Source organism: Microcebus murinus, chromosome 14 (assembly GCF_040939455.1).
Source record: "Microcebus murinus isolate Inina chromosome 14, M.murinus_Inina_mat1.0, whole genome shotgun sequence".
Lineage (NCBI taxonomy): Eukaryota > Metazoa > Chordata > Mammalia > Primates > Cheirogaleidae > Microcebus > Microcebus murinus.
The window spans coordinates 32149483-32370461 of record NC_134117.1 but is presented as its reverse complement, the minus strand read 5'-3'; the positions used below and the strand labels follow the sequence as shown (position 1 = coordinate 32370461).

At 39.3% G+C, this 220979-nt stretch overlaps 3 protein-coding genes across 5 annotated transcripts; 2 read left to right on the top strand and 1 right to left on the bottom strand.

The window, feature by feature from the left end:
- Positions 1–2980: 2980 nt before the first annotated feature.
- IDE (insulin degrading enzyme) lies at positions 2981–89174 on the bottom strand. 3 transcript variants are annotated; one of them, XM_076009982.1, is made up of 26 exons: positions 88992–89098; positions 80285–80332; positions 64040–64224; positions 62484–62691; positions 60242–60411; positions 54330–54452; positions 47391–47503; positions 46710–46872; positions 45174–45266; positions 44634–44725; positions 43525–43605; positions 41820–41923; positions 33636–33738; positions 29800–29922; positions 27568–27650; positions 24280–24424; positions 20924–21034; positions 19891–20011; positions 16600–16691; positions 15447–15558; positions 12802–12969; positions 11114–11386; positions 8992–9053; positions 6713–6785; positions 5937–6004; positions 2981–5275 (listed from the first exon to the last, which is right to left on the bottom strand). In XM_076009982.1, the coding sequence occupies exons 3-26, from the start codon at positions 64197–64199 to the stop codon at positions 5180–5182; spliced, it is 2937 nt and encodes a 978-aa protein (XP_075866097.1). In that variant the 5' UTR covers positions 64200–64224; positions 80285–80332; positions 88992–89098; the 3' UTR covers positions 2981–5179. The 3 variants fall into 3 exon arrangements, with proteins under 3 accessions (XP_075866097.1, XP_075866096.1, XP_075866095.1); XM_076009981.1 differs by lacking the exons at positions 24280–24424; positions 80285–80332 and adding an exon at positions 23661–23805 and having other exon boundaries at positions 88992–89174; XM_076009980.1 differs by lacking the exon at positions 80285–80332 and having other exon boundaries at positions 88992–89173.
- A 14433-nt stretch (positions 89175–103607) lies between these two features.
- On the top strand, positions 103608–154651 carry KIF11 (kinesin family member 11). The gene is made up of 22 exons (XM_076009979.1): positions 103608–103980; positions 115977–116109; positions 116924–117021; positions 117109–117187; positions 118115–118300; positions 118419–118543; positions 120679–120769; positions 121321–121563; positions 123382–123477; positions 125709–125797; positions 130919–131006; positions 132007–132195; positions 132859–133066; positions 134004–134176; positions 137362–137487; positions 137564–137722; positions 140590–140696; positions 145679–145958; positions 148462–148684; positions 149941–150092; positions 150506–150622; positions 153210–154651. Exons 1-22 carry the CDS (start codon positions 103904–103906, stop codon positions 153339–153341), a joined length of 3171 nt encoding a protein of 1056 aa, XP_075866094.1. The 5' UTR covers positions 103608–103903; the 3' UTR covers positions 153342–154651.
- Positions 154652–175372: 20721 nt separating this feature from the next.
- HHEX (hematopoietically expressed homeobox) lies at positions 175373–181304 on the top strand. The gene is made up of 4 exons (XM_012765972.2): positions 175373–175846; positions 177902–178080; positions 178302–178352; positions 180157–181304. Exons 1-4 carry the CDS (start codon positions 175483–175485, stop codon positions 180376–180378), a joined length of 816 nt encoding a protein of 271 aa, XP_012621426.1. The 5' UTR covers positions 175373–175482; the 3' UTR covers positions 180379–181304.
- Positions 181305–220979: the final 39675 nt, after the last annotated feature.

Genomic DNA, 220979 nt, shown 5'->3' with positions numbered 1-220979 from the left:
GTGATGCTCCTCCCTCAGCCTCCTGAATATCTGGGACTACAGGTGTGCGCCACTATGTCCAGCTAATTTTTTCAAAATTTTTAGTAGAGACAGTGTCTCACTCTTATTCAAGCTTTTCTGTAATTCCTGGCCTCACGTGATCCTCCCACCTCAGCCTCCCAGAGTGCTAGAATTACAGGTGTAAGCCACTGCACCCATCCTGTAAAATCCTCTGTTATCTATTCAAATAATCACATGGTGTTTTCTCCTTAATTTTGTTACCATTGATTTTCAATTATACCAACCTTGCATCCCTGGGAAAACACCACTTAATCATCATGCAAGGTTGATATAATATTTGAAACTCAATTGTATAAAAAATTCCTTTTTATAGATTGCTGGATTCAAACTGCTAATATTTTGTTAGACTTTTGGAACTCTGTTTTTAAGAGTAATTGGTTTGGAGCTTTCTTTTCCTGAAATAACTTTGATTTTGGCCTAAGGGTAATGCTGGCGTCATAAAATGAGTTGGGAAGGGCTCCCTCCTCTATTTTTTTGGTGTGTGTGCCCCTCTCCCCTCCTCTATTTTCTAAAATGTTATGGAAGACTGGTATTTCTTCCTTAAATGTTTGATAGAATTCACCAGTGAAGCCATCTGGGCCTGGAATTTTCTTTGCAGGAAGGGTTTTAATTATGAATTCAATTTCTGTAATAGATAAGGGAATATACAAATCCTGTATTTCTTTTCATGTCTGTTTTGGTAATTTGTGTCTTTCAAGGAACATATCCATCTGAGCTAAGTTGTCATATTTGCTGGTATATGGTTATCTATGACAAAGGGACAAAGGCCAAACACCTCCCTTTGGGTGAGGCCAAATTCTTTACTACATACTGACCTTATCACTAGAAGATATTTGATGCAGTGTTTAGGGTTAAGGAGTCATGACATACACAACTTACTCTCGAATGGTTTGCCCCCCCCCAATAATATACACATACACACACATCTGTATACATATGAGAGAGATGTGAAACAAACATAAAATTGGTGAATTCAGGGCGAAGCATATAAGGGAACTAGTACTATTTTAATAACTTTTCTTATATTTAAAATTTTTCAAAATATAAAGTTAATATATTCATTTTCTATAACCCAGCAATTTAAGTAATCAGAAAAATCACACATATACTCTGCATAAGGAAGTTTATCACAGATCAACGCTTGAAAACACCTTAAAAATCTCACAAAGAGGACTCAGTAAGCAAACTACAATGTGATATCAAAGAACCAACGAAGACAAAAAACACTTTTTTTCTTAAAGGGTATCCAACGTGGAAAACACTCAGTATTGACTATTTAGGAGAAAAGTTACAACACTGAAAATACAACCCCTTTCTATACGCACAGGAAAAAGACGGCAAACAAGGAACATGCAAACAGCAGCTGTCTCTGAGTGGTGGAGTCACAGGTGAACTTGACTCTTCTTCATATGCCTCTTTTGAATTTCTTGAAGGATCCCAGATACTTTCTACCATTCCAGAGCAATGGGAAGGAGAGCTCTCGGTGTTTTAAGGCCTTAGCAGGCCAGGAGGTGTGGGTCTAGATTAATCCCACAAAGGAGTGAGATCCTGCAGGTAGTGGTGAAAATTGGCCTCAAAGTAGCCTCGCAGAGTGGAAATAACAGCAGGTGGCAGGACAGGAGCATAGACTGAGATCTGCATAGACTGAGATCTGGACTCAGATCCGACCCTCCGAAACGAAGCTTCAGAGACCAAGTAAGATGGTACATGTGAAAAAGGCAAAGTTACACAGAAATGAAAAGTGACTGACTTTCTGTTTCAGAAGTATGTTAATGGACTTGAAGCTCTTATTATGGGAAGTCCACATGGAGCAATGAGATCTAGAGTCTAAAAATCTGAGTGGAGGTTTGAATCTGTGTTTCCTGCAGGATCCTGGGCCAACTGTTTAGCCTTTGTGAGCCTATTTCTACCTCTAAAAATCTGGGATAACATGAAAATTTTGATTATTGTCCTCCAACGTCAAAAGATTGTTGTGGAGGGTCTGTGAGGGTGTTCTCTAATCTACAAAGTGCTTTGCAATGTTAGTTGTTAGAGTATGAGCTGTCCAGAAAAATCTAGCAGTTCAGTACTACCAATAAGCTTTGCCACAAGAAACCACGGAGCATACAATGTCTGAATTGACGAGGACGATGAACTTCATCCAACAGGCAGCAGAGAAGACCAGGGATCCAGGAGTCAGCTGGTCAGAGGTCCTGCCAGGAAGGACGGAGAGGGCATGAGTCGCCCTTACAAAAGGGAGGCAAGGACGTAAGAATTCTTGGTTTCCATCACAAGCACTTCTAGAAGCTGTATTAGAGAATACAATAAAGGAACTAGATGATGCACCCCAAGAGAAAGACTGCCGCAAGCCATAAAAGCTGGGGTTGCTCTTGGCCTCTGGATAGGGCTGCTGCATCATCCCTGAGCACAGTGCTGTGTGGGCTGGAACACTGTCCTAGGCTGGAAACACAGGGGGTCAGACAATAGATTAGATAAAATAAAATAAGAAAGAAAAAAAAAAAAGATATGTGCCTAATCTATAGCTGGAGATGTGGCAAGACGATGTAAAGACTAACTGTAGAGGACAGAAATATTTTTTCTATCCTTTTTATTTTCCTCCCTGTAAGGCCAGGGACAAATCTTTCTTGGTTTAGGATCAGTGGCAATACTCACAGCAAACAGTTCAGTCTCAAATACCGAGGTTACTGTTTTACAAAAGTGATCTATTCTTAAGAGTGTGAAATTGAGCCATTTTATTTGACAAAATCACTGTTACCCAGATACACTCTAAAAAATGTATTAGAATTCACTGCTTTCTGCATTAGATACAATGAAAGCAAGAAACTTTGTAAAACTGGGACAACTTGAGAGGTAGGCTGAGGATTGGCCACTATACTATTTCATAATATTGTAAAAATAACACAAATGCAAACTCCAGAGGTTAAGTTCAGGCGATTTATTGTAAACAGGATAACCCTAGCAGTCCACCATACTGGCTGTGTCACATGCTCCCTCTTTCACATCAACTAGTCAGAAAGAAGAGTTTTTTTAAAAAGTCCCAGGTAACTAATAACTTTATCTGTTTCACAAATCTCATTTACTAAGCACTGAGTAAATAGCAGTATTTGGGGTGGTCTGTTATTGCTCATGACTGCAGCTTGGACCCATCTACATGAATCCATTAGTATGCCTGAGTGATGCGACAGGAGCTCTAGATGCAATTTGGAAACTGGAAAATGCCGAAGCACACTGAACAACAATCGCAGGTTCGAGGAAGACTACATGAGATTGCTTTCAGATCGTGTGCCTTTCTTATAAAAATGACACTCCCAAATTTCACCCATTTTTTAAAAAGAGCTAAAAGTTATTCAATAGCACAGAATTATCCACAGAAAAGGTAGGTGGATTTCTATTTACTCTTACAGTGGTGGATTTAAACACTCAGGACTAATTTTAGATCTGTCTTGTATGTATTTGCAGTTTGATGAAAAGCTGCATAGTCTACAAATGCATAAAACCAGAAGGTAGTGATGACTTCACACACCTTCTGATGGACAAAGACAGGCTTCATACAAGGAGGCTCTTTGAAGGTACAGATAGAAAGACAGTTACAGCACCACATTGATCTGACAGTAGAAATGGAGCCCCACTTGTGAAAGCAGCTCCTAGAGTTGTGACTGTATCATTCTTGCCCCAAATTGAGATTTGGAAAATGGCAAATGTAAAAACTTAAGAGGTAAAAAGACATGACTTTAAAGAAAGAAGTCCTGGAAAATCAATTCATATGGTAAGGCAAAATGTCGTTTGGAAATGCCATTCTTTACTTTGCCTGAGTTAGTGGACAACAGGGCCACTTACTAGTTCCTGTATGTGGAAATATATTCACAATTTCTCTTGAAGCAAATTTTAATAACAGTAAATATTTTCAAACAGATGTTAAATCTACAGTAACAATTTCACTTAAAATAGTATCTCCTGAAAAAAATACTTTTTAAAAGTCCACTCCAGTCATCATCTGTATGTTTGTATGTTTATATTTATATATTCAAAAAATAAATGAACACTTAAGGCAAGATTAGACTGGTGGCAACAAGATTTTAGAGTCTTATGGAGACATGCCATTTAAGAATGCAAGGCTTTATTTTTTATATCTCCAAAAAGGTGGCTTTGTATTTGTTGCCTTTTAAATTCATAACAGGGCAAAATATTTGGGTTCACACACTGACTGCACTTTCACCACAGCAAAAAGTTAGGGGTGGTTCCAAAGCTGATGTTGGAAAAGCATGTCACACACTCAGTAAGATCTGAAGTTGACCCTATTTGTACTTGTTAAATAAATACAGCAACATGTTGATGAGAAAAAATAAAACTGACGGGACCCTGCAAACCAACTATGAACAAGAATGTCAATATAATTCAGTCAGAAAGAAAGAAACCACAGTAATCCTGAGAAATTCAGTTTAGGACAAAATTGATGTAAGGTAAATCTGTATTTCTAGCACTGTATATAAGTAGGCTGTTCTAGGGTTTTCTAGCATTTTACTAGTTGGAATAAAAAATATGTTCAAATTTTATAAAAAGATTAAAACCATGCCTTATATAATCAGTAATTTCACAAACAAAATTACATTGTTTTGTTTACCATCTGTCAAATGTAACGTCCTCCACTGATTTACATGAAACCGTCAAGTAGAAAGCAAATTTGAGGACCAATTTTAAAAAGGTATTACCTTTCTAAATGTTGCGAAGCCTTCTATGTCAATCTAGGAGGCTTTTTAGAAAAAAACTAACTTTTATTTTCTTTAGACAAGTGACTATTTTACAGAATAGGGAATATTCTATAGGAATATCATTCATCATTTTAAGCATTGTTATATAAGGGAAATTTCTCTTAGGAATGAAAAGAAAATTTTTAAAATATTTAAGAGGCATGTATTTTAAAAATATTCTACATCTATACGATTTTGTAATTTAATTACTTTGGATTTTTAATATTTCTACATAATGACATTTGATAACTTCTTTTGTTCTGTTTGTCTAATAGTGAACTAGAAGCTATTAAAGTGGCCAAGATTGTTTTCCTAGGCCCTGGAAGACTCAGGAATGCATCCACTCGCACTTTCCCAGCTGTGAGTAATCTTCAGAGTTTTGCAGCCATGAAGTTAATATGTGGTTTCACAAGGGGAAACAGTGGCAGACCACGCTTGAATTCGGTCATGTTCTGTACCACTTCAGGCTGCAAAGAAAAAAGTTTCCTTTTAGTGTATTTAACCCAAAAATAAGACTGAAGCAGGACATCAACTTTTTTTCTGGGGGTGGGATATACATATTAGTTTCTACCCTATGCCTTGTGATCTTCTGACCTTTCTTCTGGATCACTAGAGCCAAAGGGCATGGATTGGTCTATGCAAACCTATGGTCAGCGTTCCCAGCGGGACTGGGAAGACTCTTGGCTTTCCCCTGGGCAAATAAGGGCTGGCTCATCAGGGGCTCAGCACCAAGGCTTCAGCAGAGTAGCAAAGGCTGGGTAGGCCCACCCAGCTAGGGCCTGGTTACATTGCCAGTTTCCTCCTGCAAGGAAATGCCAATCTTTCTAGATGATTAAAATACACAGGCAGGCAACGAGGGAGGGGCAAAGAGGTCTCACTCCAATGTTCGATGCTGGGAAGAGAAGTTGCTAGACATCACTCATTGGAGAGTAACACAGCTGTTCAAACAAGAGACAAAGGCAGACAAGGGCAGAGGCTGAATGACCTGGTGTTCAAGGAGGAACTAAGTAGAAGCTTGAACACCTGGTGACCTAAAACCTGTAGGTCTTATGTGTCCTGATGAACAGGCTCCTTCTAAATAGGAAGTCCTCTGACAGTGCAATCTAACATAACAGTTACATTTCTTACTTGTGGCAAGGCTGGTGCTTGTGACAAATTTATATCATTTTGACATGGGAACTCTCCAACAACAGGACCTATAAGAAAATGAAAGATTTAATGCTTTGTACTTACTGATACTAGCACACAAGAACAACTCTCAAAAAAACCCTAAACCAGACTCAGTTCATTAAAAAACTGTACCAGGCCCAGTTCATGTACTTCTCAGATCCTCTGGGGCTGCCTGCTCCCAAGGCCTTGAGCCCTTGTCCTGCCTTCCATCGGGAGTGTTCCCAACGAAGGCTCATGATGTTATTGAGGTCATAAAGCTTTCACTGCAGCAGTTTTAGTGGCCAGGTTTGATCCAACTGGATCTTGAGTCTCTGGCCACCCGGAAGGACCCAGTAAAACCACCCAGCAGGCAGGGACTTAATGGTCATAGGGCAAACTTCGGCCAATAAAAGCCAGGAGATGGGAAGAACTGGGAAAACAAATTGCTTACTTGTCCTCCCCACAATACAGTGGTTCCATACAGGTTCTTTGGAGACACCCCTCTAGCAACCTGCTGCGTTTTCCTGTCAAGTTGTGGCTAGCTGGGCACCGTATCACCTGGTATCGGCTCTCTCATTCACTGCCGCATTTCCTTTTCCCCCTTATTTTTGCTTTGATAGAGTATCTCCAGTTCCCTTTCTCCAACCCTTTTATTTTTTTGGTGTTCTATAAGGCACGATGGTTCTATAAGAACCATCAGGTGGCTGAACATGAGCCTAAAATAGACATTAAAAAAAGTCATATGCAATACTTACAAGAATCCATTTCCCTGGCAAGAACATGCACGGATACCTTATGTCTCCTAGGGGCATCGACTGCCAACATTTCCTAGGCAGAAAGAAGAGCAAGGTCACCCTTTGCCCCACTAAAGAACTTAAAATGAGGTGTTCTCTGAAGACTATGAAGAATCAGCTGTTTCCCAGCCACATACAGAAGAGATGCTTCCCTTTCACTTATGTTATTTTATTTAAATGCTACAAAGATTTGGCCAGGTAGGACAGAATTATTCTTAGCCCTGTTTCACAGAAGAGAAAACTGAGCCCAAGGAGATGAAGCAACCTGATCAAACTCCTACCACTAATAAGCGCCTAAGCTGGTATTAAAAATCTTGCCTAGCATGTGAGGGCAATCTGGCTGCGACATCTGTCACCCCACTGATCGCCAGGGTTGATTCGGCTGATCTGGCTGGCTAGGCGGGTGTCCCCTCCCTCCCTCACCGCTCCATGTGCGTCCCTCCCGAAGCTGTGTGCTCATTGAAGAGGACGACCTTCCCCGCTAGAGGACCGGTTTTCGAGTTCGGTCAAGGGTATACGAGTAGCTGCGCTTGCCTGCTAGAGCCTCCAAAAATCTCGCCTAGTAGACACTGGGATGTGATGTGCAGGGCTGCACCTAGTGATCTTTAGCATCCATAGAGACAATGGCCTGAGCTTAGGCAGGGGACAACCACAATGCTTGTTCCTCTAAGAACCTTCTCAGATTCTGCAAATGGGTACTACTTGTAAACTGCGGTTCCCCATCTACCAAAAGAGAAATGTTAGAAAATCTAACATTTATTGAGTCCTGCCTTGTATCAGCCACTCACCCATGTTGTTAGCTCAACTAATTTTCTGAAATCTAAGCACCATGATGATGCCTATTTTAGAGACATAGACTCTAAGATGCACAGAGAGAGATAATGGCTTATGTGAGTCACACAGCTTGTAAGTGATGGTGTTGGAAGCTAGGTCTGCTTGCTCTTCCCATTTCACCATGTTGCTCTGCGGGATTACCCTCACTGCCACGAATGCCAGCAGTGCTCGGTTGGCAGGTAGATCTTGTGGAAAAGTGTCTCTTGACCTTACCCCTAAAGTGGGACTGTTACTGTCTTTTCCAAAGGAGTGCAAACTGTGAGGATATTTCCTCTGATGCCTTAGCCAGAAGTAATGTTTCATATCCTCAGAAGGAAGAGATCATCAGCTGAAGCAAATGTACTGCAATTATTTATGGCCCAGTCATTATAAGCCTGGTCTTCTGGGACTGCAAACGAAGCTACTGGTGTTGCACAGCAAACCTGACCACGGTCTCCTCTGCTCCCCCCTCACCGGCAAGACAGCCCAGGCTCTCCCACAGGCCTGCTCTGACCTCTCCAGCCTCTTCCAGGAGCTCAGCCCAGTAATATGTAGTACCTCCTCTGAGAACTTTTATCTTATTGGAATAAAATGCTTGCTTCCAAAGATCTACTCTTTTATTTATTTATTTATTTTTGAGACAAGAGTCTTGCTCTGTCACCCAGACTAGAGTACCGTGATGTTAGCTAGCTCACAGCAACCTCGACTTCCCTTTCTCCAACCCTTTTATTTTCTGGTGGTCTATAAGGCATGTAGCTATGACAAGGAACAGCCATAGGAGTTTGAGGTTGCTGCAAGCTAGGATGATGTCATGACACTCTAGCCCAGGTGACAGAGCAAGACTCTGTCTCAAAAAAAAAAAAAAAAAAAAAAAATACTAAGACACAGTGCTGGGATTACAGGTGTGAACATTGTGCCCAGTCTTTTCTCTTGATAAACTTTCTTAGCACAAGCATTCAAAACTCATAAGATCTCTGAACACTATTCAAAGGTGAGTAATTATTTATTTAAAAAAATCAGGCATAGTGGCACCTAAATGAGTAAAGACATTTTATAGTTGTCAGAGCTTGGAAAATAATCTGATTTTTGGGCTCTTTGCTCTTCCTCCTCACCAAACCTCAGCAATGTTCTCTGAGGGTGGGGTAGGGAATAGAGAGAAGAAACAAAAGGGCAGCCTACAGAGGTAGACTGGAAGCCAAGAAGGGCTGGAACAGTCCTTGGTCTCATAGGAGAGGAAAACAATAGTAGTTTCAATAAGAACTATCCATATTTCTTCTAATAGTAATAGGTGTTTGTGTCAAAAATACTTAAATCAACAAACATACCTTCATAAATCCAGCCTGATTAGGTTTAATGCAGCAACATACAACATAGCATGTAAAATATTTCCTTATCAGTCAAAATCTAACTGTACGAATCCAACTTACCTTGTAGAATTTGATGATATCTTCCTTGGTAAGTGTCTTTAAATATGCAACTTCTATATTATCTAAAAAAGTAGCCAAATAATAATTTATTAATTTTTTCATGTTAGTAGCTCAGAATACTATACTAAATGACAATATACTTTATTCCAAGACTCTTTTTTTTTTGAGGCAGAGTCTCACTCTGTTGGCCGGGTTAGAGTGCCGTGACATTAGCATAGCTCACAGCAACCTCAAACTCCTTCCTCCAGAAGTGATCCTTCTGCCTCAGCCTCCTGAGTATCTGGGACTACAGGCATGTGCCACCATACCTGACTAATTTTTTTCTATTTTTAGTTGTTTCGCTAATTTCTTTCTATATTTAGTAGAGATGAGGTCTCGCTCTTGCTCAGGCTGGTCTCGAACTCCTGAGCTCAAATAATACGCCTGCCTTGGCCTCCCAGAGTGCTAGGATTACAGGCGTGAGCCACTGGGTGCGGCCTTCCAAGACTCTAAAGTATATATATATATATATATATATATATATATATATTTTTTTTTTTTTTTTTTTTTTTTTTGAGAAAGAGTCTAACTTTTTGCCCAGGCTAGAGTGAGTGCCATGGCGTCAGCCTAGCTCACAGCAACCTCAAACTCCTGGGCTTAAGCAATCCTACTGCCTCAGCCTCCTGAGTAGCTGGGATTACAGGCATGCGCCACCATGCCTGGCTAATTTTTTCTATATATATTAGTTGGCCAATTAATTTCTTTCTATTTATAGTAGAGATGGGGTCTCACTCTTGCTCAGGCTGGTTTCAAACTCCTGACCTTGAGCGATCCACCTGCCTCGGCATCCCAGAGTGCTAGGATTACAGGCATGAGCCACTGCACCTGGCCTGAAGTAGCTATATTTTTAAGTGACTATCTGCTCCTACAAGTAGGAAGGATATATATTTCAAGTAAGTAAGTGGATATAGTGCAATGGGTAAGAGCCTTGGCTCAGGAGATAGGCCAACCTGGATTCATATCCTGGCTCTCTGCCTATGAGCTATTGGGGGGTCTTGGGCTAATCACTTCAACTTTTCTGAACCTCAGTTTCCTCATTTGGAAGCTGGAAGATAATAACCACCTGAATGGGGCTATATATAGCGAGAATTAAGAAAATGATATATGATGATAACGTGATAGTAGGCACAAGGTAAATGCTCAATAAATGCTGTATACTATTATCATTAATAGTGAATCCACCTGCTAGAAAAATTATGGGTAAGAAAACTGAGGTCCAAAAAAGGTTGCTTGACCAAGATCTTCAAGTTGTTGGTATCAATCAGAATGAGAATACAACCCAAGTCCTCAGACTTCTAGTACGGCTTAGCACACTTAGTTAATCATGTCTGCTCTAAAAGAAAGGTGAAAGGAAACTCATAAGACAGGAGACTTTAGGAAGCAAGGTGCTCCCAAATCTGAAAGCAGTGACAAATCTTTGGAGATCCCTAAAGACGAATGTTTGAATTCCTGTGCTTTTAGGGTAGCATTTGTCTCCAGGAGTTCAATTCGCAAATTTTTCATTTTTTCAGTGTTATGGAAAATAGATACTTATATATGTATCTATTCAGAATCTCAGGGGTACAATGATGAAACAAAAAAAGTGAAATTGGAAAATTGTTGTTATATTAAATAATGATTCTTTTTTTCTTTTTCTTTTTTTTTTTTGAGATAGGGTCACACTTTGTCACCTGGGCTAGAGTGCAGTGGCGTTATCATAGCTCACTGCAACCTCAAACTCCTGGGCTCAAGCGATCCTCCTGTCTCAGCCTCCCGAATAGCTGGGACTACAGGCACATGCCACCATGCCTGGCTAATTTTTCTATTTTTTGTAGAGACTGGGCTTTGTTTCTGCTCAGGCTGGTCTTGAACTCCTGGCCCTAAGCAATCTTCCCGCCTTGATCTCCCAAAGTACTAGGATTATAGGCGTGAGCCACCGCGCCTTATAATGGTTCTTAAGAAGTGCCAACCACCCCTACACCACCCCCCAAAATCAGTAATGGAACATCACCTACAAAATGAATACCATTTTGTAGAATGGCTTCAATGTCTTCAAATGTTATATTCAATTGTCATTAGTGTTGGGGCTCTAATTTTATCTTACCTCTGTCAAAATTGTATTGCTGGGAGATGATTTCACCCCAATATTTAGCACACTCAGCAGACAGTTTCTTTGGTTTGTCTAGTCGACGAATTGCTAATGCTTGAATGTGTTTTTGGAAGGCTTCTTCTGTCATGTCCTCTATGGACTTTTCCATGGTAATTAAGAAAGCTTCCACTCTGCTTTCTAGGTAGTGAGGCGGCTTTTCTGACTGGATGATGAATCGCAAGCCCTGTATGCCATTGGCTCGACGTGGTCCACTGAAGACAATATAGCCTGAAACACAAACACCAGCCAGTTAGGACTTTGGCATTTGAGCCTTGGGTCACTTTTAATCCTTCAAAAACTGCTCTGTCAGAGCAAATAAAATCTACTCTAAGCTTTAGATTATTCACCGCTGGAAAAATATGAACAGTTAAGATAATCTCAGCTCCTAAGGACAAAGTAGAAGAGCCCTCTGAAGAATAGTTACAAAGTTGGAGATGACTTTTTCTTCTCAGGGAAAAAAGAAAAAACAAACTCTATTCATCATTCAAACTCATAGCCTGTAACTCCCCACTCTCCAATAGTTAATACCCTTCAATCTATGCTAAAGTTGCTCACATTCCCACAAAATGCTAGCCTCATTTTCATGCCCTAACCACTGTCCTGGCTCTGTTTCCTTTAACATCCATGTTCCTTATATGAACTTGGATCTCCTATTTCTTGTTAGATAATCCATTCCTGATTATCTAGTCAGACTGCAACTCTCTAGAGATTAAGCTAACTAAAGGTCATACTTCCATTGTCATCTCATGAGCCCACGTACTACCTCCCTTCAACACCTCTTCTAAGCCAAGCTCTTGGCATGCCTCCTTCCTCCTTCAGCTGCTCTGCCCCGATCCACCACCTCTGACAGCTGTGATACCTCTGGGTCCTACTTCTGAGGAAGTCATTATGTTTAATACAATCCTTTCATAGTTTGAACACTCTTAATAATAACATCTACCACACTGTACTATAATTATTCTTTTACAGATCTGCCATCCTGATTTAACTGTGAGCTCCTTAAAAGGACTGACCATCTATGACATCCACTTTAAATGTCCAGCACCTAGCATGGTGGTTATTTAAAAAATGATATGTACTTGGAGAGACTTACTCAAATCCTTTTTTGTTGATTCTTCCCTGTCATTACTGGGGTTTCTTTGAACTTCTTTCCTCATTGATCAAACCTGCCAGGATCTCCAAGACTTTTAACAGTGCCCAAAACTCTGCCAATACTTAACAGAGTAACTTTTACATATCCCAGGCTTGGGACATAAAGATAAATACCAGATAATCCCTGCCCTCAGGGAAATCAAAATCTGATGAATCTAAGCTCCTCTAGATGGCCTGCTTCCCACCTTGCTACCCGAGAACCTGCCCTTAGCATCGTCTCCTAACTACCTGAAATGTCCTCTTTATTGATGATATGTATATAATACAAATACTGCGTCATCTCATTAAGAACTGCATTAATGTCCATAAGAAATTGACTGCTTATCTCTTAGAAGTGGGTTCTAGGTAAACAAGGTTTTCACAAGTCTCTCTGAATAGAGCATGCCTGGTACACAGTGCCAGGTGCTTCTACCTATGGAAAATGTTCTCTGAGAACAATGGTCATTCATCAAGGTCTATGGTGCCCCACTATTCCCCCACTCCCCTCTCACCCAACTGCTCCTTGGTGCGTAGGGTGTTGAAGCAAGGCTCAGAGATAATCTGACAGAAGAGTTCCAGAAACATATTCTCTGAGGTGCTCTGCATGTCTGTTTGGTAGTATATTTCGATGCCACAGTTATTGTGAACTTCATTCCTCCGCTGATAAACAAACCATCCTCCTAGGAAGTTTCAAAAAAAAAAGCAATAAATTCAAAAACTTATCTGGGACTTAATAAAGTCAATGCTATGTTTGCTCACTCTTACAGAAGATAATTTAGACATCAACAGTAAAGGAAGGCAGAGAAGCCTAGAGTTGTATTTCACCTGTTTCATTTTTCTGACCAGGTCCAAGTTTGACCAGCAGTCAAACTTTCTGATCATAAACCAGCAGTACTAAGTTCCCTCTTTTAACAAGAGGGAGGGAAACATTGGCTATAAGTCTTCCTGCCCCATCCCATAAACTTCCAGCCTTTTCATACATATTCCAAATGTCTCCTTCTTCACAATGCCTGAAACTTTTCTTTGTAAACTGTAATGCCTTCCCATGGAGAGTTAAGTGAAGGAAAGTATTCACATCTGATCAGCTGGCTAAATCAGAATGACTTCCTAACCCCTGACATTTTGAGAATGAGATGTGAACCGAGCTGTTTTTGAGCATGTGGCAACTTGGGAGGGTACTCAGGAGGCAAAAAAGATAAGGTCCTAGGAGGGAGAGAGCAAGAAGGAAGTAGAGTGCAGAGAGAGGTATGAAAGATAAATTTCACTTTGCAATCTTGTTTCTAGACTGGCCTTACTTTGCCTGAACACAAATGCTATGTCTATTGCACAGCACATCCTGATTCTCCCTCTCTGCTCTGGCTGTAGAAACTGAGGAACAAACCAGCAGAAGTTTGAAATGAACCACCACAGGTCTGTGATGACTGGTCATACAGAACAACAGAGCTATGTCAAGGTATCTCTAAGCATTCAACAAAATATCCTGAAGTAACGATATGTTTGAGTTGCTTTAGGAGCTACTCAAATGGGCCAGACACAGACCCTGGCTTTAAGGAATGTACAGTCTCACAAGAAGATGGAGATGGACTTCAACCCTAATGAGAGAGTAGGAGTGCTGAGTAGTTTAAACAGGGAGGTTCGGAAAAACTGTGCTGGGAGTTCAGCAGTAGAAATGATTATTTCTAGCAAGGAGTTTTCAGAAAAGTGTAGTGGAGTAGGTAGCTTATAAAATAGGCTTGTAAAGATAAGTAGGGTATAGGCCCATGAGGAAGAAGGGGGAAAGGGGAACACCATTTTGGGAGGATAAAACAGTTGGGGAATAAGAAGCACAAATGGCACATGCATGGAGAATAGCCAACTATCAAGTCTGGCCCCCCAAAATGCTTCTCTTTCTCGGTCTAGTATACTTTCTATTATAGTTTTTTGGCGGTTGGGGGGACAACAGTGTTACTTGCCAATCATTATATAGTTTTGAACAATATTGACAACAATGTTTAATAAATTTTTATTTACAAAAAATCATTGCTAATGTACAAATAGCCAAACACTGCAAACCCCAATATATAAATTAAATAAAATCAATTCTTTGTTAATCTCTTATAAAAATATACATGTATTCTTTGGGAGATCGAGGCTGGAGGATTGTTTGAGGCCAGGAGTTTGAGACTAGCCTGGACAACATAGCAAGACCCTATCTCTACAAAAACTCTTTTTTTTTTTTTTTTGAGACAGAGTCTCACTTTGTTGCCCAGGCTAGAGTGAGTGCCGTGATGTCAGCCTTGCTTACAGCAACCTCAATCTCCTGGGCTTAAGCGATCTTAATGCCTCAGCCTCCCAAGTAGCTGGGACTACAGGCATGCAACATCATGCCTGGCTAATTTTTTCTCTATATATATTTTTAGTTGGCCAATTAATTTCTTTCTATTTTTAGTAGAGATGGGGTCTCACTCAGGCTGGTTTCAAACTCCTGACCTTGAGCAATCCACCTGCCTTGGCCTCTCAGAGTGCTAGGATTATAGGCATGAGCCACCATGCCTGGCCTCTACAAAAACTTTTTAAAAATTAGCCTGGCATGATGGCCCCTATTCGGAAGGCTGAGGCAGGAGGACTGCTTGAGTCCAGGAGTCTAGGGTTAAGTAAGCTATGAACACACCCCTGCACTCCAGCTTGGGCAAGAAAGCAAGACCATGTTTCTTCAAAAAACAAAAAAGAAAATCCATGTAATGAATACATGTTATCTGTACCAGTGGGTTTCCTAAAACTATTTCTGCCAAAGAATCCTATGGGCTTCTAATTAAATATTATGATTCTAATTTCTATGTTTTATAAATAAATTATATTTCATGCTTGATGGTCAATTTTTCTTTACCTTTATGTATTTTTACTTCTTAATTCCCCTACATTCAAGTACCAATCGATTCCAGTATCATTCTCTTCAAAATTATTGTCACCTCCAATTTCAATTCTTTGGCCCTCCTACCAGAGAATTTTCTGGCCTAATTATCTATTTTTAATCATACTTCTATAAATAGTAGAGGATCCTAGTGGATCTTTGCCATAAAACTACACATTATCATCCAACTGAATTCAACCCCCCTATAATCACCCACATTATTAAGTCGAGATAGTCCATTCCCTAAGGTATAACATCTCGACTTACCATCAGGGAGCTGAACCTCTCTATACCGAACCAGCTGACTTGGAAGAAGAGGTTTGGTGTGAGCATGTTCGATGAGAGTGTCTTCAACCATCTGCATAATTCCTAAAGCAGCCTGGGGAAAAATATATGTCCTAGCATGTTACAAAAACATAAACACATCTTGTCTGTAAAGATAAAAACACTATAATGGATGGTAGTCCATTGCAATATGAAAACAATATGTTTATAAAATAAACTAGCTTAGTTTATCATAAAAATGGATTTTTAAATCTTAAAAACATTTGATCCTATTCAAATGGATAAAAATTTAATTTGTCAGTATGATTAATTTGCAGTATAGTCAACATGGTAGCAGTGAAGAGAAACAGAGACCCAGACAATCATCAACATTGATGACAATGCTGGTAAAAAAGGCACTGCCAAAGCTAGACAGGGACTGGAGATATAACGTTGGTCTCAAGTGAAATGATGCTGCAAACACCTGGGGTCACAGCAGAGCAAAAGAGGTGAGTATAAGGCTTTACTGTAGGTAAAATTGACCTTGGTAAGAATCCTGTCTCTGCCACTTATTAATATCTAACCTTGGGCATATTGTTTTGGAGGCAATATGGCAGAGTGGTAGAGACTGAGGGATCCTGAGACAGACTGCCATGGAGATTTTATACTGCTTTCCATGTGTTAAGCACTTGGCATGTACTATTTAACCTTTATAATCCATGATGTAGGCACTACTGTAACTAATTTTACTGATAAGAAAACAAAGCACAGAGTTAAGACATTTTCAGAAGATTATGTATCTAGTATATGACAGAGCCAGGATTTAAATCTAAGCTGTCTGATTCCACATCATATGTTCTCTTATCCATTAAATAGTGTGCTGCCACCCTGTATACAGTAGGGATTATTATTCCCATTTCCTCTTGTGATTGCACAAGGCAGGCAACAGCAGAGGAGGCAGCTATGAAAGTAGGTCCTCAGTTAACTACCATATTTTACTTCCCCTGTGCCCTCACCTACCTTCCTCCATAGAGCAGAGAAGGTTCAGTGACCTCTACTCTGTTTATTTTACTGGTTAACAGTCTTGAGACAGAATAAAGGGGAAAAAATCTCTTGCATTGATCTACAAAACATTGCTATAACCTCAACCACCCACCTGCTTTGTTATGTTTCCATGGAGAAGGGCTTCAATGTGCAGCCGTGACAGGAGCTGAGGTATAAACGCCTTAAGACGAGGAAGGGTAACATCTGTAAAGGTGTTAAGAAGAAATATACTGAGCTCTACCTATACGTTGGAAGAATACCACAAAGGTATATACCTTATCAGTGCATAATAGGGGATACATGAGGTTGATATATTGTAGTACTAGTGATATTAACACTGACCGCTTATTAAAGATGGTGTCTGCCAGATGTCCTCACTAGAAATGTACTATTTTATTCTTTTGGTTATAATTGAGTAACTCATGTATGCTCTATGTGCAATTTTGAAAAGCTCACTTGCCTATTAGTGCCTATTTTCCCCATTATAATTAATAAATATTTATTTTGAGGGATATACTTATCTTGCTTTTCCTTAAATTTTACACTAATTTTAGCATCCATCGGTGTAACTGTAGCAATTATTACTATGGTGTCCTAATGGCAATTTTTCTATTTCCCTCATTCCTTTTATATGTATCGATTTAATTCTTTTGTAATGAAGAATTGTTCCTTCTCCATTAGGACACCATAGTAATAATTGCTACAGGCAAGATCCACCATCAAATACTAAAATTAGTGCCTGAAATTTTAGTAGAAACACAGGAGGGGAAGTAACAAATGCTTACTATGGATTAGGCATTTTACAGATGCTATCTTTCAAACTAAAAAGTATGTACTATTATTCCCATATTAAAGGTAAGAAAACTGAAGCTAAGAAAATTTAAGTTTCTTGTCCAAAATCATCAAGCTAGTAAGTTGCATAGCTGGACTTGATCCTTGGTCTAATGCCAAAGTGGACACTCACTCCACTCCACTGTATTGTCTTAGGAGTCCCTTCATAGGACTCCCTCATCACTCTCTGCAGCTCTCTATCACAATACTTACCATCCCCCCTTGTCTCTATGGAAATGATTCATTTAAACTTACACTTTGCCACTAGACTGGAGCTCCTTGATGCAAGAAACTCCATCTAATTGATGGTTTTTAAATCTCAAACACATGAAGTCTAGAGTTTGACAGTCAATAAACGTTTCTGGACAACGCTGACCCTGAAGGTTCTTATTATACTAGCACCTAGATACCTGAATGATTCAGAGTCATGGGGGAGCAAGCCTCTCACACTGAGTTGTCTCCAAATTAAACCATATGAGCATTCTGCATTATCATAGGAGTATATCAAAACAGAATGTTATTTATTATAACAGAGAATTTTAACCAAAAAAGTACTCCCCATTTTAGAGAGGCTTTATATATGCCTATGAGATACTTTAGAGCTTACTCTGCTTAAAATTTACATGCTATCTGACCCAGATTTTTTTTTTTTGAGACAGAGTCTCACTCTGTTGCCTGGGTTAGTGTGCCCTGGCGTCAGCCTACCTCACAGCAACCTCAAACTCCTGGGCTCAAGCAATCCTACTGTCCTAGCCCCCCGAGTAGCTGGGACTACATGCATGCACGACTATGCCTGGGGAATTTTTTAATATATATTTTTAGTTGTCCAGCTAATTTCTTTCTATTTTTAGTAAAGACAAGGTCTTGCTCTTGCTCAGGCTGGTCTCGAACACCTGAGCTCAAACGATCCTCCTGCCTCAGCCTCCCAGAGTGCTAGGATTATAGGCGTGAGCCACGGCACCCAACCCTGACCCAGATTCTAACAAGGGGGGAAAGAAACCCGAAACCACACTAAACCTTTGCTTTTTGATGATTATGAAAGCAAGTTCAATTTCTTGAAAACACATTTAAAATCATTTATGTGGAATTTTTAAAAAGGTATAATTATTGCTATTAATTGCACATGACTATAAACATTTTACAAAGAAAATAACATTAATGGTCCAAGATAAAAAATGCATCTAGCCTCCTACCCAATTCCTGAGGCAACCAACAAAATAATGACTTTCAATACTTTGCTCTTGATTTGCCACTGAAGATATCAAAAGCAAAGTGTTACCTAATAAGTAAGGATTTGTCATAAAAAATTATTAAAAATTCAACAGAATTCTTTTTTTAATTGCATTTTAATTCTTATTGCTGAGCATGTAGAAAGAAAGATTAATTGGTAAAATAATGTTGGGAAGTAAAAAAAAAAGTATTATAAAACAATAATAAAGGGTGACACCAACCTACGTTTTTTCCAATAAGGCAACCGTGAAAGTAATTTTTTTCTACTCAGTAAGCATTCATTAGACACACACTGATATTATACTAGATATTATAATATTGCAATATATTATACTAGATAAAGAGGATAAAAGGAGGGCATAATCACTGCTCTCAAGGAATGTGAGGCTTTCAAGCCAAACTCCTGGAAACTAGATTTAAGATTTTAGGAAAAAAATAACAAAAGACAACTCTTTAGGCTTTACACATTTTCTAATTTTTAACCAGATGCTTTTTTTTTTTTGAGACAGAGTCTCGCTTTGTTGCCTAGGCTAGAGTGAGTGCGTCAGCCTAGCTCACAGCAACCTCAATCTCCTGGCTCAAGCAATCCTTCTGCCTCAGCCTCCCAAGTAGCTGGGACTACAGGCATGCGCCACCATGCCTGGCTAATTTTATATATATATATATATATATATATTAGTTGGCCAATTAATTTCTTTCTATTTATAGTAGAGACGGGCCTCGCTCTTGTTCAGGCTGGTTTCGAACTCCTGACCTCGAGCAATCCGCCCGCCTCGGCCTCCCAGAGAGCTAGGATTACAGGCGTGAGCCACCACGCCCGGCCTAACCGATGTTTTAATTGGAACAAATCCAAGGATGCCAGAGCAAGAAAAAAATGCCCTAAGCACTTTTGTGTGATAAGACTTTCAAGTTCATTGGGGCGGGGGCAGGGGCAATATTTGTAACCTAACAATATTTGTACCTCCATAATATGATGAAATAAAAGAAAAAAGAAAAAAAAAAAAGACTTTCAAGTTCAGCCCATTTTTCCTTTTCTGAAAGCTTCAATATTAATAAGGTAAGTACTTGGATCAGAGGAGTTAGTCATCTGAAGAAATCTATGACGAATAATAATTAAATGTTGTAGAGGTTACAGTTGAAAATAGCAAATGTGGCTAAACTGCCTGAATGCAAAAGCCACTTCAAAGGCTACCACTGTTTTTACAAAAAACACACACAGCTGGCTTTAACAGAACTACAAGTTATTTGAAAGTATAAATACTTGGTTATCAGGATAAACCAAAATGATTTTAGAAAAAAAAATGAAGAAAACATAAGGCTTTAAGTAGAAAATGAGTCTCACCATCCAGGGCTTCTTTTAACTCATCTTTAGTCCAGGCCACTTCAGTCATCAGCAAGCGGAGGTAGTACATGGCATGCTGGTGAGGCTGTTCGGCCCGGAAATTGTTAAGAGATCGCATATACTAGGGAAGGGAGACATGGGTTCATTAATTTCATACATCTTTTAAGAAATCATTTCAAAAGATCACCTATAATCAAACTTTGTTTCATATAAATTATGTGTTACTGAGATGCAGGAAGTTACTCCTTTCTCCTTTCTGAAGTAATATAATTAAGAATGGGGCTCACTCCTCTCTGATCTTTAAACTAAAGGGCATACTTTTTCTCTGTCCAGGCTGATGCTTTATTCCTAGCATCTGACATGAACTCTAAGTGCCTTCGATATAGGACATCTTTCATCCCTCAGAAATTAGCCCCAGTTTTCAGGGCCTCCATCTTTTGGCATCCTTAGATTTTATACTATAAAGTCATCCCAAAGGTCTCTATAAGCGACCAACATGAATGGGGTGTGTGTGTGTATATGTGTGTGTGTAGTGTGTGTATGTATATATGATATTAGATCTTTATTTGAAGACTGATGGTAGTTTTTTATGGTGTATAATAAAGGTCACAGCTTAGCTTTAAAAGTAGTTATCCATCCCATACTTGGCCAAATGTACGTTGAATTTAAGTGGGAGATACATCAAATCTAAATAGTGTGCCCTAATGTGACAAAGTTCTTGTGGTAGGGCAGACTTCAATTTGCTGAATTATGTGTTCTTCCAAACTGGAAGGTGAGATGAAACACTCAAGGAGGCCCTGACAGTCACTAGATGCTTCTCTTTGAAAGTCAGTGCTGCAACTGCACTAGCTCTTGGAGCTCACTGAAGGAGCCAGCTGTTCACCAGAGTTTTGTAGGCTTTCTGAGATGAATACAATGGAGTTATGAATGTTTTTTTCCCTCCTCTCCCCTTTTTCAAAAATTTTCATAATATGGCAATATTATCTTATGAATAAAAAATAATAAATTTTAAAAACAAGTTCAAAAAACTTACTGCCTCTTTGATAATTTCAAATCTTTTTTCATCAATCTCAAAGGTAGCCATTTTCTCAATAATCTTCTTTAGCAAAATCGGCTGCTTGTCATTGTAACCTTTCACCGAGAGCTACAGAAAGAGTTCAGGGTATTAAATGTCTAAAAATATCATGGATACACTTCCAAATAAACAACTTAAGCTTCATTTCTAAACATCTAGAAATTCCCAAAGCCAGGTGTATTAAAATAAAAATGAAACAAGAAATTCAATTAATTTAACTTCTCGCAGTTTAACACTTAGGGAGATAACATTGACCATCTTTTAAAACAATTTTATTGGCGCTGTGGCTCACGCCTGTAATCCTAGCTCTTGGGAGGCCGAGGCGGGCGGATTGCTCAAGGTCAGGAGTTCGAAACCAGCCTGAGCAAGAGCGAGACCCCGTCTCTACTATAAATAGAAAGAAATTAATTGGCCAACTGATATATATATAAAAAATTAGCCGGGCATGGTGGCGCATGCCTGTAGTCCCAGCTACTCGGGAGGCTGAGGCAGAAGGATCACTCGAGCCCAGGAGTTTGAGGTTGCTGTGAGCTAGGCTAATGCCACGGCACTCACTCTAGCCTGGACAACAAAGCGAGACTCTGTCTCAAAAAAAAAAAACAAAAAAAACAAAAAAACAATTTTATTTATTCATTTTTTTTTTTATTTTTTTAAAAGGGAAAGTGCTGGTATATTTATTCATTTTTTTAAGAGATGAGGTCTCACTATGTTGCCTAGGCTGGACTTGAACTCCTGAGCTCAAGTAATACTCCTGCCTCAGCCTCTTAAGTAGCTGGGACTACAGGCTCAGGCTACCATATTAGCCATTAACTATCTTTATATAATATTAAGTAATACCCATAGATTTCAGTTTAAAAATCATAAAAATTCCAAATTAAAAAGAAAAAAAATTAAAGGAAAAAAAATTAAGTAATACCCAAAAGCACAATTTTACTTTTCCTAAACAAAATCAAAAGCAGGTATATTCACCTGATGCCAAACTATGGTGGCACACACTATATCATTAAAATTCAAGTTTTCATTATATCAAAATTAATCATAGAATGTGGTTAAGTTTGTTCTTAAAAAGGAATTTCTAATGAATGGCAGGCTTAAGGTTTTTATAGGTATAATAAGAAAGTAAAAAGTCAAGGGGAGGCTGGGCATGGTGGCACATATCTACAGTTCCAGCTACCTAGGAGGCTGAGATGGGAGGCTCACTTGAGCAGAGGAGTTCCAGGCCAGCCTAGGCAACATAGTAAGACTCTGTCTCTTTAAAAAAATATCATAGGAGAGTGTTATCTAGCAAACTATTAAGACACGTCCCCAAATTTTTTATATTTAAATATTTTAAAAAATCATCTTGGGAGAAATCAGGCAGCCAATTTTGAATTACAAGGCATTTTGCCACTTTTTCATTCCAGTGTTGCCCAATAAAGACCCATAATTCTAACCACTTGCTTATTTGATGAGTTCTACTAATGTCTCAAAGCCAGTGGCAAAGCAAATGGGTGGAAAGGATATATTGAATGTATCATCAGAATTTTGCCTTAGGACAATTTATTCTGTCTCTGAAAGCCTAACACTTTGAAAAGCAGGGAATGAGGAATGCCTATTAAATTTCCTTGTGGTGGCACCGACAGCAGTAGAGGGTACACTGCAGTGAATACCTATGACCGTCTCTACCCTGTGAAGAACGATAGGCAAAAACCTCAGTTGGAGCAAAGTTCACCGGCCATGGAAAGCACATCATGTACCATAGGAACTACATCAAAAATTAGCAGGAAATAAACTTTATCATACATAGAAATTCTTTGTTTTAATGGTAATATGCTACTAAAATTCACCAACAAAAAATGTGAAATAGATTATTACTTTTCTATTTGGAGTTAGTTTTAATCTTTGAGCTTCAAATTTCTGTGGACTCTGAGAATGGTTAGATTATATACATTCTTACTCATTAAATAAAAGTTACCAGAGAATTTATGTGAAGAAAAAAAAGTCACTGCAAAATAAGTAAAAATTTAAAACCCTAAAATCTTTTGTATAAGAATTTAAATAAGGAGTACCCAGAAATGCTCTCATTTGAGTTTTTATTAAACTGTAATATATTTTCAAGAAAAGTGAAGATTAATGTGGACCATAAATGGGATGTAAATTTATAACTGAGATATAAGCAAGCTTGGAAACATATCAGAAACACTTTTGAGAGAAGGTTATTTCTCGGGATGCATTTAATAGTGCTTATTTTAAAATATACATTAAAAAAAGCTAATGAGGCATGCTACAAAATAAGTTAAAATGTAAACTGTATTTGAACATGGGGACTTTCTACTACTGTTTGCAGAAATAAAGGAAGCCTATACATAAGTAAAATTCAAGCACCACAGCAATAACTATGGATATCTTTCATTTATAGATGTTAATATACTCAAATACATAGAAATAACATGCTTTCAGGATTAATATGTTAAATATCTCAAGCAAAAGAACATGCAAATAAATATAGCACACATACATGTTCATAAGATGCAGTGAACTTTAATCATTCATTAGTGGAACTAATACTAATTTGAGTTCTTCAATCATTAAAAAGGCATAAAGAAAAAAACCATCGACCTTCTCGTTTGAAAAAATGCAGAAGTTAATAGTTTTCCCAAGCTCAACATAATGCTTAATGGTGTGGTGCCTTTTCTTTGGTTTTCATTTTACTTACAAGTATTGCATTCATTCCTGATGCAATGCCATAGCTCAAACCTGAGAGGCGTGCTGCATATGTATACTCTTTTAAATCATCCTTCAATAACCTGATAAACAGGTATGTCATGTTGCAATGGAGAGGATCAGCATAAATGTAGCGACTAACAAAAAAAAAAAAAAAAAAAAAGAAATGCTTTGATACCTCGAGCAGTGGCATGGTAATGAAGAAACATGACCGAAGAGTATGGATATGCAGCCTCATGATCTGGATTTCTAGGGGAAATAGTATAGGCCAACCTTAGGTTTTACAAAAGAAAGAAGACTTCACTCAAACACAGAACGGGTAAGATCTAAACCTAAATCAGGGTCAATTTTGTTTGAGCAGGAAAATATAACTATCTGATGAAAGATGTTAAAAAAAAAAAAAGAAATCAAGGAAAATTTGCATAATATGAATGGTATGTAGCTGAATACTCAGAATAAGAGCTAACTTAAAAATTAAATGATGAGAAAATATGATTAGCCATAAAGATTTAAAAAAAGAAATTAAACTCATACCCTCGATCGAAAACGCTTCCATCAAATCAATATAAAAAATGTTGATGAGTGGAAGGCTCTAAGGCGTGGGTACTTACATACATCCCATAGATGGTATTTTGGAGATCATAGCTCAAGCCTGCTAGCTCTGCTGCATATGCATACTCGTTGAGTGAGTCTTTGAGGAGCTCAAGGTACAAATAGGCCATGTTACAGTGCAAGGGGTCCACATAAGCAAATGGGCTGGAAGAAAATGTTGACAGTAAAATAGCTGATTTATTACTTCCCAATGTGATATGGCCTTTCGAGATGGATCAAGATATTGAACATCCATTAATATAATTTCCTGAGGATATGGTTGAATTCGTGAGGCTGTTTCTTCTCATTAGGAAAAAACAAGATGTCTGAAAAAGAAGCCTGAAATATGCTGTATGTGTGTGCTAGTAGTGGTGAAGAGGGAAAAGGAATTGCTTACCCCAGACGGTGTGGTAGGACTGACGAATTAGAAATGCAAGGTAGGTAAGGAGCGGGGACAAACAAAAACGCATACCTCTGTCGAGGCTAACAGGAGGAGGCATGGCTAATAGAACTGATACCGTATGTGCATGTCCTCTTTCAATCTCCAAGCAAGTCACACCCTTGGTGGACAGGAGTAAGAGACTGAGAAATTTGTCTGTGGTAATTATATGAACTTCAAAAAATTGAGACCTGTGAAAATGTTAGCTTATCCCTGAGTTTTCCCTAAAACCAATAAAGCTACAGCACTGTCAGTAAAATAATTGATACTTTCTATAACTGCAGCCAGAACTGGGAAAAAAATACTAAAATTGGAAAATATTTAAATGAGAAAGGACAACAAAAGAGAAAAAACAATTATAGAGTGCAAGAGCTAAATAGAATCACAGAGATAAACTAATCTTCATTTCTCCAATAAGAAACATAACATTCCTTGTGTCACCTGAACTGGTAGCAGCAAATTGAGATTCAAACACAAGTCAAATGACCTGTTCATCTGACTATATGACCCTGCTTACCTTCATCACAAGCAAAAGATTTATTCATTCAACAAATACGTATGATATGCTTATTACAGTGCCAGGCTCTTCTCCAGGCACTGGAAATAAAGAGAGAACCAATCAGGCAAAGTCCCTGACCTCACAGAGCTTGTAGTCTAGTTGGAGGAAACAAATAATAGATTTAAATCTGATAAATCAGTTGGTGATAGTGCTATGGAGAAAAATTAAGCAGGGTAAGGAGAATGGGAAATGATGGGGTGATGGCAGCAGGGCAGAAAGACTGCTACTTTACATAAGATGGTCAGTTAAGGTCACCTGGATACCTGGACCCATGCCCAAAGGAACAAGGGAGCAAGGGAACAAGCCCTGGGAATAACTAAGAGGTGGAGTGTCTGCATGGCAGCAAATTAAAACTTCACTCTATTTGGACCAGGCATGGTGGCTCATGCCTGTAATCCCAACACTTTGGGAGGCTGAGGTGGGAGGATTGCTTGAGCCCTTGAGTTTGAGAACAGCCTGGGAAACATAGCAAGACCCTGTCCCTACCAAAAAAAAAAAAAAAAAGCTGGGTGTGGTAGCACATGTCTGGAGTCCCAGCTATTTAGGAGACTGAGGCAGGAGGATCTCTTGAGCATAGGAGTTCGCAGTTATAATGAGCTATAATCAGGCCACTGCACTCCAGTCTGGATGACAGAGTAAGACCCTGTCTCTTTAAAAAAAAAAAAAAAAGTTTCACTCTATCTGTAGTATAGGAAATACGGCTAATGTACTGATAACAAAGCCAACAATTTTATCAAAGCTGATAATAAAACAAATACGGGGTAAAATGCTTAGCCACTTAGAATTAAAATCAAAGAGAAAGTTCTATAGCTATCGAAACATTCTCCAACTGGAAAATCTAAATAAACGCTCTGTCATTTAATTTTTAAAAAATATTTTACATGATGACGGATTTTCTCCTTTAGGCAAACTACAGTTCAGAAACTTAAGGCACAATTCACAAAAACAAAATCATCAAAACAAAAGACAGGCTATGACCAAGCTCAGCCTCATGGGCAACTGCACAGCTTTCTTTGGTGGAAGAGAAAAGCCAGAAAAGCTAAGCCTGTATATTATACATAATATAATCCTATTTCTGAAAAGATGAAAAAGACACACACATGAAAATGTCTGTAAAAATGTACAAGAAACTGACCAGTGATTACCTCTAGGAAAAACACACCACAGAGAGAGGGGTTGGTGGGAGGCAGACATTTTCCATTCTAGGAACAGTGTTGGGCAGTTTAGAGAACACAGAAATGTCAAAGGGTCTCTCAAAGGTATTCTAAAGAAATTCATAATCGTAGAGGCCAAATGGGAAAGTGGTGGCAAGCTGCTTAGACTGTTAAAAATATCATACTCCACTATCAAAAAATAAAATGCTCTGTAGTGCTTTGTAATGCTCTTGACCAATAATAAGCCACAACCTGACAGCCCATGTTTGGTGTAAAAAATACAAAAATCTCAGCACAGTTCTACATAATCTGTGAATCTCATGCTATAAAACAATATTTATATCTCTACAATCTCAACATATTTGGTGAGAGAATATTAACTTTATATTTAGAGATTCTTTTTCTGTTTTCTAAAACATTTAAACAACACCTAGCTTTAATTTTATGTCAAACCAATCAAATAAAAATCAATGAAAAAGCTGATCATATTGAACATTATTAAATGGTGATAGGTTTACTTCACAAATGCAGATCACTGAATTTTAGAAATACTGGGTGATATACATTACCACACAATTAAAAAATGACAGAAATGAAGATGCATTGAGAAATCATTGCAACAGTTGCATTATTCATAAATTTTACTAAACATCATCTTCCTCTTTATTAAATAATTTTTAAGTAACCAAGCCAAGAGTAGAAAAAGGAATATCTAAGGGGACCAGACAATTAAAGAACTGGACAGGACTCAAGATAATTTTGTAATTACTACCTCCTGTTCTGGGCAAGTCCAGGAATATAAAATTAAAACAACAAAAATACTCCAAAATTATTTATTCTTTTCTCAATGAATCTTCTTCTGGGTAAATCTACAGCTTCCTTAGAATCTAAAATCCTGAAGGCTAAGATCATTCTCCTGATAATAACTGAGATAAGACATTTCAGTTAAAGGGTTACTTATCAAAAAAAGAAAGAAAAAAGAATTAACAACCCTGGTGCTTACAACACCTCTTTAACAGTGGCAGACTTCCCTTGTCTAGGTAAAATAACTCTAATTCCTTTTATTTCCAGATATAGATGCTTAAGGACAGAAAATTTTAGAAATGTAATTGCTGATTTTTATAAGAAGATTTATAGCTATCTTCATCTTACATACCTGAAAAATTCAAAGTTGAGACAAGCCTTCGGCAAGAAAAACTTATCATCTTGTTTGAACCACAGTTTGCTCATAGCTGTATCCTGTGATGGAGAAACAATTTGGTCAGGAAAATACAGACATGTTTAGCAAAAATGTTCAACCAAATCACTCTCAAGAAGAGGAAGACAGAGGCTTTAGCTGAGAGTTTTGTTCTGGAAGCTGCTGAAGCACACTCACAGTGTCAGCAGGTAGGAAGCTGGACAAAGACTGCTGATCCTATAGCAGAGAAATCAGCCTTCTGTGCCCCCTGGATTTAGGGGAAGGGAGCACAATGAAGGAAGAGGCAGATTGGAGAACCAATACTAACAGTTCTGTCCTCATCTTTCTGGACACTGTGGGGCAGAAATATGCAAGAGTCCTTTGGGAGGGTGTGGCAGCCAGCCTCCAAGGTGGCCCACAGCATTCTCTGCTTGCTGAGATTCACAGCTTTGTGTAGTGCCGCCCCCACACACTGGACCATGGTCCATCTGCCTGACAAAATATGACAGAAGTGATAGTATGGTATCTCTGAGGTTAGATTATAAAAGACACTGTGGCTTACATCTTGACTGCTCAATTTCCGTCCTACATCATTCATTTGGGGAACCAGCTGTTATGCCATGTTTTGGGGAGAGGTCCATGTGAGGAGAAATTAAGGCCTGCTGAGAACCACACAATTGAACCTGAAGGGAATTCTCTAGCCCTAGTTGAGCCTTCGGATGACTGGAGCCCTGGCCAACAGCTTGACTATGAGACACCCTGAGCAAGAACTACCCAACTTCTGATTTCTGACTCTCAGAAACTGTGTGAGATGATAAATATTTGTGGTTTTAAGCTGCTAAATTTTGGGGTAATGTGATACACAGCAACAGATAACTAACACAGCCAAGGATTCACAAATAACCCCCTATCCTGACTCCCCCTTCATTCATGCTATACTAAGCATGCCTTTAGATGTTCACTTGAAACTACCTTGAAACCCTGACAAGAGATGTAAATGGTTTAATGTTTTTCTTAGTTTACTCTGATAAGGCCTACTTAAAATAAACAAGAAAAAACAGAAGAGGTAAGTAAACTTTCTGTTTAAAGAAGCTAATAACTAATATGTAACTCACTAAAATGTCTTTTTTGTTGTTGTTGTTGTTGTTTAGAGATAAGATCTCTCTCTGTTGCCCAAGTTGGAGTCCCTTGGCCAATCATAGCTCACTGCAACCTTGAACTACTGGGCTCAAGTGATCCTTCCGCCTCAGCCTCCTGAGTAGCTGGGACTACAGGTATGCATAACCATGCCTGGATAATTTTTTTTTTTTGTAGAGATGGGGTCTCCCTATGTTGCCCAGGCTGGTCTTGACTCCTGGTTTCAAGCCATCCTCCTGCCTCAGCTTCCTAACACATTGGGATTACATGTATGAGGCACTGTGCTTGGCCGAAAATGTCATTTTTAAGAAAAAAGGTTCTCTCTTTAATAATCTAGTTGCTCAAAATAAATTACATTTCATGTTCCTAAACACTGATTCTTATCTCATTGGGTTAATCTGAATGTCAGGTCATTTGAAGAAGATAAAAAGAAAGATGTGTGTCTACAGTCATGAGTTTAGAAAAAGTTTGCAAGTTTACAAAGGAGAATGTGCTGTAATAATTTGATCCATTTTTTCACATAGTTTAGTCTGAAATAAAGGCATGAAAAGAATAGTCTTAAAAGAAGGGGGTGAAAAATCCACTTCCCAATAATCCTTCTCACTGGCTTGTAATTCTATTAACTTCATATAGCCACTGTGTCATGAAAATGTTTTTTAAGGGCAGGAATTCTAATACCTCCCCCCTTGGACATGCTCTCTTCCTGGATTTAGAGACCATTTCTTATCTCTAACATTCATGATGCACCATTAACCTACTTCCTTATTGGATCTTCAGTGGATATGGAGAAGGGGCCCCTACCTTTCTAGACTTGTGGTTACAGTCCAGACTTATTTATTTTTTCTCCTGCAATGAAAGCAATTCCCTAGATTCTATGTTTTTTAGTAGTTTTGCTTGCTTACTGTAATATTTTTAACCTTCTAATATTTCTTATATTCTTTCTGTAACTTTGTTACCTCTCAGGATGTGACCCCCTCCCCAGTCAACACAGTACCAAATATAAGAAATGAGCTTTAGCCCTCCATGTAATAGGTCTGTCCCATAAATTTAAAATCAGTGATTCTAATACGTTACCTTAATAAGAGCAGGGTATGGTGTTGCCTCTTTTTCTAACGATAAAATCTCAAAATTTGTAGGAATAAATTCATTCTTTGTTGGAAGTTTAAATTTCCCATTCAGGTCAGCATTTTGCCATTTCTGGACAAATAATGAAAAACACACAAAAGCAAATAGAGTCTGATTCAAGATATTAAAGCAGTGTCTTTGCTCAATACCCAGGCAAATATTAAATGGATAAATGTAACACAGCATTCTTTTCCATCATACATAAAGGAGCTACTACCAAGATCTATCAATAGATTTTCATAAAACTTGAGTTGGTATTTCTGGTACTAATAAAGATTTTGCACTTATCTCTATCTTTCCTCTCCACATCTCCAAAATGACCAGCTGAGATTAAAGAACAATCTGAGGTCAGAGACTGCGAAACACAGAGAAGCTGACTGGTCCACATGAAGATTATGATGCTCTAACTCTTTAAAGAAAGAATAATCTGTACAGGAATATACTCCCACAAGTGCTGGACAACATTTTTTTATAATAGCCATACTTTCAGCTTTACTAAGTTACATTCACGATGTATGGTTTGAACCCAGGCTAAAGGGAACCTCTTTCACTTTAGTACTTCTTTAACGCCTGGCCCACATTTCTAGATGATCATGTGAACTCTCAAGTGAACCAGTAATTAAAGCACAAAGTTAAGAAGAAAGTTGAGGTTTAAGTCTGGATTGACACAACCTGTGGGTTGAATGTGCTCCACGGGCTAGTTCCAAAAGCTAAGTAGGTCAGACCCAGGCTATTGATTATTGAACTCTAGTTTATATGACTTTTGATTATTTTAAAAAAGCAACTGGTGGCTCACGCCTATAACCCTAGCACTCTGGGATGCCAAGGTGGATCACAATGCCTGACCTCAGGAGTTTGAAACCAGCCTAAACAAGAGTGAGACCTATCTCTACAAAAGTGGTACACGCCTGTAGTCCCAGCTACTCCGGAGGCTGAGGCAGGAGGATAACTCGAGCCCAGGAGTTGGAGCTTATAGTGAGCTATGATGATGATGCCACTGCACTCTAGCCAGGACTACAGAGTGGGACTCTGTATCAAAAAATAGAGCAACTGACTGCCAATAATTCTGGGTTCAGTAATTTGGTCTCTTGCTGATGTGGTGTCTGTTTTGTTTCCTGCATTTGTAGCTTATGGCACTGGGATGAAGGGGATGTTGGCTATACTATTTAAGTAGCAACCCAAGTGTCCAGAATGGCCGAATAGTGGGGGCTATGAAACATTCAGCAAGTAATTTCACTACTGAGTTCCCAGATACACTTTTTTCAAAAAAATTCCCATTCAGTAGGCACTGGAAATGTTCAACAGTTTTATTAAGGAAGCCAGGCATGCAATAGATTTTGTGCATGAAATCAGACTTCCGTTCAATATATGAGCTATCTATTTATTTATTTATTTTTACTTTCTCTTATTGTTTTTATTTATTTATTTTTTCTTTTTATTTTCAGGACATAGCTAATTGGACTGAATGTATCAGCTATTTATATTTTAAAATTTAAAAATTAAAAAAACAAATTCCCGTTCAGGGCAGGTTTGTTATGGTCAGAGTTTGGTGAATAGGGGCTTTTCTCCTGTTTTAGCATTATTTCAGACCCAACACGAATTTGTGGGAGATCAGATTTCCCAACAGTTTAGAAAGATGGATATTTTCACACACTGGAGGGCTTCAGTTATCTTCTGTACTGTGAATATTTCAAGAGATCCTTGAAGCACCAGTGATGATTTTCTTTCTTAAACTATTTCTTCTTTTTTCTACATTGTCATCACACAAGTACTTTATGTATTTACTTATTTTGAGATAGGGTCTCACTCTGTCAACTAGGCTGGAGTGCAGTGGCACAATCATAGACCATAGTGCACCGCAACCTCGAACTCCTGGGCTTAAGCAATCTGAGCTTCCCAAGTAGCAAGGACTACAGGCATGCACCACCATGCCTGGCTAAATTTTATTTTTTTGTAGAGATGGCATCTCATTATGCTGCCCAGGCTGGTCTTTTTTTTTTTTTTTTTTTGAGACAGAGTCTCACTCTGTCGCCAGGGCTAGAGTGCCATGGCATCAGCTTAGCTCACAGCAATCTCAAACTCCTGGGCTCAAGCAATCCTAACTGCCTTAGCTTCCTGAGTAGCTGGGACTACAGGCGTGCACCACCATGTCCAGCTCATTTTTTCTATATATTTTTAGTTGGCCAATTAATTTCTTTCTATTTATAGTAGAGTTGGAGTCTCGCTCTTGCTCAGGCTGGTTTTGAACTCCTGATCTTGAGCGATCCACCCGCCTCGGCCTCCCCAGAGTGCTAGGATTATAGGAGTGAGCCATCACGCCTGGCCCAGGCTGGTTTTGAACTCCTGCCCTCAAGTGATCCTTCTACTTCAGTTTCCTAAAGTGCTGGGATTATAGGTGTGAATCACTGCACTTGGCCTACACAGGTACATTTTTAAAATGTTAAGTTTAACTAGAATCTAGCCAGAGTAAGGCTTTCTGGTATCTTTCTATGAATAAAGGACTCAAACTCAAAGGCACATAGCTGGTTAAGAAACAAAAAGTACTATATAAGTAGATATGGTTCACAAACAAAATCTTTTTTTTGTTGTTGTTGCCCAGGCTAGAGTGAGTGCTGTGGCGTCAGCCTAGCTCACAGCAACCTCAAACTCCTGGGCTCAGGGATCCTGCTGCCTCAGCCTCCTGAGTAGCTGGGACTACAGGCATGAGCCACCATGCCCGGCTAATTTTTTCTATATATATTAGTTAGCCAATTTTTTTATTTTTTTTTTTTTAATTTTTTTTTTTTTGTTTTAGACAGTCTCACTCTGTTGCCCAGGCTAGAGTGAGTGCCGTGGCTTCAGCCTAGCTCACAGCAACCTCAAACTCCTGGGCTCAAGCGATCCTCCTGCCTCAGCCTCCCGGGTAGCTGGGACTACAGGCATGCGCCACCATGCCCGGCTAATTTTTTGTATATATATTTTTAGTTGGTCAATTAATTTCTTTCTATTTTTAGTAGAGACAGGGTCTTGCTCAGGCTGGTTTTGAACTCCTGACCTAGAGCAATCCGCCTGCCTCGGCCTCCCAGAGTGCTAGGATTACAGGCGTGAGCCACCACGCCCGGCCTTCTTTTTTTATTTATAGTAGAGACAGGGTCTCACTCTTGCTCAGGCTGGTTTTGATCTCCTGACCTCAAGCAATCCGCCTTGGCCTCCCAGAGTGCTAGGATTACAGGCATGAGCCACCGCGCCCGGCCCATAAACGAAATTTTAACTACTGATGAATAGGGTAAAGTACTATCTTACACCTGTTTTGAAATAAATCTTAATTACCCAATGTTGACAAAAAGAGCAATGATATAATATCAGGCATAAAATATAACACCTCCTAACATGAAGACAGTATGAATCCCAGAGACTGCTTCTAGTCTATGTTCGCAGCAATACTGTGAGCTCTCTGGAGCCTTTGCAACTGTCTTTCATGCTCCCTACTTCCACCTTTCTTTGACTTTCTGGCACCTTTGCTTCTCAGTGTACCCTGTACTTCAATGCTCTTTGACTACATAGGGCTGGGAGAAGTTTTACAGCCCTGGTGGTTTGACAGACACATAAGAAGGTGGCTTGCATGCCATTTCTTCATGCGGAAACCCCAACTCCAGCTCAACATCTTGTTCACTCCTCTTAGGACAGTACAGGTAAAATGAGGTCGTCATTCTCCACATTCTGGGCCTGGGGTTTGTGGATCTAGAGAGCTTATATTCTTGTGATTCCTCACACATCAGGCTTATTCACAGATGAATTAACCCTACCTTAATGACTTCGTCTGGGATAGCTTCTTGTTTGTACTGGGTTCCATACCACTCTTCTGTGCGATCAGTTTTTCCTTCAAAAGATTTTGAAACTATTGCAACCCTAGAGATATAGAAAAAGAAACCAGAAAAAAAACCCTCTAAACTCATGCTGTATACACAGATTTACAGAATCTGACTCGTGAAAATGTAAATAATATCCAAGAATATGTTGGGCCTCTTAAGATCCAGCAAATCCTCTAAGGCTTAAGTCCAAACAAGCAACATATGTATAGAGTTTTCTGATCATAGTCTCTATTATCCTGTGGTACAGTTCACTATTTTTAGTGTGAAAAAGAGCTTACAGGAGAAATTCTTCTAGGTATGCTATTGACTAAAATTTAAAAAGAAGAGTAGTTAGTAAAAAATGGAACAAGGTCAGTTGAAAAACAGTCCTTATAAAAGCAAAGAAGTTCTTTCCTAGGAACAGCTCAGGCCCAGAGTTAACAGGAATGGCTAAGAAAACCTGCGGACTCATCCAGAAATCAAAAAATCCCACAAACATACCAAAGGAACTTTTACTATTACTGTGCTCTATGGTTTTTCCTGCCAGAGACTAGCACCAAATATATCTACTACAAGTACATTGGCCTCCTGCTGCTGGGGGAGAAGTGGACAAGACCAAGAAATGCTTATCTTCTGGTTTATTAAAAGCTTTCTTTGATGGGACAGTAGAAACAGCCCAGAAGTCTGATGGGGAAAAAGTCAAGGAGAGAAGGTAAAATGATGTCAAAAGATAAGTGAACAGAAGATTAGCAGAGTAGTGGAGCAAAAGCAGTTCTGTACCAGTGGAACTCTGTAAGACATTCCTGTGGAGCATCACCACAGACATTTCTGCCTCTGCTGTCTCTTAATTATCTAAGTTGGAATCACTAATCACTATACCCCCACTAGTAGACTCAACTACTGGCAGGAACCAATCCTATTTTAAATCTTATGGATCAAGGAATTCTAACCAATTAGCTTGGATGACTTGGTGTGAAGTTAGTCCTGCTATTGGTTCCACTACTCCCTTGTGTTCCAGCTGAAATAACTAGGTCCATGTCTGTTCCTGGTTGTCCTCACCTATCCTCCCAGGAGTTTGGTTCTAGCCTCTGAATGTTGGCCTCACAGCTGAAAGCCACTTGTGTAATCCAAACTCCCCTCTGCTGAATACCCACCCATTTTCAAAATCCCAATCTGTGTTCCAAATGCCTGCCCCTTGTTGGACCTACCCAACTCTAATTGTTATCCCAACCACTATCTATTTCTTATTCATTCTAGACAAAATACTCCACCTGGCTGACTGGACTTGGTCTTATCACCTGCTTTTGGGTAGATATGCTAAAACAAAACTGACCTATCAGTAGGCATAACTGACTAATCTTTCAGCTCCTGGTGTTCCTAGTCTGGCCTACCTGCCACTAACCACTATTAATTCTAGAAAACATGCTAAATAAGAAATATGTTCCACAGAGACATAGAGAGGAATAACAGGGTTTAGCATATGAAAGAGTTCTGTGATTGTGTTCAGAAGGAAGTGATCCATGTTGGTAGTCCCTCAATCCCTTTTGAAGGAGTAGGTATAGTGTGCAGAACCTATACAGCCACATGAAGGGTGTACGATGTTTCTTAAGGGCATTCAATACATGCCAGAGTCCAAGACTCAGCCCTAGGAATTGCTTCCACTTTGTTGATTTCTCAGAGAATGAATAGACTGATTTTCAGAGACTTCTGAAAAATATATTAAGAAGCAGAAGGACCTGGTAGAGAGAAGATATTCCTATCTTCTCTTCCATGAGATGCTTGATTTTGTAAGAGTTCATTACATAGATGGTTTTCATTTCTCTGGATAATAGCCCAGGCATCAGAATAATGGGCCAGGGACTGATTACAACTTGCAAAGACTAAAGCATTCATTTGGCAAAGACTAAAGCATTCACTTACCCTCTGAAACAAGAAAACTTAAAACTCAATCCTGAGAGAGAAAGTAAAGCAGCTCAGTGAGAGCTGCCAAGCCAGATGCCCTGGAGGATGACTATATGACACAGAAAGCTGAAGGCTGTCCAGTAATGCTCAGGTTTAAAAAGGGGGAGAAAGAACATTTGTCAAGTATACTTCTTAGGGATTTAGATAGTTATATACCAAAGTAAAGTCCATGGGTAACATGTGAAATGTTATTCATGAGGAAGCAAATACAATACCTCAAACTAGGCACACTGGCCTAACAGAGAGATACTTTGCAGATTGACAATTAGTATATCATTAAGGAATTCAAAGCTGAAATATACAATGGGAAGGTATGTATTAAAAAGTAAAGGGAAGGAAGGGAATAACAGTAGACACAGAATATATAAGCACCAAATCCATATAGAAATCTGTGAACCAGAATGTGGAAGTCAGGGATGATCACTTGAATTAGGAGAAAAGGATACAAAGACAAGTCACAATAACTGAAGCAGTTATAGATAACTATAATACATGTAATTGCAGACAGTTCAGAACAACCAGCACAGATGTAACATTTTAGACTATCTGCTAAAAATCTAATTATACTAAAAAATAGTTTTGATGATAGTTTTTTTCTTGAGTGGAAGGGAGGAGGCGTGGGCTGTCGATATGGCACAGATGTACTCCTTAGAAACATGAGAGAAAATGACCTTTTCATATGGAAACTTGCAACAGTGAGAAAAGGAAACAGTGTGCTAGAATGAATGCTGTTTACTCTTAGTTGACACATGAAAAATCTTCAGAGGCTAAATGAAAAATATATATAAAATAAAAATCAAAAAAACAGTGTTAATTATGTGACCTAAATTTTTAAAAAAATGCTTAGAGGGAATGTAGCTGTAGAAGTTAGATGGAAACAAAAAGGCTCCTCACTACAGACATCAAAAAGCAATATAGTTCCCAAGGAATAAATTCTCATGAGATATGTACAAATAATTTCTGAGAGAAGAAGGGAGACAGACATCCAAAGAATGAGAAAAGGTTTCATAGGTAACTGTATGAATTCAAACAGCATTAGTGGAAAGGGCACAGACCAGGCAACAGGAAACTTGGATTCTGGTGAATACTCTGACTCACTTTCTTTGAGATCTTGCCAAAATCCCAGTTTAAGATCTAAATTAGGCAAGAGTGCTTAGCCTCTCTGTACTTGAGTTTCACTTACTTTTTCAACAGAGATTCAAATTAGATCAACTCTGTCCTTCCACTAGAATTCTACAATATCATGATATCAAATTAGCTTTTTAAAAGATACATTCAGAAGAAGATTTAAAAAAATGTATTGATGAGACTCAAAATCAAAGAATAGTGACAGGAAGGCTTAAGTGCTAAAGAATTTGAAGCTCATGAAAAATGCTAAAAATCATTTTTAAAAAGGGTTTCTTACAGTAAGAAGGAATCAAGAAAGACTAAGCTAAAAAGCTTAGAGGCCAGCCATGGTGGCTCACACCTATAATCCCAGCACCTTGGGAGGCCAAGTCAGGAGGATTGCTTGAGGCCAGGAATTTGAGATCAGCCTAAGCAATATAGTAAGACCCCATTTCTTAAAAAAACAAATTAGCCAGGTGTGGTGGTGCACTCCAGTAGTCCTAGCTACTTGGGAGGCTGAGGCAGGAGGATGGCTTGAACCCAGCAGGGCCAACTATATACATAATGAGTTGGACTAAATGACCTCTAAGGTTCCTTTCATTCTAAGGATTTTCCTATCTATTTCCCTACCTGGTTGCAATGTTAAACTTGTCTCAGTGGGTATTAAAGAAAGAAATCTTACCCTCCAGCTACCCTAGTCTGGCTGGGAAGCTGGCAATACTACCCCAAGCTGTTCTGCACTGCATCACTGACCTGCTGCAGTTACAACTGTAACAGTTACAGAGATCAATCCTGTAGAGAAAAACAACTTTTTCTTTAAGTGTGATAGTAAAGAGAAAAAGAGGTATTTAACTCTAATTACATAAGATAGCAAATTTAGAAACATGCATTTAAACATTTAATCAAAAGTAAAATGTATGCTCCAGCAAATTCACTCCTACAGAGTGTTACTGCATCAATTACTGACTCTAAAGCAGCAAGAATTATAATTTAAATCATGATTTTTCTTGCCAAAAGAAAAAGCCATATCCTTATTATATAAAATAATCCTAAATAGCATGAACTTGTGTTTGTACAATACTTTTCAACTTTGCTGAATCATTTTCCATCAGATAGAAAGATAAAGTACTACCTCCATTTTGCAGATGGGCAAGGTTCAAGGAAATTAAATGAGAACCAATGTTTATGACATTATATAAAGTTCAATTTTCATAAGTCCCCCTTGCAGGATTGTGAACTGTGAGGTTTCACATTAGTTATTCAAGAAACACTGGCTAAAGAAAAAAAGTGATATATCCAAGATCCATGACTAATAGGTGACAAAACCACACAAAACTAGTCACTGAAAGGAAACTTAAACATTGCCTAGTGAGTTCTATTATTAAGCTTTTATTAAGTTCAAAGCTCTTACTCCCAGGCTGATAAGTGGCTTCATTTTCAGAAGGTGTATAATAAAATTCTACAGGATTTAGGTTATTTTTCTAGAATATACAGCTACATTAAGGAAAATACAAATATTTAGACTGCTTTACTTGCTTAAAATGAGATAATGAATGTTCTAGATGTTTTTCTCCCATGTATTTTAATAAAGTAAATGCATGTATCTCTAAATGAAAGGTTTTTAATCTTGAAGTCCAATTTATCAATGTTTTTTCCTTAATGGTTATTGTTTTTGTTCTAAGATATATTTGCCTATCTCAAGGTTTTGAAGATATCTTCCCATGTTTTCTTCTAGAAGTTTTATAGTTTTAGTGTTTTTATTTAGGCTATGACGTATTTCAAATTAATTTTTGTGAATGATGAAAGGTAAAGGTCAAGTTTCATTTTTTTCCCATATGGATGTGCAGATGGTAGAAGAGCACCATTTGTTGAAAAAGACTTTCCATTCCCAATTTAATTATATTGGTGCCTTTATTAAAAGAAAAAACAAAAACAACTGACCAAGGGCCCAATGGATGGATAAAGACAATGTGGTATATATTAATATATACAAGGGAACATTATTCAGCCTTAAAAATAAAGGGAACCCTGTCACATGCTATAATACAACATGGGTGAACCTTGAGCATATTACAATAAATGAATACATCAGGCACAAAAAGACATGTTGTATAATTCTACCTATATCAGGTATCTAAAGTCAAATTCATAAAAAGAGAAAGTAGAATGGTGGTTATCAGGGGGAAGGAGAAAAGGAAAGTTATATTTAATGGGTATAGAGTTTCAGTTTCACAAGATGAAACAGTTCTGAAAATCTGTTTTACAACAATGTGAGTATACTTAACACTATGGGCAAATGAGCATATTATCTCTACAAAAAATTTAAAAATTACTTTGGGGTGGTGGCACTCGCCTATAGTCCCAGCTACTTGGGAGGCTAAAGTGGGACAATTGCTTGAGCCAAGGAATTTGAGGTTACAATGACCTATGATCAGGCCACTGCATTTCAGTTGGAGTGACAGAGTGAGACTCCATTTCTTAAAAAAGATCAATTGACTATATATGTATGGAACTCTTTCCGGACATTCTATTCTGGTCTAATAATTTCTTTGTCTATCCTTATACCAGTAGTACTATAGTAGTTTTTTTTTTTTTTGAGACAGAGTCTCACATTGTTGCCCAGGCTAGAGTGGGTGCAGTGGCGTCAGCCTAGCTCACAGCAACCTCAAACTCCTGGGCTCAAGCAATCCTACTGCATCAGCCTCCCAAGTAGCTGGGACTACAGGCATGTGCCACCATGCCGGGCTAATTTTTTTCTATATATATTAGTTGGCCAATTAATTTCTTTCTATTTATAGTAGAGATGGGGTCTCACTCTTGCTCAGGCTGGTTTCGAACTCCTGACCTCGAGCAATCCGCCCACCTCGGCCTCCCAGTGTGTTAGGATTACAGGCGTGAGCCACTGCGCCCGGCCTATACCAGTAGTACTATAGTAGTTTTATACTAAGTCCTTATATCCAATAGTTTAAGTCTTCCAACTTTTGGTTCCTCGCCCCCTCCAGGAGTATTTTAGCTAATCTAGGTCCTTTGCATTATCTATAAAAATTTTGGAATGAGCTATCCCATTTCTAAAAAAAAAAAAAGAAAAGCGTACAAGAATTTTGGTTGTGATTACATTGAATCTATGAATCAGACTGGAGAGAACTGAGACATTAATATCACGTTTCCTAACCTATGAACAAGGTATGCTTTCCATTTATTTAGGTCTTCTTAATATCTCTTGGTTACTGTTTGTTCCCTTCTACTGTTTTGTAGCTTTTTTGTGAAGAGGTCTTGCTTATTGTTGGTGAAATTTATTCCTAAGAATTTTATGTTTTTGTTGCTATTGTAAATATATCTTTTAATTTTCCCATTTTTTGTTGCTATATATAGAAATGCAATTGATTTTTATGTTGACCTTGTAACCTTTGACTGTACTAAACTCACTTATTAGTTTTTTATTTTGGGGGGATGGGGAAGATTATTTAGAATTTTGCACACATACAAACATGTCATCTATGCATATATCACTTTAAACAATTTAAATTATGTAAACTATATTTCCCATCCCCAACTAGACTACTTCAAGCATGAATAACTTAAAACACTACATTATAGAGCTATTTAATCTTCAACTTTCTCTACTGTTCACTGACTAGAAAGGAAAAGCCTTCCTGATTTTTCAATTCCTCAGTATTCAAATAAATTATCTAGAGCTGAAAAAGAATATTTACTATTAAAGGTAGAATAATTTGCTCATCAATCTTTAATGAATTCACAGCTTTTGGTAACTTCCTCCAGTTTTCCAGTATGATTTTCCATATTATAATCAATTCTTGAGTATTTAAGAATTAGGCAACAAATAGGGACTTAAAATACTGGCAAAAAACTGAGTGGAAGACATATTGTAACCTGTCATGACTGGGTACATGAAACCAGAGATTTAATTTCTTTATAATTTCAGAAGTTATTGTCATTGGGAAGATTTCCAAAGTTTGACTTTTAATGTATTTTTTAAAATCTCAAATAACAGTTTAAAAGTTTTTAAAGTGTGATATTTATCTATATTCACTCACACTATCATAAAATAAAATATTTAACTAAATCCTAGCATGAGGTCAGGTAAAATTTGGCTAGTCGTCTTTCCTACAAGAAAGTCCTAGAGTCCAGTAACCACCAAAGAATGACAATAGCTAAGTCAAGCCTCTCTGAACGTTAAAAGAAATTAATTATTATCTCAACATAAATGGTATTGTGCAAGTCATAAATATGCAATTATAGCCAAAGGATTTTTAATAATATGTCTGGAAAAGTTCAAACAATGGTAACTAGGAAAAAGACTTTAATAAAATAGTTCTGTCAAAAAAAAAAGTTCTACTACATTGTTAATTTTATTCATAAAATAACTGTTAAAAAAACATTTACTCAATTACCAAGTTGCCAGAATTTTAGAAATACTTGCCTGACAGAGGAGACAAATCTTAAATGTGAAATATGTGCCATTCAATTTTATTCCTTTTATCATTTGACTTTAGAAAATATAGATGAAATTCAATTTTAAGGTGGGAATATCATGTGGTGGTGGCTCACAAGCTCTTAGGGATGACCCTCCTCTAGCAAGAATACCTCTGCTACTATAAGAGTGTGAACTTTTGAATTACTGATTGACCACGGCTCAGTCAGGAAGACTCTAAGATGGTAATCCATACTATGGCTTAAAAAAAGAAGGTGCCCTCACTTGCTTATTAAGAGCCAGATAAGTAGGCATCTGAGTTAAGACAGGCCCAGGTTAAGATGATTATTATATATTTTTCATAATAAATTATATTTATGTTTGTAAAAATGTCTTCATCTTTTAGAGATACTGCCTCAAAATAACCTAGGGTGAAGGGAGGATGAGTGAAGAGGGATGGATATAGATAAAAAAGACTGGCCATGTATTAATTATTAAAGGTTAGTGTTGGTTCATTATACTACCTTTGTGATGATGCTTGATAAAATGTTTAAAAGTATTTTATTCACAATTTCAAATTTTCAGATTCTAATCATTACTGAAAATTTAGTTACAGCAAGATCAGTAGGGTGACTCACCGGACATTTTCTGGTCTGAGTTTATCAAGAACCATCTCTATTAAGTCAGGTCTAAATTCTTCCAGGAAATATTCAGCTGTGAGCACTTCTTCTAGAGGATAATACTTTTAAAAAGAAAAATATAAAAAATTAAATTTATAAGGTTATTACAGAGTCTAATTTATTAAAGCAAACATCTTTCTGGCACATTAAATCCACTATTTTACACCCCCTCTTCCTTTCAATTACATTTTACTCTACTGGAAAAATTTCTGTATCCTTGAATCTTTTTCTCTTTCCCACTACAGCTTTAAACAGTTTCATATTGTATGATGTTTCTGCCAAATATACTGTTAATCCCCAAACATAATTACATTTCTTTTGAGGAAAAATATGCGGAATACTTCTATTTAAAAGCTGAGTAGTTGTTAGTGAAGAAAATTCAATAACAAAATGCTGACACCTACAGGTTTTTTTAAAAAGGTACACACAGTTTTATGAACAGAATTTCCTCTCAAATTTCTATAAAAGAAATCTACATTATTTTTCTACACTAGCCAAAAATATAAGCCATTTTTCCCCACAACAACTTTCTAAATGCTTGTCTGAAGATGCTTTTTAGTAAAAGCAACTTCCAATATTCTGACACAGACTGACTGATTCATTTATTCAACAAATATTTAATGAACACCTATTCTGTGTCAGGCACTGTTCTAGGTACTGTAGATACAATAGTATTAATAGAGAAGACACACACAGACACACACAAAAAAAAAAAATTAGAGAAGATACATGAAGTCACTGTCTTCCAAGGAGCATATATATATTCTAACTGGGAGGGAGGCAGACAATAAACAAATATTATAAATTTAGTAACAGGCAATAAGAAGAAAATAAAAAAGGAGCAGGTGCAGGGGCATTATTTTAGATTGGGGGGGGTCAAGGAAAGTCTTGCTGAAGAGTAGACATCTAAGTGGAGATTCAAATGATAAGAAAAGCCTAGAAAGCAAAGATCAGATGGAAGAGTGTCCCATGTAGAGAAAACAGCAAATGTAAAGGATTTAAGAAAGAGGAATAAACTTAATGCTTGAAAATTACAGAGCCAATATACCTGGAGTGAAATGCAAATGCAAAAGTGAGCTGGAGAGTGGTATGGAATGCAGCCAGGGAGATAGGCTGGGGCTGGATCACCTTGTAGGCCAAGGAGAATTTTGGATTTTATGCCAACTCTGATGGAAAACCACTGAAGGACATTAACCAGAGGAGTGAAACAATTGGATTTTAGTTTACAAAAGATCACTGAGGTTGGAAAAATAAAACTACAGTGGGGGATAAGAAGGAAAACAGGGATCCTAGGTAAAAGACTATCATGGTAATCCAGGTAAGAAATGATGGTAGCTCAAACTAATATGGTAGCAATGGAAATGGAGAAAAGTAGATGATCCATAACTTTCACATAGGTAACACCTGACATACTGTACAACTGAAAAATATTTAAAGCCAATAAACAAAATGCCTATGTAATGAGAATATTACAGATGATCATTTCTAGGATAATGAAAATTGAAATTTTATAGATGTCTTGACATCAAAATTTGCCCTGTTGCTACAAAGTCTAAAGTTTTATACTTCAGCTTCAATTTTCATCATTCATGTAGTACAGAAATATATGAAAGACCACCGGAGTACTCTACATACCTATACAGTAAAATAACAACAAACTTACATGCAATATTCCCGCAATCTTAGACGTATAGCCCCGTGGCCTCTCTTTATCTTTAAACCTAAAAGCAACAGCATTCAAGTCCTAAAACAGAAAGTTAATCCAATCAGACATAAGTCAACTATTATTTAGAAATACTTTTTTTTTTAGTGGTTAGTAGTATAAACTTTCTACTCCATATTTAACTTTATCATACTCTCTGAAAAATGGCTATGCTTGATTTAGCAATATATAAAACATGAAAAAAAAACCTTCTTAATGTGTATAAAATTTAACACATCAACCTAGGCTTAAGACCAAAAGCAAAATAGGTAAATAATTTTGAATGAAAACAAACACAGAATATGATTCTATAGCCTAAATTGTTGAAACTATTCATGAAAGAATTAGAAAAACTATGTGGAAGAACCGTGTGAGATTCAACAATCCCATAGATGATGATTCTGGTGACCCATTCAGAGAACTGGACCCACATTCAAAGCTATTTTCATAATTTTCACAAGCAGAGATTATACCTTTGAACTTTTACCTAGTTAAAGAGGATGTTTTTCATCCTAAAATACATTTTAGAATCTTGATAGGAAAGGATGTATTTTTAAAAACCCTTTTAAAAGAAGTCTTTAAAAATTTGGAACACAAACACCTTTAGTTTTATGCAAGAAAAAAAAGGATAGTGAGGCTTTTCCATACATACAATAATAAAATCACTTTTAAGAACACAATCATACATAAAGCAATTCACTATTTCTTTGAGAGTTTGCTACAGTTTTGAAAATGCCATAGCTCATGCAGCTTCAGTCAGGGAGTAACATAAGCCCTGCTCAGGAAACTGCTGGTTTTCTTCTGAGGGATGGAAAAGCAATCTGATTTCTTCCCTTTTCCCTCCTAAAAAAGGCTACATGATGCTTTAACCCTTAATTGTGCCCCAAGTACCAAATCAGACTAGTACAACTAAGCCTTAACTAATACTACTATGCATTGCAAAATTTAGAGTTTAATTAGAAAAAAAAAAACTTTAAAAGTTTAACTGGGCCTTAAATTTAAATTAATTCACATGTATTTATTTTTGAAAAATAGATTCCTTAAGAAAAACTTTGGTGAAACAAAAGTACCTTGCACTCTTGGAAAACCCATTCTTGAGGTCCTTCTGCACGTAACTTCTGAATGTATTGAAACATGTGCAAAATTATATCTTCAACATGTACTGGAAAAAAGGGGCACACTTAAAAACCATTCAGTCCTTGAATCCTTCAAAGCAGTGAGCTCACTCCTAAGGTAAAGTCAGGTAAGTAGAAGATGGTCCCTCTTAGAAAATGGAGTCCTCACCTCCCTGAGACTGGTTTTAGGTATCCCACTCACAGCCCTCTGGGCTCATGGATATGTGACAGAAGGGGTGTTGGGGCAGTAAATGAGCAAATAAAAAGCCAAGTACACATTTAACAAGCACAACATAATGATAGGTTGTTAAGGGGGGAAAATCATTCATGAAACAAAGGCTAAGTTACACATGAAAAATACAATGGATAAATTGTATGAATTAAAGTGTTTATAGCTTTTCAACATAAAACAGATCCACAGCATAAAGAAGTTAAAAAAATAAATCATACAAAGTCAATTTTCATTCAAAAGCAAAAAGGTCAATCAATACTTACATAATCCTTCCTCAGTCAAGTCCACATTAATGATAAAAAACATAAAACCTCGGGCTCCTTCCTTCTGCCCACCAACAAGAGTATTTACCCAGCCTGCAACATTCAAAGGAAATCAACATGATTGCATGTGTGGCTTCTTTCAAGACAAGAAATTTTTCAAAATTTCCTACTGTATGTGCCCAAGGGATCAGAATGGACCTCTTATAGAAAAGAATGGAGGAAAAAACATCAGTTCAGAAAAGCAGTTTTAGATGATGTGGAAAACTAACAGATTTCTGGGGTTGGGGTCTTTTCTGAAGACTCCTCAAATCAATTCTAAATCAAGAGTAGACTACTGTGCTTAATTAAGTGGTAGGTAAAAGCAAAGGGCATGACTTGGGAGGAGGCTTGGGAACCATTTATTGACTAGATCCTATAATACCCTTCAGATTTGATGGATAAGGGCAAGCAAATAAATAATGTGTTCTGACATTCACAGAGATGATAAAGAACATATAATGTGGGCTTTTACTTTTTAACCTCTTTCTCATTTAAAACATACATTATGATTATCTTTCGAAGTATCTAACATCTAATCTTCACTGTTCGATACTGAAGGGTAAAACAAATTACAGAAAAAAAACCCAAAAACAAAAAGCACAGTAACAATCACCACCTTACTCACTAACCCAAAACACTTCCGCCTAAAAACATTCACAAGGCCAGGCGCAGTGGCTCACGCCTGTAATCCTAGCACTTTGGGAGGCCGAGGCGGGTAGATCGTTTGAGCTCAGGAGTTTGAGACAAGCTTGAGCCAGAGCAAGACCCCTGCCCCCCCATCTCTACTAAAAAAAAAAAAAAAAAATAGAAAAATTATATGGACAACTTAAAAAAAAAAAAATATATATATATATAAATTAGCTGGGCATGGTGGTGCATGCCTGTAGTTCCAGCCACTTAGGAGGCTGAGGCAGGAGGATTGCTTAAGCCCAGGAGTCTAAGGTTGCTGTGAGCTAGGCTGCTGCCATGGCACTCTAGCCTTGGCAACAGAGTGAGACTCTGTCTCAAAAAAGTAAAATAAAATAAAATAGGCCGGGCGCGGTGGCTCACGCCTGTAATCCTAGCTCTCTGGGAGGCCGAGGCGGGCGGATTGCTCAAGGTCAGGAGTTCAAAACCAGCCTGAGCAAGAGCGAGACCCCGTCTCTACTATAAATAGAAAGAAATTAATTGGCCAACTGATATATATATAAAAAATTAGCCGGGCATGGTGGCGCATGCCTGTAGTCCCAGCTACTCGGGAGGCTGAGGCAGAAGGATCGCTCGAGCCCAGGAGTTTGAGGTTGCTGTGAGCTAGGCTGACACCACGGCACTCACTCTAGCCTGGACAACAAAGCGAGACTCTGTCTCAAAAAAAAAAATAAAAAAAAAAATAAAAATAAATAAATAAAATAAAATAAATAAAAACATTCACAAGAAAATACTTAGGAAAAAATGAGAGCCAGAGTAAAAAGATGTGGTGGTGTACTACACTCAGAAGCTGTTGCCCAGGAGACTTACCTTTTGATTTAAGTTCTGATAACAGACTTCCAGGACCTTCATGCCCAATGAGATGACCAAGATAATGACCAGGATTTGATTTGTAGTATTTCTGAAGATCAGGTATGGGAAATGTCACATAAAGATTCCTAATATCTTTAATGGGTACTATTTTATAAAGTTGCTGGGGGAAAAAAACCAAACAAAACATAAAAGATTAGCTGTATACAATTCCTACTGAATAAAATATTTACCAACTAAGAAGAATACTGATTTTCATGGAAAAATACCAAACTTAGGAGCAAATCAATTGCCAGAGAAAATCATATCAACCACAAAGAAATAAATGACCAGACTCCTAGTGGAATTTCATTACCACTGGTATGCAGTCCTTCTGTTGTCCCCTGGACCATGCCACTATAGTTTTGGCGGCTTGCCTTCTGGCACTGGACAATGGCTTCAACAATCTGCCAGGGCTACAGCTATCAAAACTACTTTTAGCATGCAAAGATCAGAACATGTTGATATGTTTTGGTGATTCATTTTCCTAATAAATGTAAAACTGATTTGATTATCCTGACAAATATTAAAAACTACATAAATAATGAAATCTCCAAAATTTTTCACTTATTCTTTGTTAAACTAGGTATACATTATGTCCATAAATTAAAAATATAAAATACTTGAAATAGATGTACTTACTTTAAGATGTTCTTCTTGGAAAGGGTGTTCAGGAAATTCTGGCAATGGGACATTTTTGTTCTCTACTTCAGAAAACAATTTTACCACCAGATTAGTCAAGTCATCTAAAGATTCTGCAAGAAAACAGATAAAACAGAACTTAAACTAATCATAATATATGATAGGTAATATTTAAGACCCTAGGTTCTCCTGAAAAGTGCCCAGACTATTAAAAGGAAAATCTGGAATTTTTTTTTTTTTTTGAGACAGAGTCTCGCTTTGTTGTCCAGGCTAGAGTGAGTGCCGTGGCGTCAGCCTAGCTCACAGCAACCTCAAACTCCTGGGCTCCAGTGATCCTTCTGCCTCAGCCTCCCGAGTAGCTGGGACTACAGGCATGCGCCACCATGCCCGGCTAATTTTTTTTTTTATATATATATATCAGTTGGCCAATTAATTTCTTTCTATTTATAGTAGAGACGGAGTCTCGCTCTTGCTCAGGCTGGTTTTGAACTCCTGACCTTGAGCAATCCGCCCACCTCGGCCTCCCAAGAGCTAGGATTACAGGCGTGAGCCACAGTGCCCGGCCTGGAATTCTTTTTACAAATTGCATCTGAGAAGGATAAATCATTCAATTATATCCTATCAGTGCCTATATAACTTCAAAAGCTTCTAAGCAATACTAATAATGACTGTGCCTCACATATATCTACCTTTTTTTAAAATTAAATTTTATTTCTTTTTCTCTTCTCTGATGTTATGTAAATATCTACCTTTTACAGTCTTAAAATTAAATATTCACAAATACTATTCACAGTATAATTTCACAAATGATATCTTGTAATAAATTTAAGGCGGAGCATGGTGGCTAATGCCTGCAATCCTAGCACTTTGAGAAGCTGAGGTGAGAAGATTGCTTGAGGCCAGGAATTTGAGACCAGCCTGAGCAGGAGCAAAACCCTGTCTCTACAAAAAATAGAAAAAAAGTTAGCCAGGCATTGGCCAGGCACGGTGGCTCACGCCTGTAATCCTAGCACTCTGGGAGGCCGAGCAGGTGGATTGCTTGAGGTCAGGAGTTCAAAACCAGCCTGAGCAAAAGTGAGACCCCGTCTCTACTATATAAAAAAATAGAAAGAAATTAATTGGCCAACTAATATATATAGAAAAAATTAACCGGGCATGGTGGCGCATGCCTGTAGTCCCAGCTATTTGGGAGCCTGAGGCAGGAGGATTGCCTGAGCCCAGGAGTTTGAGGTTGCTGTGAGCTAGGCTGATGCCACGGCACTCACTCTAGCCTGGGCAACAAAGTGAGACTCTGTCTCAAAAAAAAAAAAAAAAAAAAGTTAGCCAGGCATGGTGGCACGTGCCTATAGTCACAACTTCTTCGGAGGCTGAGGCAGGAAAATCACTGAGGCAGGAAAATCACTTGAGCCCAGGAGTTTGAGGTTGCAGTGAGCTATGATGATGCCACTGCACTCTAACCTGGGTGACAGAGCAAGACTCTGTCTCAAAAAATAAATTAATTAATTAAATAAAAAAAATAAAAAACAAATATTAGAAACAATAATAGCTGCATTTGGAAAAATGACTATGATTCCCAACAGGCATCTACTGAACTATTAGAGGAGAGATTATAACATACACCTTACAAATAGACACAGACTAAGCCCATTGTTAAAAATCAAATGTTAGAGTTTACATGTGGCTGATTTTGTGGGGAAATAGTATAATGGTGAAAAGAACCCTGGAGGCAAGGGGGGGGGAATTCCAGGGAACTGGGATTCTAACCCCAACTTCACCACCCATGTTAACTGACTACTTGGACAAACTGGTTAACCATTCCAAGCTCTGTAAAATAAGGAAATTGGGCAAGATGATCACAAGTCTCTTTCAAGATCTAACATTATATGATTCTGTACCACAATGTGCTAAAGTCACACAAAGACTTCCAATTACTGATAAACTTATATGCCCTCTTAAATGATGTTCTTTTATGTTTTCACCTACATATATTTTTTATAGAGTTTTACTTGCAAAAGTTTGCAAAGCTGTGTGTGTGTGTATATATATATATACACACACACACATACACACACACAAATACATGTAGCAGAACTGTTTATAACAAAAAATGAAAATGACTTCTATGAATATGTGGATATTATGAAACATCGATACATTGGAATTTTATGCATCCATTAATGAGGGATAGATCTGTATGTGCTGATACTAAAATATCTCAAAGCTCTATTAAGTAAAAACTGCAGGCTATAAAACAAGGCCATGTAATATAATTTAATGTTTTTTAAAGACATATATAAAAACATATTAACAAAATTCAACTTTTGGAAGTATAACAAGAAATGAGTTAGGGTCTTTGGGGAGAGGGCATAGTGGTCATAGGATGGAATAAGAACAACTTGCTTTTTATTTTATACCTGTGTGGGATAAATTTTTTTCCATGTGCATATATTACTATTATTCTAAAAAGAAAAGAGTACAAAAAAACCTTATCTTTTTTATAAATAAGATAATCACTCACCTTGATTCTGTCTACTCAAAAATAGATTATTTATAAATGGTATAAACATTCATTTCTTGTTACTATCACTAAGCATTTGAATCAAATAAGAAATTTCCCGATATTCTATGACCCATTTTGAACTTTTCCATGAACTCTCTAGAGGACACTTAATCACTTTTTGAGAATTGCCTTTATATGGTATAAAATCTTTTATGTTTATGAATGTGGACATTTGTACTTTATTTATAAAATATATCTATTTTTATGTCAATTTTTTGGACATGTATGAAGGATCCCAACATGTCCAAGAGCCAAATAAAGGGCAGATCAGTGGCTGCTTATATGACAAGCGAACTTAGGAATGGAGGGGATATATTTGGAACAAGAGAAGTCAAGAGACATCTTTATGCACAGATGAGACATATGACTTGAAACAAGGTAAGTTATCAACAAGTTTGCTAACTAGAAGTATTGATGACAGCTAGGCCTGTTAGAGTAAGGTTCTACCAAATGTGCCTTTTGTCTTGCATATTTCTATCCTAAAAGCATAAATTCATAGTGTAGCTTTTTAAAGGTAAGGGAGCTAAACAATATTGCAGTCTGTCTTCCTCACTAAACCAAGCTACCAGAGATCAGGGAACTGAGTTCATCTTCATATCATCAGAGCTTGGCAACCTCAGTGTCTGTACTTCATTGTTACCTATTTACCAAGTGTTCAGGCAATTCGTGCTTGCCACAACTAGAGGGATGGCTTCAGGCAAGTAGGGAAAAACTCTTTCGTGCCCTTGTGACAGAAATCCTTCCACATGGTTACTCTTCCTCTCCCTTTCCCCCAGAAAGAGGAACAGATTATCTATTAATCGTCTAGTCTAAGAGATCCAGTTTCCTCCTCACACCTTTGTACTGTAAAGATACCTCTCCCAGAGCCTTCATCAAGTCTACTGAGCTCAGTACAGGAAGTCAGTCATGATAGGAGAGTGACATGTATGGATCAAGAAACTGAAACATCTTATTTCTTTTAGGCCCGTATTCTGTCACTTCTACCAAACCAAGAACACGCTAAGGACAGGGCTCATGTGTCATTCATTTGTTGCCATTGTTACTTGCCCAATAAAAGTTTATTGAAATCATGTGTTTTATCTCAAATACAACACAGGAAAAAAAAATACAGGTTAGGCACCTATTCCCAGAACTGGGCTTTAAATACCAAGTGATATTTAACATTCTAGGCCCACCTACCTTTAGCAAGCACACAGTTGTATAAAGTCTGTTTTTTTAAATTGGCCTCACTCCTTGAATTCATTTTATATCCTGGTTCAACTTAAAATGTATATCATTTTGTTTTTTCTTTTTTTTAAGAGATGGGGTCTCACTCTGCCACCTAGGCTGGAGTGTAGTGCCTCAATCAAAGCTCACTGCTCCCGTACAGGTAGGACTCCAGGTGTGTACCACCACACCCAGCTAATTTTTCTTATTTTTTGTAGAGACAGGATCCCACTATGTTGCCCAGGTGGTCCTGAACTCCTGGCCTCAAGCAATCTACCTGCCTCAGCCTCCCAAAGTGCTAGGATTACAGGTGTAAGCCACTGCACTCGGCCTAGTTTATTTTCTTTTTTTTCCAGATAGTTTATTTTCTAACTGCAAAAATAACATTTGCCAATAGCAGAAAACTTAGAAACAAAAGCAAAAAGATGATGAAAGTACCATAATCTCACAATTATGAAATGCTATAGTGGCTATCATTTATGGAGCATTTGCTATGTGCCAAATACTATGCTAAACACTATTTGCATTACCTCAGTTAAACCTCAAAACAGGTATGAGGTACCACCTCCATTTTACAAATGCAAAAACTGAAGTTTAGGGAACTGAAGTAACTTGGTTACCTCACAGCCACACAGCTAAGTAAGTTGTATATTTGGAATTCAAAGCCAGGTTGTTGGATTCTAGAATATGAGTTTTTAATTACTATATCACAATATTAACTTTCTCAAATATGTTTTTCTATTTTGTCTTTTTTTTTTTGAAATAAGATCTCAATCTGTCACCCAGGTTGGAGTGCAGTGGTGTGCTCATAGCTTCACTGCAACCTCAAACTTCTGGGCTCAAGCAATTCTCCCATCTCAGCCTCCAGAGTAGCTAGGACTACAGGTGAGCACCACCATGCCTGGCTAATTTTTAAATTTTTTGTAGAGATGGGGGTCTCACTATGTTGCCCAGGATAGTCTCGAACTCCTAGTCTCAAACAATCCTCCAGCCTCGGCCTCCCAAAGTGCTGAGATTATAGGCATGAGCCACTGTGCCCAGACTCCATTTTGTTTAATGTCTATACCATATATCTATTAGAATTTTTAATAAATCTTAAAAATGGGACCATATAGCACATAGTGCTTTTATTTTCTATTTAATACATTAAGACTATTTTCCCATGGTATTAAAAAATGCTTTCATAAAACTGTTTATTCATTCAGTATATTTTACCAAGCAACCTATGATATGCCAAGGATGAACTCAGGTACTGAGGATAAAGCAGTGGACAAAATGAAGTTTCTGTTCTCAGTAGCTTACATTTTGGTAGAGTGGACAACAAAAAACAAATATTTAATACTTCAGGTGGTAATAAATGTTATAAAGAAAAATAAAGCAGGCAGGCTTATGCCTGCAAACCCTGCACTTTGTGAGGTCAAAGTTGGAGGATCACTTGAGGCCATGAGTTCAAGACCATCCTAGGCAATGTAGTGAGACCTCACTTCCACAAAAAAATGAAAAAGTTAGCTGGGTGTGGTGGCATGTGTCTGTAGTCCTAGTCATTTTGGAGGCTGAAGTGGGAGGATCATTTGAGCCCAGGAGTTTGAGATTGTAGTCAGCTATGATCACTCCACCATACTCCAGCCTTGGTGACAGAGTGAAACCCTGTTGAAAGGAAAGGAAAGGAAAAGAATGGAAAAGGAAAAGAAAATAGTAAGAAGGGATGCTATTTTTTTTTACAAGATGTTCCATTTTATAGTTATAAAATTAGTACTTAATCAATCTTTTATTAATATATATTTAGATTATTTCTACCTTTTCACTAATATATATTGTACTGACAGAAACATCCTTTTATATCACACTTAAACCCTGATTATTTCCTTATATTGTATTAATACTTCCAGAAGTAAAAATGTATATGTACCTTTTAAGGATGATCTTGTTAAACTGCAGAAAGACTAGCAGAATTGATACCACTACAACCAATACAAAAGAGCACCCATATCCATAGTGGGTATTGCTTAAAACAAAACAAATTTTAAAAACCCAAAAGTATGGAATTTAACAGGGGGAAACAATACATTATCATTAGTTAATCTGCATTTTAAAAATCAAACCTTTGGCTGGGCGTGGTGGCTACACCTGTAATCCTAGCACTCTGGGAGGCCAAGGTGGGAGGATCGTTTGAGCTCAGGAGTTCGAGATCAGCTTGAGCAAGAGCGAGACCCCATTTCTACTATAAATAGAAATAAATTAGCTGGACAACTGAAAATATATAGAAAAAATTAGCCGGACATGGTGGCTCATGCCTGTAGTCCCAGCTACTCGGGAGGCTGAGGCAGAAGGACCGCTTGAGCCTAGGAGTTTGACGTTGCTGTGAGCTAGGCTGATGCCATGGCACTATCTAGCCTGGGCAACAGAATGAGACTCTGTTTCTAAACAAACAAACAAACATCAAACCTTTGCTGTTTATATTACAAATAGTTTCCCCAGTTTATCATCATCTACTTTTTAGGTTTGTTTCCAATTTTTTGTGTTGTTATAAGGTCAAATCTGTCAATCTTTCCTTTTATACTTTCTTTACTTGCTTTTATTTGCTTATGGCATCTACTAGAGTAGTAACTTATATTTTCTTCAGGTCTCCATTTATTTGTTTTGTTTTTTGGGGGAGGACGGGGAATTTATTTAATGGACAAGTACAGAAACAATAGTGTGAAATACTCCCTAAGGTAACATGATATAGATGGCATGGCATTCCACAGATTTGAGAAGGCAAGGAAAAAAACCCTTTTATAACCTAGGGACATATAAAATAGATTATACCCTGATCCAAAATCTCATAAACCCATTAAGTTATTAAATACTTAAAAATAATTCAAATATATTTCATTCAGTGAAGCATAAAAGCAATAAAAATGGATGTTACCATAGGTTTAAAAAGTCCACCCAAGAATACTCTGTAAATATCAATGATAGGTCTCCATTTAAAACCACCTAAACTTCTTTTTGGAACACAAGGAGTTAAAAATAAAAATCCCCATCCATATATTCTTCAACAAGTAGATCATTTTCAAAAGACCCTGAGCAGATAAACAGCTGCATCTTATATCTGTCTTCCAATACTTTGAAAAAACCAAAATGGAAAACTTAGATTATTCAATTATATAAAAAATTTTAAGGGTTCTTACCTCGACCTAAAACACAAATAGCCATTAAATTGGAAGAATAATAAGTAGAATGGAATTTCAGTAGCTCTTGTCTTACATCAATGCCTTCTTGGTTTGGTCTAGTCTCTAGAGTATATTTGTTACCTGAAAGGGAAGAAAAGGCAATACTTAGAAGAAGCAAACTATGTGGACTTTAAAGTTATATAATTATTACTGACATAGCTAATAAGATAAAAGCAATTCAAACTAATACACATAATTAGTCAAATATGTTTGACTATAATGTGGATAAACAGGACAGTATAGTACGAACAATAACATTTAAAACTACAGAGTTTTCCCTAAGGAACTAAAAGTGGTTTATAAAAATCATACTTCTTAAAATCCCTATGGGATAGTAGGTATTATAAGCACTTACAAGATAAAATGTGATCCACATGGCCTCCATTCACACTACTTTAATTTTCAATTCCCTATGTGCTCCATAATTAATTGAACAGAGCCACTGAGGGATATTTTTGGAACTTGCCAAGTTACTCATGGAAAGAAATTTACTATTTTGGGCTGAAACATTAAATTTGTGATGCGAATTCTCATGGATGTGATCTAGACTGGTAAAAATAGGATACAATGCTATTTTTATAAATCTCAAGTGATATATACAATGTACCACTAAGAGCTCTTATGAAATTTTGATAACTAATTCAGTTAGGATAAAATATTCATATCAAAAGAAATTGTCAAATATCTCTAAATAATACCTTTCTAATGAAGACCTTGTAAATTAGAGACTGAGAGATGAAATTGCAATGATTAGCGTCTCTCCAAAATGGCATCATATCCTAAGATCCTGGCCTGATAATTTTTAGTATTGGTCCTGCTTACACTAACTATTACATGAAATCTTGTCTTTCTTCTGCAGATATAAAACTATGGTAGAACATGTTCTTGATGTGGCTTATTTTTTTTCCTTGTGTTTTTATAGTGTCTGACAAATTGGCTTTGGGAAAGTCCCTTCTTCACTAAATTGGATGTCTAAAGAAAACCACCAGATGGCGATCTCAAACCCAGTCTTTAGCTCAGTAGTGCTGCACAGTACTCTGAGTTAAGATTCATGCCCCAGAATGCTTAAATCAACAGATCCAGTGAAGAGTTTTCAAGAAACAGCATGGCAAATGCTCATTAATCTTTTTCTAGTCACAAAGCAATCATATGAATTCATACTCACTGTAAGCAGCCTACCAAGTTTTCAGGTTCTTAATTAGTCTTCTCAGTTTCTCACTAAAGACTCAATCAATTCCAGATCTGCTCTACTGGCCAGAGAGGTCCTGAGACATCTTCTCACTCTACCTGAGGTGGTTCAGGTGCTCTTAAATGTATCCATAGTTCCAACTTCTGGGGGGGAGGAGCCTTTGCTGGGGAATGGTTTGAAATTCTCTCATATCAAGGTGGAATCTGAGTGTTGATGGTGCCTCTCTTCTCTACACATGAAGATTCTAAAAGCCTCAGTTCCACAGGCCTGTAATCCTAGCACTTTGGGAGGCTGAAGCAGGAGGACTGCTTGAGGCCAGGAGTTCGAGACCATGCTGAACAAGAGCAAGATCCCATCTCTACAGAAAATAGAAAAATTAGCCAGGTGTGGTGGCACACACCTGTCGTCCCAGCTACTCGGGAGAGTAAGGTTGGAGGATCAGTTGAGCCCAGGAGTTCAAGGTTGAGGTGAGCTATGATGAGGTCACTGCACTCCAGCCTAGTCAACAGAGTGAGACCCTGCGTCCAAAAAAATAAAGTGCTTTTTGTTGTTATTTATTTGTTTTTGTTCATGGATAAGTGCTGAGTATTATCCAATGCTTTTTTTGTTTGGTAGTCTACTGACTGCCTATCACTTTGGATTATTTAAACTGTGGGCCAGGACCCATTATATTGTAATGAAATAAATTTAAAGTATTGGCAGACCAGAATTTTTCTGGAAAAAAAGAATATGACAGAAAGTCATATGACAGAGAGTACCAGATGATGTAAGTACCATGATGTAAGACTGATTTATTTATTTTTTTTGGGGGGGGGGGGTTTGAGATAGAGTCTCACTGTGTTGCCCCGGCTAGAGTGCCATGGTGTCAGCCTAGCTCACAGCAACCTCAAACTCCTGGGCTCAAGTGATCCTACTGCCTCAGCTTCCTGAGTAGCTGGGCCTACAGGCATGTGCCACCATGCCCGGCTAATTTTTTCTAAATATTTTTATTTTATTTATTTATTTATTTTATTTTATTTTTACTCAATATTTTTAGTTGGCCAATTAATTTCTTTCTATTTTTAGTAGGGACAGGGTTTTGCTCTTGCTCAGGCTGGTCTCGAACTCCTGACTTTGAGCGATCCACCCACCTCGGCCTCCCAGAGTGCTAGGATTACAGGCGTGAGCCACCGTGCCAGCCAACACTGATTTTTTTTTGATAAAATTTTGTTTCAGCTGCTTATACAACCACATATGTGCTCTGAGTTGCTAGGTAAAATGTGCTTCTTACTGTGGGATATATACAAAAGAGTTTGAAAACCACTGATCTACACTACTTCTGAAGCATGAAAAACCACTGTAAAGGACAAACATCTTATTATAAGGTTTTTTTAAAATAGAGAACACAATGCTTGGTTTTTGTTCATCTAAAAATACATACGTTTTCCTGAATTATTTAAAATCATAATCCCTCGATGGAAAAAATGGCTCACATTCACAGAAACATTCAAAATAACAGAGGTAAATTAGCATGAATTTCTAACAAGATCCTCCTTCAAAGACTACCTTTGCAAAATTTTATATATGTATAATTTCTGGATGAAGGTATACAGCTTTCATAATATTTTCAAACATATCTGTGACCTTAAAATGGACAGACTCTATATTCTAAAAAACTCAATGTTAGTTTATATTTCTAAAATCAGAAGGTAACTTGACATTTGTATTACTTACATCACATTTTCCACACTTGTGTACTGAGTCTGACTCCCTTGTCTTTTAGCTGTTTATATTACCTTGTACTTTGCTAACTGCCTAGCCTTGTCAAGTTAAAAAGACAAATATGCCCACAAACTTCACCCATCTATATATGCCGTGAAATGTATCTCTTTGCCTATAATTCTTGAAACCTTCCTCTGGGACATTTTAAGATTGTTTCTTGCTTGTGACAAGTTTACTTGTGACAACATTACTCACTTTATTCACTGAATTTATTTCTGGAAGATTTGTGGCTGCTTCTTGATTACACTGGTTATGATTTGTCATCAGTGAGGCTATTTTTAAAAAAGGCAACCCCCAAAGAGGAGCTCAAACATGTTCTACACAATAGTAGCATTGTTGATATAAATATCTAATCTACTGAAAGGACTACTTTAAAGAACAACAATCGCCGGGTGTTGTGGCTCACGCCTGTAATCCTAGCTCTTGGGAGGCCGAGGCGGGCGGATTGCTCAAGGTCAGGAGTTCGAAACCAGCCTGAGCAAGAGCGAGACCCCGTCTCTACTATAAATAGAAAGAAATTAATTGGCCAACTGATATATATATAAAAAATTAGCCAGGCATGGTGGCGCATGCCTGTAGTCCCAGCTACTCGGGAGGCTGAGGCAGGAGGATCGCTCGAGCCCAGGAGTTTGAGGTTGCTGTGAGCTAGGCTGACGCCACGGCACTCACTCTAGCCTGGACAACAAAGTGAGACTCTGTCTCAAAAAAAAAAAAAAAAAAAAAAAAGAACAACAATCATTTGAATGTAATGATTTTAACATTTGCTCTTTAAAGTTCATACTAGGCTGGGCACAGTGGCCCATGCCTATAATCCCAGCACTTTGGGAAGCTGAGGTAGGAGGATCACTTGAGTCCAAGAGTTCAAGACAAGCCTAGGCAACATAGCATGACCTTGTCTCTACAAAAATAAAAATAAATTATCTGGGTGCGGTGGCATGCACCTCTAGTCCTAGCTATTTGGTAGGCTGAGGCAGGAGGATCACTTGAGCCCAAGAATTCAAGGCTACAGTGAGCTATGATCCTGCCACTGTATTCCAACATGAGCAACAGAGCAAGGCCCTGGCTCTTTAAAAAAACAAAAATCAGAAAAACCTCACATTCCCTTTTTCAGATATCATGTATGCTAAGGTTCTCCACAAAAAGCACTTTTCAAACAATGTGGCATTACACAGACATTTTAGGAACCACCATCATTTCATTCAATGATGCTATTATTGAGTGCCAAGTACTATATTTCTAAATAATATAATATCACTACTTCTAACTACAGTTTTTAAAAATTCCTTCTAATTCTGTAAAGCCACACTAATTTGTCTGGCTGCTGTTAGATATATTAGAATGGTATCCAAAAAAGAAAGCTATATTTATAGTATTTAAAATTTCCGCCGGGCACGGTGGCTCACGCCTGTAATCCTAGCTCTCTGGGAGGCCGAGGTGGGCGGATTGCTCAAGGTCAGGAGTTCGAAACCAGCCTGAGCAAGAGCGAGACCCCGTCTCTACTATAAATAGAAAGAAATTAATTGGCCAATATATATATATAAAATTAGCCGGGCATGGTGGCGCATGCCTGTAGTCTCAGCTACTTGGGAGGCTGAGGCAGAAGGATTACTTGAGCCCAGGAGTTTGAGGTTGCTGTGAGCTAGGCTGACGCCACGGCACTCACTCTAGCCTGGGCAACAAAGCGAGACTCTGTCTCGAAAAAAAAAAAAAAAAAAAAAAAAGAAAAGAAAAAAAAAAAAAAAGTTCCCACATGCCTGAAGCTCTGACTCAAGGGGGGGGCAAGGGCAATATACATAATAACCTTGGCATTTGTACCCCCATAATATGCTAAAAAAATAAATAAATAAAGATGAAAAAAAGGAAAAATAGTTCCCAAAATTAATTTTAAAAACAAGCATACATTTATAAATGCACTAAACAATCTATTAACATTATTCTTATGCAACTTTATAATACCCAAAGCAATATTTTAAAGGCATAGCAACCTATTAACAATGATTACCTCTGGTGAGTGGGACTGGCAGGAGTGGATGAGGAAGAAAAAGACATCAAGGTTTTGCTTTTATTTTATACTTTAAATACTTTTGTACTGTTTAATTATTAAACAAGTACTTTTTAACAAAAAATTGAATTAAGAAATACAGTTATAAAATAAAAAATTTCCACTTTTATTTAACTCTACTCTCTGTCACCCCCACCTCTTATCTTCCTGAAATAATAGCACTTTGAGAGCAAGGCCCTTGTTTGTCTTCCACAGTATACTGTCTCCCACAGAGCTATTCTCATGGGAGAAGCTATGTACCTGGAAGGGCAGAGATAGAGGCAAAAGGGGGTAGCCTTTCAGTGAGCCTTGTTTTTTTTTTTTTTTTTGAGACAGAGTCTCACTCTGTCACCTGGGCTAGAATGCTGTGGTGTCATCATAGCTCACTGCAACCTTAAATTCCTGGGCTGAAGTGTTCCTCTTGCTTCAGCCTCCCGAGTAGCTGGGACTGCAAGCGCATGCCACCATGCTCAACTAATTTTTTCTATTTTTAGCAGAGACAGGGTCTCACTGTTGCTCAGGCTGGTCCTGAGCTCAAGTGATCGTCCCTCCTCGGCCTCCCAGAGTACTAGGATTACAGGCGTGAGCCACTGTGCCCAGCCTAAGTAAGCCTTTAAAAAAAGCACTTCAAATGGGAAAGTAGACTTCAGAATAAAAGGATCTATGATCTTTTCCCTTTAAAATGCTGGTTAATATCTATTCACAACTTTAACTGCTCTGCTCCTTAAAATTTAGACCCCTATTTGAATGGGATATAAACAGGAATGGAGAATTCTGAAACCTTCTATCCTGAACTGTAAAATACAATACTATGCAAAGAGGCCATGGGTTTAAATGAGGTCAAATGGAACTAATACATGAAAGCAGCTGTTGACAAACCTGTCCCAAATTTACTGAAGGGGTGTTTAGGATTCCCTGTAGCTTTTTCCAACTGAAAGAGCCTCCAGGCATCATTCATCACATTCTTCTCATGTTCTGAATCAACTGCATTCACCTCTCTGTCTTTGCAACTCTCATCAAACAAGGGGCACAAGAAAAACTGTGCAAACCTAAGGGTGTAAAACATAATTAACAACTTGAAAACTGTCATTTTTAAAAGAATGGCCTTTAAAAAGCATTTCTGAAATATTAAACATGTCAATTCAGAGGAGTTAATCTATCCCAGAGATGCTAAATAGTGAAAATATTAAAAAACAATAAATATAACCAAAAAATACACACACACACACACACACACACACACAAGAAAAGGTAGACACATGAGAGTTCTTAGGCAAATCCTAAATTTATAGTCCTAAGTGCAATTTCACTAAAACTCAGGCACCTTAGAACAAACAAATAACCAACTTTTAAAAGGCTGAATTTGAATATCTTTTTTCTTCTTATGGAGAAAAACAAACTTTAATTAGTAGAAAAGTTAATGCAGTAAGAAATCTGAGGTATGACATAGTAGTTTGACTAAACCATGATTATGGGCTTTTATGAAACAGTAAGAGAAACAGTCTATAAATTTTTAATAAGCAGTGATTCAACAAACAACATGGTAAATAACTTTAACATAAGTAACTAATATGCTTGTCTTGAGGCTATAATTTAAGAGCACCAAAGTTTAACTAAAATATCTTTAGTTAATATAATAAATTAACTCTCTTATATCAGGCTGCAACTTCAGTCACAATTTCACATGCCAATTCCTTTTAAGAAACTTTATATGCCACCTTGTAAGAACAAGACTCAGAATTCAGATAAAGCCTAGAGTAGAAGCTCTAAATGGTACTATTCGGTGGGCCTAAGAGACTCCTGAGTCGATAAACATCTCAGTTACTACATGTCACAGTCCAGCTGTCAAAGAGTCCATTATCATTACTTGCTACTTATTTCAAGTAAGTGAATATGATACTGTGCTAAGTACTTTACACATACCAATCCAAAAGGAAACTTCATCTATCTGGAGTCTATAATTAAAGATGTATGGAAGCAAAGAATTTTTGGACATGTAACCTTTTACCTACCTCAATACACCCACGTTGGGAAAAGTACCTAATAGCTACATACCAAAGCTGGATGGGCCCAGATAATGGGTCATGTTTATGACACAGTATCAAGTTTTTAAAATGATGCTCTTATTCAAGTGAGTTATTCTAAGCCAAGTAACATTAGACATCCTCCACCATATATCTATTATATGAACATCTGTTATAGCATTTGCAGAGCAGGAAATGAAATTCAGTTTATGATCCCAGGGAACTCATTAATGGAAGTCTTCCGGGAATACTTATAAAAGATGATTATACCTCAAAGCTGCTACCTAAAGATTAAACATAAGATAGAATAAGTAGGAAGAGACTACTTTGACCCAGCCACATATCCTAAACCCAAGCCTTTGCCCTGTTAATTTTTTTAAAAATATAAGCAAGCAAATAAGGCTGAAAATGACTAAAACTCCAAAGTCAAACTTTATTATGGACCCATAAAGAAGCTGCAGAACTACACCTTAGTAACAGAGAAAACTATAAAAAGTCACCAAGGATAAACTACACTTTGAATATTGAATCAAATCACCAATATAAAAAATTAGAAATTGTAAGCTATATAAAAAATTGACCAGAAAATTAAATTGGCCTAATGGAGCTTGCTCCAGAGAATGCTTTCAAAATATCCCCAGGGTTGAAATAGCAAGTTAAAACAGTCTGATCCACTAAGTCTCTTTGAGAAGCAAGGAAGTAAAGGAAAACAGAATATTTCTAAGGTCTACCGTTCTGGAACAAGAAGTATGTTTGAAAAGAGATCCACAACACTATCACAGGTTACTCTTCATCATGTGCTTTACAGGTAACACCAGTTAGAATGGGAAGGGTTGGTGAGAATTTTATAAGTCAATAAAATATTTTGTAGGCCTTAAGACAGATTTAAAGTCATGCCATTATTTTTCCTTTACCATAAATATATGACATCATTTATTATTTTTTTCTTTTTTATAAAACATGGAAAAATACTGGTTAAAATACCTTTTGTTAAACTATAAAGCTATGAAGCCATCTTTATAAAAATAATACTAATTATTATTATTAATGTGGTTAAGTATACAAAATTGGATGATTCATAGGGCATTCATCATTACCTGTCTAGGGCACCTTCTAGATGTTCATGGGAAACATCAAAATAGTAATTGGTATGCTCTCCACTAGTAAAAGCATTTGAACTTCCTGCATGCTCACTGAGAAACTGACTGTATTCATTTTCTTTAGGGTACTTCTTTGTTCCCAAAAAAAGCATATGTTCACAAAAATGACTTAAGCCAGCAATATTTGGAGGATCAGACAATGAACCTGAAAGAGAAAATACATATATAGTGAACCTTTTTTTAATGTTCAAAGCTAGTAAGCACAGATGAATTACAGATAATTTAGACTTCTTGTTAGCATGACAACTCCAACCATACAATCAGAGAAAGTCAAACATAGGCAATTCTAAAATGGTATTATTTAGAAAGGTATACGAGTAGGCAGAAGACCTAGATTCTAGCCCCTGCCCTTGATATTAATTAGTTGGTAACCTTGGGCAGATAGATTACTTAACCTCTCTGAGCATTAGTTTCCTCACATACTGGAGGGAGAAAAGAGTTGAAAACATTGTTTTATAAGAACTAGAGGCTGGGTGCGGTGGCTCACGCCTGTAATCCTAGCTCTCCAGGAGGCCGAGGAAGGCAGATTGCTCGAGGTCAGGAGTTCAAAACCAGCCTGAGCAAGAGTGAGACCCCGTCTCTACTATAAATAGAAAGAAATTAACTGGCCAACTAATTTATATAGAAAAAATTAGTCAGGCATGGTGGCGCATGCCTGTAGTCCCAGCTATTCGGGAGGCTGAGGCAGTAGGATTGCTTGAGCCCAGGAGTTTGAGGTTGCTGTGAGCTAGGCTGATGCCACGGCACTCACTCTAGCCTGGGCAACAAAGTGAGACTCTGTCTCAAAAAAAAAAAAAAAAAGAAAAAGAATATAAGAACTAGAATTTTCTCGTCATGGTTTTATCGTATTACAGGAGACCACACAGCACAGTGCTAAGAAGCATGGGTTTGGAGTTAGTGGATCTACTGGCTGTGAAACATAAACCACAATACTTTACCTATTTTGCCTTAGTCATTACGTCTATAATACCTATCTTAGAGGGTGATGTGAGTACAAATTAGATATTTACAAAGTACTCAGCATTATTGTAGGCAATAGTTATTTGTTCCATATTACCCTTATTTCCTCAATTCTAAAATGCCAACGAGTTAAATAAAAGCTTTTCTGACAGAAAAAAAAGAAAACACTATCCCACTAACTATACACATAGGTGAGAAGCAACCCGATTAAAGCAGCATTAAATGTGGAAGAAATGTGCATGTAAAAATCTATGAAATATGCTATTAAGTGTACCAAAGTGAAAAATCACAACTGTTTTACTGTAAAGGATGGGAATGAATTTCTTTGCTGCTAGGTTACCTTATGTGGGAACCTAATAAGATGCCCTTAGTAAATGTAAGATTATTTGACTTGGACAAGTTTAGTTTACCCATAGCTATATGAGAATTCTGGTACCAAATGAGGTACATTTAAACTGATAACTAATGGGTCTTTATTTGCATTCATATTGAATGAAACTGAACAAAGCTTAATTCACAATTTTAAACTGTACCTATGTGTACATCAAGTGCTGCTGACGACTTATCCGTGGTAGGATCACTGATGAGAAGTACTTTGATACCATTGGCCAGCTCTAGCCCACGATATTCTCGCTTGTCTTCAGGAGATTTGATAATGTGATTTCCTATTCTCTTGATAGCTGGATTATTCATTTTGCTGTAAGTCTTTTTTTGGAAACTGAAAAGAAAAAAGATTATTAATTGTTGGTTTGTGACTGCTTTTTTTTCTTAAAGGACAAAGAATAACATCAAGCAATCTTAACATAAACGTTAGATAAATTCTCTTACAAAGACCTTCTGGTAGTCTTCTTTCTTCTCTAGGAAGGCTAGAGTTACAGTAATGGGAAAGGACTACCAGCACACAGAATCTTGTGGGAGTATTGGTTGATATTAGTGCAATGAAGGGATTTTCCAGAGTCTGGGGTATACATATTTTTTGAGAGATGTTACTTTTATCTATAAAAGTAACATCTCTGAGGGCTGCTTAAGAGACAAAAAGTTAAGCTGCTATATTATTGGCAGGTTAATATACCACTTAGGCAAAGCCAAAAGCATATCTGAAACTACAGAGGAAAAATAAGCCCGTGCTAGCACATTTGCTTCCTATCTGGAAAAAAAAAGAAGTGGATTTGACTGCCCCTTAAAGACTGAGCAAGATTTAAAGACAAATAATGGGCAGCTGAAACAGGCATACAATTATCTTGGATAAAATATTTTTCTGTGTTAAAAATCTCCAGAGATTAAGAGAGGGAATCATCTAGTTTGCTTTTATCAGAATACCTTCCTCTCTGAAATCATCTGTAACTATTCTTCTAATCTGAATAAAATTAATAAACCAAAGAGGTTTGTTACTATTAAGACTATCCCCTAGGTCTTCTTTTGAGGACAGAAAATACTTGGGATTTTAAAGATCAATATTGTAGGTCATACTAAACGTATAATACTGGTTTGTAAAAATCACATAGTGGTTTACACAGATAATGCTATATGCAGATAGCACTTATGGTCTTTCTCTATTTATAGTAGAAACAATTTCTTGAAAAACAAAGCATAAAATACTAACATTTTGGGGATATAAGGCCACCACTGGAAAATTCAAAAGCAATTTGGAAGCAAAAAGTCATTATTAACAATTCTTTTCTACTGCATTAACCATAAGCCACTTAAGTTCAACATCAAAGAGAGATGAAAATATCTAAGTGCAAAAATCTAAAAATGGTGTTTTGTGGTTAAAAATAAATAAATAGGAATAATTCTCAGAGTGACAGGAAATGGTCTATTTAAGACTCCAAAGAGGGGCATAAGGCACCTCAGATAGCAGTCCTGATTCAGATACTTCCCAAAGGATAATCTGTGTAGACTATAGCAAATGCCTTTAGCATGTACATAGTTTGTTTCAAAAGCCTTCATTTAAGTTTAATATAAAATGCTATTTTAAAAAATGAGTCCCATGGGGGATGGTCATGATGGAGACTCAGACTTTTGGGGGGAGGGGGGGAAATGGGCATTTATTGAAACCTTAAAATCTGTACCCCCATAATATGCCAAAAAAAAAAAAAAAAAAAATGAGTCCCAACCCAGCAACAATATAACACTAAATAAGCTATGAGGTAGCCTCCATCAAGACCTCCAGTAAGAAAGGCAGCATTAAAAGGTGGCAGTAGGAACTTAGTGGGCTCCAAAGAGAATGCCTAAACTCCCCTTCCACAAGGCTCTACTAGAGGGACAAGGGGGTTGGGCTTCTAGTGATGGATTCCACTAGGTGGGAGCAAAAGCCAAAGGCTATTTTGGTTCCATTGCCACTGTTTATAACCAACTCCCTTTACTGTGCTTGCCCCTGCCAGTTTGATTCAGGGGAACCAAAGATTACAAATGATTAAGACGTAATGATGATAATGATCCTCTAAAACAGGCATCCTCAAACTAGGGCCTGCGGGCCACATGCGGGTGTTTTTGCCCATTTGTTTTTTTACTTCAAAATAAGATATGTGCAGTGTGCATAAGAATTTGTTCATAGTTTTTTTTAAACTATAGTCTGGCCCTCCAACAGTCTGAGGGACAGTGAACTGGCCCCCTGTTTAAAAAGTTTGAGGACCCCTGCTCTAAAACTTTGGTCCTAACCACAACTGTAGTAGGGAGATGAAATATAGTTCACTTTGGTAGTATAAACTGTCTTGTTTTGTGGGAGGTTAAAAACTATTAAAGATAACCACCTCAACTAAAGGCTACATTCTGTACTTTTTTTGAGAGTTTCAACTTCATTTATCCAGATTTTAATTTTCTTAGACAAAAAATATTGAATTGTAAAACAGAGTAAGATGTAGGTAGACAGAATAGTAAGAGATGGAGAATTTCCAGCCCAGTAAGAACCATTTATAAATGACCAGAGTCTACTACAAGCATGGATATATAATAACTTATTTGGACACGAAAGTTGTGCCTGATTAATATCCCTGATTAATATTAATAAAGAGATAAATGTATTCTATAAGTCACACATAAAAATTAATCTAACTACTTTTAGACATTTGTACAAGGGATCAAGAACAGCTATAAATTTCCAAGCTAGCAATGCTCCTAAATCAAAAATGACTTCTTGAGAAAGTAAATGCCAAAAGAAACAATAGCAATATTTTCAAACAAGACCCATTCCCAGCAATCCACAGGGAGCCAGCTTTACCTATAGCATATCTACCAACACTTGCTACAACAATTTGATTCTCACCTTCTGGAGAACTGACTGAAATGACTGGGAACTCCTCCTCCTCCTCCTCCTCCTCTGATGAATTCATCAACAGCTTGCCTGTCTCTGTATTTATACTCATAAGATCACTTGTCTATCTACCTCAGCTCCCTCATTAGCATAAATCCTTCAGTAATTTTATTTATTGCAAATGTTCTCCAATAAGCAAGCATTCTGACATTTTAGATGACAAGCTAGTGCTAACTCAAATGCTTTCCCAGACATTTATTTGGTATTTTTAACCTGTCAAAGTCAATTTTAGGAGCAACAAAATTACCTTCAATTTTAGGGACATTACCATACATTGGAAACTTCATAAGGCAGCACAGAAAACATAAGTCTGTTTTCAGCATTCTGATAAACTGGAGAGATGTTTAGTAACTACAACATATTTTGTGATTTTGTTCTGAATTTAAAACAACTATAATCTCAGAAAGTAAAAGCTGGAAGAGTCATTTTATGTTACCGGTCCTTTGTAGTTCATGGGCTGGCAGCACTGGCTCTCCCTGGGAGCTTGTTAAAAATACAAAATATCAGAATCCATCAGAGACTTATCTATCCATACTCTGCATTTTAACAAGAGCCCCAGGTGAGCTAGTCCTTTTGTCTTACTTACAAGGAAACTGAAGCTCACGGAGCTTAAATCAGTTGCCCAAGATCATGCCACATAAAGTCATAACTCCTAGTCCTGTGTCCAGCTTCACACTCCATATCCAAACAAATATTTAAGAAGACCTATGAAGGTCTAGACACTGCACTATGCATGTTGACTAAAGAGATAAGAACACCAGAGTCATTATTGTGAAGGAACTTAGACTAGTGACAGAGTCAGAGATGACAACAGGTCATTATATTTTAAGTGTAGTTACAAAGATGTCCCTGGGGCACTACAGAAGTTATGAAAGGGGTGCACCTAACCCTGTCTAGGAGGGGAGAGGGTGAGTAGAAGCATGCCAGATTAAAAGGCAAGGGCACAAAATAGAAGGGAATACTTGATCAAGGCCTGGCAATTAGGCCAGGTGAGGTGGCTTACGCCTGTAATCCTAGCACTTTGGGAGGTCAAGATGGGCGGATCATCTGAGCTCAGGAGTTTGAGACCAGCCAGAGCAAGAGCAAGACCCCGTCTCTACTAAAAATAGAAAGAAATCAATTGGCCAACTAATATATATATAGAAAAAATTAGCGGGGCATGGTGGCACATGCCTGTAGTCCCAGCTACTAGGGAGGCTAAGGCAGAAGGATTGCTTGAGCCCAGGAGTTTGAAGTTGCTGTGAGCTAGGCTGATGCCACTGAACTCACTCTAGCCTGGGCAACAAAGCGAGACTCAGTCTCAAAAAAAAAAAAGGCCTAGCAATTAGAAAAAAACATGATGAATACAGTGAAAAAAACAAGAAGCTTGATGTTAATGAGCTACAGTCAGAACCTCCACTTAAAGATCATGGCCTAAGACCTGTAAAGTCCTAAATATCAGGTTTGCAAAAACCAGTTCCCAAACAGAAGATCATTTCCAAATTCCATAGCAAGAGTAAATTTTATTATGCAAATAATCTTTTATTCAGATGACCTTTACAGCCTTTTCCTCATATCTCTCTAAGTGTTTCACAGCCTATGTAAGAGCAAATTGTAAAATTTTACTTTGCCTTTCTCTCCCTCTCCTCCCCCAAGCCCCTTCACAAATTTAAAATTAGACCTGATTTAGAAATGATAACCTGTAAACCTGAACAGGTGTGTGATCATGCTAATAGTGAATTACAAATCAAAACCTCCCTTGTGTGGAATCCACACACCCACTCTCAAAACCATAGGTGGAAGTCAAGGCCTCTGGCACTCCTACATGTGGAGGACCAACCCAAAGAGAAAATGCCTGGAATCGGAACCTCACCACAAAACATCCCCACTTCCCCATGGAAGGCAGAGGTAAATTAAGGTGTCAAGGCAGTGGTGGTATAAGCCCTAGGATGCCTCAATATAGCAAGTCACAATGTTTAAGACTACATATTTCCAAGTACTATTAATTAATGTTATTTGGACTAAAAAATAACGACGTGTCAGGGAACCACCTAACCATGGCCCTTCAGTTATAGGGACAGGTATACATCACTTCATACACCAGCTAGATCAGAAAGGTGGGTATAAAATAAAATCCTGTCAGGTGAAATCTCATTTGCCCATGATGAGATGCTTTGCTTTTGTTTCAGGCAGAATGTCAGCAGTTCCAATTCTCTGTCCTGGACCTCTGAAGGGAAGTTTATGATCAAGAAATCAACCTTTAAATGAACTAGAGTGGTGGCAATGTAAAGGAATCCCTTTATTTTTCCAAATTTTGTTTTACTTTTGGTGTACACATATCAATGGTTGTTAATTCCAAAAGTGACAAGCTTAAGACAGAATATTTTATAGAGACTTTCCTTGGTTTTTGCAAACCAAGGAAACTTCCATTTTTCACCTCTTGCCACACAGTGAATCACAGAAAGTTTCTTACAGCTGTACCTTGGGGATTAGGGGTGTTTGACATGGAGTTTTTAGGCTGTTAGCAAATGTGGGATAAATGCCCTACCAACAATCATTCCCCCCCCTTTTTTAAGTGTCATATGCTTTATAACCTGTTCATTTAATCTTTCCATTCTCCCTAAGTGGTCGGTCACAGCAGCTGTTCATGGTCATCCTCCTCAACCCCAGATGAGAAATAAAAGCTCAGTGGCTAAAGGACTTGCCCAAGCACAGCCACAAAGCTGATTTGTGGCAAAGCTGGAACTACAGAAAGAGGAAGCGTGGGAAGGGGAGGAGCAGAAGGTGGTGCTGAAAGAAATCATAGATGGCTTTCTTCCAGCTCCTGGTTACCACCCTCTCAGTCCTTTCCTGACCCCATTCATCTTCCCTTACAATCCCAAGTTACAAAAACCAGGAAACAAAAATTAAAGTAGGTCAAAATAAATGCTCCAAGGAGAGTTTTCAGTTTTTCACTCCTTCCTCCCCATATAAAACAGTGGTAGTGGAAGGAATCTGGAAGAATGCTTCTAAACTGCCAAAGGAGTCCCTGAGCTGAGAACCATATTATCTCACTATACATTGTCCACAGAAAGAAAAACATATGGCAGGATTAAATGTCTAATAGGTATAAAGAGAAAAATTATACAGAACTGTTTCATGTGAAAGGGAATATGAAAATAACTACTACAGTAGACATGTGGGTAAGGGGGACTTATTTTTCAAAGTATACATTAAACCATATAAACAGGAAAAAAAGGAAAAAATCATAATCCTCTTAATAGATGCAGGAAAGTATTTAAATTCAACAACCATTTGTATCTCTTTTTTTAAAGTCAGCAAACTATAATCAAAAGGGAAGAAATTTCTTCATCTTAAAAAATAATATCTACAAAAACTATAGCAAGTATCATACTCAATAGTGAAATAATGCCCTATGAACAGGATGCCAGTACCAAATCTATTCAACACTGCACTGGTAGTTCTAACCAAACCAATAATGCAAAAAGAAAGAAAACACATAAAGATGTTTGGAAAGGAAGGAAGAAGACAACTCACATGATTCACAGGCACTATGACTGTGTACACAGAAAAATCTCAAGAATCTACTGATAACTTCCATTCCTGGGTAGGATGTAGTAGGGTCATGGCAAACTAATTCAACTTCAACAACTAGAAGAATTATAACATTGTCAAAGATGTTGGAGAGTTGTGGTAGCAATGAGGACTGTATAAACTGGAATTCCAGACAGGAGAGATCCCTGTGAGTTGAGCTGATGATCATCACCCATTTTCTTTTCTGGGAATATTTGCTAATTATGAGTGCAGATTGAAGATCATGCTTGGCCTAAGCAGAGGAACTCTAAGTGCCTCCAAGGGAAGAGTTATCATTGATACTTTGGTGGTAGCAGGAGATTGATGTGACAGATTAAAGCCCCAAATGCTCTAAATTCTCAGCTAATTTTCCCCACAGGAGATTTTCTGAGCTACTACCACATATCCACAAGAATGGCTTAAAAAAAAAAAAAAAAAAAAAAGAGGGGGGGGCAAATACCAAGTGACAGAGAAGTTATAGGGCAATCCAAACTCTCTCTTTTTTTAAGAGACAGGGTCTCACTCTGTTACCCAAGCTGGAGTGCAGTGGCATGTTCACAGCTCAGTGCGGCTTCGACCTCCTAGGCTCAAGCATCCTCCTACCTCAGCCTTCCAAGTTACTGGGATTATAGGAGTGAGCTCAAACTCTCATACACTGCTGCAGAAATGCAACCATTTTTAAAAACTGGCACTATACACTATGTCAGGATAGTCATTATCCTTGATTAGAAGGGAGAATGAGGGAGGCTTCTGGTCATGTGCTAGTTATACAGGTATATTCAGTTTGTAAAACTGTTGTCAAGCTGAATATTTACATTATATTTCAATAAAAAGTTGTTAAAAATAGAGTTTTTGAAAAGATAAAAAATACTGCAAAATAAGAGGAGGAGGAAGATACACGAATTGCTAATATGATAAACAGCAACCACCACAAGTCATCCTAGAAATATTACCACTTGAATACTAAGAAGTAGCTATCCATACCAAATAGGTGCTAAACTAAGAAGGCTGCTTTCTTGGGTGTGTCCTGAAACAATTATTTCCACTGATGCAATCCTGACCACAAGAAATAGAAGGCCCATTTAAAGACAGCAAGAGTCAACAAAGTTATTAAAGTATTTTGGCTGGTACAAGTGCAGTGGTGTTTACAACTAACTGATCACAACCAGTTAGATTCATCTGTTCCTTCTGCTTCACGTGACTAGCCTTAAAAAAAATTTTTTTTTAAACAAGAAAAAAAAAATAAGGCCAGGTGAGTTGGCTCACACCTGTAATCCTAGCACTCTGGGAGGCCGAGGTAGGAGGATCACTTGAGGTCAGGTGTCTTGAGACCAGCCTGAGCACAAGAGAGATCCTGTCTCTACACAAAATAGAAAAATCAGCCGGGCATGGTGGCACGTGCCTGTAGTTCCAGCTACCTGGGAGACTGAGGCAGGAGGATAGCTTAAGTCTAAGAGTTTGAGGTTGCAGTGAGCTATGGTGGTGCCACTGCACTCTAGCTAGGGCGACAGAGCAAGACTCTATCTCAAATAAATAAATAAATATTAAAAAATTAAAAACTTAAGAGAAAATAAAGTATGCTAGATCTTTTAACTCAGGTCTTATTATACTTTATTTGAAAACTAGCTCTTAATAATTACTTACTCTAGACCCCAATTAAGATTTAAAAATAAAACTTGATAACGCCCAGTAACCAATTTAGAACTAAATGTTACACAGATAAAAACTATGACTGTGGCACTGCACTCTAGCCTGGGCAAAAGAGCAAGACCCCAAAACTTAAAAAAAAATAAATAAATAAAAACAAAACAAAAACCCTGCCATGGTTTCTAAAGATTAATTCAAATCACAGAAGGCTGGGAAGAGTTATCAACCAACCTGTAACTTATTCTCTCAAGATAGCCCTCTAAGGAAAGCAATTCATAAATACTCATATAGACTGAGTATACTTTCTCTGAAATACTTGAGATCAGAAATGTTTTAGATTTCGATTGTTTTCAGATTTTGGAATATTTACGTTACACTTACCAACTGAGCATCTCCTTTGAGCATCATGTTGGTTTCAAACTCTGAAGCATTTTGGATTTAGAATTTTCAGATTTGTGATGTGGATGTAAGATAAACTTTTAATTTTGTGACATGGTTAAGAGTGTGATGTTTTGGTGTCTGAAGACTTGGGTGTGAATCCTAGCTCTTCTATTTAATGCCTGTGTGGTTCTAACCAAATAACTTTTCTGAGGTTTAATTTCCGAAGGCAGGACAAAATGGGGATAATAGGATCTGCATAAGGAGTTCATTGAATCTTATTTCTACATTGAACCTTATTTCTACCTGCATTTCTACAAAGGGGTATATGTCCACCTGATGGTTCAGATCCACTCATATGTATACCCTGGTTCTGACATACAAGAATCTGCCCAACTCAGATGATGCTGGTTTAGTAAACTTAACATGTTCTCTGCCTTAGTATGATTTTTCACATTCCACACCAATCCACTGAGCACATCCAGCCCATGTTTAGTAATGACATACCCTCACTTTTACTAAATGACCTCTCTGCTGCTCAGATTCTAGCTACTATATATATATATAGTAATACATATATATATATATATATATATAAAATTTTTTTTTTCTTTTTTAGAGGTAGAGTCTCACTCTGTTGCCCAGACTGGAATGCAGTGGTGCCATCATAGCTTACTTCAGTCTCAAACTCAAACTCCTGGGTTCAAGCAATCCTCCCATCTTAGCCTCCCAAGTTATTGGGATTATAGGCTCGAGCCACTGTGCTCAGCTCTGGATACTATCTGACTGCTTTGGTCATACTGGCTTTATCTAGTTGTTTTGATTTGGAGACGGTGATCTTGCTATGTTGCCCAGGCTGGACTCAAACACCTGGGTTCAAGCAATCCTCCTGCCTAAGCCTCCCAAGTTGCTAGGACTACTAGGTGCATGCCACTGGAGGTGCCTCATCTAGTTTGTCAATTAAGAGTCAAATGAAATGTACACATGGGTCCATTAAATTAACAGGTCCATCTATGGGTGCATCAGACTTGGGCAGCCTTCCCAGGGTTATCCCTGTAAAATATGTTTAAATAAACTTCACCAAGGCACAGTACTTGCTATATAGCAGGCATCAACAAATGGTAACTTTATTATTATAATCATCATCATTATTATTGCCCTATGGGGTGAGATGCAAATAGACCACCTCAATAACCATGATGTTATTACTAGCATTCTTGACACATACTCATGTGAATTCCAGTTGTCTACTGTCATCTTCAGAAGTCAAAAACATTCACTGGGCGGGCTGGTAAGAGGATAATACTTCATAAGACTATCAGGAAAACAGGTAAATAATTATCCCTTTATAATTGCACAAGGTGAGCCAATGTTCAGTAATTCTCAATAGGTGATTAACCCTCCCCACCCCTCAGGAGATATTTGGCAATGTCTGGAGACATTTTTGATTGTCACAACTGAAGGGTGCTACTGACATGGAGTTAGTTAGAGGCCAGGGATGCTGCTAAGGATCCTATAGTGCACAGGATAGCACCTACAACAATTATCTAGCCCAAAATGTCAACAGCACTAAGGATGAAAGACCCTAGTTTACAGTTCTGACCTTATCACCCCAAAATAGTGGATGAGAATCATTCATTGCAAGCAATTCTATCCACTTAAACCCAAGAGGCAGCTTTATCAAAATACAGAAAGCTATCCATAGCAAACTCCCATCTATGTATGTATCAATAAATAAATAAATAAAAATTTAAGTCAGAAAAAGTTTAAAGGAAGCAAGGGGAAAAACTGATAGTGAAGGAGAAAGAGGGGAGGTTTGCAGGAAACTTGTCCTAGAGTAAGCAATCTAGTGCATAAGTAAAGGGGTCAGCGTTAGAAAGGAGCAACGCCAGTGTGCCAGGATAGATCCTTACTGAATGCTTAGTATCTTGCATAGCACATACACATTTTTAGGGACTATATGTTCAATGAACTCCTTATGCAGATCCTATTATCCCCATTTTGTCCTGCCTTGGGAAATTAAACCTCAGAAAAGTTATTTGGTTAGAACCACACAGGCATTAAATAGAAGAGCCAGGATTCAAACCCAAGTCTTCAGACACCAAAACACCACACTCTTAACCACGTCACAAAATTAAAAGTTTGTCTTATATCCACAGACTATACACTTCTGGAAGGATATTCACAGAAATGTTGAGGATGGTCACCTAAGTAGTCAATCAAGCAATCTTTATTCTTTGTACTTTTCTGTATAGTACACAAAGAATCTTTGAAAAAATAAACTTACTGGACTCAAATGCACTAGGCTACCCTTACTAAATTTGTAAGCCCAAAATAAACTTTTTAAAACTTGGATTGGGTACATCACAATACAACAGGGCTAACTGAGAAAAAATCTGGACTCCATTTCCATTCACTGTTGTTGACAAGTTGGTTCCCTTAAGAAACCAGCTTGTTGGCTCACAACTGAGGCAATTTCCAAAAGAATTTTTTAAATGGTTTGTGATGTGGAGTGAAAGCTTTAAGCAGACAATGGCACAGAACCCACAGAGCCTAATTCCAGAACCTACTTCAATTGCTAATCTAATGTGGTTTGGCCTAATGTTGCTGTCAATTTTAGGCTCCATTTTATTTCTTTCTACACTAATAGGATAACTTCAGATAGTTTAGAAAGTAACAGACTAGATACTTTTTTTTTTTTTTAAAAAAACAACAAATGCTATTCTGTTTCTTTATTTAGATACAGACTTTGATTTAAGAAAAGCCATTCCTCCAGATCCCATCTTGCTAGCTGCCTACAACTTTCAAATTATTCCCTGGCTGTTCCATCCAGAAATAAAATATGTAACACTTTCTTCTCCTCTTCATAGTAATGGAGGTATTGTTATTGGTCCACATTTATTGAACGTTTACTATTTAATAGAGACATACACAGTACATGCATTTCCTCATTGAATTCTCACCACACACCTGCGAGGTAGATATTATTATTGTTCCCATTTTTTGATAAGGAAACAAGAACTTGAAAATGGATTTGACAAGGACTTGAAATGGGTTCCAAGTCACACATAAGCAAATGGTAGAGCCAGGATTCAAGTCCAAACATTGTTGCCCCAGAATCCTAGTAGTAATCAATGCAAACCAAAGAACCTACATTCTCCTCTAGCCCCAGAAGGATCTGTAAATGGACTCTTCCACAACACTGTGACCAATCCATAAAAGCAATGTTCAAATATTCAAGACTATTAGGTAAAAAAGTGAACTTTTTTACTTGGCACAGCAGGTAAAACTAGGCTTAATGGGGGGCGGCAACTGATGCTTATGTAACCAGTCTAACAATTAGAATAGACTTCCCTGACTAGTTGTGTCAGGAGCACCATACCACCAAGTATTCAAGGAGAGGCTACTTTATGATATGGTTTTCAAAATATTTTTTAAAGAAGAATTATACTTTCTTCCAATGAAATCTTTTTTTCCCCCCCCAAAAAGAGACAGAGTTTCGCTCTGTTGCCCAGGATGGAGTGCAGTGGCCCGATCATAGCTCACTACTACCATAAACTCCTGGGCTCAAGCAATTCTCCTACCTCAGCCTCCCAAGTAGCTACAGCTACAGACACATGCTGCCACCAAGCCTGGCTAATTTTTTTCATTTTTTTTTTGTAGAGACAGGGTCCCACTATGTTGCCCAAGCTGGTCTAGAACTCCTGGCCTCAATCAATCCTCCTGCCATGGCCTCCCAATGTGCTGGGATTAGAGGCATGAGCTACTGCACCCTGCCTCCCACAGAAATCTTATAGAATTCTAATTCATAAAACTAAATTACTCTGGTTCGGGAAGGGAAGAGGAAGTCAGAGAAATCCCACCACCATCACCATCTCAGGGATCCTCAGTGGCATTGATATTGACAAAAATTCTCCAAGGCTCTGACAAGTACAGTTTAAAAATTAAAGTGGAATCCCAATAAAAATACTAAAAAGCTATTTTATGGAGTTAGACAAATTGCTATTGAAGTTTATATGGAAAAATAAACATGCAAGAAGAGCTAGAAAAATACTGTGAAAGAAAAACTATACATGTGGGATTAGAGTTATCTGACATTAAAACATACTGGAAAGCCTCTGTAATGAAAACAGTATGATACCGGAGCATGAAAAGACAAATAGATCAGTAGAAAAGACTAGAAAGTATAGAATCAGACCCAAATACATATGGAAATTTAGTATTTAACAGAGGGGGCATTTCAACTGACTGTAAAAGATCAACTTTTAATAAAACTTAAAATAATGTTTGGGCAATTGAGTAGCCATTGGAAAAAGATAGTATTAAAACTATATTTAACACCATCCCTAGGCCGATCTCGGTGGCTCACACCTGTAATCCTAGCACTCTGGGAGGACGAGGTGGGAGGATCGCTCAAGGTCAGGATTTCAAAACCAGCCTGAGCAGGAGCGAGACCCCGTCTCTACTCTAAATAGAAAGAAATTAATTGGCCAACTAAAAAAAAACAAAAAACAACAAAAACACACACACACACACACATATATATATATATATATATATATGAATTAGCTGGGCATGGTGGCACATGCCTGTAGTCCCAGCTACTCGGGAAGCTGAGGCAGGATTGCTTGAGCCCAGGAGTTTGAGGTTGCTGTGAGCTAGGCTGATGCTACAGCACTCTAGTCCCAGGCAACAGAGTGAGACTCTGACTCAAAAAAGCTACAACAGCCGAGCGCAGTGGCTCACGCCTGTAATCCTAGCACTCTGGGAGGCTGAGGCAGGCGGATCATTTGAGCTCAGGAGTTCAAAACCAACCTGAGCAAGAGCAAGACCCCGTCTCTACTATAAATAGAAAGAAATTAATTGGCCAATTAATATACATAGAAAAAATTAGCCGGACATGGTGGTGCATGCCTATAGTCCCAGCTACTCGGGAGGCTGAGGCAGGAGGATTGCTTGAGCCCAGGAGTTTGAGGTTGCTATGAGCTAGGCTGATGCCACAGCACTCACTCTAGCCTGGGCAACAAAGCAAGACTATGTCTCAAAAAAAAACAACCAACAATAACAACAACAAATATCTGATTTTGGCAAGATGGAGAAATAAAGAAAGATAAGGAAAGAGTTCAATTTTTACCTACCATAGAAACAAATCAGCAGATAACTTCTAAAATTGAGAAATTAAGAAATAACAATATAGCATGTTATTTGGAAAATTAAGATAAATTTCAAAATAAAGAGTTAAATGGGGTTGCCTGGGGGGAACAGGTAAGAAACAGGTTAAGAGCAGAGAACTGCTGTTTTTTGCTTGAAACCTTTTAGTAGTCTTTGATTCATAAAACTGCATGTATTATTTTGAAAAATATAAAACATTAATTTTAAAAATCAGCCATATGTTAGACAGATTCATTTAGGTTTTCCCTCAAAAGGCAAGATGTTTTATTTTTATTATGTATGTAATGTCATGTGTTCTTCAAAATATCACCAATGCAAACACAATTCAGAATCTCATTCCTTCAGAAAGTCAATTATACATCAAGTTTGCCCCATAAGCCATTTTCTTGTATGGGTAGGAAAAAAAAAACAACTGATGAATTGCAGGGCCCACCATGCTAGTCACTGCATCACTGGATATTTTTTATTCAGTCACTATGGCAAGACAACTTGGGTCCTTTTTGACAAAAAGCTCCATAATAAACAGTATTATCTTCCTCATAAACTAATCTTTACTGAAACTTTGCCATTATACCACTAGAGCTATTTAAAAATAAAAACTGTTAAGAGCACCAATTGATTATAAACATTGATATCAGATGTTAAAGGAACATTCTTTATTATATAGCCCTTCAATTCATGGAACAATTATATAATCACTGCTGCCAAAAATTCAATTATACTAGCATCATGACTTTAATCGATTACAAGAAACTTCGCCTATTCTCAGAACCACAGTAATGCTAGACACCAAGGCAAAATTCCTTTTTAGGTTCCAACAAAGATTAGAGTTGTTAAAAATGTTTTGTCTCAGAATTCATGGAGCTACCAGGTACTTTAAAGATGATCTGGTCCGGCACTCACAACCATACTGCCAGCCAAAGGCAAAACCAAGATTAGAATCCAGTTAAATTGAGCATTTGTATATAAAGCTCTCATCCACCACATTGTCCCATCCCTTTTCAAATCAACTTAATTCCCACAAACATCTCTGAACTGCAAAAACCCTTGAAAATATACTCCAATTACTAATTTCCTTTTTTTTCTTTTTTTTTGGAGAGACAGGTCTTGCTCTGTTGCCTAAGCTGGAGGGAAGTGGCACAATCATAGCTCACTGTAACCCCGAACTCCCAGGTTCAAGTGATCCACCTGGCTCAGCCTCCAGAGTAGCTAGGACTACAGGTGCGTGCCACCACACTTGGCCAATTCTTTAAATCTTTGTAGAAAAGGAGTCTTACTGTGTTGCCCTGGCTGGTCTTGAACTGTTGGCCTCAAATAATCCTCCTACCTCAGCCTCCCAAAGTGCTGGGATTATAGGCATGACCCACCACATGTGGCCTCTAAGTTTTTTATAAGAAGAAACACATTCTGGACAAGAAGGGCTCACTTAAAAATAATAATAACAAAAAAAAAAAGCAAAAAACAGGGAAACACACACCCAAATATTAATTACTGGCTACAAAAACATTTAGAATGTGGAAATGGCAAATTGTATACAAAAATTGAATCATGTTTATGGCTAGGGCTCCTTACTTCCACAAGTCCATGGCCATGGACAAATTCATCCAAGAAGTACTTACTGAACCCATTTGCCAAGCACTGTGTAATGTGCCAGAGATACCATTATAAGAGGACTCTTGCTCCTTCAGAGTTACTGGCCCAAAGATAACTCCACATGTCTTAAGATAAATAGCCTGTAAAGTTGGGTAAAGAGTCTTAATAGGAATTGAATTGGGGACCCAGAATCCCTACTGGGCCTTGGTAGCATTCCTAAAAGTCCAGCTGCTGCTGGTGTAAAAGCATGGAGGAAAATGGAAGAACTTAGAACTAGAAAGGTCCTTTCTCCAAATAAGGAAACTGAGGCTCATAGTGAGGCCCCAAAGGTAAAGGTCATTTACCTTTTCTAATTCTTTATAAGCAACTGCTCCTTCTAAATCAAAACCTACTCTGATAACTCTTTATTTTTCCAATGCTAACCTCTTCACCCATATCCTCACATATCTACTCTCTTTACATTTGGGGGGCCTTCTCTTAGGCACAGTTCTCTTCCACTATGCTTTTTTTTTTAGCCTGCTCTTCCCCAGCTACCATCTGATTTCTCCAAATTCAATACTTCATTTTTTCAAAATCACTCTGTAGGACCCCCTGAAATCTGGCTTTTGTCCCCTCTCCTTTATTTGCAGATTTCCACTGGTCTTTTGTCTTTTCTCAAGATCCCATTCTCCTCAAAACCTCTCCAGCTAGACATCTCTGGCCATTTCACTTCTGATATCATCTTCCTGCTTCTCTAACTCTTTCCTCCTTATCTTTAAATGTCAGCATTCCTCAGGGTTGTGGATCCCTTGCATCTGTACATATTTTCTGTATTTCCATCCATGCCTTCAACTCTATACTGAGATCTAGGAAACCAGCTCAGATTTTTTTACCAAGTTCCAGTCATATATATTTCAAATACTTCCCGCAAATCTCTCCTTGGCTATCCAGCAATCACCTCAGACTCAATATCCCCAACTCATCATGTACCATGTATTTTCTTTCCAAAACTATCTCTGTGTTCTGACTTCCTCAACTCTACTAGAGATGCCAAGCTACCTCTAGGGAGGTAGATAATATAATGGCCAACCCTTAAGGTTCTTGAGTAAGCCCAGATGAATTCACATCTGGCTAAGCCACTTACTAGCTGTGTATCCTTGATCAAGTTAACCTCTTTGAGCCTCAGTCTCATCTGAAAGAAAAAAAAAGATAACAATAACATCTTCTTAGAGAATTTTTGTGGCTATAAACAAAACAACATATGGAAAGCTCCTAATATAACATATAACAGGCATTTGATAAATATCAGCTACTAAGCCAGGGGTGGGGAAACCTGTGGCCTTAAAGCCACACGTGGCCTTCTTTCTAGGTCCTTAAATGTGGCCTTTTGACTTAATTCAAATCTTACAAAACAAATCTTTTTATTTTTATTAATACATTTTTGCCTTTTACATTTTTATTTTTATTTTTTTTTTATTTTTTATTTTTTTTTTTTTTTTGAGACAGAGTCTCGCTTTGTTGCCCAGGCTAGAGTGAGTGCCGTGGCGTCAGCCTAGCTCACAGCAACCTCAAACTCCTGGGCTCAAGGGATCCTCCTGCCTCAGCCTCCCAAGTAGCTGGGACTACAGGCATGCGCCACCATGCCCGGCTAGTTTTTTCTATATATATTAGTTGGCCAATTAATTTCTTTCTATTTACAGTAGAGACGGGGTCTCGCTCTTGCTCAGGCTGGTCTCGAACTCCTGACCTCGAGCAATCCGCCCGCCTCGGCCTCCCAAAGTGCTAGGATTACAGGCGTGAGCCACCTCGCCCGGCCTACATTTTTATTTTTAAAATGAATGTATTTAAAATACCAAATAATAAAATAAGTGTCAACAAAATAATTGTTCCACTAGCACATTTAGAAGATTAGTAAGTCATAAGGGCTAAATCGATGGCTGCTATGTTCAGAGCTCAGTTCTAACTCCCCCGTCTGACTGCTGCCACTACTACAGGAGGCTGGTTGGACAGTTTATGGGGGTAGAGTATACCAGCCTGTTATTAGCTTTTGACAATATTGGGTTTTTGTTTGAACTGGAATTTGTGAATAGTTGCAAAGCTTGACAGTATTTTTTAATGCTATCTGCTTAATAGCCTGCCATGTCAAAGAAGACCAAGAAAATGCTGAAGGAAGAAAACAGATTTTTAATGAGGATTGGAAATTGTAATATGATCTTGTTTCTGCTAAGGATAAGACAATTTGCTTGTTTTGTGATACTGCAATATCAACATTAAAGAAATTCAATGGTCATCAGCATCATTACACTCATAAGGACCACAAATATTTTAAATTAGAGGGAGAGGCGCAAAGATTGTATTGTAGAAATAAAAAGATAAAAAGCAAAAGCAAAGACAATTCTTTCAAGCATCAATAAGACCTGGAAATAATGCCACTGAAAGCAACTTTTTTTTTTTTTTTGATTGGTGCTTCTTTTTTTTTTATTTTGGAATATTATGGGGGTACAGATTTTAAGGTTTCAATAAATGCCCTTCCCCCCCACTCTGAAAGCAACTTTTAAAGTAGCTTATATACTTGGGAAAAAAGTGAAGCCATTCAGTGATGTAGAAACTGTGAAAGAATGCATTGGATGCAATGGATGCTTAGAGTCCAATAATGTTTCAAAGTACAAACTGCCTTCTTCAAGGAGAATCATAACTGCCTTCAACTGAACAAAACAACTTCATGCACTACTTCAAAAAGAAAATATACATTATTCAATCACTTCAGATGAATCAACTGATATTACTGACTCACCACAAGTTTTATTTTTATTTTTTTAAATATGCATGTCTATTTTATTTTCATTAGAAAAATATTATCTATATAAAATTTTGGTCCACTACCTTCTCTGACCTAGACCTTTACTATTCATATTTAAATACTCTAATTTTACTTAACTAAAAGTAGAATCACAAATCTAACATGAGAACTAAATATTTCACATCATAAATTTGATTAGTTATGCTTCTGATTATTTCTCAGAAACAATAACTCATCTTTCCTACCTGTTATTTCCCTTTTACTTTTATTTATTTGAGTAAACTATGTAATGAGTATCTCTTTCCTACATTCAGTCATATGGGTGTACATAAGTGTAACATACACCAGCAGTTGTATTCATCATCTAATTTAATTCATGTTCGACTACCTTTATTATATGGTATTTCCATAACTTCAGATCTTTTAGTCAAGCTTATGCTTTCATCAATTGTAAAAGAGGTTAATTAAGATGTTACATCAACTGCAAAAATTAAGATATTAAAAATTCCTAACTCAACACTAGGCCCACTTATAGTGATGCTGTTGTGAAAAGTCCTTGGAACAGCTACTGCTTCAATTTCAATTCTGCCTCCTTTGGGCAAAGCAGCAACCTGGTAAGCAGCTCTTGCAAGAAAATTACTCTTGAAATACTGTTTGTAGATGCCATTGATATAGTATCAAAGTCATTTATGTCAGCAAGCAAAACAGTTGTTTTTACCACATTAGTGAAGTCAAAGCCTGTAGCTTTCAGAATTTCACCCATGTTTTTAAGAGCTTGTTTAACTTCTACTGCTACCCCTCCTGGCACAAGCTGTCCACTTGACAGGTCCATGCCTATCTGTCCTGAAATATAAACAGTCCTGTCATGAAATTGGACTGAATTTGGTAAATTTAGTGAGTCTACAGATGGTGTACCTTCCATGACAGGAATACATGAAGGGTTTATTGCACAGATAAAAAAGATATTAACAGATCCACATGCTCTCATTTCTTTTCACTGTATCTTGCATCAGCAAAATCTCTGTACTAAAGCTACTATTTTAAGTGGCACTTTGCAACAAGTTATAACTATTGTTAACTCTATTCCTGCAAATGCAGCACAGCATGGTCAATTTGGTAACATGTTGAAGTTGAACTTTGAGGTATTCAGTGTAGATTTGCTTTATCATCCTAAAGTGCATTGGCTAAGCAGGAACATTTGTTAGCCAAAATTTTATCTCTCTGAGAATACATGGTTAAATTGTATGAAGAACAGAATCAGCTAGGCGAATTATTTAAAGATTTCTATAGGAATGCAGCATGTCAAATCAAACGACTTGAATATTTCTTTGCAATATAAAACTAACTCTATATATGATATGTGGCAAAAAAATGCAAGCATTTCAAAAAAAGCTATCCTTTTTCAAAATACTACTTCTTCAAAAGAAATTTAAGATGAACATTTTCCCCAGTTAGCAAAGGTCATTGATGAGCAGGATGATATATGGCAGTGGTCCTCAAACTTTTTAAACAGGGGGCCAGTTCACTGTCCCTCAGACCGTTGGAGGGCCGGACTATAGTTTAAAAAAAACTATGAACAAATTCCTATGCACATTGCATATATCTTATTTTAAAGTAAAAAAAACAAATGAGCAAAAACACCCGCATGTGGCCCATAGTTTGAGGATGCCTGATATATGGGAATCATTTGAAGAATACACAGCTGTTATAGACCTATTAATTGGAGAATAAATGAAAGGTTCACTGACTTTGAGAATCAGGACATCACACCCAAATTAGCATTTTGGGCTCACCTACTAGATATCACCAAGACACCTAAAGAACTACAGGTGGAATTGATTGACCTCTCAGTAGATGACATTTTAAAGTCACTGTTTGACAGTAAGCAAGATTCAACTGAAATATAGAAAAATGCCCTAAAATATCCATGCCTTTGGCAACATGCCCAAAAAGTGCTTTCTTGTTTTCAACCACTTAATTTCTGCAAATCTACCTAACCCAAAGCAAGAAGCCCTTAAGATCACAAGTGACTGATATCCATCTAGAGAATCAACTGAAACGGCTGGACCTCCATGCTGCAACCAAATATTCAAATACTTTCCAACAAAAAGCAGACACAACAAAGTTGACTAACTTTAAAATTCACAAATTGTTTTCATTTTTTGAAATTATTAAGTACATAATAGTTAGATTTTTACAAAATAATGAACATTTTTAAGTATATCTAATTGAAGTTGCTGGAATGTGGCCTTATTTAATTACAGCTAAATTAATGCACCCTTCCAACATGAAAAGGTTCCCCACCCCTGTACTAAACCTTTTATAGTTAATATTATCAGCAGCAGTGAGAGCCTTACAGCTGAATCTACTTAGATTCCACCACAAGTCAATCTTGTTCTAGGCTCTGGATCCACTTCCTATCATTAAGCAGAGAAAAATTTTTAAAAACCCTAGTAGCAGCTCAGTATTCATCAACCTGGTTCTGATACTTTAACTGAACTCTTCCCCTGAGCTACCAACCTACAAATAGATCATCATTTTCATTCCTTTCAGGACGCTTAGGACTGCTCAGTCCTGTCCTCTATCCTCAGGAAGTTGGATGGCTTCCTGAGAATAACATCCAGCCCTAAAGTGCCTACAAGATTGTGCCACTGTGCCCCACCACTGTACCCAACCAACCTGTTCTCTTGGCATGCCTTTGGAAAACCAGCCACCTGCTGGGCAGGACAAACATCTCAACTGGCTGAACTTCTTACAGCCTGCAGCTGAATCTCCCCACAAGAGTCTTTCCTATCCTGGTGGCCCCTCCTAGTTTAGGGTCACCTCAGCAGTAATCTCGAAGTCACTCAGGCGCAAGACCTTACCTAGGCTTCTTTGACTCCTCCATTCCATCCCACTCAATCAGTAACTAAAGCCAGGTGAATCTTTCCCATGTCTCCTGCAGACACTCTCCTTTCCTTGTCATTTGTAGTACATTTTGTCCTGCATCAATCTCTGCCTGCATTTCAAACTGTGCTTCCAAAACCAGCCAGATTAGTTGTCCAAAAACAAAGCTTTCATATGTCATTCTATTGCTCAAAAAGTATCTGAGGCGCTCTACTTTCTATAGGATAAAATCTTACTGCCCTTTGATTATATAGTGAATTTTCCTACTTCTGAACCTTTGCTCATACTACTTCTTCTGTCTAAATTATTCTCTCCACTCCCCTTCGCTGTTCATCCAAATTTTTATTTCCTTCAAAAACACTTTCTCAAATCCTATGTTCTCTGTGAAGCTCTTCCTGATCTCACTGCTAGAACAGTATTCTGAGCAGAAAGAGAACAGTGCCAATGATCTGAGGCAAGAGTGAGTCAAGCAAGGAGACCAGTGTAACTGGAGTGGAGTGAGTGATTATTTTGGAAACAAGATCAGAGAGGTGGAGAGAGGCCAGATCTCACAGGGCCTTTCTGGCCACTGTCAGGACTTTGTCTTTAAATCTGAGCAAAATGGGGATCAGCTGCAAAGTTTTAAGCATTACGTAGTAAAGAAGTGACATGACTTGAATTTCAAAAAAATCATGCTGCCAGTGGCGACAAGAACAGATTATATGTAGAGAGGCAAGTGCAGAAGCAAAGAAACTGGTTAAGAGGCTATTATATTAATCTGTGTATAAGTGAGTAATATGGACCACGGCAGTGACAGTGGAGATAGTGAAAAGTGGTCAGAATCTGGATCTACATGCTACCTGCATGAGGGATCTAAGAACAAGAAAGAAGTCAAAGATGACTCGAAGTTATTAGCTTAAACAAATAGAAGAGACAGACATTAACTGAAATGGGATGAACATGAGGAAGGTGGTGGTTTTGGAGAAGATCTTGAGGTATACTTTGGGCATGATTAGTTTACTAACATCTAAGGGAAAATGTTGAGTGGGAAGTTTACTACCTAAGTCTGAAATTAAGGAGAGAGGTTCTGGCTAGAGACATACATTTGGGAGTTGTCAAAATACAGATTGTGCCTATCTTACAGAATTTCCGTGATGGCAGTTATGTTCAAATCTGCACTGCCTCATATGGTAGCCCCTAGCTACATGTAGACTGAAATGTGGCTAGGGCAACTGAGGAAGTGAATTGTTAATTTCAGTTAATTTAATTTAAATAGGCACATGTGGCTTGTGACTCCATGTTGGACAACTATATATAGATAGCACTGAAAGCAATGTGATTGCATGAGAACTGTGGGATTAGAGAAATAAAGATGAGAGAAAAAAGATTAAAAAGAAAGTAAAAGAAAAAAAAGAACTTTTTAAAATTTAACAAAAAATTCCAACCTGAGCAAGAGTGAGAACCCATCTCTACAAAAAATAGAAAAATTAGCCAGGTGTGGTGGCAGTTCACAACCCGTAGTCCCAGCTACTTGGGAGGCTGAGGGAGGAGGATCACTTGAGCCCAGGAGTATGAGGCTGAAGTGAGCTATAAACGTGCCACTGCACTCTAGCCCAGGCGACAGCACAAGACCATGTCTCAAAAAAAAAAAAAAAAAAAACTGAAAAATTGAAAAATATAAAAAAGGAAAAAAAATAAGAGGTAGTATATGGTTAAATATCAAATAGATGTTTCAAAATTATTAAGTTCAGAAAAGGGAAGAATAACTGTTTGACCTGTAAAACAAGTCTGTTTGACCTTTGTAAAACAAAGTCTAAAGAGAAGGATGAATTTAGTCATACAAAGGAAAGAAAAGAGAAAAAAGGCATTCCAAAGTGGGGAATGAATAGGTCATGTACAGGAGACCTTATACTGGTAAGTCTGACTGGAGAAGAGGACAGGCAGGTTGAAAAGTTAGACTAGGGCCTGCCAACAGGATGTTTAAATGCTGGGTCAAGAAGTTTGGACTTGATCAGAACCATTGGTGGCATCTAAGCAAGACAGTAGCATGAGGAAAGTGTGGCCATCTCTGTGAACACATTCTTCCTACTATACACAGGATTGATTACCTTCCTTAAGATCTGAATACGTGGTAGCTTCAGATGTGAGTACTTTCCCTCCTAAAACAATGCCCTGATCACTTGAGTTGGACCTGTCTTTTCCTTAACAGTTTTAGGGTAGAGCATTCTAGATGATTGAGGTTATCTCATTCATTATGCTCTGAATCCCCCAGGGCTTCCCTCTCGGAGAACCTTATCTTGAAACTCTTGTTGGTCAACCTACACCTTGGACTTCATCACAGTGAATAGCTGGAGGGAGTGGGGTACACAGAGAAAATCTAACTGTAATTAAAACATACAAACCACTTAGTTGTATTAAACTATTAAAACTGATGCTTTCTTTAAAAATCAAAAATTCTGTACGTGGGGGACAAGTCTAACCTATCAATGAACAAAAATGGTCTGAGCCAAAAGAGAGCAAAAGGAGGAATCCTGCCTATGCTCATCACCCTGACCTTTCTAAGTTCAGGGATCCTTTTGCCTGTTGTAGCAGATTTTGTGGTGTAGTGGGAAATAGAGGAGGGAGAACAAGTTCCACAAATTCATTTGCATTAGCCCATTTTAGTACTATTGCTACCACCCTAATATAGGTAGTAAAGACTAAGTCCCAACAGATTTCTCTGCTTCAGGTATCTCTCCACTCCCTTACATCCTGGACACAGCATCAAACTAATTTTCTAAACTACCAGTTTCATCAGATCATCCCCCTACCTAGCTAAAAAACTCTTAATGGCTCCCCATCTACTATTCGCTGGAAAAATCCCAACTAAAATTTAAGGCCCAGGCTAGCATTATCCTACTCTTATAATACAGGACCTTGTGTCCTCATAATTCCCCAGAGAAATTCTCTAAAGCTCCAACCAGACTAATCTGCTCACTGTCCCCCATCACAAACTGCTCGCACACTTAGGCCAGATTACGCCCACGTTGTAGCCACACTCCACCCCTTCTGCCATTCCTTCAAAGGCCAGCCTAGCCCCACTCTTCTATTTCTGCTTCTCCACCTGTGCTCCTAAAGCACACACCACCCTTCCTGACCATCTTCTGACCCTCCTCAACACATCCCTTTTAGCTGACTCTATCATTCCTCAAAGTTCCTTGGAAGGCAGACCACATACGTATACAAAGGGTCTATCACAGTGCCCTGCACTTAGCAGGTCCTGGATATTATTGACCAAAACCAGGAGGGGTTCAAATAATGTTATCTAAGTAGGGCAAGATCACACCGCCTATCTTTACCAATTCTTCAGCATTCACAGTAAACGGTATTTAGCGTTCACTGCAAGACTAGCATACGTATTCGTACAAATTTCTAGTATACGAGTACGCAGAGCAGCGGTAAAGTGGAGGGAGCACGCCACCGAACGGCAAAAAACCTGCGTCCTAATCCTGGCTTTGCCACAATCGCTGCAACTGTGGGGAAATCACACAATCTCTCTGAACCTCAGCTGACTCAGGTGTGAAACAAGGGAACTGCTGTGGAGGATCCCAAGTTATCTTTCGGCTCCCAAATGCCCCCCGACAAGAAACACAACACTCATCTACTCGACCGAGCGGAGGCAGGCAAACTTTTACAATACCCAACGCGGGCATTTCCACACAGTCCTGGAAGCTCAGTGCCCACAGGAAAGGACAGGGCTGAGAGCAAGGTGAGAAGCGTTCTCCCAGGACTCGCCCGAATCCTTCACCCCGTGGCAAGGGGGCCGGCGGCGGGCTCCCGGCCCCTCACAGGCAGACTCCCCGACAGTGGCGCGGCACAGCGCGGCCCCCGGGAGCAGGCCGAGGTGACCCGCGCCCCTAGCACTTGTGGCACACGCCAGGTGACCCCGGGTCACGGCCCCCGTCTGCCCTCACCGGCCGAGGGCGCCCCCACTCTGGGCCAGGACCCTCGCTTCCGCCCGGCGAGCCGCGCTTCCCGGCGCTAGCGCGGCCTCAGCGCGGCCGTCCGGGCCCCAGGCCGGCGGGACCGGCGGCGTGAGGGGCGACAGCGGCGGCGGCTTTAAGTGCTGAATCACCACTTTGCAACCCGAGCGCCAAACCACCGTGACCTACGGGCCCCGAGGGCCCGGGCGCTCCGCTCCGCTTACCCACAGAGGCGCTCCGGGGGCGGGAGGCGGGCGCCGAGGACGGAACGGAAGGTGCTGGGCAGTGCGGGATGCAGCAGCCACGCTAGCCGGTACCGCATACCCCAGCGCAGCCGCCAGGATCACCGCGAACGCTTCCTGCTTGTGCAGCGAGCCGGCCCTGCGCACTGCGCATGCCCAGTCCGCCGCGCCGCGCCGTCTCCCGGGAGCCGCCAAGAGGTAGCCGCTCCGGGTTTTGCCTGGAGCCGGACCGGGAGGGGGCAGTGGGACGGCGGGCGGCCCAGGCCTGAGCTGGCGGCGGGCGGGACTGGGTTGTCTGGGGAACCCCAGGGGCCCAGTAACCAGCCTTTCCTAGGCAGGAAGGGTCCCAGCTGAGTCACACCCGGGCGCGCTTGTGAGGGCGGCGGGTGTATCTGGCTGTTGGGTGTGTGGGGTGGTGCTCTTGATCACCGAGAGGGCACACAGAGCCATGTTTTCTGAGGTACCCCTATTGGCTAGGGCCTTCGGCCCTGCAGGTGATGAAACAAGGTCGGTGATTTCAGCAGCCTCACAGAAACGAATCTGCGGCGGGCGTGCGGCCCGCGGGCTCCCTCTAGAGCGCGGTTGGGACTTGGACTGCGAGGGCAAAGACGCGTCCGAGACCCGGCTGGGGTGGGGGTTGGGAGTGATTCAGACTGGGCATCTGCCAGGGGGAGGCCAGGACCTGGGGGGAAGTTTCCAAACTGGGAAAGCTAACAACTCTTAAGAGGATGGTGGAGATGAGACAGGCCACAGCTAAACAGGCTTTCGTGGACATTCAAATCCGGAGTAGAAACTACTACTCTGTGCTAGTACTACTATTGTCAGTCTACTTCAGTCATTACTTCTAAGACAAGGAATTTTCTCCTTGGTGCTTTATCGTGCTTTCGAACAACCTCACTGTTGTTGGAAAGACAGAGCCAGAACATACATTTTACAGGATCTTTAAGGAAGACTGTGATTAAGGATGATGACTTCCCAGCTTAAGTATTTTTAGGTTTCTCAAGTGGCAGATCAAAGACTGCAGCCAAAAACAATGTCTTGAATCTTATTTTTTTTTTTAAGAATTATAATTTTTTTCTTTTTTTCTTTTTTTTAGGGACAGGGTCTCGCTATGTTGCCCAGGCTGGAGTGCAGTAGCTATTTACAGGTGCAATCCCACTGCTGATCAGCACGGGAGTTTTGACCTGCCCTGAATCCTATTATTGATGCAAATGGTAATTCAGTAGGAGAATCCCTTAACCAAGTTGATGCTTTGTCAAACAGGTACCCAGAGACCTTGTTTTTTGCAATGCAGTTTCACTTAAAGGTAAACCTTTGGATGGAAACTGAGGTAAAAATTACTGCAAGTTAGGGCAGGGCATGGTGGCTCACACTTGTAATCCTAGTACTCTGGGAGGCCGAGATAGGAGGGTTGCGTACAAGAGTTTCAGATTGCTATGAACTAGACTGACACCACGCCATGGCATGGCACTCTAGCCTGGGCAACAGAGCGAGACTGTCTTAAAAAAAATCTGGTAATAAAATCTATTAAGAAAATAATTTTTTTAAATTATTGCAAGCTTCCTGGTGGTATATGCAACTACATAGTTTTAAAAACCTTTAAGTTTCTGCTTTCGGAAGTAGGAAAAAAAATAAAATTTTAAAAAATAATAATAATTAAAAAAAACCTTTAAGTTACTAGTCCCAACACAGACTAGACTAGATGATCACCTTGTAGCAGCTCCTCTGAGTATTAGTGCAGAATTTCTGAATACATTTATGCTCCATTTATTAATGTAATCTATATATGGGTCAAGGGTGGATTCTGTTTTGTAGGGCCTTAAACATACAATTTGGGAGACCCCTTTAAGAAATAGAATGCAAATTATGAATATAAGATTAGCAATCAAATTAAAATTAATATTTAGAGGCACAGTGGCTCACACCTGTAATCCCAGCACTTTGGGAGGCTAAGGCAGGAGGATCACTTAAGGCCAGGAGTTCAAGACCAGCCTGAGGAACATAGCAAGACCCTATTTCAGGGCTGGGCACAGTGGCTCACGCCTGTAATCCTAGCACTCTGGGAGGCCGAGGCCGGCAGATTGCTCAGGGTCAGGACTTCAAAACCAGCCTGAGCAAGAGTGAGACCCCGTCTCTACTATAAATAGAAATAAATTAATCGGCCAACTAATATATATAGAAAAAATTAGCCGGGCATGGTGGCGCATGCCTGTAGTCCCAGCTACTCGGGAGGCTGAGGCAGTAGGATCGCTTGAGCCCAGGAGATTGAGGTTGCTGTGAGCTAGGCTGATGCCATGGCACTCACTCTAGCTTGGGTAAAAAAGTGAGTCTCTTTGTCTCAAAAACAAAAAAAAATCCTATTTCTACGAAAATAGAAATATTAGCCAGGCTTGGTGGCCTGTGCCTGTAGTCCCAGTTACTGAAGAGATTGAAGCAGAAGGATTGCTTTAGCCCAAAAGTTTGATGTTGCAGTGAGCTATGATGATGTGACTGCACTCTAGCCTGGCAATAGAGCCAGACACTATCTAAAACAAAAACAACAACAAAATGTAGAGAAAATAATCACAACAAATGACTCAAGACTTGGAGATTTGGGACCCTTTCTTCTGAGATTTCTTTAGGCTATTTATTAGAAATGCTTATGTAGAAATGCTTCCAAAGTGTAACTGGCTCCCCCTATATAACTCCCAGGTTGGGGCCTGTACAAGTGAGGGGCTGTGAAGTTTAAACTTCATTAGCTTCATGATAAATTTCTCTCTGGTTGGAGTGTATGTACTAGATATGAAAGGATAATATTAATATAGTCTCAATACAGAGGAGGTGGAAAAAAAGAAACTAACAATATTGAGAGTCTACTCTGTCTTGCATTGTACATAGATCCTTCATTAATCTGCACAATCACACACTGAAATGGATATTCCCCACTTACCAGAGATAAGAAAGCTGTGACTCAGAGAGGTTAAGTAACTTACCAACAAAATGCACTAAAAGAGTAGAGTTGTAATTTAAACCTAGGACTTTCTGATTCCCAAACCTGTGATTCTTTCATACACTCATTTGTTGACTTGACAAATATTTATTGAGTACCTTCTAAGTACTAGCTGTTAGAAAGGTGCTAGGGATACAGCAGTGGACAAAAAAGACAAAAGTTTCTGTCTTCGTGGAGCTTAAATTCTAACTGTGTGAAGAAAACAGACAATAAACAAGGAAGTAAATAAGTGATATGAAGAAAAAAACAGAATAAGGGAACAAGAAGTAATATAGTAGGGGACTATTTTAAATGGGATGGTCAGGAAAGACCTCTTTGAAGAGGTGGCATTTGAACTGAGCCTAGAATGATGAGAAAAAGTGGGCAATGTGAAGATCTGTGGTATAACCTTGACCATGCTCACACAAACCAGTATGATGTGTAAACCACCTAGAGAACTAGTTTAGAAGCAGAAAACAGTAATGCACTGAAATCATTCCTTAGACACATATTCAAATATGAGTATTCTAATATACATGAAGCCAAATATAAATTATTTTTTGGTTTATCTGCTCTAAGTCCCTTCCATTACCCCAGATAGAATAAAGTTTACCACAGAGCTGAGTCAGGAGTTCCTAATGAGTTGAAAGAAATATGTATGTGTGTGTGTATATATATATATATATATATATATATTTTTTTTTTTTTTTTTTTTGAGACAGAGTCTCACTTTGTTGCCCAGGCTAGAGTGAGTGCCGTGGCATCAGCCTAGCTCACAGCAACCTCAAACTCCTGGACTCAAGCAATCCTACTACCTCAGCCTCCTAAATAACTGGGACTACAGGCATGCGCCACCATGCCCGGCTAATTTTTTCTATATATATTAGTTGGCCAATTAATTTCTTTCTATTTATAGTAAAGACGGGGTCTCGCTCTTGCTCAGGCTGGTTTTGAAGTCCTGACCTTGAGCAATCTGCCCGCCTCAGCCTCCCAGAGTGCTAGGATTACAGGTGTTAGCCACTGCGCCCGGCCTGAAATATGTATATATTAAAGGGAAAAAAAAAGAAGCCCAGTGGTGGCAGATTGGCACTTATTTTCTAATTGGTAATGTCAGGAAAATAATGTCTTTTGAACTAAGCTAATGTATTATCTTGTTATATATATTCAAAATTAAAATCTGAATTCTGAATCCAACAGCTCAAAATTTTGTGGTAATAGCTAAAGAGAAGGGACTCCTAAGTAATTAATAATGAACCAAAATTTAAAGTCAGTTTTATAATAGTTTTGGCTGGAATGGGAAGAAGATAATTCCTAAAGAAAAGGACATTCCTGATGTGTTTCCAGTTACCAGTGCCCCAGAGTCTTGCGTGAGCCTAACATACTTATTTTAAAAATGTATAATTTGACTCCTAGTACCATATAAGATAAAGTTCCACCATGTTGTATTCTATACCCAACTCACCTGTAGTAGTTTCCTGTGGTTGCCACAACAAATACCACAAATTTAGTGGCTTAAAACAACAAATTTGGCCGGGCTTGGTGGCTCACGCCTGTAATCCTAGCACTCTGGGAGGCCGAGGTGGGCGGATTGCTCAAGGTCAGGAGTTCGAAACCAGTCTGAGCAAGAGCGAGACCCCGTCTCTACTAAAAATAGAAAGAAATTAATTGGCCAACAAATATATAGAGAAAAAATTAGCCAGGCATGGTAGCGCATGCCTGTAGTCCCAGCTACTTGGGAGGGTGAGGAAGGAGGATCGCTTGAGTCCAGGAGTTTGAGGTTGCTGTGAGCTAGGCTGATGCCATGGCACTCACTCTAGCCTGGGCAACAAAGTGAGACTCTGTCTCAAAAAAAAAAAAAAAAAATTTATTCTGTCACAGTCTAAAGGCCAGAAGTTCAAAATTAAGGTGTTGGCAGGGCCACATACCCCACAGAGGATCTGGGTGAGAATCCATTCTTTGCCTCTTACAGCTTCTATTAGTTGCCAGCTTCCTTGGCTTATGGCCACATAAATCCAATCTCTGCCTCCATCTTCACATTACCTTCTCCTTCATGTGCCTTTTCCTCTTCTGTCTCTTCTAAGGACATTTGTCATTGATTTAAGACACAGCTGGGTAATCCAAAATGATCTCATCTTATCCTTAGCTTAATTACATCTGCAAAGACACTTCTTCCAAATAATGTAACATTCACAGGCTCCTGAGATTAGGACATAACTTTTTGGGGTCACCACTCAATTCAGAATGCCACATTTCCAGCCTCTATTATCACCTGCCACTAACTCCAGTTCACACAGTTGTCACAGTTATTGATGCTTACAATACTAACTTGCCAGTGCTCTAGCAATTTCTAAGCCCAGCTGAAATGTCATTGCTTTCACAAAACTTTCCCTTATTTCCATTCTTCACCCGCATTGGAAATAATCACTCCCTGATCATTACCATAGTCTAAAGACACTTATTTGACTCTTAACCTTCTGTATTTGTAAGATGCAAAAGATTAGGAATTATATCTTAGTCATTTTTGTATGACTAAGTCATTTTCTATGACTTGCTCCCACCTGGCAGCAAGCACAGTGCTTAGTAAATGTTTGTCAAATATATATTTGCTAAATCTGATCAAGCCTCTAAATGTAACTACCATTTACAGGAAATATAAGGGATATATGGGACAAACATGCTAAATCACATTATAAGAATGCAATCAGCAAAATTTAGAATGTACAGAACACTACAGCACAATTGACTCAATTTCTTTGATAAATAAATAAAAAAGAGGAAAGAGAAACCTATGGATTAAAGAGGACTTAGAGGCTGGGCGCGGTGGCTCATGCCTGTAATCCTAGCACTCTGGGAGGCCGAGGTGGGCGGATTGCTCGAGGTTGGGAGTTCGAAGACATCCTGAGCGAGACCCTGTCTCTACTAAAAAAAAAAAAATAGAATGAAATTAATTGACCAACTAAAAATATATATACAAAAAAAAAATTAGCCGGGCATGGTGGTGCATGCCTGTAGTCCCAGCTACTTGGGAGGCTGAGGCAGGAGGATCGCTTGAGCCCAGGAGTTTGAGGTTGCTGTGAGCTAGGCTGATGCCATGGCACTCACTCTAGCCAGGGCAACAAAAGTGAGACTCTGTCTCAAAAAAATAAATAAATAAAAAAATAAAAAATAAAAAAAATAAAGAGGACTTAGAATTGACAAACTATGACACACTTTTTATAAAATTTTACATGAAAATGCAAAGGCACAGGAAGATCCAGGCCAATCTTTTTTTAAGACAGGTTCTTTCTCTGTCACCCACACTGGGTACAGTGGGACAGTCATAATTCACTATAATCTCAGACTCACTGTAACCTCAAACTCTTGGGCTGAAGCAATCCCCCTGCCTCAGCCTCCCCAGTAGCTAGGACTACAGGCATGCATCACTACATATAGCTAATTAAAAAAATTTTTTTGAGAGAGAGTCTTGCTATGTTGCCCTGGCTGATCTTGAACTCCTGGCCTGAAGTGATCTTCCCACCTCAGCCTCCCAAAATGCTGGGATTATAAGTATGAACCACCATACCTGCCAAGCCAATCTTGGAGAAGAATCTGTTAAACTTATACTATAAAATATTAAAAATTATTATTAAAACAATATGATGTTAACACAAAGGCAGATAGATAGGCCACAGAAATCAGTTTGGTAGTATCTATTAGAGTTGCAGATATGCAAACCCTATGACCTAGCAATTCTACTTCTAGCTATATACCCAACAGAAATGTGAACATATGTCCATGAAAATATATATACTAGAATGTTCATAGTAGCACAATTAGTAATAGTTCCAAACCAGAAATAATCCAAATGCCTATTAATAGTAAAATACACAGGAAAAAGTAACTGGAATATTCATAGAATGAAATATTGTACAGTAATGAAAATGAACAAATAGAAATTCTATTTAAAAATATGGATAAATCTCACAGATGCTAAAAAAAAAAAAGGCAGACCCAAAAGAGTATATACTAGATGAATCCATTTATATAAAACTAATCTATAGTGCTAGACTTTACCCTTGGGTGGCAGTGACTGACAGGAAGAATGATTGTGTTTTACATGGGTGTGCCCAGTTTTTAAAAATTCATTGAACTTCATTTGTTTACTTTTCTGTTTGCAATATGTCAATAAAATCTTCAAAAAAAAGTTAATCTTCAAAAAACACAAAACAGAAAAAAGAGAGAAACATATTAACCAAATGAAATGTTTGATTCTTGTTCTTGTTTGGATCCTTATTTGAACAAACCCATTGTGAAAAAGGAACATATAAGAGACAACCAGAAAAGTAGGAACATTGACTAGATAGATATTTGATGATATTAAATAATTATGTTAATGTTTTAAGTATGTTAGGGGCTGTGTTTCTTCAGTCCTTTGAGATATATACCAAAATATTAAGAGATTAAATAGACTAGGTGCAATGACTCACACTTGTAATCCTAGCACTTTGGATGGCAGAAGTAGGAGGATTGCTTGAGGCCAGGAGTTCAAGACCAGCCTGAACAAAGTAGTGATACCCTGTCTCTACAAAGCTTAGCCAGGTGTGGTGGTGTGCACCTGTAGTCCCAGCTACTTGGAGACAGAAACAGGAAGATTGCTTGATCCCAGGAGTTTGAGATTTAGGAGTGTGAGGTTGCAGTGAACTGTGATGACACCACTGCACTCTACCCCAAGTGACAAAGTGAGACCTAGTCTCCCCCCCCCAAAAAAAAAGAGAGAGAGAGGAAATAATATGATGCTGGGATTTGATTCAGAGTAATTTAGTGGAAGATGAGGGGGTAGGAGGAAATACATAGAACAGTAATGGCCATGAACTGATAATTGTTGAAACTGGATAATGGATGCCCTGGGGTATTTATTTATTAACATTGGCTGTGGAATAATAAAATCACATTTTCCAAAATACTTTTATCCCAAATCATAGAATATTTACTGACATTGTTGGGCTTCAGAATTATAAAATCATATTTTGCCTAGGGTATTTTTATTATAGAATACTATTTTCTTTGCTTTTATATATATTTGAATTTTTCCATAGTAAGAAGTTTTAAAATGTATATCAGTTTTAAGTACAGCACTATGGTAATAAAATACCTAAAAGCCACATGAATTTTTAAAAATGTTTATAGATGAGTGATTTATTAATTATAAATTTGTAAGAGTTTTCCTAAATGACTCATACTTGCTAGTCCTTAAAGTTAAGCTTGAGTTACTTTATGGACAGTACCTGAAATATTAATATAAAATCTATAATTCATATTTTCCACAATTAAGACTACTCGATTTATCCATTCAACAAATATTATAGGCCCAGGACATGCTTTCAATGTTCAGGATACACCAGAGAAAAGAGCAATCAGGTTTCTATTCTTGTGGATTTACACAATAGTGAGGGAGATAAATAAGTAAATTAATAGTTACATAAAATAATTTCATAATGTGATTAAAATCATATTAGAGTAGCCAGGATGGGTTTTCTTGTTGTCCAGCTTTACCCAAGTAATGGTTCTGGGACTTTCTCTCTATCATCACTACTGCCCTTCAGGGTTCCGGGAGGTAGTAAGGATCTCACCATATTAATGGCATTATGCTGTCCTGGACTGTTGACAACGAGAATGTGCACATGGCACAGTTTAGGTGCGAACTCAGCAAAATTTCAGACCATAGGGGTCAGTGTTTGGCTGGCGTAGCCAGTGTCATAGGAAAGCCAACTTCTGTGGCCCATCTCATGGACTAACTTTCCACCAGATCCTCTCCTCAGATTCCCCCTCCCTCCTTTTCTTTCTCTTCACAGCCCCTGACCTCCATCAGCTTCTTCCCCTCACATTCCTTTCTCTCTCTACCCAATGTCCCAGCCAGGAGTTTCTCACCTAAAGTTTAAAAGCTAGGGAAGGGCAATCATCCGCTTCTCCCCCTATCGCTGTCTTGCTTAGGGCTTCTCTCAGGGCCTTCCCTAAGAAGCTAGTTTGAAAGTTCCAAACACTAAATATTGTTATTTCTCTTTGCATTCCTCCCATGAGTACCCTAATTCCTCTCAGTGCCTTTGGTCTCTAGGGAAGGGTCCTGAGGTTTAGCAAAGAAAGAAAAGCACAGAAAGTAAAATGTTAACATCTTTTTTTGCTATGTGGAGATAGAAAAAAGGGGATTTTATGAGAGAATTTGAGGGGCTACTTCAGATAGACTGGTTGGGGAAGGTCTCTCTGAGGAAGTGACATTTAAGTTGTGGCTCCTTCTTAAGGAAGGACATGAGAACAGGTGAGGGAAAACTTCAGACAGTGGAAACATCAGTCACAAAGGTTTGGAACAAGAAAGAGTCTGACATGTTCCAGAAACTGATGGAAGGCTAGTGAACTAAAAACCTCTTCCTTCCCTTTCTCTCCCAATTAGTCTTTGCTGCTGAGATTCTACTGTCAGAATACAAATCACAACCAAAATCTGGATTTGGCTGAAACTCTTATACTTAAGCATCTTTGGACTTTTTAACAAGTTTATGAACAGTTCATGAACTGTGTTTTTCCCTCAGGTTATAAGCATATGCAAACACGCTTACTATTGTTCTCTTTATACCCACAGACATATAGTAACAGAACCTAACATTATTCTGACAGCTATGAAAAGAGATGGCTAGAGTCAATTACTCCTCTAGTGTTTACTAAAGAATAGCATAGGTGTTGCTCAAGAGCTTAAAATATACAAATAAAAATGATACTCATAAAGAATTTTTAAGGTCTTAGAAGAATGGTTAATGTTATGTTAAATTATATTAATATGTTAATAAAAATTAAGAATGCAAAACTAAATATTCAGTTATTAACTCAATTATTAAAAATATATAAATAGAAAATTAGAACAAAATACATCAAAATATTAATAGTAGTAATCACTGTGTGATAGAAATCTATCTATATATAGGAGTTCCAGAAAGAAAGAAAAGAGAAAACGAGTGAAATGTTCAATGAATAATTCAAAAACATTTCCAAGGAAATGACTTGCCAGACTGAAAGGATTCACTGAATGCCCAATAGATGAAAATAGATGCACACCAAAGCACATCATTGCAAAATTTCAAGTCTAGTCGCTACAATGAAATGTTCAGCTATAAATAGGCATAAGAACCTAAATACAGAGAGGGAGAAAAAAAGAAGAACCTAAATATAGATTGTTAATTTGATAAAAAATTGTAATATTGGGTGTATGGGGAAGGGAGAGGATGATAATGTTTGAGAACTAATTCCTCATCTACCATAAGAATTCAATAAATAATGTTTAAAATTGATTAATCAAAAGGTAACAGTATATACATATTCCTTACAAACATGGAAACATGTAAATGCTAGGAAAAAAAATAGCTAAAAGAGTTGAAAGTAGTGCTTCTGGGATGGAAGTCTGGAGGCATTGGGGTGGGATGGGATGAGGCAGAGAAATACTTTTTTGTCATTATAAGCCTTTTAGAACTATTTAACTTAAAAAAAGATGTCTATGTTTTACTTTAAGAAAAATAAAAATCAGCTGGCACGATAGCTCATACCTATAATGCCAGCACTTTCGGAGGCCCAGACAGGAGGATCACTTGAGCCCAGGGGTTCAAGACCAGCCTGGGCAACATAGTGAAAACCCATCTCTACAAAAAATAAAAATATTAGTCAGGCGTGGTGACTCCAGTCTGTAGTCCTAGCTACTCAGGAGGCTGAGGTGGGAGGATCCCTTGGGAAGTTCAAGGTTACAATGAGCTATGATTAGGCCACTGCACTCCACCCTGGGTGACAAAGTGAGACCCTATTTCTAAATTTAAAAAAAGAAGAAGAAAAATAAAAATCTATTTAAAATAATTTATACAAGAAGTACTCTCTTGAAAGAGAAATACCAGACCAAACACACAGGCAACAATGTTGCATTGGTAAAATCCAGGTTAACAATTATTAAAGTACTAAAAGTCATTTCTAATTGTGGGCAGACTTTTGTTTATTAGCCTGAGTAGTCTGAGCTCTACAAAAGCAGTGTAAAATGACATTTCAGAGACAGCCACCTGTTTAGTGCAACAAAACTGTTACAAATGTCCACAAGACCCTGACCATTCCACTAAACTTTGTCTTTATCTAAGAGTATGATAATTTAGCCTGTGTATTCATTGCTGGGCCTACAATAAGCACTCAATAAGGGGATGATAAAAGTAGATGCATGTACAATTAGTAAACAAAAAATTAGGTGGAGAAGATAGTAGTTAATAGCCTGAGATTGGAATTAGAAGGAATTCTAAGTTCCTTCCCTGATACTTAATAGCTGTACAACTATAGACAACACACCTACTTGGACTGTTTACCAATAAAATAGTGGAAAATAATAGTTTGCACTTCAGAAAGTTGTTCTGAGGATTAAATGAGATGATACACATAAAGCCTTTAGCATAGAGTCTGACAAAGTAAACCCTAGATAAATGGTAGCTATATCTATTAGCAAATGGAGACTCTTGAATTTCTTGCATCAATCCAAAAGACTGTTAATGGAAGTAGTGTTTAGATACTTACTAATGAGAAAGAAAAGAAGAAATAAATATATATATTTTTTTGCCTATTATGTGCCAGGCACTTCATATGTGTTGTTATTTGAATCCTTGCAATAATCGTAATTATTATTATCTCCATTGTACAGTTAAGAAAACCAAAGCTGAGAGAGGTTAAATAATTTCCTTCAGGTACTCAATATGTATTTACTTAACGACTAATTTGTGTCTTTTCCCAGTGTCTATTCAAGACACTGGGAAAACAATACTGAACCAAAAGACAGGATCTCTGATGAAACTTAAATTCTATTCAGGGAGACAGATAATACATTGACAATGTAATTACAGATTGCAGTGTTATGAAGGAAATAAACAGAGTTCTGAGATAGAAAATTATAATAGGATGTGCTTTAGATAGGGTGATCAGGAAAGGCCTTTTTAAAAACAGAAAGGTTAGCTGAGATCTGAAGGATGAGAATGGGCAAGCCATGAAAAGAGTGAGAGTTCCTGCAGAGGGTATATTGAGAACAAAGGCCTAGCCGCAGGGAAAAAGCTTAGAAGCTCTGAAGCATGGTAGTGAGATATGTAGAAAGTGGCTGTAGTTAGTTAATGGTATAGATATGGGCCAGATTATGAGGGCCTCTACATGGTAAAGTTTAGATTTCCACTGGGCCTGGTGGCTCATGCCTGTAATCTTAGGCCAGCGGATCGTTTGAGCTCAGGAGTTTGAGACCAGCCTGAGCAAGAGCGAGACCCCGTCTCTACTGAAAAAATAAATACAAAAATTTAGCTGGACAGCTAAAAAAAAAAAAAAATATATATATATATATATATATATATATATATATATATATATATATATATATATATATATTAGCTGGGCATGGTGGCTCATGCCTGTAGTCCCAGCTACCTGGAGGCTGAGGCAGGAGGATTGCTTGAGCCCAGGAGTTTGAGGTTGCTATGAGCTAGGCTGATGCCATGGCACTCTAGCCCCGGCAACAGAGTGAAGATTCTGTCTCAAAAAAAAAAAAAAAAGATTTTAGATTTCATACTAAGTACAAGTGAGAAGCCAGTGTAAAAAGCAGATGAAGGGCCGGGCGCGGTGGCTCACGCCTGTAATCCTAGCACTTTGGGAGGCCGAGGCGGGCGGATCGCTCAAGGTCAGGAGTTCGAAACCAGCCTGAGCGAGACCCCATCTCTACCAAAAATAGAAAGAAATTAATTGACCAACTAAAAATATATATAGAAAAAATTAGCCGGGCATGGTGGCGCATGCCTGTAGTCCCAGCTACTCGGGAGGCTGAGGCAGGAGGATCGCTGAGCCCAGGAGATTGAGGTTGCTGTGAGCCAGGCTGATGCCACGGCACTCACTCTAGCCTGGGCAACAAAGTGAGACTCTGTCTCAAAAAAAAAGCAGATGAAGGATATGATCTTATTATTTTTAAAAGATACTTCCCAGGGCTGGCGCAGTGGCTAACCCTAGCACTTTGGTGTGTATGGGGTGGGTCAGGGATAGCTTGAGCCCAGTCTGGGCAACATAAGACAGTTTTTACACACACACAAAAGATACTTCCCTTGCTGAGTAAATGCAGTGGGGGCAGTGAGGGAGGAAAAAGGAGAATTAGGGAAACTTGTTAAGGAGGTAGAGGACAAGTTGTTCAAAGAAGACAGAAAAGCCTTGGGCTAGGATGGTCCCAGATGAGCTAAAAGGACTGCACGAGACGTGGAGGAATCAAAGGTTCCAGTTAGCACCGAGTGTTGAGATGAGAAAGGTTAGCGGGGAGGTAAGGGGATAAAGAGTTTCGTTTTGGATAGGTCCATTTTGAGATGTCAGTGAGCCTTCTAAGAAGAGCTATCAATAGACAGCTGACTACGCAGAGTAGAAATGGCCAGCGGTGTGAGCTGTAGATGTCGATATTTCCTTGGGAGGCATGTAGGCAGGATTAGTAAATTGAGGAAAACGAAAGGGACATGAGAACTTTACACTGCACCGTCTGTTACTTAAGAGTCTAAAACGACATTTAGGTTCCCATGGACTAAGTGTGGCCCAAAAGCGCAGTTTCAGGAACCGACCAGAACACAGGAACCTGAGTCAGAATTTCCTGGGCCAGCGACCCACACCTTAAGGGGCCGAGTCACCCCAAGCACGGCCAGGACGCCCACCGCACCTACGGAAAGCCGGAGGTCACGGCGGGCCGGCAGGACCCAGCCAGCGCTGCATGCTGGGATTTGTAGGCCGAGGCGCGGTGCTCGCTCGCCCTCCTGGAGGCGCCGCTGGCGGCCGGGCAGCGTAGATACCGCCGTGCCCCCGAGACTGCGTGGGTCATTGCAGCGCGGTCGTTCTAAAACCCGGGCCTGACCTTGCTTTCTTTCTTAAAAAAACTATTTGTTTATTTTTATTTGAGACGCAGTCTCGCTCTCTTGCCCAGGCTGGTCTGGAACTCCTGGCCCCAAGTGATCCTCGGCCCCGGCCTCCCGAGTAGCTAGGACTACAGGTGTGAGCCACCGCGCCTGGCTCTGACCTTCCTCTCCTGCTTGGAGTCATTTAGCGATCGTGACTTCTCATCAGCCAAAGGATAAATTCAGAGTCCGTCAAGGGACATTCAATGTCTGTTTCATCCCTATGTGGAACCCGTGGTAGCCTTACCTGCTTACACTTCCTAATTATTTTTCAAGACTGTTCTGGACTCTGCCTCTGGGAAGGCGGCTTGTTTTGGACCTTTCTCTTCTGTGCTTCCATAGCACTTTCTTATAATTCTCTAATAATTATAATCATGGCCAGCCTTTCCGGAGCTGACTGTACGTTCTAAATCTATTTACCTGCACAAGCTCATTAATTTTCACCACAACTCTGAGACGGTTACTATAATTCCCATTGTGCAGATGAGGGAATTTTGGTTCAGAAACGTTATGTAACTTGAGCAAAGCCAAGCTGAAGTGTCACATCCCACTTCCGCGTCTCTGCCGCCGGACTGCGAGTTCCCAGCCGACGCGGACAGACCAGTTTTTTACTTTCCCGCGGGCCACGCCCCGAGGGCGGGGCTGCGGTGACGACACCGCGTCCCATGCTGCCTTGCGCGCCCGCGCTGCCATTGGTCCGGACACTCGGCTCCTTTTTTCAAATTGAGGCGCCGAGTCGTTGCTCGGTTTCTAGTTTGGGCTGAGACCCGAGATTTGGCGGCCCCGACTGGTGCACCACGGCCCCCGCCGTCAGTGTTCCGGGTGGAGAGCGGCGGCGACGCCGAACTGCGGGCGTTGGTGCTCCTGACCACGCCAGCACCCAGCAGGGGAGGTGGGCACCCAGGCCATTGTCGGCAGCCGAGTCGCTCCGCGCTCCGCAGTGCCGGAGTCAGCGGCCAGGCCTTGATTTTTCGGTCGGGACAGTTATGGCGTCCCAGCCGAATTCCTGTGCGAAGAAGAAAGAGGAAAAGGGGAAGAACATCCAGGTGGTGGTAAGATGCAGGTAGGGACAGGCTGACCGGATTCTGAACGCCGGGGCTTTGCGACTGGGCTGCCTCCTGCGCGATCCCGGGAGAGGGATTTTGTTTACGTTTCCTATTTCTTGATTTCCGGTGTTCTGTTCGATAAAAAATGACACCGGGTTGCTGTGAGGAGTAACTTGGTGTCTGTTTTTCAGGAGAAAAAAAGATGTATCAGTATAGTTAAACTGCTATTCAGAAGAATTTGATCATTGTTCTTACTGAGAAATGCGTTCTTATTTTTTAACTATTGTCGATAAAGATTTAGGTGTCACGTTTATATGCCACTTCTTGTAGTTTGTCAGTCAGGAAATAAGGCTGCATACCTACTTTGCAGGTGGTTTAGTACTAAGTTGGGACTAGCATCATTTCCATTACTTCTAAAAAAGTAATCAATCACCTAGCCTCTTTATTCTAGATGCAATAGTTTTTTCATCCATACTAAAAGTAAACATCTCTGTATTTAAACACTAAAAATTAAGTTATAAAGTGAGTTTATGTTTTTAAAAGATCAAAACAACTTAAGCTAGTGTAGGTATCTGGTGGACTGCAACTTGGTTTTCCCTTTCATCTGCCTGTTAGTTCATAGAACAAAAGAGGACGATTTGGGGGGATGAGGCAGGTGGTGGAGTGTTCAATTCTCCCCTATATTCCAAATAACTTCTCAATTTTAAAATGAGCTACTGGAGGAAGAACATGCTTGTTGTAGAAATTGTTGCTTAATTAAGAGATTGATTTGTTTAACTTTTTAGAGGCTCTTCACAGTTTACTGGTGTATATGTATTTTGTGTCAGTTTATGTTGGTGCTGTTAAAAATTGCTATTCCAACTTTTCTGTAAATCCAAAAGTGTTTTAATATTAAAAGGTTATTTTTAAAAGACCTGTACAAACAAACTTTTTTAGGCTATGGTCTACTCATCTTGGTCACTTGAATTATAGGTATCAAAGGTGATGACTAGGTTTCTAAACTAGGTGGCAGAGAGGAAATTCGGTGGTAACCTTGAGTCTAGCCAGTGACACCATTTGCACTCTGGGGCTTTTATTAATAGTTATTTGTTTTGAAGATTTAAAAAAAAATCTGTGCATATAAGAAATACAAAAATTTTAAATTACTTTGGTTGTTTAATAAAGCCAGGCAGCATTACCTTTTCTGTGTGCTTTTACTTTCTTTTTTTATAGTTAGTTACAAAATATTCAGACTTATAAAAAAGTTATAAAGAACAATGTAACAAACGTTTGTGTATCCAGCACCCAGATTAAGAAACAAAACAATCATTATAGCTGGGACCCTCTATGTACCCCTTTTTTTAAATTTCAGGATATTATGGGGGTACATTTATTTTGGTTACATGTTATGGTTTTGCCACACCCAAACCATGATTTGAGGTGTGCACTTCCACCTGCAATGCTGTGAGTTTACCCGTTGCCAACTCCTTAACCCCCAAAGAATATTACTACTGTGTGAGCACCTTAGCGTTGATTAGTTACTGCCAATTTGATGGTGAGTACTTGTGGTGCCTATTCTTCCATTCTTGCGATACTTTGGAGGATGGGCTCAAGCTCTACCAGGAAAATATGAGGTGCTAGCCCTATGTACCCCTTCTAATCCCTTTTCCTCCATCCATAGTTAACCATTATGTTGAACTTGGTGTTTATTATCCTCATAGGTTTCAAGCCTTGCCTTAAAAGATTCTTTTTTTTTTTTTTTTTTAACTTTATCTCCAATGAAAAGTGCTTGGGTTATATCTAATATTTCTAAATAACTTTAGTATAAAGAGACTTTTTTTTTTCTTTTCAGTTTAGCCTTTTCTCTTTCAAGTAGCCTTCCTGGTACAAGTCTGTTATTAAGCTTTATTAAATAAGCAATTTATGAGTCCTTCAGGTTGGCAAACCTTTTCTTCTATAAAGGGCCCAGATAAATAAATATTTATTTTATTTTAAAACTTTAGGCTTTGTAGGCCACATGTGGTTTCTGTCACTTTTTTGTTGTTGTTGTTAACAACCCTTTAGAACCGTAAAAATCATTCTTAAATCTTTGTCCTGGCAAGGGCCAGATTTGACCTACAGGTTGAAGTTTACAGACCCCCATGATCTGACTGTCTTTCTGATCCCCCTCCGAAGTGCCCAATTATTTCCCCCCAATTTTATTCTATTTATTTAGTTTTTGAGACAGGGTCTTGCTCTGTCACCCAGGTTAGAGTGCAGTGGCATCATCATAGCTCACTTCAACCTCAAGCTCCTGGGCTCACATGATCCTCTTGCCTCAGCCTTCCCAGTAGCTGGGACTATAGGCATGCACCATTAGGCCAGGCTAATTTTTTCTATTGTTTGTAAAGACAGGGTCTCACTCTTGCTCAGGCTGGTTCTCAGACTCTGGCTTCAAGCGATCCTCCCATCTTGGCCTCCCAAAGTGCTAGGATTAAGGTGTGAGCCACCATGCCTGGCCTATTTTTCCCTGATTTTAAAAATTGTGTTCAAATAGATATAATATAAAATTTACCATCTTAACAATTTTTAAGTGTGTAGTGGTATTAAATACATTAATATTCTGCAGCCATCATCACCATCCATCTCTATCACTCTTTTCATCATGGAAAACTAAAACTCTGTACCTGTAAAAATAACTCCCTATTTCCCCCACTCCCACAACGCCATTCTACTGTCTATGATTTTGACTACTCTAAATACCTTATATTAGTGGAATCATAATGCAATTATTCATCATCTTGTGACTAGCTTAAGGTCCTCAAGGTTCATCCATGTTGTAGCATGTGTCAGGATTTCCTTCCTTTTTAATGTTTCCACTATGACATTTTGCACAGTGGCTCTATTTTACATTTCCACCAATAGTGCAAAGGGTTCCAATTTATCCACATCCTCACCAGTATTTGTTATTTTGTATTTTGATAAGTAGCCATCCTAATGGGTGTGATGTGGTAAATCATTGTAGTTTTGATTTGCATTTCCCTAATGATAATAATGTTGAGCATTTTTTCATGTGATTATTGACCATTTGTATCTCTTCTTTGGAGATATATGCATTTAGGGTCTTTACCCATTTCCCCCCTTTTTATTATTTATTTAATTATTTTTTATTAGGTCCTTTTTATAGATGAGGATACTGAAACAAATCATAGATATTGCGCCAAGCCCGTTCCCAGTTTATTCTGCCATCCATTCGCTCTCATTCTCCTTTGTCAGTGGTTCACAAACTATTGTGCTTCAGAATCACCTGGGCAAAGAGGGGGCTCTTCTTAAAACACAAACTGTTGGACTGTGCCCTCAGAGTTCATTCAGTAGGTCTAGGACAGAGCATTAGAATTTGCATTTCATTTTTTTTTCTTTCTTCTTTAATTATATATATATATATATATATATATATATATTTTTTTTTTTTTTTTTTTTGGGCGAGTGCCCTGGCGTTAGCCTAACTCACAGCCACCTCAAACTCCTGGACTTAAGCAATCCTTCTGCCCCAGCCTCCCAAATAGCTGGGACTGCAAGCATGTGCCACCATGCCCAGCTAATTTTTTTCTATATATTTTTAGTTGTCCAGCTAATTTCTTTCTATTTTTAGTGGAGATAGGGTCTTGCTGTTGCTCAGGCTGGTCTCGAACTCCTGAGCTCAAATGATCCTCCCACCTCAGCTTCCCAGAGTGCTAGGATTACAGGCGTGAGCCACTGTGCCCAGCCAGAATCTGCATTTCTAATTCTCAAATGCTGCTGATCCTGCTGGTCCTAGAGCCATATTTAAGAAAACCCTGCCCTATGCCTAGAGCAGCAGGAGTTTAGTGGCAAAAAGGCACCACCTAGGTTCTTTCTTAGCCCTGCCACCAAACAGCTCTGTGACCTTGAGCAGCATACTATCTCAAAGGAAGATCAGAGCTTCAAGGGTCAATGATCTTATTGTTGACTTTCCATGCATTGCCATTTTCTTTTCTTGTTTATCCCTCTTAGCTTATCATCACTCCAAACATAGTATCTGGAGGGAAAAAAGCACAGGATAGGGTATCTATCCAGATTTTGCAAACAGCAAAAGTCTTCCTATTAGGCTTAATATTCTCCCAGGTGACAATGCACATTTGAATGTGACTTCACAAAAGGCTCTAGCAAGCCCTCAAAGTAAAATTAATGTATGGCATTTTCCTTCCTGACGCCCAATTATAAATATAGCACACTTTCCTCTAAGGATAGAAATTGAAGATAGAAAGGGGCGCTTAAAAAGACATTTAAGGCCGGGCGCGGTGGTTCACGCCTGTAATCCTAGCTCTCTGGGAGGCCGAGGTGGGTGGATTGTTTGAGTTCAGGAGTTCAAAACCAACCTGAGCAAGAGTGAAACCCCGTCTTTACTATAAATAGAAAGAAATTAATTGGCCAACTCATATATATAGAAAAAATTAGCCCGGCATGGTGGCGCATGCCTGTAGTCCCAGCTACCCGGGAGGCTGAGGCAGTAGGATTGCTTGAGCCCAGGAGTTTGAGGTTGCTGTGAGCTAGGCTGACTACACGGCACTCACTCTAGCCTGGGCAACAACTTGAGACTCTGTCTCAAAAAAAAAAAAAAAAAAAAAAAAGACATTTAACGCCAGGCGGCCTGGTGGCTCACGCCTGTAATCCTAGCACTCTGGGAGGCCGAGGCGGGTGGATCGCTCAAGGTCAGGAATTCAAAACCAGCCTGAGTGAGACTCCGTCTCTACTAAAAATAAAAAGAAACTAGTTGACCAACTAAAAATATATATACAAAAAATTATCTGGGCATGGTGGTGCATGCCTGTAGTCCTAGCTACTCAGGAGGCTGAGGCAGCAGGATTGCTTGAGCCCGGGAGTTTGAGGTTGCTGTGAGCTAGGCTGACGCCACGGCACTCACTCTAGCCTGGGCAACAAAGTGAGACTGTCTCAAAAAAAAAAAAAGACATTTAAATGTATTTATTCCATAGGGGAAGATTATCACAACCTTAAAACCCAAAACTTTCTCCAACATGTAATAGAAACCAGAGTCACTACCACCCATTTATGAAGTTATTGAAGTAACTATTAGCACTGAACGGGACTTTTTAGAGGGTTGGACTTGGTGTGAGGCCATAAGGAAGAACTTCTGACTCCCTACCAGGGATCAGAAAATTGCCCCATCAATGTTCTACCCTCAGGACTGCCACTTGCTCTGAAAACCATTCTATTCTTCACCTAACACATTTCCCTAAAGTTGAATTTATGCTTGCTGCTTGGCTTTTCTCTCATCGTATCATCCTTCTCTGTCCCTAACCCTTAAAGTCACTTATGATCTCATTATCATCGTTCTCCGATCTCCTCCTTAGTGGCAGTGCAAGGATGTTTAGACTTGCCTTATTTTTTTTTTTTTTTTTTGAGACAGAGTCTCTCTCTTTCCCCGGCTAGAGTGCCATGGCATCAGCCTAGCTCACAGCAACCTCAAACTCCTGGGCTCAAGTGATCCTCCTGCCTCACCCTCCCAAATAGCTGGGACTACAGGCATGCGCCACCATGCCCAGCTAATTTTTTTTTAATACATATATATATTTTAGTTGTCCAGCTAATTTCTTTGTATTTTTTTAGTAGAGGCAGGGTCTCACTCTTACTCAGGCTGGTCTCGAACTCCTGAGCTCGAACGATCCTCCCATCTCGGCCTCCCAGAGTGCTAGGATTATAGGCATGAGCCATCTCGCTGGCCGACTTGCCCATTTTTTAATTGGAGGTTTTTCCTTGAGTTTTAGGAGTTCTCTATGTATTCTAGAGAATACATATCCTTTCTCAGCTATATGATGTGCAATTTTTTTCCCATTCTGTAGGTTACCTTTTTATTCTGTTGATACTGGGTTTTTTTTCTTTTTCTTTCTTTTGAGATTGGGTCTTGCTTTGTTGCCTGGGTTAGAGTACAGTGGCATCATCATAGCTCACTGCAACTTCAAACTCTTGGGCTCAATCCATTCTCTTGCCTCAGCCTCGCAAGTAGCTGGGACTATAGATGCATATGATGCTGCACAAAAATTTTAAATTTTTATGAAGTCTAATTTGCTTATTTTTGTTGTTGCCTGTACCTTGGTGTCATATTCAAGAAATGGTTGCCAAATTCAATGTCATGAAGATTTTGCCTTATGTTTTCTTCTAAGAGTTTTATAGTTTTAGGTCTTACATTGAAATCTTTGATCTATTTTGAGTTAATTTTTATCTATAGTGTTATGCTAGGGTCGAATTTCATTCTTTTACATGTAGATATCCAGATTTTCCCAGCATCATTTGTTGAAAAGACTGTCCTTTCTCCATTGAATCATTTTGGCATCCTTGTCAAAAATTATTTGCCCATATGTGAGAAGGTTTATTTCTGGGCTCTATTCTAATTTGTTGGTCTATGTGTCTGTCTTTATGTTAGTACTACATGGTTTTGATTACTGTAGCTTTGTAGTAAGTTTTGACATTAGGAAGTATGAGTCCTCCAGCTTTGTTCTTTTTCAAGATTGTTTTGGCTATTTGGAGTCTACTTGAGATTCTGTATGAATTTTAGAACAGGTTTTTCTGTTTCTGCAAAACATGCCATTGAGTTTTGTTGTTGTTGTTTTGAGATAGGGTGTTGCTGTATGGCCCAGGCTGGACTCAAACTCCTAGGGTCAAACTATCCTTTCACCTCAGCCTCCCTAGTAGTTGGGATTATAGGTATGAGCCACCTTGCCTGGCTCTTCATTGGGATTTTAATAGGGATTACATTGAACTATAGATCACTTTGGGTAGTATTAAGTCTCCTAGTTCATGAATGTGGGATGTGTTTCTGTTTATTTACGTTGTATTTAATTTTTTCAAAAGTGTTTTCTTTTCATTAGTTAAATTAATTCCTAATGGAATTGTTTTTGTGATTGCCTTTTTAGATTGTTCATTTTTAGTGTATACAAATGCAACTGATTTTTGCTTGTCGACTTTGTATCTTGCAACTTTTCAAAATTCATTTATTAGATTAACAGGTTTTTTTGGTGGAATCTTTAGGCTTTTCTATATATAAGATTATATCAACTGCAAACAGAGATAATTTTACTTCTTCCTTTCTAATTTGGATGCTTTTTATTTCTTTTTCTTGCCTAATTACTCTGGTTAGAATGTCTAGTACTATGTTGTATAGAAGTAGTGGAAATGGGAATCTTTGCCTTACTCCTGATCTTAGAGAAAAAGCTCTAAGTCTTTGACCATTGATTATGATGTTTGCTGTGGGTTTTTCATATATGGCTTTTATTTTGTTGAGGTAGTTTCCCTCTACTCCTAGTGTGTTGAATGTTTTTATCATGAAAGAGTTTTGAATTTTGTCAAATGCCTTTTCTGCATCAATTGACATCATCCTATGGGGTTTTTTTCTTTCATTCTGTTAATGTGGTATATTACATTGATCAATTTTTGTGTGTTGAACCATCCTTGCATTCTAGGAATAAATCCTACTTGATTGTAGTGTATCATCCTTTTATTATAATAAGCTGCTGAATTCAGTTTGCTAGGTTTTTTTTTTTTGAGACAGAGTCTCACTCTGTCACCCAGGCTGGAGTACAGTGGTGCAGTCATAGCTTATTGCAGCCTCAAACTTCTGGGCTCAAGTAATCCTCCACTTTAGCTTCCCTAGTAGCTGGGACTCCAAGAGCATACCACCATGCCCAGATAATTTTTTCTATTTTTTATAGAATCAGGGTCTCACTACTCACTATGTTGCTCAGGCTGGCCTTCAACTCTTGTTCCTGGCCTCAAACAATCCTCCTACCTTGGCCTCCCAAAGTGCTGGAATTACAGGTGTGAGCTATGTTATTTAGTATAAGCTTTTATAGCTATAAATTTTCCCCTTAACAGTGTTTTTACTGCATCCTGTAAGTTTTGTTGTGTTTTCATTTTCATTTATCTCTAAGTATTTTCAAATTTCTCTTGTGATTTTTTTTTTGATCCCTGGTTATTTAAACACACATTTTAAAAAATGTATCTACTATGCTTTTACCTCAAGGTCTTTGCAATTTCTGTTCTCTCTGCCTGTAAAGATTTTCTACCAAAATATCTGCATGACTGGCTCCCAAACTTTTAATATTCTGCTTAAATATCACCATCAGAGAAGCATTCACTGACCCCCCCCCAAATAACAACCACCTATCTTCCCCGATCATTACGTCCTATCCTCCTTAATCTGCTTTATTTATTTTCCTTTCTAATTTATCAGCACCTAATATATTTATTTGTTTGATAGTCATTCCTCCCACCCCCAACTAGGTTAAAAACTCCTCAAGAACAGGAACTTGGTTTTTTTTTTAAACTTTGTTTTGTTCACTGCTATATCCTCAGTATCTAGAAAAGTACCTATCACATAATAAGTACTTAATGAATATGAGTGGAATGAGTGAATTTAACACTTCTCCACAGGATAGTGCTTTTTAAAAATCTTCAATCTCTTTTCCCTCACCATTTTGGTTATTTGAATTTTATGTAACTGTATGTAGTGAGGTCAACAAATTGATGGGTTTGTTAGTGTGATCAGCAGTAACTTTGCAGTTTCTAATAAGTTAGAGAAATCTGGGTAGGAAAATAATGACGTGGCCTTACTCTTTCTTGTAGTGCAGATATAGTCCCTAAAGCTTCTCTGGGAGTTTTGATAACTTTTAGGAATGTGTGATCCGTATGAATTTCTTATTACTCAGTCCTGAAAATGTGAATGGTATTCATCTGATAGCACGTCCAGGCAAGAGATTAATTTAGGGATGCCAAAAATAGACTAATTGGAAAAGCTTTAGCCACATGAGAGCACTTCATTCCACCTGATAACTCTTGGCTTACGTCAATATAAGTTGGTTTTGACTTAGTTTTGTTGAACTTTTGTTTTGTTTTTTAAAGACAGAGTCTCACTCCATCACCCAGGCTGGGGTACAGTGGCATGATCATGGCTTATTGCAGCCTCAAACCCCTGGGCTCAAGTGATCCTCCTGCCTTGGCCTCCCAAAGTGCTGAGATTACAGATGTGAGCCATTGCACCTGGCTTGAACTTTTTTTTTTTTTTTTTTTTTTTTTTTTTTTTGAGACAGAGTCTCACTTTGTTGCCCAGGCTAGAGTGAGTGCCGTGGCGTCAGCCTAGCTCACAGCAACCTCAAACTCCTGGGCTCGAGTGATCCTTCTGCCTCAGCCTCCCGGGTAGCTGGGACTACAGGCATGTGCCACCATGCCCGGCTAATTTATATATATATATATCAGTTGGCCAATTAATTTCTTTCTATTTATAGTAGAGACGGGGTCTCGCTCTTGCTCAGGCTGGTTTTGAACTCCTGACCTTGAGCAATCCGCCCGCCTCGGCCTCCCAAGAGCTAGGATTACAGGCATGAGCCACAGCGCCCGGCCCTTGAACTTTTAATAATACTCCATATTCACATGGGTTGCATGCATTGTATAGGTTTTAGTCCAGCTGGCAAATGACAGCATTACCAGATATTACCCGGGATTTGTTAAGTTTCCAGGGATCATAGATTTGGTCTTCAGACCAAAAGTATTCTAGGAGGCCAGGTGAGGTGGCTCACACCTAAAATTCTAGCACTCTGGGAATCCAAGGCGGGAGGATTGCTTGAGTTCAGGAGCAAGAATGAGACTCTGTCTCTACTAAAAATAGTAAAATTAGCCATCTCTACTAAAAATAGAAAAAAAAAATCTAGCCAGGCGTGGTGGTGTGCATCTGTTTTCCCAGCTACTCAGGAGACTGAGGCAGGAGGATCACTGAGCTCTGGAGTTGGAGGTTGCTGTGAGCTAGGCTGACACTATGGCCGACAGAGTGAGACTCTTATTTAAAAAAAAAAAAAAAAGTACACTAGGGCATGGGGTATGCCAGGGGAAGTTGAGGTATCCTTAAATAAATTGCAACGTGATTTGCCTAGTGATGAGGGGAAGATAATTTCTTATTTGGCACTTCCTTTCAAAATATGTGATACTCAATGGGAAAAATGAACCCAGGTCAAGAGTATATCTTCCCTTTGGCACAGATTCGTATTAAGTATGTAAATATCTTACTGATGCTACTCTGTGGACTGTGGTTCTTTTTAGTTTTCCCATCATTCCTCTTAGGATGACATTTATCAGGTAGTGTAGTTTAACAGATGTTTGAATGCCTCCTGTGTGCTAAGCATGGTAGTGGGCACTGGGGAAACAGTAAACTAAACAAGATTTTTTCCCCTAGTAATCTGAGGCCTAATGGGAAACAGTGACATAAAACAAATGATTATAAGAGAAGTGATATTTAGAAAGGTGTATAGGGGTGTTTTAGGAACATATAACAAAAATTCACTGTTGTCTTGGTTGGGCTAGGTGGGGGAGGTATGTGATGGGCAGGACTCCCTGAGGAAGTAGTAATCTTTTAAGCTAAATACTCCTTAGGCATTTTGGTAAAATGAAGACTCTTGATCCAGTCTGCTTAGGTAATTCAGCCTTTTTGTGCCTATTTCCTCTTTGAAAAATGGGGCTAATAATATTACCAACCTCCCAGTCTTATGAGGTCAAAGTGAGTTAGCACATAAGCACTCATAACTATGAGTACCTGGCACATAGTAAGTGCTTAATATATTAGTCGTTATTTTTATTTTTATTATTATTTTTTTGAGACAGAGTCTCGCTTTGTTGCCTAGGCTAGAGTGAGTGCCGTGGCATCAGCCTAGCTCACAGCAACCTCAAACTCCTGGACTCAAGCAATCCTTCTGCCTCAGCCTCCCAAGTAGCTGGGACTACAGGCATGCACCACCATGCCCGGCTAATTTTTTCTACATATATTAGTTGGCCAATTAATTTCTTTCTATTTATAGTAGAGACGGGATCTCGCCCTTGCTCAGGCTGGTTTCGAACTCGTGACCTCGAGCAATCCACCTGCCTCGGCCTCCCAGAGAGCTAGGATGACAGGCGTGAGCCACCACGCCCGGCCTAGTCGTTATTTTTATCTACTTTTTTATTTTATGCTAGGTATTCACTGGCAGGTTAGGTTTTTTTTGTTTGTTTGTTTTTGTTTTTTTGAGATAGTCTCACTTGTTGCTCATTGGTAGAGTGCTGTGGCATCAGCCTAGCTCACAGCACCTCAAACTCCTGGGCTCAAGCGATCCTCCTGCCTCAGCCTTCCGAGTAGCTGGGACTATAGGCACGCACCACTGTACCCAGCTAATTTTTTCTATTTTTTTTTTTTTTTTTTGAGACAGAGTCTCGCTTATTGACCAGGCTAGAGTGAGTGCCGTGGCGTCAGCCTAGCTCACAGCAACCTCAAACTCCTGGGCTCAAGCAATCCTTCTGCCTCAGCCTCCCGAGTAGCTGGGACTACAGGCATGCGCCACCATGCCCGGCTAATTTTATATATATATTAGTTGGCCAATTAATTTCTTTCTATTTATAGTAGAGACGGGGGTCTCGCTCTTGCTCAGGCTGGTTTCGAACTCCTGACCTCGAGCAATCCGCCCGCCTCAGCCTCCCAGAGTGCTAGGATTACAGGCGTGAGCCACCGCGCCCGGCTAATTTTTTCTATTTTTAGTTTTTGGCTAATTTCTTTCTATTTATAGTAGAGATGGGTCTCGCTCTTGCTCAGGCTTGTCCAGGTTAGTATTTTAAATACAAATTTGACATGTTCTTTCCACTATATCATAACCTAACTTGATCAGATTTTAAGAATAGTGGAAATAGAATTCTGAAAAATAAATTTGGCATTTTTTGCAAGTTATTATAAATTCTGTTAGCATCTACTCTAAGAAGCTGTCAGAATTGTAATGTTTACATATCTTTGGAGATTTAAAAAAGCCAAATTTTATTTCAGGGAATTGAGACCCTTATAATTCTATCTGCTTTAGCAGTATCATTTAGTCCCTATATAATCCCCATCACTAACTGTGTAGTCAGAACTTCACACTTCACATTTTTACTGACTAATATAGTTAATGAAAATGTTATTGATAACCTAATTAACTAAGAGTTTTTGAAGAACTTTGTATATTTCTTTTTACAGACCATTTAATTTGACAGAACGGAAAGCTAATGCCCATTCCATAGTAGAATGTGATCATGTACGAAAAGAAGTTAGTGTACGAACTGGAGGACTGGCTGACAAGAGCTCACGGAAAACATACACTTTTGATATGGTAACATATGCTGCAACTTCTTAATTATACACTAATGTAAAGTAATTATAATATACATATTTCATCTGGAAAATGGTGTACACTTACAAATTTCAATTGTCTCTTCAATTTGTCAGATGATTTCTAGTAGTCTGAATGAGTTAATATTCTTTTTTTTTGTTTTGAGACAGAGTCTCACTCTGTTGCCCTGGCTAGAGTGCTGTGGCGTCAGCCTAGCTCACAGCAACCTCAAATTCCTGGGCTCAAGCAATCCTTCTGCCTCAGCCTCCTGAGTAGTTGGGACTATAGGCACGCACCACCATGCCTGGCTAATTCTTTCTATATGTTTTTAGTTGTCCAGCTAACTTCTTTCTATCTTTTTAGTAGAGACAGGGTTTCACTCTTGCTCAGGCTGCTCTTGAACTCCTGAGCTCAAACTATCCATCCGCCTCAGCCTCCCAGAGTGTTAGGATTATGTATTGGTCCTCTCACTCCCAGTGAGATGGTGTGAGCCACTGCACCCAGGCTGAGTGAGTTAATATTCTAAAAACAAAATTGGCTAGGTGCAGTGGCTCACTTAAAAAAACAGAAAAAATTAGCCAGGTGTGGTGCCACATGCCTGTAGTCCCAGCTACTCAGGAGGCTGAGGCAGTAGGATTGCTTGATCCCGGGAGTTTGAGGTTGCTGTGAGCTAGGCTGATGCCATGGCACTCTAGCCTGGACAACAGAGTGAGACTCTGTCTCAAAAAAAAGAACAAACAAAAAAAACCCACAATCATTAAAATGAGTAGTTTTGAGTTTTCTTTCTGTAAGAATAAAACATCTTTTTTGATAGGTTTTTGGAGCATCTACTAAACAAATTGATGTTTACCGAAGTGTTGTCTGTCCAATTCTGGATGAAGTTATTATGGGCTATAATTGCACTATCTTTGCGTAAGTGAAACACTATTTTTCAAGTTGATGAAAAAGTTTAGATGCATGTATTTATTTTTAATTTAATACTTTTGTTAATCTTGACAGATATGGCCAAACTGGCACTGGAAAAACCTTTACAATGGAAGGTGAAAGGTCACCTAATGAAGAGTATACATGGGAAGAGGTATGTATTGTTTATAACATACTTGGTTGAAATTTATCTGAATAAAATTTGGTTGAGGGCCATTGTCTTGAAATAGAGAAGATCAGAGTACCCGTGTCAAACATGAGTTTAGGATAAACTACTGCTATAGTAAAATTAAAATGAGTGGTATGACACCTGTTTAAGAAACACCATCTCACTGTGAGTGAGAGGACCAATACGTATGCCACAGTTAAGGGATAAAATAGAGGTCTGTTTGGGATGGGACAGTTGGAGCAGAATATTGTGAAAAAGTTGGAGTATGAGTAGGGCTTGACGGGGAGGTCTTTGTAGTGATGGAATGAGTCTCAAAAAGTTAGCATAATAGCAAGGGGCAATACAGAACTTTATTAATGATGACTGTGGGTGTTCAAGAAGTTAAGATTACTATATTGTTTAATATTATAGAAAGCATATATTAATAGTACATTGTATAATAATTATCATCAAATGAGTTTAAATTTAAATGAATTTAATAACTAAGTTACTTTTCCAAATTATTGATATTTAGGTAGCTCCTTTTTTCTAATGGTTACATAGTTGAGTCATTAACTTACTTTACATATGGCTAATAAAACTATGGAATTATACATAGGAGATATGGAATAGGCTTAAAGCATAATTTGGTTGGGCAGGACCATTGAACTTGCCTATTTAAGTAGCTTGCTTCAGTTGGTTTCTATGGAATGCTCAGGTGTGAAGATGACTAGCAGGTATGTCAGTTTTGTGGAAGATATGAAGAATACTGTTGAACAGACTGTTGTAAGTGACTTCTCTAACATTAGGTTAGTGGTTTTTTCATTAACTTGTTTGGGCATACTTAAATATAAAGAAGGCCCTTGTGTTTTAACTGCTATAGTAAATGGCACTCTTCCTTTATATTAAACCTCATTAATATTATAATTTCAGGATCCCTTGGCTGGTATAATTCCACGTACTCTTCATCAAATTTTTGAGAAACTTACTGATAATGGTACTGAATTTTCAGTCAAAGTGTCTCTGTTGGAAATCTATAATGAAGAACTTTTTGATCTTCTCAATCCATCTTCTGATGTTTCTGAGAGGTTGCAGATGTTTGATGATCCCCGAAACAAGGTAACTTAGTCTTTGAGAATGAAATGTCTCCAAATTTTAATGTGTGAGATTTTGAGAAGTCACTACATATATATTTTTTTGCCAGTCTAATGGATGTTCTTTTTTATATTTTGCCCAGAGAGGAGTGATAATCAAAGGTTTAGAAGAAATTACAGTACACAACAAAGATGAAGTCTATCAAATTTTGGAAAAGGGGGCAGCAAAAAGGACAACTGCAGCCACTTTGATGAATGCATACTCTAGGTAAGAAAGCCATAGCTCCTCCCTGGTCCCATTTTGTAAGAAGAATTAGGGACTTGGGGGAAGTCAAATTGGGGTGGGTCAGTATGTGCATTGTCATGTACCTAGATTTTGTGTTATAAGGCGGAAACCTTGGTAATTGGCTTGAGATTTATAGAGAGGGCACCAAAATTGGAAGAATTTTAAAAGGAGTAGACAAGTCGAACTGGAGCAGAAATATTAAACTTTTTAAAAGCTGAATCCTTTCTTTCAAATGAAATTGTGTGTTGAAGCCCAGATTAAAATGTAGCTGCTGTAGTTGATTTTGGTATGGGACACTCAGAGGCTTACCTCCTCAGCCTTATAAAGGTGGCCCTTGAGAGGTACTTTTGAGGATCCCCTACTGATATTACAGCATAGTTCGAAAACCTTGGGTTTGAATAAGGATTAGAAGAAAGTCAAATCTTCATTTTATTTTATTTATTTATTTAAATTCTAATGGCAAATATTTGCCATGCCAAATCTTCATTTTAAAATGGCTTTATTTTGATGTAGGGAGACAGATGGTCACTAACACTGGTTTTCCTGGGGTAAAAGGGACACATAAAATTTCTTTTCTCTAAATATCTTTCCTTGGAACATAAAATTCTTACTCCATAAATTTATATTTCTTAGGAACTCCTTTTTTCTTGTATGTAGACTTGAATCAAGATCTCTCTATAGGACAAGTCCCACATTCTACAAATGAAGATCATTTGTAGTTAAACAGAGGTGATTTTTTTTTCCTGATGGTTTTTGAAGGAAGCATCAGAATATGATGGAAAGAGCAATGGATTGAGAGTTAGATATTCGTGTTCAGTCTTAGTTTTGCAGTTAAACTAAATATGTCACTTTGGGTAACTGAGTGAATTTATCTGAATATCAGGGTTTTTTTAATTTTTGTTTTGAAATAGTCTCGCTTTGTTGCCCGGGCTAGAGTGAGTGCCGTGACATCAGCCTAGCTCACGGCAACCTCAAACTCCTGGGCTCAAGCAATCCTCCTGCCTCAGCCTTCTGAATAGCTGGAACTACAGGCATGTGGCACCACACCTGGCTAATTTTTTGTTTCTATTTTTAGTTGCCCGGCTAATTTTTTCTGTTTTTGTTTTTTTTTTTTTTTTTTCCAGTAGAGACGGGGTCTTGCTCTTCCTCTTGCTCAGGCTGGTCTCAAACTCCTGACCTCAAGCAATCCTCTTGCCTTAGCCTCCCAGAGTGCTAGGATTATAGGCATGAGCCACCGCACCTGGCCCTTGAATATCAGTTTCCTTAAGTTATACAGTAATTGTTAGGACTAGATGTCTTATTTCTTTGCTTTTTAGTTGAAAATTTCTACAAAATGCCAGAACAATTATAGTCACAACTAAAAAAAGTATGCTTTCAAAGAAAGAAAAATAACATAATAACATAACATGAAAGGGATTAAATCAGTGATTTTAAAATTTTAATTAAATTTTCCCTGTAATGGCTTTCCAATAAAATGGAAATTTTATTCCATGGTTGCTTTGTAACTTACTTGATAATACTATATAGAATTTGGAGAAATGAACTGCAGACTAAGTAACATTTCTTTTCTCTAAATACCTTTCACTGAAATATAAAATTTCTATTCTATAAATTTGTATAATTTAGAAATTCCTTTTTTCACATATTTAGACTTGAATAATGATCCCTTTTAATGAATGTATATGATAAAGAGAAGAAGTTAATTCAGTTTTCCCACGTCAAAGTGGTCTTCTATGCTTACTTGCATTCATTCTTATTTCTTCTTGTGAATAGGAAGATTGATTGTAAGGCTTCTCCCCTTGACACAGTAGGCAACTGTCCCAACCCACTCCACATCCAGCGTTTCAGAGGTGCCTGAGGATTCTAGTTTCTAAGTCTTTTGAGGTGTTTTTAAGTAGCTTTTTATTGGAGACTCCCCTGCAGACATCAGCTAGTAGAAAGCAAAAACCTAATCATTGCTCTGTCCACCTATCTGCTAAAGTCTTATTGATATCTGCTGTCTGATATCTTTCTAAACCCTTGTGGATTTACATCTTCCTTTATTGTTTTCAGTATTTTAGAGGAAGCAAATAATGTTTTACATTATAATGATTGAGCAATTTGATCTTGTTTTCTAGTCGTTCCCACTCAGTTTTCTCTGTTACAATACATATGAAAGAAACTACAAATGATGGAGAAGAGCTTGTTAAAATTGGAAAGTTGAACTTGGTAAGCATCTACCTTACTTAATACTACTATTTCATTCTTTTTTTTTTTTTTTTGCCCAGACTAGAGTGCTGTGGCATCAGCCTAGCTCACAGCAACCTCAAACTCCTGGGCTTAAGCAATCTTTCTGCCTCAGCCTCCCAAGTAGCTGGGATTACAGCCATGCCTGGCTAATTTTTTCTATATGTTTTTAGTTATCTAATTAATTTCCCTCTATTTTTAGTAGAGATGGGGTCTTGTTCCCCCTCAGATTGGTCTCAACTCCTGAGCTCAAACCATCTTCCCTTCTCAGCCTCCCAGAGTGCTAGGATTACAGGTGTGAGCCACTGTGCCTGGCCTGCTGTTTCATTCTTGACCACCTCATAGAGCAGCTTGAAATTTTGTACTTCTAGACAGTATTTTTGTAAGTTACTGTTATTAGCTTTGTAGTGGGAGAATAAATTTCTTAATTATAGAAAAATTATTTTGCTAGCTATTTTATATGCTATATATATTATGAGAATAAAAGTCTTTAAATCCAAAGATAGATTAATTTTTTATTTTTAAAATTAAAGGTTGATCTTGCAGGAAGTGAAAACATTGGCCGTTCTGGAGCTGTTGACAAGAGAGCTCGGGAAGCTGGAAATATCAATCAATCTCTGTTGACTTTGGGAAGGGTTATTACTGCTCTTGTAGAAAGAACACCTCATGTTCCTTATCGAGAATCTAAACTAACTAGAATCCTCCAGGATTCTCTTGGGGGGCGTACAAGAACATCTATAATTGCAACAATTTCTCCTGCATCTCTCAATCTTGAGGTAAGCCCTTTGAAAGGAAGCTGCAAGTGTAGTAGCTATAATTCTTATTTAGGTATCACATATTTTAAAAGTTAATTTACTGGTTTCATTTACTCTATGCTATAGTGTAAAAGAATCTGGACATTGCATATGGATGTATACCAGAGGACACTACTGAAAAAGTTATCTTTTTCCTTCCTGACAGAAGTTTTAATCTTAAAAAATCAGTTACTTAAAGACTTTTTCCATACAGTCTTCAAAGAAAATTGCTGTGGTCATTAGCAATGAATGATATATATAGATCTAATTCAGGACTTAGAAGTGAGTTAAGTGAATGCTAGTATTATAGAGGCTGCTTAGAGAGTGTTGAGAACAGTGTTGGATGTGTGGGAACAAGGGGAAAGCAAGAGAAGCAACAGAGATGGTAAAATCTATTATTTTATTTGTATCATCCTCTTTAAATGGAGTTTAGAAAGTTTTTTTTTTTTTGAGACAGAGTCTCGCTTTGTTGCACAGGCTAGAGTGAGTGCCGTAGCATCAGCCTAGCTCACAGCAACCTCAAACTCCTGGGCTCAAGCAATCCTCCTGCCTCAGCCTCCCGAGTAGCTGGGACTACAGGCATGCGCCACCATGCCCGGCTAATTTTTTTCTATATATATTAGTTGGCCAATTAATTTCTTTCTATATTTATAGTAGAGACAGGGTCTCACTCTTGCTCAGGCTGGCTTCGAACTCCTGACCTCGAGCAATCCGCCTGCCTCGGCCTCCCAGAGTGCTGGGATTACAGGCGTGAGCCACCGTGCCTGGCCTTAGAAAGTTTTTATAAGGTCTCCAACTTACCCTTCATTTAAAAAAATATCTTTATTATGATATCACATACCATAAAATTCACCCATTTAAAGTATACCAATTCAGTGATTTTAGTAGTTCACAGATTCCTGTGCAACCATCACCAAAATCTAAGTTTAGAACAACCAAAATCCAAGTTTCATCACCCTAGCAAGAAACCTGTACCCACTGGTAATCATTTTCTATCTACCCCATTCCCAGCCCTAGGTCACTGCTATTATTTATATCTATAGATTTGTCTAATCTGGACATTTCATATAAGTGGGATTATATAATTTGCAGTCTTCTGTGACTGGCTTCTTTTACTTGGCATAATGTTTTCTTTTTATTTTTTTAGAGACAGGGTCTTGCTCTCATTGCCCAGGCTGGACTATAGTGGGTTGTAGAGCTCACTGCAACCTGGAATGCCTAGGCAATCTTCCTGCCTTAGCCTCCCAAGTAGCTGGCACTACAGGCACTGGCCACCATGCCTGGCTGTTTTGTTTCTTTTTTTTTATATATGTTGTAGAGATGCACTTCTTGCTATGTTGCCAGGCTAGTCTTGAACTCCTGGCCTCAAGTGGTGCTTCCACCTTGGTCTCCCAAAGTGCTGAGATTACAGGTGTGAGCCACCATGCCTGGCTGCTTAGCATAATGTTTTCAGGGTTCAGCCATGTTGTAGTATGTAACCTTTTTTTAATGGGTGAATAGTATTGTATAGATATAGGACATTTTGTTTATTTATCAGTTGGTGGAATTTATTGAGTTTAAGACTAGTCTAAAGGAAAAAATTATTGGATCAAATTATAAGGCTAAAGACCCTGGAAATAGAAGAGAAGGAGAAAAAAAGATAAGGCTCTTTTGAACAACTTCCTTTTTAAAGGATCAGGCATAGTAGTCTTACTAAGGAGATTTTTAGATTAGATATAACCATCAATTATTACATGTAAGTTATTGTATAGTACATTTTAGATAATATCTTTAGTAATTGACTTCTCCTTTTCATGACAGGAAACTCTGAGTACCTTGGAATATGCTCATCGAGCAAAGAACATAATGAATAAGCCTGAAGTTAATCAGAAACTCACCAAAAAAGCTCTTATTAAGGTAATTGTGAATTTTTATGATGTAATGTAATCTTGTTTGAGAAATGTGAAAATAAGGAACTGAAACATAAAATTGCAAAGCAAAATTTGTTACATTGCCTGTTAAATTTGTTAAATCACTTTTTATCTAGTGATTTAAACTAAATACCTTCTATGTTAAAATGTTTTTCCTATTGACAGTTTGTTGACTTTACCAGCTTTATCAAGTGAGTTGGTACCCTTAGCAAAATTTGGATATATTTATATTTACAAAATATATTTATTTATTTGCATCTCTAATTTACATACCATAACATCTACCTATTTTAAGTATATCATTCAATGATTTTTAGTACATATACAGAGTTGTGCAACATCATCACAATCTAGTTTTAGAAAAGTTTTGTCACTATTAAGTTTCCCTTTGCTCCTTTGCAATCAGGTGGCTACTGATCTGCTTTTTGTCTATAAATTTGCCTCTTCTGGATATTTCTTATAAATAAAATCATATAATATTTGGTCTTTTGCATCTGGCTTCTTTCACTTGGCATAATGTTTGAGGTTCCATTTATGTTGTAACATGTATCTGTAATTCATTTCTTTTTATCGTTGAATAGTATTCCATTATATGGATAATACAGTTGTTTGTACATTCACCTATTGACATTTGTGTCATTTCCAGGAATGCCACTATGAACATTCCTGTACATGTTTTTGTGTTGATGTGTTTTCATTTCTCTTGGATAGATACTTAAGGATTTAATTTCTGGGTTGTATAAAAAGTTTATGTTTAATTCTTTAAGAAGCTTTTTCAAGTGTCTGTACCATGTTATATTTCCACCAGCAACATATGAGTGCTGTAGTTTCTCTGTATCCTCTCTAACACTTCTTATGGTCTGTCTCTTTAATTTTTTTTTTTTTTTCCCCAAGACACAGTCTTGCTCTGTTGGCTGGGCTAGAGTGCCGTGGAGGCAGCCTAGCTCACAGCAATCTCAAACTCCTGGGCTCACACATCCTCCTGCCTCAGTCTCCCGGGTAGCTAGCTGAGACTACAGGCATGCACTACCATGCCCAGCTAATTTTTTCTATATATTTTAGTTGTCCAATTAATTTCTTTCTATTTTTAGTAGAGACGGGTCTCACTCTTGTCAGGCTGGTTTCAAACTCCTGACCTCAAACGATCCTCCTGCCTCGGCCTCCCAGAGTAAATTCCATCATTCTTAATTAATTGCTGAAATACAGGTTGAGTAGGCCTTATCTGAAATACTTGGGACCAGAAGTGTTTTGGATTTTAGTTTTTTTTTTCCTTCAGATTTTAGAATATTTGCATAATATAATATATATAATGAGCTATCTTGGGAATGGGACTCACATCTAAACACAGAATTCATTTATGTTTCATATACACCTTATACATGTAGCCTGAAGGTAATTTAATACAATAGCTTAAATAATTTTATGCATGAAACAAAGTTTTGACTGTCTTTTGACTGTGACCCATCACACACAGAATTTTCCACTTGTGGTGTCATGTTGGTGCTCAAAAAGTTTTGGATTTTTGGAACATTTTAGATTTTAGATTTTCTGATTAGAGATGCTCGGCCTATAACTCTGTAAAAAGGAACTTTCATCTACCCAGGGGTATAGTTAGTTCTACAAGAGAGGCAGGACACATGCTTGATTAGTTTCCTTTATTTACCAATTTTGAGAGTAATGAGTTGGTTTCCTAGCTTTTTTATTGTCATTATAACCTCATGGATTTAAAATATTTGTTTAATCTATTGTGGTTATTATCCACACTGATGCTCAGATTGTCTTATCTTTGACCAATGGGTACCTCTTGAAGTGGGTTCTTGAGTCCTTTTCACTAGTTTCCTATCTTGTTTGACAAAATGTCCCAGGTTCATCTTGAATACTCCCTGCTCCAGTCATAGAATCAGACCCTTCTCTATGGAATCCTGGTTCCTTTTAGTGTAAAATGCTACCAACCTTGGTATGGTGGTTGTGATTTTTCTTGAGAATCCCATATTTTCATAATGAGTGCATTTAAAGGAGCTTTGAAAGCCATTGAAAGACTTTATTTCTAAAGAAATTAATACTGATTTAAAAAGTATGGTTATAACTTTTTATTATACTTTTCTGAGTTTTAGAAAACATAAAAAGGCTAACTTTACGTTTTATTTGTTGCATATTCTCCCAAAACTGAATGAAAAAAAGTACTAAATTGACACCTACAACATTCCTCTTGTGTAGGAGTATACGGAAGAGATAGAGCGCCTGAAACGAGATCTTGCTGCAGCCCGTGAGAAAAATGGAGTATATATTTCTGAAGAAAATTTTAAGTAAGTCCTTGCTATGAAGTTAATTTCCAAGAGTAATCATTTTCTGATAACAGACTGTTTTAAGTAAAATTTACTTATGTAGCAGTTAAGTAAAATCTTTTTAAAATCTACTTAAGATAATACTTCAAGTAAAATCTTTATATCTAGTGCCTATAATGTTTGTTTTTGTTTTGTTTTGACATTAAATTGTTGTCAAATACTTTGCAGAAAATCTTTTATTAACTTATAACTTTTAAATAATTATGGATTCACATGAAGTTGCAAGAGTGTAGAAAGGTCTCAAGTATTCTTTACTCAGTTTTTCTCAATAGTTACTTACCTCTTATGTAACTACAGTACAGTATCAAAGCTGGGAGATTGACATTGGTGCAATGCAAGTGTATAGTTCTGTGCTGTTTTATCACATGTAGATTTGTGTAATCACCACTGCATTCAAGATGCAGAACTATCCTTTCATCACAAGGAGCTCTCTCAATAATCCTCAGTAGTCACACTCACCCCTCCTCTCCCAATGATTCCTACCCCCTGCAACCACTACTCTGTTCACTTTTTTTTTTTTTTTTGAGACAGAGTCTCACTCTGTTGCCCAGGCTGGAGTGCTGTGGAGGCATCCTAGCTCACAGCAACCTCAAACTCCTGGGCTCACACAATCCTCCTGCCTCAGTCTCCCGGGTAGCTAGCTGAGACTACAGGCATGCGCCATCATGCCTTGCTAATTTTTTCTATATATTTTTAGTTGTCCAATTAATTTCTTTCTATTTTTAGTAGAGACGGGGTCTTGCTCTTGCTCAGTCTTGTTTCGAACTCCTGACCTTGAGCTATCCTCTCGCCTCAGCCTCCCAGAGTGCTAGGATTACAGGTGTGATGGACCACGCCAGTGGCGTCTGTTCACTTTTTAAAGCCCTGAAGTAATTTGTTCAAAGGAAAGCTTTTGTTGAAGCCCATTATGTAAAAACAACAATAACAACTGAGAAAACAAGGGGAAAAAGGCAAGTGAGATGCTAAGGATTATAACTTGAAAATTCCTGTTTGTATTTTATCCTTGAAGATTTCAGGAAGGACAACTTTCACAGAACATTTTTAAAAAATTAATGATAAAAGATATTTAGATCTAATTAATAATCAGAAGCATTTTAGTGTAACCTTTCACTGAACTTTTTGATAGATGTTAACATTACATTATCACTCTAATAGTACATAAACCATTTAATAAACTCAGTTTTTTCCATGTAATTTCTTTTTTTTTTTTTCTTTTTCTTTTTCTTTTTTTTTTTTTTTTTACGGCACTACTGACAGCTGAATCCATGTAATTTCTAATTGTCATAGCATACTATATTCTGTTTTATATGCTAACTTTACAAATCCTCAAATTTATATTATATGAGTATCACAGGTTGTTAAATATTTATTCTTTTATTCTTTCTATGTGACTTCATTTTATTTGGTTCTTTCTTTGCCATATCCAGTTGGCAAAAACTTTTTTACAAAAACTTATTTTCCAAATTTGCACTTAATTCATAAACTTCATATTGTTCTTTTTTTTCTATTTGTGGTTTTCAGATATACTTCTTCATAGTATATCTACAGTGTTTCATTATATTTTTCAATTGTTTCATTTTAGCAATGTCCTTACCTCTACCACTTTTATATTTTTGACACTTTTATTTTTATTTAATAAACATTTTTTATATTTTAAGTTTGAAAATTACAGCTAGATAGGAGGAATGAGTTCTGCTGTTCTGTAGCACTTTAGGGTGAATATGGTTAGCTTTAACTTACTGTATATTTTTAAAAAGCTAGATGAAAGGATTTGGAATGTTCACAAACAAATGATAAAGGTTTGAGGAGCTGGATATGCTAATTACCCTGATATGATTATTATAATTGTATACATGTATGGAAATATTACTCTTTATCCCTTAAATATGTATAACTATTACATGTCAACTAAAAATAAAAGGGAAAGAATATTTTCAGTTTGGTATCAGAATGCTCTTGGTTTCTAGAAAACCCAACTTAAACTGTGTTAAAACAGCAAGGGATTTATTGGTTCATAAATGGGGGAAGTCCAGAGAGAGTGAACTTCAAGATTATTTGATCTAGTAATTCAAGGGTCCAGTTTCTATCTCTTCCCACTGCTGTCCTGATTGGTGGCTTTCTCCTAGGGCTGCTTTTCATCAGGGATTGCGGCCAGCAGCATAGCAGCTACATGCTATCTTATTCATGTCCAGTGTGGATGAGAAGTTGAACATCACTTATTGATGAGTTTAGGTCTGAATTGTTCATATATAAACCAATAACTGCCAAGGAAGTTGAGATTTACCTGATTGTCTTGAGCCAGTCAGGCTTTGTCCCTGGATCTAGGGATGGGGTAAGGCCCACCCAAACAGCCTGGCCAGCACAGTAGAGGGAGATGATCATTTCCCAAGGCAAATGCGGAAATGGGTGCTTAGTAGGCAACCAATGAATGTCTTCTACAAGTAGTTCTGCTCCTCGATTTCCTATTAGCAGTCAAATATTGGACTTTGTGGACTGTCTGATTTTCTTATCTTCACTGTCTATCTCTTTGAGGTGGTGTTTTGCTTTTTGGAAACAATTTTATGGGCTTTACAAAATACTCAGTATGAATGCTTAAGTTGCCCTAGAATAAGAAACAATATAAAATTGTAGGTTAGGTAACAGTTTACCATGACTGAAGGAGGTTTTGTTGGTGCTTTAAGAGTAAAAAATAATTGACAAGGCACTGAGTCCTGACTGTAATCTTTAGAAATGATAAAGTTTATTGTCTTGAAAAGACAGTGTGCTCTAACAGACATGAGGCATTATCTGAAACAAAGTTCTTTCTGAATAACATCTTGGAATTATTATACCCCTTAAGTCAGAGAAGGGCCACAAAGGCTACAGCCAACAGTCAAAACAGGGTAATGCTCTATTTACCCCATGCTTAATAGGCATTTTTAAACTATTAATATATGAAAACCATCTCATCCATACAATAACATTCAATATAAAAAAATATTTCAAACATTCCATTTTACATAAAAGACCTAGTTCTAAGAAAGAGCTAAAATATTTAATCAAAAGACTGTTAGAATTAACTCCTCTTACACCTCTGTTCTAGCTTTTCTTTTAATGGATAATATCTCTAGTAATATGTTGAGGGAATTCGCATTTGCAGAAGATTTTTTGTCATGTAAGCATAATGTGGAATAGAAAATTGTTGGTAGTGATGAAGAAAGTAAACAAGCAAAAGGAAAAGCATTCACTTCTAAAGAAATCAGAGGGATCCATTAAAGTGGTTCTAGAAGGCTTGTGAGCTTTTGTGCTCTGCAAAAGCATTGCTCTGTCTTGATCCTACTTTTTACAACTTCTTTGTCTTTGACTTTATCTTCTAATATTTCTGTTGTATTTTATTTCTGCTGTCAAATTTTTAGTTTTTAAAAATTCTTGTTCTCGCCGGGCGTGGTGGCTCACGCCTGTAATCCTAGCACTTTGGGAGGCCGAGGCGGGTGGATTGCTCAAGGTAAGGAGTTCGAAACCAGCCTGAGCGAGACCCCGTCTCTACCAAAAATAGAAATAAATTAATTGACCAACTAAAAATATATATACAAAAAATTAGCTGGGCATGGTGGCACATGCCTGTAGTCCCAGCTACTCGGGAGGCTGAGGCAGTAGGATCGCTGAGCCCCGGAGATTGAGGTTGCCGTGAGCCAGGCTGACGCCACGGCACTCACTCTAGCCTGGGCAACAAAGCGAGACTCTATCTCAAAAAAAAAAAAAAAATTCTTGTTCTCCATCCTACTTGCCCCTCCTTTTTTTTAAAAACAATCTAATATCCTGTTCTTTTATAGATACAGTGTATTGCTTATCTTGGAAAAATTATTAATGTTACTGAAGTGTTTATTTTTTTTTCTGTCTTTCTTTTGGGATCCCTTTTCTCCCCTTGTTCATTGTGGTATCTGTTATTTGTGTTTATTTTCTTCAAATGTCTAGTGATTTTTGGCTGGCAGTGAAAATGGATTAGAAACTTTGTACATGGTGAGAATTCACTATAGGGTGAAAAAGTGGTGATCTCAGTGTTAAGTATGGACTTCCATCAAATATCATTCTTTGTTGAATTTTTTCTTTTAGATAAGACCTTTCAGTCTTTCCAGAGAAGACTTGCCCAGTTTTCCACTTATAGATTATTCTGGCTGCTGGTGTTCTTGGATTAGAGTGGGCAGGGGAGACTGAGTATCCCACCATTCAGTATATAGATTTATACTGAAAATGTCTGTTTGTAGCCCCTAAACCTTATTCCCACTCTCACTGTATCTAGTGAAAATGAAGCTGGAAGTTCCACTGCAGTTCCTGTAGACTAGTGGCCCTCAATGGGGTTGGGAGGATTGGAGGTGGTGGTGGTGGTGGGTGGTTTTGCCCCCCAGAGGACATTTGGCAGTGTCAAGAGACAATTGTTGATTATCTTAACTGGGATGCTTCTAAATATCCTGAAATGCACAGGACATCCCCACAACAAAGAATTCTGGTTTAAAATGTCATTAGTGCTGAGGCTGAGGAACTCTACTGTAGAGAATAATCTCTTGATCTTACGTAGTGGTGTGATAGTGGTATATGTGTTGGTGCATGTGCAGGGGTCAGGCTTATGATTACTCTGTATACATAGTTTAATTTAGTCCTCCAATTTTTAGCCCCTTCTCTTACCCCTCTCTCCTATAATACTTGATGCCTTCAAATCTCAAGTTTTTCCAGCATTCTGTGGGGCATACTTATATTCCATATCCCTGATTACAGACACTTAGGTTGTATTCCTTCCATCTCTACTTTGAGTTATAGTCCTCTGTTAGCTAGCTTTCTAGCTTCTCAAATTTGATACACATATGCTTTTTCCTTCATATATTAGTTTCAGAATGGAAGTCAAAAGAAAAATATAACACAAAGACAAGGAATACATTTGTTCTTTGCAATTTATATTTATTGCTTATTGACACTTAGGCATCATTATTATGATGGTGATGAATGGTGGAGATGAGTTTGTGTAACTGCTATAATTGTGTTATTAATAGAGTAAATTTTATAAAAGTTAGGAAAAAACTATTAAACTTATATTAAATTTTATTTTAGAGCCATGAGTGGAAAATTAACCATTCAAGAAGAACAGATTGTAGAATTGATTGAAAAAATTGGTGCCGTTGAGGAGGAGCTAAGTAGGGTAAGCATTCAAGACAACATTCAATGTTACACAGAAAGCAAGCATTAAAAGAAACTTTTAGAATGTGAAGGACCTGATACATTTTCCTTCTTTAAGATTTTTTTTGCTGATCTTTATACTGAAAGTAAGTTGTATTATTAATGATAATGAAAATGACAATATTAATGCAAGATTTACAAGAAATTAACTGAGTTATGTGATTTTTGTTGTAAAGCTACAAAATGGGTGAATGCTAAGGCATTTTTATTGACATGTTATCAGATGAAGGGATACAGATACTGGGAGAGACTGGATATTAAATAAAAGCAATAACTAAATTAGACAAGAGACCTCACCCTTTGATGCTTCCCTCACATTAACACCTTTATATTCAAATCCATTGACAGTGTTGGAGGGAAGCTGAAGAACTGATATCACTATACCAGACCAGTTATTTATTTTTTTTTCTTTTGAGACAGAATCTCACTTTGTTACCCAGGCTAGAATGAGTGCCGTGGTATCAGCCTAGCTCACAGCAACCTCAAACTTCTGGGCTCAAGCAATCCTTCTGCCTCAGCCTCCCAAGTAGCTGGGACTACAAGCATGCGCCACCATGCCTGGCTAATTTTTTCTATACATATTAGTTGACAAATTAATTTCTTTCTATTTATAGTAGAGATGGGGTCTCACTCTTGCTCAGGCTGGATTCAAACTCCTGACCTCGAGCAATTCGCCCACCTCGGCCTCCCAGAGAGCTAGGATTGCAGGGATGAGCCACCGCGCCCGGTCTAGATCAGTTATTTATTCTCAAATTTTTGAAGGAAGAAACCAGGTGCCATATAAAATGTGCTAACCTAGTTGGTAACTTGTTATAACTTTTATATGGAAGTAATTTGTTTTATTCTCCTAATATTATTAGAAGAATTTTATTTTATTCTTCTAATATTATTATGGGCTAGCCAGGTATCTCAACAACCAGATCGGCATTTTTTAATTCTTAAGAAATGTTTAATATATTTAGGTTACAGAGTTGTTTATGGATAAAAAAAATGAACTTGACCAGTGTAAATCTGACCTGCAAAATAAGACACAGGAACTTGAAACCACTCAAAAACATTTGCAAGAAACTAAATTACAACTTGTTAAAGAAGAATATTTCACATCAGCTTTGGAAACTACTGAAGAGAAACTTCATGATACTGCTAGCAAGGTTTGTCCTTTGTTTTGATTTGTACTCGCATTAAAGAAATTAGAAAATGGGTAGAAGTAACTTTCTATGCTTAAGCATTAATTGTGAGATTCTATTTCTTCACCCCAAATGATATTTCTGTCAATTTAAAAAACATTATTTTACTATTTCGTCCATATTTTTCTTCCTGGAGATTCTGACTTAAGAAAAAACTACTCCTGGAGTTTCGAAAATAGAACATGACTTCATAATGTATTTTGTAGATTTTTAGAATAATGACCTTGTGATGCTTTTTCTTTGTGGTGATGATTGAACCTAATTAGTCCTTAAGAATTCAGTACCTTCTAATGATGGAAGATGTTGAAAATCTTTAATTTCTTATTAGGTGTACTTTTGAGAAAGTAATAGAACATAACAGGAAAAAAATTTTTGAGGAAGCATAATTATTGCAGGAAATTGGCAAAATGGCTTTACCTTGCTTACACAGATGGCTAGTAGAGAGGAAATAAACATTCCTGGGCATCTGGATAAATTAGCATGAGATTAAGCATGTCATCTGATACAATGTCTAAAACTTACTAGTTCTTGTCAGGAGAAATCCTTATGTATTAATAGCACAGATATTTGCATTAGATTGCTTTTGTCATATCTGTCTTAACATTTATTTTTAAAAATATCATATAGTTGCTTAGCACAGTTGAAGAAACTACAAAAGATGTATCTGGTCTCCATTCCAAACTGGATCGTAAGAAAGCAATTGACCAACACAATGCAGAAGCTCAGGATGTTTTCGGCAAAAACCTAAATAGTCTGTTTAGTAATATGGAAGAATTAATTAAGGATGGCAGCTCAAAACAAAAGGCCATGCTAGAAATTCACAAGACCTTGTTTGGTAAGTTAAAACTTTTATATTCTAGTGTTTATGTATTTAGTGTGAGGCTGATTTCAAAACTGATAATTTAATTTTGTAAACTCAGGTGATAGTGCCACTAATACCCTCCCCAGTGTACATGCTATATGTTTAGACTAGAGATTAATGCTTTTACTGTCTTGGAATTACAACAAATCTTAGGGTTTCCCCCCCATTTTCTATAAAATGTTATATTTATTAAATAAGAATATATTTATAAAAGTCCTCTATCCCTGATCCTTGTTTATTCCCCATAGGTATTACTGTTACATTTCCTGGGTCTCTTTTTAGATGTTTTCTGTGCATAAACATTCTATAACTTTTCTTTCTTTGGGGAATATATATCTTGAAGGTTTTTTATATTGTCAGAATATGTGTATCATTATTTTTAACCATTCCATTTTTATCTCCCTATAGAAGAAAACTCTTCAGTATTAGTTTATTTATTATGAAATACTATCCTTATGAAATACTATCCTCTTTATAGAAAATTAGAGATCCTGAAATGTAAAAATAAAAAAATCACTAAGGCTCTAGTCACACTAAGCCAACCACTATAAATTTTGGTATTGATTTCTAGTTTCTCTTTTCTTCTATGAACTTTTTTCCTACTATAATACTGTATATTATTTTTAGTTAGAGATTAATTTTAGAATATTCTAATTCTTGGTTTATTAGGAGTTATAGTTATGGGTCTGATAAATTTACAAATATGTCAAGATCTTACAGAACACTATAAAACTTATATAATGTATATTTAAAATATTTCCTTCCTTATATAGTGAACCAATTCTTTTAAGCTTATTTGTTATTGTAAATTCCACAAGGATGTAATTTTGCCAGCCTCTTCAAAATGGTTCAGACTGTATTTAAATATATTTATGTCAAAGTTTACCTCTTTTTTTTGTTGTTGTTATAGGTAATCTGCTGTCTTCCAGTGTTTCTGCATTAGACACCATTACTACAACAGCACTTGGATCTCTCACATCTATTCCAGAAAATGTGTCTACTCTTGTTTCTCAGATTTTGAATATGATATTAAAAGAACAATCATTAGCAGCAGAAAGTAAAACCATACTGCAAGAATTGATTGTTAGTACCTCTCTTAAAATATTTTTGAAGAAATACATTCAATAAGTCTTCAAAAACAATGTTAACTGCCATTATTTCATCTTAAGCTTTGCTAGACAGTGATAGACATATCACTATTAGAGAATATGTTTATATGTGTAAAGACAAATTTCTGGTTTTTTCCTCCCAGAAAGATTGATTTCCAAATGTATATCATTAATATTTGAAAACTTTTTTCACTCATATCTTATAACACTAGAAGTAGGCGTTATTAGTGAGCCTTCTAATGACTAAAGGGCAGGTTTAGCATCACGTGATTTCAGGGGACCTATGACTTGTTAGGTGGCCTAGAAATTGATAAGTCATCCTTTCTCCAAGGGTCCTCCAACCCCCTCCAACCAAAAGGGGATACTGGGTACTTAATTTTAACCCTTTGCACTTGCTTGCTTTTTTCTCGATTCCTTTATTCTACTCGGGATTTAATCTTTTAAATACCCCAGATTTTACAAAGCACAGCAGTAGAATAAAAAACTGGAATTTCTTTTCATATAAATTTATTTATTTGGATTTTTTTATATTTCAAATTATTAATACATTCAAAGAGTAATTTTTTAATCTCTATAATTTTTCATGGTGTGATATTTTTTGAAACATTCACCCACATGAAGACCTGGTTTACATTCACATGTTTTGCAAATATAAATCATCTCTCTTCTTCCTCCTTTGGTTTTTCTGTTAGAACAAACAATGTGGTCGGGTGCGGTGGCTCACCCCTGTAATCCTAGCTCTCTGGGAGGCCGAGGCGGGTGGATCCTTTGAGCTCAGGAGTTCCAAACCAACCTGAGCAAGAGCCAGACCCCATCTCTACTGTAAATAGAAAGAAAGTAATTGGCCAACTAATATATATAGAAAAAATTAGCTGGGCATGATGGCGCATGCCTATAGTCCCAGCTACTCGGGAAGCTGAGGCAGCAGGATTGCTTGAGCCCAGGAGTTTGAGGTTGCTGTGAGCTAGGCTGACGCCACGGCACTCACTCTAGCCTGGGCAACAAAGTGAGACTCTGTCTCAAAAAAAAAAAAGAACAAACAACACAATCTTTGTGTTTTTTGTGAGGTGTGATTATATGGAGCTTTCCATCTAAATGTTGCTCTAAGTTAGTGGATAATAATCTACCCCTCAAAGTTAGTGTACCATCTCTGCATTTACATTTTACTTGTCCTTTCATGCTAATGAAAACAAGAAAAGATACTGGAAAAATAGACAAAAATCCCCCTTCCTCCCGCAGTGAAACTACGTGTCGAGTGTGGCTCGACATACAAGCTGCTACCGATGCTAACTGTGTCGAGTCACACTCGACATCCGAGTGCAAAGGGTTAAAACTACCGTAATATATGATAGTGATCTATAATGGTGGCGCAAGAAAAATAACTTAGAATTCTAGTAACGTAGCAATTCTTGGGGTTAGGTCTGTGTGGCCAGGCCTTTCTGAGCCTTAACTGTAAAGCTTTTTCCACAGTTGTATAGAAGTCACTCATCTAATTACACTTAATATTACCTCCTTCATACCTGTTTTATATATATTCTTTATTTTGTAATTTTATGGTTTGTCTAGGCCATATCACTTATTTTTGTTTGCACCAGCTCTCTGTCTCCTTTTATGGGTTTAACAATATTTATTTATTTATTTTTTGTGATAGAGTCTCACCCTGTTGCCCAGGTTAGAGTGCTGTGGTGTCAGCATAGCTCACAATAACCTCAAACTCCCGGGCTCAGGTGATCCTTCTGCCTTAGCCTCCCAAGAAACTGGGACTACAAGCATGTGCTACCATGCCCGGCTAATTTTTTCTATTTTTTAGTAGAGACAGGGTCTCGCTCTTGCTCAGGCTGGTCTCAAACTCCTGAGCTCAGATGATCCTCCCGCCTTGACCTCCCAGAGTGCTAGGATTACAAGCGTGAGCCACTTATCCGACCATTTAACAATATTTATTAAACATTTTCCAAGTAAATACTACAAATGTTAGCTGACCAGCTGCCTTGATTCAGTGCTTATATGACATTATTTGATAAGTTTTTTTAATCACCAAAATTCCACAGAGTTAAAATTTATTCTGTCAGTACTAACTTCAAAAATTAATTTCATTCACTAAACAGTGGTCTGTATGCACAGGCTTTACCTTAGAGATGGTGCAGGTTCAGTTTCAGACCACCACAGTAAAGTAAAAATTGCAATAAAGTGAGCCACAAATTTTTTGGTTTCTCACTGCATATAAAAGTTTATACTACACTGAAGTCTATTTAAGTGTACAATAACATTATGTCTTAAACAATATATACACCTTAATTAAAGTTTACTTTATTCGTAAAAAATGCAAATGCTCATCTAAGCCGTGAGCAAGTCATAATCTTTTTGCTGGTGGAGGGTCTTGCCTCAGTGTTGATGGTTGCTCACTAATCAGGATGGCTGTGGCAATTTCTTAAAAGGAGACAACAATGGACTTTGCTGCACTGATTGCTCTTTCTTTCATGAAAGTAGTCTGTGATGCTGTTTGATAGCATTTTACCCAGAGTTTGAAATACTGAAATCTTTTTTTTTTTTTTTTTTTGAGACAGAGTCTTGCTCTGCTGCCTAGGCTAGAGTGCTGTGGCATCAGTCTAGCTCACAGCAACCTCAAACTCCTGGGCTCAAGCAACCTTCCTGCCTCAGCCTCCGAAGGAGCTGGGATTACAGGTGCATGCCACCATGCCCTGCTAATTTTTCTATTTTTAGTAGAGACAGGTCTGACTCTTGCTCAGGCTGGTCTCAAACTCCTGACCTTGAGCGATCCTCCCACCTCAGCCTCCCAGAATGCTAGGATTATAGGCGTGAGCCACTACCCCTGGTAGAATACTTAAATCTTATCAATTAACTGTCATTTTTCACTCTTCTGAATTCTTCTGACTTCTGTTTCATTAGATAAGAAATTATTCTACACTAAATGACCATTTTCTTAATTACTAGAGGAAAGACTAAGGGACTTATTCTGAATATAAACTCTAGATATACAGATCTATCTCTGTGGACTATAAAGGATAGAGAATGGAGACTTAGAATTTTAATGTGCATATATAGTTACCAAAGTATTTAAGATATTACCATTTAACCCACCAGGATTATGGAAGTGAAAATATTCTTTTTAATGATCTATTTGTTTTTTTTTTAAACCAGAATGTACTTAAGACTGACCTTCTTAGTTCACTGGAAATGATTTTATCCCCCACTGTGGTGTCTATATTGAAAATCAATAATCAACTAAAGCATATTTTTAAGACCTCATTGACTGTGGCTGATAAGGTAAAAAAATGTTATGTTCTTAATATCTCAAAATTGATGTTTAAGAAGGAAACTAATTTTCCTTTTTTCTTCTAAGATAGAAGATCAGAAAAAGGAATTAGATGGCTTTCTCAGTATACTTTGTAACAATCTACATGAACTACAAGAAAATACAATTTCTTCCTTGGTAGAATCACAGAAACAATGTAGAAACTTAACTGAAGACCTGAAGACAATAAAACAAGCCCATTCACAGGTATCTTGTTTAGCTCACTTGGGGAGTATAAAAGAAAGTTTTATGATGACTCAATATGACTTTAATAATCTATGTTACAATCCGAATGTTGTAAAACTAATTTAAAAACCTAAAAATACCATAACCACTATTGCTTATAACAGTTATCAATGTAAAATAATTGAGGATACTTCTTTTGATCAGTTAATGTTTAAGGATTTGCTACATGTAGAAGCCTATGCTGAAGCACTGTATAATAAACAAAACAGTCCTTTCCTCACATCAAGGTGAAAGGTGAATCTGGAGAAACATACCCTTAGAGGAAAATGGTTATAACATTTAAAGTGAACATGTAGCTACATTGTAACTTGGTAAGTTATTTTTCTAGGATGACATAGATAATTATTACCTTTCAGAAACCAAGACCTGCTTTCTCTTCTTATGTCTATCTCATTGATGACATTTGAAGTATAGTAAATTAATATAAGTTTAATTTTTATTGACTGGTTATAAATGTAATTCATGATTTATCCTCCTTAGTATATGACGCTTTAAGCCAAACCAAACCTCCAAACCATAATCTATAAATATTAGGTATATGGAAAACAACTTCTGGTATTCTTAAAATTTTAGTAATGAACATCTAAAGTTTTATCAAATGAGCCTATTATGATATGGCAGAACCCTTTGGTCAATAAAACTATTGACATGACTTAGGAGTAGAGTTATTTTTCTTTGGAAAATGATAGGGAAGGAATTCATATCCATATCACTCAAAAGGAAAGAAGAAAACACATCCAACACTTTTAGGTAAGGGTTAAAGCAACTTTATTTTATTTATTTATTTTTGAGACAGAGTCTCACTCTATTGCCCAGAGTAGAGTGCCGTGGCGTCAGCCTGGCTCACTGCAACCTCAAATTCCTGGACTTAAGCGATCCTCCTGCCTCAGCCTCCTGAGTAGCTGGGACTACAGGCATGCACCACCATGCCTGGCTAATTTTTTTCTATATATTTTTAGTTGGCCAAATAATTTCTTTCTGTTTTTAGTAGAGACAGGGTCTCGCTCTTGCTCAGGCTGGTCTCGAACTCCTGAGCTCAAAGATCCACCCACCTCCTTGGCCTCCCAGAGTGCTAGGATTATAGGTGTGAGCTACCAGCGCCCAGCCTAAAGCAACTTTAAAATAAGATTATTAATTTTCTATTTGTTAAGCATGAAACGGAGAGGATTGACATCAAAAAATAGTAAAAATAATAGTTAATATTTATTGAGCAACTTACTATGTGTTTATTCCTCCTGCCTATATATATATTTATATATTCTATTACTAGCTCAGTTTTCTAGAGAGGAAACAGATCTTATGAGCATCTAATAGATTTACATCATCTGTAGATGGTGATGGTGATCATATTGCCTGAAAGGCATCCATTTTTGGGTTGCTCTTATGTTTCTTGGCAATTTAAAATTGCAATAGTTTCTCAGACCTATGCATGGCGTATTTGCCTTAAACCTGTCAAGAACTTTTTAGGTATATATTCTAAGGCTGTATGCTTTTTGTAAATTAACTGTTTTGAAATGCTTAAAATTGGTAGACAACTGACTAAGAAATCAAAACAAAAACCTTGATCTGAAAAGTATCTAATGACTTCCTGGCTATAAGGAAGCAAGTTCATTAAGTGAGCTATTTCTTAGGTTTTCTACAACTAGAAATGAACACTAATAAAACAATTATGTAAAAACTTGAACACATTGACATGTAGATAAATCTGACAATACCTACATTATTACCCCCTACTTCTAGACTAGTAAAAATACTGACAGCCTTTTTTTTTTTTTTTTTTTGGAGACAGAGTCTCGCTTTGTTGCCCAGGCTAGAGTGAGTGCCATAGCGTCAGCCTAGCTCACAGCAACCTCAAACTCCTGGGCTCAAGTCATCCTCCTGCCTCAGCCTCCCGAGTAGCTGGGACTACAGGCATGCACCACCATGCCCAGCTAATTTTTTCTATGTATATTAGTTGGCCAATTAATTTCTTTTTTATTTATAGTAGAGACGAGGTCTTGCTCTTGCTCAGACTGGTTTCGAACTCCTGACCTTGAGCAATCCGCCTGCCTCAGCCTCCCAGAGTGCTAGGATTACAGGCGTGAGCCACTGCGCCCGGCCTTACTGACAGCCTTTATTCATAATCAGAATGTTAGACATTTTTTGTCAGCTGATGTGTTATTCAAAGATAATGGCCAAGCAACAGACTGATCAGTGAACAAGAATGCTATATACATTTTCAGCTCCTCCTTGGTCTTTAGTGCAGCTTCTTCATTTTGCAATGTAGCATGTTGTGTGCCTATAAGAGCTTGTTTTTAAAGATGTCAAATATGAGCAAAGATAAGACTCTATTTACATTTTATTAATATGATCCAACTAGATTCTGTAAAATTATTCAGCTCCATTAATCCATAATTCTATTGGATTACTTGACCATTAGGTTATCAGCATTAATCTTCCCTTCTGGTAGTGTTATGAGTCAAAAATCAACTGGATCTGTTAAAGTTCTTAAACATAATATGACATCCAGGTTTGTTTAACTACTTTTGAGGTACACTGAAATTAATTTGTTACTAATAGTTAAAATAGAAATATTTGCTAAATATTTGCTTTTTAAAAATCCCTATACCCCCCCCCATGTATTGTTGTAAAAAAAAAATTCCCTATATTATCCTTTCGATATCACTTCCACTACTTTCCTGTGGGAGAGAGATGGAATTAAAGATCTCTTGTCAAGGATTTGTGTAACTTCACCTATAGAGAATACTTCTTATCATCAGTCATTTATAGAAAAAATGTTCAAGTGTCATAATTTTAAGTCTCTTCTCCTTCCCATACCTTTCTTATAGGAACTTTGCCAGTTAATCAGTCTCTGGACAGAGAGATTCTGTGCTTTGGAGGAAAAGTGTGAAAACATCCAGAAACCACTTGGTGGTATCCAAGAAAGTATACAGCAGTAAGCGATTTTTAAATTCTTTTAAACTCTTCTGTAAGTCTACAGTTATTTCAGAAGAAAGTTTTCAGTACTACAATTAAGTCCTTTGTATACTTTCAACCAAATTTCTCGTATGTTGCTATTTTATTATGTATGTGTGTGTGTATGTGTATGTATGCATGCACATAAATTTCTTTCCATTCCACTTGTGCTCCCTTTTCAGACAGATTCTGGTTCTTATCCTGAATCTATTTTCTTACTTCCTCAATCTCAGAATACACATTAAGTAATTTCACAATTTCTAACCTGTATCACTGGTAAAAAACACATTTACTAACTAGAGCAGGATTTGGTAAACTATGGCTGGCAGGCTGGATGCCTGTTAGTTATTGTAAATAACTTCACTGGAAACAGCCATGCCCATTTATTTATACGTTCCCTTTGGTTGTCTTTGGCTACCTTTACACTTCAATGGCAGAGTTAAGTCATTGCATCAAAGTCATTGCACCATAAGCCTAAGATATTTGCTATCTGGCTTTTTAAAGAAAAAGCGTGCTGATTCCCATCCTAGAGTTTAATGTTGCTTTCAGAACCTCACTGCTTGCCAATCCTGCATACTTACCATACCTCCAGTCAGACCTATGTTTTCTTTTAGGAGTTTTACAATTTTATGTTTTACATTTAAATCCATCATCCATTTAAAATTTTTATGTAACATGATATTTGTCAAGGTTCAATTTTTTGCCTGTGAATATTCTAAACTCATGAGGAGAAAGCTATTCTATTATATTTACCTCTATTTTTGCCTATGTAATTGTTCCTTCCTGAAGTTCCAAGCTTCCTTTGCTGTGGAGAACTTTTTAGTCTTTAAACGTAAGTCTGCTAGCCACAAATTCTGTTTTCCTTTGTCTGAGAATGTTCTGATTTCTCCTTCATTCCTAAAAGCTATTTTCACTGGATATAGAATTCAGGGTTGACATTTCTTTTTTTTTTTTCTTAAGTATTTGAGATATGTTTTTCCGTCTCCTTCTGGTCTCTACAAGATGAGAAGTCCATCGTCATTCAAGTAATTCTTCCCCTATAGGCAATTTCTCTGCAGTTGCTTTCAAGATTTTTTTCTGTCTTTAGTGTTTAGAAATATGATTATATTGTGTATACTTATTTATTTCTTTCTTTGAGTTTATTTTGTTTGGGGATTGTTCCACTTCTTAAATCTGTAGGCTTATTCTGCCTTTCACCAAAGTTGGGAAATTTTCATCTATTAGTTTTTGAATATTTTTCAGTCCCATACTCTTTCCCCTCTGCACCTATGACTTTGATGACACAAATGTTAGATTTTTTATTATGGTCCCTGATGGGGGAGATATGCACGTGCGTGCGCACACACACATACATATTTCTCATATATATATATAATTTTTTCCCTGTTTGTTGTTCAGATTGGGTAAATTCTATTGATCTGTCTTCACGTTCACTGAGTCTTCCTTGGTCATCTCTAACCTACTGTCGAGCCTGTTCAATGAAATATTTTATTTTTCAGGAAAGTTTTAATTGCTTGTTGAAGCATGTTTAAGATGGCTGCTTTAAAATCCTTTATCACCTGAGTTTTCTCATTGTTGGCATCTTTGATTGTCTTTTTATTCAATTTGTGATTTTCCTGGTTCTTGATATATGATGAGTGATTTTTGATTGTATCTTGAACATTTTGGGTATTATGTTAGGAGATTCAGGATCCCATTTAAGTCTTCTTTTTTAGCAGGCATTTACCCTTTTTAGTTTTAGTGTACAGGTTCTGGCTCAGTTTTGTGGGCTGTGATTCCATTGACAGTTTAATTTTCAGAGCCTGTGTGTGTTATGTATGCTTTATGTGCTTACCACATGACAAAAATTTGTATTTTTTGTTGGATGAAGTATTCTATACATGTCATTTAGGTCAAGTTGATAGATAGTGCTATTCATCTATATCTTTACTGAGTTTCTGCCTACTTGTTCTATCAGTTACTAAGATAGGAGCGTTGAAATCTCCAACTGTAATTGTAGATGTTTTTTATTTCTCTTGTTAGTTCTATCAGTTTTTGCCTCAGGTATTTTTGATACTCTTTTCTTGGCTACACATACATTTAGGATTGTTATGTCTCCTTAGAGAATTGACCCCTTTATCATTATGTAATATCCCTTTTATTCCTGATAATCTTTCTTGTTCTGAAATCTACTTTGTCCAACAATCTATAACTTTCAACTGATTTGTTTAGACCATTCACATTTAAAATGAGTATTGATATAGTTGTATTAAAATCTGCCATTTTGCTATTTTTATTTGTTGCATTATTTGTTCTTTATTTCTTTTTTCCTCTTTTTGCCTTTCCTAATTTAAATTGAGCATTTTTTTTGTTTTGTTTTGTTTTTTGAGACAGAGTCTCACTTTGTTGCCCAGGCTAGAGTGAGTGCCATGGCATCAGCCTCGCTCACAGCAACCTCAATCTCCTGGGCTCAAGCGATCCTCCTGCCTCAGCCTCCCAAGTAGCTGGGACTACAGGCATGCGCCACCATGCCCGGCCAATTTTTTGTATATATATTTTTAGTTGGTCAATTAATTTCTTTCTATTTTTGGTAGAGACGGGGTCTCGCTCAGGCTGGTTTCGAACTCCTTACCTTGAGCAATCTGCCCTCCTCGGCCTCCCAAAGTGCTAGGATTACAGGCGTGAGCCACCTCGCCCGGCCATAAATTGAGCATTTTTATGTTTTCATTTTATCTCTTCCATTAACTTGTTTATACTTTATTACCTTTTTTTGTGGTTTTTCTAGGATTTATAATATCTTTTTTTTTTTTTTTTTGAGATAGAGTCTCTGTTGCCTAGGCTAGAGTGCAGTGGCATCATCATAGCTCACTGTAAACTCCAACTCCTGGGCTCAAGTGGTCTTCTTGCCTCAGCCTCCTGTGGAGCTGGGACTATAGGTATGCACCACCTTGCCTGGCTAATTTTTTTCTATGTTTTGTAGAGACAGGCCTTGCTTTTGCCCAGGCTGGTCTCGAACTCCTGGCCTCAAGTGATCTTCCTGTCTCTGCCTCCCAAGGTGATAGCATTACAGGCATGAGCCACCATGCTCAGCTTACATTTTTAAATAATTTAAATCCACTATCAAATAATTTGACATGTAATGAAAGGACCTTATAAATACATTCCCATTTCCTTCTTCCCATGTCTGTGTTGTTTTTTCACGTATCTTACTGGTACATGTGTTATATACATATACCTAATACATTGTTACTTGAATTGCTTTATCTATTTTCTTTGAGACAGAGTCTTGCTCTGTCGCCCTGGGTAGAGTGCAGCAGTATCATCATAGCTCACTGCAACCTCAAACTCCTGGGCTTAAACAATCCTCTTGCCTCAGCCTCCCAAGTAGCTGGGACTACAGGCACACACCACCATGCCCAGCTAACTGTTCTGTTTTTTGTAGTGACAGGTCTTGCTTTTGCTCGGGCTGGTCTTAAATCCCTGAGCTTAAGCAATCCTCCTGCCTTGGCTTCCCAGAGTACCTAGGATTACAAGCAGGAGCCACCGTGCCTAGCCTGTTTTCTTTTTTAATATGTCCACTAGAAAATTTGAAATTATATATGTGACTCACATTATATTTCTATTGAGCAGTGTTGCTCTGGAATTCTAGCCATCACATATATATGTCACTACCTAATGTCTGTCAACTGTTTTTCAGCCCTGTTGTCGATCCTATTCAGTATAGCATATTCTATTGTGAACTTTTTGTAGATTCTGAATCTAGAAAGTATTTCCTACTTTTTATTCCTAGTGTCCAGGCTAATGGATTTCTGGCTCATTCCTTAGCTTTAGAGGGAATAACTAGAGCAGGATTGAAGTGGGAAGTGAGCTATGATATACTTTCTTAAGGCCTATGCAAGTCATTTTTCCTGTCTTTCTGACATTAATTATCCACATCATTGTTTATCAGTGTGTGGTGCTCTGTGTAAAATGACCCATGAATCTAGGTGATATTTATGTACACTGAACCTTTGGCATTGATTGTCATGGTATGTAGCCACTTTTTTTTTTTTTTTTTTTTTTTTTTTTTTTTTTTTTTATATGTAGCCACTTTTGACTAAATCTCATCTTCCCACTGGTTGTAAGTTCTTTGTGGGGAGTGATTTATGTTGATAGTGTCCAAATTTACCACTTAACTTTCTTTTCCTTTTTCAGCCACTTCCACTTAATTTGTAGGTTTGGTTTTGAACATGTTTACTTACTTAGTTTACCCACATGGTGTACCATCTAGCAATAATAGAGAGTAACTTTCATTCACTAGGGTTTAACTCTGTGGTCCTGTGAGATGGCTTTGAATGCTATAGGGAAACACACTGAGAGGAGGAAATCATCAATGAATTTTAAGTGTATATTTTAACTGATGTTAGTTTTATATCAAGTTTCTGTCACATTTTTCTGTATGTATAATTTGTCATACCCAGATATGATTTCTTTTAATTATTAGAAAAGTTTATAGTTGACTTTGTAAAATAACTTTTATAATGTTTATGATTTATTTTATGTACTAGGCAAGGGAAACTGCTTCATAACAGAATAATGGACAAATTGGCCAATTTAGGGACTAGACCAGAGGCTGTCAGAGATGTCCTGAAGTAACAGTTTAGTAAGAGGAATAAAACAAGTAGATAAATTTCATTTTGATAACTGTATAATACTGTAAAAGGTACAAAGGAAAGCATCAAATCTGGAGGGCTGGGAAAGGTTTCATGAGGAAAGATGATCTTTTCAAATGTCATTTAATGACAGATGTGATGTCAGTCTGCTGTGAAAAGACACTGGCCAAAGCATCCATCATCAATGTAGAAGATTCCTTAAGACCTTGGGCCCTGGAGCCAGACAGCCTGCATTCAAATCTGCTATCTTAGGGCTGTGTGATCTACAGAAACTATATATCCTTTTAGTCTTAGTTTTCAGTTTCAACAATGTCATTCTCCTTTCTTGCAGGAAATCTAAGGATATTATCAACAAAACAACTTTTCACAGCAAAAAATTTTGTGCTGATTCTGATGGCTTGTCACAGGAACTCAGACATTTTAACCAAGAAGGTATAACATTGGTTGAAGAGTCTGTGAAGCACTGTGATAAACTCAGTAGCAACCTGGAAAAAATATCTCAAGAGACTGATCAGAGATGTGAGTCTCTGAATACAAACACAGTGCATTTTTCTGAACAGTGGATATCCTGCTTAAATAAAAAGGAACAGGAACTTCAGAACTTACTGGAGGTAAATTGGAACCTATTTTGGGGAGAATAGTAATAACCAGAAAATTAAATTTCCTAGCTAAGAACTGGCTTCAAAACAAATTGTATTTTAAGATATAATGATTTAAAACTTCTAAGTATAATACTTGATGTGCTTATACATGATCTTGTTTCATGCTTGATATAATGTCTTCTAAATCTTGACGTTAATTTAACATTTGTCCAGTTTCTGTCCTGTATCTATCCTTGATTTTTGACTTATCAGTTTTCTCAGGGAAGGGAGCACCCTGTCTTTTGATATATAATACCTTCCACTTATATATGATTTTTGCTCTTCTCCAGGTACAGTCAGACCTATTATTGCTTTAAGTGTTTAGGATATTGTTCTGGTGGCTCAAAGGATACTTGATAGGTTTGTGGGTTTGCTTGAACTTAACACTTGCATGAGTCCTTTGTGACTTAGTTTTTTCTTTCTGTGCAATACACGGATTTTACTAACATTCTCAGGAACTAGGTACAAAGAATAAGTAAGTATTTTAAGCTGTATAAGCTCTTTTCCCTAAAAGGAACCAGAGTTCATGGAGAAATAGCTGACTTCAAGTTTAAGGCAGAAAATGTGTAAAAAATGAGCCTAGAGATCTTATCATATCAGAAAGTAAGGAAGCTATTAAAAATTACTAGGATTGTGTCAAAAGGACTTAGTAGCCAACCTTTCCCTGTTCAAAGGTCGTATAATTTGAGCATCAAAAAGAATAATGGCTATAGTGGATTTAAAACACATCAAATATATTAAAGCTCATGAATTCATACACATTTCATAAGCCTCTTTTCTTTTCTTTTTTTTCTTTCTTTCTTTTTTCTTTTTTTTTTTTTTTTTTGACAGAGTCTTACTCTGTTGCCCAAGCTAGAGTAAGTGCCATGGCATCAGCCTAGCTCACAGCAACCTCAAACTCCTGGGCTCAAGCAATCCTGCTGCCTCATGCCTCAGCCTCCTGAGTAGCTGGGACTACAGGCATGCACCACCATGCCCAGCTAATTTTTTGTACATATATTTTCAGTTGATCAATTAATTTCTTTCTATTTTTAGTAGAGATGGGGTCTGGCGCTTGCTCAGGCTGGTTTTGAACTTCTGACCTTGAGCAATCCGCCTGCCTTGGCCTTCCAGAGTGCTTAGGATTACAGGCGTGAGCCACCACGCCTGGCCCATAAGCTCCTTTGGATCATTCTAGGGAAGCAATGCATTACTCTGAAACTTGTCAATAAAGAAACAATATAGCATCTATCTGTCTTTCCTGAAAGAACCATATCTTTGGTTCAACAGGATAATTAATGAAGAAAAGTATTTTGTAGATTCTCAAATAATAAAGTGGAGAAGAAATGATAGAATTAATATATCACCATTTTGCAACTCCTAATGAAATAACCCCTGTGGACATTAATGGCTGCTTAAACCATTTGATCTAAAGCTGATGGCAAACTTTATAATTAATAGGGTAACCATACGTGAACCTACTGATTAATCTTAACAAGAGAGACACAACTAGACATGTGCTTTCAGTACCACCTATGAAATATTCTTACCAAAATATTAAACCTGAATTAGATCAAGCCTTTAGATTTAATAACCAGTTTATAGAAAATACAAGGCTAGTTGCAGTGGCATATGCCTATAGTCCAAGCTACTCAGGAGGCTGAAGCAGGACCCCTTGAGCCTAGGAATTTGAGGCTGCAGTGAGCTATGATCGTGTCATTGTATTCCAGCCTAGGCAACAGAGTGAGACCCTGTCTCAAAAAACACAAGAATAAGAAAATAAAGCATAGATCAGTTAGTCAAATCCAGAATTTGAGATATTCAATAGAGACCTGGTTTCTTCAACAATAAAAATTTTTTTCAAGAGAAAAAAAATATAAGGAAGGATAACTGTAGATCAGAAGAGACTTAAGACTCTAGAGGGCCTTAAGTCCTACTTTGCCTAGATAGTCCTTGTTGTGTTGGGGTAATTAATAAGAATGGGCCCTTTTACTCTAAAAAGTGTCCCAGTTTGGACAATAAATTAAATAGTCAAGTATTTAAGACCTAACCATCAAATCTAGTGATGAATTCTGGTTCAAACAAACTAATTTTGATACATGTTCGAGACGATAGGTAAAATTTGAACATTGACTAGACATTTTGATATGAAGGAATTAATGTTATACTTTTTAGATGTGATAGTGGTCTTAAAATGCTCTTAACTTGAAGAGATATATGCTGAAGTAAATGGATGAAACGATACAGGATTTGCTTCAAAATAATCCTGGGTCTGAGGAGGAAGTGGCTAATCTTGTTTCATTTGTATCCTATGTGTTGGTAAATGTGCTGGGTAATGAATACAAGGGATTACTTAAACTGTTTTCTTTATTTTTGTATGTGTTTATAGAACTTTTATTAGGGAAAATTTCAAGGTAAGGAAAAATGACATAGTGAATAAAGGACTGACAACTTTAATATTAGTAATGAGAAAACTTATTTGCATCATTTACAGGTTGTAAGCCAATGTTGTGAGGCTTCAAATTCAGAGATCACTGAAAAATTTCGTGGACATAAAGCAACTAATGAGAACCAGCGTAACGTTTTTCTTGATCAGATAACTATTGATGAAGAAAAATTGATAGCACAAAATCTAGAACTTAATGAAACTATAAAAGTTGGTTTGACTAAGCTTAATTGCTTTCTGCAACAGGATCTGAAACTTGATATCCCAACAGGTAATTTAAAAGGGAAATAGAATTGTTAAATTTTTTGAAGTTGAACTTAACCCAGTACAGTGTCAGATATTCGGAAAAACTAGGTCCTGTCATTGCCTGATGGGAATTTGCCATCTCACAATAATCAACTCAAATATGAAAAAACTGGAACCCCAAAGCTGTTTTAATCAAGCATTAGGTGTCATGATATAGGTGATAATGTACTCCTAGAAATTTGGACATTGCAATTCAGCAAAATTTCACAAACATTCAGGGAACTGACTTTGTTAAGAAAAACATTTTCAAAGCAAAAACTGACCATTTACCCAGCACTGTCTGTAAGAGGATGTTTTAGTGCCCAAAATATTGGAAGGATATGATTGACTAAATCTAGTTTAATGCAAAGTTCACCACATTGTGCATTTTATTGTATCTCTTTCATTTTGTCATGGCATTTAGAAATCACCATTTTGAGAGATCAGATATGGCAAAGCCCAGTGTAGGCCATGATTGAGGGAGGCCTTCATGGAAGAAGTGTAACAAGCTGTTTTACACAGAATGAATAACTGGATTCTTCCCTGGATTGTGATGATAGTTGCATACCCTGTAAATTCATTAAAAATCATTGAGTTATACACTTTAAATGAGTGAATTTTATGGCATGTAAAATTATACCTCAAAGCTGTTTTTTTTAAAGCAGTTATAAAAGGAGATTGTGCTACAGAATGTTGGTTTATTTTTTCACCGAAAGACTTGTAAGATTTAAGTTCATTTTTCAATGAAATTGGGAATGTAAATACTGAGTGAAAAGGCAAATGCATTTGTAAGTTATGAAAGCATGAGCTCATTTTAAAGAAATGTAACTGGTTAATATTTACTGGTTAAAGAAATGTAGCTGGTTAATAATTACCACCAAGCCACATTTATAGTAAAATGATTACTCCTATCAAAGTAATCATGTTGGGAAATCTGTACTCTTAGAGTCTATAACACATCTTTTGTACATCCTCAGAGATGGAAAACTTCATATTTTGAGAGTAGGATGGATCTTGAAAATAGTCAAGTCTATTTATTTAAGGTCAGTTGTCAAACTAGAAAGTATTATTAGTTGCAAGCAATGTGTGCCTCATAGGTAACAAGAGTGATTCTCATGTATGGCAATTGTATAATATTTTTGGAAGACAAGACTCACTTGGAAGTGTAAGTTTTAGCATTTTAAAGAAAATTGTATTTATATCTCAGAATAATTTTTCCTACTTACCTAATGTCCACTAAAGGTATGACACCACAAAGGAAAAATTACTTATACCCATCAACACTGGTGAGAACTGAACCTCGTGAACATCTTCTTGATCAATTGGAAAGGAAGCAGCCTGAGCTGTTCATGATGGTAAACTGTTCAGGGAATAATAAAGAAGAGACCAGTCAGGTAAAATTTAAAGCAGCATAATTTTAGAACTCTCCTATAAACTCTTGATGTGGTTAGCTTTATGTGAAGAATTTTATTGTGTGCCCTTCAATCTTCCCCTGCCGCTCATTAATGACAGTTGTCTGTCCCTTAGGCTTGTTTCTTCTAATCTTATCAGTTTTTCAATTACTAGACTAGTAGATAATTATAATCATATTTATATTCTGTTTATTAACATTTTATATAGGAACCTCTACTCTATATAAAAGACATAGAGTCAAGGGATTATTATTTGTATACTTTCTGCTAATTTTGTTGAGGTTTAACTTTTATACAACAAGCACTGTGTTAAATTTAAAGAAGAAAACTGCCTTTACTTTCATGATGATTTTTATGCCCTTGGACCTTGTCACTCATCCAGCTTCTTATTTTAGGACATGGATATAGAAAAGGCAGTTCTGAGGCAATACATTGAAGAAGCTCTAAGTCAAGAGCCACCTGTAGAGGCTAGTGTGGATTGTTCATCAATTGGTGGAGTTCCATTTTTCCAGGTACCTGATTATATTATATCAGATAACCCACATCTGATGTAAGTCATTCGCTTACTACTCTATATAAAGGCAATACTCTTCGTGAGAAGAACAGCAAAACTTTTCAGTCATTCCTTTGGCATGGTTTATTAACTTTTCCAATTTAAATTACTTACACAAATCTAATATTGATAATGGGGTTTCTATAGAATAAATAAAGGCAAAATTTTACTTAACTATATCCTCAGCTACTGTGTTTCCCTGAAAATAAAACCTACCCATAAAATAAGCCCTAGCAGGATTTCTAACCATGTGCGCAATATAAGCCCTACCCGGAAAATAAGACCTAGTGATGGACATGGCTACACATTGTATCTGCACAACCCATGCATTTCGTGGTAAAGAAGATGAGCGGCCCTTCTCATCTGCCCCATGAGAGCTCTGTTGCTCGACATGAGAGATTGGGGCCAATGGTTCTAAAGGAAATAGAGTTGCAAGAAATTCAGGATGGAATTTGGGGTTTGGAGAGTTATGATGATGTTCCAGAAGATGACTTAACTATATTTGAACTATATTTGAATAAATGTAGATTGTTGTACTGTACTTAAAAAAAATAACACATCCCCTGAAAATAAGCCCTAGAGTCTCTTTTTGAGGAAAAATAAATATATGACTCTGTCTTATTTTCGGGGAAACACAGTAGTTATCTTTAGCTATTATAATTATCCCCATTCTGCTACCTATATACTCAGAATGGATACTGAGAGCAGTCATTTCTATCTTCCCCCTCTACGTTTCACACGGTCTTAGAGCCCATCTCTGGCCACAATCAGACTTTGAAGACTAAGAGGTTTAAAAGATTGAGAAACTGGAGGCTTCTTAGGTTCTGTTTCTCTTACCTGAGGCTCTTCTCTTGTTACCTATTCCTCCAAACTCCCTGAGCTCCTTGCCTACTCTGATCCTATGCAATTAAATCTTGTGAACTATTCCCACCCCCCTTTTAACTCTATTGGGAGCACAGCTCTATAAATTGCCTAGTGTGTTTCCCTCTAATTTGAAGATACAAGCTAAGGCAGAGTGTGTGAAGTAAGAATTTCCTTATGAAGGACATTGATATCTACATTTTACAGTTGAATTGCCACTTCTGATATGTACCTGTTTTTAATAGACTTATAGGTCTTTCCCTCAAGGTCTGAAGATTCTATCCCTGATTCAACTCTTAAAAGTTCACTTTAGATTCTCTTAAATTCCTCTGTGTCTATCTCTGGTAATTTTATCCTAAAATTCTTCCTACCTTTTGCTTTATTCTTTACTATTATAGAATAGTAAATATATTTCTTTCAGTTTTTCATCCCTCTCTTTAATCTTATGAAGTTAGGAAAAGAGGGAAAGATAAAAGAACCTTAGTGACCACTTAATAATACCTGGTCAGAAATCTTTTCATTATTATCATTTGTGGCATTTTGAAGGCTGGCCTTAGTGATTCAGCTAGAGCAAGGAAATCCCTACAGTATCAGAAAAGATTTGGGATTGAGTTTTAGACTTTCAGCTGAAGTCCAGAAATGACCTTTTCTTTAATAGCCGTCTGATAAGGGAGTTATTCTGGGTTTAAAACTTTAAAAGTTGGTTTATGATTTGTCTCAGCATTGATAATTGATTGTACAGTGAATGTCCCCAGTCTCAATGTTTTCTATAGGCAAGGAGGAAGATTCCAGCAAAATATAACTCCCAAATAAGGAATAGGAATTGAGTTTTTAAAAAGATAAAATACGATTTTTAAATAAGTAAAAGTGTCTTAAGGTAGTCCATATATCAGCATCTCTACTTAAAGTAGAATTTGCTTTTTTTGCACTATAGCAAATCTTTGTTTCCCTAGAGCAGGGTTCTTTGAGGGCAGCACTACTGATATGTTAAACTAGATAATTCTTTGTTGTGGTGGGCTTTCATGTGGATCTTGCTATGTGGAGCTGCATCCTTGGCTCCTACTTAGTAGCACTCCCTAGTTGTAACAACTAAAAATGTCTCTAGATATTACCAAATGTTCCCTGGAAGGCAAAATCACTCCCTGATAAGAACCACTAAATCTGTAATTCTGTCTTAAGAAATAATGCAAAAAATTAGTATTTCTTTCAGCCTACTTCTTTCATTAGTGGTAAAATAAAGAAGGTATCTGGCTGAGTGTAGTGGCTCATGCCTGTAATTCCAGCACTTTGGGAAACTTAAAGTGGGAGGATCACTTGAGGCCAGGAGTTCCAGACCAGCCTGGGCAACATAGTGAGACCTTGCCTCTACAAAAAAAATTAGCTGGTGTGGTGGCATGCACCTGAGCAACTCAGGAGGATGGGTTGGGGGATTGTTTGAGCCCAGGAGTTTGAGGCTGCAGTGAGCTATGATCATACCATTACACTCTAGCCTGGGTGACAAGAGTGAGACCCTGTCTCTAAGCAAAAAAATAAATAAATAAAATTAAAAAGGAGGGCATGCACCTCTACTTGCCAAATAAATTGTTGGCTCAAACTTGTGCTAAAATTTTTCTGAAGTTAGAGTATAGCTAATGTGTGTCAAATGTTATTTTATGTTGACTTAATTTCTCTACTTATATCCACAGCATAAAAAGTCACATGGAAAAGACAAAGAAAACAGAGGCATTAATCCAGTGGAGAGGTCTAAAGTGGAAGAAACTACAGAGCACTCTGCTACAAAGAGCAGATTACCTCTACGGGCCCAGATAAATCTTTAGTTAACTTGAGGGTCAGAGATTTTATTTTAAAGAAACATTAAGACTAAAACCTGAAACCCCAGAACTTGAGCCTTGTATATAGATTTTTAAAGAATTGATTAAGGCAAGATAGTACTGTAAACTTTATTGAACTTAATATCTACCCATTTTTCTGTCATCCTAAAGTTCACTGTGTATTAAGTTGGGTTTCATTTGGAATATGCATTTAGCAAATATATATTTCTAGCTTTTCATATAATGTAGCTTTTTTATAAAAAATGAAAAAAATTGTACATTATTAAATGAGGAATATATAGGAATTGTATTGGTCTTCTGTGCTTGAACTTACATAGGTAAATATCATCAAAACTTGGCCTTGGAAAAAACCATCTCATTTCTTTTCTTGCTGTGATTTAATTAAGTTTGTGTTTGCTTGCCTTGCCTCCCTAGACTTCCCCCAGCTCAATTTCTCCCTTTTTATTTTTCACCAAACCATTTGTATAGCTACAAAAGGTATCCTTGTTATGAGAGATAGCCAGAATTTACAAAGAAATCTTTAACACTTTTTAGTGGTTATCTAAAATCACTGTCAACAATAAACATAACCTTAGAAGTATCCCTTCCTTCAATATTTTTGTTTCCCATAGATAAGAAAGCATTTCATTTTTTGTTATGAGGCCTAACATATTAGCCCCGCAGAGTTCACAAAAAGCCCACTTCTCCAGAATTTAAATTGCTATTATGGGAGAGCAATGAGCTCTCCCATACCTAGAGTTCTGATTAATGGTTATGCAGCCTCACTCTAAGGCCTGTGTCTTTTGGAGAAGGTCACAATGATTTAAGGACTTTTTGAAACTACTATTTATGTCTATAATTCATATTCTTTTGTTTACCTGATGAAACTTTTTGGTGTTCCTTGTTCGTATATAATAAAATACGTGTATATATATATTTTTTCTTGAGATCTTAACCCTTAGGAGGGCCCTGGCATTTTCGATCTGGCAACCATATTTTTGGAAGTTGAGATGTTTCAGCATGAAGAACTAGAGCACTTAGAGGGAATATGTCCAAAGAATACATTTTGTGCCCATATCAAGTTTAGTGTATAAATTTTAGAAACATTTGACTTTAATAGTTAAGTAAAACCAAACCTTATTGGAGAATTTAAAAATATGCTACTTATAGGAACTAAATTTACCTTCAGAAGTATTAATTATCTTAGTAAAAATAATGGACGTAATTTCTCTGCAAAATCAGATGTCAATATAACCTATGGATAATATCTAATAAACTACCCCCCTTGGTAAATCCATTAATAAATTTAGTTTCAGCACTTCTACTTGTTTGCTCCATAATTTCATTTCTGTCAATGAGTTATGCAAGCTGTACTAACTTTCCTAAAATAAACTTGTACACAGGTACCACCATGGAAGAAGGGCCGTGGTAAACGTTGCAAGGTTTTAGTCACACTCCAAGGGGCTACACTTTAGGTGGAAGATTAATCAGAAATACATTGGTCCTCACGTGGCCTGAAGTCCAGCTTTAAGTCATCTCGTTCCATGACTGTTTTAAAAAGAATGCTAATTTAACTGCCTGACAAAGCAAAAGAATTTTAACATCCCGAGTCATAAATTAGCTCTACGAATTTTCATATACAGTGTCAGGCCCTCAAAAAATAACTGAGTGGCATCAGCAAAAATGGCAAAGTAGGTAGTTTCAAGGACCTGTTCCTCCACAGAAACATTGGAAAATCAAGCAAAAACATTCAGAAACAACTCTGACAGAACTCTGGAAAACAGTCAAAGGTTTATAGCCACTAAGCACATGCGGAATCAAGAAAAAGGAAATCTAAAAACAGAAGACAAGCTTCTCTGTGATTTACTCACCCTCTCCCCATTCTCTTCTTTAGTTCTACAGCAGTCTTGAAGACAGCAGCCCACATTTTCAGCATGGAACCTAGTCCCTGGTTCCTAGAAAAAAGAGAGGTCTTATTCTTGAAAGATTATATTTTAACCTGTCTGGGGCAACCGGAAGGACTTACACAAGACACTTGCCTTTGTTTCCTCTAACTCCTAACTCAAGGTGGAAAAGTGGAGGGCATTTCTCATCAGGCAAATGAACAACTGCTGACAGCTGGGGCAGAAAAATTACAGTCGAGGTAAACAAAGGAGTGCCTAAAGCCTGAGAGGAAAAGCAGTGGAGAGAATTTCTTAGGGAAATTAGGTCATTCAAAAGCACTGTGTATTCTGGGGAATTTAGAAAGCCATGAGAATGCCCAGGTCAAGTTGCATGTTCAGAGAAGACCTGAGAAGGCCCTAAGCTTTAACTGATCCCTACACTCAGTACAAGCAGGAAGAAAAGGCAGATTTTAAATGACCTGGCTAATTTTTTTATTTTTATTTTTTGGAGACAGGATCTTTCTATTCTTTGGAGACAGGATCTTTTGCCCAGGCTGGTTTCAAACTCCTAGCTTCAAGTGATCCTCCTGTCTCCGTCTCCCACAGTGGTGAGATTATAGGCATGAGCCACTCACTGCACCTGGCCCCAAGGTTTTTAAATCAACTGTCTCAAATACGCTTAAAAAATGAAAGGAAATCAAGAAAACAATTGAGAATTATCAATAAAGAAACTATAAAAAGGAACTATACAAATTAGGGGCCGAAAAGTACAATAACAAAGGGGAAAACTATCACTGAAGGGTTCTAACAGCAGATAAGAGCAGGCAGTAGAAAGAATCAGTGAAGCTGAAGGTAAGTGAACTGAAATTATTCAATCTGGGGAGCAGCAAGAAAAGAATGAAGGAAAATAAACAACTTAAGAGACCCAGGGAGTACCACCAAGCCTATCAACATTTGTAAAATGGGAATTTCAGAAGAGAGGAAGGGGCAGAAAGAATATTTAAAGAAATAATGGCTAAAAACACCTCAAATTTGTTAGAATACTTGAATCTACATACTCAAGAAGTTTATGGAACTCCAAATAAAATAAACTCAGAAGAGCTCCATGGCAAGACACATATAATCAAACTGTACAAAGCTGAAGACGAAAACATCAAGAGAGTAACCATCAGAAGTGCAAATCAAAACCATGATGACATCCTACTTTATATCCATAAAGATGGATATAAGAGGCCGGGTGTGGTGGCTCACGCCTGTAATCCTAGCACTCTGGGAGGCCAAGGCCGGCTGATTGCTCAAGGTCAGGAGTTCGAAACCAGCCTGAGTGAGACCTCGTCTATACTAAAAATAGAAATTCATTGACCAACTAAAAATATATATACAAAAACCTAGCTGGGCATGGTGGCGCATGCCTGTAGTCCCAGCTACTTGGGAGGCTGAGGCAGAAGGATTGCTTGAGCCCAGGAGTTTGAGGTTGCTGTGAGCTAGGCTGACGCCATGGCACTCACTCTAGCCTGGGCAACAGAGTAAGACTCTGTCTCAGAAAAAAAAAAAAAAAAAAAAGAAGAAATATCAATATTGTTGGTAGAATTAATTAGCAGATACAAAAAAATGTCTTAAATGCCATAATTTAAAAATATATATATATACATTGCCCATAAAACAGGTGTTTTCTCTCCTTAAAAACAACAACAAAAACCCATGGTATACAAGGACTAGACCTTGATAAAAAAAACTGAGAGAAGAGACAGATAATAGAAAAACAAATAATAGAAAATACAGCTAATGGAATTGCCAAATAAGATTTTTAAAAACTGAATATTCAAAAATTGTAAAGACAAGATGGAATATTTAGACTGAAAACTGGAAACTATAAAAAGGAATCAGATGGAAGTTCTAGAATTGAAAATTATAATAAATTGTCAACATGGATGGGTTTGGTTGCTGAGTAGTCACAGTTTGAAAAGGGCAGTGGATGACAAGTTAGATAATAGTTATAGCTGACCCTCAAGAAACATGGGCTTGAACAGCACAGGTGCACTTTCACATGGAATTTCTGCCACCTCTGCCACCCCTGAGACAAGACCAATCTGTCCTCTTCCTCTGCCTCAGCTTTCTCAGCATGTAGATGTCAAAGATGAAGGCCTTTATGATGATCCACTTCCACTTAATGAATAGAAAATATATTTTCTCCTCATGATTTTCTTAATAACATTTTCTTTTCTCTAGCTTTGTTATGAGAATACAGTATACAATACATATACAAAATATGTGTTAATTGACTGTTTACATTATCAGTAAGGCTTCTGGTCGACAGCAGACTATTAGTTTTTTGGAAGTCAAGTTATATATGGATTTTTGACTGTGTAGGGGGGTTGGCACTCCTAACCTCTGTGTTGTTCAAAGGTCAACTGTATACTAATGCATGGGTGGGCAAAAGGATGAGAAACATAAACAGGTTATGTGAAGAGGTCTAACATACATGTAATTGGAGTCTCAAGAGGGGAAAAAGAATGAGATTAAATCCTTATGTATTAGCTTGTGCTGCCATAACAAAGTGCTATAGGATGGGTTGCTTAAACAACTGAAATTTATTTCCTCACAGTTGTGGGGTCTGGAAGTCAGATCAGGTGCCAGCATGATTGGGTTCTGGTGAGAGCTCACTTCCTGGCTTACAGATGGTACCTTCTCGCTGTGTTTTCACATGGCAGGGTGGGGAGGGGGCGCACACTTATACTGTCTGTCTTGTAAGGACACTAATCCTATCGTGTTAGACCTCCATCTTTATGACCTCATTAACTTTAATTACCTCCTTACAGTCCCTATCTCTAAATACAGTCACATTGGGGGTTAGGGCTTCAACATGTGAATTTTCGGAGAACACAATTCAGTCTGTAGCACCACATGAACCCCAAGCAGGACAAATACAAAGTATATCATGGACAAACTGCTAAAAACCAAAGATAAATATCTTAAAAGTAACCAGAAAGAAAAAGATAATCTTCATAGGGACAACAATTAAGCTGACTTTGCAGTAGAAAGATGGAAGCAATGCAATGGTAGCTTCAAATTACTGAATGAGGTTATGTCAGTGGCAATGGTGGAGTAAGGTCCTCTGAAAACCTGTTCCTCCACAAAGGCAGTGAGACCATTGAGATAACTTGTCAAAATCAAATTTTTCAGACTTCTGGAAATTAACAAAGGGCTTATAACAATCTAAGGAGCATTTATTTAAAAAACAAAAGGCTGTATCTTAGTAAGAATGATCAGCTTTGCAGTGTTTTAACTTGTCTTGTGGTGTTTTAACTCTTCACTCTCCTCAACTCCTCATTGGCCTTGAAAACCAACAGTTCCACAGTCAAACTTGTAGCCTAGCAGCCACTTGTTAAAACACAATGGGTTTGGAGAGCCCCCCAAAACAGCATTCTTTGAGAACTGTCATTATTTGATCTGGCAATTCCCAGGAAGCCTCCGCTGACAAAACTTATGTTTATTTGACCTGATTCAGACCTTGCTCAGTGAGAACAGCCGTTTACCTGGAGACATCTGTTGAAATAGCAGTGGCCAGGTGTGGTGGCTTATGCCTGTAGTCCCACCTCTTTGGGAGACCAGGAGTTCAAGACCAGTCTAGGCAAAATAGCAAGACCCCATCTCTACCAAAAAAAAAAAATTAATAATAATCAGCTGAGTGGTGGCTTGTGCCTATAGTCCTAGCTACTTGGGAGGTTGAGGTGTGGGGATTTCTTGAGCCCAGAAGTTGCCGGCTGCAGTGAGCTATGATCATGCCACTGCACTCCAGCCTGGGTGACACAGTGAGATCATTTTTCTTGAAAAAACAATTAAAAAATAATAATTGTAGCAATGGTTAGCATTACATCTTCCTTAGGCAGTGATAAAAGTTGAGGAAAAGAATTAGATGACCAAAAACACATCAAAAGAAGAGCTGAGGAATGAAATGTCCACAGGAGGCTTCCCAAATTGCTGACATTGTTCATGGGCATCTAGAAGACCATGCACACGCATGGGCCTATGTGCACACCCAAATTCATGCACATGCCCAGGAAAGACCTAAGAAGGTCCTAAATTCTCATATCTGGCTGACTTTGAGGCACTGAAAAAACAGTGAAGATTAAACTACCATTTTTAATTGCCTGCATGCGTGTGAAGGTGTGCTCAACACACACACACACACACACACAGTCTTTTGGCAGTAGCTGGGAGACTTACTAGATTTAGCCATTTAAATAAATATCTAATCATTAGCTGACCACTAAGCTAACCAGAGACTTCAGTGGTCACATATGAAAAAGAATACTGACTTTACAGAGTAGTTCAGAAAAGTCACTAAACAAACAACATCAACAAGTCCTGGGGAGGGAGAAGAATGTGATTTCCAGAGTTGCCGTATTGTATTATTAGAAATGCCGAATTTCATATAAAAAATTATGACAAAAGCAAAGAAAGAAAGTATCGTCCTTGTACAGGAAAATAGCAATCTCCAGACACTGTCCTTGAGGAAAACTAAATCTTATACTTACTAGACAGAGAATTTAAATCAATATTTTATGTGTTCAAAGAGCTAAAGAGCTAAAGCTGAACACAATTATGTGTTCAAAGAGCTAAAGAAAACCACATTTGAATAAGAAAAGCATGAGAGCAGTGTATCACCAAATAGAGAATAACAATAAAGAAATGGAAATGATAAAGAACCAGATGGAAACTTCAGAGTTGAAAAATATAATAACTGAGGCGTGGTGGCTCACGCCTGTAATCCTAGCACTCTGGGAGGCCAAGGATGGTGGATCACTCAAGGTCAGGAGTTCGAAAACAGCCTGAGCAAGAGCGAGACACCTGTCTCTACTAAAAATAGAAAGAAATTAATTGGCCAACTAAAAAAATATATAAAAAATTAGCCGGGCATGGTGGCACATGCCTGTAGTCCCAGCTACTCGGGAGGCTGAGGCAGGAGGATCGCTTGAGGTCAGGAGTTTGAGTTTGCTGTGAGCTAGGCTGATAGCAAGGCACTCTAGCCCGGGCAACACAGTGAGACTCTGTCTCAAAAAAAGAAAAGAAAAGAAAAGAAAAATATAATAACTGAAATAAAAAATTCACTAGAGGGACTCAAGAGCATATTTGATCAAGCAAAACAGCCACTTGAAGATAGATCAATTGAGATTATCTAGTCTGAAGAACAGAGAGAAAGAACAAAGAAAAATGAATACAGGGCATCAAGAACCTGTGGGACATTATTAAGTATGCCAACATACATATAATGAGAGTCCTAGGAGAAGAGGAGAGAAAGTGACAGCAAGAATATTTGAAGAAACAATTGATAAAAAAACTTCCTAAATTAGGTGAAAAAAATTAATCTGTTAATACATATCTAAGATGTCCAATGAACTCCAAGTAGGAGCCCTTTCAGTCCTTTGAATTTCCAGCACCTCTGTTGTTAGGTGCATCCATATTTAGAATTTCTATACCTCTTAGTGAATTGATACCTTTATCATTATGTAATGTTCCTTCCTCTTTATCCTTGATAATAGTCCTTATTCTAAAGTCAACTTTGATATTAATATAGACACATCAGCTTTCTTTCTTTCTTATTCTTTTTCTTTTTTAAGAGATGGGTCTTGCTATGTTGCCTAGGCTGGAATGCAGCGGCTATTCATAGGGACAATCATAGCTCACTGTAGCCTCCAACTCCTGGGCTCCAGCGATCCTCCTGCCTCAGCCTCCCAACTAACTGGGACTACAGGTGCACCACTGTACCCAGCTCCCTGCTTTCTTTGGATCAGTGTTTAAGAGTGGGGCTTTCTGGCCCGGTGCGGTGGCTCACACCTATAATCCTAGTACTCTGGGAGGCCTGGGCGGGCGGATTGCTTGAGGGCAGGAGTTCAAAACCAGCCTGAGAAGAGCTAGACCCCGTCTCTACTACAAATAGAAAGAAATTAATTGGCCAACTAATACATATAGAAAAAATTAGCCGCACATCGTGGCTCATGCCTGTAGTCCCAGCTACTCGGGAGGCTGAGGCAGGAGGATCGCTTGAGCCCAGGAGTTGGAGGTTGCTGTCAGGTAGGCTGGTGCCACAGCACTCACTCTAGCCTGGGCAACAAAGACTCTGTCTCAAAAAAAAAAAAAAAAAAAAAGGAGTGGGGCTTTCTCAGTGATTTTCCCCCCTCCTTCTGGTAGCCAAACTCTGCTTGTTTCTTTAGTAGTTTCTTTGCAGGAGGGAGTTTCTAGACTCTCCCCTAGAAGTGTTTTGGGTTTTATCTTTATCACAGTCATGATGGTCTTCACCTGTTCTGTGGGAGCTACAGAGTGTGCTGCCCTTCCCCCTGTGGCTTTCGTCTGTAAGAAAAAGGTTCTGGGCAGAGCTTCAGACCTTTCCTGTAGTGGTGGCTGCTCCCCTTCTCCCCGCCTGCACCAGGGATGGAAGTTTCTCTAGCCTCCCATCCTGTCTCCAATCTTTCTTAAGCACCTGATAAAGTCTGTGGAGAAGAGCCTGCTAGTGGGTACAAAGTCCAATTGAGTCTGCAGATTCCAGGGAGTCTATATTTTTCATGCTAGTTCACATGGAGCCTTTGGCAACTGGTTAAAAATCTCAGCGGAATTCTTACCTGTTATCTGAGTAGCTGGGACTACAGGCACGTGCCACCATGCCCGGCTAATTGTTTCTATATATTTTAGTTGGCCAAATTAATTTCTTTCTATTTTTAGTAGAGACCGGGTCTCGCTCTTGCTCCGTCTGGTTTCAAACTCTTGACTTTGAGTGATCCGCCCGCCTCAGACTCTCAGAGTGCTAGGACTACAGGCGTGAGCCCCTGCACTCAGCCCCTAAAAGCTTTTGTTTTGAAGGAAACTTAAACCTTGCTGTTGTGCTTGGGTTTGGCAGATTAACTAAGGAAGCAAGTGGCTTTTGTTCAGCAGGAGCATCAATCAGCAGCAGGTCTCACTTGGAACACTTTTCCCCTGAAGAGAAAGAGAGAGAAGAGAAACTGGTAGAACCATTTTAAAAATGTTCTATTAAAAATATTATTTTAAATGGCTGTTGTCATTCTTTCTCTGAATTAAAGATGACTTAGCTGGTTATATAACTTAAAATTAGGACAGTAAAAATAAAATCAAGCTATCCTTTTAGAACAACTCTGATTTTTCTTTTTATCAATGGGATTAGACCATGAATTGAAAAAGCTAATAATCTTTTTTTTTTTTTTTTTTTTTGAGACAGAGTCTCACTCTGTTGCCCGGGCTAGAGTGCAGTGGCGTCAGCCTAGCTCACAGCAACCTCAAACTCCTGGGCTCAAGTAATCCTGCTGCCTCAGCCTCCCGAGTAGCTGGGACTACAGGTATGTGCCACCATGCCGGCTAATTTTTTTCTATATATTTTTAGTTGGCCAATTAATTTCTTTCTATTTTTAATAGAGACGGGGTCTTACTGTTGCTCAGGCTAGTTTCGGACTCCTGACCTTGAGCGATCCTCCCACCTCAGCCTCCCAGAGTGCTAGGATTACAGGGGTGAGCCACCACACCTAATAATCTTTTCTTGACTTTTCTATAAAGACAAATAATGGGCCAATTTCACACCCTTTGTATGGAAATGTTATCAATCACTTATTTAAAATAAAGTATTGGATAGCTGAAATATTTTAATAAGTGGAATCTGAAATAACTCATAGTGTAATTTTTATGCATTTTCCAAATGAAAGGGGGTAGAAATCAAATTTAACATGGTACTAAATGATTAATAATTTTACATATGCTATATTTATATAATATGTGTATACTTATGTGCTTGATTAAAATAGGCAACATAGGCCGGGCGCTGTGGCTCACGCCTGTAATCCTAGCTCTTGGGAGGCCGAGGCGGGCGGATTGCTCAAGGTCAGGAGTTCAAAACCAGCCTGAGCAAGAGCGAGACCCCGTCTCTACTATAAATAGAAAGAAATTAATTGGCCAACTGATATATAAAAAATTAGCCGGGCATGGTGGCGCATGCCTGTAGTCCCAGCTACTCGGGAGGCTGAGGCAGGAGGATCACTTGAGCCCAGGAGTTTGAGGTTGCTGTGAGCTAGGCTGACGCCACGGCACTCACTCTAGCCTGGACAACAAAGTGAGACTCTGTCTCAAAAAAAAAATAAAAAAAATAAAAATAAAAATAAAATAGGCAACATATACCTCCATATATATTTTGATTTAATAAAGTAACTTTACTCTTTTGTTTTTTTCTTTTTCTATTGTGAAGACTGCCTGCTTTTCACCTTAATATCTTAGACCAGCAAGGTGCACACCCAAGGAATAAAGTGATAGGTATGGGCTTCTGATTTACAATAGGCTCTCGCACACATTACCATTGCTGACTGAATGGCAAAGACTTTGTGGAACCACAAAAAGCCCTTACTTTAACAATCATACCTGAGATTAAATCTTTGCTTTGCTATTTATTAGCTCTGGGCCTTTGGACAAGTTATCTAACCTCTATGGGCCTATTTCCTCACCTGTCAAATGGAGTTCTTATCTAGCTGCTGGACTCTCCAAATGTAGCCAAAGGTTCTTAGTGTTCCAGCCTTTGGGTATAACAAGGTTGAAAATAATGAGCCAATAGTCATTCTGTGGCTGGTCTTCCATCCGCTCCAAGGCTGGAACTCTTTATGTGACATCCTTTCTACCTCCACGATCATTGCTCCTGAAGACCCTGAAAGAGACAAGTCACACAAACAAACTCTGGCTCAGTGCCCTGAGCCATTAAAGTTTGGGAGATGCCAGTTTTCATCCTGACACCATCACTACTGCTGTCACCATAGCAACGCCACAGTAAACACCATGATTATTCTTGTTCCTGTCCATATTCCCCCTCTGGGGAATTCTTACATATTCCGCTCCTCCCAGATGTTTGCCTTATCATTCAGAGGAACCTAACTGACTCTTTTTTTTTGAGACAGTCTCACTTTGTTGCCCAGACTAGAGTGACTGCCATGGCATCAGCCTAGCTCACAGCAACCTCAAACTCCTGGGCTCCAGCAATCCTACTGCCTCAGCCTCCCAAGTAGCTGGGACTACAGGCATGTGCCACCATGCCCGGCTAATTTATATATATATATATATATATATATATATATATGTATATATATATATATGTATATATATATATATACATATACGTATTAGTTGGCCAATTAATTTCTATTTTTATAGTAGAGATGGAGTCTTGCTCAGGCTGGTTTTGAACTCCTGACCTTGAGCAATCCGCCTGCCTCGGCCTCCCAAAGTGCTAGGATTACAAGCGTGAGCCACCGCGCCTGGCCCTGAACTGACTCTTTCTCCCCAGAAACCCAGAAAGCCCCTTATACTCAGGGTTGGGCTTTCAGCCTATAACTCCCATCCTCTCTCTTAGCATGGACCTTTCTTTGATACTTCCTAACTCTATGACCTCGGGCAAGGCATTTATTCTTTCTTAGCCTTTGTCTTTTATTGTTGTTTTGTTTTGAAAAGAAGCACAAAAAGCCAGGCTAATAATCACACCTATTAATATATCATATGGTTGTGAAGATTAAATATACTACTGCCTTTATCATTTTTAGTACCATGCCTGGCCCAGTAAGTTCTCAACTTCCTTCTATTTGAAGGGAGTAGAATAAATTTTGCCTGGTCCAGAAAAATAGCTGCAAAAGTCTTTCTTTCTCCCAAGTTGAAAGGCAAGCAATTTTTGGTTGATTTTTTTTTTTAACTTTATAAATTATGCAAATGCCATGGATTCAATGTGTCCTACAAAGTCCATGTGTTGGAAACTTAACGCCCAGTGCACAGTGTGGAGAGGCGAGACCTGAAGAGGTGATTAGATCATAAGGGCTCTGTCCTCACAAATGGATTAATATTATTTCAAGAGTAGGTTCATTATTGTGAAAGTGGGCTTGTTATAACAAGTTCATCCCTCTCCTACCCTCTCCCTTCTCCCATGGGAGGGATGGTACAGCAAGAAAGCCCTTGCTAGATGCCGGCACCTTGGGTATGGGATTTCCCAGGCTCCAGAGCTGTGAGCTAAATCAATTTCTTTTTATAAATTACCAGTCTGTGATATTCTGTTGTAGCAACACAAAACAAACAAAAACAGCAAGCTACTACTGTGCATGACTTATGTGGAGGAAAAACAAAAATCGACATCAGGGGCATAACTATACATTTCCTAAATCTTTGCTAGTTTAGAAAAGATGGTTCCAATGGCTTCTTCCTTCTGGGTTTCCTGTCTTGATTACTGGTATCTCCAGCCACTCAGTCACTCAAGCTAAAAAGGGAGACCACATTGGAGACAGGCAAGGGGGAAAGCAAAGGGAAGAAGGGATTGAATGCTTGAAGTGGGAGTAGCTTAAAGGAGGAAAGGAGAAGAGAGTGAGGGCCTGGGTTGATTTGGGGGGGCTGAACTTAATGAAATAGGGTATTGACTCATACAGTATGTTATCTTTTGTGTCTAGCTTCTTTTGAAAACAAATGTTCTCAAAGTTCATCCCTGTTTGAGTGTGTTTTTTCTGTCAAAAAAAAACACAACAGGCCGGGCGCTGTGGCTCACGCCTGTAATCCTAGCTCTTGGGAGGCCGAGGCGGGCGGATTGCTCAAGGTCAGGAGTTCGAAACCAGCCTGAGCAAGAGCGAGACCCCGTCTCTACTATAAATAGAAAGAAATTAATTGGCCAACTGATATATATATAAAAAAAAAATTAGCCAGGCATGGTGGCGCATGCCTGTAGTCCCAGCTACCCGGGAGGCTGAGGCAGAAGGATCACTCGAGCCCAGGAGTTTGAGGTTGCTGTGAGCTAGGCTGACGCCACGGCACTCACTCTAGCCTGGGCAACAAAGCGAGACTCTGTCTCAAAAAAAAAAAACAAAAAACAACAACAACAAAAAAAACCAAAGTTCATCCCTGTTGTAGCATGTATAAGAACTTCACTCCTTTTTATTAACAAATAATATTCCATCGTATGGAAGGATATACCACATTTTACCTGTCCCTTCATCACCTGATAAACATTTGGGTTGTTCCACTTCAGCTATTACGAACAATTCTGCTGTGAACATTTGTGAACAAGTTTTGTGCGGACACATATTGTCATTTCTTGGGTACGTACCTAGGAGTAGAATTACTGGGTGAGATGGTACTCTATATTTAACCTTTTTAGGAATTGCCAGACTGTTTTTCAAAGCAGCTGTTTCATCTTGCATTGCCACCAGCAAAGTAAGAGTGTTCCAAATCTTCATATCCTCATCAACACTTAAAAAAAATTATTATAGCTATCCTAGTGGGTGTGAAGTGGTATCTCATTGTGGTTTTGATTTGCATTTCCCTTCTGGCTAATGATGTTGAACATCATTTCATGTGCTTATTGGCCATATTTATGTCTTCTTTGGAGAAATGTCTATTCAGATCTTTTTGTCCATTTAAAGAATTGTGTGCTCTTTTTTATTATTGAGTTCTTCATCACTTTTTAAATTGAGCAAATAAATATCATAAGCTTTACCTAAAGCTCCATGGTCAGTAAAATTCACTCATATTACAGTGTTACGTTATGGACACTGTAGTATGTAAAATGTGGAAAGAAAACATTAGTAAAGTGATGTTTTGGTGCCTATTGCCCATGTATTTCAGGGCTCTGATCCCAGGCATTACATGGACAAGGAATGTCTATTTGATCAGATTAGTATTTTGTAAGTTAGTAAAGCCCTAAACACTAATTAATTAGATTTTGTCAAAGATTAAATAAAATATAATAAAATGACTTGGTATATAATTTAATAAATGATTCAGTCATCCCAACAGTTGAAGGTAATAAAACTCTTAGTGTAAGTATAACTAGAACCAAGTTGTTATAATAAAATCAATTGATGCTTTCAAGCTATAGCTAATTTCAAATTTTACCTCTAAAGATATTTAAATATTAAAAAGAGGTTTCAAAATTTTACTTAAATTCCTAGTAGATAAATTAGAGGTGAGAACCACCTTCTCTTCTTACAAAATCTGGTCTTTTGCACAATAGTGATGACTAAAATAAATGGTGCCAAATTTTTGGAGAAAGTCTTGTTTAATTCAGAATATAATTAAAATCTCATGTAGCTTTATTGGTTTTAGTATCCAGCAGAGAAAAAATATTGAAACTCCAAGAGATTTTGAATTAAATAGCTACAACAGTTTTGTTTTATTAGTTCTGACTGTGTGAAAAAAAATCATAAGGACAACTTTGGAAAAATCTAGTTCTTTTCGGGCCCCAAATGACTTTTAAAACAATAAAACAAACTATAAAACCTACACAAGTGATATTAAAAATTATGTAGTTCAATAAATGTGACATTCACAAATGTGGTTGTAATTTTTCTTTAACTATAGCAAAGTGAACATGGATCTGAGGATTGGATTTAGAAAAGGTAGTGTTACATAGCTTAACAGAATTAAATGCTTCAATTTGCTGGTGAGGATTATGTAGCTGAGTTGGAATGTTGTATCAACGCCTTTTAAGATCTCCATCCGCTTCCTAGAGTCTGTGGTTAAATCAAAGAAAGGGATGATGCTTCGTTTATTAGTCATCATTTAATAATTCTGTATTAGTGATTATTTCCCTAGCATTTTAATATTTACTTTTGGAAGGTTTATAGATTTAGATCTTTTTGGCTGGTGGCTGAGTCACACACAGAGTAAACCAGTACCGTAAACCCGTCCTATTCCTGAAGATGGGGAATAAAGGCTGCTAGTATTTTTATTGTGAGGGTGTTAAATGAATTAGAGTAATTATCTCCATTACTTGCTAGGTGGAGGGGGCAGGAAAAGGAGAAAAACAAAAATGAGTGGGAAACATTTTGTGAGAAAAATAACAAGCAAAGTTATCTGCTTAGTTCACTGAGGTCCCAGTCTTTGAAGACCCAATAACAACTTTTTTTTTTTTTTTTTTTTTTTTTTTGAGACAGAGTCTCGCTTTGTTGTCCAGGCTAGAGTGAGTGCCGTGGCGTCAGCCTAGCTCACAGCAACCTCACACTCCTGGGCTCGAGTGATCCTTCTGCCTCAGCCTCCCGAGTAGCTGGGACTACAGGCATGCGCCACCATGCCCGGCTAATTTTTTTTTTTTATATATATATATATCAGTTGGCCAATTAATTTCTTTCTATTTATAGTAGAGACGGGGTCTCGCTCAGGCTGGTTTTGAACTCCTGACCTTGAGCAATCCGCTCGCCTCGGCCTCCCAAGAGCTAGGATTACAGGCGTGAGCCACAGCGCCCGGCCGCAATAACAACTTTTGAAGTCACATTTGAATTTCAGATAATAACCATCCTTTCCTTGCCTCCAGAGCCTGTCCTTGGAACACAGACGAGCACACTGAATTAATCAGACCAGTGATGAGAATCATGACCAGTGGACTCGAGTCGGTACAACGTCAGAACTGACCCACAGAGAGACCAGTGATTCCCAAACCACCCTCCACTGGTGGTTCCCAGGGGCAAGGCACTACCTGGAATTGCATAGAGACTTAAGAAATAATTTTAAAATATTGCTTTTTATAAAAAATAAAACAGTGATTTTGTTTTTTGACATGTAAAATCATATTTATCCCAGTTTTTTTTTTTTTTTTTTTTTCTTTTTTTACCTCCAAGGTTCTGCTTGATTATCCCAGTTTTTATATTGACAAACTATGAACCTATAAAAAGCTGGAACTATAGTACAATGAACACCTGCATAGTTTTCACCTAAACTCAATTTTCTGTATAGGCACATCTTGTTTTATTGCACTTCCCTTTATTGTGCTTCGGAGATACTGTGTTTTTTACAAATTGAAGGTGTGTGGTGACGGGCATTGAGGCAATCTACCAACACCATTTTTTTGAACAGCATGCGCTCACTTCATGTCTCTGTGTCTCATTTTGGTAATTCTCATGCTATTTCAAACTTTTTCATTATTATTATATCTGTTATGGTGATCTGTGACCAGTGATCTTTGATGTTGCTGTTGTAATTGTTTTGGGGCACCACAAACTGTCCACGCAAGAGGACAACCTTCATCAGTAAAATGTGTGTTCTGACTACTCCAGGGACTGGCTGTTCTCCTTCTTTCTCCCTCTCCTTGGGACTTCCTATTCCCTGAGACCTGACAATATTGAAATCAGGCCAATTAGCAACCATACAATGGCCTCTGATTGTCTGAGTGAAAGGAAGAGTCTCGGCTCTCTCACTTTGAGTCAAAAGTTAGAAATCACTAAGCCTAGTGAGCATGCTGAAAGCTGAGATAGGGTGAAAGCTAGGCATCTTGGGCCAACAGTTAGCCAAGTTGTGAAGGCAAAGGAAAAGTTCTTGAAGGAAATTAAAAGTGCTACTCCAGTGACCACAGGAATAAGAAAGTGAAACAACTTTATTGCTCTTAAGGAGAAAGCAGGCTGGATAGAAGATCAAACCAGCCACAACAGTGCCTTAAGCCAAAGTGTAACCCTGAGCAAGGACACCCCGACTCATTCTGTGAAGGCTGAGAGAGGAGAGGAAGCTGCAGGAGAAGTGATGGAAGGTAGCAGAGGTTGGTTCATGAGGTTTAAGGAAAGAAGCCATCTCCATAACATCATAGTGCACTGTGAAGCAGCAAGTGCTGATGGAAAAGCTGCAGCAAGTTACCCAGAAGATCTAAGATCACTGATGACGGTGGTGACGCTAAACAACAGATTTTCAATGTCGATGAAACAGCCTTCTATTGGAGGTAAGTGCTATCTAATATTTTCTCAGATCGAGCCTGCTTCAAAGCCTCGAAGGGCAGGCTGACTTTCTAGTCAGGTGCCAATCCGGATGGTGACTTTAAGTTGAAGCCAATGCTCACTGACCACACCCCAAATTCTAGGGCCCTTAAGAATTATGCTAAATCTACTCTGCCTGTGCTCTACAAATGGAACAACAAAGCCGGGATGACAGCACATCTGTTTATAGCAGGGTTCACTGAATCATTTAAGCCCACTGTTGAGACTTAACTGTTTAGAAAAAAAGACTCATTTTAAAATATTATTGCTAATTGACAATGCACCTGATCACCCAAGATCTCTGATGGAGATGTACAAGGAAATGAATGTCGTTTTCACACCTGATAATACACTATTCATTCTGCAGCCCCCGGATCAAGGAGTAATTTTGACTTTCAAGTCTTAGAAATACATTTTTGTAAGGCTGTAGCTACCATACATAGTGATTCCTCTGACGGATGTGGGCAAAGTCAATTGAAAACCTTCTAGAAAAAAGTCACCATTCTAGATGCCATTAAGAACATTCATGATTCATGGAAGGAGGTCACAATATCATCATTGGCAAGAGTTTGGAAGAAGTTGATTCTAGCCCTCATGGATGGTTCTGAGGGGTTCAATCCTTCACTGAAAGAACTAACTGCAGATGTGGCGGAAATAGTGACCTGAAGATGTGACTGAATTGCTGTAATCTCGTGATAAAAATTTGAATGGGGCTGGGTGAGGTGGCTCACGCCTGTAATCCTAGCACTCTGAGAGGCTGAGGTGGGAGGAATGCTTGAGCTCAGGAGTTCGAGCTCAGGAGTTCGACCAGCCTGAGCAAGAAGGAGATCCCGTCTCTACTATAAATAGAAAATTAGCCAAACAACTAAAAATAGAAAAAATTAGCTGGGTGTGGTGGCACGTGCCTGTAGTTCTAGCTACTTGGGAGGCTGACGCAGGAGGATTGCTTGACCTCAGAAGTTTGAGGTTGCTGTGAGCTAGGCTGATACCATGGCATTCTAGCCCGGGTTATAGAGTAAGACTCTCCCTAAAAAAAACAACAACAACAAAAAAAAAAAACAAATAAAAATTGAATGGATGACAAATTCTTTTTTTTTTTTTTTTTGAGATAAGGTCTCACTCTGTTGCCCAGGCTAGACTGCAATGGCATCATCATAGCTTACTACAACTTCAAGTAGCTGGGACTACAGGTATGTGCCACCACACCTGGCTAATTTTTTTTTTTTTTTTTTTTGAGACAGAGTCTCGCTTTGTTGCCCAGGCTAGAGTGAGTGCCGTGGCGTCAGCCTAGCTCACAGCAACCTCAAACTCCTGGGCTCAAGGGATCCTCCTGCCTCAGCCTCCCAAGTAGCTGGGACTACAGGCATGTGCCACCATGCCCGGCTAATTTTTTGTATATATTAGTTGGCCAATTAATTTCTTTCTATTTATAGTAGAGACGGGGTCTCGCTCTTGCTCAGGCTGGTTTCGAACTCCTGACCTCGAGCAATCCGCCCGCCTCGGCCTCCCAGAGAGCTAGGATTACAGGCGTGATCCACCGCGCCCGGCCCCTAATTTTTTAATTTTTGTAGAGATGGTGTCTTGCTCTTGCTCAGGGCGGTCTTGAAGTCCTGACCTCAAGCAATCCTCCCTCCTTGCCCTCCCAAAGTGCTAGGATTATAGGTGTGAGCCATTGCGCCTGGCCAGGAATTGCTTCTTATAGATGAACGAAGAAAGTGGTTTCTTGGCCAGGTGCGGTGGCTCACGCCTGTAATCCTAGCGCTCTGGGAGGTTGAGGCGGGCGGATCACTCAAGATCAGGAGTTCAAAACCAGCCTGAGCAAGAGAGAGACCCCCATCTCTACTAAAAATAGAAAGAAATTAATTGGCCAACTAAAAATATATAGCTAATAAAATTAGCCAGGTATGGTGGCACATGCCTGCAGTACCAGCTACTCAGGAGGCTGAGGCAGAAGTATCGCTTGAGCCCAGGAATTTGAGGTTGCTGTAAGCTAGGCTGATGCCACGGCATTCTAGCCCGGGCCACAAAGTGAGACTCTGTCTCAAAAAATAAAAAATAAAAAATAAAAAAAAGGAAAGTGGTTTCTTGAGATGGAATCTACTTCTGGTGAAGATGCTGTGAACATTGTTGAAATCGTAACAAAGGATTTGGAATATTACATAACTTAGTTGATAAAGCAGCAGGGTTTGAGAGGACTGACTCCAATTTGGAAATAAGTTCGGATGTGGGTAAAATGCTACAAAATAGCATCACATGCTATGGATAAATCTTTTGTGAAAGGATGGCAACTTCATTGTTGTCTTCTTTAAGAAACTGCCACAGCCACCTCACCTGCAGCAATCACCACCCTGGTCAGTCAGCAGCCATCAACACTGAGGCCAGACTCTCCGTCAGCAAAATGATTACGACTAGCTGAAGGCTCAATGACAGCATTTTTTAGTCATTAAGCATTTTTAGTTCAGGTATATATAATACATTTTTTAAACATTATGCTATTGTACACTTATAGACTACAGTATACTGTAAATATAACTTTTAGATACACTGGGAAACCAAAGAATTCGTGTGATTTTACTTTACTGTGATACTGGCATAATGTGGTGGTCTGGAACTGAACCTGTACTGTCTCCCTCTTTATTTATACATATGTAAATATACATAGATGCGTGTATTTGTATATGCATATACATGTGTGTGCACGTGTATGTATATTGAACTATTTGAAAGTTGCAGATATGATGACCCATCACCCCTAAATACTCTAACTTCCATCTCCCAAGAACATTTTCCAATATAATTTATAATACCAATATCATATCTAACAGATTTTTTTTTTTTTGAGATAGTGTCTTGCTCTGCTGCCCAGGCTAGAGTGCTGTGGCGTCATCACAGCTCACTGCAGCCTCAAACTCTTGGGCTCAAGTGATCCTCCTGCCTCAGCCTCCCGAGCAGCTGGGATTACAGGTATGCACCGCTACACTCAGCATTTAAAATTTTTTTAAAAAATGTTTTTATTAAGAGACAGGGTTTTGCTCTGTTGCCCAGGCTGGAGTGTAGTGGCTGGAGGCTCATTGCAGCCTTCAACTCTTGGGCTAAAATGATCCTCCCACCTCAGCCTCCCAAGTAGCTGGGACTACAGGTAGGTGCCACCACACCCAGCTAAGGAGATTAATTTAACAATGTCACCTAACATATGCTTCCTATTTAGTTTTCCCCCAATACTCCCTAAGATATCTATTATAGTATTTTTAAAATCCAGAACCCAATTAGTTGGGATGATACTACGAGACTTTGTGAAAATCCCCATCTTCAACATTTCATCCATTAGTTTTGGTGTCCAATGATGATCCTTCCTTGAATAAAGTATTTTTTTATTTGATCAATTTTTCTATATCTGTTAGCTGGCATTCTTCCAGCTTTCCCATAGACCATACCTTTCTCTCTTTCAGTAATACTACACACTTGCGAATTGTTATATTCAAAGTAGTATAACCCATAATGTAGTTTTTAAGCTTAAATCACCCTGAATTTGGCCAATGGAAACCCTTTCGTGGTGGTCTGTGTTTTCTCTTCATGGTTTCTGGCACAAGATATCTCTGAGCTCTCACCTTGTATTTTTCTTGCCCCAGACCTAGAATCAACCACGTCTTCAAAGACATAACTGTCAAAGGTCATACATCCATATGGTTCAATTATCCAAATATTAAAAAGGTATGCTATTTCCCTCCAACCCCACCCCGTCTGCATAGACAGGCAAAGTTACTACTTTTTTGTTATCCTTCCTGAGATAGTTTGTGTAATAGAGCAAACACACGGATATATTCTTACTCCCAATGCTTTAACTCAAATGATAGCATATTATAATTCTGAGTCTGTGCTAGTAGCTTTTGTCTGTCATTAGATTCTGAAAGATGCCTATGACACTACTCCCAAAAGATCAGGAAACTTTAGGCCAAGTCCCAGATGTTTCAGATGAGAAAAGGTCAGGGAGGGTGACTTGACCAAAGTTGTATTAGTTAACAATACTCACATGCTAGTCTCTGGACTTGGATTGTTCGTCCCTCTCACCCTAGACTTGTTGACACCTACTCATCTGTAAAACATCACTCCCTTGGGGAAGATTTTCCCTTCCTTAACGTCCCCAAACTAGGTGATGTCCTTTTGTCATAAGGTTTCAGATCATGTACATCTCCTTCCTAGCACATACATGTCACTGTGTTGAAATCTGTTTCTTGCATCCGTGAGAACAGGGACTACATCTGTCTTGTTCACTGCTGTCACACAGTAGCTGCTCAACAAAAATGTGCGAAGCGAAACTCGAACCCACGCGGTCCAGCTCCCAGTCCACGCCTCTTCCTACCGCAGTCCTGCTGCCTTTGCAGAAATAGTTCCAACTTGTAAATTTTAATTTCTCAATAGAAAAAGCTGGGAAGTCTTTCCATTTCCACCATTAATGGAGGACCTTAACAGCTCACCGCGAGGTGTGACGACCGCAGGAGGGCGTCAATCAAGAAAATGCCCCCTTGCCCCGGAGGCGAGTGGAGCCGCCCGGAGCCGAGGCCACACGAGCCAGCGCCACAGCTTCAATAGAAAACATGTGCAAAACCGGGTGCCGGGCTCCACGCAGCTGCGACTCCCAGGGCCTGGGGAGAGGGAGGGGACGTGGAGCAGCTCCCGTTGGATTGAAGATTGCATAGCCTTTGCTCGGCGGTGCCGTAGGACCCGGGCCTCCCCTAGATTCCTGTCCGGAGCGGCTTCTGCCAGCATCCCCAGGGAAGTGGCTGCGTCCAGGGTCCCCAAATGAAATGGAGTGGGGCGACCAAGAGTGTGGCGCACCTGAACGCTGGTCGTCCGCCCCCCTCTGGGACGCCGCTGAGGGTCGTGGATCTTTCTCCTTGGAGCAGCCCTAGGAGCGCAGGGCACTCTCCGCTCTGAGCTCGGGAGGCGCCAGGGGAAGCAGCCAGAGCGACCGTTACTCCAGAAAGCGCCCCAGGCAGGGAGCGTCCTCTCAGGTCGGCGAAGGCGCGGCCGCCGAGCCCCGCTGCTTCCCGCCTGGGGCCGGCTGCCGCCACCCTGGACAGTCCCCGGGCGTTCGGCACACGTGCCTCCCGGCTGGGGCTAGGCGGCGCGAGTCCGCGCTCCAGGCAGCTGCTTTCCGCGCGCCTCCCCCGACGGACGAGGCGCGGGGCTTCCCTCGAGGGCGTCCCCGGCCGGGGTGCCTGGGGAACCGAGCGGCGACCGCGCCGAGGCACCAGGGCGCAGGGTCCCCGGAGCCCGGGAGCGAGTGCGTCCCGGGGGCGGGGAGCTCGGCCGGCGGGGCGGGCTAGGGGTGGGGGCGGGAGGCGGCTCCTGGGGCCCGCGCCATTGGCCGCAGGGCCGGGCGGCAGGAAGGGGCCAGCGAGCGCGGCCCCACCCCGCGGCCGGCGGAGCCTATCGCCGGGAGCGCGGAGCGCGGATAAATGTAGCGCCGCGCGCGGGCCGGCAGCTCTCCGAGGCCCGGAGCGCAGCGGAGCCATGCAGTACCCGCACCCCGGGCCGGCGGCGGCGGGCGCCGTTGGGGTGCCGCTGTACGCGCCCACGCCGCTGCTGCAGCCCGCGCACCCGACGCCGTTCTACATTGAGGACATCCTGGGCCGGGGGCCCGCCGCGCCCACGCCCACCCCCACGCTGCCGTCCCCCAACTCCTCCTTCACCAGCCTCGTGTCCTCCTACCGGCCCCCGGTGTACGAGCCCACGCCGATCCACCCCGCCTTCTCGCACCACTCCGCCGCCGCGCTGGCCGCCGCTTACGGACCCGGCGGCTTCGGGGGCCCTCTGTACCCCTTTCCGCGGACGGTGAACGACTACACGCACGCCCTGCTCCGCCACGACCCCCTGGGTAAGGCGGCCGGGGTCACGGCGGGGCCGAGCCGGGGCAGCGGCGAGGAAGGCGCCACCCGGCAGGTGGCAGCGCCTGGGAGGCGGAGGGGGCGGGGGGGGAGGCAATAGAAAGTTGTGGCAAAAGCGATTGAAAAGCGGCTCTCGGGCGCGCGCGGGGTCGGGAGGCGCTGGCCCTGCGGCGCGCGGCCGGTGCTGACCGCACTGTGACTCAGATTGGTTTTTTTCTGCACCTTGCAGGCGTCGGGCGCGCGGGCCGGGGAGACCTCGGGCGCCGTCGCGGGTCTGGCGGCCGAGGGCCGCGCGTGTCGCCGGGTGGGGCCCCGTAGCGGGAGGGACGGGGAAGGGGCGTCGCGGCGCCCCGGGCCGTCCCCTACGGGGCAGGGATAGCTGCCTGGCCCGGGTGGTTATGGGGCTGGACCTGGTTCAACAAGCTTGTGCAGTGAAAGAGCCTGACCCTTTCCGTTCATACAGGAAACCTTGAGTTCTCGATAGGAGTAAATCTGGTTTCAGAAGCTGTTAAGTGCTTTCCTGGCTGCATGAAGCAGACCCTTCCCCCGGAGTAGTGCACGCTGCTGATTATTTTATCGACATCCTCAATACAGACAAATTCAGGAAACACTCGACTTCTGATAGCCGGGATCCGTTTTTCTGATATTGTTCATTTCCTCTGTGTGGGATGTGACTTATGGCAGCTAAAATAACCAGTTGCTTCCTATTTTTTTTTTTTTCGAGGCTGTTTTGCACCAGTCTGAAGCCTGACGCAAGCAAAATCTCGAAAAAACAATGCTAGCTTTCAAAGCGGTCAGGCGCAGGCCTGCGGACGCACGGACGGACGGACGGACGGACCGACACCTCTTTGGAGCAGGAAGCTGCAGACCCTGGGCGCCAGTTAGGAAGGGAAGCGCGGACACTTTGGGCATTTAGTACTTGCGGGGCTTGTCCCGTCAGTGCGCGGCCTAACAAATAAGCCACCCGTGATCCGCGCTGTAGGCGACCCTTGGCGCCTTCGGGGTCTGAAGCCCTAGGGTAAATAAGGAAACGGGGCGCCTCCAGAGTTTTAAATTAACTCTGTTATTGACGGCTTCAGTAGGGACCCTGGAGACAATTAACATTTTAATGTCATCATTATTATGACGCAGCTTCTAGCTCAGTCCTCCCCTTTCTCTTCTCACCGTTAGAGGGATTGGAGGGGGGATTATAGTTTAGTTCTTTTTTTTTTTTAAGTTATATGTTTTATTCCAGCCTCGAGGGTTTCATGCTGCCAGCGGCCTGGCATGGCTCCGATCGCCCACTGGGGCTGGAGCGGGACCCTCTGCCGAGCCAGGCCTGGGGCGAACGTTTTCACAGAGCGCGCCCTGGGTTTCCTTGGGTTACTGCTGGGACCGCGCAGGAGGAAGCAAAGGGTTTTTCGAGATAGACCAACAGGAAACACATTGACGGAAATGTTGCCATAGCCCACGGGGTGGCTTTAACTGGCCGCCCCCGCGGGCCGGGTGTGAAATCAGAGGAGGCCGCAGCGCCCTCCGACCAGGATTGGAGGCTCCTCGCGGGGGCGCCCGGCCCCGGTGCTTCCCGGGGAGCCAGGCCTGGGCAGGGTAACGGCCCGCTCCTCCCCGGCACGCACACTCCAGGGTATTTGGAAGACCTGGGGGTGCAAAAAGTTGTGTATAGATTCGAGAGCTGGTGAAAGAGCGTCATGGTAGTTTAAGCCCAGGCTATAGTGGGCATTCTTTTGGGGATGAAAAGATTTGCGTGTTTGCAAACAGCTATAGGTGTGACGATTTTGTGTGTGGCAGTAAGTGCAGGGGTGGTCTGTGTGCATATGCAGTGTAGGGGTGTGACTTTGGGTGTTTGTGTGTGTCGTGTCTCCAGGTATGTGTGTGTATTGGTGGGAGCGTGCTGCGCCCATGTGTTGATCAGTGTGTGTGAACCTGTCTGGTTGGGTGGCCTCCTGCATGCCCTCTCCCCCTTTGTCACCCCTGGGCCAGGCAGGTCTGGGGTCTGGCTGGGCCACCCCAGCGCCAGGGTTAACCAGCGCTTTCCCTGCCCGCAGGCAAACCCCTGCTTTGGAGCCCCTTCTTGCAGAGGCCTCTGCATAAAAGGAAAGGCGGCCAGGTGAGGTTCTCCAACGACCAGACCATCGAGCTGGAGAAGAAGTTCGAGACCCAGAAATACCTCTCCCCACCCGAGAGGAAGCGTCTGGCCAAGATGCTGCAGCTCAGTGAGAGACAGGTGGGCGCTCCCCGTGGGGCCGGGGAAAGGCTTCTGGGGCAGGGGTCGCCAGGCCCAAGAGAGACAAGGAACCAGCGAGCGCTCTGGCACGTCCCGACGACGCGCTGTCCAGCGGGTGGAGAGCTGTCTGACTCCACAGCCCCCATCCGCTTCTCCCCTCGTCCCCAAGTCCCTCGGGATTCTGGGCTCGTGGCTAAATTTTCTTCCTCTCTTTTCTGCAGGTGAAAACCTGGTTTCAGAATCGACGTGCTAAATGGAGACGACTGAAACAGGTATGGACATGGTTCTGTTTCTATGGAAATAAATATTTTTATCATGTTATCTCAATGCGAGGCTGTTATGGGTTGTATGCAAAAGTCATTTGAGAGACTATTTAACCTCTTCACCTTGATTAAAAAGGCAAATAGTCTTGCTGAAATTCAGGATGAGTTGTTCAGGTGGCAGTAATGCTAAAAGCACCTAATGCAGTTCCTATATCAATTATGCCTGAGTTTTCACACACTGGCTAGTAAAACTCCTGGCTAATTGTTTTATAAATCCCATATGTTGTTTATCTAATTAACGCAGGAAAGATAAAGTAATTGACAGTAAATGACTTAAGCAGTTATCTTTGGGAGAAAATTGTTTCTTTTATTTACACAGCCATAATAAAACCAGGCAGTACTCAAGGGTAAATATAAGGAAACAAACACCTTTAAGTCTTGTTTGCACTGTTTTTTAGAAGAATTAAATATCAAAGAGTTTAAAAATTATTTTCTATCTAGTGCTAGTTCCTAAAATGAAATATAAAACATGTGAAAAAATATCCAAGCCTGTTTGGAAAGTAGCTTAAACTTTCTAACAGTCTTCCCTCCAATGACCTTGTTACGCAACATGTGATAAAAAGTAAAGGCTAACAGTAATTTAGCTTTTTAAAGAAGCTCTATTGACGTAAAGCTAAAGATTCATTTTTGATGTCCTACTCTGAACATGATTCTCCAAAGTTGTCTGATAGTTTCTAAATTGTCATTTGCCAACATATATATTTAATAAAAACATTTTTAAAACAATTAGGGAAGTTTAAAGCAATGTATATTTTAAAATTTATTGAAGATTAGTTTTTCAGTAAAAACAAATGGTATCCCAAAGAAAGAACATTTTGAAACAGAAAATAAAATTCCTGTAATTTCATTACTGTGACAAAATTTAATATTTGCAGATTCCCTGTCCATTTCTGACCTTGTACATCTATTTGTTACATAATTATATGCCTAGTGAATATATTATTCTATAGTCTTGTTTTTTTAAAAAAATAGTATATTGTAATGTTTCTAAGTAGTGTTTCTGTCCATTTTAGGCAAGCACTGGATCAAAAATTCACTGACTCATTTGGTTCTTGGTCAAAGGCTTGACTTTATGTAAACTGGGACTTTTAAAATAGTGGTTTTTATGTACTATAGGAATAATTTCTAGAAATTTACTCCAGATTTTATGTAAATTATAGTTAATTGTCTCCCTTCTCAGTTGGCAACATTTTTCCAGTTCTGCATTTTTTCTTTGTGGTGATTTTGCAGGTAGATGTTTATAAATTTACTCCAGAAAATGAATGAAAAAGGATACACTCTAATAATTTTGAAAACTTTCTTTTTAATTCATCATTTAGCATTCTTATTCTTAAAATGTCTAGAAGACCTGTTAGCTGGCAAGGTTTAAAATATTTAAAGAATGAAGATAGGATATATCTGTACTGATCTGATTTTCTTTCCCCCTTACACTTTTAAGAATATTGAAACAATGGGTCTCAAACAATACCGGAATTGGTATTCAATTGATATAATACATTTACACTTATTCTCATGACTGATACTTACCTGGTAAGCATGTAATCTTTCTCTGATGTGATAGGAACTTTTCTCTTTTTCCAAAGTGAGAAAGAAGCACACGTACGTATTTTCTGAATAAAAAGATTATAGATGAAAATACTTGATAAAGTAAAAATTAAAAGGCTAGTGCAGGATGAAAAGACATTTTGATTTATGTCTCTTACCTCCGTATTTCATGATCCTACCAATCTCCATTTTCATTTCCTTTATTCAGGAGAACCCTCAAAGCAATAAAAAAGAAGAACTGGAAAGTTTAGACAATCCCTGCGATCAGAGGCAAGACTTGCCCAGTGAGCAGAATAAAGGTGCTTCTTTGGATAGCTCTCAATGTTCGCCCTCCCCTGCCTCCCAGGAAGACCTTGAATCAGAGATTTCAGAGGATTCAGATCAGGAAGTGGACATTGAAGGTGATAAAGGCTATTTTAATGCTGGATGATGACCGCTGGCATTGGCATGGACTTGGAAATGACATTTTGCTACAGAAAATCTTCTTAGAAGAACTGAAAAGCTATATGAAAAGGGAACTAATTTTCTGATGTTCTGGAAACCTAAAATATTTGGCGTACTGGGTAATTAAGAAACCCACAATGAAACCTGAATGTTGACTTTAGGTTGTTTTGATAAAGTAACTTTTTTTTTTTTTTAAAGAAAGCCTCTGTGTCACTTGAATAAAGTGACTTTTATTCACAGTGGTTAAATTCACCCCCTTTTTAAAAAAGTAAGTTGTTATTTCTATTTATGAAAGGTAATTCTGAACTGTGTTGTTAAATTTTAAATTATAACTTTAAAGGTTTTAATAGGATCTTCTCAAATGACTTTTCTATAATCTGTATCTACATCTCACTTAATGGAGAAACAAAGGGGCACCCCAAATCCAGAGGTGTGCCTTGGAAAGGGGCCCACATTTCAGGCAGCCTGGGAATATTTTAAAAGGAAACATTCTTTAGTTTTATATGACACTCTGACACTGTTGCCTTAAATGCAAAACCATTTCAGAGCTCTTGAACTGGGGTTACGTATCCTTTTTGTCAGAGGGAGAGATGGGGCGTAGAGAGATATGGTAAGACTCTTAAATGCTTGTTTTGCACTGTCACTTAGTACCTGTTTGACCAAGGTGTTAAGGGATGATAGTACAGTCCAAGCAGAGAACTAACTGACTCATCGGTGACAAAAATAATCTCAGATGAACTAGAAGTCGCAGGCTAATTAAATGCAAGGAGAGTGTAGATATTGTGCTGTATCTCAATGTTTATAACGTGTGTAAATAGAATTGTTCCCTGTAAAAAAAAAAAAAAAGGCCAATTTTTTTTAAATGAGTAACTTGTCTATAAAATAAATCCGTCCGTGGGACGACTGACCTCGTCGGACGCCTCATTCTTTGATTTTAAAAACCCTGACACAACTTCTCCCAGAGCGCCTCCTGGGTGCCTGGCGCGGTGCTGGGCGCTGGGGCTCTTGGGGCTCTTGCTCTCGGCGCCCCGGGAGCCCGGATCCGGGCGCGGCCGGCTGGAACTCGGACTGGGGCCTTTGCCGGGGTGGGGTGGGGCCGGGGGCGGACCCCGAGCGGGGCAGGTTCGAGCCCCGGGCGTGCCAGGCGGCGGGAGGAGCCCGGGCGGAGCCGGCTGCGCGGCAGAGCGCGGGCCGCCAGGGCCCCATCGATCCGCCTCGGCCGCCGCGCTGGCCGGGGCCGCCGTCCTTGACCGGCGTGAGTCAACACCGCGTCATGCCTCGGTGGCCGAGGCTCAGGAGCCGGCTCCGCGCGGCGGGGCCCGGGCCGGGGGGATCCGCACGGGGGGATGGGGACCCTGCCGGGGAGGAGCGGGGACACAGTTCGCGCTGAGGCGGTGGTTCTCGAACTCTGCGAGCTCCAGACTCACCTGCAGGGCTTCTTGAAATCATTGCCAGCCCCATTCCTAGAGTTCTGATTTTGGTAGCTCTGGGCTGGGGCAGGGAATTTGCATTTCGAACAAGTGCTGGGGCGATGCCAAAGCGGCTGGCCGGGCGGCCAGTGCTGTGAGAAGCGCTGATCGAAGTGCTCTTGTGTGGGAGAAGCAGGTGGGACCAGCACTCCTCCCGCCTACCCCACCCGCTTCCTTCCCTCCAGGTCGCTCCGGCCAGTGTGGGGCTGGGGCTGCCAAAGGGTGCAGGGCTGAGAGGGAGAGCAGAGGGACAGGGCCTTTCTAGGGTGGTGGTGGAAGTGAGGTCTGGTGGCTGAGCAGAAAAGGGCGCAGGGTCAAAGAACGGGTAGAAGGAGAGCTTGGTGTGGGGCTGAGAGGTATTGCCAGCCTGCATCCAACTGCTTGCTTAGCTGAGCCATCAGGTCTCTGACATTCCAGGAAAACAATGACAGAGACTTGGGGGGGGGGGGAAGAAAGGCCCAGAAATCTCTCCCTCTTGCCTTGGCCTCCAGGGAGGCCTCTAATTCCAGGGAGGGCCTGTGAAGGAATGACCCTACCCCTGGCCTGGCAGACCAGGGCTGTGGCTCCCCAGACAAACGTGGAGTGAAAAGTCATTGTGCTCAGGAGGTTGTCATATTCTACTTCCTTAGATTCCTAGAAGGCCCCTGGAGTTGCAGGTGAATTTAGATTTATGAGAAAATTAATACTGGTCCTTAAGCAGAGAGGTGTGGATAGATCTGGAAATTTGACGATTTGGGTTGGAGTTTTAGTCCTTGGCCTCAATTCTCTCATCTGTACAATGAAGATGGTCTAGTAGTTGGTTTTTCTCCATGGCCCCTTCCAGCTTCCAAATTCCCAGCTCAGTTCATGCTCTTTGTCTTTCTTGCTCTGCTTTCTCCACATGTCTCCTTATGTTGGTGCCCAAAGTGGCCATCCAGTGGGAGAATTTCCCTTCCCATCAGCTGCAGGGTCCAACCTCCAGACCCTGCCTAACAGGTTATATCAAGGCTTCAAAGGTCATAATCAGTCTCGTCTGAAAATGAGACTGCTTCTATCAGATTTTTAGAGAATGAGATAGCTTGTGGACCTAATATTGAATCAAAGTAATCCTGAAATCTGTGTGTGTTTCACTTCTGGAGATAACCCCTGGTTAATGTTTATTCTTGAGAGTAACTGTATCATGACTATTAAGCAGAGAAATACAGGCTTATGTATTGACTAACATTAGAAAACTTGAGGGATGAAATCTTGTTTGAAAGTCGACAACTCCCTGAAACGAGGCTGTTTTCCAATTTAAAGCTTATCCTAACTCTTTTCAAGTGGCTCATATTCCAAATCCAAACATGTCCTTAAGAATCAAGAGCATGTAAACTGGAGGAGGTACAGTATGCTCTGGACACAGGCGGGCATTAACTTTTCCAAAGTTCCAATTGTAGATTGCCAATGAATATTTACAAATTCTTCTTACAATCCAGGCATTTTTCATTTGTTTGTCTTTTGGCTATTTCATGTTGAAGCAGCATGTATGACCTTTACAGCACAACTCCTGTCTTGTTTTTAACTCTTTTTATCAGGAGATTCAACTTGAAAACGGTTATCATTTAGCAGAAAGACAAACAGAAAAGCACATTTTTGTAAGCAAAACGTTAATGATTGGAAGAATTGCCCTAATTTCACCATGACAGTGTGTGATTAATCCCCTGGGTCATGTACTTATACTTTAAGTTATTCAGTTCGTTGGTCTTTGATATTCAGAATCCTTTCTAACTTAATAGGATATTGATTTTGTTGGATGATGTACTTTGACTCTTTAAACAACATCAATTTTAGGGATGACTAGCCTGCTCTGTAGTATTTTATTTAGAGAACTATTGCATAACATTTCTAACTTTTTATGGTTTTCTCAGGGTGAAAGCTGATAAGACATCTTATGGGAAAAGAGGAAACTATCTCTGATAGTGAAAGTACCTATTCTCTTTCAACATTTCTGACAAGCTTTTTTTTTTGTGGTTTTACTACTGTGAATATTCATCTTAGTTAATGGGGCAGGACAGGGATTCAAAACTTATTTGGACTTGGGGGAATGCATTTTTCTGGGGACAGAATGCACTTACCAAAATTCCCATTGCCAAGTGGAAGATGACATGAACTCAAAAGCTCACCCTTTTGATTTTTCTTTAAGATCTAATAATGATCCTTTTCATCTGTGATTGGGGGGACATTTATGTGACTACTGACAACATGGGACAGAAGGTGGAACACCAATCCCCCAGGATGCTTCTAAATGGTTAGGAGTTCGAATCTTGTAGTCTGAATAATCACATGTTGTACTGGCATTTACTTTTTAGTCCCCATTGGGGTTTTTATGATATCCCACATGGACTCTTTGCAAGTTTAATCAGACTTTGTCCCTTGATACATATTTTTTTTTTTTTTGGTATTGTTCTTAAATCCAAATGAGAAGCACTTTGGAGACTCCTCCCACCCACCCAAATATCTGAGATCCGAGGTCCACAGAAGAGCAGCTGCCTGCTCAGATGTGGCAGTGGGGAGCCCTCTCTCAACAGAATTACCCCGTCGTGAGTGCGAGCAGGGCTGGCAGCCAGGCAAATGGCCCGTCCTGCTGCTCGCTTGCTGGTTGGGGCCGCGGGAAACCGAAACGCGCATTCCCACTCAGCCTCAGTCCCTACACAGGCGGGAGGCTCACCTGAGAGGAGGCAGCAATACCTGGCGCCCAGTTGGCGCCAAGTGTTAGCCAGAAAGGCTAGAAAGTCCCAATGAGTCTCTTTTTTCGAGACAGCTCTTTGATTCGCTGTTGCAGGCGGGAAACCTCTTCAGTCAGATGCACACGAATCCTCCAGACAATGGAGAGGCCAGCGGAGAGGGGACCTTGGAGCTGGCAAAGGCATTTCCTGTCTGCCAAGGATCTTGGGTTTGGAGCATCCGGCGGTCGCCGCGAGGCGGCCGAACACTTTCCTGTGTAGCTACTAAAAAAAAAAAAAAAAAAAAAAAACCCAAAAAACACTGTCCATTTATTTTATTTCAGACGATTTTCCAGATGAAAGCCAATGAGGCCGCTTCCCACTTAAATTTTTTTTTTTTTAATTCGATTTTTCCAACCATCCGTTAGATTCCTTTTCAATTTGGGAGTTTGGCATCGTTGAAAAATCTTAAGTATTCAAAAGTCTCAGCACTCTCCAAAGACTACTTTTCGAATGAAGGAGAACAGGGAAGAGTTAAGGGCGAAGCTCCTCCCTCCCACTCATTGATAACTTGCAGGAAGGGAGATGCCCATAACCTCGTGGATATTTTTCTCTTATGATTTATGCCTTTCCATCCTTCCTCTCCTCTCCACTTTTCCTTCTCTTTATTCATTCCCTTTCTGTTGTTGTTGTTGTTGTTGTTGTTGAGACAGAGTCTCACTTTGTTGCCCAGGCTAGAGTGAGTGCCATGGCGTCAGCCTAGCTCACAGCAACCTCAAACTCCTGGGCTCAAGCAATCCTCCTGCCTCAGCCTCCCGAGTAGCTGGGACTACAGGCAGGTGCCACCATGCCTGACTAATTTTACATATATATATATATATATATATATATATATATATATACATATATATATATATATATATATATGTTGGCCAATTAATTTCTTTCTATTTATAGTAGAGAGGGGTCTCCCTCTTTTGCTCAGGCAGGTTTCAAACTCCTGACCTTGAGCAATCCGCCTGCCTCAGCCTCCCAGAGTGCTAGGATTACAGGCGTGAGCCACCACGATTGGCCTATTCATTCCCTTTCTCTTTTTCTCTCAGGATCCCGCCTCCTCATTCAGTTTACTTCCCTTTAAGAAGAGGACTAATCTCAACTTGTTAGATGTCACTACTGGGGCCAAGCTTCTCTTCAAATTTATAGAAATTTTTTAGGGAGATTTGTTGGAGTCCTAATACACTGGTCCCATCCCTTTAGGGACAGATTTTTGGTTTTGCCCAGGTTAAGCCATCATAATGACACTAATGGAAGAGTAATGATCCTGGTGTCTCTTGGGTCCAGGAACTTGCACTGGGGCGTGTGGGAGCAGACAGAGATGCTGCGACAAGGGTGGGCTCAGGATTTTGTGATGGCAGGGTAGGCTAGAGACTCTATCCAGGGAAAAGGCAATGGAATGCTCTTCCGGGGGAGGGACGATCCTGTACACAGACTTGCAGGTGAAAGAGGGCAGAGAATAAGTATGAGTGGACTCTTCAGAGGTTTTGGATTTTAGAATTTTGGAGTAAGGATTGTCGACCTCTATTCTCCCTATCCAGCACACAGGTCTCTTTGCTGCTTTTTGTTTTTGCGTTGGCAGCTTCCTCTATCTGGAACTCTATTTGCCCCAGATAACCTCATGGCTCCCTCCTTCTCCTCTGTCAGGCTTGGCCTTCCTAAGCCATCCTATTTACAATGCAACTCCCTGCCTGCATTTACTGGTCTCTATTTCACTCATTACAATTGGATATAATACTTTTTTTTTTTTGAGACAGTGTCTGGCTCTGTTGCCCAGGCTAGAGTGCCGTGGTGTCAGCCTAGCTCACAGCAACCTCAAAGTCTTGGGCTCAAGCAATCCTTCTGCTTCAGCCTCCCGAGTAGCTAGGACTACAGGAATGCACCACCATGCCCGGATAATTTTTTATACATACATTTTTAGTTGTCCAGATAATTTCTTTCTATTTTTAGTAGAGATGGGGTCTCGCTCTTGCTCAGGCTGGTCTCGAACTCATGAGCTCAAACGATCCTCCTCCCTCGGCCTCCCAGAGTGCTATGATTACAGGCATGAGTCACCATGCCTGGCCTGGATATAATGCTTTTGCTGTTTATGTATTATTTGTCTCTCCTCATTGACCGTTAATGTTATGAGGGTAGGGATTTTTCTCTGTTTTATTCGATGCTGTATATCTCCAGCAGTGGCTATGTGTTAAATGAACATATATTATTGAGTGCTTACAATGTGCTAAACATTATGTGAGTCTTTCACCTGCTTTATATCATTTAATCCTCACAGTGGCCCTGTGAGGTAGATAATGTTATTGGCTCCATTTTCCAGATAAGGAGGCTGTCACAGAGAAGTTAAAGCCAAGACCTCAATTACTATACCAGTCAATGTTGTAATCGGTACTTCCTTTAATCTGTTGCACCCTTGAGAACTTACCAAGTTTTGTCTAATTCTAGCTATACGAAGAGATTTGAGGTTTTTTGTTCATCTTAATCTTTTGCCTTAATTCAAGTCTAGCATTAAATCTGGAAGGGATTATAATACAATATAGGGGGTAGGCAATTTCTCTGTAGCACAAATGGATTACCATATAATATAGGGAGTAGGCAATTTCTGTGCATGTACCACATTATTCTATTATACTAGAAAACTAATAAACTCACTGGGCACCTTTTCTCCCTGAATTTTCTGGAGAAATGAGCATTATAAAATATACATTCTATCTTTCAAGGTGTTTAAAGAAATGTTTGCCTCTGGTGCATGTGATTTGGTGTCCCAATTATATCAACTGTTTCGTATCATCGTATTTATTTTTTGTCTGACCCACTGATGCATGTTCCATGAGGGACTCTGAGCATAGCAGTGCAGTGGCTCAGCGTTGTGTCCCTAGCATCTAGCATTGTGTTTGACATAGAGTAAGCTTTTAATAAATACTGTACTACAGAATGAAAGTGAAAGCCATGTGCCCTCCCCAAAGGAGAGGAGAGACATTTCCCTCTCTCCCCAAATCCTGCACCCTCATTTTATTTCCTATTCCTTGGCTGCCAGAAACATTGCTTCCGTGTAGCAGAGAGCACAGTGGGTAGGGGACTCAAGTGCTAGAGAGAGGGTCAGTGCCAGTTTGGGCCACTGGGGAGGGGAGGACATGTTTAGGTCTGTTTAAGCCTAAACAAGCACTCAAAGAAGATGTTCTCCCCCCTCTTTTCACCGACATAAATTTGAAGAGGAAGTGCTTCTGTGGTTTATATTGGCCATTTTCCCCTTCAGACTTGGCAATTTCATTCAATTTCCAGTTCACACTTCTCAATTTCAATTGAGAAAATATACATAGTTTACTGAAAATGTACCTAGTTTACTGAAAAAAAAAATGACACCTTTTGGGGCAGCCCGTGATTATTACTATTTTTATCAGCATCATCCATTTAGCAAATGGAAGCAGGAAACCCAAGTGTTTTAAAATGATTTCTGAAAGTGATTCATGAATTGCAAAGAAACAAATGCAGAAGGAACATAAAGTATATTTGTTTCACATACTGACTGATTCAAAGTTTTAGCTTTCCTTAGCTGCTTATGGAATCTGCATTACTATATACTTTCTATTAATTGTAGATTAGGCCAGCCTAATTCAATAAATGTGTAAAAAATGGCCCCTCAGTGCAGGTTCAGACGTCCAGAGGAAGTGGTTTCTTAGACACCTGCCTCCCATGTATTGACCTGATGGGACGTAGGTGGAAAAGAGTGAGATGGTTATGATGATGTATGGTGCTGTCGATTAGTTAATTGAAGGTAAAATTTTTAGCTTCACCAAGCAATTACCTGATCTCATTAAGGTCTTTAAAATCACCTAAATACCATTTTGCCTGAAGCAGCTGCCCCTTGTTTAGATGTTATTTCAGGCATTAAGAAAAACACAATGTTAATGGTGACCAGAGAATTTAAGCATGCCACTTCTGGTATATATTGTTTTGAATCGTAGCCATTATTCGTATTATTCATCCTGTCTAAACACAGGGCGCTGAAATATACTTACATTTATTTTATTACATTATGATGTTTTATTTTTCAAAAAGTTCTTTGAAATTGTTTTTAAAAGTGGATTTGTCAATTTTATTTTTCAGGAAACTTTTTATTTTTTTTATGAGACAAGGTCTTACTTTGTTGCCCAGGCTGGAGTGTAGTGGCTCGATTATAGCTCATTGCAACCTCAAACTCCTGGGCTCAAAGGATCCTCCTGCCTCAGCCTCCTGAGTTTCTGCGGCTACAGGCATGTGTCACCATGCCTGGCTTTGTGTCTTACTTCTTTTCTTATGGATTTATATGAACAATTTATGTTGGAAGATATGAACTTTTTGCCTTATTTATTGCAAAAATGTTTCTAAGTTATTTAAAAATGTGCATGTGCAGAAACACAGGAAATTTTTGTGTGGTCAAATGTAATAATATCTTCTTTATACCCTGCAGGCCATTTATATTTTAGATTGCAGTATACTTCTTCAGTGTTGTATCAGAAAACATCTTAGATTAAAAAAATAGCTAACACTTGCTGGAGGCTTATATTTTTTCCATTTTTTCAAAACTTTAATGTCCTCAGTAAAGTTAAATATTTTCTTTGTATAATACACATTTATTAAAAAATTTAAATTCATTGAGGTGAATTTACAAAACATAAAATTAACCATTTTAAAGCAAACAATTAAGTGGCATTTAATAATTTCACAATGTTGTGCAACCACCACCTTTATCTTGTTCCAAAACATTTCCATCCCTCCAAAATGAAACCCTGTGCCTACTAAGCAGTCCCTTCCCATATTCTCTTCCCCCTATCCCCTGGCAACCACCAATCTACTTTCTGTGTAAGTTTACCTATTCTGGATATTTTACATAAATAGAACAATATGTGATCTTTTGTGTCTACTTTCTAAAACATCAGCACAATGCTTTTGAGGTTCATTCACACACATTGTAGCATGTATCAGTACTTCATGGATAGATAATATAATTCATGGTATAAATATACCACAGTTTGTTTATTCATTTGTTAGCTGATGGACATTTGGCTATTAGTTAATGGACTTTAGGCTATTGGGAATGGTGTTGTTATGAACATGTGTGTACAAGTATTTATCTGAGTACCTGTTTTCAATTATTTTGGGTATATGTCTACGAGTGAAATTCCTGGGTCATATGGTAATTCTGTATTTAACTACATTGCTGTTTTCTACCATGGCTGCACCATTTCACATTCTCACCAGCAGTGTACAAGGATTCTAATTTCTCCATCCTTACCAATAGTTGTTATTTTCCTTTAAAAAAAATATTATAGCTATTCTCATTCATATGAAGCGGTATCTCATTGTGGTTTTGATTTGCATTTTCCTAATGACTAATGATGTTGAACACCTTTTATGTGTTAATTTGCAATTTGTGTATCTTCTTTGGAGAAATGTTTGAGTTCTTTGCCCATTTCTAAATTGGATTTTTGTGTGTGTGTGGAGTTGTAAGAGTTTGTTACATATTCTAGATACTAGGCCCTTATTAGATATATGATTTGCAAATATTTTTTCCCATTCTGTAGGTTATCTTTTCACATTTAAAAAAATTGGTACATAACAATTATACATATTTAGGGTATACTTGTGATATTTTTATACATGCATACAATGTATAATGATCAAATAGTAGTAATTGGGATATCCATTACCTCAAACATTTGTCAGTTCTTTGTGTTGAGAACATTCCAAATCTTTTCTTCTAGCTATTTTGAAATATACGATTATTGATAACTATATTTTCACATTTTTGATAATGCCCTTTGAAGCACAGAAGTCTTTAATTTTGATGAAGTCTAATTTATCTATTTTCCTTTTGTTCCTCATGGTTTTTGTGTCATAGCTAAAAATCCATTGCTAAATCCAAGGTCAAAAAGGTTTAATTCTATGTTTTCTTCTAAGAGATTTTATGATTTTAGCTCTTATATTTGAGTTGTTGATCCATTTTGGGTTACTTTTTGGATATGGCATGAGATAGAGATGCAGCTTCATTCTTTTATATGTAGATATTCTAGTTGTCCTAATACCACTTAAGGAGATTATTCTTTCCCCATTTAATGTTCTTGGTACCCTCACTGAAGATCAATTGGCTATAGATATATGGGTTTATTTCTGGACTTTCAATTCTATTTCGTTGGTCTATATGTCTGTACCTTTTTTTTTTTTTTTTTTTTTTTTTGAGACATAGTCTTGCTTTGTTGCCCAGGCTAGAGTGAGTGCTGTGGTGTCAGCCTAGCTCACAGCAACCTCAAACTCCTGGGATCAAGCAATCCTGCTGCCTCAGCCTCCCAAGTAGCTGGGACTACAGGCATGCGCCACCATGCCCAGCAAATTTTTTCTATATATATTAGTTGGCCAATTAATTTGTTTCTATTTATAGTAGAGACAGGGATCTCACTCTTGCTCAGGCTGGTTTCGAACTCCTGACTTTGAGCAATCGCCCACCTCGGCCTCCCAGAATGCTAGGATTACAGGCGTGAGCCACCGCGCCGGGCCTATGTCTGTCCTTTTGCTAGTACCACACTGTTTTGGTTATTTTAGCTTTGGAGTAAGTTTTGAAATTGGGAAGTGTGAATCTTCCATGTTTGTTCTTTTTCTAGACTATTTTGGCTGAGGGCTTATATGCCAGGTACTATTGTATACCTTAACACACATTATGTTATATAATTCATGTAATAGATTATATAATAGGATTATACAATTCTGTTCTAAATCATAATTCCATAATGTAATTCACATGTTACAGGCTATACAATTTGTCCACAGTTACAGATCTGGTGGTTATATCTAGGATTACAATTAAGATTTTCTAACTCTCGAGTCCACTTTCTTCAGAACTATATATACTCTCTTGGTCAAAGATGAGGGACCACTGGAGCTTAATCACATGTTTACTTTAGCTTTACAAAAGGTTAGGTAAACAAAAAGGTTAAAAATCTGTTTGTACTAGTGAACATTTCTTAATTGGTAACCCACAGTTAGGCTGATAGATATTCTGAAACCCATTTTTCTTTTCACATTTAGTACTTGATTTTTGTAAGGTTTGTGATGGCTCAGATAGTTTTGCATCCTCCTCTACCTTCCTCTTTTTGATCTTATTTCTTCGGATGGATGTTCTGAGGTTATTTTCTATTTTAAGGAAACTACACAAATCTGATTTATTATCACAACAGCTCAAAAGCGGTTCCTGTAGAAGCCCTCCACGTTGTCAATACTGTGACCTCCTGTCAGCCTCCTGCACTAGGTGGGAAACTGCTGAGCATGGGTGATGTTTAATAACGTGTTTTGTATTCTATTGTTGTTGAAAAGTCTCAACCTCCTTAGATGTATCAAAGCAAATATACAAGTGAAGATTTTACCATCATAAGTATGCATAACATTAAAGGTAAATACACAATACATGTTATATCCGCAAGCTGTTTCTATATCTTTGATGTAGTGTCTATTTATTTATAATTTACACACAGTAAAATTTACTCTTTGCTGTACAGTTCTATGAGTTTTGACATGTGCACAGAGTTGTGTAATTACCCTCACACTAAGGATACAGACCAGCTCCAGCACCCCAAGAAATGCCTTCCTCCTCTTGCTGTCCCTTTGTGGTCAACCCCTCTTCTCTCCTCAGTGCCTGGTAACCACTCATTCTCTGTCCCTATAGTTTTGCCTGTTTCAGAATACAGTATAAATAAAATTACAAAGTGGGAAGGCTTTTGAGTGTTTTTTTTTTTCACTTAGCATAAGGCATAACTTATTTGCCATTTGTATATCTTCTTTGGTGAAGCGTCTGTTCAAATCTTTTGCCCATTTTCAGAAAAATTTAATTGTCTTCTTTTTATTGAGTTTGGAATTTCTTTTTTTTTTTTTTTGAGACAGAGTCTCACTTTGTTGCCCAGGCTAGAGAGAGTGCCGTGGCATCAGCCTAGCTCACAGATACCTCAGTCTTCTGGGCTCAAGGGATCCTACTGCCTCAGCCTCCTGAGTAGCTGGGACTGCAGGCATGCACCACCATGCCCGGCTAATTTTTGTATATATATTTTTAGTTGGTCAATTAATTTCTTTCTATTTTTAGTAGAGACGGGGTCTTGCTCAGGCTGGTTTCGAACTCCCAACCTTGAGCAATCCGCCTGCCTCGGCCTCCCAGAGTGCTAGGATTACAGGTATGAGCCACCACGCCTGACCTGGAATTTCTTCATATATTCTGGATACAAATCCTTTGTCAGATATGTGATTTGCAAATATTTCCTCCCAGTCTGTGGCTTGCCTTTTCAATGTCTCTTAACAATGTTTTGTTTTGGTTTGGTTTTGTAAAATGGAAGTTTTTAATTTTGATGCAGTCCAATTATCATTTTTGTCTTTTTTTGGATGTTGCATCTAAGAACCCTTTGCCTAATCCAAGGTCACAAATATTTTCTCTTGATGTGGTTTTAAAACAATAAAGATTGAATTTGGTCAAATAGCAAGTCGGTTTGGGAGAAAATGCTTGGATTTGTTCAATAGTGTAAAGAGATTACTTGAGTTAAATTAGTTGAGGGCCCGGGTGTGTCTTCAGGACTTCATCATCATCTCTCAGCTGTTCCTTCTTCTGAACACAGAAGCTTCTATCTCAGGCAGGGTTTTCCTTCATCATTAGCAACTCCTGGCTTAGCAATTTCAGGAGACAGAAGAGTTTCTCTTCCCCAATAGTTTCATCAAGAGTCCCAGGACTTTCTCTCATTGGACTGCCTTGGTGTACGTGCTCATTCGTCCCTGAACTGACCACTGTAGCCGCAGATGGAATATGATGTTTGGCCAGGCCATGGTCCTGTCCCTACTCCTAAAGGTAGGGATGGGGATGGGCCAGTCTCACAGGAATCATGTGAATGGTAGTGGATAAGTGGCTTCCTAGAAAAAAACTAGGGAGATGTTAACAGAAGAAGAGAAACTGAATGATTGTCGGGTAAAAACAACTAATTTCCTGTACAAATGGAAAAGTGCCGTTTGCAACTGCTTTTTAGCAGTTTCCAACAACTGTTGGGATCAAAGCAACAGCTACCTTTTATTGGTTGCTTTCCATGAGCCAGAAACTGTGCCAAGTGTTTTACATGACTTTAGCTGTACCAACAATCCTATGGGGAAAATTCTATTACTCTCACCCTTATTTTACGTAGGGAACTAAGACTCAGAGACTTTGAATAATGTTTCCAAAGTCATAGACCCGGGATCCTAGGCCAGGATTTCTGACCTCAGTGCTCAGCCCAGTAACCAGTACGCTTTCCTGTTATTTCTCCCCAGTCTCCCAACCAGCCAGTCTGTCCTCTTCTACTTTGACTTGAATCTTTCATTGACATGGATAAGTTCATGGAGATGATGGTTTTTCAGCATTTCAGCCCTTCCCCTAATGGCAGAATGACCTCTGCCTCCTATTAAGTTCCGGATCCAGAGCACAGGGAGATCTCTCACCCTATCTTCCCTAGCCACTGAACCCTGCTTTGTATTGGCGGGGGATCTGGGGCCCAAGGGAGTTTCCTGTCCCCTCACCAGCGGCAGCTGACCACTGATTTATTGTATCTCAGAGTTGAATCTGGGCACAAGCGTGTTTTTTGCTCTTTCCTGAGGGGCAGACAAGCCGCCCCCCACACCCCACCCTCGGCCACCTCCAGGGCTCAGAGCATGAATGGGCTTCTCCAGGTATTTCTGCTCTAAAACCTAAAACCTCGGCAGGTGCTGCAGAACTGTACCACCAAGCAGGTACAGTCGCTCAGGTCTACTGTCCCACTTCCGGTCTTTCTCACGGGCACCAGGTAGAAGCCAATGGAAAAGGATGGCAAGCAGGTGGGGACTCTTCTCACATGCGGAGTACTCAGGGATTCTAAACTGTCATATTAGCCTATGCTTAGCCTGTAAGAATTCGTTTTCTTCTTACCCAGTTTTACGGTGATCATCTATTCTTCCCATTCTCTGCCAAAAGAGGAGACAGTTGATGTGTCCTGTCTCTCCTCGAAAGGGCTTGTCATTCTTTGGAATTCAGCTCCCTTGGTTGCTTTGTAGCTCAGTTCTCTGGTGGGCTCACAGGAATTATGGTTTTATAGATGTTGCAGGCTTCCATCTTTTTCTTGTATATGCTCGCCTCACAGAGTGTGGGATGTGGGAAAGGAAGGATCCTAGGGTCAAATAAACTTGAGAAATTTGACATATCATCTTTCAGATATTTACATGGCATATGATAATCTTAAAGACTCTGAGAAATCTTGCAGAATAGAGAAATAATTTGACTTCGTTTAACACAGTGTCCCTAAAATTTGTTTGATCCTAGAATCCTTTGCTTATGTAGCCCTTGTTATTTCCCTTGAAATTAATATTCTGTGAACACAGTTTGGGAAATCGAGGCCTAGGTGCTGATGCTTATTCTCTGGGAACCTGGGACCAAAACAGAAAGCCAAGATACCTCAAGATAGTACCAGAATTCTTTTTTATTTTTAAATTTTAAATTATTATGCATACATAATAGTTGCATATATTTACAGGGTTCATGTGATGTTTTGATACAGGAATCCAATGTATATTAATCAAATCAGAGCAATTGGGGTATGCATCACCTAAAGCATTTATCACTTTTGTGTGTATTCCTAGAACCAAAGCCACCCTGAAGGTTGGGTGAAGGTGCTGGGTGGCACTGAGGCACTCAGCAGTGGCCTTGGTCCGCAGTCAGTGTTTGATCTTGCATGCTATGACTTTAGAGAAGATACCTGAATGAACAAAACACAAAGTCAAAATAAAACTTCTGGAAGTCTCTAGATCATTCCATTGGCTCTCCTTTCTGACACACCCCACTTCACTCTCTAAAACCACTAAGAAATCTCCTCCTGGCCACTGTGTTTATACAACTTGCTCTGATGGCTAGTGGTTACCACCCCTGCTGTGGTTGCAGCAAACCCTAAATATGGAGCTGTTACTATACAGTGGGCCTTAATGAGAACCTATTTTATGGACCTTTGGTCTAGTTGTAAACAATTTATCAGCCTCAAATTTAACCTCCTTGGCTTCTGGGCCCTGGTCTGCCCTATGGATTTGGGAGTGGGCATTGGTCCCTGCCCTTCATCCCTTGGGTACAGTATCATCCCTTGAAGTAGCCTAGACATCTGTCGTCTTCAGCTCCTTGTGTCCCTTTTATTTCTCCTCTTGTGACACCACCTCCCTCCCTTTGAGGAACTAACCCTCCGCCACTCCATATTCAGGTGGGGCTGACGATCAGTAATCACTGGGATTTGAACCCAAGGAGTCTGATTCCAGAATCCCCTGTCATAAAAATTGCACTGGCTTGCTTCCTGTTACCAAATTGCATCCCTTTTCATTGTGCTTAATTTTTATTGCTCTAAGTAGTGAAATATACTACAGAGTTTCTCCCCAGCCATTTAGATAACCGCATATAAGACACTGAGTCAAGATTTAAGATTATAAAAAATAAATCAAAGTTCTCATCTTATAATGAGGACACGTTTCATATTATTAGTTTTGGTGGTGGCAAAAATTCAATTCTGTTGGAAAAATGATTATTTTTTTACTCTAAGATCTTTAGTCCTTTTTATTCCCTAACTACTTCGGCTAAACTGTGGACATGAATGATGGTTATGGAAGCTAATAGCTTTTTCAGAAGGATACTAACCTAATTACTCTGGAAATATCAACTATGAATCAAGAAGTATATCATGACTTAATTGTTCATTACACAAAAATTATATGGTCCCCTGTTTCATCCATGTCGTCTCTCTCTATCTAGAAGGGTGTTTAACTAAGCAATCAGGGATGTTAACTATTCGCAGCCTAGGCAAGTGTGGGCAAATCACCTCCACAATAACACTGGCAGCCTAAGAAACGTCTGGCTGTGAATAAGCACAGAGCACTCAGTCTGCTCCTTCTTGTGTGTTTGCCGATACATTTGCAATTGCGTGCGGAGTTTTAAACGTTAAGCATTAATCTGAAATGGGCACTGAAGCATCCATAAAGGCTACATTTTACCCCTTTTAATGAAAACGCTAGATATAGATTTAATGCAAAACTAAACATTTGGCTCAATACGTTCTACTCCAGTAAATTAGCCAGTGTTTGTCATCTTTTTAAAAAACCAAGGGTTTAATGCCTCATTTCACATGGTTTTGTTAGGGACAGATAGAAAGCTGATAAACAATCCATTTGTTCTATTACAGTAGCTCCTGGGCACACTACTGAAGTTAAGCCTCCGTGCTCATTTCCTTTACAAATCCCGTTGTGAGTTTAAGTGTCCTGCTTTTGAATATTTGGAGAGTGCTTTCTCAGGGGAACACAGACTAAGCTTTGTTGGACAGTGGCCCCAGAGCAATGGGTTCTGAAATGACTCAGTGAGCTCGAAGGGGAACAGAGCATCAGCGAACCCCTACTGCTCGAGACTGTCCGATGTGTTATCCCTACAGCCTGAGTGGGACGTAGAACTATTATTCTCCAGTTGGCCAGATGAGGAAGCTGGGCCCAGAGATGAAGATGCACAGCTAGTAAGTGATGGAACCTGGATTCGAGCCCACTTCCTATTCCATGCTTCCTGGCAGCTGGGGAGCTGCCCAGCCTCTATTTCTCCCAGCAGTGTGTTATTTGTCATTCAAGGAGGTTACATATGTCACCTCCTCCAGGAAGTCGTTGCTGATTGCCTGCCACTCACTATCCTTCTTGTGTGTGTTTTATTTTTATTTTTATTTTTTTTTTTTGAGACAGGGTCTCACTTTGTTGCCCAGGCTAGAGTGAGTGCCGTGAAGTTAGCTTAGCTCACAGCAACCTCAAACTCCTGGGCTCAAGCAATCCTCCTGCCTCAGCCTCCCGAGTAGCTGGGACTACAGGCACGCACCACAATGCCCAGCTAATTTTTTCTATATATTTTTAGTTGTCCAATTAATTTCTTTCTATTTTTAGTAGAGACGGGGGGGGGTGTCCTTGCTCTTGCTCAGGCTGGTTTTGAACTCCTGACCTTGAGCGATCCTCCCAGAGTGCTAGGATTACAGGCATGAGACACCACGCCTGGTCCTTATGTATTTCTATTGCACTTTATCGATGCCTTCAATGTAGTCCTTAGGACATTCAGCCTTTTAACATATTAATTGAATACCTGTTTGACTTCCCACGAGAGTAAGGACTATCTCTTAAATCATCTTTGTATATACTGCAGGACTTTCCCTACCAAAGGCAGTCCATGAATGTTTATCAAAATCTTTATAAAGTAGATAGTTCTCAATATCTCAAATCCTATTTCCAGAATTATGAAGAGCAGTACAGTCAAGGGGGTGGGTCTTACAGTGAGCCTGACTGGGTGCGAATCCAGGTGTCTGAGCTTGGGAGAGTTGCAGAGCCTCTCTGGGTTTCGGATTCCTCACCGTATAAAGCAGGGATAACAGTAGTACCTACCCCCAAAGCTTGTTGCAAAAACCCAATAAGAGAAGGCTAGAGAGTGCTAGAACAGTGCCTAGGAACATAGAAAATGCTCAAAAAACATTGGCTATTACTTTCCTGAAAGGTTTAGAGGTTGTACAGCTCAGGCAAGAAACTTTGTGGCACTTGATTGTCTATAATTTTAAAATTTGAAAAAAGGGGAAATTTGATTTGATCGAGTAACAGCTGAACAGACAAAGTTCAAGAATCATTTAACAAACAAGGACCAGGCACACAAGATTCTGGAGAGAGAAGGGATTTAAGAAGCCCCGGCCCAGGCACTGGCCAGACCTGGGCCCATCGCAGGCCTGGAGTCAACAGTCTGCTCAGTTCCAATCCTGGACATGGCCAGGAGATTTTTGTAAGGAAAAGTTTTAAGGCATTATATATACTGCTCTCTGAGAACGACTTTCCAAATGATTGTGTCCCCACCGACACAGGTATCACGTTTCCCAAACTTATCCAATCAATACGTACCAGAGAGGGAGGTTCTCACAGGTCAGAGAGCTAATTTGGTAACCCCAGTGGGCCATTCTGTTCCTTGTTCTGGATAACTAACTAACTGACTGACTAACCTACTTAATACTATTTGACTTAGGGCAAGCCCCTTATCATCTCTTTAAGCCTGAGTCTTCTCACAGATAAATATGTGTCAAAATATGGATACCTCCCCTTTGCTTCCCTTTCTGGACCTCAGTTTCCAACCTGTAGAATAACCAGGTGGCCTCGTGGTCCCTCCTCTGGCCTTCCATGGCTCTGCCCGCCCTGGGATGCTGTGAAGCCAGTTTAAGAATATTGACCGAGATATTGTGGACTTCCCGACCCAGGCCCCGCTGGACACCACCCGGCTAGAAGAGTTGATAGACACACAGGGAAGGACTGTTTCTCCCCAGCTGTCAGACAGGGAAGGGAGAGGGTGGGGCAGCTGGTGATGGTCACATCTTCCCCCCTCTCCGGGACAGCTGGCCTCTCCTCGCATGTGACAGCTCTCCCTCTGGACAGGAGGCAAGTGGCAGGAGGGCCCACATGTCTGAAATTTCTTAGACAGCCAGGCCTCTTGCAGGACCCTTGCCCCGACACAGCGCCTTTGCTCTCATTGAAATCATGGTGCGCGTATATAAAGCGAAACTGCACGAGCAGCCCACTGTGAAGGGAAAAGAAGGGTAGGAGATCTTGTAGCCTGGACTCTTCAGCTCCAGATGGCCAGGAAAGTCAACAGTTTTAAACAGAGGTTCCCAAGCCCGGTATGCACCAGCAGCACCTGGGCAGGTGGTTTTAGGTACGGATTTTCAGGCTGTAGCCTAGAACACCCTGATTCAGTAGGTGAATGGCCTGGACATCTTAATTTTAGCAAACTCCCCAGGAGGTTCTTATACACAGCTTGGTTTGGGGTTCCCTTGGTCTAGGTCATGGGGGATGGCAGAGGTAAGAGGAGACCCGCTGGTAATGCACATCAGCTCCCCCCATGCTCCAGGGGGTCAGCAGTGTGTGGAATCCCAGCTCTTTCTAGCTGTGCTCATGGTTGAGTCTTAATATCTCAAAGCCTCCATTATCTTGTCTCTAAAATGGGAACCATAGTGACAACCCCATGGTATTATTACACGAAGGTGAAATGGACGATGCCCGAAGAGCACTTAGCAGAGGCCTGGCACAGAGTGAGCCATGACATTGAATAAATGCTAGCTATTGTTATTATTATTGTCATAAACATTATTATCATTTCTAAAGAACAGTGAAGGCTCTCTGATTAGTGTGTCGGGAAACAGTGAATCTTATTCTGAACAAGTGACTAGAATAGTGAATCTTAGACCCAAGGCCTCCCTTCCTCAAGGACTCATTTTTCCGGTGTTCTCAGTCTGGTCATGAGACTACATCAAGTTTGACCAGTGGTATTAACAGTTGATGGTGGCTTACGTTCAATTTCTGCTTCTACTTATAAACCAAATGGCATACATGTCAGACCCATGCCTGTGAGTGGTGAGGACGTTTTGTTGGAAGGTGAAGGTTGTACACTATCCCCCAAACTACCCCAGGTACAAAGATGCTGCCTTGTTGCAGGGGCAAGGTCCACCCTGTTTCCATGTTATGATGTCCTGTTCCTGCACGGAGCAATCCAGAATGGTGCCACGACAACGGCTCAGTTCAGTGTGTGTGTATGTTTAACCTGTCAATTCATTGCACAGGGGGAAAAAGCCCTTCTGTAAACAAAATAGCCAATTAATCAACTGGGATTTTCACTTTCCAACCAGCCATTGTTGCATTGCATAGCCTTAGACAAAGAGAACTTTTGCTAATTTGCTTTCACAAGACCACAGAGTCAAACAAATACAAATTCAAGGTGAGATTTTCCTTTTGTTCTATCCTCCCCTGTGAATATCTAGTCCATTATCAAATCCTTCCCTTCTTCCTTCACAGTCCTGATGGGCCTTGATTTCCTTAGAGTCTTCGTTTCCCCTAAGGAGGCACCTCTCTCTCCTGGACGCCTGCAGTGCTGCCCAAACGCCACTCATTCCCATTCCACTCTCCTGCTTTTTGCCACATCCGTGTGTCACCCTTCCTTTCATTGAACCAGTTTTCTTTATATCCAATCACTTACAAAATAAATCCATCTTTAAAGAGAACTTTACATTATTACCGTAAGTGGGAAGCCAATATTAGTCGCCATGCATAGAAGGTAACCATGCCAATAAATACAATGAAAACAAAACAATGTTCCTAAATTCTAGCTGGATTCCCTAGCAATAATCTCAGTCTAAGACCTGCTTTCTTTATGTTAATAATAATAAAGAAAGGAAGTAACAAGTGTTAAACTTTAAAAACATATTAACACCAAACTCAGATTTTTTCCCTTGAATTAATCCAAATTATGAACAACTGAAAGACGAATAACCTCTTTAAGTGATTTGCTATTATTTAATGCCTACAATGATCCTTTATACTACAAGTAGTTGCATTCCATGCTTTGGAGCTCTGGACACTGGCAGATGGTCTTTTAATCAGTCTTCCTGGCCTTAAGTCAGGAAGTACCCAAGTCGCCCCTCCTTTGTTAGATCTGGGGTCATGCATTCTCTCCCTGGGTCTTCTATAAGTCTCTTGGGCCTTTGTATCTTGCCTCCCCTGCCACTCATTCAGGTCTGCGTGGAGGCAGATTTTGTGAGCATTCCTCCTACACCCTGTCTCCAAGACTCCCAAGGAAGGCTGACACTTGTGACACTTAGCCTCCGTTTCCTCATGTGCACATCAAGGAAGTATAATAATACTGCCCTCACAGGCTGCTGCGAGGATTAAATAAATGGTCCAGTGGAGAGAAAACACCTTGCACAACGGCCATAGGAAGTACTCACGAAGCAGCCGTAACTGCTGTTAGCCATTGAGTCATCCAGTCTGACCCCAGCGCCAGCTCTTTTCAAACACTCAGTTCTCAAACCACCTCTTAGCCTTTGCTACACACATTCACTGGCTCCTACACATGCCAATAAGCGATGGGTTTACTGAAACTCCTGCTCAGTGAGGGTTGCTTGTCTGGAATGCCATGTGTGTTTGCTTGGTACAACTCAGACCCGCATTTGCTACCAAAGTCAAGTGGTTCTGAGAGGCAGTGTGATTGCAGGGCACATCCTAAAGTTCCTACCCTAGAAGGCTCATAGCTTCATGGACAGACTTTTGTTTTTCTCCTTTAGTGGACATAAGTAGACGGGCAGCTTCTAAGAAGGGATATGGCCTTTTGCCCGCCAGGGGCTTTGGAGTTTCATCCTGAGTAGGAGGCAATACACTCACATGGTCAGTTCTTTTCCTTTGTGTGAGTCCCCCCAGCCCGTAGAGTCCACACTAGACTCTTGGAATCTGGGCTCATCCTCTTATAAAAGGACACCAAGCAGAGAGTCATACAGTAAAGGGAGGTAAACATTCTTTTAAGCCAATTTATCAATTTAACTCAGCATCGTGGTGTTGGGTTACCAGGGTCAACAGCCAGCAATCACATTCCTCAGTTGTTTGATTGGTGAAATGCATTAACAAACAGCCAGTAAAACTCTTTCTGATTAATCATGTTGATAAGTTTTTTTGTAGTGTGCTGCAAGCTCTTTTAATTTAATCTGCTTGGACAGCAGCCCATTCGGGTGAAGTGTCCTGGCTTATCTAAAGAAGCATTGATGAGAAGGCTACTAGGCCTGGCATTTTATTGTGATATCATGTAATCATTAACGCAGTGGCTACTGCTTTCTTGCAATTTGATTTCTTTCTTGCAACTTGCAGGAAGTGTTTGTAGGGTGGGCTGTCAGGTAGGTGTGGATGAGCCCCAGAGGCAGTGACAGGAAAAGAGGATGCTGTTTCTAGCTGAGCCTGGAAACAGTCTTTATTGCCAGGAATAGAAATATTTGAAAGCACCAATAATAACTTCAGTGAACACTCATCTTTTAAAGGCAAAGAAATGACTGGGCATGGTGGCTCACACCTGTCATCCTAGCATTCTGGGAGGCCAAGGCAGGAGGATCACTTGAAGTCAGGAGTTTGAGATCAGCCTGGTCAAGAGTGAGACCCCATTTAACTAAAAATAGGAAAAATTAGCTGGGTATGGTAGTACACCCCTGTAGTCCCAGCTACTTGGGAGGCTGAGGCAGGAGGATCACTTGAACCTAGGAGTTGGAGATTGCAGTGAACTATTATGACACCACTGCACTCTGTACTCTAGCCAGGACAACAGAGTGGGACAACAGAATGAGACTCTGTATTAAAAACAAAAACAAAAACAAAACAAAACAAAAGGCAAAGGAAGGCAAAGATGCGTTTCTATCAAGAAGTGGAAATCTCCTAGATCAAGGTTTCTCAACCTTGGCACTATTGGCATTTGGGGCAGGATAATTCTTTGCCAAGAGGAGCTGCCTTGTGCATTATAGGATGTTTGGCCTCTACCCAGGAAGTGCCAGTAGCACCCTTCCCCCCACCCGGCTGCAATTACCAAAGAGATCGTTAGATATTGCCAAATATTCCCTGGGGAACAAAATTGATCCTGGTTGAGAACCGCTGTCTAGATGTGCAGTTCCAAATCTTAAATGACCTGTGATGACTCTCTGGTGATGTCTTTCTGTCACATCACTCAAGACATAATTAAACATTTAACTCTTCCAGGGGGCCTTTTCTCACTGACTGCTCTGTCACCCGTCTTTTCTGCACTGAGAACTTAGGTCTACAGTCTCCTCTCTTCCTCCTTCTTGTCCTCTTCCTCCTCCTTCTTTTTCTCCTCTTCTTCTTTCTTCTTCCACACACAGAACACCGTTCAGAGCAACTGCTCCATAACAACGTGCTGATTGACCAGGCAATTCCTTCTCCCTTGTGTTTGTCACATCTCAGAGGCAATCCAGATAAAACCGCCCAAATTACCCCCAAATAAAGTGAGTATTCTTTTAATACTGTCTTGGCCGGGTGTGGTGGCTCATGTCTGTAATCCCAGCACTTTGGGAGGCTGAGGCAGGCAGATCCCTTGAGGCCAGAAGTTCAAGATCAGCCTGGGCAACCTAGTGAGACCCTATCTCTAAAAAAAAAAAAAAAAAAGAAAAGAAATAAAAAAATAGATGTGTAAATGAGAGCAATTTAAATGTGAGAGGTGAGAGGCAGCAGGAAGTGGCAGAATTACTGAAATTAAAAATAGCTCACATCCAGTAAATGCTTAATCCACTAGGTGCCGTGTACATTATTTTATTTAATTCCCATGCTTTCCCCATTTTATAGATGAGGGAATAGAGGTTGAGTGGAGTGAAGTAATTTTTTCAAGTCCCTAGAGCTGAACTGCTAGTGTGAGGATTGGACAGGGAGCTTGATTCTGGGGGTGGGTACTCAGCCCTTAATCATACAGCTACAGTCCGAAAGGGGTGGAGGGTCACTGACTGAGGCTGGGGACCAAGAGGAGAGGTGACTTTTCAGGAGCTGTAAAAACAACTTGGCTGAATTCTAGAGGCCCCAGCTTTCAGCGTCTGAACCTATGCAAATCTTCAAGTGAATGTGGTCCCATTTCTTTGTTTCCATCTGTCTTAGCGAAACTGCCCCTGCTTAGCGGTGTGGAGTATTGCTTTCCCAGTTTAGAAAGTTAATTTATAAAGACAGCTGAAGTGAAGAATATGGTTCAAGAGGGTGCCCCAGCTAGCAGGTGTTGGGGGACTAGGTTGGGGGTGGGGAATGTAGGGTTGGAGAATCGAGAAATAAGTTGAATCTCTTAACCTTGAAGAACATGGGAGGAAAAAAAAAAATGTACGGACATAGGTCCTAAGCCTTGGCGGTACTAATCCCTTACCTGCCCTCAACCTTGCTTTTGCTCATTGTATTTCTGATACAAATGCATGAAGTTGTAGTTTCCAATTTGTTGGTGGCAAAATTGTATGCAAACATTGAAAACGATTTCCCCATGCCCTTCTATGCTACAAAAGTAAACATGTTTACTGGAGAAAAATTAGAAACAAAAAAAAAGAAAAACATAACCCATGCTCTCACCACATAGCAAAATCCATTATTTACATAGGGTGAACCATCTTCTTACAGGTCACAAAGAAAGTCTCAAGCAAATCGTAATCAAATGATTGGCTGAAGAAGATGGGAATAAGGGAGGAGAGGAAAGGCCACGGTCAAGTGCAGAATGAACAAAATCAACCCTCTTGTACAAGCTGTAGTCTGACTGCTTTCGTAAGCCTTATGCATTTTTCAGGGGGGAGAATGTCAGTTCAGTGTTTGAAGCATTTTTGTCATGCCTAAGCTACAAGGTAAATGCTGTCATGACTGTAAAAGGAGAATAGCAATGGAGTTTATTATTCCCCTATTAAAATTCAATTCAACAATAAATCTTTATTAACCCCCTCTTTGATTTTTTAAAATCAAGTGCAATGTTAAGAACTGGGGAAACAATAGTGAGCATAATTAATACTGCCCCTGCTCTCGTGGAGCGGAGTCGAGTCAGGTTGTCCAACATTAATTCAGATAGTTTGTGGTTGAATCCACCCTGTATAAATATACTCTCGGCTTTTCAACTGAGGCTGTGGGTTTAGAATGAGAGAAGTAAGCTGGAGCAGCTGACGCTGAGGGTTCAAAATAGTCAACTCCACTATTTAGAGACTTCTTCTCTGTTACTGTCCTCTACTTGTTTTTCTTGCCCTCTGTTTCATGACTGCTCTGAAGCACTATTGCTCTCATCTCTGATTTACCAGAGAAAGGGAAAAGAGATATAATTCAAAATTACTGCGATAGGTAACAGGGCTTCTGTGTACGGTTGTGCAGTTTGTGCACTGCACAAACACACCTGATTGAGGAGATGGCTGGAGCTGAAATCCAGCCCATGCCCCAATTGCCAAACTGTGGCCCTGGCCTGGGGCTCTGCTATTCTCGAGGAAGGGGCTCCTTCTTCCTACCAAGCTTCCCACTGCAGATCCACTGTAGCCATGGGGCTGTGGGCTACAATGGCATCACATGAGCTCAAGGTAGCCTTCTCGGAAGAGGTGGAAAAAGAATGTAAAGTTGAAGCTGCTGGGTCAAATTGAAATTTTGGATTACATGTGAAATTTACCATTGGCTTTCCATGTTTCCCATGGACTCGGGTGGTGGAATTTGAAGAGTCTTAAGGTTTTGATGGTAGCAGGAATGTAAGCATTGGTTCAACATAGGAAAAATGCATGGTAGTTAAAAGCATAAGCTTCTAGGGAACATATTGTGACTTGAGGGACTTCCTGCCAGCATGGAACTGGAGAGAATGGGAAGAATTGGTAACACTTCTCAGGCAGTTTATTTCTTAGACTTAATTTCTAGAGTTAAACTATTCCCTTATCATACTGATGAAGAAAATAATAACACCTGCATAGCCCTCTCAGCATAAACCCAGAGATTTTACATATGAAGTACCTTCACTGTTTTTATTATTGTATATTGTAATATTAGCAGCTTTCATTTGGTAAGCACAGATATGTTCAGGGCATTGTACTGAGAATTTTACATACATTGCTTTATTGAATTCTCTTCATAGCCCCATAAAGTAGGTATTATTATCTCACTTTCATACATAGGGACACTGACATTTGAGTTACCCAAAGCCATAGAAAAAAGGATCGGTAAAAGCAGGGCTTAAATTCTTGCCCTTTTTTTTTTACTGTTTAAAATTTAAAAAAATATTTTTGGTACACATGTTTTGGTTACATGGATTGCTTTTGTACTGCTCGAGTGCTCGAGTGCTTGAGTCAAAGTTGTAAGTGTGCCCATCACCCAATCCTTGCCTTTTGACTTCAAAACTCGCATATATAACCACTATCTCATGCATGCCTGTTTGGGGAGGAGGTTCTGTTCTGTCAGGTCTCTATCCTGGCCTGGGGCACCCACCTCACACATGTCAGACTTCTATTAAATATTTCCAGCTTCCTCCAAGTTGGAATCTTTCTCCGTTTTTCTTTTCTTAAATGCAGCAATTATGCATAACTGATGACCAGGAATCCTCCTTGGGTAGTGCAGCTAACTGACCACTCTTTCTTAGTTAATACAACCACAATTCACACACTCATGTCACAAGTTTCACAACAGCCAGGGCCTTTAATCTCTGCCAGTATCATGGCTTAGCAGAAGCACTGACACAAGAACATAAAAAAAATCTCATAAGGATTTCTCTCTTTGACAATCTCCTTACAGCTGTCCATCAGAGAGAACAGTAATCTAAAAGAACTAACACAAGGAAGTTGTGTGTCATGGAATTTGGGGGCATCAAAGAAACTTCAGTTTAACAGGACGACCAACGTCATTCTGTGGGAAGTCGGAGCACAAAGTGGTGGCCCTGAGAGATGGTTTTCATGGTCCTAAGATCACAAGTATGATCAGGAGTTGCCTGTAATTATTTTTTTGCTTTGGGTTCAAGTGAGATAATTGGCTTGCAGTTCTTGGCTAGCATGGTATTTCACCTTTTAATCTAAGGAGGCTGTGGTTTTTGTAAGACGAAGTCATCGACCTCATAATAATAATAACTTGCATTTGTTTTGCACTTACTCTTTACTCTTTTAAGTACTTTATGCACTTTTCATTTAATCCTTACAAGCACCCTGTGAAGAAGGCACAATCATTACTGGCATTTTACAGAGAACAAGACAGTGGCTCACAAAGAATACAAAGTTGCAGTTATATAGGATGAACAAGTCTACGGTGCTAATGTACAACATGAGAAAATGTAGTTAACAATGTTCTATTGTATACAGATATTAGCCCAAAGAGTAGATTTTAGATATACTTACTGCAAAAGAAAGAAACAAAGAAAAGGGAAAAAATAAACATAAACATAAAAAGAAAAAAATAACATAAAAAAAGAAACAAAAAAAGAGAAAAAAAAACCCAAAATAAAAAAAAGAAATAGGGGGAAAAAAAAAACAACAAAGAAAGAAAGGGAGCTATGCAGTAATGGGTAGGTTAATTTACTTGACCCTAGTAACCACTTCACTATCTGTATATCAAAATAAGTGTCGTACACCTTAAATATATACAATAATTTAAAAAAAAGACAGGCCGGGCACAGTGGCTCACGCTTGTAATCCTAGCACTCTGGGAGGCTGAGGCGGGCGGATTGCTCGAGGTCAGGAGTTCAAAACCAGCCTGAGCAAGAGCGAGACCCCGTCTCTACTATAAATAGAAAGAAATTAATTGGCCAACTAATATATATATAGAAAAAATTAGCCAGGCATGGTGGCACATGCCTGTAGTCCCAGCTACTCGGGAGGCTGAGGCAGGAGGATTGCTTGAGCCCAGGAGTTTGAGGTTGCTGTGAGCTAGGCTAACGCCATGGCACTCACTCTAGCCTGGGCAACAAAGCGAGACTCTGTCTCAGAAAAAAAAAAAAAAAAAAAAAAAGACAGAGGCTCAGCAAGGGTAAATGACTTGCTCAAGGCCACATAGCTAGTAAGTGGCAGGGCCTGGATTCAAAACCAAGCAGCCTGCCTCCAGCCTGGGCTCTCAGCTACTATTTGATGTACCTCTAAGTCATTAACGTGGAATTAAGAACGCTTGTGCAATCCATATTGCATATGGAGGTTGTTAAGCAGCAAGTGCCTCTTGCTCACTTTTTGTTTCAAAGTCAAAGGGTTTTCCTAAAACACCCCTGGCCTCTGTCTCACCTGCACTCCCCACTAGGGAGCTGAGTGAGTTACCCAGGGGGGGAGAGGACAGGGGCGCATGATCCAAGGAGGAACACCTAGTAGTACATGCCTTAATTGTAGACTCAAATTTTGATGGTAAGTTAATTTCTTGAAAGTTATCTTTAAAATGAAGTGTGTACAGTGCCAAGGATAACATTTCAAGGAGGAAAGATTCTTCCATATGTTTGGTTTAAGCAGATATATGCAGTATTCTATTATATGACTAAAACAATCATGTATTTGATAGACTTTTTCACTTACCATTTGCATCGCTTAGACCATAGATTCAGAGCCTAATTTTTCTTTCTTTTTTTAATTAATGCAGACATGAATACCATTTTTATTTTTTTAGAGGCTGAATCTTTCTACTCAAAATTCCAAACTCAAAAAAGATTAGGCTTCTGGGATTGAGTCGGAACCTTGGAACTCAGTCGCTCTATTTGTTTGCTGCAGTGTGTGGCAGGCCCTCCTGGCCAGCCCCCCATCTCCGCTGTCCCCTTGCCCCTCTCTACCGGGGCTGCAGTGTGTTTAGGGCAGTGGTGTGACCAGTGAAGGGCACACACCTCCCCAGACGCACTTGAAGCTGGACTGTCCGTAACCCAGGTCTGGCAAAAAGATACCAATAGAAGTTTTCTGTGTGGGGCTTCCAGGAAAGCCATTGCTTTCCTGATGAAAAGGGACGAGTCCGGTTGGCACATGTGTTTTGCCCTTTACTCTTTTCCCCTTCGTTCTGCCTGGAGTCTGGACACCAGCTGGAGCGGCAGCCGCCCAGCTTTCACTTCTGAGGAAGAAAGTCGGCACTCAGGGGTAGAGAAGGAACTAGAAGGAGCCTGGGACCTTACTGTTTCCCGTGTGTCTTATGAGAGAAAAAGAAAAACCCTATTCGGTTCGGAACTGTGCTTATCTGCAGCCAGGCTATTTGCAGCCAAGTGAAGCCCTAACTGATGGAACTGAAAAATAGAGGAGAAAATTTTAAATTTTAATTGAAAATTGAAAATTTAATTTTAAATTTTTCAGGAAAAATTTAACATATTTTAAAGATATTGGCATTCAAATGCACCAGGTCATAAAAATATTTTGCCAGGTTTTGTTCTATCCAGCTTTTGTCCGTGATTACTTAAATCTTTTGCTTCCTTCCCTCCCTCCCTTTTTTCCTCCCTTCATTCCCTTCTCTCTCTCCCTCCCTTCCGTCCTTCCTCCCTTCCTTCCCTTTTTCAACAAATTCTGAGGAGCTCCTATAACATCTATGTGCTAGAACAAAAACAGCCATGATTTCTACCCTTGAAGAATTTATACAAACACATAGCTATGGAACAATCTAAATACAATGGAAGGAAAGACAGAGAACAAGGAGAGCATGTAATTGAAGGACTAGATCCGGAGAGGCTTCTCTGAGGAGGTCTGAGCTGAGACGAGAAGGGTGAAAAGGGGTTTATTAGGCAGAGGCGGTGGCTGGAGTGAGAAGAAACCATGTGTGAAGGCCCCAAGGCTGTAGAGAGCGTGGCACTTTTGAGGAACTGAAAGTTGTCCCCTGTGACTGAAATCTTGAGAGTAAAGAAGAAAGTAGCCCAAAATTAGGTGGAGAGGTAGACAGGGCCAGATGATGCTAGGCCCTGAGGTCAGTTTATATTAAGGATTTGGATCTTTATCTAAAATCAGTGAGAAGTCACTGAAGAGTCTATTAGGTTATTAAGCATGAAATGTCTGAGTTCCTCAAGTGCTAAGTTTGACAGTTGATCTCTCTGATATTTTACTTGGACAATTTTTGTTTTATTTTTATGGTGAAGGTACAGCCTCAGTCTTTCAAACACACATTTTGGGGTGTGTTTCTCTTTCACAATTTTTTTAGGGCAATTTTTGTGAAACCATGGAGAAATAAAAAATTCGTGTTATTTTCTAATGTAAGTTCCATCGTGGAACCGATGCAGTGCAGACAGCTCGAAATAGCAACGAAGTGTTTGGAAAGGATGTGGCTCATGATCGCACAGTACATCAATGGTTTGAGAACTTTCGTTCTGGTGACTTTAATCTTGAAAATGAGCCACGTGGAAGACCTGAGGCCAAGGTGGATAATGGTGAGCTGAAAGCTATAGTGAAAGTGAATTCATCTTGACCTATGCGTGACTTAGCAATAAGGTTTGACGTTACTGTCCCAACAATACTGGACCATTTGAAACAAATGGGCAAGGTAAAGAAGCGGGATAGATGGGTTCCGCAGGGGTTAAACAAGCTTCAGGAGAGAAATTGTCTCGAAGCTTGCCTTCCTTTTCTGTCACGACATAAAGGCCAACCATTCTACACCGTATTGTTATGTGTGATGAAAAATGGATTCTTTTCAACAATCACAAGCATTTGACACAATGGTTGGATGAGATGAAGTGCTGAAACACAGTCCAAAACCAAGTATTCATCAAAAAAGCTAATAGTGTCTGTTTGATGGTCCAGCTTCATGAAACCTGCAACTGATTACAGCGGATGTCTGCTGCATCCAGTTGGATGAAATGATGAGGATGCTTGTGATTAAGCAGCTGAGATTGGTCAGTAGAGACAGGCCAATGCTCTTGCAAGACAACGCTCAACCACATGTCGCTCAAACAATGCTGCTCAAACTACAGCAGCTGGACAAGGAAACCTAAGGTTCGACTGAAACTGGAGAATCCATTTCCACGATGGGGCACTCACATGGGTGTTGGCAGGAGGCCCCAGTTCCCCATCACGGGGACCTTTCCATAGGGCTGCCTGAGTGTCCTCGCAGCACAGTAGCTGATTTCTCTCAGAGAGAGAGACCTGAGAGAGCAAGGAGGAAGACAAGTTGCTTTATATGACCTAGTCTCAGAAGTCACACACCGTCATTATTGCCACATTCTATTCGTTACACATGGGTCATTAAGTCTAGCCCATACTCAAGGGAAGGGGAATTAGGTTCCATCGTTGAAGAGAGAATTGTAAAATAAATGTGTAGATGTATTTTCAAACCACCATGACCACTGTAACTTCAGTACCTGGTACAGTGCCTGGCACATAGTAGGTACTTAATAGTGGTTTATAAAAAGAATGATTATTCTCTCTTCTAAACTTGGATTCCCTAGCATCAAGGCAGTGGCAGTCACCAAGGCAAGCGGTGACACCAAGGAATGGCCATTTGAGGCTTCATTCAGCTTTAGTGTCTTCCGATATGTTGTTCCATCAGGAAATGGCTGGGCCATTTCGGGAAGTTGCTTTGCCACGAGCACAACATAGAGGCTGCCAGGATTCCTCTAGATCTTGGCATAAAACTGGCAGAAGACGTAAGAGGTCTCAGAAGTTGATAAGAGTTGAGTTTTGCTGGTGAATTAGAATTATAAATAAGTATTTATAATAGGGGCTTCTCACATAATTATTATGGAGGAGCAGTTACTGTATATACCCCCGAAGACCTGGGCTCACTTGTGTGAATAAGATAAAATAGACTCAGGTCAGAGTGGCAGAATGGGGTTCTTTAATGCAGTTCTGTAAAGCCCAGGTATTCTAAGAGAAGAGAAGGTGGGTGTTAGGCGCGGCAGCCCTGGAGGTGTATCATGCAGCTGTCTGTTCAAGGAAGAACATGACAATCAGCTGAGGAGTACAATTAGCTGCGCCATCTTTTTGTTTGTTTGTTTGTTTGTTAGAGACAGGGTCTTCCTATGTTGCCTAGGCTGGAGTGCACTGGTGTGATTATAGCTCACTGCAGCCTCGAACTCCTGGGCTCAAATGGTCCTCCTGCCTCAGTTTCCGAAGTTCCAGGTGGTACACACCTGGAACTACAGGTGTGTACCACCACACCCAGCTGCAACATCTTGGAAATCCACCATATTTTGAGCTGAAGCTCTGCTTTTCTGGGGCAGCCCCTAGTCAATGACAGCGTGCTGAGGGTAGGCCCAACTATTTCTGTCTAATGCAGGACTGTTCAAGTGAGCGATCTTTGCTCTAAGGCTCCATGTTGATTTGGCTGCCACTTTGTCGTATCTGTATTGTCATCTGAGGCTCTCCCTGTCCCATCTTGCTGCCTCCCTCCTCCTTTACCTTCCACAGGTGTCTCCCTCTCACACTCCTACCTCCACCTTGGCATCCTGGAAGCCATGAAACGACACAGTGGGAATGAGGGCATGCGGTCACGGTGACCACTTGAAGACATAGTGGACAAGCCTTTAAGACTTTCCAGCCCAGGCTTTGAGAAATATAACTTTGCCCACTGAATGGAGACCCAAATCTATTTGGGAAAGAATTTCTGCATTGCTTATGTGATATTATAGCCCAAGGGAAAGGCGAAAGTTTTGCTGTCATTTTGTAGATGAGGACACTGGTGTTAAGGCTCCCCGGGAACTCAGAGAAGTGGTATAACAGGCTCACAAAACAAGCTCCTCAGAGCAGAGTCACAGTTGCGTGTGGGGACACAGAGAGGCAGTCTCTGTGCACAACTGCCGTTTACTGGAGGTGGCAGAGCTTGCCCAAGTGAGGGACAGCAGAGTGCAGTGGGTAAGTGCTTGGGAGGCAACTGGCCTGAGTTTGAGCCTGTCTGCTATCTACTAACTTTGTGGCACTGGGCAAGGTGCTTAAGCCCTTTGTCTCTCAGGGCTTCCCCTCACTGGCAAGACGGAGATGATAACATAAGTCTACCACTTAGTTTGCTGCGAGGATGGAAAACATTTATTCTTATAAAATGCTCAGCATTGTGTGTGACTGAATCAGGCAAAGTTCTTAGCTGTAAGCAATAGTCACAGATGCAGGTGGATTGAAATAGAAAAAAAAAAATGGATCAAAAAGACAATGGGCGGCTCCCAGAATCCCCAGCGAGGCTGGCGAATGGCTCAGGAAACAGACAGGAACAAGGGCAGCTGCCAGGGCCGTAGTCAAGTCGTGCCGTAAGCTAAGCCTGGCGAGGACACTGCCGCCGCCACCTCTGATCGCTGGATGCCTCGTTGCCTCTCACACTGCCATTTCCTCTGCCACGGCCATTCCTAGTTGCAGACCCCAGACTCTGCCCGTGGCCTGTCACCACTGCTGCCTGGACATGTGGTGTGGCTGTCCCTACCACTGCCAGCCCAGCCACGAGAATGGCGTCTCTGTGGTCCTTGTCACCTTCGTTCCTTCCCCTCTCTTCCCCTCTTCCAGCTCTACTTCCACCTTCCCCCTTCTCTCTCTTTCTCTCTTCTCTCTCTCTCTGTCATTTCTCTCTCTCTCTCTCTCTCTCTCTCTGTCAGACTGTCTCCTTCCACTGGCCAGTTGCCCTCGGCAAATAGCTTATCAGATCTCTCCCATTAAAACAAAAATACGTGACTCAATGATCCCTCTTTAACTCCCTTTCCATCCTCTTTTTTCCTTCCTCAGACTTCTGGAGAGTTTGTTTTTCTTCCTCACTTCAGTCTGGCTCCCACCTCTTCCACTCCACTGTAACTGCTCTTCCCTGGGTCGCCAGTGACCTCTGCATTCCTGGCCAGGGGCAACTTTTCTGCCCTACTTGACCTCAGGAACGTTTGATTTTGATAACTATTGTTTCCCTGTGAAGCTCCTGTTCTTGGCTTGGGGAAGCCTCACTTTTCTGGCTCTCCCCTTTTCTTGGACATCAGCCTCTTGGTGTTCTTTGTAGGCTTTCTATTCTCTGTTTACCCTCTGTATTTATTTTCTAGGGCTGCCGTAACAAAGTCCTGTTATACAAACCTAAACAACAGAAGTTTATTGTCTCATAGTCCTGGAGGCTGGAAGTCAGAGCTCAAGGTGCTGGCAGGATTGGTTCCTGGGCTCAAAGCATCACCCTGACATATGCCTTCATCTTCCCAGGGTGCTTTCCCTGTATATAAGATGCTCCTGTGTTCACGTTTTCCCTTTTTATAAGGACGCCAGTCGTATTGGATTAGCCACCCTCCTCGATAACCTCATCTTAACTAATCACATCTGCATTGACCCTATTTCCAAATAAGCTCACATTCTGAGGAACTAGGGGTTAGCACTTCCACCTATAAATTTTAGGGGACACAATTCAACGCAAAATACCCTGTAAACATCGCTTCCCTTGATTCCATCATTGGCCTCCTCTGAGAAGCTTCATCGTGACTCATGGCTGTAACTAACACACCCCCTTCCAGTCACGCTACTGGAGGGCGCTTCTCTGACCCAGTCCTCTCCCACTGAGTTCTGGAGGGACAGATCCAATGACCTACTGGTCATATTTGGAGGATATTTAGAGGTCCCTTTGAATATATAATGTCCAAGACTGAATTGATTTTTTTTCCTCTAAGCTGTTCCTTCTCCTGAGTTTCTAGGCTTGGAGACCGGCCCCATCGGGCACCTGGCTCCTCCAGCCCGTCCTGGAAATTACCCTGAGGCTCGCTCTAGCATGCCACCTCCCCCCCTTCCAGCCGCCAAGTCCTTCAGTAGCTATCACGTGGCTCTTTCTCTCTTTTTTTTTTCCCTGCTGTTACTTCCTTGGTTTAGTCTGCATCCCTTTTAGTTTGAATTATTCTGACTAGCAAAGATAATAATAATAAGCTTTTAGTGGGTGCTTACCTTGTGCCAGGCCCTTACAAGAGAGATTTTCTAGCTTTGCACCTCTTCAATGTGTGTTGCTTCCAGAAAACACAGATGTAGCAGGAATAAATGTTTAGGCTCCAGAGTTCACATGATCAAGAAAAATGTAATTTATCTTTCTTTCCTACAATTCAACTTAATGATTACTTTGAACTTTCATTCTATCTGATGGCAGAAAACATAATCTCAGATAAATCTGAGTAAATAACTAATTCCAGCACTGTAATTTTACATTTAATATTTGTTGATATTATAATCTTTAATAATAATAATATTGAGACTGTCAACATTTTTCTTGACAGCATAGTATCCTAATTCATGAATGTACAAAACTTTTAGCCAATTCACTATGAACTTTTAGATCATTTGTTATTACAAAATCTTTGTGATACACATTTGTACAAATGTACTAGTATAACTGTGTACCAGAAAGTAGACTGTACCAGAAATCCTGGACTGAAGGGTATGTACATTTTAAATTTTCACAGTTCTTGCCAAGTTGTACCATTTATAGTCCCATAAATGGTGTATGAAAATGCCTATTTCCCCACATTAGCATCAACAATGGAGATTATCAAACTTTAAAATATGTGCCATATTTTGTCTTAATCGTATTTCCTTAATTATGAGTAAGGGTGAGCATTTTTATTATATATTGTTTTTTTGAGACAAAAAAAGTCTCTTGCTCTGTCACCCTGGCTAGAGTGCAGTGGTGTCATCATAGCTCACTGCAGCCTCAAACTTCTGGGCTCTGGTGATGCTCCTGCCTCAGCCTCCTGAGTAGCTGGGACTACAAGTGCCAACCACCACGTCTGGCTAACGTTTCTATTTTTTGTAGAGATGGGTGTGTGTATGGTGGTTCTTGCTCTTGCTCTTGCTCAGGCAGGTCTTGGACTCCTGATCTCAAGCAATCCTCCTGCCTTGGCCTCCCAGAGTTCCATGATTACAGGCATGAGCCACTGTACCCAGCATTATATATATATATATATATATTTTTTTTTTTTTTTGAGACAGAGTCTCGCTTGTTGCCCAGGCTAGAGTGAGTGCCGTGGCGTCAGCCTAGCTCACAGCAACCTCAGACTCCTGGGCTCAAGCAATCCTCCTGCCTCAGCCTCCCGAGTAGCTGGGACTACAGGCATGCGCCACCATGCCTGGCTAATTTTATATATATATTAGTTGGCCAATTAATTTCTTTCTATTTATAGTAGAGATGGGGTCTCACTCTTGCTCAGGCTGGTTTCGAACTTCTGACCTCGAGCAATCCGCCTGCCTCAGCCTCCCAGAGTGCTAGGATTACAGGCGTGAGCCACCGCGCCCGGCTTTTTTTTTTTTTTTTGAGACACAGTCTCGCTTTGTTGCCCAGGCTAGAGTGAGTGCCATGGCGTCAGCCTCGCTCATAGCAACCTCAATCTCCTGGGCTCAAGCAATCCTACTGCCTCAGCCTCCCAAGTAGCTGGGACTACAGGAATGCGCCACCATGCCTGGCTAATTTTTTCTATATATATTAGTTGGCCAATTAATTTCTTTCTATTTATAGTAGAGACGGGGGTCTCGCTCTTGCTCAGGCTGGTTTCGAACTCCTGACCCCGAGCAATCCGCCGGCCTCAGCCTCCCAGAGTGCTAGGATTACAGGCGTGAGCCACGACGCCTGGCCTATATATTGTTATTTAACCTGCTTTTTCCCCACTGAATTTAACATGAATATCTTTTCATTTAAATAAGTATGCATCACTCCAGATGTTCTTTTAGGAATTTAGCTTCTACTAACTAAACAGTTTTTACAAACAAATTATTTATTGTAAAATAGTTTTTACAAACCTATAAAACCACACTAGACAGAATCTTTTCTAAAATAAGAATAGGATGTTTGTGACTAAGAATTCTTAGGTGGAGACTATGCTTTAGAATAAACATCCAAAAAACCAAGAGTCTAAGCCAGCTCTGTCTCATAGAAATATAATGTGAGCCACGGATGCCAGTCACATATGTAATTTTAGATTTTCCAATAACCACATTTAAAATGTGAAAAAAGGTTAATTCAATAATATATTTTAACCCAATATACGCAAAATAGTATCATTTTAATATACAGTATTATTAATGAGATATTTTACTTTCTGTTTTCTGTTCTAAGTCTTCTAAATCCAGTGTGAATTTTTATACTTACCGCACATCTCAGTTTGACATTTCACGTGCTTAGTAGCCACCTGGGCTAGTGGCCACTGTATTGGCCACTGTATTGGCCGCATAGATAAGTAGTATCAAGGAAAATTTGCCAGTGCCTAAAAGCCACAGTTAATACCCAAATAGCTTAAAGTTGCACATGACAACTTGCCTAGTTTTTTAAGACAAAGTTCAGTGCCTTTGGAGAGGAGGTACTCAGCTGTGGTTTGTTTTTCTAATTGAGTTATTTTTATTTTTTCAATTGAACATTCGTTCATATTTGTTTTATGTAGATATGGTCAAAATACCACATTGTTGCAATGAATCACTTTACTAGTCATGAAACAAAAAACAATTCATACATTTCACTTTGTTTCTCAGAAATGAGAGGTGTTTTAAGAATGTGTTTTCATAAGATTTGCCAAAATTTTTTCATTGTACAATAGCTTTTTTTTTCTCTTCCTTTTAGAGAATTGTTGGGTTGATGAAGCTTTTAAGATAGGTAAGAACAGATGTGTTGACACAGTTTGGGGAGGCAAAAACAATTTTACTTGAAGAAAAGCCCTCAGGGAAATGACAATATCTCCCAAGGAAGTTTAAAACCCAGTTATAGGAAGTATTGTGTCTTCAGTGGACGTTGTGATTTGGGTTAAGAGCCAGCGGAGCTTGGGGAAGCTCTGACAGTCCTCCAAATATCACATTGTGGTAATAGAATCAAACTCCTTATGCTGACATTTCTTAAGAGGATTTACATTTTATTTAGTTGCTCAAAATTTGCCCTCACAATTGGTCCTTGAGGCAAATATTAAGCCCATTTACTTCTCTCCAATTTTAATGCTCCAAACCCACCAATATAGGAAAGAGAAGTGTTCTGTGAAGTTGTGTAAGTAATTTATAATATGATGTGAGAAAGAAACTCTTTCCCTTAAAATGATATCAATGTTCAATTCAAACATGGAGGCACTAATGCATTAGAAATGGAATTGGAGAATACCAGCTAGAGAAACCCTTATCCCCTAATCTGTTCATCTCACAAATTAGAAAACAGACCCAGGGAGGTGGAAAGACTTGCTTAAGGTCACACGGCTGTTCAGAGGTCGAAAATTGAGACTTTCTGATGCCTGGACCAACAGTTCTTTTTAGTAAGAATTATAGCCAACGTTTACTGAGCACCTGCTAAGTACTAGGCTTTGGGTTAAGTGCTTGCCATAAATTTCAACAATTCACCAAGTCCTGGACATATAAGGCATTTCAAATTTAAAAGAAAAATACCGTCACTCTTCTCCAACAAATTTTCTCTTGCTGTTTCATTTGCTTTCTTAAGCAGAAGTTGCTGACGCACAAGTCATTCTCCCCTTCCAGATTCAAAGTCTGCAACGGGCTCCTAGGTATACTCCACTGAACTGTGTTTTGAAAGCTAAATAAGCATTAACTTGTTCACAACAAAAGCCCAATATATTTCCATGAAGGTTGCGGAGAGATTTGGAAAGCATAGTTTCCCGCCTTTTTCCTTCCTTAGTTTGTTCACTAATTACACCTTCCCTCTCTCACTTCCTTTTTCCTTCCCTCCCTCTCTCCCCTCCTCCCCCCACATACTTTCCTCCTCTCTCTTCCTTCCTCCCTTCCATCCTTTTTTCTATCTTAATATAGAAAGTGAGGTATTGAGGATATTTTTTGTTGAGATTCCAATTTTTTTTTTTTCAATTTGTCTTGAACATGTGGGTGTTGGAAATGCCAGGGCCTTTGGAAGTGGAGGGCTACAGAGGCAAAGGATTTTGCCTGAGGTCAACTAAATGCAATCCTCCCATGTCAGAAAGCTGCCACAAAGCAGGAGTCCCCATCGCCCCTAAGTGGCACGCTGTCAGGATAGCAAAGACACTGTCGGATTGGTTCTGGAAGTGTCATCCTTTTTTTAAGAACTTAATTCAATCTCCAACCAGCAAGTTCTTTAGCTTCACTTGAAGGAGTCCAGGATTCCTTGCCACAAGCCTCAGAATGAAAAGCAAACCTGTCATCATACCCATTATTTCAGAGTCCCTAATGTGGAGAGCCAGATAGCCAGTGGGGCTTACACAGAGCCGGTTCTCAGAGATACAAAGGGTCAGGACTTGGAAATACACACATGAGAGATGGAAACAGGACTTTTGCTGATCTGTACCTTAAAGCCCTTTAGGACATTTGATTGTGGAATCAAACTCAAATGGGGAGAACTTGAAAGTGGTTTTGTACTTTTGAACCCCAGGTTTCCAGGTCCTCCGACCTCTGACAGGTTGGTGAGGTTTTCAGCGCCGGGACATTTATTTTCCCGTCCCAACAACTTCAGCAAAGGAGTCTCTGAAGTCCAAGTGTGGAAGCTCAACAAATGAAGCAGACAGAGTGAGGCTGGGAAGTAAGTAGCAGGCCACAGATCACTTAGCAACCTAGAAACACATTCTGACTGAAAAGGAGAGAGTGTGGCAGTCCTCCCTTTCCTTTTTTGTGCAAGAGGCAGCTGTTCATGGGGGAGACTGCCCAAGGCCTGTCTGGGCCTTGCTTCCCTTGCAAAATGAGGAAGAATCGGTCCACCTGCCTGCCAAGGTCCCATCTCTATGTAAGGACTGTGTGATTCTAGGATCATATTAAAATAATAAAATGACCTGTGATCCAATTGCTTAATTTTTGAATTGTCCTGATTTTTTTCCCATGCCCGTTTGTGGCTTGGCTGAACTGACTGAATCAAGGGGAATATCTCTTTGTTGCCCCCAAATTACTTGGAGGCATTTTATCTCATGATTTTTCTCAAAGGACATTAGGGCTGCTGCCTTCTTTTTGAGATCCTTGCCTCAAAGACAATGTAGAAGCAGAGCACTAGTAGAGGTCAGCAGTATTCGCGGAATGTTCCACATCTGTGCTCAGAATAAAGCCACACTCCTTCCTGCCCCCCGGTCCCGCATGCTCTGTCCCCTCCGTGCTTTCCAGCCTCATAGTGCACCCTTCTCTTCTCACTTAATTCATTCTGGACACACCGGCTTTCCTTTCGTTCCTCAAAGGCACAAAACTCTTTCCTAACTCAGGACCTTCGCCTGGGCTGCCTTCCCTGCTGGAGCCCTCGTCCCTCGCTCTTGGTCTGCTCGAGTGACTCAGGTCTAAATACCCCATCATCGGTGAGGCCTTTGGTGACCACCTCATCTAAACTGAAATTGGGCCACTCCGTCCTTTTCTCTTCGGAGCACTTAATATCATTTGTGGTTATACATATATTTGTGTGTTTATTTTTTTTAATTTTTTAAAAAAATTATTACGGATGCATAATAGTTGTATATATTCATAGGGTACATGCGATGTTCTGACACAGGCGTACGGTATGAATTCATCAAAGCAGGGGAATTGGGGTCTCCATCACCTCAGGCATTTGTCACTTCTTTGTGTTAGGAACATTCCAAATCCACTCTTTTAGCTATTTTAAAGTATAGGCTAAAGTATTGTTGATTATAGTCACTTTGTGGTGCTATCAAATGTTCTTCATTCTATCTAACTGTATTTGTGCACCCGTTAAGCATCCCCATTTTATTCCCCGCTCCCCTCCCCCTCCCAGCCTCTGGTAACCATCATTCAATGCTCTGATTTGTGTTTTTACCTTAATACCTGCCCCCCTACCTAGGCTGGAAAGTTCTCAAGGTCAGGGGCTATCTCTTTTTGTTCACTGCTGTATTTTCTAGCACATAGTAAGCACTTAAATAATTACTAAATAGTGAATGAATGAATAAATGCATGAAGCATTCATAGAAAATTCTCAGCACAATTTACTCTTATTGGTTGTTTATATATGATACAACCTACACAAACACTTAGCGAAATTGTCACTTGGACGCTCTTTTGCTGTTGTAGAAACAGCTATTGGCCCTGGGGTAAGTTGCCAACTATTCCAATGACGGTTTATTCGGACTGGAATGGGCCTCTTAGTGGCTCAGTGGGAATGGTAGTTAACGCCATCTTTGATTCTTTCAATCTGAGTTCTTAAATTTCAGGGAAGTTCCTCTGGCCAAGAAGGTACCTCAGACTTAGAGTTTGAACTGTGGCATCCTCAAGAGAGAA

What these genes read in the sequence shown, in the direction of transcription:
- HHEX (XM_012765972.2), top strand. Translation starts at nt 175,483, where the DNA reads ATGCAGTACCCGCACCCCGGGCCGGCGGCGGCGGGCGCCGTTGGGGTG. An exon ending in GCTCCGCCACGACCCCCTGG is followed by an intron (nt 175,847 to 177,901) that starts GTAAGGCGGCCG and finishes CCCTGCCCGCAG; the next exon opens with GCAAACCCCTGCTTTGGAGC. An exon ending in AATGGAGACGACTGAAACAG is followed by an intron (nt 178,353 to 180,156) that starts GTATGGACATGG and finishes TCCTTTATTCAG; the next exon opens with GAGAACCCTCAAAGCAATAA.
- KIF11 (XM_076009979.1), top strand. Translation starts at nt 103,904, where the DNA reads ATGGCGTCCCAGCCGAATTCCTGTGCGAAGAAGAAAGAGGAAAAGGGG. An exon ending in AAATTGGAAAGTTGAACTTG is followed by an intron (nt 120,770 to 121,320) that starts GTAAGCATCTAC and finishes TTAAAATTAAAG; the next exon opens with GTTGATCTTGCAGGAAGTGA. An exon ending in CCATACTGCAAGAATTGATT is followed by an intron (nt 134,177 to 137,361) that starts GTTAGTACCTCT and finishes TTTTTAAACCAG; the next exon opens with AATGTACTTAAGACTGACCT.
- IDE (XM_076009981.1), bottom strand. Translation starts at nt 89,089, where the DNA reads ATGCGGTACCGGCTAGCGTGGCTGCTGCATCCCGCACTGCCCAGCACC. An exon ending in TATTTGTGTTTTAGGTCGAG is followed by an intron (nt 47,504 to 54,329) that starts GTAAGAACCCTT and finishes GTTTTCTTGCAG; the next exon opens with AATCTTTAGATGACTTGACT. An exon ending in GCAATACAATTTTGACAGAG is followed by an intron (nt 9,054 to 11,113) that starts GTAAGATAAAAT and finishes CTACTTTTTTAG; the next exon opens with ATAATATAGAAGTTGCATAT.